Genomic DNA, 285,151 nt, shown 5'->3' with positions numbered 1-285,151 from the left:
TTTGGCTATATGAAGTTTGCACAAAACTAAATAATGATCAACATCAACATCAATTCCATGTGACATTATTAAATCTAGGGTATAATTTTGACTGAGTAGGTCCTGAAACATGTTGTCTAACACCAATAGAGTTCAGAATGTCTATAAATGCTGATCCCAATGCATCTTTTTCATTATCGACATGGATATTAAAATCACCAACTATTAAAACTTTATCTGCAGCCAGAACTAACTCGGATGTAAAATCACCAAAATCTTTAATGAAGTCTGTATGGTGCCCTGGTGGCCTGTATACAGTAGCCAGTACAAACATAACAGGGGATTTATCATTAACATTGGTTTCTCTGGATAATGTTATATGAAGCACCATTACTTCAAACGAGTTATACTTGAAGCCTGCCCTCTGAGAAATCCTGAAAACATTGTTATAAATTGAAGCAACACCTCCCCCTTTGCCTTTTAGACGTGGCTCGTGTTTATAACAGTAATCTTGGGGCTTAGCAAAGTAAACAAAGCTGAAAGGTATATCCAATTTCTTGAACAACATATGCTCCCATCCAGACGTCATCTCTTTCAGGGAAGTCCTTGCATTTTCCAACATGAGAATACCAGACCACATACTGCATCAATTACAACATCATGGCTGCGTAGAAGGAGGATCCGGGTACTGAAATGGCCAGCCTGCAGTCCAGATCTTTCACCCATAGAAAACATTTGGTGCATCATAAAGAAGAAGATGCAACAAAGAAGTGCTAAGACAGTTGAACAACTAGAAGCCTGTATAAGACAAGAATGGGACAACTTTCCTATTCCTAAACTTGAGCAACTTGTCTCCGCAGTCTCCAAACGTTTGCAGATTGTTATAAAAAGAAGGGAGGATGCCACACAGTGGTAAACATGGCCTTGTCCCAACTTTTTTGAGATGTGTTGATGCCATGAAATTGAAAATCAACTTATTTTTTCCTTAAAATTATACATTTTCTTAGTTTAATCAGTTGATACGTCATCTATGTTGTATTACGAATAAAATATTGAAATTTGAAACTTCCACATCATTGCATTGTTTTTATTCACAATTTGTATAGTGTCCCAATTTTTTTGGAATTGGGTTTGTATCATATTGTATTATTTGTCTGATGATGTTTGATTATTTTATCCATCCATAACCAAGAGAAATACTAACTTTTAAGATTTGACTATTCTACATGAAAGGTGATTTTGGCCTTTTATCATAGACTTATTAGTGTCCCACATTAGGAAGCTGCAGATTTTCTTAGATGACTTGCACAAAGACCACTAATATGTCTGTCATTTCTTTTATGAATGTGTTATCTGCATTTTCACTTCTTTTTTATTTTTTTTAGGACACATCCTGGGGTTTTTGAAATGGTAAATGGATTTAATGTTTTGTCTCAATATGCCACAGACATCTGTAATGCAAAAAATGTCCAACATTGGGGAAATTCACCCTATGTCAATTCAAACAAAAGCTGACTTGTCTTACAACTGTTAATTTCATTTGCAGACACACGCACGCACACAAACACACAAACACAAACACCTCTGCTATTTAGTTCATATTTAAACATGCATACAAAACATGACCCTGCACAAGCCTGGACATACAGCTGTTGAATCCAAATATTTTGCACTTCCTCTGTATTTGCCTTTGGTATATACTAACAAACCATTTTTAAAGGAAGTTTTTTTTTACAAAGTGAAAAGTCAGCAAATTTCTTGTGAAATTTTGTTAGAATAGCATACTTTCTGAAAACTTTTCTTGTACTGACCACAAAAAGTGTAGTTTAATTCATGAGTAAATGAGTTTTATGAGCTAGATCTTTGAATTAATCATTCAGAATTCTCATAAGGTATTAGTTTCACTCTGTATAACAAGTGACCTGTCCCTGTAATTCCCTGCTGAGGTGATGTGGGTGCACACTCACGCCATTTGCATACCGGTCTCTCATACGCTCGCATGCATAATGTTCTTGTTTTCATGTCTTTTATTTTGTAATTTGATTTATGCTGTTAGTGTCAAGCAGGGCTTTGGTCCAGGCGCCCCCCACCAGGCTCATAACCAGGTATGAGGCCACCGAGGTCCAGACCTTCACTGTAAAAAAATGCTGTAGTTTCTACAGCAAAATTTTACAGAATATTACCGTTTAAACATTTTACATGATGCCGCTGTAATTCACAATGCATTATGGGTCAAATAAGTTTTACAGTTGTTAACAGTATCTTTCCATGTCAACTGTAATTAATTTACAAGATGCAGGTGTTGTCACTGTAGCTCCTGCTTTTTACACGAACTTACTGTAGTGTGGCATTATGGGATTGCGCGCACATCATTCAAATCTGAAATCCAGCCGAGTGGAGTAGCGTGAGAACGATTGAAGATTAGAGGTTTTATTCATAATTCCTGGTAAGTTCACTAATTATATTTATTATACTTAAAATATATCCTTTTATATTTATTTAAGTTAATAAGCGTATCATGTCACAATAGCCTCATATCATGACATTTAGACAAGAGGCCTTGGTAACTTCTGTGCAGTAAACTGGGAATTGCTATCATAGCGTAGTTAGGCCAGATTTTCGATTTTTGGAAGTAAAATTTTTTTATTGAGAGCATTTAAATAGAGTTTACCTAACTTTTATCATAGTAACTACAACCTTTGAAATAACTGACGAACAGATAAATATGTTAAGTTTAATTTATATGTGTTCTACTGTCCCATATTGACGTGACGCCTTACTATAATTAGTAACTACATGTACATGAGTAATTGTGTATATTCTGTAGTTGTATTGAACATTAAAGCTCATCTGAGCCATTTATAATGAACATAGCAGTCATCATTTACTCCTCAGCGACTAAAATCGCAGAGGATTAACTTACATTTGGATCTGAGGGAATGCGCCCTTGATCTACTTAAATGCGTTTATGTTCGTGCGAATCATTCATGATCCAGCTGTCACGGATCCAGCCAACCAACCAGCGTCAGACCCTACAGCTCAACCTTCCCGTTCCTGCTCACCTGAGTATTAAGTCATTGCACCTGCCGCTGCCCAATCAAGACGTGCATATAAACCCGCACTCACAGACTCCTAATCGTCTGGTCTCGTCTATCGCGTATGTGAAAGACTTACCCGACTCCTGATCTCCAGTTCTCAGATCCTCTTCGTCCTTATCGTCATCGACGTCATCTTCTGCCGTTGGTCAGTTGCCTACCATTCTCCTCTGCCCTGAAGTACACCAAGACTTGCGTAGTGGAAGTTTATAAGTCTCTCGGATACTGGGCTTTCACATCCGTTCATCTCTGCGGTGTTTCCCCAATCAAGTATTCTCTCTTCATTAAAATTCTGTGAATTCTCATCTTGTCTCCTGTGCTTCAGTGGTGTGTGACAGAAGACCAGACCACTATTTCACGAAGATATGGACCCCAGTTCTCCGACCACGTCACAAATCGATCCATTTGCCGAACTCGTGAATCAGCTCCGGCAGTCACTCTTTCCTCCAGGCGCCGCTTCCTCACCTGAACTGCCGGCCGGTCCTATGGCCCTACCAGCGCCGTTCAGTGGCGCGGCGGAGAATTGCAGCGGCTTTTTACTGCAGTGCACCTTATTGTTTGAGATGCAACCTCAGCGCTTCCCCACAGATAGAGCCAAGATCGCATTTATTATCTCACTGCTCTCTGGCCGTGCTCTCCTGTGGGCTAAAACCATCTGGGAACAAGCTGGGCCTGCAACTCATACCCTGGAAACCTTCGTAACACATTTTAAGGAGGTATTTGATCAATCTGCAAACTCCCTTTCTGTACATGATCAATTATATCACCTAAAGCAGGGAAGATCCTCGGTGGCGGAGTATGCAGTGAAGTTCCGCACCTTAGCAGCTGCGAGCGGATGGAATGAGGCTGCTCTCATCACAGCTTATAGACAGGGGCTATCCCCATCTCTCCGATTACATCTCGCCATCTATGATGATAGCTTTGGTTTGGAGAATCTGATCCAACGTTCTATCCGGGTAGCCCAGAGGCTAGCAGCATGTGATCTGGGATTGCCCGCGCCTCCTACTTCACCTACCACCACCGCAGTAGCCCTATCTTCCCCAGTGCAATATCCTTCAGCATCAGCCATCGAACCGATGCAAGTTGACTCCTTCCATCTCTCACCGGCTGAACGTCAAAGACGGCTGCAACAACACCTGTGTCTTTACTGTGGAGCAGATGGTCATCTCAGGTCTGAATGCCCCGTTCGTCCACCTCGTCCAGCGGTGAGTAGCCTGACCTCTAGGGCTGAAGTTGTATCATTAGTCTACCTTCCTGTATCGGTGATCTCTGCCCCCAATTCCATTTCAGCGAAGGCCCTCATTGACTCGGGCTCCGCGGGAAACTTAATTTCCAGACAACTCGTCAGCCAGTTCCACATCCCACAAATCCCTTGCCAGAAGATGAATGTACACTCCATTCTGGGGAAACCTCTCGGAAAAGGTATTATTTCTCACTGTACACCATCCCTTACCCTACGCATTGGGGTAACCCATTATGAAAGGATCTCCTTGCTGGTGCTGGATGGATCAACAGCAGATATCATCCTGGGACGCCCTTGGCTTAGGCAGCATAACCCTCACCTTTCCGGGACTACCTACATCGGTTTGTGATCATTTACATAGATGACATCCTCATATACTCGCAGAACGAGGCCGATCATCGTCTCCATGTGGCACAGGTCCTCCAAAGACTTAGGGATAATCACCTGTACCTCAAAATCGAAAAATGTGAGTTTCACCGCTCCTCTATTCAGTTCTTGGGCTACATCATTGATGCCAGGGGAATACAAATGGATCTGAAGAAGGTGGAAGCTGTCCGGCAGTGGCCCATTCCCACTTCGACCAAAGAACTCCAACGATTCTTGGGTTTTGCGAATTTTTATCGCCGCTTCATCTGTAACTTTAGTACCTTAGCAGCTCCCCTCACTTCCCTCCTACGGAAGACACCCAAGCATCTATCATGGTCTCCAGCAGCATCTCAGGCATTCTCCCAGCTAAAATTAGCCTTCACTACAGCTCCCACTTTGATCCACCCTAACGCGGAATTACCCTTCATTGTTGAAGTTGATGCCTCTACGACAGGTGTGGGAGCAGTGTTATCACAACGGGTGGGTGTCCCACCGAAGCTCCATCCGTGCGCCTTCTTCTCCAAGAAGTTATCCCCGGCGGAGCAGAATTATGATATTGGCAATCGAGAACTGCTAGCCATCAAACTAGCATTGGAAGAATGGCGTCACTGGCTGGAGGGAGCCAATCATCCATTTGAAGTCATCACTGACCATCGCAACCTAGAGTACCTCCGGGAAGCTAAACGCCTAAACCCTCGACAAGCCAGATGGGCATTATTCTTCACCCGGTTTAAATTCACAGTGACGTATCGTCCAGGAACAAAGAATCAAAGGGCCGACGCCCTTTCCCGCATTCATGCCCCAGACCAACCCACCAGTCTACCAGAATCCATTCTCCCTCCAGCCATCATCGTCAGTCCCATCCATTGGGCTCTAGATGATCAGATCACGCAAGCAACTCTTACTGAACCTGCTCCACCGGGAGTCCCCGAGGGTCTGACCTATGTCCCATCAGCTCTAAGACTGTCCCTCATGAACTCAGTACACTCTTCCTTAGGGTCAGGACACCCAGGGAGCCAACGAACCCTCTCGCTCATCCGCAACAGATATTGGTGGCCTGGCATGACCAGAGAAATCAAACGCTTTGTTCAAGGATGTTCTACCTGTGCCATCTCCGGCGTACCACACCATCTTCCCGAGGGGAAGTTACTTCCACTGCCTATTCCTCGCCGACCCTGGTCACACCTAGGAGTGGATTTCATTTCGGATCTGCCCAACTCTAACTCCTACACTTGTGTTCTGGTGGTGGTAGATCGTTTCTCAAAGGCCTGTCGCCTTATTCCACTAAGGGGTCTGCCATCAGCAATGGAGACTGCTGAAGCCCTATTCAATCAGGTATTCCGGAACTATGGGCTACCCGAAGACATAATCTCGGACCGAGGACCTCAATTTATTTCCAGAGTTTGGAAGGCCTTCTTCCGTCTCTTAGGTGTATCAGTTAACCTAACATCTGGTTACCATCCGCAATCGAATGGGCAGACTGAAAGGAAGATTCAGGAGATCGGACGCTTCCTAAGGTCGTACTGCCATGGCCACCAACATACTTGGAGCCGGTATCTTCCCTGGGCCGAGTACGCTCAAAACTCTCTCCGCCAGTCCACCACAGGCCTAACACCTTTCCAATGCGTGCTTGGCTTCCAGCCACCTCTGTTCCCCTGGTCAGGAGAGCCCTCTGAGGTCCCAGCAGTCAACTATTGGTTTCAGGAGAGCGAGAGGGTCTGGGACTCAGCACATGTCCATCTGCAAGGGGCAGTTAGGAGGCACAAGATCCAGGCAGACATTCACAGAGCAGTAACACCTACATACCTCCCTGGACAGAAGGTCTGGCTCTCTACTAGGGATATATGCCTCCGGCTGCCCTGCCGCAAGCTGAGTCCCAGATACATGGGGCCATTCACTATTTTAAGGCAGATCAATCCTGTCACTTATCGTCTAAAATTACCTCCAAATTGCAGAATTACCCCTACCTTCCATGTATCTCTACTAAAACCTCACCGACCTTCTCTTCTCCCTTCTCCCACAGGGTCTGATGTGGCTGAGGTACCTCCTCCTCCAATCGAACCGGAGGAAGACCCCATCTACACTGTACGGACCATCCTGGATTCACGGCGACGAGGAGGCCAACTGGAATATCTCATTGACTGGGAGGGCTTCGGTCCTGAAGAAAGGTCCTGGATTCCACATGAGGATGTTCTAGACCCTGCCTTACTCCAAGAGTTCCACACCAATCACCCCGATCGCCCAGCACCCAGAGGAAGAGGCCGTCCTCGTCGCCACCATCATCGGGCTTCAGGAGCTGCCCGTGGAGGAGGGGGTACTGTCACGGATCCAGCCAACCAACCAGCGTCAGACCCTACAGCTCAACCTTCCCGTTCCTGCTCACCTGAGTATTAAGTCATTGCACCTGCCGCTGCCCAATCAAGACGTGCATATAAACCCGCACTCACAGACTCCTAATCGTCTGGTCTCGTCTATCGCGTATGTGAAAGACTTACCCGACTCCTGATCTCCAGTTCTCAGATCCTCTTCGTCCTTATCGTCATCGACGTCATCTTCTGCCGTTGGTCAGTTGCCTACCATTCTCCTCTGCCCTGAAGTACACCAGGACTTGCGTAGTGGAAGTTTATAAGTCTCTCGGATACTGGGCTTTCACATCCGTTCATCTCTGCGGTGTTTCCCCAATCAAGTATTCTCTCTTCATTAAAATTCTGTGAATTCTCATCTTGTCTCCTGTGCTTCAGTGGTGTGTGACACCAGCCTCACCTACAGAAGCAGTGAGTATAATGTATTTAAATGAATCATTGCAAATCACCTTTCCTAATGTGCTAATTAGCAAGTTTCACTATGAATGTGGCTGAAGTAAACAGTCTCTCAGAGAGCAAATGGAAGAGGGAGGCGGGGTCAGCAGAGCTCATTAGCATTAAAGGAGAATTCCACAAACCAGAGTGTTTTGAAAAGAGCTGGTTTTTACACTACCATTGAGAAGTTTTAAACAAACTATATTACTGACTTTTCATTAAGAGCCTAAAGAATCAGTATTGTATAAGTGGCATTTCGACATTTATTTTATTGAGCTAGTAAGCTAGTAAGTATTTCATTTAATACTTAACTTTATCCTAATGCTTCTGCTTATTTTTATGTGCAGATGGTCAGATTTATGTGCAGAGACACTCACTGGAAATGACGGATACATAGAGGCAAAACAAGTGGAAAAGCTCATGTTGTGCAGGGGCGTAGCCATCTTTTCAGAAGTGAGGAGGACAGAAATTACACGCACACACACTAGGTACACTAGTAAATTTCTTTCAACATTATTTGATGAATAAAAGGATCCACAGATCAGCATTTATGTTAAATAAAAAGCTTGCGCAACATTATACACCATATTATTCAAAAGCTTAGTAAGTATATATATATATATATATATATATATATATATATATATATTGTTTTTTTATATAATTATAGAAATTAATACTTTTATTTAGCAAGGATTCTTTAAATTGACCAAAAGTGATGATAAAGACATCATTTTACAAGAGATTTCTATTTCAGATAAATGCTGTTCTTCTGAACTGTCTATTCATCAAAGAAACCTGAAAAATTCTACTCCGCGAAAACTGAAAACGTCTCTTTTTTTTTCTTTTTTTTATCTCAATAAATTACAATTTGAAATATATTCAAATAGAAAACAGCTATTTTAAATAGGCTAGTAAAAATATTTCAAAATTTCACTGATTTGCAGTACTTGGTTCAAATAAATGCAGGCGAGACTTCTTTAAAAAACATGAACAAGCTTACTGTTCAAAGACTTTTGACTGGTAGTGGATACAATAGGCAATCTAAATTTTTCTCTAACTTCTAGCTTTTAATTGCCTTACAAATATATAACTGCTGGACAATAACAAATAATAATTATTTGTTTATATACTACAAACACTTTATCACATTAGGCAGAATAGTTCTTATACTGTAATAAATGCTATGTCAATTAGCACTGCATTGTTCATATACTTTATCACCTGCTGGAGATTTTTTGGACTTGAAAAAAACAAAGCCGAAAACAACCGTTTTCTTACAGTGATAGCTGGAAGTTGCTGTCCATATTAGGAGTTTCCGGTTATGACTTTCTGAGCGAGAGCGCCCTCCGTCTTCGAGTATGAATGAAACACATCACACTACATCACAGTTTTATTGTTACGACAAGAGGAGGACTGTGGATTACCAACTTTTGTGTCACAGATGAAATTGTCATATGTAAAAGACCTGAGACCTGTGTCTAATGGAAAGAGAGCAGCTGTCCATTTTTACTTAGGGAAGGATGAAGGTTACAGTGGCCTGATTTCCCATAGGGATATAAACAACTGTTTAGGATCAGGACAGAACAGGACAGGACATCTCAACTAAATGGGATGATGAAAAAATATGGAAGCAAGTGAGAAACTGTGAGAAACTTTACAGAGTTTCTGGTAAAATCTGCAGTGGTTTTATCAGTGTTGCAGATGTGAAGGTTGAGCCAATGTTCAGAAGCCAGTTACTTAATGAATCTGGCACAAGAGTGTCATTCTTCATCGGATTCTCAATGAATGGACCAGTTGCACTTGACATAGACTTTGAGTCATAAGGTTCACAAGCCTGATCTAATGGATCTGACTGATTTGAAACATAACTCAGAAAACTTTATAGAATTATTGTTTACAACTAAGTGTCATAATCCTGTCTCCCTCTGCTGGTCATTCTTTCTCTTTTCCCCCCATCACCCTCCGTTTCATTACTGACAGCTGTTCTCACTTTCCATTAGGCTCAAACTAAGACACTCAAGTCAAATGAGCTCATGACCCAAAGCCCTGTAGTTGTTTATATGCATTTGTTTGGTTTGCCACATCAATCTTTTACCATTAATGTTGCATATTATTGGACTTTTTCAATTTACAAATGCTTCATTGTGTTTGATGTGAGCTTCATAAAAGTAATGGTTTATGTGTGAGGTAACTTATACTCACCTAAAAGATTATTAGGAACACCATACTAATACTGTGTTTGACCCCCTTTCGCCTTCAGAACTGCCTTAATTCTACGTGGCATTGATTCAACAAGGTGCTGAAAGCATTCTTTAGAAATGTTGGCCCATATTGATAGGATAGCATCTTGCAGTTGATGGAGATTTGTGGGATGCACATCCAGGGCACGAAGCTCCCGTTCCACCACATCCCAAAGATGCTCTATTGGGTTGAGATCTGGTGACTGTGGGAGCCATTTTAGTACAGTGAACTTATTGTCATGTTCAAGAAACCAATTTGAAATGATTCAAGCTTTGTAACATGGTGCAGTATCCTGCTGGAAGTAGCCATCAGAGGATGGGTATATGGTGGTCATAAAGGGATGGGCATGGTCAGAAACAATGCTCAGGTAGGCCGTGGCATTTAAACGATGCCCAGTTGGCACTAAGGGCCTAAAGTGTGCCAAGAAAACATCCCCCACACTATTACACCACCAGCAGCAGCCTGCACAGTGGTAACAAGGCATGATGGATCCATGTTCACATTCTGTTTACGCCAAATTCTGACTCTACCATCTCAATGTCTCAACAGAAATCCAGACTCATCAGACCAGGCAACATTTTTCCAGTCTTCAACTGTCCAATTTTGGTGAGCTCGTGCAAACTGTAGCCTCTTTTTCCTATATGTAGTGGAGATGTGTGGTACCCGGTGGGGTCTTCTGCTGTTGTAGCCCATCCGCCTCAAGGTTGTGTGTGTTGTGGCTTCACAAATGCTTTGCTCCATACCTTGGTTGTAACGAGTGGTTATTTCAGTCAAAGGTGCTCTTCTGTCAACTTGAATCAGTCGGCCCATTCTCCTCTGACCTCTAGCATCAACAAGACATTTTGTTACTATTTTAAAAACTTTATTAATTATTGCAAAGTCATCAAAACTGACTGATGGCATCCAAAAAAGTGTTTTATTTTATTTATTTAAAAAAAAAAAAAAAAAAAAAAAAGGTCTAAAATATATCAAACCAATTCTGCAGGATGTGTCTTGGAAATACAACCCGGTCACATACAACAGAAACACATTATAAGTTGCAAAATTAAATGAAAATGTATTACCCAAATGGATTAGATATGTTTTACATGTCCAAGGAAAAATTGCAGCAAAATTGTAATTTAAATACTGTTTTTTTTTTTCAAATCCATTTAGACATCTGATTAAAATTCTGTGGCACTGGGTTACCCATAAAGGGTTATTTGTTGGTTTGCTTTTTTTGTGGGCATGCCCACAATGGGTCCACACAGATCCTGTTTGCTGGGAAAACTTAAGCTGTCATTCAATCCTGACAAGAACCGCCCACTGACACTCTGACCAACAAGCAAACTGTCCAACCATAAATAAGTAGTTATAGGGTCTATATGATCCAGTCAATGAGATGAGATACTTTACTAGATATTTATATTTGAAAATTAAAATCTAAATTTCTAAATTCTAAAAGAATAAAAAAGAATTGCATGAACGGCTTGATTAGCATTTTCTCTGTGGCATACATTTCTTCGTGTCAGGGCAAGAAGTAAGATGGTTGTTTATGCAAGTTGTAACTACAGAGTAAATGCATGCGCCATAAAAAATATAAGTGTATACAGTAGAGAACTGCGTGTTTGTGTGTGTATTATGTGAGTTTAAAGCTTGGTGTCATGGTGTCTCTGTTGTAAATCTTAAACCTGTTCAGTATTAAGGATAATTGTAGACAAATGTTTTTCAGTTTATCTCAACGTAACATGACATTGTGATTCGTAGCACTGAAAGATTTAACTCTTTTCAAAAATAAATCCACTTTACCGTTGTAACTTTTTAAACATTTTATTTAAAGTGTATCTCATGTATGTCTCTGGGCTAAGCCCCGGTTATCCACTGACTCTAGAACCGCCCCATTTTATTATTGATTTATAAACAAAATTCATTCATTTATCAATACACGTTGCACACGTCTCTGTAATCAAATACATCTGATTCAACATCAGTAGAAGAGCTTAAATAGATGTGTTTAATAAGGGAGACTTCCAAACTGTACTGTTGGGAGGCATCCAGGAACACCTTACATGATTATTTCAAATTATATATAGATTTATACATAGAATCATCTACTGTATGAAATTAATCAACTTAGTTTTACTGATTATAAGCTAAATGTTATTGGATATTTTAAACTGATTGCTATTTCAAAATATTTAGTCTCCATGTTCATATTAATAATCATCATCCCAAACAATATTCTGTTGAAAATTAGGCACAAATCTTCTGTGAATTATCACTTAGTCAAACGAATCTTTGCATTGTCATTCGCCAGCTGTATAATCTGAGTCACTGCCTGTAAAATCAGGACATCCATGTCATCATTGGTTTCGATTTCCTCATGGTAGTTCTTCACTGGAAAGACATGACACATTGGGACACCCAGTTCATTACTGCACCATTGCATCTGGGAGAACAAAACAATCAAGAGGTCAAACTTAAACTCAATGTGCAAGTCAAAAGCGGGATATGTAGCTTGACATTTGTGAATAATTATTTGAAAACATAATTTACCTTCTCTTTGATTTTTTTGCTGTAGTAGACCTTCTGTAAATTAGCTTTCACCACCGGACATGTTTGATCCACATTTGTCATGACAATGACCTGGGGCAACCCTGCAATATGTGCAGGTGAGATTACATTCTTCAATATATTCTACATATATTTAGTACATTTATTTATGTAATGTATTTCCATTTGTTAAGCCAGTAAAATTAATTCAGTCATACAGAAAATTTATATTAATCTGCTTTAATGTCCCTCGTTTAACTGTTCATCATAAAATGTATTGTAAAAATTATTTAATTGACTAAATACTTTAAATACTTCATAGCAAATGCAACATGTTAAAAGTAAAAAATATGATATATGCATATAGTCTATACTGTAATTCCTCTGACGTCTTAAAAAAAAAGTAGCCAGCTTTGCAGAATTTTTTTAATTTTCATTTCAAGAGAATAAAAACGTTAACATAACTCTGTAATCACTGGTAAATTTGACTGAACTATTTTGCTTTTGAAACTGTTGATCTGAGAGCTCTTACCAAGCCTTTTGACATCATGACGTAGATCTCTCAGCTTTCCCAGAACACTGTCATCTGTGAGCTGGATTCTGTCAGCAGCTAAAACATTCACTAGGCAGAATGCCTGATCAGAGGGTTCTGGTGTCTTAATGTAGTCTGGATCATCTGAAGACAGTGGTTTTTCTGGTATAAACTAAGATTGACCAAAGACCAGGCAGACAATGGAGTACAAACATTAAAATGTAGAATATAAAACATAAACATGTTTAAAGATTATTTTAAGAAAGAATTCAGGGGTTTTATTGTTTACCTCATGTCCTTCTTTGACATGACCATGAACTGCTTTGATGATGTCCTCCAGAGGGCATCCATGCTTAAATCCTCCTTCCAGACCCATGACATCATTGATGACTAGAGTCAAACTGGGATTTCCTGTTTCAATTTCATATTGTTTGTACTACACAAACAAAAACAAATTACATTACATAATTAAAACAAACACATTCACACACTCATGCAATTTATTGTATTTGGACCTTATATGAGGTGGATTAAGTGATATGTAATATAAAAACAAACTTACCACAACTGTAAAACTTTTACTAGAAATTGTATTACTCAGTGCATCGCTGGTTATCCGTCCTTTGAAGGCATTATTAATAGAGTTTATGAAACTTGATTTCCCTGAACCATTTGGGCCTACAACTAAGATCCTTAAGTATTTCAGATCATTTTTGTATGGTTTGATCTCTTTTATGGTTTGTTTTAAGGAGTCCTTCTTTTGCTTCCTGTACAAAAAGAACAATATACTTACAATATATAACAATATACTAATATAAGGAATAGTTCACCCAAAAATGAAAATTATCCCATAATTTACTCCTTTAAGCCATCCTAGGTGTAGAAGTCTTTATTCTTTCAGACGAACACAATGGGAGTTATATTAAATAATATCCTGGATCTTCCAAGCTTTGTAATGGCAATGAATGGTGCTAGTCAACCTAGGATGGTTTGAGGTTCAGTAAATTATGGGATAATTTCGATTTTCAGGTGAACTATTCCTTTAAAAAAAGAAAACGTAAAACATATATTTAGATCTCAGTAGTCCATTCTACATATTCTACATTTTAACTAAATTTTCAGATACCAAAACACATAAAGCATATTTAAAAAAACAAACAAATGGAACTCAAAAGACACGTTAAGTAAAGCACAAATCCAACAATTAAGGAAATACCAGTTTAAGGTAGGATAGTAAAGAAGTGATTATAAAATTGTGTTATGAGACCATAATCTTAAAAATGTATTCTGAGTGAATTAGTCAGCTAACTGCTGATTTCCAGAAAACACATGGATCATACCCCCAACTGGTGTTTCTCCATGGAGTTTCATATTCGTCTGTGGGAGAAAAATGCCTCACTTTAGTAATAAATTAGTTTCATTTTTTGTAGGCTGACAAAGATATATAAAAATAAATTAAGCAGTTCATTAATTGTTGGTGAATGAGAGAGACTCACCAATCTTGGCTTTTATGTTCCCCATTTTCTTTCTTTAATACAAACTAAAATACTAAAGTACAGAAAGATGGAAAAATTATGAAGTTTTACAGCAATCGTGCATAAAACAATTAATCAATACATTGATCTGTAGCTGACTAATGTGAAAATTGGGACTCAAAGTGCCAGCAAGAGGTTACAAAACAGTAACGGACTCCGATATGATGATTAAAAATTCATATTCCTTATCCAGCAGTTCTTGACATAGCAATTGTTTGAGGCATGCTGAATATAGCTGAATCATAAGCTAAAATCACAAAAAAAATGTAAACTAAAATTGTTCTGACTATATTGTTTATGTCAAAAAGAAGAACAATTTCAAATGGTTTATTCCACATGAAGTACTCACCACAGCCTGTTGTGTTCAGTTATGTCAGTTCAAACAAAAGCTGACTTGTCTTAAAACTTTTACTTTCACTTGCAGACACACATACACACACACCGCTGCTATTTAGTTCTTGTTTAAACATGCATACAAAACATGAACCTGGACATACAGCTGCTGAATCCAAATATTCTGCACTCCCTCTGTATTTGCCTTTGTTATATACTAACAAACCTTTTTAGAAAGCAGTTTTTAATATTGAAGTGAAAAGTCAGAAAATTTCTTGTGTGAAATTTTGTTAGAATAGCCTACCTTTTGAATACTTTTCTTTTGTGGTTTACTGACCACATAAGTAACTGCAGCTGTTTGCCGATAAATTCTGATTGTAAAGTACCTTACCTTTAATATAAATGTGTATTATATAATTTTTATAAGTCGTTAAACCCATGCCAAGAAGCGGCACAAGTGGCACAACAAGATAAGGAGGGTGGATGATTAGCGAGGGATACCCGGTTCTCCTAACCGTCACAATATATCGTGTGAACATATTACTGACCATTTGATAATTTAATTTATAGTCTATATTCTACTGATAACTTAAACTATGTTAAAATAAATGTTACTGTAATAATTTGAGGAATGTTTAATTTGCATAGAACATGTTGTCTTTCTTAACGCTGTAATGCGCCTTCGCGTGAAGAGGAAAATCGATTCCTGAGCAATCGATGCAAACTAATTCAGCACCTTCACTTTGGACAGCGCTCTTGTAACGTCGGACGTAAGAGGCAGCGTGCTAAGAAGCTTCCTAAAGGTGGGCGTACACGGTGCGATTTTTGCTGTCGTACGAGTTCGCATGAGATTTTTTTCAATCATGTGGAAATCGCGTATTTTCGTATGGTCGCGGCTCGTATCATTTGCGATGAATTAAGAGCCGAGCAGAGTGGCTTACGAGCACTTCCCGACCTCCCGATCATTTTTAAACATGTCTAAAAAGTTTGTGAGCTATCGGTTTGAATTCGTGCCATTTGTGCGGTTGAACGAGCCGATTTGTTGATTTATCTGAAGTTGACCAATCACGAACTAGGAAAACCACAGAAGAAGAAAGACGAAGACGGTTATGATTATTATATCATAACTAACCTGCTCTGTCTAGTCTGTTGGTCTCCGTGTCCTCTTTGCTTCGTGTTTTTTCTGTGCGTGAAAAAATTGATGTGTGGCGTGAAAGCGTGTGAAAAGAGTCAATAGCGTGTGTCTCACGGTGAATGCTTGAGAGTTGGCACATTAGTTCTCAAGCAGAATAAAGGACAGGTTGATTATTGCTGTTTAGCGTTTGTATTAATCTATGATGTGTCCCTGTTTGCGTTCAAGTACATAAAAAATAAATTAAAAGTGATACGTGGACCAAGGTGTCTGAGATTGTTCATTTTAAGTAAAGGATCTTAATATTTCGTCCACAACAATATTTAATGAGGTTATAACTCCTTGTGGTTAGTCTGCACGAGATCAACAAGCTTGTTTGCTTTGCTGCCACTTTAAATAAAAAATAAGCATTCGATCTACGTTAGAGCGTCTGAGCGCTCACAAATCTTTCTGCAGCGTCGTGAGCAGAGCGGCAAGATCGATTTTTGACGCTCTAGACGCCGGCGGTGTGAGCATTCGTTTGTGCAGTGTGGTGGATTTTAACATTTAAGTAAATCATGTAATTATACTTAGGGAAAAATGTGTGTATGAATGTTATGAAAATCATGTTTTAATTGTAAGCTAAAGTGTTATACATTTAACATCATGAAGGCAGTTAAAAGTGATGTATTGTAAAGATTTTTAAGGGTAAAAGCTGGAATTGTGGTTTTATAGGTTAAAGCTGTTAGAGTTTAAGGGTAAAATCATTTGAGTAGTGCTTTAAAGGTTTCTTCAACTTATTTGGTGGGGTTTCTTTATTTTCAAGATTAATTTTTAGTGTTTAAATAAGTATTTGATCCTTGGTTATGATGCTTCATTATGGTTACTTGGACTTATTGTATTTTTTCTTGACCTACTTGTATTTGTGTTTAAGGTTGTTTACCTGCTTTTGGCCATGACAACTTTCAAAGAAAAGAAATTGATTCCAGGGGCCCGTTCTTCGTATGTCGCTAACTCAGTTAGCTGGATTTGAATGTTGATGATTTGGCGTGATCTTGGATCGTTTGGTTCTTCGAAGCTCATCCCAGAGCTGCTGTCATAGCAACAGGTCCGTAAGATTTAACCTGCTCGGGAGCAGCTTATTTCATGTAAACAGGATTAGATCGCTTCTTTTCAACCACAACTGATACTCAAAATATGTCTGCCAGCACCGCTAGTTTATTACAAGAGTATCCTACTGATCCAGGGACAATAATTTAAAATAATAATCATTAAAAAAATTATAAAAAAATGCTGTGTAGTCCATAACAGCCTACTATAGACACAGCCAGTTTTACTCACTGAAATATTTATTTGTCATAATTCTATTCGTGTCTTACACACATGCTATACAGATAATGGAGTCGTGCATTATTTTGAGTGAGGACTGCTGTTATAAGAGTGGCTTGATTGATACTCGAAACCAAGATCAGCAGTCCAGCCATTGGCTGGTGGCAAGACGCCAATGTAATGACGTCATATAACTTAAAACGACACCCGACGAAAAACTTGACAAATTTCTGGACTTTTATAAGGAAACAGGCAAGCAAACAAAACTACATAAATGTTATAATAAATACACGAAAACAGATAATAGATAAAAAAAAAAAAATTTATTAGACATTTTTTCATGATTCCCAATTATTTGGATTCCCAATTTATAATAGTTGTGCAGTCTTTAGATTTTTATTTCAATGTAGAAATTATCTATTCATTTCATTTTATATTTGGACAGATTTGTTACGTGACAGCATTAATGAAAGTTTCTTAAGGGTCAATATCATGTTATCTGCATCTCCTGCGCTCCATCAAGCCACTCTTATAACAGCAGTCATCACTCAAAATAATGCACGACTCTATTATCTGTGTAGCATGTGTGTAAGACTCTAATACAATTATGAAGTAATAATTTAATGACAAATATTTCAGTGAGTAAAACTGGCTGTCTATAGTAGGCTGTGTCTATAGTAGCGTTTCTTATATTATTATTAAATATTTTTTAATTTTAATAAAATAATCTTTTAAATTATTATTTTAAATTATTGTCCCTGGATGAGTACGATACTCTTGTAATAAAGTAGCGGTGGTAGCAGACATATTTTGAGTATCAGTTCTGGTTGAAAAGAAGTGATCTAATCCTGTTTACATGAAATAAGCTGCTCCCGAGCAGGTTTAAGATTACGGACCTGTTGCTATGACAGCAGCTCTGGGATGAACTTCGAAGAACCAAATGATCCAAGATCACGCCAAATCGTCAACATTCAAATCCAGCTAACTGAGTTAGCGACGTACGAAGAACAGGCCCCTGGTTATGTTCGTGGATGTTTTGACGTGGAAAACAGTTCAGAATGGAAATATTGATAAATTATTTGTTAACAACATACTTTTCGTACCTTCATTTTAGTAACCGTTATGAAATTAGAGAACTAAGCCAATAGTAGCGCTGGGCGGTGTCATTTGATTTGGAAGAGGAACTTCGGATTATGAATCATTTGAATCAGTTTTGGAGTTGGGAGCGTGAATAATTTGAATCAGTTTGGGAGTTCAAAACGGGTTCGCGAATCATTTGAGTCAGTTTGGCAGTTCGTAGCTTGAATCATTTGGCAGTACGGAGTGTGAATCATTTAAATCAGTTCGGGACTTCGGAGCGGTTCGCGAATCATTTGAGTCAGTTTGGAGATCGCGAATCATTTGAGTCAGTTCGGGAGTTCGGAGCGGGTTCGCGAATCATTTGAGTCTGTTCGGGAGCTCGTAGCGGGATCGTGAGTCATTTGAGTCAGTTTGGGGATCGCAAATCATTGGAGTCAGTTTGGGAGTTCGGAGCGTGAATCATTTTAATCAGTTCGGGTCGGGAGCTCAGAGCGGAATCGCGAATCATTTGAGTCAGTGTTGGGCAGTAACGCATTACAGAATTAGTTACTGTCAAAACGCGTCAAAATAACGCATTACTTTTTAAAATAAATTAACTCCGTTACCATATGGTGCATTGTCTGTTACTTTTTTTTTTAATTAATTACTTTTGACTGTTCCCGTTTATTCAAGTATGTGCGGCAGTCATGGCGAGTCAAGGCGAGAGCAACACGAGTTTCTCAAAGTGGAAATATGCTCTTTATTTCACTTTAGTTGAGCATAAAGACCAGTAACATAAACGTCCAGTTCGCACAAATGAGGCGAATTGACTTACACAGATAATGCATCTGTCTTTTCTATCATTTCACTGATTTCATTCTTGCGTATTTTTTCAATGTGCATGATCACAGTTCATATGTGTGGGGAAATATAAGCTATTACAGTAAAATATTACGTTAGGCTGCTTCATGAGTTAATAAGAAAAAAATCCTGCAAATGCACTGATTGAAGTTAATGTTCTCATGATTTAGTTTTATAAATTAAAATGTTTCAAAACAATAAAAATCTTACTGTTAAAAAACTGTATGTATCTCTATATATATATATATATATATACATATATATATATATATATATAAATATAAAAGATGGCTGCTGTCTGCAGAGTGAGCTGTGGTCTGAGTGATTGTCAATCCTGTCTTTTTGTGTCACTTCAGTAGTTTTCAACCATTGCTTTGAAACTGCAGTGTTTTTTAAAGTATTTTCTGTTCTCCAAGACTGCATTTATTTGATCAAAATAATACATTAAAATAGTGAATTTTTTTTTTTTTTTTGCAACTCAAAATAGCTGGTTTCTATGTGAATATATTTTAAAATGTGATTTATTCATTTGTTGCAAAGCTAAATTGTCATCATCATAACTCCAGTCTTCAGTGTCACATGAACCTTCAGAAATCAATTGAGGTAATCCAACTAGTGAGGCTGTAACATGAATGAGGATCTGACAACAGACAGAGAGATGAGTGAGTATAAGTAGCTGAGTGGAGATGAGGATCAGCTGGAGCGAGACAATCAACACCCAGGTGACAACAATCAACCAAACGAGCACATGGAGACTATGTGAGTACAAATACAAACACAAAACATGACACGGAGGAAACAATGGATTTCCTACCGTGACAGTACCCCCTCCCCTAGGACGTCACCTGACGTTCCCAGCCTGCTTTACCTGTAGATTGTAATCATCTATTAGGTGGTGATCCAGTATGTCCCGAGCAGGAACCCACCTTCTCTCCTCCGGACCGTAACCTTCCCAATCCACCAAGTACTGAAATCCGCGTCCCCTCCGTCTAGAGTCCAGAATACGATTAACCGAATACGTGGTTTCCCCATTAACGATACGAGGCGGGGGGGGAACCGGGGCAGGCGGGTTAAGACGGGAAAAAATCACTGGTTTAATTTTGGACACATGGAACACGGGATGAACCCTCCTGTACGCCGGAGGAAGGCTAAGACGCACTGTTACCGGATTAATAATTTTGGTAACAGAAAACGGGCCAATAAATTTGGGAGCAAGCTTGTTCGAAACGGAACGCATCGGAATATTCAGGGTAGAAAGCCACACTCTTTGACCGACGACGTAACGGGGAGGCTTCGACCGGTGGCGATCGGCCTTAGCCTTGGTGCGCGACCTAGCCTTTGGACTAGTGCATGTGCGGAGGGGACCAAAACCTCGGATTCCGTACTGACAAAATTAGGTGGTTGGTACCCTAAACTACACTTAAATGGAGACATGCCCGTAGATGACACTGGCAAAGAATTGTGTGCGTACTCCACAATTGAGAGTTGCTGACACCAGGACGAAGGATTCTTGGAAGCCAAACATCGCAAAACCCTTTCGACATCCTGATTGGCTCACTCGGTTTGACCATTGCTCTGGGGATGGAACCCGGAAGAAAGACTAACAGTCGCTCCTAACAATTTACAGAATTCTCGCCAAAATCTGGACACAAATTGGGGACCCCTGTCAGAAACCACGTCTGTCGGAAGGCCATGTATACGGAAGAGGTGGTCAATGACAGCTACCGCTGTTTCCTTGGCTGATGGTAATTTGGGCAAGGGAATGAAATGAGTCGCCTTCGAGAACATGTCCACTACGGTTAAAATCACCGTATTGCCCTTAGAGGGCAGGAGGGCGGTAATGAAATCTAGCGAAATGTGGGACCAGGGTCTTGAAGGGACAGACAGCGGTAAGAGTAACCCATCTGGAGGTCGATTGGAAGTCTTACCAATAGCGCAAACCGAACAAGCCAAGACGAAGTCGTGGACGTCACGAGCCATACCAGGCCACCAAAATCGTTGCTTGACTAGAAACCTAGTTCTACTAACCCCTGGGTGACAAGCAACACTGGAACAATGACCCCACTGGAGAACGTCTGACCGTAACCCCTCCGGCACAAACAATCGGTTCGGTGGGCAACGAGCCGGGGGCGTTACCCCTTCTAAGGCAGTCAAAACCTTATTCGACCTCCCATCTGAGCGCGGAGATAATGATGGTCCCCGGTAAAATGGGCTCGGGAGTAGCAGTACGATCGGAACGCTCAAAAAGACGGGATAAAGCATCGGGTTTGATGTTTTTGGAACCCGGCCGGTAAGAAAGTGTAAAATCGAAACGACCGAAAAACAATGCCCACCGAGCCTGCCTGGAGTTAAGTCTTTTGGCGGTTCTAATGTATTCGAGATTCTTATGGTCCGTCCATACAATGAAAGGTACACCCGACCCTTCAAGCCAGTGACGCCATTCTTCCAGTGCAAGTTTGACTGCCAACAACTCTTGATTGCCAATGTCATAATTAACCTCCGCAGGAGATAAATGGTGAGAATAATACGCGCAAGGATGCACCTTTCCGTCTGAGGATGCGCGCTGGGACAACACTGCTCCTACCCCCACCTCTGACGCGTCGACCTCCACTATGTATTGACGTGAGCGATCAGGGGTGACGAGAATGGGAGCTGAAACAAAGCAGCTCTTCAGTTTGGCAAACGCAGCCTCGGCTGCGTCTGACCACCTGAACGTCAATCTAGGGGAGGTCAAAGCGGTCAGAGGCGCGGCTAGTTGGCTGAAATTGTGAATGAAACGCCTGTAAAAATTGGCGAACCCCAGAAATCTCTGCAGGGCCTTGCGAGACTCTGGGGATGGCCAATCTGCCACAGCCTTAACCTTCTCAGGATCCATGCGAACACCCTCAGTCGAAATGATGTGTCCTAGAAAAGAAACAGACGGTGCATGAAAAACGCATTTCTCCGCCTTGACAAACAATCCATTCTCTAGCAACCGCAGAAGCACTCGTCGTACGTGTTGCACGTGTTCCTGGAGAGACGAAGAAAAAATCAATATGTCATCCAGGTAAACATATATGAACAGATCGACCATGTCTCGCAACACGTCATTAACGAGTGCTTGGAAGACTGCCGGCGAGTTCGTTAGCCCGAAAGGCATGACGCAGTACTCAAAATGGCCTCTAGGGGTGTTAAAGGCAGTCTTCCACTCATCCCCCTCCCTGATGCGGACCAAATGATAAGCACTACGTAAGTCCAATTTTTATTGAAAACGGACGCTCCCTGCAACCCCTCAAAAGCTGAAGACATAAGCGGCAAAGGATAGGTATTCTTTACCGTTATGTTGTTCAACCCTCGGTAGTCAATGCAAGGTCGCAAGGATCCGTCCTTCTTTCCCACAAAAAAGAACCCCGCCCCCGCTGGAGAAGAAGAAGGGCGGATGAACCCCGTTGCTAGAGAACTGGATATATATTTCTCCATGGCCGCCGTCTCTGGAATAGACAAAGAATATAACTTGCCCTTAGGCGGAGAAGTACCTGGCAATAACTCTATCGCACAGTCATAGGGACGATGAGGAGGAAGAGAATCAGCCCGAGACTTACTGAACACCTCCTTCAGGTCGTGGTACTCCGCGGGCACGTTAGCCAAATCCTCTGCTTCCCCCTAAAACACAGACTCCGAAACATTAACACCAGCAGACAAAAGACAAGACAAATGACACTCCTCGCTCCAGCTAACCACAGATCCAAGACGCCAATCGATCCTGGGGTTGTGTTTATGGAGCCAGGTGTGACCGAGAACAATGGGAGATAGAGGTGAGTCCGTGATGAAAAATGAAATCTCCTCCGTATGGTTACCAGATGTGATGAGAGAAACAGGTAGAGTGGTCTGTGTGATGACTGGCAGTCTGTGTCCGTTGAGTCCAAAAGGTGCAATGGGGTGTTTGAGGGAGGTGAGAGGAATGTTGAGCTTACTAGCAAACTTGAAGTCCATGAAACTACCCTCGGCCCAAGAATCCAACAAAGCGTGATGATCGAGTGCGTGGGTGGACCACCGTAGACTCACCGGAAGGAGTGTCGATGTAGATGAGGTCTTCCTAGCAGAGATCCCACCCGATAGTAGCCTCAGTTTTACTATCGGGCTTGGTCTTTTACCGGACAGCGCTGGATGTGATGTTCTTGGCTGCCACAGTATAAACACAGTCCCAGGGATCTCCGCCTGATCCTCTCCTCCCGGGAGAGCCGAGCTCGCCCCACCTGCATGGGTTCAAGATCTCCAGGTGGGCTGACCGCAACCTCTGAGCGCTGACGCTGAGCCTCCGGTCTGGTCGCGAGAACTGCTCTCCCCCTCCGTCTGTCGGCTTGGTCGAGTCGGTTGTCTACTCTGATGGCGAGGTCAATCAGACCATTGAGAGAAGTGGGGAGTTCAACGGCGCGGATCTCCTGTTGGATGCGGTCAGCCAACCCATGCAGGAAGTGATCCCACTGCGCCTCTTCGTTCCACTTACACTCCGCCGACAGGGTGCGGAACTCGATAGAATAGTCAGATACGGACCTGTTTTCCTGACGTAGGTCCGTGAGAAGTCTAGCCGCCTCCCTCCCGACGACGGAGCGGTCGAAGACCCGTCTCATCTCCTCCGAAAGGGCGTGGAACGAGGCACAGCAGCTGTCTTGGTTCTCCCACACCGCCGTCCCCCAGAGGGCAGCCCTCCCCGTCAGTAGTGACAAGACGAATGCCACCTTCATCTCCTCGGTGGTAAATGTGCGGGGCTGCAGGGCGAAGTGCAGAAAACAATGTGACAGAAATGATTGACAAAACTTTGGCTCACCCGCATATTTCTCTGGAATGGGGAGGCGTGGTTCGGACTGGGAAATCCCCCCGGAGACGATCGGCGGTGTGGGTGGCGTGGGAGGCGCAGCGGGTGGCGGTTGTTGTTGTTGTTGAGCCTGGAGAGCGAGCTCGGACACCTTCGTCACCATTGCTTGGAAATCTCGACCCATCTCATCTATCGCCTTGTCTTGGCGATCCATACGACCAACGGCTCTCTGCAGAAATTCCTCCAGATGAGATGGGGAGCGATCGCCTGCTGCTTCCATGATGGTCAGATCCTACTGTGACGGCTCGTGAAAGAGGAGGAAGCAAATGCAGGCAATCAGAAATGGTTTATTGAAGATGGTAGTAAAACACAGCAATGAGTACGATGAACACTGAGTCCAGAATGTAGGCAATGGTGATAGAAGGTCTACGGTGGTGTGAGAAGTGCTGGATGGTGAAGTCGGTGGTGAATGTGAAGACGGTCAATGGATGAACCCAGAAACAGACCGGAACACTCACACGAAGACGACAACACGAACGCAATCCAGAACACGGGAGACGGTAATCCAACTAGTGAGGCTGTAACATGAATGAGGATCTGACAACAGACAGAGAGATGAGTAAGTATAAGTAGCTGAGTGGAGATGAGGATCAGCTGGAGCGAGAGAATCAACACCCAGGTGACAACAATCAACCAAACGAGCACATGGAGACTACGTGAGTACAAATACAAACACAAAACATGACACGGAGGAAACAATGGATTTCCTACCGTGACAGAAATATGAACTGTACTGAATGTACGGATTATTATGCAAGAAAGTCGTGCAGAAGTCGAGTTTATCTATTTGCACTTAGAAATTTGCATTATAATTTATTAAAAGGTGTATTACGAAACAATACAAATAATATAATCAGGACATGTATATACATGCATAGTATATACATAAATACATAAAGAGAGGATAGTGTGTATGCATTATGATGTGAATATTAATTAATATTGTTTATATAACTTTTCACAACACAGTTTCGAAGCAGTTTATGTTTATAATATTTTTATTTCTTCATGCCTTATAATGGAATTTAGTAGGATGTACTATCAACTTTACATATATTGCTGGATAAGATATATGGCATATTCATGTTTTCAGGTAAGTTTAGATATACGTAAAGTAGCTGTATAATTCATTATTAATCAGAATCGATTTGGTGATGTGAAAAAGTGTCATTTTATCTTCAGCTGAATGTGGTTGTCACTCCTCTATTGAGTGTTTAATAATATTCTTTACATCAGGGTTGTGCTCCATTCAGAACTGAATTATAAATGTCTTTTAAATCCCAGGTCAGTTCTTGAATTTGACAAGCTGAAAAAGTGGACGAAGACTTCATTTTCCAGATTGCGTTAACTGTACTGAATTTCTTTAAATTCTACTTCCTGTCATTCCAACTCAACTTCCTGTGTGTCATGGCCTATTCAAATCCACGCTGAACTTCTGAACAGTTAACAGTCTTAACCAGTTCTTAACCTTAAAGCCTGTTCTTTAATTCTGAATTATACTCAGTCCTGCTGTACACAGAGTTCAGTTGCATTTAATCTGTGTGTACAGGTCCGAACTGAACAAGAGGCTACATCAATGCAGTGATGCCACTCTCTTTTACACACTAACACTGTGTCAGAGTAAATCACATGAACAGAGGTATGTGTCTCGACTCATTCACAGATTCTCACACCAGCCAGTCTGTCTCTCACCATCAGACCTGTGGTCTAGCATTAGCTCATACATTATGGTGGTGGTTATGTCATTTACACATTTAAAGATTATGCTGGAGCTCTGCTTTGCAACAGAGTCAGTTTCACATACAACACACTAGGGGGCAGTAGTTTACCTCCTGGGTCACAGGTAAAGGTGGTGTGGTGAAGTAAGCTCAGGGCGTAGTTCAGATCTCCACATCATTGGACTGTTATCATCATGAAACCCTTCCAGATTGTCCACTTCAAGAGGGAGCTGAGTCAGGTAAGATCCCCGTCTTTCAGTCTCAAACTAAATACAGAAGCTTTGAACATAATGATAGATGTGTGCTGGATTTTATGATTGGATCATTAAGGACATGGGTGCTCCACTCCATTTCCCCGTTCAGCTCCAGTCCTAATCAAACACACCTGAACAAGTTCATCATGGTCTTTAGGATCACTGGAAAGTTACAGGCAGGGGAGTTTGATCAAGGTTGGAGCTAAACTCTGCAGGAGAATGGATCTCGTGGTCCAGAGTTGAGAACCTCGTATTTAGGACCTTAAAAAGACGTGTGGCTACTAATGCAAATGTCAGATTCCAGGATCCAGCCGAACTAGTTTGCCCTGGATCCTTTATTTATTTGTTTGTTTATTGCTTCTAAGTTTGAAGGGGATGTTGGTGTTAAAAACTAAATAGCATCCACGCATGCATATCTCCAGGTGTGTCAATAGGGTTAGGATCTGTAGATCTAAAATTTATTCTTATGTCTAGTGTTGTATGTTTATATTATGTTGATCTAACACTGTGGTCATTTCGTTCCACTCTATGTCCACACATGTAGCGCAAAGATAATAAAGCTCAACTTGAACTTGACTTGAGTGACAGGTGGATCGCTGCTACTATGGCTCTGAACTGTCAAAACACCTCTGAAAATACTTGTCACAGATGTCAAAAATGCATAAAATCAAACTTGATTTTTAATGAATTTTTTATGATGGATGAAAATTTCGAAGGCAGTGTGTAAATGTGATTGACACAGTGTGAGCTCGTATTTATTATTTAATGAGTGAAAATTCCGGGTGAAATTTTCGGACTCTGCGTGCAATGACCTTTAATCTTCTCCCCCAGACTCGTCAGCCTGTTTATTCATTTTGGATATCTGTGACTGAAAAACTTCCTGCTATCTTGGGCTTTAGAATCCCCCCCCCCCCATCTCCTGATTAATCAGAAACAGCATAGAAGTCAATAACCTCCCAATCAAGTATAAATCCACTTCTCATTTCTCTAACTATTGCCACGAATATAATTCTACTACACAAAAAATCTAAAAGTTGTAGATATATTAAACACTGGATTTATCTTCTTTCAAAAAAAATAACATTACATTAGAAAAAATTACATTCACTCACAAGAATATGTCCATGTTTATCAAAACCAGGAATGCATTTCTACAACATCTTAATATGGATCAAACAGGGCAGAACAGCTGGCTTAGGTGACTGATGTGGAGGCAGGGATCTGGAAGCCACTGTGGAGCTTGAGCAACAGAGGACAAAGATGGAGCCGAAGGCAAGGAGGAGCCTGATAGAGCTGGAGGAACAGATGGACGAGGCGCAGCTGGAGTGGAGTCCTGAGGTGATGGATGGTCAACGAGAGACCAAGGCAGAGCAGGAGGGACCGGGGATCCCGGTGGACCCAGTGGACTGATGGGCCGAGGTGGAGTCCTGGACTCTGAGGCTGAAGGTGGAAGAAAGGCATTCTCCAGCCATGCTGACAATGGAGACTGGCAGACCCACGAACAGATGGTGGGCTGAAGGTGAGCACCGGGCCCGTCGCGACAAGGCAGGCAAACCAAGCAATTGCTTGGGGCCCCAAGACAATGTCTGGTAAAGAATAAAATGCAACGACACTGTGTGAGCGCCCCCTTTCATTGTCAATGCAGTAAAGTGTAATGACACTGTTATCGGGATCCCCCTCAAGGGGGCTCCTCTCAGTAGTTGCTGATGGCAGCCAGCCAACCACGTGATCTCTGCTACTGGCAAAATACAAAACCTCCTCGGCAGTCATGAAGAGGAATTATGCTTCAGGAAGCCAGAAGAGAAAAAAGAGAAAGGAAGAGCAGGATAAGAAAAAACAAGATAGTGGTAAGTGATAAATTACACTGGATAAAATAGCTCTACTTGTTAGTCTTGTACAAATGGTGTAATTTTGCAGCAGGTAGGCTAGCAAAAATATGTTTATGTTAGCTACCTGCCTGACGGCAAATGCTGCTTGTAACGAACAGTTAGTGAAACTTTTTTTTTTTCGAACAGAAGGAATATGGTTACTGTAATATGTTTTTTAACGGGATAAGGAAGACGCAGATCTGTTCCAGAATCACTGTTTATCGTATTTAATGACATGACATTGCTGTAGCTTTCTAATAGGTTTTGATGAAAGTGGCATAGCAAATAGCATGCTATACTATTACACTGTGATAATCTATTTACCAAATGGGAGTTATGAAACCACATAATAAATTCCGTGCATCAAACATTAGCTTGGGATGTTTTTAAGCATTGGTAGTGAAAGCAGCTGCCTGCATCCCTTCCCTTCTAATATCAAATATGGAAATGCTAACATATCTTTAAGTTTTTGGTAAACTTTATAATAAGTAAAAACACTGTTTGCTAACAGTTAAATAACAATTAACTAAATATTAATTAACTATCAATTTACCACCTATTAATGATTGTTATTATAAAGTGTTACCATCTTTTCTTTCTCCCTCAAGGTGCTTTGCTTAAATTTCTCAGCCCTCAGGCTCTTCCTAAGGATACACCTCCACTGATGAAGGTAGAGTGCATTCCTCTCACTGAGCTGGGGTGCGTTTCCCAAAACCATAGTTGCTAACCTGTTAGCAACTTAGTTGGTTGGCAATGGGAAACTGCATTGCAACCAACAAAGTTTTAACTTAGTTAGCAACTATGGTTTTGGGAAACGCACCCCTGAGCTGTTAGTGACCTGCTAGAGGGGCTGCTAGATTACAGCAATGGAGGAGATAGGAGCTGAAGGGTTGGTGGTCATTTTTGAGCCTGCGGGCTCTCAGGGCTGTCTTCTCTGGGCCAAACTTGGGGACCGCACCCTCTCAGGGCTGGATGTGGAAACAGGGACCCTCTCTGGGCTTGCCTCGGATCTGAGGCTACATAATATAGAAATATTTATTTTAAGATGCAAAAAGTGAAACTGCAAATGTTAACTTGATATAAAAAAAAAAATAATAATAAACCTTTGCAATGCATATAAATAAAAAAATCCTCTACACCCCAGAAAACATAACTGTGCAGTAAAAGGAAACTGAGCATCTGCAATCTGATATAAAAATACATGTCCGTAAAGTGTAAACATTGCTGAATAAAAATGTACCAGTGCCAACACTGGATTGCAGGAGTGCCAAAAATAGCTGTTAGTTTTGTAGATTTTTTTGTTGATGTGGATTCTATTTATTGCTTATTTATTTATATTCACTTTCTTGCTCAAGTTATTAAATTCATTTAATTCATTTTTTCATTTTATATGACATTGCAGAGGTTTATGTTTCATTTTATATCAAGTGTACAGTTAAAAAGTTTAATTATTTTGCGTCTTGAAATAAATATCTCTGTGTAATGTATCACTCTGTTGTGGATGCTTCCTTTTACTGTTTAGAATATAACTGGCCCTTTAAATCTCCTTTGTAAAAGCTTAAAGAGGCATAAATAATCCTATAACTACCTATTATAATACATGCTAATAAAGCATTCCTCATCACACTATTACTATATGTCCAAATAATAATATGTAGAAATTATATTATACATATTATAGATATGTTTATAAATCAAGAACAAAGAATTTATTGCTCTATTTATTAACTGCTTACTAATGTCTTTTAATGTAGGAACAATGTTTTATAAATGATGAATTGACTATATACTAATGCTGAACTAATTATTCATCACTTCCAGTTATTATAAAGTGATACCAATGCTTGTACTTGGAATATTTTAAAATAAAATGAATAAGCAACTGTTGTGAAACTTAGGTTTATTTAGTTTGATGCTCTGTAATTAACCATAAAGTTTGACAAGAATGTACAAAAGGGTGGAGAGAGCATGCACCATCTAGAGGACACGAAACAGACAAAGACATACGGTGAAGAAGCAGAGACACAGATAGCAACGCAAGCGATAGAGGAAGGATATCCGCTTAATTAGAAATGAGTCACAGATTTTTATATGTGATTGGAAATTCCCCAAAAAGAAACATATGAAGTCTGAGGAGTGTGGTGCCTAGAGGACACGTCAAACCCTACTGAGGGGAGATTAACAGTTTGATTTACTCATATCTTAACTGATTTGAAGTTATGTTTGCATTAAATGCTTTGTAATGTAACTAATAAAATAAGAGATGTTATTGTTGCGATTGCCTTACTTATAACAAACTGAGTCTGAAACAAGAACAACCACAAGGGAGTCTTCTTCATCCTGTGTGCGGGTGAGTACTTCATGGTTTAGGCTAGATTTGACTATCCTTAGCCTCGGGGCCGGTTCTAGTCATTTGGAGGCCCCCAGATCTCAATAAAAAGCATTTGAAAACAAATGTGATTACCTTTTTATTTATATAACTTTATATTTGGTATGTTTTTACTTAATACAGTACCTGTGATATTATTTTCTGGAGTAAAAAGCTTTGTTGTCTTTACTATAACTTTTCATCAATTTAACACATCCATGCTGAAAATTATTGTTATTATTTGATCAAATAAATGCAGGCCTGACAAGCATAAGAGACTTCTTTCAAAAACATAAAAAACTGTTATGTGTCCAAACTTTTGACCTGTACTGTGTGCACATAAAGTATTAATCAAACTTTATCTAAGGTAATCTCGTTTTTTGGTTGTTGAGGATCTTATTATAACCGTGATTATTATTGTTATTATTTAGCAGCAGTTCATTAATTTATTCACAGTTCCTAATTCCACTTCAGTAAATGAACATCATTGCTTATCATTCTTTTATCAATACTGACTACAGATACTGTCATATTATTCATATTATATAATATACACAGATCAAGTGGAAGTGAACAAGATGATCACTACTGGGTAAAGGTGTAAGATAAAAAGGACACACCAAATAACACTATACACTGTGTGTAATCTTTGTGGATAGAAGTAAACGAGGAACACAAACACAAATATTTCTATAACATGTTGCATTTTGAAATAGTCTAATTTTGACACTAATGTTCTGAGAAATAAAGACAAGGCTGAGTTAAAGAGATTTGGAGGCAGTTTTATTGCCATTTGTGTTTCTCATTGCCACTTCCTGAGGAAAGAGTAGGTTGTGGTTTCTTCTTCCTCTTCTTTTATTATTATTATTATTTTTTTTTTTTTTTTGCACAAGATGGCTGCTTTTCACCAACCAACTTTCAGCTCTGTTGCCATGTTTGGGCATAAGTGACTTACAGCTGAGGAATACAACAAGCGACAGTAATACAAGGTTTCAGTCATTGTTCAAAACAGTAAAAGCCAGAACATGAAGAGATCAAGGAATAATGAGGGAACGGTCATAGGGAAAAGTGAAAGGATAACATTTTAAAGTTTTTCCCTTTTTCCCTCCAGATAATCTCTCTACATACATTTTTGAATCTAGATAATCTGTCCAGAATCAGGAAACACACAAACTTCTATAATTAATAATAATAATATATATGCTATATTTCTTTTAGGCAAAATGTTAAAATTATAAGTACTACTGTATTGGAATGACTGTTTTTCCAAATACGTAGTAAGGTCTTTCAGTTCCACAAAATGCACACACACACACACACACACACACACACACACACACACACACACACACACACACACACACACACACACATCCTGTTTTCATCAGGAACTAGCTTTGCTTGATTTCTTTGCCTTCTTGCAGAAACATTTCTCTCATAGTATGTTCACTATTAGTATATTTACACTAGATGAAAGAGTGCTGAAACGTGTGATATCAGAAAACATTTGGCAACATTACTGAATTCTTTCATATCTACATACCCAGACGTCCTATAAAACGAGAAGAAGAAAACGAAGATACTGAACTTTGAGTTCATATTACTACTCTTCCAACAAGGACATTGGGGTAAATATAACTATTTCAGTATACATTTATGCTTACATTTATTCAGTTGTGGAATTTTTGCTGTTCAGACAAAGACAGACTGAAGAGAACAGATGAAGACTCTAAAATGGATAATAAACTAGTCGTTCAAGTTGAATGCCCTTTTACTGAAGAACTTCTAAGGCTGATTCAAACTGGTATTAATCCAATCTCATAGCTAAAAACATCTAACTGTACTATTTGTTCTCCATATTTGTCAATTAATTTATTTCATATTACAGGCATATTATATAAGTCTTCATAAAACATTAAATTATTAACACTTATACAGCAACTTTAAAAACTGACATGTCACGGTTTGCTAGGGTGATAAGCACATGCAGATGTCAAACAAACAGTCTTTTAATAAATCCTCTTAGGAAAATCAGGAGAACACAACCAGGTAAACAACATGGAGAACAGAAACGTGAGGAGTAATCAAGGATAACTAATAAAACACAGCTGAGACCAATGGAACTTAATAAAACAGGAAACAGGAGCGAGCAAATATGGGCATAAAGACAAAGGAGGCAGGAAACACAGGGGAAACAAAACAATCACTGAACATATACGTGATACATTTTGAATGCTTTAATTCTGCAATAAAACCAAAACAATAATAACAACGTTTAACGATTCATAACGACTTTATGCCTCAAACATGTACAAAGTCAGTAGGAATCTATTCTAAAAATAAATGTACTTATAATGCATGATTTCAAAAATCTGTTGAAACTGGCAAAAAAGATGGGTTGCAACATGACTATTTTGAAAGAGTTACAGTTCCAAATGAAACTTCTAGATTCATATTGCATCATACTTGTGATAGGGGATGAAGGAGAAATAGTCACAGGTTGTCTCAGCAACTATTTGTATGCATTCAACTTATAATGTGAAATGTGAAAATATGCACACAATGAAGACCACAGACATTCCATTTAAGTTTGTTTTATGTTGCAGACACTTTTTATTTTTGAATTGAAAGACTGATTATGTACAAGAGTTGTTTAGACAACCTGTGACTATTACTCCTTCATCCCCTATCTCAAATATGTGGCAATATGAATCTAGAAGTTTCATAAAAGTCTAAAAACATTCAATGCAAACCCAAGAAAGTTGCATCTAGCTTATAAACTCTTGAATATGATAAGACAACAAATCCATTTGTCTTAAAATGGTGGAACATAGTGCAGAAGTTGGGGAAGTTGTGGCCTGGTGGTTGGAGAGTTTGACTCCTAATCCTAGGGTTGTTGGTTCGAGTCTCGGGCCGGCAATACCACGACTTAGGTGCCCCTTGAGCAAGGCACTGAACCCACACGGTGTGTGTTCACAGTGTGTGTGTTCAAATAAAATAAATAGAATGAAGAAAATATTACATTTGTAAAATAAAAAAGGTATACCTGAAAGAAGATTACGCATTTAACTGTTTGGTTACCAACATTCAGCAAAATATCATATTTTTGTTCAACAGAAGAAAGAAACTTTTTTGAAATTTGAAAAGTTTGCAACTTGAGGGTGAATGATTCACAATTTCCATCTTTGGGTGGACTTTCCATTATGTAAGCAGTGAAGGTACAAGTATTTAAATATATTTATATAATATATATTTTATAAAAAGGCACATATTGATTAGGTAAGATGGATTAACCCTGAGAAAAGTCCTAGATATTCATGAAAATAATTATAGTATTTTTAAAATATATGCTTTTTATACAATTATCATGTAAGCTACACCTAAGATTGTTTGTTTGTTTATTTATTAACTTATTATTAAACATGCAGGTATTTTCATTCTTATAGGTGTTAGATAAATAACAATAAATATAATTACATCTAAAAAAAAAAGGTATACCTAAAACAAAATTACTCATTTTGTAGGCCCATAGTATTCAGTGGCTGACTGTACTAGGTGATTTCATATAATAATGTAAATGTAAATTCATTACTTGTCTGAATTTCAGCATTACAATGGAATCATAAGCTAATAATAAAAAACAAAAACAAAAAAAAACATTTAGGGTTCTTGACCAATTAGAATGAAACACATCCAAAAACTGGATAAAGGGGCCTCAATATTTTGCCCCTAACAAGAAATAATGCCATAAAAGGGAGGAAAAGATTATCTACAGCAATTAAACCCATGCATTGGCTCTTTATCTTTTCATTCTTCCTTTTGTGTGACTGACGGAAGTGAGTAAACTGCTGCTGTCACTTGAAACCTGGAAATGTTGTTTGGACGATTCTAGAGACCTTCATAATTATGTATGTGTGTGTGTGTGTGTGTGTGTGTGTATATATATATATATATATATATATGTGTGTGTGTGTGTGTGTGTGTGTATATATATATATATATATATATATGTGTGTGTGTGTGTGTGTGTGTGTGTCAACAAAAAATACTTATTAGTAACATGGAAATGTAATTTATTTTGGAGGGTTTGCCTTCACCATGCTTCCTGAAAGTTGGGTTAGGAACTTGACAACCTCATGTGACAGGAAGGAAGTGAAGACTCTTTTTTTCCCTTTATTTGGTTGTTTGCTTGCATGTCATTGAGAAATAAAACATGGTTAACATCTAGAAAAAAACTTACAAAAGGAAAATGATAACTAAATTGCTGGTGGGCTTATATGGGTGAATAGGTAGCCAGAGCAGAGACTGTAAAATTGGGGTAATATGATCATATTTGCTTGACCTGCTACGGACTTTAGCTGCTGCATTTTGGATTGACAAATATAAAGGAGTAGAGATGTACTCTAGTACAGCTAAATATGTTTTTTGCATAGTTCTAAAATTGGATTAATACCAGTTTGAAGCAGAAGTTCTTCAAAGCAGTTAACACCTTGGCATGCTAACTCATCTTAACTCTCACTTTTGAGAGATACCTACAGAGAAAGAATAGGAAGCATGAGTGAAAAATAACTGAATAAAGTTTACTGAACAATCTTTGTTGAATTTCTCTTTATGATTTTATGATCAGTCTTCATCTGACCAGCAAAGATTTCACAACTGTTATTTTACAAAGCAAGTAAAATGGAAAATTGTTGCTCCCTTAACATAGTCTTGTGATGTGAAAAGCCTCAAGATTACAAATGCAAAATTTGAAACAATAAACCTTTACTAGGCTGTTAACTTTCGGTCAATCAACCGCACACACCTCTGCTAAAGCATGACTCGTCACTTGAACAGTGGTCTGGCGCTGATGATGTTACAGGTACTCAAACCCGGAGCTGCCATCTGAACTGAAGCACCTATACAGAAATCTAGATGGCTAATATAATAATAATCTTAAGTATGAATTTCAGAAAAAATCTGCCATCATCCCATCCCACTCTCTGTAGTTGTCCTCATCAACAGCCAGTCCGAAGATGAGCAGCCAATCAATACAGGATTTGGCTAGTAGCCAACAGCATTTGTTATCATAGCAAGCATATGTCTGGGCAATCAACCCCACTGTCACACAACTGTGTACACGATCATCACGTTTTGTGCTTGAGTTTCGAATTTGCCATTTCTTTAGGTTTACTTTTAAACTTTAAAAAAAAAAATCAGACCTTTTCAACTCAAATTCTTCTATTTACTGATCACATCTAAATGTTTCAAATGGCCAAACTTAATTAGTGTAAATAAAATTGTATAAATTCAGTTAGGCCAATTGAACAATGTAGATGTTACCAGTCATTAAAAATGTTGAGTAGGTGGGGGGGTGGGGGGGGGTTATTTTTTACTGCGTATGTGCGAGCTTTTGCACGAGTGTAAATGAACGCTGTATAAATCTGCCATGTTGTCATTTTCATGTGACCTACCAGCCCCATGGCCTCATGGGATAATAAAGTGTCCATTGTATAAGCACTTAAGAATCTCTTCAGAAGTAGCAGGTCATGTGGGTAGTCTTTGCCTGCTCCGGGCAAGAAGGTTTCTTGAAGTGACCCCTAATATTACAACGTTTTCGCACACACACCTCCAAACACCATTGAATGAAATTGTCTCATTGTAATGTTAGACTATTTTGTAGACTTCAATATTGTTGCCAGCACCTTAATTGATCAAAATGGATTGAATGGCTCTTAAAACGGACCTTTCATCTAATTCATACTAATTAAACTGTATGTCTAAGTACAATAGAGTAATGTTTATGAAATATTTATTTTCTTTTTCCTCCAATGAATTATACACCTCAAATCATTTAACTCCAATATAATACATAAATTATTTATTTATTTATTTTTATAATGAGACAACACTAAAAATAAAGGATTAAAATACAATTGAATAGTTGAACCATTTTCAATTCACCATTTATCTGCTTTCTTTGTGTGCAAATGACCTGCCTTCCTTCTCCTTCTTTTAGTTTAAATCATTTTTAAGTTTTATGGAATAGTTATCGCTCTCTCTCTTAATTTCCTTCCTGTATGATATTTCCTTCCAGGTGGCGTTCAATTTTTACAAAACCCGTAAACAACAAATATGAATTCTGTTCCTTGATGTAGTAAGTCATTAGTGATTTTAATTATTATTATTTATTATTATATAATTATTGTGATTTATGGCATAATACATGTGTTTTGATTCCATGTTTACATTTCTTACCATAAACTCATTAACAGAAGAGTATCTGGTTCAGTAATGGAAGCCTCAAGTCATTCTGAGGTAAGTAGCACCATAAAGGCTAGTATTTTTATGTGCAATATCTTACCACTCCATTTGATAATAGACATTTAGCATCAAGCATTATTAGCATCATTACTTTAGCTGCTGATTTTCTTTCAGAAAAAGAAAGGCCAGACAGCTGTTTCATCTAAACGTCCAGTGGACATCAATGACTGGAATAAAGACCATGTGAGACAATGGATACTTGAGATAAAAGTGGACGAAGAAGATGCAGAGATTTTTTACAATCAGAGAATTAATGGAGCTAGTCTTCTCCTCTTGGAGGAGACTGATCTTTCTTCCATTCAAAACCTATCACTGAATGCAAAAAAACTGATTATTCACAACATAGACCATCTGAAACAAAAGACTCAGCAGCAAAATGACATGGTGACTCAGGCTTGTAGCTTGAAACCTTATCCATTCAGCAGATTTAATGCGGCTCACAGGTACAGAGAAAACAGCATTCTAGATGTGACTGAAACTGGTCCTAAAGACCTCATACAACCATGCCATGAATTCAAAGCCTTTGTAAACACAACAGAAGAGGGCAGAATGAAAAAATACACATATGAAGTCATTCGATTTGCAGCAGCTTGCATGAACAGCCGCACAAATGGCACCATTCATTTTGGAGTGGCAGATGACCCCCATGGACAAATTCTGGGTGTTTGTGTCCAGAAAACTGATGGTTTTGATGTACAGCAGTCACATGCAATTGAAAAACATTTCAAATTGGAAAGATCTGTTCAAGTGGCAAAGAGGTGTATAAAACCCCCGCGTTTTGTTGAAGTTCTCAAAGCTGACATGACATCCACAGGAAAATGTGTTATTGAGGTAGACATAGAGCCATCCTCTTTAATATGTGAAGACATCTATTTTAACACATATGAAGTAGACAAAAATATCAAGCAACTCAAAAATAAAGACAAGATGCTAGAGGCCAAAACAACAGGGAAGAAGAATGATGGAAAGTCTTTCTTTATAAGAGACAGCAGCAGCAGCAAGAATCTGATTACATCTGGTTCCTCAAAGGAGTATGAGAAATATATCAAAGACATGCCACATTTGTCTCAGTTGAGGAAGGATGCGGAAGAAAAGCATCTCTCTACTGTCAAAATCAGTGTGCAAGGCCTTAAACTGTGCGAGATGATAACAGGAGGGAGCCAATCTTTGGACAGGTCACACTTTGCATGGTACATTGTGGTGGCTAACAAGTCTCATCCTGTCCAGTTGGAAAACTTGCGTTTCCTTCTTCACATGGATCCAGTGGCTGTTTTAGATTTTGATCCAGAATCTGCTGAGAAGGGCTTGAATAAGATGTTTGAAGAGAGAAAAATCAATGTTCATTTACCAGCTCAGTTTAAAATCACAGGTGCAGTTGAAGACATAGCAAACAGGTTAAAGCTGACCAGAAATACAAGCTGGGTTTTCTGTAATGGAGGCACCAATGAGGAAAGCCCCTCTGATGCTGATCGCTGGTTGACTGAGAAAGGATCCTCTGTGCGTGATGTGGTTTCTTTCCTGTGCCGAAAAGATGTGTTGCCTCACAAGAAATTTCTTACCATTTTCTTGCTATTAAGTCAGGTGAGTGATGGAAAAGACCCTTTGCTTGAGACCTTCAGTATGTTTTTACAGGAGCTCAAAGGAGGAAACCAAATCTTGTGTATCAGTGACAATAAGACATCATACACCTACTGGAAACAACTTATTGAAGGCCGATATGGAGTTGACATTTCAACAAGATGCATTTATGAGCTGAGTTTCGCTGAAGTCAATGGAACCGTGCTCAGTCTGTGGTCAGAGAATCGCAAATCAAGCCGCTTTCTGCCTTGTGGTGGTGGCAGTAGTGTTGTGCTGTCAAAGAAAATGGATGCATCCTTAGATTTGCTGAGTGTTCTTTGTGTGAACCAGTGTGATGGAGGAAATGAGGACAAACAACAACATGAGGAGAAATTTTACAAGGGAGGGAAGGTGTCCTGGTGGAACTTCTACTTCTCAGAACAGCCCGGGTCAATGCCATTCATCAAACGAGACAAATTCGACTACATCATCAATTTCGTTATTCCAGACATAAGCAGTCGGAAGAGAGTGTGTGAGTTTTTCAGCATCTTGCATCTTCCAGGCTGCGGTGGCACTACATTAGCCATGCATGTTCTGTGGACACTCAGGGATAAATTTCGCTGTGCAGTGCTGAAGGACACAACAGATGATCATCCTGAAATAGCAAAACAGGTAGTGCAGCTACTGACATATGAGACAAAAGAGCAACCTACACGACTTCCTGTTTTGCTCATGATCGATGACTTCCAAGACATTTGCGATGTAAAAAAACTCCAACTTCAAATTGAGGATGAGTGTCTGAAGCAAAAAATGTTTTCAAAGTCTCCACAGGTAATAATTGTTAACTGCATGAGAGCTGAATCCAGTGAACAGACTGATGATGCAGTATTCATCGGAAACAAATTATCAGAGAAGGAACAGGAACGGTTTGAGGAAAAGCTAAAGGATTTTAAACGGACCAACACAAATATTAAAACATTTTATGGGTTTATGATTCTGAAGAATAACTTTTCACCTGAGTATATTCAGGGCGTTGTGAAAAATACTCTGAAGGGTTTTAACTTCCAAGACAAACATGCTCAACTTTTTGCTGTTCTTGTCCTGCTAAATGTCTACTGCAAGAATGCATTGCTGTCAGTCTCTACATGTGAAGAGTTTCTTGGTCTGCAAACAAAAGCAGATTTTGAACACTGCAAGATCGAAGATGGATTTGAGAGGTTTTCCAATCTTTTGACAAGATGCACAGTCAATTCCAAAATTAGCTTTGAAGGTGTGTCAGTGATCCACCCAAGTATTGCTCAACACTGTTTAAAAGTGCTTTCAGCTTCTCATCGGGTGACAAAAGCAGAGATCACTAACCTTCTGCTCACAACAGAATTATTTTATGAGTATGCTCTGGGAAAACAAAAATTAATGCAGGATGTTCACAACATGTTAGTTAAGAGGCAATATTCAGCTCAGTTTGAAGACTCACTTTTTTCACCTCTTATCCAGGATATAATTAAAGAGACCCCAGGGTTTGAAGAAATTGTTCTATACAATGCAGCGAAGTGCTACTCAAAGGATGCAGTAATGTTTCAACTCCTCGCAAGGTATCATTACATCAAAAAATTGGACTTTACCACAGCCATGAGTTGGGCAAAGAAGGCTAAAGACCTTTTAAAGGACAACTCATACATATGCGATACAGTGTCACAGGTCCTTGTACGTGAACTAAAGCATGCTGTTCGCAAAGACAAAAATAATCCCATCAAACCAGACAGTCTTGAGGAGTATCTTACACTGGCTAAGTCTGCAGGAGAAGCTTGCAAAGAAACACAACAAACAGCAAACAAAGAGGCCATGACTCGATTGCAGAGACTAAAGGATTACAACACCTACAACACCGCTGGGCATCTTGGTGAACTTCAAACTGCTGCTGTTGTCATAAAAATACTGCAAAAAACACCACTGTTTAACTGTCTTGGTCAAGTCCTATCAGGTCAAATTACCTTTGAAGATTTGCCAAGGAAGAACCCCGAACTCAAGCAATATTGCCATGTATTGCAGAAGCACAAGAGCTATCTTCTTCAACTAAAGGGCACCATGAAGAATCATTTTTATTTTCTTGACAATTTGTTTGTCAATTTAGTACCCTTTTTTGCAGAGAAAGACAAACAAAAGGAACTGACAAAGCCCAAGGTTTCCAGGTACTTTCAACAGTACGCTGACCTCTTTTGTAACATACATTGGAGTGAGCTGGTCACCAACGAGCGCATGAACCTCATGGTTAAAATTGAGCAGACGCGACAATGTCTGGAGAGGAACAAGGGTGATTCCTATACCCGTCTTCTGGAATATTTATATGAGAAAGACTCTGCATCAGCTCTTGAAGAGATCATCCAGCAGTATGATTTCATTCTGAAGTTGACAAAAGAGGCCAGACAATTGATGGACAAAATCAACTTCATCTATGCCAATGTTATTTTGGCCAACATCCACCCTGAATCTCAGTACATCAGGCCCTACCAAGACCTTCGTAACTTAATACTTCAAATAATCGATCACCCCACATCCTTTAGTGAGATCCTGCCATTGCACTACATCACAGTTTTATTGTTACGACGAGAGGAGGACTGTGGATTACCAACTTTTGTGTCACAAATTAAGTTGTCATTTTTAAAAGACCTGAGACCTGTGTCTAATGGAAAGAGAGCAGCTGTCCATTTTTACTTAGGGAAGGATGAAGGTTACAGTGGCCTGATTTCCCATAGGGATATAAACAACTGTTTAGGATCAGGACAGAACATCTCAACTAAATGGGATGATGAAAAAGTGTGGAAGCAAGTGAGAGACTGTGAGAAACTCTACAGAGTTTCTGGTGAAATTTGCAATGGTTTTATCAGTGTTGCTGGTGTGAAGGTCTATCCAATGTTCAGAAGCCAGTTACATAATGAATCTGGCACAAGAGTGTCATTCTTCATCGGATTCTCAATGAATGGACCAGTTGCACTTGACATAGACTTTGAGTCACAAGGTTCACAAGCCTGATCTAATGGATCTGACTGATTTGAAACATAACTCAGAAATCTTTATAGAATTCCAGTTTAAAACTAAGGGCCCTATTTTAGCAATCTAAACGCAAAGTGCGTGTCCAAATTCACTTTTGCTATTTTAATGACGGAAAAACAGACCGTACGCTGGGGCGTATTTTTGGAACAGGTTGTCCCTATTCTCTAAATGAGTGTCATCTCCCATTCCCTTTAAGAGTGAGATGTGCTTGCGTCATGGCAGATTTTTGCTTCATTTCTTAATAGATAGATAATCCATTTTTATCTCTGTCCTCCTGTGTCTCCTCGCGACTCCAGTTTCACTCGTTTCGCAGTGCTCTCAGAAAGTTTTCCAAACAAATCAGTCTCTTGCCGCTCTGTCGGAGAAGTGTCTGGCTGCAGACTTGCACTTCCACTCTCAGACTTGCAGTCTCAGACACTTGTGCTTCTGCTAGCAACGTCACTTGCAGTCTTTATTCTTTTATATTTTTCTATTTATTGATAACTTTTTGTTTGAATCTTTCAACATTTTACAACAGTAGCCAGGTTGTGAAAACAAGAAAAAAGAAACTAAATTACAATGTCACTTACAATTGCCACTTGCACTCTCCGCTACCTGTGACACTTGCAATCGACACAAATCGTGCGTGTTGCCAATGGAGACAAGACGCAGTGGTGGTGATTAAACGATTAAAACTAAATTAGTAGGCCTACTACAATAATTTACAGGGTCCTGCAAGAAAAAGACAAGACCGGCAAATCCGTGGCCACAGAACAACAGAATATGAACACAATGCACAAATTCTTTCGTTCAGCGTTTTCCTCCTGTAGAAAAAACAAACACCTAATATGGCATAAAATATTAAGATCACTGATCCATTATATAGAACTGGATTGCTCATGACGTCATTAAAGTGAAGCCGCCGCGCCGCCATATTGGTAATCCCTAGTATGTGAAAACGTTCCTTAAAATAATAGGAATTTGTCTGATTTTAATGAGTAAACAACACCTAACAGGTCAGCGTTTATAAATATGAAGTATCTCTGTACATTATTACAATGCGAACACCCTAGGCATGTAAACGGTTATTTTTTACATTTCGGGAATTTCCCCTACTTATTAAAAAGCTACATTCATTACAGTAGTGAGCATCATGAACATGATAAACATTAAAACGCTTGATGTGGCCTAATAACAGACTAAGATGATAAAGACAATTTCAGTAGGCCTAGCTTGTTGTTGACTCAACGTATATACAGACCAGCAAATATGAACGTGCATTAAGTGATTTTAAAAGGATCAACTCTGCACAGGAAAGCAGGCGAGTACAGAACGCAGTGCGTTAAATTGTACATTAAACTTTTTCCTCCTATACAAAATCATTATAAATAAAACACATAATGTATATTAATGGACAAAGAAAGTGAAATAAACGAGTTGTAGACAGTTTATTCTATATGGAAAAATGCTTAACACAAAATTTAGCGTGTTGCGTTTTTTCTGGGCTCACCAGTGCTTGTACATATTAGTTATGTATTTCAATAATATAGAGAAGCATATTGAATTTGGCCTTTGTCATCTTAGTCCATTATGCCACATTTTGCGTTATGTGAGAAAAATATTATATGCATATTCATTAAAATAATGAACTGTATATTTAATTTGATTTGCCGGTCTTGTCTTTTTCTTGCAGGACCCTGTACGTTATAGTACTAAATTAGTTTTAATCACCACCACAGCGTCTTGTCTCCATTGGCAACATGCACGATTTGTGTCGATTGCAAGTCTTGCAGGTAGCAGAAAGTGCAAGTAGCGATTGCAAGTAACATTGTAATTTAGTTTTTTTTTCTTGTCTTCGCCACCTGGCTACTGTTATAAAATGTTGGGAAATTCAACAAAAAGCAATAAAAAATTCAATTAAATAAAAAATAAAGACTGCAAGTGATGTCACTAGCGGAAGTGCAAGTGTCTGAGAGTGCAAGTCTGAGAGTGCAAGTGCAAGTCTGCAGCCAGACCCTCTTGGTAGATCCGCCCCTGAGCCTACACAATAATATTATTTTACACTGTAATCCTTTTGTTTTTAATATTTGTTATGTTTGTGTGATGCGCATCCCTGTGTGTAATAAGCAAAGTCAATGCGCACTGTGCACCCGCCCAGAGACGCATTTTCTACCAACACGCTCTTTAAATTACAAAAAAAAAAGTATTGCACCATTGACTTAAAGACTTTAGACCAGGTTTCAGTTGGTCTATGGCGCAGTCAATTTTCAGCTCCTTAAAATAGCAATGCGCTTGAACACACATCTTTTTTTGGCCAGCACGCCCATGGGCACACAAAATGGACGCAAATGCATTTGCTTTTAAACGACATGGCGCTGGAGGGGAAAATGCAAACAGCACCGGCCTTGCATCGCATTGCGCCGGGTGTATGATGGCCCTAAGACACTCAAGTCAAAGGAGCTCATGACCCAAAGCCCTGTTGTTGTTCGTACGCATTTGTTTGGTTTCCCACATTAAAATGTACTTTTTTTTGCCAGTACTGCAATGAATCTGCAACACAACTGTGTTGTAATTCAGTTGTATTGGGTTATTTATTTTTCTTTTTATACATTTTCTTTTTGCAATTTACTGATTTATTGCATATCCTTTATATTTAAATTTATTTTACTTTAACTTAAAAAAAGGCCCATTGGACCATTTTAATATAATGGAATTTTCCATTGTTTATTTTTACGGGTGCTTTTGCATGTAATTTGAATTTTTTGCAGGGTGTTGTGTTTTAAGGTTGAAGGAAATGTTTGTAATCAGAAGAGATGCTGGTAATGTTTTGCCAGGACATTATCTTTATTTCTACTGTTTTTTTTTTTCTTTCATTGTGCATTTGTTTTTTGATAAGTATTGCCATTGCTGTGTAACAATATATTGTATAAGGATTAATGTTTAAGATTCTTTGCTAAAAGTTGCACACTCATAAGAAGTAGTAAAGTTCCATTACATTTGCTCGTGATCATAAAACTTGTCTTCTGTTGAGACAAAGTTTAACCAATAAACTTATTTCTTATCACTTACTTTCCTGGCTTCTGCCCTCCTCCTGAATCTAGTCATTCCATGATTTTATTCCTGGATCAACATCTTCTGATGATCCTGAATCAACATTATTGTATAAAAATATAAACTTAATCCAATCCCTACCCCTAAACCTAACCTTACCCATAATTTATTCCTAAAATCAGTTGGAAATGATAACAGATTAACGAGAGTGTAGAAGCACCTAACTCTGATCATAAGCCTAAAACATAGATCAATTCTGATTGGTTGATTGGAATGTTGTTCCAGGAACATGATGTACTTGTTGAAATCATGCTCGCCTCTGGTATATGTGTGTATTGTTTTTATATTTTGTATTATTATTCCAAATCAACTTTGCAGAAAATTGTGCCGCACAACCAGTGTTGGGTAAGTCAAAAAATAATCCTCTATAAATAATAATAATAACAATTAGTGTGCAGCATCCATGTGGAAAATCCACCACACACCAGCTTATTGGTGGAAAGGAGACAGAGTGATGAAGCTAATCATTAGTCATGGGGATTGTTAGGAGGCCATGATGTTGCACAGAGGCCAATGGGTGAAGTTTGACCCAAGTTTTAATGACCTGTCAGGACCTCGGTTTAATGTCTCATCCGAAGAATGGTGCTTTTTGACAGTATAGTGTCCCCATCACTACACTGGGGCATTAGGACCCACACAGACAACAGGGTGAGCACCTCCTACTGGTCTCACTAACACCTCTTCCAGCAGCAACTTAGTTTTCCCAGGAGGTCTCCCATCCAGGTACTGACCAGCTCAACCCTGCTTAGCTTCAGTGGGGAGCAGTCTTGGGCTACAGGGATATATGGCTGCCGGCAAGATCTACTACAAATTTCAGTTAAAAATTCTTTACAATGGTCAAGCTTTGTGTTTCCTACTCTATTGTATCACATACTTCATGTTAATTTTTATTTATATGTATTACAACTTAGATATCTTACTGTATATAAAATAACTGAATAAAATGACTAGTCCAATTTTCCTCATTTAGACATCTCATACAGTTGTGTCCCCATAATTTAATGGTTAAATAAACGTACTAAACGATGCTTTATATATTAAAAATTATTCAATATAATAATAAAAATAATTGTTTCACCATCATTGCAGTTCTTCATCTCAACCCTGATGTGTGGGACCCATCATTAAAGATCTTTTTTGCATGAAAATTCTATTCTATATTATAATGTAGCATAAACCAAAAATAGCACCTTAAAGATTTTAGTTTGACTTTTATTTTGTAATCCTGCAAGACTCGTACTGCCCGTGACTTTTATTCTGTAATCACCAGAGGCGTCTAAATCAAGGACCTCCATACAGGCAGCTGATGATACTGCCAGCTGATACACTATTCATAAAGAAAATAGATAAAGCAGCATTTTGTCGCTGCAAACCTGTTCGGGTGGAACAGAGGATGGTTGCATTTATTATAGTCAGTATAATTTGACGAATGTCGGTGTTATTTAAGGAGGAAATGCGTGAGTTTATGGAGTCAAAGCTTTAAATGAGGATCATGGCGTTTCCGGAGGGAGAATCACTCGAATCCTGGCTCAGTACGTGCATTATTATAATTTGCATTTCATAATAGATGTAAAGAACACTGCTGTGTTATGTCTTCACTGCGTGCATTAATACAGACTCATCTGACGCGCTTGTTACGGAGGAATTTCGATTCATACTATGACGAAGATCTTCTCATGAATATTAATTTTCTCATATTGACGTTGCCTGGTAACCTTCTCGGGGCGTCCAATTATGATGGATGAATAATATCAAAGAGCCAAGACTTCACCATAGTAGGATTCGTTAATTCACCAGCGTCTGCCTTCCAGCCAATCAGATATTCCCGCTGTACAAACGTCAAGGCTATTTATTAATATTCATGAGTCAAGCCTTCACTATAGTATAACTTGTAAATTCAAAATGCATGTTGTCCGTCAGATCTGGCGATCATGAGTCCAGATGTAGGATGAGTTCAGACCCAGAGCTTCGTGATTTATTGGAACGATTACTAATTAACCATTTAAATTATGATTTTATCCAATGTGTCAAGTGTGTACACTAATCATAATAAATAATTTTCTCGTCATGCACCATGAGCATACTATGGAAGTACAATTATATGTAAATATGCTTATATCATACATATATAGCACGGTAATTATATTTTTATTGAAATACTGTTGGTAATATTGATATGCATCCCTGTGATTGGCCCTCACACTGTTGTGCCAGTGTATCACAGACACAGAGCTCAACGGGGCCGATTGTTTGGTCCTTACGATGGTGTGTGTCCTCCACAGACAAAGCCACACACCCGACCAACAGACAGGAGGACTGGGAATACATAATCGGGTTTTGTGACCAGATCAATAAGGAGTTGGAAGGGTAAGCATGTGTAAACCTACATGACTGTAAACTACAGGATCCTCTTCTCTAACAGTGTTTGTGTGTGTTTGTAGTCCTCAGATAGCTGTGAGACTCCTGGTTCACAAAATCCATTCTCAAGAATGGGAAGCTCTTCAAGCTCTGACGGTGAGGGATGTTTTAACGCTAGTTCACCATTGATGCTTTGAGTTTTTCACATATGATATGATGATTTTGTGTCTCTGCAGGTATTAGAGGCATGTATGAAGAACTGTGGGCGGAGATTTCACAATGAAATAGCCAGATATCGCTTTTTAAATGAGCTGATTAAAGTGGTTTCACCCAAGGTTGGTGTTTTTTCTACCAAGACAGATTTTTTTGAGGGTTACCCACAACTTGGAATAAAATTTGAAAATATCTTGAGCTTGTACAGACCTTATTTCAAACATTTAAACAAAAACCAATTAAATTCAAGATGTTGAAATCAGAAGTTCAAATATGTGACCTTGTTTCTGGTTTTAGGACTGCTTTGTATGTCTAATATGAAACGTATGTTAAAAACTGTGTGTGTTTCAGTATATGGGGGACAGTGTTTCTGAAAAAGTGAAGAATAAGATCATTGAGATGTTGTACAGCTGGACGGTGGCGTTTCCCAATGAGGCCAAGATAGCAGACGCGTACCAAACGCTCAAGAGACAAGGTGAGATTTTACGGACAAACTTTCTGGACTCTTCTCATGAGCGGTCATCTGATTGATGTCGGTTGTGTTTCCTTCAGGACTCGTGATGTCAGACCCAGAATTGACGGTGGACAAAACCCTGATCCCGTCCCCTCCGGCACGGCCCAAAAACCCAGTGTTTGACAATGAGGACATGGGGAAAGTGAGACGTCTGCAACATTTGAGTTTAAATATGCCGATTTATGTGATTTCAATTGATGAATCTACAGAAATGATAGTGTGGTGTTCTGTGATTTGATGACAGTTGTTGGCTGAACTTCTGAGAAGCAAAAACCCAGAAGATCTTCAGGAGGCGAACAGACTCATCAAAAATATGGTGAAGGAGGTGAGAAGCTCTACAGACACGATTGAGACTCACACCGATTCTGAATCATAAATCATGTGATGGACTGAATCTGTGTTGTGCATGCAGGACGAGGCCCGAGTGCAGAAAATGACTAAACGCAGCAATACTCTGGAGGAAGTGAACAACAACGTCAAGCTCCTGAGCGAAATGCTGAGTCAATACGACAGGACCCGATCATCAGACGCCGACCGTGAGCTCATCAAGGTGAGATCAGAATCAGTGGACATGTCAAACAGCATTTAGAAATGAGCAGACCAAGAAAATTTAAAGAAATGACTAGTAACTTATACTTAAGTTGAGTTCCTATGCATCAGATAGAGAAATCCCTCCAAGGTTTGAGGTTTGGATGCCTGAAGATTTATTATCAGAGATAAAAAGCAGAGAATCTGACCAGTCTGTCTTTGCATACTCTCTTAATGGTTTTCATAAACAATACATATCATTCAAGCCACTATTGCTTACTAACTGTTGACCCCAGTCTGTCTCCACATGACAGCGTAACACAAAGAGGTCTTGGTTCATCACACGATTTCTCTTAATGGTAGCTCATCATATTTGAGCACACATAGTTGAAAACTTGACTATAATAGTAGAATAACTTGTATAGTTTTACTCACATTGAGTATGCTTAACTAATATTTTGTTTAATAAAAATCTTCCACATTTGTTGCTTGAAACTAGTTTGATCGTGGATCATCACCAGCTTAGCCCTTATATATTTCAATTATTTCTGCTGTGATTATGATAAAGCTTATTAATAGAGCATAACTTATTAATAGAAATAACTTATTGAAAGAAACTAGAAGTATTTATGTTTAATGAACTAATTAAGCAACTGGTTTCCTTGTTGAGAACCAGTGGTTTAAAGGCTCTAACCTGTTTGTTAAAGCTGGTCTTCTAGGTTGACCTCAGCCTTGCTGGATGGTTTCCCAGCTGATCAACCACCTAAACCAACTTTAACCATTTAGAAAATCATACAATTTCCGCACACTAGGGGTTACCAATATGACGGTGTGGCGGCTTCACTTTCATGACGTCATGAGCAATCCAGTAATAGATCAGTGGATCTGATGCTTGAATAATTAAGTTGATGTAACCATGACAGCGGCGCTCACATGTGACCTGACGTCTTGTGTCCAGGAGCTGTATGAGCGCTGTGATAAACTACGACGCACCGCGTTCAAACTGGCCACTGAAGCAGAGGACAACGACTCCAGTTTGGGTAAATGGCATGATGCTCAGCTCTACTCTCAGGGAAAGATGTTTATTTGAAATGTTTATTATTTCTCTGATCCTGTAGGTGACATTCTCAAGGCAAACGATGATTTGTCCAGAGTAATCAGCTCTTATAAACGAATCGTAGAAGGACAGGCAGACGACGGGGATGGTGAAGATCTCAGACCAGCTGCTAGTGAAGGTTGATGATTGATGATATTTTGATAATCACATTTTCTTCTGATATAATGTTAATAATGACACAATGTTGTTCTCTCAGGACGTGAGACCACGGGCACTTTGATTGATCTGGCTGGACTGGATGAACCTTCCTCTCCCCCGACCGTCCCCCCTCCTTCTCTTCCTCCTCAGGTCCTGTCAGCCAATCCCACGGCCTCGTCCATCCCTGTGCTGCCGCCTCCTCCTCGCCGATTGGCCGGCGGTCACAGCAGTCAGACGAGCAGCCCCAATCACAAACCACCTGAGCAGCAGAACTCTCTCTCCCTGCTGGACGATGAACTCTTGTCTCTCGGTAATAAATCTCTTTTCAATTGTTGTGATGCCCCTAAAGAAGTATGCCGAGAGGTCATGTGATGCGTTTACACGGTACCCTACATAACTGTGGTAAAATCACTTATAAAAAAAAACCTCTTGGGCTTTATAAAATGGCATCAACAAAAAACACCTATTAAGTACATAAATAATATAAATAAAAGCTTGATAATGTTTGTCGAAATTAATGTAATTAAATTTTTGATAATAATATTAAAATAAAATATTGTAAAGCATATAAAAAACATGTTTAGTAAATAAAATTGTAATTGATAAAATAATATAATTATGATAAATATAGTTATTTTAAATGTTTTTTATTAATAATAATTATTGTTATTAATAATATTGCAATACAAATATTAATAGTGCTAGGTAAATAAATTTTTTTGATAAATAACTATTTTATCATTAATTATGTTTAAATTATAATTTTGAAAAAATAATAAAATAAATAATAATAATAAATTAATAATAATAAATACAATTTTAAAATCAAGGTTCATTAAAATAAGAATAATATTCTTTTAAAATTCTTCCACCAATTCTAGCATGGTTTTCATGATATTACTGTTTATAAGCAATATGACATGCTTAAATGTGATTCTCAGGACTGAATGATCCTCCCACTGTGCCAAACAGACCAAAGTTGGATGAGTTGTCTGGTCAGTGGACGTCTCTACAGGTAGGACACACAAAACCACTTGGACTTACAGATGTTCAAGGCATAGATGGAATTTTAAGAGAGATGATTGAGTTCGTCTCTTGCGGTCAGGCTCCTGATGCGGGCCTGGACCTGTTTGGGAGCTTCTCGGCACCGAGCGCTGTCTTTCCAACAACACACACACCTGCACAAGCCTCACACACACTGGCTGTCAGTCAGGGGCTGCAGGACCTCTCTATGCTGGACTTTGGAGGTGGAAAGAGGTACAGATCTGCTCTAAAACAGCCCCTCAAACCAGCTTAAAGTGGTTTTCACATGTAGACCGTTTCATGTCAGTCACTTATGAGGCTCCATGATGTTATTAAGCTCCTTTAGAAGGGAGATGCCGATGTAGATCGCTTATTTGAGTATATAAATTAGATTTCAGCTCATCTTCTTCTGTCTTCCACAGTGTGTCTGGTCTGAGTGGCATTGCTGGAGGTACTTTTGGTCTTTCTGGAGGTGTGATGGGCTCCGCAGCCGCCCCTCTTCAGTCCACTAACCCGTTTGTGAGCGCGGCGGCACCGGGATCACCCGCTGTGGCCCGGGCTCAGGTGGTGACGGGCGGCTCTGCTCCAGGCAGCCCTTTCTTTCAGCCCTTCTCTTCTCCGTCTCACTCGCTTCAGAGCAGCCCAGCGCGGAGCTCAGACCCCAGCCTCTCCAACCTGAACGTCCCGCTCGAGTCCATCAGACCCAGTGAGTGACCGCAGCCTGAATCTGAACGAGTCTGACGAGTCGCCTAATTCAACGGATGTTTTTAATTCTCAAATGATTAAAGCCCCATTCACACTATAACTACAAAGATAAAGATATTAGTATCCACACCCGAGAACGATATCGGCTTCACTATTTATACAAAATTTAAATCTGAATTTGACTATATTATAATCTATAAGCTTGATATTTTTTATTAAAATGTAAATATTTAAAATATGACATTATAGTTTATTATTATGACTATGATATTGAACTTCTAAGTATCTTTTTCAAGTCATCCTGCAGCTTATCTACTAGTTAAGCTGTAGCTGAGCTGTTTCCGCTGGTGTCCTCAGGTAAAGTCTTACCTGTGACCATGTACGATAAGGACGGAGTCCGTGTTCTTCTGCACTTTGCGATGGACTGTCCACCGGGTCGACCGGACGTCCTGGTCATGGTGGTGTCGTTGCTCAACACGGCGCCGTTACCCGTGCGAAGCATAGTGCTGCAAGCAGCTGTGCCCAAGGTACGCCCTCCTCCGCTGCCAACACAGATTTACACAGAGATTTTACATCAGTCGTTCATTTGAATCGGTTCTTTTTAATGATTCAGTTGAACCAATGCACAACAATCCTTTCGCTATAAAATGCCACAGAGATTTCTCGAAACATGTTAGTTTGATGACTCCCAGAAGTTCTGAAAGGGACTTTAACGTGACCGTTTACCCTGTATTGTGTTGTGTTTGTGTCAGTCTATGCGAGTGAAGCTTCAGCCTCCATCAGGTGCAGAGATCCCGCCCTTTAACCCCATCCTGCCCCCCGCATCCATCACTCAGGTCATGCTGCTCGCCAACCCACTCAAGGTGATTATAAAAAAGGAGGGGAATAAATAATAAAACAATCCAGTCAATCAAATTGAGACAGCACTTTGATTTTCCTCTAAGGAATCTTTTACCATGAAGGTTTACTTGTGTGTGTGTGTGTGTGTTTCAGGAGCGTGTGCGTTTGCGCTATAAGCTGACGTATCTTCTGGGAGAGCATCAGTATTCGGAGGTGGGAGAGCTGGATCAGTTTCCTCCAGCGGACAGATGGGGGTCCCTGTAGATTTACCTCGCTGTTTGCCTGCTTCAACTCTTAAATGTTCATTCCCAAGTATCAGCATTCATTTGTTTTCAGTCAGTGTTTTACTGTAGGCTTGTGAAGCAGTATTTGATGCTTGATGTTTGTTGGATATTAATACAGTAACAAAACATCAGTGACACACATGATGGTCTGAAGCGGACACACACGGTTCAGAGATGCTCTTAAAACGGTTTACCATGGTAATCATAGTTTCTGTCAAAATACCAAAGTAAAACCATAACTAACTGGCAGTTTCAACAAACACTACAACGATTTAAAAACAAAATTAAAAAATCCTTTAATTTGAGAAATAAGCTAGATATCTTGAATGATTTATGAATTAATTTAGACTTAATTTTTACCACCTTTTACCAGTGACATTTTATTGTTATAGAGATAATATAATAGTTGTTTTTATAAGATTATAAAATTTTTGTATTTAATTTTCATTGTAATTTTTAAGTTTTAGTAACTAGTTTTTGTTCGTTTTTTGTCATTTTTATGTAGTTTTTTCTCAACGTTTATAGTTTTTTTTTTGTATTTCCATTTTTTAAGCTACTTTAGTACATTAAGTTAAAGTAAATGGAAATGTGAAATTTATAGAAAAAAAAAATGGTACCCTAGTTATACATGCATGCATGCATACATAGATACATAAATGTTTATGTCTATAAAGTTTTCATGTCTGAAGTTTTGGTAATAGGTTGCAAAATCTGTTAAGTTTAGTGGCTCTTTCCATTGACTACATGTTGAGAAATTTTCAAGCACTGTAGTACCTATGGTATTTTGAAGTAAACTATGGTAAATGTTGGTAAGCTCAGAAGCCGAGCTGATGCTGATGGTGTCACATGACCTCGCCGCTGTCCGTGGAGTGTATTTAACCGTGATTTCACTCTGTTCAGACAGTGTTAGATGGTCTTGCGCTCTTCAAAACAAAGAAGCCGTAGAACTTTGCTGTTTCTAGAACTAAATGATTCATTTCCCGCAAACTTCAGCTCTCTAAGTCACGAAGCATCAGAACGAATGTACCTGCAGTCAAACGAGTTTACACGGAGGACGCTTTGAGTTTACACGCATAATGTCAGAGTAGCATTATGTTGTCCATTTTGAGTTTTTATCTGCCTGTGTCATAGTTCAACGGTTTCTGTTTTTATTTATTGCTGCTACTGGAACGTTTGGACTCAAGTTTCAGCATTACAGTCTGTCTCTGATAGTCGGCAGCTTTTATTGACCATTTTAGATTTATTTATATAATTGTGGCATATTTATATAGTGTTTTTGCGATGAAGATCTTGATGGAGGATGAACTGTAATGATTAGCACAGTTCATCATAAGTCGGATTGGAGATGTGTTTTGGTAAAGTGGAGGCATCAGCAGTCAGTCCTCCGAGCGTTTCACGTGATTTGATTCTTTTAAGCACTGTAGCAGGGCAAATGAGCATTTATTAAATAAGATAAAGGCCTCATGTGATTTTAGTCCAAACAAAACTTAATGTGTCCAAGCAGAAGAAGAGGACAACTGCTCCTCTGAAGTGAGTAAACCGTACAGTTCATTACGATCATGTGTTTAGACTCTGGTATCACACAAAAAATGACTTGCATTTCACCCACAGAAACAAAACAAATCATATTTTGCATAAAGAAAAGTTTTTTCTTTTTTTATCCCTGTACGAAAATATAACAACTTATTAATTTGTTTTAATTTTGGGGTAAACTTGAAAGCGTTTTTCGGTCCTAAAACAGTTTTAATATAGCAAAATATGTCGCCTTATTGATTTCGGGGTGAATTCTTGGTGGTTTTTGAGTGTGGTGAGATTCATCTACTTCATGGCTGTGAATCTTGTGTGTTTGAACACATTGGACTGTATTTCTGGACATCATGGAGCATCTCTGCTGATTCTGTCTGACGTGTTTCAGGATCTGAAGGTCTCAGAGCTTCATTGTGCATCTGCATCAAAGTGTTTAGAGTATTTCTGAGGAACCTTGTCTGTGTATTATTATGAGTCGTGTCTCCTTTTAAGACTCAAAGCCTCATCAGGTCTGAAGTTGATGAGAGAGATGGTTTAAGAGGACTCATTAAAATATGTGGAACAAAAGTAGACCTTTGTAAAAGTTATTATAGATGACGATGATGTAGATGAAGCACTGCTCTGGTGTTTAATAGTGATTCCATCATGTGTACTGCGCCATTAAAGACTTTATCAAACGGATTTACCTGCATAGTTTTCTTCTTTACCTGTTTCCTCATGGGTTGGAAATTAGTAATCCCTCTGCTTTTCAACATAAAGAGGCAATTTTCACAATGTAGTCATTTCATTAAAGTTGTAATCAAGTATTGGCTTAAATTTACTCTCATTGTCTATCGTTTCATTCAGAAATATGCCAGAATGAAAAAGAAAATGGGATGCAAGCACCCCGAACTTAATGTTGATCTGCATATACTAATTATACAGCCTAATTAAATTTAGAGTCTGAACTGCAGCTGCTATGAGATGTGACATTTGTAAATGATTCAAAATAATAAATGGAGAAGATGGGTGTCTAACCTTCTTTTCCCGCTGTGAAAGACGGATTTATGAGATTTACCTCTTCTTCTGAACCCCTGATGTTGTTTTGCTCATCTATTTTTGTGAAGTGATAGCTGTTTGTCACAACTGTACAATAGAGTTTTGCTGCTCACCCTAAGCGTCACGCAAACGGTCAATAACGGTCTTTTTTTTTCAAAACGCGCGCTTCAGTGACGTCATTACAACGAGTGCGCGGTTTTAGGAATGTTTCTGATTGGCTGTCGGTCTTTGTAGTTTATCAGCGGGACAAATTTGCTCTTTTAGTGAATCCAACGATATCGTTCACCTGTTGATATTGAAAATTAATAATTTCTGTTCTTAAAGTTAGAATGACCGCTGAAATGTAGGTGAATAGAGTAAAAAAAACAAAAAAAACCTAAAGTTATACTTACCAAGTTGATTGTTTACATTGATTATTATAATAAAAAAAAAAGTAAGTTTTGAAAAAAAATTGTTGAAATATGCAAATTCTTGTTTGTTTATTTTTTGACATATTAGTCAAATGTTTTTACAGAGGGAATTCTGGGTATCTCTTTTTGTCACTGCATAATTCAGAAAATACTTTGAACAGCCAGAAAACAATATATTTTCACAATTTTGGGGAATTCAAATGTTTTATATAGTCAAGAAAATTATATACGAACACATACCTCTGTAAAAACCTTCAGAATGTAGACTGAATAAATATGTAAAGTTTGGTGTGTGTGTGTGTGTGTGTGTGTAAGTGCCACCGAAGCGGAGATTTATGGCTCAGTGGAGGAGAAAAAAACTCATTTTGAGAAAATGGCCTTTAAATATATTATTGTAATTGAAATATATTGACACAAATAGATAAAGTGGTATAAAAGAAACACTTAACAGTGTCATTTGGATGTTTTCTTTCCATAAGTCTGAAAAAACAACTTTATGAAAAGCCATAAAACCCAAAATCTAAAAATGGACAGATGCATGAAAAAACTGTTTTTGCCTGCAGCGTCTCCCTTAATGCAAATGCTACTTAAATCAACCCAATGCTGAAGTTTCTTGAATAGTTTTTTCTATCCCTGTATAATTCTTACAGTTGATAGGTTAAGTTGATGTACCTCAAATTCTAATTCAATAGAGCATGAGCAATCAAGTTTTCCCTCAGAAGACCTTTTATATAAAAGGCAGAAGAAGTTAATAAGGAAGACAAGCTCGTTTTTTGCAAACACTGGAAAAAGTTTTATAAAAGAAGTCATGTTTGTGAATTATGTACAGGACACAAAGAGAGTGAAAAACAGCTGGATGATCGGATGAATTTATGTTTCTATTGTTCCCTCTTTGACGATGGCCATGGCCAGGTTACGAGCCAGAGCCAGTCGCAGGAGCTCCGTCTTCGTGGACTCGATGTCTTCATCCTGAAACACAGAAGAAACACATCCTGTTTCACAACCAAACATGATAATGAGCATCTCTGGGACGTTCTAGAGAGGATTCGTACCTGGTCTGTGGTGTTCGAGGCTTTGGTTCCTGAGTTCAGCTCCTCCAGACAGGACATGAGCTCATACGTCTGATCCACGGAGAAGATCACCTTTACATGAGAACAAACGGCGGCATTTAAACGAAACCCCACAGATGAATGCTAAACACCTTTATGGTTTAAGCTGCAATAGTACAGCTCAACCGGTTGAAGCTCTGTAGCCAAATACTCATTGTTTCTACACATTTCTCGACTCCAGTGAAATGTGAGTGTCTTGACCTCTTTCTGCTCCAGCAGCGGCAGCGCGTCGGTCAGCAGCGTCATCCACAGACCGCGAGGGGCGATCCTAGCCGTCATCAGGGACAGCAGGAGTCTGGCTGCCTCGGAGAAACGGTTCTCACCGTAGAGCCTGTGAAACTCGCGGTACTTTCCTGTAAACACACACACACGGAGTCATGCATCTCATGGATATGGGACACTAGAAACCATTTGGACGTCTATTAAAGTGAAACAGTATGTTAGAAAAGAAAAACATCCTTTTATCAATTGGCGTCGCTATCTCATATTGTACCTAAAAACGTGAGTCTGTCACTGAGCAGCATGGCAGGACCCAGATTATCCAACAAATCCAGGTCCGTGAAAGAGCCTCTGTTACAGTAATCCTGAAGAAACCTGTGGGAAACGAAGCATGGGTTAGGTAAAAGAGCAGTCGATCAGCATCTAGACAGATGGACGGTGTGTAACCTCTCAGAGATGAGTGTAGCGAACGCAGCATCTTTGGCTCGGATGCTCCAGGACAGAGCAGATCCCAGGCGGTTGTTCCTCAGAGCTCTTTTAGCCATGATCTTACAGATACTGCGCACTGAAACACACACGGATCAATGACTTCTGGAGACAATGACTCAAGAGGAGGACGAGCTTGTGAAGCGATCACTCACCCTGTTCACTCATCTGTCGGTCCTCACAGATCCGCAGGACTTTAACAGCTTTACGTTCAGTGTCGAGCGGGACTCTCTCGATCTGCAGCTCCAGATACACACGGCCGAACTCAGGACAGTGATCGAAATAATCCACCGCCAGCTGCCACAGACTAACACACACACACACACACACACACACACACATGTATGAAGAGTACATTACTCTGAGCAGTTCAGAACTGGATGAATCAAGAGTCAAGAATATGTGAGTCATATAGAAAGATAATTACAGTAAATGTCAATTCAAATAATTATATTCATATACAATGATGATAAATTATATACTGACAAATTAACTAAATAATTTAATTTATTATATATTATTTTATAATATTAAATACAATTATTGTCAATTATTATAAGTTAACTCAAATGTTTATTATATATAATAAATGTATCTAAAATTATGAAATGTATCTAAAAATATATATATTAACATTATTTAATTGTATAAAAATATTGTATTTTAAATATAATCTCATAATACTTATTTTATAAATATTTATATTTTGCATGAAGAAAATAAAGTAATGCTTTACAAAGCTATATATATATATAGACTTCATAATTTTTTTTTTTCTTTCAGGGTGAAGTGTGATCTAGCCTAGTTTATGAGACTGAACTCTTTTGTCTTCAGAGATCAATAATGGGTTTTAATCACCTGTGATGTGTGAAGAGACCCGAGGCGTACTCCAAAACCAGAAACTCACGCAGATTAGACCCAAAACTACAAACACAATCAGAACAGCAAGGTGAGCATCACATCAACCAGAACCTTCTCAAAGAGCCACGTGGATCTGTAAGCTTTCTTCTACATATATGAATGGGAATATGACAGTGTCATAGTGTGCAATCGTCTGATGTGAGGTGAGACACGCACTGGAGGTTGTGCGACTGCAGGAGTTTGCAGTGATCCAGCAGATCTGTCAGATGAGCCACGAACCACCAGTTGTTGAGCGCGATGCTGCAGAAACAGCACACACCTGTGTTAGTTTGGAGATGAATGTGTGTGTGTGTGTGTGCTGAGAGAGAGTTAACACACCTGCAGTCTTTGATCACCTGATGCAGGTCGAACTCGAAGGCCGACAGCAGGATGATGTCCAGAGGCTCCGGAGACGCCCGTGGACCCAGAAACATGTTCATGCTCGACTGAAACACCAACACAAGCTCAGTATGATACATGGAGATTTATACACTGTTAAATCCATCAAATCAAGTCTGGATATCATTGCATGACTAATTCTCAGCTGTTTGTGTGATATCTGGCAGCTTTACTTGTGCCTCATGCAGAGTTATTATAGTTACAGCACTATAAACCCAGAATACCATTTGTTACTTACAAAATACATTTAAGCTGAAATAAAATCTAAATATATATATGTATAAATTTCAGCTAGCTGTCAAAGCAACATTTCTCATTTTCATTTAATTTGACTAATATACATATATATATATATATATATATATATATATATTTTTTTATATATATATAACTTATTGAAAATATTGAAAAAATTTTAACTGATGTAAAATTATTATTATAGTATTAAAAAACACTAGTTGTCAAAGCTCCATTTTTCATTTTCTTTAACTTGATGTACCAAAATAACTAAAACAAAATTAAATAAAATTAAATAAATAATACAAACTATAAAAAATAACAAATGAAAAAAAAAAACTTTAAATAAATTAAAATGAATACTAATTTAAATTACTCAAAATAAAATTGAACTGAAATAAAATTAAAAACTTTAAAATATGTTTTTTATTATTTTATTTATTATTATTTTTAAACATTTTATTTGTCAGGGCAAGACTTCTAATTTTCATTTACCAATTGAACCCAATGAACCTAATGTAACTAACTAAAACTGGATTAAAAATGTATAAAAACCAGTCACCTAAAAAAAAAAAAAAAAAAAAAAAAAAAAACACAACCAAAAAAAAATAATAAAAAAAATTAATCCATTTATTGGAATTTCAATAAAATAGTAAATAATATTTATTTTCAACTAATTTTAATGCAGCTAATTGCAAAGTTTAACTAGATGATCTAAAATAACTCAAACTAAAATTGAAATACAAATGAATAAAAACCAGATAGAAATGTCAAATAAATAAGAAGTGAAATAAGAAGTATAACAGCGTGTACTTGTGCGTAGTAGTGCAGGTCGGGCGGTTTGATGGTGGGCTGAGTGAAGAGCATCCGTGTGACCAGGAAGTGATACCAGGTGCCCAGCAGCTCCTTCTGCTCCAGTAACGTGTCTTCATCACCCAGCAGGACCTGACAGAGACAGAGACAGAGTCAGGGTCACACGCTCTCAGCAGAGGTCACAGCAGAGGTCACGACCCCTCACCTTCACCAGGGTCTCCAGGTGACGGTTCCCAGCGAAGGTGTTGTCTTGAAGACAGCGGTCACACTCCTCGTGCCACTGTCTCCATCTGACATCAAACTCAGTCAGCGTCTGAGCTCCTGTGGGCTGCAACAACAAGCAGCAGCATGCACGCAATTATTTAGTTTTATAAAAACAATGATTTCTAAAGACTGTTGCTGAAGTGATTTACAATCATTAGATTTCACCCCAAAACATAAAATATTGTATTTTACATATAGAAAATGTAGTGTTTAATGTCGATTAATATTTTTGCATTTAAATTTCTCATTGCATTCAAAGTTTTTTTCTGTAGTTCTCAATTGTGAGTCAGTTGTTATAATGCAATTGTTCACATACTTTACATCAGTAAATGAAAGACGGTACAACAAATGTGACAATGTGTAATTAAGATACCACTAATTAAACAACGTATTATACAAAAACAGATTTTATACTTTAAATTGTCAATAAGGTATTATAGATTTAAAATGTACTGAACCATTCAAAAGTTTGGGTTCAGAAAGAACAATTCCTTTTGTCTTTGTGAGGAGAAGTCTCTTAAAAATATACAAAAATACAAAAATATTGTGAAATATTATTACAATTTCATAAAACTATTTTTAATGCAGTTATGTTTTAAAATGTAATTTATTCCGTGATGCGCAGCTGTATTTTCAGCTTCAGTGTCACATGATCTTCAGAAATCATTTTGAACAACATTGTAATATTATTTTTTGGTAAATATATATTTTTTTGCATTGCAGTATTAAGAATTTCACATTTAAATGCACTTTATTGTAATGAATATAATGTAAACATACTACGAAAGCTTAAAAAATATGCTTCATTAAAATATAATTCCTTCTGATTCTGGGGTGAAATACCACCTGTTCTCAGCAGGTTTAGGAAAAGTGTAGGGCGTCCTGCTGAACGTACATTAAAGATGGGCATGCTCTGTAACAGGACGTCCATGCGTTTGAACACAGAGCTGCTCTCGGGCCGAAGAGACGCCTGTTTGGACAGCACCTGACGGGCTTCATCCATGCGGCCCTGCAGGACTAAACTGATCACCTGCACACACACACACACACACACACGTAAGGACACGGCTGATGATATGCAGATGTTCTGGAGGTCAGGGGTCGTGTGTGTCGTACCACGTCCCAGTAGGAGCGATGCAGAGCGGGGTTTTCGCTCTGTAACACCTCTCGCGCTCTCGTGTCCACGTCTGACTTGTGCAGACGCACCCAATCCAGCAGCTGCAGCAGCAGAGACCCGGCTGCAACCAGAGAACAAAACCAGGTCAGACAGACTAGAAGAAAAAGGTCTGCTTGAACATTTCAGACGCCTCTCTCTACCTGGAGCCGCGTCGATGAACAGAACCTCACACAAGTTCCATATGAGCTCGATCGCCAAGAGGATAGACACCTGGAGAGATCAGACCAGCCTTAACTTCAGTCAAATATTCAGTCGAAATCAAGAGGACAGGACTTTCAGTAGAGATCTGACTGGATCATAACTTTATTTTCATGTTTGCTTATGTGTCCTTGATTATGGCAGCAGAAAGATTGTTTCAGAGGCATTGCAATAAAAAAGACATTAACATACATTAAAATACAGAATGCATCAATGTTTTTATGGTTGCAATAATCATTAAAAACATTATAAAATGCATACATACGGCTTTCATTTGTAATCTAGTGTTTAATCTATCTTTAAAAATGCATGCATATTTTGTTTTAATCTAATGATAAATTTATCTTAAAATAAAGCATTTAATAATATTCAGAATTCATGCATTTTTTTTTTTTATTGTTGTAAATGTAATAATTTATCTTTATAAAATAAAGCATGCAAAAAAAATGTTATATACTATTATAGAATGTATTAATATGTTTAATTCGTTTTTATTTTTCATATTTTCAGTTTTAATTATTCAAGTTCAATTTGGGCTTTAAAAAAAATGTGTTGTTTCTTTTTTTGTTTTTATTAATTTTACTTCAGATTTAATATTTAGTATGCATGCATACAATTTTAATTTTGCAAACTAAAGTTTAACTTCATAAATGCATGCATATTTTTTGTTTTAATCTAATGTCTAATGATTAATTTATCTTAAAATTAAGCATTTAATAATATTCAGAATGCATGCATATTTATTTGTTATTGTTGTAAATGTAATAATTTATCTTTATAAAATAAAGCATACAAATTAATTATTCATATTAATATTCTATTATAGAATGTATTCATGTTCAATTTGTTTTTTTTCTTTTTGTTTTAATCATAACTTTACTTTAGTTTCTGTTTTAGTTTTTTATTCCTTTTATTTCAGATTTAATATTTATTATGCAGTAATCTAGTAATCTAGTGTTTAATCTATCTTTATAAATGCATGCATATTGTTTTGTTATAATCTAATGATTAATTTATCTTAAAATAAAGCATTTAATAATATTAAGAATGCATGCATTTTTTTTCGTTGTAAATATAATGATTAATTTACCTTTATAAAATAAAGCATGCATAATAATACTTCATATACTCTTATAGAATTTATTAATATGTTTAATTTTTATATTTTCAGTTTTAACAACCACACTGCTCGTACAGATACAATACATCAGTCTGTTTCGAGATGATGTGGACTCTTGACAGTACCTGATCTCCATACTGCGACGCTAAAGAACCATCTTGTGTTGAAACTGAGAAGAGAAGGAGAGTGTGATCATCTGATGGAGAGCATCCTCTTCCTCGTGTGTGATGTGTGTCGTGTGTGTGTTTACCTGCGTTCTGCTGCAGCTCCTCCATACAGGCTCGGATCACAGACCTGTAGTTCTTACTGACGCTCACAAACCTGCAGGAGACAGGGACAGATCAGACAGTATGTGCACATCAGTTCGTCCACACTGTCAGGCTCCAGGACTCACTGTGACTTCTTGTTCTTGCTGGGAACGTCCTCTCTGATCTTCTGCAGCCCCACGAAGATGAGATGGGACTCGTTGAAGAGTTTGCGCAGGATGGGAGAGCAGATGTCTTCATCTCTCCTCACGATGTGGACGAACGGAGAGCCTGCAGACCTCGGACCTGAGCACAAACACAACACAAGATAAGCTTCATGTCCTCGTCCCTCTTCAGTGTTTCCCTCGAGGAGGTCAATACCTTGCAGTCGGTAGTTGGTCTCATACACCAGCAGATCTCCAGGACCCCACTCAAAACCCAAATGCCTCTGATGAAATCCAGCGCTTGGAATCAGCTGCAAGGATCACATTATTAAATATATGATGCTTTTATTCATGCATGCATACTTACTTATATAATAAAACACACCATTTAACATACATATTATTACACATATATAAACATACCATGGTATTTTAATTTGGTATCTAGTTTAGTAGCCTAATATTGTCTTAAGATGCCCTCAGAGCTAACTTACTTTATATTTGTTCCACACATGCATATTCTTCACATTTACATAAGTGTACCGTGCATTAATATTCATAAGCATAGATGAAAGAGTTTAAATCAGAGGTTACCGTGGGACTGGGCTCTTCATCCACCTCCTCCATAACACTGCGATATTAAATCCTCCTGAAATACCGACGTTTAATGTTGTAATATCTGAAAAACATTCAACACACTCGGCGCTCAGAAACTAGCGCCATGAGTCTGAAGGACCCCTGATGCTCTGCGCGGTTAGTACGACGCACTGAGTGCCTAAACAAAATACGAGTCTCTTTCCAAAACGACCAGTGTTGTAGAATTATCAGCAATATTTAACTTTAACACATGCCATTCACAAATGTTTGTCATGTTTGCACTGTGCACAGTTTTTTGACATAATTCCGCGCTGTTTTCTGGACAACTGGTCGGTCCGAGGACAATTCTGGTGATGTGAATGAACGTAAAGTATTTATCTGATCATTATAAATGCAAAATTGTTACTTATATGTTTTATTTAAAATTGATTTAGCATAAAATTAGGGTCATTATTTGTAAAGCCCAAAAATCTGTTCTACCCAGCAATCACAGAACGTTCCCAGTCCGAGGATTAGTTGTTGGTTCACGTTTTTTTTTTCTTCTTTTCTGTTTTTTTTTTTTTTTTTAGAACCAAGAAATAAACTTGTGGGAACGTTATAATATAATAACTTTAGTTTAAACTCCGTATGACTTTAAAGTCCAAATGGAATTAATTTACTAGCTCACATTAGTCTTGATGTGAACAATTAATTTGTGCAAGTTAATCCGTTGAAAAAACAAACAAACACAGTTTGTCTTGGTCATCTTTAATTAAAATCTGAACATTTTCTTCCGACCGGGAATAGCATTACATCTCTGACTACGTGAGTTTGACGGAAAAGTTTTCCGAATTGGAAAGTCCTGGGAATGTTATCCTAATGTTAGGGAAATGTTAGATTAATGTTAGAATAACCTTCTACAAACCAAAAACTGTTCTATCTGTGTTAAGAAAACCTTCCTGGCTAACCAAAAACAAACCATAAAAAATAACGTTCTGGCAGCCAAAAACTGACGTTCTGGGAACATTATAATAACTTTAGTTTAACGTTAGAATAATATTTTGCGAACCAAAAACGGATGTTCTGGGAACGTTATAATAACTTTAGTTTATCATTAGAATAACATTCTGCGAACCAAAAACTGATGTTCTGAGACCTTATAAGTACGTTATATTCTCAAAACTCTCCTGGCTAACCAAAAACAAACCATAAAAAAATACATTCTGGTCATCAAAAATTGTTTGCTTGTGTTTCATTAACATCAATGATGTGATGTCATTTTTTGTGTTTTTATCAGTATATATAAATAAAATAACGATTTTGGTACAGCTTGTAGAGTTTCTTTAAGATACTGAACTGTTTTATGTACTGTCCTATAATGCATTTTATTTACTGTCACTTTAATGGGTAAATGTTTTTCATGAGAGGTTCAGAATGGGTTTGCTGCAGATTATATCACACATTTGTTGTAGTTTGCTCACACTCGTTTTAAACTATTAACGAATAAAGGCTGAAGTCCATTCAGCCTGATCTGTGACTGACATGAAGAACAAAATGGCGTCCTTCCCTCCAGTGTGAGGAGAACAGGATCTTTCCCTCAGAATCAACAGAAGAAATAATAAACTCATGGATGTCCACGTCATATATCTGATAACATATGATAATCACGAGGGAAATCACCGTCGTTTTGTGTTATTTTTGTTCATATTTGGCCAAAAATTTTTTTTTCAAGAAAAGACACTGTGCACGAATGCGCGTGCATGTTTCCCCGTCTCCCTGGTCTCGCGCATGACGTCACCCGCTCTGGCCAATCGCGGCGGAGCGCGGAGAGAGGACGCCCCGCTCGTGACCGCGCACGCAGCGCCTGTTTTTAATCGGGGGCGCGGACGTGCGCGCTCCCGCTGAGTCTTTTGTGTGGCGGCGTCGAGAGAAGCGCAAACACAATAACCATGGCCGACGAGAAACCCAAGGTGAGTGGCGTTTAGAAACGAAGGGATCGTTTATTATTGGGAACAGTTCAAGGCGTCTGACGGGTTGCGAAAACACGGAAGGACGCGGATGGTTTGATTTTTAACGTGAAATATCGCGCGTAGCGGATAAATACTGTAACTGCCGCCTCAGAAACACCGGAAGGAGACGCGTGAACGCGCATGCCGAGCTCACACCGCGCGCAACACACACAGACGCATTCACATAAAACATAAGAAGGAGAAAAGACGGTAAAACGACTTAATATCGTGCGTATGTTGTTGATAGAAACGCGTCATGTGCGAGATCTAATGGAAACATGTTTTCTGTTGATGATGCGAGTCTGATGCTCACATTTGCATCCATTCATCACGTGCAGCCACAGCAGCTCATGCACAGCACTGCTAATAACACCCAAACCCGCTAAAACCACCATGAAGATGAACATGCACGTGTTTGTTTATTACTGCATTGGATTTTCAAACCATCTATCATTCCCATGTATCCATTTTGTTCAAGTTTATGACTGACAGCACTCATATCCATTATGAAAATTCCAGATTAATCATAAGACCACGTGGTTTTGTGTACCTCAGATAAAAGTAGTGTTTGTATTGACCAAAATAGTCTTATGTTAGCTTCTGGCTTTCTCTGTCCAAGTTAACTTCTGCATGAATTCAGAATCTGTTTTAATCATCAATCCACGAACAGCACTCCTGTTGATAAATCATTGATGACTGAGCCATTTTTTAGAATAGTACAGTATTTTTGAAACAGACACATACAATACATTTAAAAAAAAACTAATACATAAAAATATAAATAAAGAAATTGTCGTTGTCCAAGGGCATAGATTGAGCCTGACTCAAGATATTTCTGTTAAAAAAAGTAAATGTTCTTTACCTGTTGATCTTCCCACTAATTGTAACTATTCTATTTAATGCATTTTTATGTTTCACACTGAGATTTCCAAACCAGCAGCTAATGGAAATGTCCATGAATAATTTCATCCAGTGATTGCAAATGAGATGTGCATAAAATATGCAATGAAGAATGATGTAATATCTCATTAACCTTTATTTATGTACATTTTGTTTTGTTTTTCTCAGGAGGGGGTAAAGACGGAGAACAACGACCACATCAACCTGAAGGTGGCGGGACAGGACGGGTCAGTGGTCCAGTTTAAAATTAAGAGACACACACCCCTCAGCAAGCTCATGAAGGCCTACTGTGAGAGACAGGTGAGGTCACGGCCGGCCACACACACACACACACACACACACACACACACATGATCTCCTCTGTGAGCTCGTGTCAGCTACAAGCACGAAAACTTACCTTCCCAACAGCATTCTGTAGTCCTGGCTACACATATTAGAGTTTGTGTTAAAATTTTACATCATAATTTCTTTACTGTTGTTTTAAAGAAATACAGTCGTAGCATTTTATCACAAGAATAACAAAAATTTTGTTATTAGCTAAATTGCATTTGTTATTAGGGATGTAACTATTCAGTCAACTCTAGATTCTATTCACAATTTTATAAATTTTTTTAACAAAATGAGATTTAAGACAAATTATAAATTAAATGTTTCCTTTTATTATTGCTTGGATAAAATACTATACACTTTGTAAAATGGAATATAACACTAATTAATTAAATACTAATGTAGCATGTGCATATTATTGCTCTTTTGTTGGTTTGCTTCTGTTCTCATTTGTATGTTGCTTTGCATAAGTGTTTGCTAAAAAGCAAAATTTTTATATAATGTAAATAACAAAAATTTAATTTACATTTTAAAGTGAGCCCCAAGTCATAAGTGACACAAATAAAATAAATATCTTCATATAAACAAACTAAGATTTTGTCTGTGCTCTTACATTTAAAATAAGAGACAACCACTGTATTTTAATCATGATCCACACAAAGATGCGGGTGGAGCTTAAAGTGTTTCCTTGGTAACCGTTGTAAACAAAGCACTTATGAACACCGCATCAGGTGGAGCTAAAAGCGTTTCCTTGGTTACCGTTGTAAACAAAGCACCTATGAACAACGCAACAGGTGGAGCTTAAAGCATTTCCTTGGTTACCACTGTAAACAAAGCACCTATGAACAACGCAACAGGTGGAGCTTAAAGCATTTCCTTGGTTACCGCTGTAAACAAAGCACCTATGAACACCTCAACAGGTGGAGATTAAAGTGTTTCCTTGGTTACCGCTGTAAACAAAGCACCTATGAACACCGCAACAGGTGGAGCTTAAAGCGTTTCCTCGGTTAGCGCTGTAAACAAAGCACTTATGAACACCGCAGCAGGTGGAGCTTAAAGTGTTTCCTCGGTTACCGCTGTAAACAAAGCACCTATGAACACCTCAACAGGTGGAGCTTAAAGTGTTTCCTTGGTTACCGCTGTAAACAAAGCACCTATGAACACCGCAACAGGTGGAGCTTAAAGCGTTTCCTCGGTTAGCGCTGTAAACAAAGCACTTATGAACACCGCAGCAGGTGGAGCTTAAAGTGTTTCCTTGGTTACCACTGTAAACAAAGCACCTATGAACAATGCAACAGGTGGAGCTTAAAGCATTTCCTTGGTTACCGCTGTAAACAAAGCACCTATGAACACCTCAACAGGTGGAGATTAAAGTGTTTCCTTGGTTACCGCTGTAAACAAAGCACTTATGAACACCGCAGCAGGTGGAGCTTAAAGTGTTTCCTCGGTTACCGCTGTAAACAAAGCACTTATGAACACCGCAGCAGGTGGAGCTTAAAGTGTTTCCTCGGTTACCGCTGTAAACAAAGCACCTATGAACACCTCAACAGGTGGAGCTTAAAGCGTTTCCTCGGTTACCGCTGTAAACAAAGCACCTATGAACACCTCAACAGGTGGAGCTTAAAGTGTTTCCTCGGTTACCGCTGTAAACAAAGCAGCGCTGCACTTATGAACTTTAATATGTATTATACAGAGGAAGATGAAAAGAAAAAATACCATCTAAACTTTTCTATAGACAGTAAGTTCTTCTCAGACATACGTTAACACCTACCCCTAAATGAATGACTATTTGTTTAGCATCTCAACCGATTTGAGTCGTCACACATTTGAACGGATTTTCAACCTGCTCACGGTTAATCATTACATCCATATTTATTATTATACATATTAGCATATAAAAAAAATTGTGTACAAAATATACAAAACAACCCACCAAACCTTGCATACAAATACAGCACAACAAATAAACCAAGCTCAATACAATTTTATAGGAAAAAGAAAACACCAACAAAACTATATTTGTTAACATTTATGCATTTAGCATTCACTTTTATCCAAAGCGACTTACAGTACAAAACATATGTATAAATGATATGTAATTTATACAGAAACGAGCTGGCAGTGTCACTCGAATCATTTTAGTTTTTAGCTAAATGTTTCCAGATCTTGTCAAAAGTCTGAAGCTAATTCTTTGCTCTCATGGTACTGCTCTACGGATCCGAATTTACCAAGATTTTATGTTTAATTTCTTTTATATTTTCAGTTTTGGAAAATATTTCACTACCACAAAACAGTTCAACAGTGGCTCAACATATATCGAGGATGAACTCTGAAGTGAAATGTCATCTAGGATGCATAATTGCTCTAATAAAGCAATGGGACTTAAACATGCACTTAGTAGCATGAACTTCCTGTTTTTACATTCAGGCGTTCCTTGACCTCCTGTCCAAGGTGTCTGTAGGTCTTAAAAGTCTCATTTCACCATTTCACAAATGAAGACCCTAAATCAGAGCAGAAAGTCTTAAATTGCTAAAGTTATGGCATTAAATGTTGCACGCACCGCACTGCAAATAATGAACATCAAACTCTAAACATCCTTAAATCAAGATGCAAAATGAGGATATGCAGTCTTATGATTTAAACAAGCAAATATCTGTCAGTGTGGAATTCAAATTAGTTTTACTTTTGAATTAAGTTCATTTTTTTTGGCAGGTATTACTCTGTTTTTTATAATAAGCTCATTTTGCATAGAATTGCACAGAAATCAAGGCTTCGGGGGAATAATAATATTATTTAAAATGAAAGAACACAGTGTTCAAACCTTTGAAATTAAATCAGAAATACATAAAGTTGTTACATAGATGTTTGGTTGCATATTCGTGTACTTTCTTCTACACATTGCAAGAAGAAGAATGACTGATATTTGCTAGATAATGTCATGGAGAAACATCCTGACCTCGCTGTCAGTGTAACAGAAATCAAAGACACAGTGTGAAGCAGCGTGTGAAAGGGTCGCAGTAATGCTAAGGCCACAAGAAGCTTACGAAAGCTCTTCGTTCTGATCAATAAACACTCGCACACCCATCTTTTTGCTGGCTTTATCTCTCCATCATGTCCAAGTCAAGGTTTCTTCCATGCTAGAGAGGGTTAGAGAGAGAACAATGACTCTAATGTTCACGTTTGACAGAGAGCGACGCTAGATCACTTCTGAGATCAGATTGAGCTCATCAGAAGTGTCCAGGCTTTATGAAGCGCTCGCTCAGTGCTGTAAACGCAGCAGGTGAAGACGCCTGATCTGTAGGTCACTCACGTGTTTCCTGGCGGAGGAGGAGGGGTTAATCTCATGGTGGGGCAGAAGTAGGACAGCGTTTGCTGGAAGGAAGTGTCCCGGCCCTGAGGTTCATGTTCATTCAGACGTCAGGAAATCCTTGTCAGCAGCGGAAAATAAATATGAAGGCTGATCAGTCATCTTTATCTCAGACTTTGAGTTCCCTTGAAGGGGTGGGACGTCCAAAATGATGTCGGATACTGTGGAGACCTTCAGATTAGCATTTTAAGAAACTGATTTACAAATCCATTCATTAAAAAGAACAATTCATTCAGGATTCAGGATTTATTCAGTTTTCAGTAAGTTCGCTAACTAAAACTATTTTTTAAAAAAATTGTTGATTGAAATAAAGCTAAAATATTAATATAAGATGACAAACTTAATTTAATGTAGTTCTTAAGGCAAGATTTCAATACAAGTTGAATAAAAAATATAACAGTATATAAATAATAGTAAGCCCTAAATAGTAATCATTTGAACAAAATTTTTAAAATTAAAATGAAAACTGAAAATATATGTAAAACTTTTCCTGTTTTTAGCTGGCTTTGTTTACTAAAACTATTAAATTAGATTAAACACTTAATTATTATTAGTTGTCAACATTTCTAATTTTCATTTAGTTTAAGCATTAAAATGACTAACTGTAAATAATAAAAAAGAAAACTGAAATAAAAAATAAACCTAAATAGTAATTATTAAGAATAATTCATTGTTTTTCTTTTATTCAAATAAAACTGGAATAAAATATAAATATTAGATGAAAGACTTGAGTTTACAAATAATGTCAAAATCACATAAAACAAGATAAAATCACTAAAATTTAACTAAAATTTAAATGAAACTGAAAGTACAAAAATAAAAGCTGTCGCAGTATATGAATAGTAGTTCAATAACAGCAGTGAGTGTTGATGTGCTTGTCTCTCCAGGGACTGACGATGAGGCAGATTCGATTCCGGTTTGACGGACAGCCGATTAACGAGACAGACACGCCCGCACAGGTATGACATCACTGATGCTCACTGGGTCTAACGGTGACATCACTCTGTACAGGTGTTTGTGTGTGTGTGCGTGCACGGGTGTTAAACCGGATGGACTTCAGTCAACCCTGTTTAATGTAAAGGAAAAGACTAAGCTTGCAAAACCTGTTTGTGAATATCCAGGTCATTAAAAAAAAAAAAGCCTAATGGCATTGTTAGAAACATTAAGAGAATTAAGCTTAATTGCATTGTGACATTATCTTCAAAATTACTGTTAATTACTGCAATGAAAAATAATTGCTTCAAAACAGAAAAAAATATATAATTTACTTTTTCTATTTTGAAGCAATTTTTTTTTTTTTATCGTGCATTTTCTGTAAAGCTGCTTTAAAACATCATCTCTCTATGTAATTTTTTATATTTCATTATAATGAATTTATACATGCATATGAATTTGTAGAGAATTACTGCATATTATATCGTTTCTTGTACTGCCTTTAATTTAGCGTAATTTTTAATTTATGGTAATAAAAAGATATGTTAAAACGTGTATTTGCCAAATTAGTGTTACATACAAAATGAGTATAATAATCAGAATCCAGTTTGTATTGTCGTTGATAAATTAGGCAAATTAAGCAATCACTTTTTATTCATCCAGTCAGTTTAATAATTTTCTCGGTGATGATTGGAAGCTAAAAGCCTGTCTTCAACGCTTTTGTCTGGTTTAGAAAGAGCGGGTGTCATGTGTGCTCTCAGATGAACGTTTAGGGAAGAAGAAAAGTGTTTTTTTCACACATAATAGACCTGATCTGAATGAATCTGGCGTGACAGCATTGCACTGTGATCACATGTGACTCACGTAACCTCACATGGCTTGTGTTCATTAATAACAGTGAATAATAAACGACCTCGTCTTGTTCTCCTGCAGTTAGAGATGGAGGATGAAGACACAATTGACGTTTTCCAGCAACAGACAGGAGGACACATCTGAATGACCATCTCTCTCTCTCTCTCTCTCTCTCCGCTCCTCATGGTTATCTATAACTGCTGTTGTATAGTGTTTTCAGTTCATCATGTTTTTCTTTCGTTTTGTACATAAAGGGTTTCTGCTGCAGTAATTATTACATTGGGATTTTTAATTGGTTTGAAATCTGACATGTAAAGCATCATCTGTGTATAGACCAACTAATACATATTTCCCCTTAAGATGTGTGGGTTTTGTTCTGGCCTGGATCTGAGCTCACAGGCTTTTTCCAGAAGTGATAAAGAAATGTTCTGCTCTGTTATACTTCACGCAGACAAACCTGCAATTCGGATCGGCTTTCTGTTTTCCATTCAGACAAATTGGTTTTAAGACTTTTTATTGTAGTGGTCACGTAAAGTGCGAGTCTTGTGTTAACCAGGCTTTTCCTCGAGTGCGTTCGAGCGAAGTCCTGTTTCAGACAAGTCCAGCATCTGTCTGTATTGTCTAATCTCTTGTTGAAATAAAATATTCTCTTTTTATCAAGCTGTCAGTGTGTTTTAGTCACTGTGCTCAATCTTTAAACTGCTTTTGCATTCTGAATAATTGTTTTTTGCATAATTTTAGCAATTATGCTTGAAGCAAAGTATCATTAGATGTAATTCTAGATTATTAAAAATCCATTGTAGTTTGAATTATTAAAAATATGATTTAAATTTTCACTAAAATGGCATGATATGTGTATTTCAGTCTATTAACTTTAAGAAACTTTAAGGTATTTTAAAATATTGGAATAAAAGAGCAAGTTTCAATTTGCATAACACGTCGATATCCTATGGCTGTTTTTGCAGTAAGCCACACTTCACATAAACCTACAGTGTGAATGATGGCCAGTGCTCCAATCAAACGCCAGGGACCGCTGGCCCCCGTCCAATCAGGTCGCGCGTCGCCCCGGTGGGCGGGGCTTCGTGGGCTGGTCTAAAGCGCCGCTCCGCTGTGCTCGGGTTTCAGCTGGTCCGGGTGGAGCCCATGCGGGAGAAAGGATTTAGACGAATTCAGTCCTGCTGAAGGGTTTCTAACGCGGCTTAGCTAGCACATTACCCGCTCAACATGACCACGACGACCACTTTCCAAGGCATGGAGCCTGGCGCCAAAAACAGCTCCAGGTAAGTGTTTTTAAAAGGGTTTGTTGAGATCCGAAGGAAGACAAAAGAAGAGGAGCTCAGAGCTGGAGGTGATGATGATGATGATGATGATGATGGATGGATTCCTCCACCAATACACGAACGCAAATGAAGCTTATCAACCTGAATATTTAATGGGTTTGGATTGATTCACGTTTTCATTTGGTCTGAATGAGCCCAGACTGTCTGTCACCATCATCATCATCATCATCATCATCCTCCTGGCCACGAAGACCCATCCACCCTTATAATGATCTGAGATTCACTCCAGGCTCATTGTATGCAGGTTTGATGTGATGTCTGGTGTTTTGATGTGGATGGTGCCCAAACTTCACCCAGCCTAAAGGAATGGGGCTGGCAGGCCATCTCAAACTGGGTGATTTGCTTTAAAGTTTATTTGCATCGTGTTTCATCAATACATGTTTTCTCTGCTGCTTATATTGTCATCCGTTTAGTCCCAGTCATCTGACTGTTTGGTGTAACCTCCAGCTCTGGCCCAAAAATACCCGCTCCATTGTCCTTAAAAGGTTTCTGATACTAGGGTTGGAACAGATGCATTGAATTTGGTCCAGCCAGCCAGTGGAAGGTTTGCTCGTCTGGCCAAAGGACTTTGGGATGCAAACTAACTCATTTTTTTTAGGTGTGTTTGTGTATCCAGAAATGATATGGTCTGTAACTTTCAAGGGAGGGATGGAAATGCATTCAGACATTTGCATGTCAGAAATGTTGCATTGGCTTTTGTTTCCGCCTGATGCACACATCTTAAACGAGGATTATGGCATCGTCTGGTATATTAATCCTAATATCAGACATCTTGGCTTTGGGTCTTGCTGCAACATGTTGCCTCCCTCACCACCTTTGATTCTCGTCCCCCTGTCATTTCCCCCAGTTTTAGTCGTTAAATCCTGCGTGTCTGGGGTTCCCCTCGGTGGAGAGGACAGAAATGTAGGTCAAGCCGAGAGCAGGCGTGTTTATTGGTCACTCGGACTGATTTAGGGATGTTTTCAGCATGCATCTTGGGCTTGAGGAGGGCTTTTTAATGCCATGTGTCTCCCGTGTCGGTTGGGTGGGGTCTCGAGCGAATGGCCTTCTTCTCTAATAAGGCTCTTGATCTGATCCCAAGCTTTAGTCTGGTTAAGGCATTAGCTGTTTAACCAGTCCATCCAGACGGCACTGGTTGGTTTTATAATCGCCACACCGTCGATTCCTTTGACAAAAGGAGCAGAAAGTTGAGTTGGGATGGAGGTGACCCTGACAGCTGCCGGCGGGTGTCAGCTGGTCTCCTCCTGCGCCGATGGAGGGAGGGTGTTGAGATCTGCTCTGGGCTTTTCAAAAGCATTGATTAGGGCTTCCCTCGACCACATCAGTCACTTTACCCCGGGTTTGTCCACACACCCACCCTCGTGTCTTTTTAATGAATCAACATATGTGCTGAATCAAAACCATCCAGCACTGGAATAGCTCTGGTCTGGTCAGCTGTGTGTGTGTGTGTGTGTGTGTGGTGTCTTTCAGTTTGGGGTTGGGTGGTATGACTGAAGCCATTTGTTGTATGAGTTACTTGATAGATCCATCACAATATAGATAGTTGTACAAAGTGGTGCATAGTTTATACATGTGGTAATGCCTATTTTATTAGCTTATGCAAATGTGACTGGTTCGATTCCCAGTGTATGCATGACCTGATGAAGTCATAAAAGTGTCTGTCAAATGCACACATTAAAATGTATAAGGCCTATGTCTAATCAATGCTATTTTATTGATTATGCAAATTGTTTTATGTGTCAAAGGTCATACGTGCATGAAACATACAACTAATTATATGATTTGACTTCATTGACTATAAACCGTATTTTATTGGACTTTTCTGCTATATATGATATTAGGCAAATATACTTGTGGGCATTTTTTCTTTAAAGATTTCAGAATGAAATCTTTTGTATGTTATAGTGTTTACTGAAATGTTACTGTGCTGGTTTTCATTTGTTATTACTCTGAGCTCATCATGGAAATACACTTCTGATATGAGCACACGGTCAGAAGAAAGACTTACATTTTATATCAATGCACCAAGATGACTAAACTCGAGACTTATGACATACCCTGCTTTGAATTTTTGCATGTTGCTTCCTCGTTCTCACATGTAAAGCATGTAAAATGATAATTTGTACTGTTATCGAGGGTTTAAATCTCTACTGTTCACGTATTTGCATCGTTGCATCATGTCACAAGCACCATGAAGTCCTGCTGTTTCCTTCATGCGATATGTGCTGTTTATTTGAAGCTTGTGTAATTGATTTGTTGAGTCGAAATCTTCTGACCCGTGTCTCGTAGGGTGCTGCGTCCCCCTGGTGGAGCCTCAAATATTTCCTTCGGCTCGGATGAGGAGAAGCCTGTGCGCAAAAACAAGATGGCCTCCAGTATCTTTGCTGAACCTGATGACCCTCACGCCCACCGGAGGAACAACCCACCAGGTACAGAACACACACACACACACACACACACACACACACACACACACACACACACACACACACACACACACACACACATCTGGTTTGAATTCTGTTCCAGTCAGGTCTGGGTTTGGTTAGATTTTAATGCTTGCATTATTTAAAGCCTGCATGGTGTCAATGTCACCTTTATATGTTCAACAACTGTGATGATTTACACGAATGTTTACTGTAAATGAGGAAGTCAAGGACCTCATCTGTATGAAAGTATACACTAGTTTGGGATATACGCACACACATATATTTGAAAATCTCTTTTGCTGAGCAATTCTGCATTTATTTGATGAAACAAGCAGAACTTTTAGCAGAAACGTCTACATTTTACAGTGATGTCTGTCAGACCGGTTGTGTGTCTTTCTGTCGTCTGTCAGCACACGGAGAGAACGTGACGTCTTGGGTTTACACGTGTGTTTGCTCAGATAAGCAGCAGTGTGAACTGATTTTAGCTGGAGTTCAGAGTTTAAAACCTGCCTTTGAACGATTTATCATGGTTAACTTAGTAATCTGCCCTCACTATATTTGCTTTGTTCACAGACGACCACAAGTGTTTCAGCATGCCTTTGGCATGATGTCATTTCCTGGACAAATAACCCGACCGTCCAGTGATTCAGGAAGTGATTCACGGTGTAGGGAAAGATAGTGTGTGACATCATGTTGAAACACTTTCACACAGTGAAGGGAAATGTTGACTACACCTGAACTTTATTTAATAATTTAAACCATGTCCCCACTGCCAGCGCTGTGTCTGTGTGCTGAAAGTGTTGTTAGTTTAGCAACACGTCAAACTCTCCTCTCCCGTGTGCTTCACGTGCTGCTCCGGATCTGTCACTCTTGAAGGATGTTCCCTCAGAAGGGAGCTGTATATGTAGACAGCACGGCTCCTCTGTGTTTAGATGTTCAGAGTCTGACAGCATCTTTATCTTCTGGAATAGAAATGTGTGTTGTGTTGTGAACACCGTTAGCCCTGCAGGAGCTGTATCAGGATAATCTGAGCTCTGATTCAGCGCTAATGCTCGACTCGGCCAGGTGTCCTTCATAGATCTGCTGATTCTCTCTCTGAAGACCTTTCCCTGGCTCTCGTCTGAGATGTTGAATCCCGCCGCAGCGTTTGGGCCGTCTGCTTGTTTTACAGCCGTTACTCAGAAAACAAGGCTCAAATTCAGTAGAAATCTAAATCAAAAGACATGCATAAGCGGATCTAAGTGACCCAAAAAACTGAGTGCCTTTCAGAGATTTGATGCCATGATCTCCAGGTCTTGAGATTGTGAGTGACTGATATGAATTTTGCATCATGGCTTCAGGGAAAACTCTTGGGCTTTTAATGTGCAGTATGCATGAGCGCAGGATCTGTGGATTTATAATGTGGGTCTGATTGAACGAGCTGACAGGAAGTTGAGCGAGACGTCAGAGGTGCCAGGCAGGATGTCTTTGTGATTGTCTTTTGTGTTCTGTAAGGGGTTTTGGTTGTTTTTTTGTCAGCTAATGGAGTATAACAGTTGGCTCTGGAAGTTAAAATCCCATTACATTTCTCTCCATTATTGCAAGACAGCAAGGGTGAAAAGGGTACAAGTGTAACGAATGGTTATCATTATACTGTCCCCAGTTGAGTAATCGCGGTACATCTGAGGCAATTATTTAGCATTACTGATATGTTATGTTTAAATAAGCGTGTTTCTAATTGGATAAGCAATCATTTGCAAGCATTTCCAGAGGATTAATCTGAACACTGGATAAAGCCAGGTTCAAAAGTCTTATTTTATTTCGCTGGATTTTTTTCTGAGGGGATTTGAATCACTCTTTTTATCACAAAAATACTAACAACAGCCAGAAAAAAAAGACATTTTCATCATGTTTTTTGGAATAAAAGGTTATATAAATGATCTCTTAACAAACCCCTCAGTAAAAACCTTCAGAGGATAGATGGGAATAAATTGGTTAAATTTGGTGGAAGTGCTGTTGAAATGGAGAAACTAACTATTTTTTTGAAAACTGACTTTAGAAATGAAGTTTAAACCTACAAAAAGAAAAATGTGCAGTAATAAAATCACGCAAATGATGTATGAACAAACCCCTCAGTAAAAACCTTCAGAATATGGATGGGAATAAAACTAGATTTGGTGTGTGTAAGTGATACCGAAGTGGAGAAACAAAGATATGTCATAATTGAAATCTACAGGCCAATATTGAATAGTGTAATAAAATAAGCACATGTTTGGTGTTTTATTAATAGTCCATGACATCTCTTATAAAACGGCTGGGTTTTGTTTTTTCAGTGCAAACTAAAAATAGATCAATCCAAAGCCAATGTTTATTGGCGAACATGTTGAAGAGAAGCCAGTAGTCTGTCGATTCATTAAATCAGCTTTTTAGCCACAGAAGCAGTTTATCTAGCGTAGTGAAGCATCTCGACTGACATCCGTTTAGAGAAGAAGCCTCTTGTCTCTTTGCCAGTGTACTGCAGCGTAATGCTTTTTGTGCTAACCTTGAAGGCTTGCCTTAAAGCAGCTTTAATATTTTTTCCTGTCAAAAACTCCTCTCCCCATAATCCTGCAGAATCACTTTTTTCTCGTTTTCAACCATATTTTTAATTATTTTTCTGTTTCTTTATCCAAATCTAAGTGTGATGTTGATATGTAGTTTCATATCTGCTCTGTGTCATGACTCTGAAAGGTTAACTCTCTCCATCGTGAGAAGCCCGTCCTGAACAAAGACCGCTGAAGGAGAGCGTTTGTTAGCGTTGAGCTGGTTTGACTCCATTGACTCTCGATGGGATGCTGTTTTTTCTCCTCAAACCAAAACCTCTTTGTGTCTTGTGTGTTGAGATGTTGTTGTCCTCTGACCTCAGGGTCGTGTCACTCAAACACTCCTCAAAGCCTCGAGGTGTGTGTGTGTGTGTGTGCCAGTGGCTGTTTTCCTCTCACATCACACACACCTGTTGCACATGTGTCTTATGTTTATTCCAGCGTCTGATTGCAGAAAACAGCTTGATGTTATTTCATGACTCAGATTGACTTCGAACATCAAGCGGTGACCCAACATTGAACCACAGTTGTTTATTCTACAAAATGACCTTAAAATCAAAGTGGTGAACATTTACCATGGACCATTAACATGGAGGATATTTCTGACATGATGTTTAAGCCTTTCATTTTATACCTTTTTATTAGGTTTCTATTGTAGTTATTGATAATGAGGTATGCACTGGTGTTCTGATGTGTGTGTGTGTGTTCTGTGGTGTGATGTGTGTGTGTGTGTGTTCTGTGGTCTGATGTGTGTGTGTGTGTTTTCTGGTCTCAGGTGGAGAAGCGTCTGGCGTCTTGTGCGGTGAACCCTCGGCTCCTCTGAGGCGATGCCAGCCAGCCATCATCTATGATAACGGCACTCCTGTTGATCAGCCCGCCAACAGCACGGTGAGCACACACACACACACACACACACACACACTGATGGTTTTTATACTGTACAAACTGTATATTCTATGGCCCTTCACCAACCCCTACACCTAACCCTAACCCTCACAGGAAACTTTGTGCATTTTTACTTTCTCAAAAAAACTCATTCTGTATGATTTATAAGTGTTTTGAAAAATGGGGACATGGGTTATGTCCTCATAAGTCACCCTCTCCTTGTAATACCTGTGTCATACCCATGTCATTATACAGAGTTGTGTCCTGATATGACACACACACACACACACACACACACACCTCTCAGATCAAACAGGAGGTTAACGAGTGTGGTGTGAATGTAGGTCGTTCAGTGTAGTTCATGTCTGTAATGAACCGTTGTATTGACTTCATGCACGCTCCTGCTCTTACTGTCAACAGTTCACTGTGATAGCAGACAAATTCAAGTCTGACACAAAACACATATTTATTAGAAATAAATTTGAAAAATTGTTTCCTGTAACCTTTCATCAAAATAAATACGAGTACTGTACTAGAAAGCCAGACAGAAAATGCATAATTAAATCTTTATAATGTATTTATTTTGTGAGATGTTTTCCTTCAAACTTTCATCAAAATAAATGTTTATTCATAGCGTAAACATATGTTTTCATTCATTTGAAATATTTGCCTGAAATTAAAGATTTAAGAAATTCAGAACAAATCTATTTTCATCAAAATGAGTTTAAAAGTATGTGAGCAATGATAAATCAAGCACAATAAAGCAGAGAGATTTGAGACAGAAAATACATAATTCAATCTTTATTATAAATGTATTTTGTCAGACGTTTTTATATTGCAACCTTATATCTAAATATCTTAAATATTTAAATCTAAAATAAATTTTTATTTTATTTGTTTTTGTTTTCTTTAACGTTACAGTGATTTTATCTTGAACTTTAAAGCCTGATAAATTCAGGACAGACTGAAAATACTAATTTATTTATCAAGCTTTTTTTTGGTGTATGCGTTCATTTATTATAATTTTTAAAAAATATTTTAAATATTGTTCTCATCGTCATAAAAATTCTGATTAGAAACAAACAATGTGAATTCAAGACAAACAGAAACTATTTTGTAAGATTTTTTTTTTTACTTTGTATTTATTTAGATGAAAAGACATAGAAAATAGAAAATATTCATAGCATAAACCATTTTATTTGAAATATTCTTATATAAATTTTAATAATTTTAATTTAAATTGTTCTATAAGTTCAGAGACTTTCAGGGCAGAGAAAATTATTTTATATATATATATATATATATATATATATATATATATATAAATATAACTTTCTTCTTCTATAGCAGGTCTATCAGATTGACCTATTAAATGACTACATCTATTTCTCCACAAGAGATTTAATAGATCGATTGAAGATGATTCATCTCACACAAGGTTATATGGAGAATATATGAGCAGCAGTGAGATGTAGGTCAGGTAAATCATTGAAGAATACTGTGAGAAATATTCTGTGGCTGAAGCTCAGAGTGGTTTTATTATTGTAACTGTATTTGGCTCACAGTACTTCTGTTAACGGACTGGATGTGTGTCTCAAATAACATCGTTAGCTGGGTGGGGTCTAAATGAACAGCCGCAGGGTCCGTGGACGACACACACACACACACACACACACACACACACACACACACACACAGCTGTTCTCTGGGTCAGTGAAACCACAGAGCTCTCTACTGTACGTGGACTGATTCATTCATTCGTCCTTCACAGGAGGAATTTCTTCCTGATTTTGTCTGGTTCTTACAGGCGTTTGTTTCTGTTTTGTCTGTATTGAATGTCTCTGCTCTTACAGAACACTTTTAGTTACATGATCTTGAATCCCAACGAGAAACTTGAAATGTGTTCTGTTGATGTACTAAATGCAGAGAGAAATGTTTTTATTCGACGTTAAAACCCTTTGTTTTCTCACTGGATATTCAGTACTCTGTGTTTAATGTGATCTGAGCTGAAGTAAATCCTGATATGTGATCTGGACTCTGCTCTTGTTTTGCAGGATCAGCCTGAAAGCGAGCAGGAGAACAACGGTGAGACTCTTCTCAGTATTTGGTGGTCTTGTGGGTTTGGGTGACGTGTGACTCTCATTGGTGGAGGAATGCTGCTAATAAAGGCTTGCTGAAGCTCTGCTTTAGCTCTGGAATGTTCCTCTCTCTCTCTCTCTCTCTCAGTTAAGGTTTATTCCATGAGTCCACGTCTGCTCTTCTCATTAAGGACGTCTGCAGTAGAGCTGTTTCTGACGGTTTCGGTTCACAATGAGGGGATCCCATTAGAAACCCAACACGTCTAGGGAAACTCTGACTCTGGTGTAATTAAATGATGTCCATTCGGACTTGTGTTGGCATCCACTCATTTTCATTAGGATTTTTTAACAAACCATCTTGACCGATGAATGAATATAGATTAAACCTCTGGGATCCCCACCTCTTTTAAATCTTCTGTCAATGGCTTTAAATGATTATTTATATATATATCTCTGAATATGACAGGGCCTGTATTCACAGAACATTTTATCTTGCCACTAAAAGTTCTCCTAAATAGCCAAGTTTATTCACTAAGTTGCTGAGGCAAACTCTTACTGAGGAACAGACCGAAGTCTTCAGCTAAGAGAAAGTGGGCGGGGTTTACCTCATTGCTGTTGATGATGTCAGCGTGCTTATTAACTATGCACGCACTGATTGGTCTCTGTCAGAGATTTATTCGTAGAAATGTTGTAGAACACAATATTATGTTGCCATATTCAAATAAAGGTTTTAAAATGCAGGTTAAGTGTCACTATTTAAACCAGTATATGTTCAGCTTAGTGTCAGCCTCTTTCATGTGTGCTTCTCAGAATTGGTGAATATGCATATAAACGGAGTTGAATAATCATGGCTGACAGTGAGACATGCAAACGTAAAATAAAACAAACTGGACACAAGAACAGCTGTTAGTTCATGCACCGCTGGTTGATGAAAACAAGGACATGATTAAAGGAAGAGTTAGAGTCGGGATGACCTCCAAAACCAAAGGCGATGGCTTTTAAAAGCTCATTATCGCCAAAGATGTTTACATTCCGAGGCAGATTTCAGGATCTTAGTGATTTAGGAGTCCTCTTCACTACTCCTAACCTTTCACAGATTCAGGAAATGGTTTTAGTGTTAAAACACTTTGTGAAATACTTTTAGAGCAAAACATTTAGGAGTTTTAAATTTAGGACTGACACGCCCATTATTTCTCCCAAGTCAGAGAGTTATGAGCTACTTTTAGCCTTGATGTTTTGTGAATACGGGCCCAGATGTCTGTTTGGGGATTATTATTATTATCTATTAGTTACTTTATTAATCCTTCACAGGAAATGATATTGTTACTGCAGAAACCTCCCCTCAGTCCTTTCACACAGACCTATCTACCCAACTAAACACCTGACAGAGAATCATACACTTAAAAACATATGTACGTTCATGTATTATGCACATTATTGCACATTAAAAGCACAGTAATTATTGCACATATGAAGTCGGTCTCCCCATTTAAATGTTCTATCTGTTGTTGTTTTTTAATGTTTTTATAAATTGTTAGTAGTAAAAAAAATTTTTCACTTAAATTATTAAACCAAAAATGTGATTGTTTAACAACTAATAATTAATTTCTATTGTACAAACATTTATTATTATTATCAATAATAATAATGTAAGTAAAATTTTACAAACGTTATTATTATTATTATTTTTTTTTTACATTTAGAGGACATGACAGGTGTCTTTTTGGCCATGGTGTTGTTGTTATTATTATTATTATTATTAATAATAATAATAATAATAATAATGATAAAACAAAAAGGTAAAAGTCTTAGTATGAATAAATGACACTTTTGTTGTATTTTCTAATTACTGATAAATGTATAGTTCACAAATTAATAAAATGCACACAGACTGATTTTCCCCATTTAAAAATGAAAAATAAATAAAAGTTTAACTTTATATATTATGGCCATATACTGTAGCTCTGATGCGTGTTGTGATGTTCAGTGTTATGGGATGTTCGGGCTGGTCTGGGGTCAGCAGTCCTGCTCTAGTGTTCATGTTCTGCCATTAGTCAATGCACAGTGTAAATCTCATCCTCTCCTGGGTTCTTCATGTCTGCTGGCTGTGGGCTTTTTCACTTTGCATATAATCTGTCCTCAAATGTCTGTAATCAGAATACAAACAGTTAGCATTAGAGCTGATGCTGTATAACAAACTAAACTATAACTAACCAGCACAGTAAGATCCTCATCAGTCTCTTTTGGTCTTCTACACTCAGTTTTCTCTCAGATCAGTTTCTGTGAGCGTCTTATATCGCCCCTTGTGGCAGCAATTATGTGTCAGTTTGTTGTAGTTGTTATATTATTATCTATGATGCATTTCTGGACTCAGTTTGTCAAATGAAAGCATCTGCATTCATATAGTTGAGTAGCATCTATTTCAGGCCGGACAAGTGTGCATTAGTGAGTGTGCATGAGCCCGAACACTTCTCCTGTGAGCGCATGATGAGTCCTTCAGTGAGACGCTTCTGAGTCACACCTTACCAAACACACTTCAGTCGAACACTTCCAGGAAGACCAGTGCTCCCATCCCCATGAAATGCTAATACACTGGCCTTATAATCCATTAGAGACCCAGTGGTGATGAGCTGAGTGAGTCTGTGATTGTAGATCCAGTCTCTGTTTTCACATCCATGTAGTACCAGGTCCATACTAAACGTCTGGAGCAGCAGTACTTAACTGGTTTTGCTTCAAGATCCAGGTTTTACACAGCAAAGGGACGGTTCATTTACCCTCATCTTGTTCCAAACCTGTTGTAGTTTCTTCTGTTGAGCAGAAAAGAGCATATATTTTGAAGAATATGATTTTTGTTGATCAGACTAGTCGATGGCTGTTTGGAATATATTGAGTGTGAGTAAAGGATGACAGAATTTCCATCTTTGGGTGAACTATCCATCTTAGGGCTGAGAGGTCAAAAGGTTAAACATGTCTTAAAATCAAACTATGAAATGTATTAATATTACCATGAAGTGCACAGACCAAATAATATACAAAATGATCAACAAACTGAACAAGAAACATTGTTTCCGTGTCTCTTTAGATGTCCTGTGAATGGTTTCATGCAGTTAATAATTTATAAACCATGTTCACTCACTTCATCTTCAACTCATGTGGATCATATCGTCTTATCAGTGTTGAATCCGACAGGAATTTTTAGCAGAATACTATAGTTTAGAAGCATGCATATGGTTATTTGGGGTTTTATTTGTTTTTATTTATTATTCATTTGCTTGAACACCCCCCCAACAAAAAACAAAAAAAGCATGGCATCAAAGCATATGACTTTTCTTTCTTTTTTTTGGGCATGTAAAAAACAAAAGTATAAGTGAGTTTGTTTAAAAAAATTCTAAATCATAATTTTTTAATTTCATGTATTTTGTAGTGCATTTAGCTTTGACCCCAGCCTTCAGGTTTGATTTTTGTCCCTTTGTAAAGTTTGGGCACCTCTGTTTCACACAATGTTAATGCAAGCGTCTGTGCAGTCGGTCACTAGTATCTGTGTGTGTTTTCCAGAGGAGGTCGTGGAGCAGAAGGAGGAAAGCGCACAGCCTGCTGCCCCATCGGCTGCTGCCCACCCCTCCGGCCGGAGGAACCCACCTGGCGGCAAATCCAGTCTGATCCTGGGCTGAGAACGCCTTCACTGAACTTTCTCTGCTCTTTCAGTCTTTTTTTTCACCCAGGTTTTTTTTTTTTTTTTAAAGGAATTCCCCTTCCTTCACTTTTCTCGTGAGCCATGGAAATTTTTTGTCCTCCGCGGTCTTTTCATTTTTTCTATTGCAAAAAAGAGAGAGAGAGAAGCGATCGTTGACAGAAGCACTTTATGTGAGAGGTCCGTTTCAGCCGCTCCTGCAGGAATAATGGCATGAGAGATTCAGATCGACTTTTAATCTGCCCTGGTGTAAATCATTAAAGGAAAAAGGACAAAAAAAAAAAAAAAAAGATTTGTTGCGCAAAATTTCTAAGTACAAATAAAGATTGATATGAATTTCACTGTGTTTGTGTTTGATTGGAATGGTATGTCAAATCTAATTAATCCATTTTTATTATTCATGTAACATGCATTTTGTAACTTTTTCATCAGTTGTTACTTGGAAATGAAAGAACAGAAAGTGTTGGCATGCTTGTTAAACAGTCATCTGTTTCCACATTAAACAAGGTCCACACTAGCTAGACATTTCCACACAATCCCTCACAATTCATGCAGGAACATATTTCAGTTTGTGCACATTTTCTTCAGTGTATGGTGTCATAGGAAACGGAAGAGGAAGTGATGGTGAACCATTAACAGACACCATATGATGTGAAACATTACACAAAATCATGTGACTAAAAAACTTTCATTATTTCTAACTTGAGAAGACAACACTTTCAGCAACATTAAAACCAGTAATAGAAAAATAATATAAAATTATATTAATTCTGAAATGAGTGTTTGGGAGAGACAGATAAAATAAAACGCGTTTTAAACTGAAACTTTTGACGCGTCAAGAATGTCACTTTCAAATATTCAAAAACCTAGACAATGAGCTGTCTCACAGTGTGATTCTCAAATACATTTAGGTAAATGTTGATGGAGTCTTAAACAAGGACTGGGGGGACGTGGTCGTGTTCCACTTCAAATACGATGAGTGAAAGGAGAGCTTTTAAGATTATTGTCACTTTATTCACCAGGAGGAACACCTCGTTCCGCGCGTCATACGTCATTACGCGATTTCTACGTCACTGCGCATGCGCAGTACTTTCCAGTTTCGGTTTTCAATCCGATGAAGTGTTTACATGTCCTCACGCTCGGATTACTAAAGGGATAAACCACTCCTTACAATCCGATCGAAATTTTAGTTGGATCGAGCCAATTCAATCCGATTGATGTGTTTACATGTAACATTTTTATTCTGATTGTGCTTCTACTGAGATTACGATCGGATTAGAAGGGTCCATGTAAACGCAGCTAATGTTCCTCTGTCATAGTCCAGATACACTCTCACACGCTCAAGATATTGTTTAATATTAAAACCAGAACCAATATCAATTCCAGTGTCTGAACGAGATCTAATTCATGTACCAAAAGCGTATAGACATTACTGAAATCAGGAAATATCAACCAGCAATTTAATTTAATTTCCAGTAATGGATGGTAGAAAGTTCAGCAATGAATGGTATGTGATTTATAACAGTCTCTCATCTGATCGTTTATTTTTTCCTCATGTGTCTCGCCTTAGTAACAACCATTCAAAATGGAAACATTTTAAGTGACATGAAGAAAAGACACGAAAACTTCAGTGAACATCAGAAAAACAGCATCCACATTTATGGTTAAAAATGAAAGTGAAAGTGACGTGACATTCAGCCAAGTATGGTGACCCATACTCAGAATTTGTGCTCTGCATTTAACCCATCCGAAGTGCACACACACACACACTGTGAGCACACACACACACACTGTGAACACACACCCGGAGCAGTGGGCAGCCATTTATGCTGTGGAGCAGTTGGGGGTTCGATGCCTTGCTCAAGGGCACATAAGTCGTCATGGTATTGAAGGTGGAGAGAGAACTGTACATGCACTCCCCCCACCCATAATTCCTGCCGGCCCCAAGGCTTGAACTTACAACTCTTCGATTGGGAGTCTGACTCTCTAACCATTTGGCTACGACTTCCCCAGCTATAATCTGACAAACGGGAAACATAACCATTCAAGTCAGCAGGAAGAGCCAAAGCTAGTCACAGTTTACTAAATGCAATAGGGTAGGGTGTGTGTGTGTGTATATATAAATATATATATATATATATATATATATATATATATATATATATTTTTTTTTTTTTTTTTTTTTTTTTTTTGAGGGTAAAAAGTGAAATAAAATATACAATTACAATGTATTCTTATTCATCTTGCAAAGCATTGCATTAAGTCACAGACATTCTTATAACTGAATATTTAACTGCCTGAAGTAAGATATGTTATTTCTGAATTAGTTAATGAAAAAACAAGTGCACAATTAAATTTTCTTATTTCCTTTTGGGAGGCTGCCAAAGAAACACAGGTGGTCCTTTCATTAGAGAAGTGTGTCTTTTGACCTCCCTGGAAACCACAGTTGTCCCTAAAGGAATGGCATGAGTCCAACTCCTAAACAATGGTTGGATTATCAGTGGAGTACAATCCAAAAAACGCCGGAATGCTCAACAGGTGTTGCAATTCAATTAATTGTAAGAATGTTGGTTATTAAACAGTTGACAGCCTTCAACTTCCATAGTAGCAAAAAAAATACTATGCAAATAAATGACTACCATCAAATATCCGGTTACAAACATTCTTCAGAATATCTTCTTTTGTGTTCAACAGAGGAAAGAAACTCATACAGGTGAGTAAGTGATGAAAATATTAAAACATTTTGGGTGAACTATCCCTTTAAAGGTATTTCCCCTCAAAATGAATATTTAATTTCCTATTCGTCCAAAGCTTTCATGACCTTTCTCAGACAGCATTCACTTTCATTGCATCTTTTTCCACCACACTTAATCTCTCCTTTTGTCTTCAACAAATGATGGAAGGTTGGGTGATTCAATGGTAAAAGAATTGTAATTTTTATCTCATAAATCTCAGAAATTCTTAGTATTCCGGCCCTCTTGACAACACACACTCCAGTTAGCTTGGCCTCAAGTGTGTCCCAAACCTATTAATGTGTTATTTCAGCGTGATTTGAGAATGTTTTATAGAGCATCTTTTGTTTTTACTGAAAACAAGCAGTAATGATGTCTTGTACAAAGAAGATTCAACGTCACAAATTTGCAATGATTTGATTAGATGTTGTGCAGAATCTCAAATATTTCCTCATTTAATGTCACACATTGTCTTTTTGAATTGTTTTAATTCAACGTTCTTTCAATGTGGTCTTAGGCTTTTTGACCCCACAGTACACCAGTGAGTGGGTGAGGATTACACATTTAAACACACTTTTTCAGTATTTAATTTACCTTCTTTTTTAATTGTAAGATTGGAAATATTGAGAGCTTTAAATACACATCCGGTCAAACCTACACTGGAACCTGGAGTTGAACTGACTGGAACCATACTATGCATGCTTTTTTAAAGACAGCATGCTTTTTTCTGTCGACCTGTCTCAACCTGATCAGGTAGGGTCATTGATTTTTAAGAGGACAGATTTTTAAGCACTGAAAGTTTGACATTTTGTTTGATATATTTTGGCTGTATTAAAATCACATTTGTTTGTATATCTATGAATTACATTGCAGAAATTATATCTGACAGTGAATGGGCTTTTTCAAAAGGAATCTATTATAATTATATTTTTTTATAGACCAGTTTTAGATTTGAATTTTGCTAATACTAATAGCCATGCATTACTCTTTAAACTTATGTATAGAGCATAGGGCTAGCCAGGTGATGAAGGCAGCAACCACAGACAGATTGAAGAGGACACCATCTTCGCTTGGGAATGTTTACTCAACAGCATTTAGGGCTGAAATATAATTAATTTTCATTTATAATGTTGTTTCATGAGCTTGGTTGGACAAAATCTCACTGTTGTGCATCTTGAGACAAAAGAATGGCACTGACATATTTTAAGAAATGGCAGTGTAAGTTGCTTTGTTAAAACCACTCTAACATTTAGTCCAGGACCAGGTTTAAATCTTGTTTGTGAAACCAGGATTGATGTTTTATAATGTGCTTAACAGAAAAAACCATTTGAGGAACTTCTGACATTCATGACTGGTGGTAATGCCGTCCTTCTTTTGGCTTTCTCAAAAAATCTGAAATTGACTTACACTTGAGAAGATGGATGCCTTATGGATCAACTTGCTCAGTGGAGCTCTTCCTTCCAAGAGGGGTACTTGATGAATCAGAGTTACTAAACCTGCTGACAGCTCTGGTAAAGAGCTCAGTTGGGTTTGGAAACATTTGGTGTATTATGGTTAATCTTGCTCTTGATCATGCTGTCCTGGTTTTCCAAATGTTCAGTATATTAAAGTAATAGTTAACTCCAAACTGAAAATTATCCCATAATTGATTCACCCTCGAGCCATCCTAGTTGTATAGGACTTTCTTCTTTCATCTGGACACAATCAGAGTTATATTAAATAATATCCTGGCTATTTTCAGCTTTGTAATGGTATTGAATAGTGCCAGAGTTTTTAAAGCTATAAAAAGCACATCCATCCATCATAAAATACATCACTACGAGGTTTATTAACCCCCTGGGGTCGTATGGGTTACATTTATGATGGATGGATGTGCTTTTTAGAGCTTTAAAGTTATATTGAATATTGGATATTATTTAATATAACTCTGATTGTGTCCGACTGAAAGTAGAAAGTCCTGTACAACTAGGATGGCTTAAGGATGAATAAATTAAGGGATAATTTTCATTTTGGGGTAAACTATTCCTTACAAATATAGACATGTTTGTCCAAACGCTATAGTTCACCTCTAATTAAAGCTGACATGATTCATATTCATTTTAACTTTAAAATTTAGTTTTAGTTACTGTTTGTTCTGGTGAAAAAATTACTACATTTGCCAAAAAAAAAAAAAAAAAAAAATTTGTCTATAAAATACTTGGACTAAATTTTTTTGTTTTATGGATTAATTTTACTAAAAAAAAAAGGCTCAAAATGTGTCTTACAGTATAAAATGAAAGTTTGTAACTGATTTCTTGTGTCTTTTGTTTAAATACTCATTATGTGTAGCGTGATGATAGATAGATACAAATACATGTTGGCTTTCCTCTGGCCAACATGTGCGCAGGCGAACTTTTCAGACAAAAATGCTCTTATAAGGAGTTCCGCTATTGTCTACGTCATTAGATCCATGATCGAAAAAAAACAGCCGAAACTTGTACCAACCCACAAGTAAGATTTCCAGCACAGAAATTGTCAGTTACTCCTAAAAAATATTTTTTTACAACTTTGGCCATGTTTAGCATGAGAATCCATCTCTTTAACACTATGTACAACTCTGCATACACAAAACACCATTGTACCCCCACTTTAAATAGTGCAATCTTTTGATAATACAGCTTATTTATATTACACGATCTTGGCTAAAAGCCAAGCCACATAGGTAGTACCTAAAATCCAGGATTGGTGAAAACTAAACCGAAACTGACCTGACTAGCCAGCTAATCTAGTTTTATGGTACAGGCCCCAGGAATCAAATTAATCAACATGAGAACGAACACTGGGTCACAGGGAGTAAAACAAACACAAAACACGGAACACAGTCTAAAATATCGGAACAAGTAAAAAGTTAATAAAATCAATATTTCCTTGGGATAGTATTTGTGTTTGTGCGCAAATGCATTTTTAAAGGATCAGTGTGCTGTGTAAAGTTCAAATATAACACTTTAACAGGCAATTAAAAAAATATCGGTATAGTAAAATTTGCTAATTTACCTGAACAGCACATTCTTTGTCTAGTTTAATGCATCCTTCCAGAAGTCTTAATGATGAATCAATTAATTTACTTACATTTCAAGTTTGATTTTGATGTGGCAAGAAAAGCATTGATGTGACGTTTATCTGAGTATTGTGTAAAAACAAGAGGCAGGATTTATCGCACAATGATTTAACCAATCATATCCAAACATAGTGTGATGTAGGCATGTCTCCGCTGTAACTTTAGCTGTGGGTGTCGCTGTCGGGGATTATTACTTTATAAAAATGAATGACTTTTACACTTTTAATGTCACATTTAGTAACAACTGCATCATTCTATTTTTGTAATATCTATTATTTTCTGCATTTTTTGAGGAGACACTGCCTCCCATGCCTCTGTAATCCTCCCCCATGCATCATTTCCAGTGTGTGTGTGTGTGTAAGAGCTCAGATCTTCTCCTCACTCACTGTTCTGGACGATGTCCTGCATCTTCTTCCAGACTCTGAAGGGCAGGTTGCCCAAGTATCGCGGCACATGAATCAGAGCTCCAGAAGGAGTCTGTGGATCCGGCTGTGATGAGATCTGGACTCTGGAAGAACATTCAGGATCAGAACTGAAGTGGCTTTGGATCAGAAGCAGAGAGAGAAGATCACTCACCTTTCCATCGAGACTGGGAACTTCTGCAGAACAAACACACCATTGATCATCAACAACTCAATCAGTTAATCAATCAGTCAATCAATCAATCAATCAATCAATCAATCACTGATCTGAAATCAGACCTTCAGAAAGCAGACGTCATTGTATTTCATCATCTCCTCCATGTCTTTGATTGTGTGTGAAAGAGCTGAGATGTGTGTGTTGATCTCCTCCAGCTTCTCCTTCATCATCTGCTTCTTCTGCTCCTCTTCCTCCATAAACAGCTTAGACTAATCTTAAAAATATAGACTGGTCATAGCTTTTCAGTTATGCTGAAAACTGGTGAACTGAGCTCAAGTGGAAATACTGGAAAACATTACATTAAATGAAAAAAATAAAATAAAATTGATCCAAAGATTGTATAACAGATCCTACACTCGTGATGAAAATGTATTTGACTCTTGATACTCTTTCCTCACCTTAATGTGTTGATTAATTGTTTTCTCGAACCCTCCTTCCATGCTTTCTTTCTGTTGAAGTTTCTTGGTTTAAATATTTGTATTATTAGAAATGTTAGTAGATATTCATTTGTAATTACACATTTTTTTTAAAATACAAACATATATAACTTACATTTTAACAAATAAACATCCACCCACTACCCCACCCTCTGTTGAAGTTTCTCCTGGAAGGATTTCAGTGCTGTACTGAGCTCATCCTAGAAATAAGCAAAATAAAAAGCAGTGATGTGATCATATACTGTAACTGTATGTGTTATGAAGTTGAGCTAAATGACAGAAATGCTGAGTGCATAAATGTGGTGCTGTATGTATTTGCTTTTTTCCCCCCTCTTTTTTTTATATATATGATTCAAGAGACATTTGTCTTAATTTATAATCTCTGCACACTAAACACACTGGTTGTTTGTCCTCCAGACAGAAGAGTGTCTTAAGAAGGTGGATAAGTTTCTGATCTTCTTTTGGTACATGCTGTTGTGCAGCAGGTGAGACAAAATGCATTCAAAAGCACACTGAAGAACACAAACATTGATTATAAAAACTTGACACTTTATATCCATGTTTATTTATTGTGCAATGTTTGTTGGTACATTACAAGCTTCACAGAACAATTGACTACTAAAGAACAACACATGATTTTGAACCGTTTTGCACACCAATGAATCAATCTAAAAGCATAAGCATACAACACCCCCCCCCCCCATTTTCAATGCTTAATCACACTTTGCCTTAATTTGAAACAAAAATAACACTTAAAAATAGTTAATTTACTTGATTTTAACCATCTGATCTGTTGAAAGCAATTTGTCAGCATCTGTAGAGCGGACATGCACTGTAAAAAATGAATCATGTGTCTTGTAATTTTCATCAAAAAAATTAAGGTGATAATTAAAAATAATGTGTGGATTTCCTTAAAGAAATTGTGATTCAGTGTTGTATAGAAAATAATGAGGACTTTTTACTAATAAAACCAAGAGATGCATTTTCCTCATTTTTTTTTTTTTTGGAGACTTAAGCAGTTTTGGTGCTTGAATTGGGGAACTGATTAAACTAAAATAATTAAGGAAAGAAGGCTGCCTATTTAATTTAAGTGAATTAGCTCAATTTTGCAGTTTTATTTTAGAGGTGATTGTTAGTTCCCAGCATGCTTTGCATATGGCTGGATATGGAGAGTAAATTTTTAAATTAAATGCTACTTTATGTTTTTGAGTGAAGGGAAGCATCTATTAATGTTTAATGTTCAGTTACATTTGACATTTGTAAGAGTTTCTGTAACATTGAAGTTTCCATTGCACAGTGCAATCGTTACCACTGTGCAGAAGAGTAGAGCTTGTAGTTATGGATACTACTCTTATAGTACTATGGATACTACTCTTGTAGTAATACTCAAGGTACTATAACCTTGTTTAATGAACAGTAGCCTTGCTAGTGCAGTACTTTCCAGTATTTCTCAAGTATTTTCCTATTTGAGCTGATTGGCTGTATACAGTCTTGTAAATGTATAAAATAACAAAATACAAACAGATCTCATTTAAAACCACAGACTTTTGAGAATAAACTTAAAATAAATGAGCACATTCCCCTAATTATATTAAATTTATAGTGCCACAGACTAAATAATTTAGGAATTTTTACTTAATTTATTTGGGTAAATTTCACTAAAAAAAACAACAACCTTAAAATCTACTCAAATATAATATGTGTAATATAGTTACCATAATTTTAGCAGATAGCATGTAATATTTTTTACAGTGTGTTACCAGCTGCAGCCCAATCATAGTTGTACTAATATTCAGATCAACAGCACTCTTACTCATGTGATATGGATTAAATATTAGAAACATGATGAAAGCAGGAAGATGCAGACCTACAGGTGTAACATTTAGGCTATTAACTATTGAGCGGTAAGATCCTCATGTGAGAATAACTATGAAAGAACGGAAAGACTGTTTTAGTGAAGGTGGTTGTGAATGTGTGTAGATGTGTGTTAGTTACAGGATCAGAGAATGACACTGTTCCTCTGTCATAGTCCAGATACACTCTCACACGCTCAAGCTTCTGTTTGACAGGAAAACCAGACCATTTATACAGTCTGTACTGCACACAGCAGACATCAGTGTTAAAGAAATCCTCTCCCTTCCTCTGGTTCGATGCTGTAGTTACTCCAAGACCCCAGGATGAGCTCTCTTTAACCTCCACATCCCAGCAGTGTGTTCCTGAGTTAAACCCCTCTGAACCCAGGACACAGCGATAGATCTCAAATCTCTCTGGATTATCAGGAAGAGGTTTAGTGTACTCGCTCCATCTCAGACTGGTCAGATCATCGGACAGGACGAGATCTGGATTCGCAGTGTTTGGATCCAGAATCACAGGAGCTGATGAGACACAATCAACAGGTGATTTTATTCTGGTGTACATATAATGATCAAGAGTGAAGCATAGACAGATCAGCTTGCGCATACAGTAGGGTATCTTTGAAAATCTTTAATAAAATGTTTTAAATAATCAAAAGTTTAGTTATTAAAATAATGTAATGAAACATTTTTATTTAACGGTTGTTTACCATTTTAATTAGTTCAAAAATGTATTTATTATAAACTGAATATATCATTCGCTCACACTTTGACACATTACTGCCACCGACAGAAAACAAAAGACAAAGGGGAAGAAAAACAATGCATTAAAATGAGGACAGCAATCTCCAAGTCTAAACTAAAAGATTGGTTAAGCTAACACTTTTATTATTATTACTATTAGTAGTATTATTAACAAATCATTGAAATCATTCAACGGCACCTAAGAGGGTATTAATGTTAATTGCAGTTCATTTCTTGGTATCTCAAGCCACCTTATTTTTCAGTGTGGATGTAAGCTGTTTAATGTAAATGAGCGAGACTTCCGGTTCATTAGCCGCTGCCGGGAAACAATGAGAAGAATCCTGAATGCAGCAAAATGAGCTATTTTTTTTAAAGCTAAAAATAGCTCAAAGCGAATGATACCATAAGCCAGAGCCTTAAAATTTGTGTACACAGTACACAGACACAGTAGTGAACACACACACAAACACTGTGAGCAAACAACCGGAGCAGTGGTTGTAGTATTGGATTGGTCTGCTACAACCCCTCCCTTTCCGGTGAAAAAATAAATAAATGAAAAATAAATCACACCATCTTCTCCTTTTCTTTTGTCATCTCTTATTTTTTTTTCATTTTAAATAAATGTAACAACTCCAGCTGCGAAAGAAGTTGCTTTCTATTTTCCACCATCACTGCTGCAGGTTCTTCTATGGCTTTTGCCTTGAGACTGCGGGTTACACCAACAACATTCCAGTGGACACTGCATGCTAGCAGTCTGCATGTGTAATTGCATGTTGACAAGGAAAATGATGAAGAAATATAAATGAAAACCGACGCGTAGCCTATGGCGTAGAGGCTATGACGTAGGTACGATGGAGAAGTATGAATCAGTCTTTAGGAACAAGCATGTTGTCAATAAACTGCATGAGTGCATTAAAATGAACTTCGCTTAGATTTGTGAAGACATTCAGAGATGAATGGACAATGAAACATAGCCAGCTGTGACGCAAATGCTTGATCTCTTGATATTTTTCTTGATGCGGGGAATGCAGACCCCATCGGTACTTGTTCTTGAGTCAGTCACATTAGAATAACTCATGGAGTCCATGTCAATAATGCAGCGATGCATGAAGCAATGCTTACTCAGTCACTTCCAAATCAGCAGGGGTGTGTCTACATGGTGTCATGATCCTGGTTCCCTTTCCCCTTTTCCCCTCCCCTCTCTGATGCTTTTTCTTCTCTTCTCCTACTTTGCACTAATCTTTCTTCTCTCGTTAATCTCCTTCAGCTGCTCCTCATTGCGCTACTCTTTGCGCTTGGCTTCCCGCACCTGTTTCCTCTTCTCCTTTGATTAATACTCCTACTTCTTTCCCTTTCCTCCCTACCTGCCTTGCCAGATTATTCCCCTAAAATACGCTTAACTGGTATGTCTTATCCCCTGTCGTTTGTCCCAGTCTTAGTCCTGTTTGTTCGGGGTGCTGTGAGTGTGAGCCTGGAAGTTTAGCCGCTGCTCGTCTCCTGACCTGCCGATCTCTCTCTCTCTACTGTGAGGTTGCGGAGCTGTCCACCGTACTCAATCCGCCGGGGCGGCCGGTGGCTTTTGCTTTCTCCTTTTGAACAAGGACGAGTTTTGGTTCCAGCTTTTCCCTTTGGGATTTTTTCTGTTTGCATTCCCTATTATTCTCAAGCTCCTGTGTTTGATCATTAAAGACAATATTTGCTCCGCGAATTGCTCTCTCTGGTCCTCTTTCCACATGACAGAATAATCTGGCCAACTATGGACCCAGCAAGAGAGCATCCGATCCAGACGGCCGTCGAGATCCAGGGAGTTATGCTGGGTAAGCACGAGGAGGAATTATCGGCCGCGAGACAGGCCGTGGAGACGCTGGCGGCTCAGGTGACGGATCTGGCTAAACAACTCCACCAGTGTAGTCTCAATCCGCCAGCCCTGTCCGGATCCGTTCACTCCACGGAGCCTCGCATTAACAACCCGCCGTGCTATTCCGGTGAGCCCACCCAGTGCCGTTCATTTTTAATCCAATGCGAGGTTGTGTTTTCCCTCCAGCCATCAACCTATTCTGGAGACAGGGCCAGGATCGCCTACGTTATCTCTCTCCTCTCCGGACGGGCTCGCCAGTGGGGAACGGCAGTCTGGGAGTCAAGGGCCGTGTGTGTCGAGCGTTTTTCCCTCTTCAAGGAGGAGATGATCCATGTCTTCGACCGGTCTGTCTACGGGGAGGAGGCCTCCCGCCTCTTGTCTTCTCTGCGCCAGGGTAAGCGCTCAGTTACAGACTTTTCTATCGAGTTCCGCACTCTGGCAACCTCCTGTGGCTGGAATGAACCGGCGCTGCTCGCTCGTTTTCTGGAGGGGCTCCACGGGGGTATAAGGGATGAGATGTTGTCCAGGGAGGTCCCTACTCGCCTGGATGCACTGATCGACTTGGCCTTACGCATCGAGAAGCGGTTTGACCAGCGCCGCCGCGCTCGGGGTCTGGAGTCCGCCCTACTGGCTCCTCCGCCCGCCGATCCCCTGGCACTTCCCTCCTCTGAACCTGAGGCCATGCAACTGGGCGGCATCCGCATTTCCGCTGCAGAGCGAGAGCGAAGAGTGGTCAATCGACTCTGCATGTATTGCGCTTCACCTGCGCATTTTGTCGCCGTGTGCCCGTTAAAAGACAGAGCTCGTCAGTGAGGGGAGGGCTTCTGGCGAGCGCAACCACTCTAGTCTCTCCTCCTAACTCCTGCACCACCTTCTCGATCCATCTTCGCTGGCCTGGCTCCTCTGCCTCCTGCAGGGCTCTGATCGACTCCGGGGCCGAGGGCAATTTCGTGGATGAGTCATGGGCTCGTGCGCAAGGTATTCCCCTGATGGAGTTAGATGCACCCTCTCCCCTATTTGCTCTAGATGGAAGCTCTCTCCCGAGGGTTAACCATGAGACTCCACCCTTAACACTCACTATCTCCGGTAACCACCGTGAGACCATATCCTTTTTAACTTTTCTTTCTCCTTATTTCCCAGTAGTTTTAGGGCATCCCTGGCTAATACTTCATAATCCCCAGATTAACTGGATAAGGGGTACCATCCTCTCTTGGAATGTGTCTTGTCATGTCAACTGTTTAACCTCTGCCATTCCTCCTGTGTCCTCTGTCTCTGTGTTTCAGGAAGATCCAGGTGATTTGTCTGGGGTGCCGGAGGAGTATCACGATCTGCGGATGGTTTTCAGCCGTTCGCGGGCCGCTTCTCTCCCCCCTCACCGTCCCTATGACTGTAGCATCGACCTTCTCCCGGGCACTACGCCACCTCGTGGTAGACTGTATTCCCTGTCGAGGCTAGAACGCGAAGCTCTTGAAAAATATCTATCGGAGTCCCTGGACGCAGGTACCATAGTTCCCTCATCCTCTCCCGCGGGCGCCGGGTTCTTCTTCGTTAAGAAGAAGGATGGTTCCTTGCGCCCCTGTATAGACTATCGGGGCCTTAACGAGATAACTATTAAGAACCGTTATCCATTACCCCTCATGTCATCGGCCTTTGAGGTCTTCACGAAGTTGGACCTTCGCAACGCCTATCACTTAATTCGCATAAAGGAGGGGGATGAATGGAAGACCGCGTTTAACACGCCCCTTGGGCACTTTGAGTATCGCGTTCTCCCGTTCGGCCTTGTAAACGCCCCCGCGGTCTTTCAGGCGTTGGTAAATGATGTTCTTAGAGACATGCTAAATATATTTGTTTTCGTCTATCTTGATGACATTCTTATCTTCTCGCCCTCCCTCCAGGTGCACGTCCAGCAGGTTCGCCGCGTTCTTCAAAGGCTTCTCGAGAATAGGCTGTTCGTCAAGGCGGAGAAATGCTGCTTTCACGCGCGCTCGGTCACCTTTTTGGAATCGGTCATTTCAGGGGAGGGCATTAGCATGGACCCCGCTAAGGTTAAGGCGGTTATTGACTGGCCAGTTCCTGATTCTCGCGTCGCCTTGCAGCGTTTCTTGGGGTTCGCCAATTTTTACCGTTGCTTCATTTGCAACTACAGTCAGGTCGCAGCGCCCCTAACCGCCCTTACCTCTGTCAAGTCCAGTTTTGAATGGACCGAGTCTGCCCAGCGCGCTTTTGACCGCCTGAAGACCCTTTTCACGTCCGCTCCCATCCTAATGACCCCTGACCCCTCCAAACAGTTCATAGTCGAGGTTGACGCGTCCGAAGTAGGCGTTGGAGCTATACTCTCCCAGCGATCTGCCTCCGATGGTCAGATCCACCCCTGCGCTTATTTCTCGCACCGACTAACTCCCTCCGAGCGTAATTATGACGTGGGTAATCGTGAACTACTCGCTATCCGCCTCGCGCTAAGTGAATGGCGTCAGTGGCTAGAAGGTTCCTGCGTTCCTTTCTTGGTATGGACGGATCACAGGAATCTCGAATATATTCGTTCTGCGAGGAGGATGAGTGCCCGTCAGGCTCGTTGGGCATTATTTTTCACCCGTTTCGACTTTTCTATTTCCTACCGACCCGGCTCGAAGAACGTCAAGCCTGATGCTCTGTCCCGCCTCTTCGATTCCTCAGAGTGCTCCGAGTCACGCGTTCCCGTTATCCCCGAGGGGCGTGTGATTGGTGCGGCCATCTGGGGAATCGAGAGACAAGTCAAACGAGCTCTTTCTCACTCCGCCACTCCCCGTCGATGCCCCTCCAATCTTCTTTTCGTCCCTGCATCCGTCCGTCCGGCTGTCCTCCAGTGGGCTCATACGTCCAAATTAGCTGCCCATCCCGGCGTTAGGGGCACCCTGGCTTCCATAGGCCAACGGTTCTGGTGGCCCTCCCGCGAACGGGACACTCGTAGTTTTGTAGCCGCCTGCGCGGTGTGCGCGCAGACGAAATCTGGGAACTCCCCTCCGGCCGGCCTTCTTAGACCCCTCCCCATTCCCTCACGCCCTTGGTCACATATCGCCCTTGATTTCATTTCGGGTCTTCCCCCGTCGGCTGGAAATACCGTTATCCTCACTGTCATCGACCGCTTCTCTAAAGCAGCGCATTTTATTCCTCTACCCAAACTCCCCTCCGCCAAGGAGACCGCCCAGACTGTCGTTGAGGATGTTTTTAAGCTACATGGTCTACCTTCTGATGTTGTCTCTGATAGAGGTCCACAATTCGCTTCGCAGTTCTGGAAGGAATTCTGCCGTTTAATCGGTGCATCCGCTAGCCTCTCGTCCGGTTTCCATCCTCAGACTAATGGTCAGGCCGAACGAGCCAATCAGACCATCGGCCGCATATTACGTAGTCTTGCGTTTCGCAACCCAGCATCATGGTCTGAACAGCTCCCTTGGGCTGAATATGCTCATAATTCGCTCCCGTCCTCGGCCACTGGGCTATCCCCTTTTCAAGCTAGTCTCAGTTATCAGCCACCCCTGTTCTCGTGCAAGGACTCGGAGTCCAACGTCCCGTCGGGTCAGGCGTTCGTTCAGTGCTGTAAGCGTACCTGGAGGAGGGTCAGATCCGCTCTTTGCCGTTTTAGAGACCAGACCCTACGTATCGCTAATCGCCGCCGAGTCAAGAGCCCTAGATATATTTGTGGTCAAAGGGTTTGGCTGTCTACTCTTAACCTGCCCCTCCAGTCGATCTCACGCAAATTGACCCCTCGTTTCGTTGGGCCGTTTCGAGTTTCTAAGATTATTAGTCCTGTCGCGGTCCGCCTCCAACTCCCTCCCAATCTCCGTCGTGTCCATCCTGTTTTTCATGTGTCTTGCATTAAACCGGTTATCCGCGCCCCACCCCGGTCTTCCACCCCCCCCGTTCTGATTGAGGGATCCCCTGTCTACAGGGTTCGTAGATTATTGGACGTCCGCCGCCGGGGTCGGGGTCGACAGTACCTAGTGGACTGGGAGGGTTATGGTCCCGAGGAGAGAAGTTGGATCCCCTCCCGGGACGTTCTGGACCGTTCGCTTATTGATGATTTCCTCCGCTCCCGCCAGGCTTCCCCCTTGGGAGCGCCAGGAGGCGCTCGTTGAGGCGGGGGCACTGTCATGATCCTGGTTCCCTTTCCCCTTTTCCCCTCCCCTCTCTGATGCTTTTTCTTCTCTTCTCCTACTTTGCACTAATCTTTCTTCTCTCGTTAATCTCCTTCAGCTGCTCCTCATTGCGCTACTCTTTGCGCTTGGCTTCCCGCACCTGTTTCCTCTTCTCCTTTGATTAACACTCCTACTTCTTTCCCTTTCCTCCCTACCTGCCTTGCCAGATTATTCCCCTAAAATACGCTTAACTGGTATGTCTTATCCCCTGTCGTTTGTCCCAGTCTTAGTCCTGTTTGTTCGGGGTGCTGTGAGTGTGAGCCTGGAAGTTTAGCCGCTGCTCGTCTCCTGACCTGCCGATCTCTCTCTCTCTACTGTGAGGTTGCGGAGCTGTCCACCGTACTCAATCCGCCGGGGCGGCCGGTGGCTTTTGCTTTCTCCTTTTGAACAAGGACGAGTTTTGGTTCCAGTTTTTCCCTTTGGGATTTTTTCTGTTTGCATTCCCTATTATTCTCAAGCTCCTGTGTTTGATCATTAAAGACAATATTTGCTCCGCGAATTGCTCTCTCTGGTCCTCTTTCCACACGACACATGGGGCTATTTTTTTTAAAACTATTTAAAAACAAGTTTTCATGTGTTTCTACAGCCACTGAGCAGGTTTCTCTTTGTGAGGTTTGCTTAGTAGTGACTGAAACGCAGCTTTACACACAACTTCCAGTCTGCATGGAGAGGATCTTGAGACTTCAGGCCCTTAAAGCACCTGTTTGCTGCTCAGCAGTGTCTTTTTTACAGCTGGCATTACAATACAGTTCATTCTTTTTGACAGAAACTTTTCTTAATAAATCTTCATCTGACCAAGATCTTATGTGCTCTACAGTAAGTCATTTACAAATCATTTGACGGTTCAATAATCTCTATTTGCTTTAGCAAAATATTTTTTTGTTTTGAAGCCTTTTGCAAGACATTCCAATGTTTTCATACTTTTCATCTTCAGAAAGATCTTTCTTCCTCACCATATATCATGAGAACTGAGACTTGCTTAATAATGTGGAACAACCTCTTTAAGTAGGGTTTCCATTTACCTAAGAAGACCTGGCAAAGTATTGATCAAACCAGTCTGAGATCAATGTCGGTGGATTTGAACTTGAGAAAGGGTGTGTATTGACGTCTTTCCGTGGTTGAAACAAGATGCCTTCTGATGTTCATTCATGTTTGCTATAACATGTAAAGAGGAAGAGAAGATCGGTACACGTGCTGCTTGAACTGAGGCACACAGTGATCTGTCACGACACATTAAACAACCACAAAATGGTATTTATTGATTGAATTTCTTAAAAAAATGACAAAATTTATTTATTTTTTTAGATCTTTAATTTTTTGCCAAATATTTGTACATGGGACACACGGGGTGGGCATGAGCACTGCCACAAAAATTACAAACATGCAAAAAATTACATCTTTGCCTGAAACAATGAAATTTGTTGAAATGATTACAAACTTGCCAAATTGGAATGGAAGAATAACATCCTCTTTGAATTTACAGAGATGGAGGAATCGAACCCGGACTGTGGTACGTATGAGTCTGGCAATTCTGCAAACAGCAGCGTAACATACTTGATAACATCAGTCAGCTCACCTTCAAATTTCCTTACTGTATATTTACAATAAGACGAAATATATCAAACACCACTGCCTCCTTTCATTTTCATTTAAACATAATAATAGCCGAAGAAATGTACTTAGTTCAGGGAAATGTGTACAGTATATATTTATTTATTACTGCAGATTTGAGTTTTAAACAACTACATTCTCGCCTGAAATACTTTAAAAACTACATTTCATGACACAACAACAGTAGTGAAGAAAATGATCTGAATAAATGGTGGTTGAAATCACAATGCTGCGTGAACTCAACCAATCAGCATGTTCAGCGCTCGAAAGTTCTGGACCTTTGAAAAAGTACTACATCGCAAGCAGGGACTTTCTTAGGGGCATTTTATTTTTACCTGGGACTTTATTAAGATCCTGGTTCCTGCGGTGGAAGCACACAGAGTACCACCCCAAAGTCCCTAGTTCTTGGGTAAAGTTCCATCGATGGAAACATGGCTTTGGATAGGTGACTGAAGGCCCCTTCAAGGGGAGTGGAATGAAATTGTGGAGAAGTCAAGATGAAAGGCGTACGTGGACACCTAGCTGAAGGCAGGGATGAGCACAGTCTATGGTGACACCTCAGTGAATTTGTAGGAGGATGTCAAGAGGGTCAACCCTTGGTCCCTACGGTATGGGAACCATAGTTGGGAGATTCAGGAGTCAGTCAACAAGCTTCCACAGAACAGGAAAATTCCTTGTCAGAGTTCATCATGGTGGGACATGTTTAACAGGGTAGGGTGGAGCCAAATGCACTATAACATGTGAATATATTATATTCTACAACAGAAACAATCAGAGTGCCTTGTTATCACTAGTTTTATTTTGATTTCCCAAATCCGCTAGTAGCTTATAGCCCATTAGCATTGGCAGCATGGTTGCCACTTAACCCGTGTGCATTGCTAATACTCTACTCACACACATAACCATTGCTTTACTCACTGTTACTTGCTTAAATGGCGGACGTATGTCTACCTTTGAGTGCTGGTGAAGATGTGTTTGAGCTGCATTTGGTGCAGCTCGAGCCGGAGGCCATGGAGAAGCAGATTCGGGTCCTGGAGCAGAGGCAGGCCCAGAGAGTGGAGAGCTGGAAACATCCAGGGCTGATGCTCACAAGTCCATGGTAAGTATACAGCGTGCTCCTAACAGTCTCACCACGTCTACTCCGTGTGTTTCTCTGCACAGGCCCGGTGCACCCAGGACGCGATCCTCCCAGATGTCCTTCACTCCGGTGCCGGGACACCACGGACCCTGGGTGCATCCACAGCAGAGGACTGCGAGCTGGGTCCCGGGCGACGACTTCTCCCCCTCCGGTCTTCGAGATCTCCAGCCGGAACCGCTTCACTCCCCACTGCGAGATGGGACGCGACGAGACGCTGTGATCATCGGAGACTCCATCTTCCGACACATCCGTGCTACGTTAGCCGAAGGTAAAGTGCACACTCATTGTTTGCCTGGTGCTCGTGTTCTCGATGTTTCTGCACAGATACCCGTGATCCTGAAGGACGACGAGAGCCCCAGAGTGGTCGTGCTTCATGCTGGTGTTAACAACACCATGCAGCGGCAGATGGAGACACTGAAGAGGGACTTCAGGAGCCTGATCGAGACGGTTCGCAGCACGACGCCCGCGGCGACGATGATCGTGTCAGGACCACTGCCCACGTATCGACGAGGACACGAAAGGTTCAGTAGACTTTTTGCTTTAAATTAATGGTTATTGTCATGGTGTAAAGAACAGAAACTGCTGTTTGTTAATAAATGGAACCTTGTCTGGGAGTGCCCTAGGCTGTTTCGCGCTGATGGCTTGCACCCCAGCAGAGGCGGAGGGGAGCTGCTCTCTGACAACATCTCCAGAACACTTCGCTCCATGTGACTAGTAAGCCAATACTCAAATAACTGCTATGATGGCTTTTATTCTACCAGCTTAAATGTTAGAAGTACGTGCACTGTCCAGTCTATTAAGACTGTCTCTGTTCCCTGAATAGTGAGGTAAAAATATAAATTTAATGTAGGGTCTAGTAAAATATCTTATTGAGATTAAACCAGAAAAACGTAAAATAAATGAACAAAAACAGTTTCTAAAGTTTGGGCTCATAAATATTAGATCACTCACACCCAAAGCAGTTATTGTAAATGAAATGATCACAGATAATAGTTTTTATGTACTCTGCTTTACTGAAACCTGGCTAAAACAAAATGATTATATTGGTCTAAATAAGTCTACTCCACCAAACTACTGAGCAGTGACAGAAAATTACTGGACTATTGTAATGATCTCCTGGCGGGCCTTCCTGCATGTATAATGCCTCTGCAACTGATCCAGAATGGAGCAGGGAGGGTTGTCTAACTGACCATATTCTTGGAACGTGCATTCTACGTATTGATGATATTAACTTTATGGCTTTGCGTTATTGAACCACAACTAGAACCCAGTGAACTGGCAAATTACAGACCCATTTCAAATCTTCCATTTATGTCTAAAATTTTGGGAAAAAAAATTATCTGCTCAATTGAGCTCCTTCCTTTGACACCATAGATCATGACATACTCATAGATCGATTACAAAACTATACAGGTATTCAAGGGCAGGCTTTATGATGGTTTAGATCCTACCTGTCTGATCGCTACCACTTTGTTTATTTAAATGGGGAGTCATCTCATTTATCACCAGTAAAATATGGAGTGCCACAAGGATCTGTCCGAGGTCCTCTTTTCAAAATACACGTTGCCCCTTGGTAATATCATTAGAAAATACAGGATTAGCTTCCACTGTTATGCTGATGATATTCAACTATATATCTTGATGAAACCAGATGAAACTTCTAAATTATCTAAGCTAACAGAGTGTGTTAAAAATTTAAAAGATTGGATGACCAATAATTTTCTCTTATTAAATTCAGATAAGACAGAAATATTACTTATTGGACCAAAATAAAAAAAACATTACACAGAATCTTATAGATTACAATTTGCATCTAGACAGATGTACTATCACTTCCTCTACAGTCCAAAATCTGGGTGTTATATTAGACAGCAACTTGTCTCTTGAAAATCATATTTTCAATGTTACAAAAACAGCATTCTTCAATCTTAGAAACATTGGCAAGCTACGAAACATGTTATCTGTTTCTGATGCAGAAAAGCTAGTTAATGCATTTATGACCTCTAGACTGGACTATTGTAATGCACTTCTAGGTGGTTGTCCAGCATCTTCAATAAACAAGCAACAGGTAGTCCAAATGATTTGTATCTTAAAAAGCACTATAAAAATAAACTTGAATTGAATTGAAGGAAATGTATTTTCTACAGTGTTTTTTTCTTACAATGCAGCGATCTCCAGTATCACTGCAACTGTAAACATCCTGTGGACCAAGTTGTTCTTCTCTTTTTTTAAAGCTCATTTTGATGCAGTAGCTCATCTGTTTATTTACACATAATGCTGAAATGTAACTGTTCCCCATGCATCATTTCCAGTGTGTGTGTGTGTAAGAGCTCAGATCTTCTCCAGACTCACTGTTCTGGACGATGTCCTGCATCTTCTTCCAGACTCTGAAGGGCAGGTTTCCCAAGTATCGTGGCACATGAATCAGAGCTCCAGAAGGAGTCTGTGGATCCGGCTGTGATGAGATCTGGACTCTGGAAGAACATTCAGGATCAGAACTGAAGTGACTTTGGATCAGAAGCAGAGAGAGAAAAGATCACTCACCTTTCCATCGAGACTGGAAACTTCTGCAGAACAAACACACAATTGATCATCAACAACTGATCAATCAATCAATCAATCAATCAATCAATGATCTGAAATCAGACCTTCAGAAAGCAGACGTCACTGTCTTTCATCATCTCCTCCATGTCTTTGATTGTGTGTGAAAGAGCTGAGATGTGTGAGTTGATCTCCTCCAGCTTCTCCTTCATCATCTGCTTCTTCTGCTCCTCTTCCTCTCTCAGTGCAGTGATTGTAGCTTCTTCTTCATCTCTGAGAAACTGATGAAGCTTCTCAAACTGCTGTATAATCTGACGCTCTGTGTGATCAGCTTGAGACTGAAATCAAATCACATTCACTTCAATCATCTGAAGAAATACCCATTACATCATCTACAGCATCAGCCAACTTTCTGGATAGAGTGAGTTTATATTAATTCAATGTCTTACAAATCATGAAGTTGTTTGGTTTCCTCACCTTAATGTGTTTAACTGTTTTCTCAAACTCTCTTACAATATTTTTTTTGTCTGTAACTTTGCCTAGTAAGGACTTTAGTGCTGTACTGAGATTCTCCTGAAATTTAAAAGGAAAATCTATAAGACATTAGAGATTTTTGTAGTATGTTCATGAATGTGATACACAGTGTCATATATTTGTGTCACAAATATCAGACATTTGTATGGCTAAATCCTCTAATTATTTAGATTTAAATTAGTCTTACCTTATATGATGGAACAACTTCCCCGATGGGTCTGAATGTGTGATTGATGTGTTTCTCTGAATCTCTGCACACTAAACACACCGGCTGTTTGTCCTCCAGACAGAAGAGCTTGAGTTTCTCACTGTGTAGACTGCAGAGCTCCTCAGACTCTGATGAATGCCTCTCTTTCTTCTCCTTCAGGAGCGACTCACATACGTTTTTTAACACTAGATTACATGGAGGATCATCTCTTGAGGATCTTCTCCTGCAGACAGGACACTCCTGAGTTTCTTTAGTTCTCCAGAACTGTTGAAGACACTCTTTACAGACACTGTGACTACATGATAAAACAACAGGATCCTTGAAGATTTCACAGCATACAGGACAAGAAAGTTCCTTCACAGAGAGTGAATCCATTTCTCTCATTTGATCTCCAGTGATCTGAACTTTACTTTCACTTACTGATTAATGGTTTAAAAAATGAATAACCATGAGAATCATAAAGATCTGCTGTCTGTTTAGAAACAAACTTCTCAAAAATCCACCCTGAAAGTACTTTTCTTCATTCTTCGCTGAATTCTGATTCATTTTTGATTCTTGCCAAGAAAATGAATACAGAGTAAATAATACAGAAAGAGAAACAAGTCAGTTTCTTCCTGGTAAGTGTTGTAAGAGGGTGGAGTTTCTGATCACCTTTGTGTGTGTGGAAAACAGGTCAGACAGCATAATTTCTTCAGATTTCATAAAAAAAAAAAAAAAATGCATTCAGAATTAACTCGCTTTGATATTCTCTCATATATAATGCAGAAACCTCAGATAAGACAGTAAAGGTCCATAAGAAATCACAAATAATGATAATAAAAAGTCTTAAGACACTTTATTTGTGAGAGTTTTATTTACTGTGCTTTATTGGTGATTGTCAAATTCATTATGATAATAAAGTTATTAAAGCAACTGATTGATTTGATCATGCATGTAGTTTGATCTGCATTAGAAGTCCGATTGTGGGGTCTTCAGTAATTACATAATTACTCAGCCAACTAATACAAAGAAGGATTAGCCTGTATACAGTAAGAATTAATTGCAAATGGAAATACTCAAAAAGTGCATGCTAAAACAGAAGACACCATAGATTTTAACTATGCAATGTATGCATGTAAAAAAAAAAAATGGTGATGGATTTTTTTTAAATGTATACAAGTCTCATATGAAGGTTCTGGTTGGTTAAGAGTTGAGCAGTTTAGTTTGTACAGATTTTAACTCCTATTGAGTTAAAATCAGTGAGGTGAGCAGTGAGGTGTCATGCTTTCATTTTCTAGAGAATAAAAATACAATGAAAATGACAACTAAAATGAAAATGTAAAAACAAAAATGTCGAAAGGACAATCTTCATTCTTTTCACCTGTCTTCAAATGTGTGTCATTGTATGTTTGTGGTGATTTGTGTGTCATGACACTAACGTGTGTGAGTAATTTGTCAACAAAATTAACTAAAACTTACAAAACTTCAACTGACACCTTCAAACAGAAATAATGACTAATAAAATCTTTGTAATACTAAATGTTTTCTTTTAAGGATTGGGTCAGACTACATTCATTATCATAAAGTATTTGCCATTATCACAAGCTGAGATTGTCTAATTACACTAAGAGATGACAGTGCAGCCCAAAATAAATCAGTAAAACATTAGAATGCACAACTATTTAACATGGATCTGTCCTAACTAGCAGCGAGATTACATTTTGTCAGTCGCTTAGGGTGTTTTACAGGAAGCCTCAGGTAGATTCTGTCCCATTAGATCAGATCAGGATTTGCTGTAACAATTATAAGGGTTAAGTTTTGGCCACAATGTTCTACACTATGTATTACTTTGTGTGTTTTTGTTGTATTTGCTTGAACTCGGGTATGTGCATCTGTGGGGGTGTTTGGTCCTGTAGTCTCTTCCTCAGCATTTCATTGCTGGTGTGCAATTGAGCCGCTGCGATTCAATTCTCCACTGCCATCCTGCACAAACACACACAGACTCAATACACATCCCACACACTCACATTTAAAAGTGACACAATTAAACACACTTTAGTTTGGCCTACAGTATTTACAACACATTAGCTTGAGTGTATTGCATTAGAATGAATCTATATAAGCCTTCATCTTATTCTCACACAGTATGTTTACTTTATACAACTCAGATCAGCTTTTCTGCTACTGAATGACAAACATGAGCCTCACAAAGCAGCTGTCAGAAACAAGCACAGAAATCTGTCATGCTGCTTGCTTGACCCATCAGATTCTGTAATTCACCTCTGAGACTTTTCATCAACCTTGATGATTTTTAATAAATATACTTTTTGTGAATTAAATAGTAATAATGAAAACTAAAATCTTAAAGTTTACCCCAAGATGATATGATCATTTACTCACTCTTACATAGTTCCAAACCTGTAAAATTGAGCACAAAAGAAGATGTTTTTAAGAATGTTGGCAACCAAACAGTTTCTGGTTCCACTCGCGGGCCGTTCCCCCCCAAAAAAGGTTGCTGTGCCCCCCACACAGTTTTGATTAATTTAATATATATCAGGAATAATAAAATAAAACATTGAATGTTCCATGATTTTAATGTAATAAAAACGAGAAAATATAGTTGATATCAGTTTATTTTATTTTTATTTATCTGTTTCTCTGATTGGTTGCATTGCGGCATCTCATGCATCATTACGTCTTGAGCATATTGATGTGACATGATGCTAGCAGTACCGCTGCTCCCTACATGCAGTGTACGCAGTTTGTGTAAGGTACAAACTCCCAGAGGGGCAACCATCCCAGTTGCTAAAAAAAAAAAAAAAAAAAAAAAAAAAAAACATTCGGAGTTATAAAAAAAAATCACCCCCCTCACAGTTGTCATGAAGAGCAAAATTAGCTATTTAGACCAAACTCATTTTTTGCACCAGGCTGTAAACATGTTTTGCCTGCTGTAAAGTTGGGCATTTTAACATGGGGAGTCTATGGGACTCCCTTTTGCAGCCGGCCTCAAGTGGCCAGTCGATGAATTACAGTTTTAGTCTCTTCCTTGTTGGCTTCATGAGAGAGAGCGGGAGGTTGACATATTTATTTTATTTATGCATTTAGCAGACGCTTTTATCCAAAGTGACTTACATTGAATTCAAGCTAACAATTTTCTCCTAACATGTGTTCCCTGGGATTCGAACCCCCAACCTTGCGCTTGCTATCGCAATGCTCTACCACTTGAGCTACAGCAACACTGGAACTCAGCTCAAATGCAATTTTGATGCCCAATAGTATTTGAGAAAGACTTACAGTCATAAACAACTGTAAAGTGTTAATTTAGGTGTCACCTACAATGCACACCTTATACATTTAATGTTTATTAAAATAAATTGTAAATCATTTAGGTAAAAACGAGGCCCGTTTCAGGCATATATCTGTTGTTTTTTTTTGTTGTTGTTTTTTTTTTGGCTGTTTACGTGTTTGAGTTTTAATGTTGGAAATAATTTCACAACCATCAACGCATCTAATATTCTTTTTGATTTTCCAGGTTCCCTTACAAAAATTAGCCATGGTTTTAACAAGAGTTATAAAAACTAAAAACTTAAAATGCATTATATAAAAACAATGAGGTAATAAATATTAATAACACTGGTTAATAACAATAATACTAAATAAACAATTTATGTATAACATAGCCAAAGGGTAATTGCTGCTGCTACACTTACATGACTATCAAATCCTTGTTTAGGCTATTGGCCAAAAATTTAATTCAAATATTCACTTAATCTTTCATTTTTGGACACCTTTTCGTTATAAATGACACAGCCTTTATAATTTCTTCAACAAAAACATGTGGACATCACAACCCTTAAAAAAATAAACCATGGATTTATCATAGTAAACCTACTTAATTTTCTATCTTTTGTCATTTCTGAATGCTTGAGACAATAAAATAAATTAGAAACAAAATTATAATTATAGGTAAATGACGAGAGCTACAATTGTAACTTGTAAACAATACAATTTATTACGTTTCTTTTTTTCTTCTATTTTTTGTAAGTTCTATTTTCACCCCATAGTGATTTATTTTCGTCATATTTGTGGAAGGGGGGCACAACAATACAATCCTGCTTAGGGCACCAATTTGGCCAGAATTTGGCCCTGGATGCTAGCATTGAGTTCTTTCACAACATTTTATTGATCGCGTAAAATATGTATATTAGAAAATGGATCGTCGGTTCTGCTTCTGCAAAGCCTTATTAGCCTCCTGCCTTCTCATCCAGCACCGCCTACTCCATCTAACATCACGCGAACACCGGTTGGCTCAAATTTGGAGATTAGGGCTAATGAGGCGGAAAAGGTAAGTTATGCGTTTAATTAATTTACATAAGCTTACATGTGAAGTGTGGCTATTAGAACATCAACAGCATATGGTAATGAGACTCTGTTTACTTTTGAATTGAGATGTCATGCAGATCTGTATGATCAAGATGGCGACACGATAGCAGTTTCATGTGTGTCTCTGTTTTTTGGGAGTCCTGTCTTGGGTCTTATCTCAAGTGCTAAGCAGCTTTTAAATGTTTTAAATGTTCCTAAGTTCTTTGGGTTTTCTACAGGGATGGCGAATTGTAGTTTTTATTGATGTCTAGCAGTCGGGCAGCTTTATGGAGTAATTTCACCAGTTGAAGGATCGGCCAGGGCGACAACGTGCACTGACTGGGTCAGCCGGCTGCGAAATTGCGCATATAATGGCTTTGATGCTGGTTCTTTGTCAGTGGCCGCAGAGGCTCGTCTCCGGTGATGTGAATGCGATCAGCAAAAAGTTGGTGGTTTCCTTCATCCGACTGCTTGAGCTGCTTAACCTGCTCGACCTTGAATTCGAGCTGGTCCATCGTTGGACTTCGATCTCGGGCTTCAGAGGATCCGCCAGAGCGACTGCGTCTTCTGATCCGAGGTTGCTGTGTGCGCTAAACAATTTTTACGCCGGGCATGAGGCGGTGGATGCCTATCTTCAGATATAAATCTCAGGTGACTGTTTCGCCGCCTCCTCCCCTTCTGCTGACGGTATTTCTTTCTTCAGTCTCTCTGGACGCTGGATGTGACATTTTACCTAAAAAATGACTTTAAAATTCACGATTGGGCTGATCTTATTTGTTTGTCTCGCGTGTACGCCGCCGTCATGCAAGTATTGTTGCATACAACGTTCATTTTCTATGGAATTCTATGATCTTCCATCAAGTCGGCAATTCGCGACAAACTTTACCACTGATCAACTTCTCAATGTACTAATAATTGATCATATAAGGTCTGTCTTTCCACACGCCTTGCTGGTCTTCGAATCAGTTATTTCTTATGGCTGTCCAAGGACTTCCTCCCATCACAAATCTTTTAATGTTAAAAAGCCTCTTTCACGAACATTGATTTTATTTGTCTCTGGTAATGTTAATGTAAACCCGGGTCCCCTGCCTAATTCAGTAAATTTACATCATCTCTCTACGCCTACTGAATTTGCTAATAGGCATGGAATTGGGTTTCTACATATCAATGCTAGAAGTTTACTACCTAAACTGGATTTATTGAAAACGTGGTTTATGTCTGCTAATCCAGATATTGTTGTGATCTCTGAAACTTGGCTTAAACCGTCTGTCCCTGATGATGTTATTTGTGTTGGTGGTTATAATGTTTACAGAATAGATCGAAAAGGGCGTGCAGGTGGCGTAGCTATCTATGTATCTAAAAAATTTCCTGTGTCTGTTTTACTTTCCCAGTCAATCCCAAGACAGTTTGAACTTATTGCTTTAAATATTGGGGTTGCAAATGCTCCATTTACTCTTATTGGGTGTTATAGGCCCCCCTCTGCTGTTAACGAGACCCTATCGACTTTAACTGAAGTGTTGTCCGAGTTAAATAATTCCGAAATAATTTTATTTGGTGATTTAAATTGGGATTGGCTCAGCGACAAATCAGATAATTTTAAGTTGGCTTGTAATTCTCTAAATTTAGTACAACTCATTGATAGCCCCACCAGATTTAATCCATCTAAGCCTAATAGTGACACTCTGTTAGATGTCATTCTCACTAACAGGGCTCATAAGTATATAGCAATAGGTGTGTTTGTAAATGATCTAAGCGATCATTGTGCAATAGGATGTGTTAGAAACACCAAATTACCTAAACTTAAGGGTCTCACTGTTTCTAGACGCTATTTTAAACATTTTTCAGAGCAGGCATTTTTATCTGACTTGGCAAGACTGAATTGGGATCATGTTGCATTGATTCCTACTGTTGATGAAGCTGTTGATTTTTTTCAGCAACAGTTTCTATTGATTGCCAATAAACACGCTCCTTTTAAAAAGCATAGAATAAAGAATAGGGACAATCCTTGGTTTTCTCAAGAAATGGAAGCTTTAGCCTAAGTTCTGCCAGGAAGACTCAATCACTTCGTCACTAATTACCTTCATCATTATCCAATCACGTCTTTATACTCCTGTATAAAAGATCGTACTTACACATGTTTGAGTTCGCAGATGCCAACGCGACAACAACCGCAGATTCCGACGCGATTGTACTTGCTCAAGCTGTTGTGTTTATTCATCTACTTGCTGTAATTAAGTTCGTGCCCCGCAAACTATCTAGAGTTCGACGTTCCTCTAAGATGCACACGGGATCGTTGGCTTAGCTCTGTGTCGCGGTGATTATCTGCAGTCGTTTGTGTTGGATGATTTACAAGCTTTTCTCGGCAGAGGATGTGAACATTGGCGGAGTTCCGTGTGCTTCCAGGCCAGGGTTGCCAGGTTCTCAAAACCACCAGTTACTACTTTAAAAAAAAAAAAAATAAAAAAAATAAAATAAAATAAAATAAAAAAATAGCCCAATCGCGTTCAAAAGGGATTTATGGTAGAATTCACATTCTAGGGGCTATATATAACACTATTGGGGTCACCTCAAACCCAGGACAGAAAAGGCAACCCACACAAAAAAAAAAAAAAATACGTTCTTGGCAACGCTGGTGCTTTCCGAGATGTCGCGTCAGTGCTGCTTGGGTCTCAACACCTGAAAAGACTTTGGTCTCAATCAACAAATATTCATCTGTACGCTCACGTGAACCTGCAGCAATGAAGTTTCTCCGGACCAGCAGACAGAATTAAGGCTGCCAGTCTCTTAGGCATCTCGCCTCCATCACTTCACAAGTCTACAGCATTATAAGTATCATTTTGTTCTATGCACTTGCGGCGCCTGGGCATTAATTTATTCTCTGCAAGGATTTATACTTGCACGTTCAAATAAAACACTGGGCGTTTCGTGCTTGTTTATTGACTTGCACAGCATAATTAAGATGTTGATCATAGTGCATGCAATTTTCTGAATTTCTTCGTAATGAGGCACTTTAAGGCTCATCATAAACGCTACAATCTTTATACTGATAAAGATTTTTCGCATTTCTTAAAAAAAAAAAACAAAAAAAAAAAACAAAACAAAAAAAAACCTCTGTCTAGCACACTTGAGATTCGCTGTTTTAATCCTATGCTTTAATATTTTGCTTATTCAGTCTTTCATTAGCGTTATTCCTGAAAGTTCATACTCTAATGGGATTCTATGGTTGCAGATGCAGGGAACCGCTGCTCTCACCTCATCTTTACATGGCTTACTCTTGGGCTAGTGAATCATGAACACCGGATCTACCAAGCTGATGCGTATATGGACCCTTCTTTTGAGTCGTAGGTAAGATTCGGCTCTATGCTCCGTCAGCTGGCATATAACTCCACGTGACACGAGTTGCTGCTGACCTTATTTCAGAGTAGTGACAGATCTCCAGTTTAAACCGAATATTAATTAGCAGGCATGGTTTGTTTGCACTTCTGGTCTCCGTCTCAAGGTGCGGTCACACTAGACTTTAAACATGCAAAATTATTTCGAACGCCACTGCGAATATGGGCGGGAACAAGATAAAACAGTCTCCCCTCAATTATCACAAGATGGATTATTATGTGCGCTAGCACTGTGTCTTTTGCAACGGCGTCAAAAGCGTTTTATTATATTGTAACGTTACTCTGTATCTCTCTATAAATATATACACCCTAAGGGGAGGAGGGGGAGAAGAAAGAGAGAGAGAGAGAAAAAAAAAAAAAAAATATATATATATATAAAACGTTGTCATTTCAATGTATCACCTGTTCCCGTCGACACTACAAACCATGCAGCTTTTCTTTTATAAATCTTTTAATGTATTATAAACTAGGACCCTGTGCAACAGCTAAAGTATATAGCGCTTCCTTTTTGAATTTTTGTACAGAGGCCATGCAGCAATGTATCGCTCTTCTACTGGTCCACATCCTCACGTTATGCAAATTCCCTGGTCCGAGTTCACCAAACTTGAACTTTGGAACGCAGCGAAATGCAAAATTTTTCGCATAAGCTTGCGTTTCCGGTCCGACGCATTCGCATGCGTATGAATGGAAGTCAATGGAGAGAAAAGTGCAGTGTGACCGCCCATCACTCATAACTAACTAACGCCTGGAGGGGCGCGTTAAGTAGGTTCTGCTCATGCTGTCAAACTGACCTCATCAGAAAAATTATTCGTTACAGGGTGGAAATATTCAGAATTTGATAAGATTAAGACAAACAACGTTTAATTGTTTACATCAAGATTAGCAATGTGTGCTAGTAAGTCAATTCGACTTATGCGTATTTTAAACTTAACCTCTGATACCTCAACTTAATATTATAAAAAAAAAAAAAAAAAAAAAAAAATTGGGGAGTGACAGTTAAGGGGTTAAGCTACAATCAAGGCTTGTTTATATTCGCGCATCTACTGGTGTTGGTTCATCACTCTTACTCGGCTGTTGCGCCTTTCACCTTACACTTTTAAACTTTCAGACAGCTGTGCCCTCAGCCAACCCGGATTCTTCAGTCTGCCCTCCGTTAGCAGACATAATACTAAACGAAGTGCTACGTCAGCTGGAAATCACATTTCTAAGGCGTCGCTCCCTCTACAATCAAGCCTACACGTTTGCATGGTCCGCTTCTAATGTTTTTCCTTCCAATTTTTGTGTTCCTATTCTAATTTCGACCGTTGCTCCTTTCTTGTCAAAAAAAAAAAAAAAAAAATCGCAATCTTAATTTCTCTATTCGCAGACTCCTTGCCAGCATCTAATCCACGCTAAATTTTATAATCAAATTTTCAAGCCTTTTGGTTATTCAGTTCTATTACTACTTGAGGGGTTAGCTAAATCTTCCAACAAATTAAAGACAAATGTCTGCCTATTACCCTGCCCATATTGCAAAATGAATTACTTCCATCTGCTACGGCCTTCCTTCAAAGTACCTCAATATTCTTCTGGAGGCAGTGTTTATCTGCTTTCTACAGGTTATGCTTCCAGGGGAATTCACTTCAAACCAATCAATTTGATCCTGCTCGCGGCATTTCCTTCAGATCTATGATTTTGACCAAAAATTCTTCACACTCTCCTCAAGCACTCAAAAACCGATGTGCAAGGTTCTGGTGTCACCTTAACAATTCTAAAATCAATAATCCTGTCCCTTCTCTGCATGGTGAAATTTCTTAAAAATCCGACCTAGAATTTCTAAAACGCACCAGCTCTATTTTTCCTAACGGAGCCCCCTTTCCAAGGCTGTTTAGAACTCACTTAACCACTGTTCTCAAAGCTGCAGTCTATCTACTGGCCATTCATTCAGAATTGGGGCAGCTACTTCAGCAGCTGAATGAGGGATCTCTACATCAGCTGTTAAGATCATGGGCAGATGGTCTTCCTAAGCATTTGAATCATACATCAGACCTGATTCAAAACCATTATTGAAGCTCAGCAAGCTCTCCTGTAACTAATCAGGTAAATTCATGCAATTACTGGTGGTGGTGTTACTATATCTGTATGGTCTTTCAAGGCCTGTCTGTGTCTGCCTATCGTGACTATTTCTGTACGGTCTATTGAGACCTGTCCGTGTCCGGCTATCATGGCTATTTTTCTGTATGGTCTATCAAGGCCTGTCCCATGTCTGCCTATTGTGGCTATCTGTGTCTGGCCTATCGTGGCTATTTCTGTACGGTCTATCGAGACCTGTCCGTGTCCGGCTATCATGGCTATTTTTCTGTACGGTCTATCAAGGCCTGTCCCATGTCTGCCTATTGTGGCTATCTGTGTCTGGCCTATCGTGGCTATTTCTGTACGGTCTATTGAGACCTGTCCATGTCCGGCTATCATGGCTATTTTTCTGTACGGTCTATCAAGGCCTGTCCCATGTCTGCCTATTGTGGCTATCTGTGTCTGGCCTATCGTGGCTATTTCTGTACGGTCTATCGAGACCTGTCCGTGTCCGGCTATCATGGCTATTTTTCTGTACGGTCTATCAAGGCCTGTCCCATGTCTGCCTATTGTGGCTGTCTGTGTCTGCCTATCGTGGCTATTTCTGTACGGTCTATCGAGACCTGTCCGTGTCCGGCTATCATGGCTATTTTTCTGTACGGTCTATCAAGGCTTGTCCCATGTCTGCCTATTGTGGCTATCTGTGTCTGGCCTATCCTGGCTATTTCTGTACGGTCTATCGAGGCCTATCTGTGTCTGGCTATAATGGCTATTTCTGTACGGCCTATCGAGGCCTGTCCGTGTCTGCCTATCGTGGCTGTCTGTGTCTGGCCTATCGTGGCTATTTCTGTACGGCCTATCAAGGCCTGTCTGTGTCCGGCCATCATGGCTATTTTTCTGTATGGTCTATTGAGGCCTGTCCTGTGTCTGCCTATTGTGGCTATTTCTGTACGGCCTATTGAGGCCTGTCTGCGTCTGCCATTGTGGCTGTCTGCGTCTGGCCTATCGTGGCTATTTATGTACGGCCTATCGAGGTCTGTCTGCGTCTGCCTATCGTGGCTAATCATGGTCTATCGAGGCCTGTCTTGCGTCTGCCTATCGTGGCTGTCTGCGTCTGGCCTATTGTGGCTATTTCCGTTGGTCTATCAAGGCCTGTCCGTGTCTGGCTATCATGGCTATTTTTCTGTATGGTCTATCAAGGCCTATCTGTGTCTGGCCATCATGGCTATTTCTGTACGGTCTATCAAGGCCTGTCTGCGTCTGCCTATTGTGGCTGTCTGTGTCTGGCCTATCGTGGCTATTTATGTATGGTCTATCGAGGCCTGTCTGTGTCTGGCTATCATGGCTATTTTTCTGTACGGTCTATCGAGGCTGTCTGTGTTCTGCCTATCATGGCTATTCTGTATGGTCTATCGAGGCCTGTCTGCGTCTGCCTATCGTGGCTGTCTGCGTCTGGCCTATCGTGGCTATTTCTGTTGGTCTATTGAGGCCTGTCTGTGTCTGCCTATCGTGGCTGTCTGCGTGAGGCCTATCGTGGCTATTTATGTTGGTCTATCGGGGCCTGTCTGTGTCTGCCTATCGTGGCTGTCTGCGTCTGGCCTATCGTGGCTATTTATGTACGGTCTATTGGGGCCTGTCTGTGTCTGCCTATCGTGGCTGTCTGCGTCTGGCCTATCAGGCTATTTATGTTCGGCCAATTGGGGCCTGTCCGCGTTTGCCTATCGTGGCTGTCTGCGTCTGGCCTATCGTGGCTATTTATGTTCGGCCTATCGAGGCCTGTCTGTGTCTGCCTATCGTGGCTATTTCTGTTGGTCTATCGAGGCCTGTCTGTGTCTGCCTATCGTGGCTATTTCTGTTGGTCTATCGAGGCCTGTCTGTGTCTGCCTATCGTGGCTATTTCTGTTGGTCTATCGAGGCCTGTCTGTGTCTGCCTATCGTGGCTATTTCTGTTGGTCTATCGAGGCCTGTCTGTGTCTGCCTATCGTGGCTATTTCTGTTGGTCTATCGAGGCCTGTCTGTGTCTGCCTATCGTGGCTGTTTCTGTTGGTCTATCGAGGCCTGTCTGTGTCTGCCTATCGTGGCTGTTTCTGTTGGTCTATCGAGGCCTGTCTTTGTCTGCCTATCGTGGCTGTCTGTGTCCTGCCTACCGTTGCTGTCTGTGTCTGGCCTATTTCTGTAAAACTTAAGAAGTTTAATCTAACGTCATTATACTGGTCATGCTAACTCTCTTTCTATTTCTTCCAGGAACCTTAGGATTCACAACTGGTGGGTATACTTCATCTACTTTATTTTGGGGGGAAGGCTGGCCCCGTCTGGAGGTCTCATAATCCACCTAATTTTGGGGGTCTGCTGCGCCCCTGCCTTCGTTTTCAGGCAGGAAATGCAGATTCGCTACCCTCGGATTACGAACCATGGACGGGGCCTTCCGCCAAAGAAATTTATAATTGTGCTCGCTGAGCTGTCAATAAATGTATGCTTCGTACATTCCTCTATCTCCCGAGTCTTTCTGGTAGAAATGGAAGCTTTAGCCTAAGTTCTGCCAGGAAGACTCAATCACTTCGTCACTAATTACCTTCATCATTATCCAATCACGTCTTTATACTCCTGTATAAAAGATCGTACTTACACATGTTTGAGTTCGCAGATGCCAACGCGACAACAACCTCCACCCTCCCCACCACCACCAGGATGGTCCTGTCCTTACCTTCCAGGGGGGGTCTGCTGCGCCCCTGCCTTCGTTTTCAGGCAGGAAATGCAGATTCGCTACCCTCGGATTACGAACCATGGACGGGGCCTTCCGCCAAAGAAATTTATAATTGTGCTCGCTGAGCTGTCAATAAATGTATGCTTCGTACATTCCTCTATCTCCCGAGTCTTTCTGGTAGAACTAGCCCAGTTAATTCATTTAAGAAATAAACAGTGGTCCCTTGCAAGAAGGTCCAGCAGTAATGTAGATTGGCAACTTTTTAGAACTTTGAGAAATAAATGTACCTCAGCTATTCGGGCCTCTAAATCAAATTATTATCTTAATGCAACTACTGATAACTTTAACAATTCTTCTAAATTCTGGAAAACAATTAAATTATTGCAGAACAAAAAAGTTTCAGACTTTCCCCAGAAATTGATCATTGGAAATGTAACCATCACAGATAAAAGTGACATTTTAAATGCCTTTAATGCACACTTTGACAAGGCAGGTCATCTATTTGATCAGCAGTTTCCATCAATTTCAAGGGATGATTCAACACATTTTTTGCCACCTAGTACATTTTCTATCTCTGATTTGTCATTTGATTTTGAAGCCCTACAAGTTCAAGATGTTATGAAATTATTAGATTCTATAGACCCAAAAAAGGCGCCTGGACCTGATGGTCTGGATCCCTTTTTGTTAAAGGTGGCTGCACCGGTTATAGCTGAACCTATTACTCATATTTTTAACATGTTATTAAGTTCTAATCAGATCCCAGCAATCTGGAAGCAAGCTTACATTACTCCCCTATTCAAGTCTGGTGATCGATTTGACATGAATAATTTTAGACCCATCTCTAATCTTCCTGTTCTTTCTAAAATATTGGAATCTTTAGTTGCTACCCAACTTGAATCATATTTGCACTCACATAATATTTTAAATGAAATGCAATCCGGGTTCCGGTCGGGGCACAGTACAATATCTGCCACTTTAAAAGCATGGATGACATCAAAGAGGCCATGGACAGTAAACTTAGCTGTGTTTCTCTGTTCATAGACCTCACAAAGGCGTTTGATACTGTGGACCATCCATTATTGGTTAATACCCTGCTGAGAGCTGGCATTGGATGTAACGCAGTCAAATGGTTCCATAGCTATTTGACCAATCGTTCACAAATGGTCAAATATGGCAACGATTTGTCAAACCCAGTCCTTGTAACTAAGGGTGTTCCACAGGGTTCTGTTTTGGGTCCCTTGCTTTTCCTAGTTTATATTAATAATGTTTGTGATAATCTTAATTTTTGTAAATATCACCTTTATGCAGATGATACAATTCTGTATTCCTGTGCCCCCACAGCTAAATTAGCTTTTTCAAATCTACAGGCAGATTTCAATACCCTGCAACATGCCCTACTATATTTGAAGCTGTTGTTAAACCCACATAAAACTAAAGTTATGGTCTTTCAAACTGGGCGAACAAAGCTACCATCTTTCTCCATCAAGTCACTAGATGGAATTTGCATCCAGTCTGTAGATTATTACAAATATCTGGGATTTTGGATGGATAAAAACCTAAACTTTAAATATCATGTTGATTTTCTTGCAAATAATTTAAAATTCACATTGGGTTTTCTGTATAGACTAAAGTCCTGTTTTTCCTTGGCTTCAAGAAAACGTTTAGTTGTTAGCCTTTTTCTGTCACAGATTGATTATGGGGATACTATTTACAGATTTGCCTCTCTGTCCACCTTGTCCAAACTTGACCCCCTTTATCACTCTGCTCTCAGATTCATCACAAATTCTAGTTTTAAGACACATCATTGTTTACTTTACAGTTTGGTAGGATGGTCATCACTGCATTTGGGCAGGCTTGAACATTGGTATATTTTAATTTACAAAGTTATTTTAGGAAAACTTCCAAAATATTTATATAGGAAATTTTTATCATTTCAAAGCTCCTACAATCTCAGGTCATATAACTGGTTACAGTTTAAAGTGCCGGCTATTAGAACAGAGGTTGGAAAGCTAAGCCTGTTCTATTATGGCCCCTGGTCCTGGAATGAAGTGCAGACTAAACTTAAACTACAATCCCTCATCTCTTTAGGTGATTTTAAACATAGAATAAAATAATTGGTCATTGCTAAGTGCAGATGTTTTGATAATTCCACTTCCACTTAAATTTATTATTAATATGATTTTATTAATGTTGTTTCTGTGAACAGTATTATATAGGGTATTAGGTAATACCTAATTGTTTATGCTGCTGTATTCTTTGTTGTATCTATTGATGATGTTGGTTTTGTCTGTGGGTTGTTATCTGTTTAATACTGCTATCTGACCCTGTCTTGACTAGGTCTCACTTGTAAAAGATGTTTTAACCTCAATGTGACTTTCCTAGTTAAATAAAGGTTAAAAAAAAAAAATTTTTTTTACTGTCAATCTGTTTTGTTTTTTTTGCAACTTGATTGTTCTAATACTGATTAGTTTGTGATTTTCTTCACTTTATACGGGAAATGAGCTGATAGTTTGTACCATTTGTAGCCTATGTGTGTACGCTAGCACTGTACTTGTTGTTTTTATGCCTTGTTTTTGCAAGTTATTGTTGCTGATTGCATGCCCTCCTGTTAGTTATGGTCTGGCGCTGGCTCTGCATCCATAGCATTTTTGTTTTCTATACTATGAAGGTGGTATCCATTAACTGTCTGGTTTCCAACATTCTTCAAAATATATTTTTTTGTGCTCAATGGAAGAAGGAAATTCATACAGTTTTAGGACAACATTGGGTAAGGGCTGCTCGGTTATGGCAAAAGTCATAATCACGATTCTTTTGGTCAATATTGTAATCATGATTATATAACACGATTATGAGTGGGCCACATGAGCAAAACTTTATATGACTGATTTATTTAAAGGGGGGGGTGAAATGCTCATTTTCACTCACTCTCCTGTTAATCTTGAGTACCTATAGAGTAGTACTGCATCCTTCATATCTCCAAAAAGTCTTTAGTTTTATTATATTTATAAGAGAAAGATAGTCTGTAATGTTTTTTCTCGGAAAAACACGAGAGCCTGGAGGCGTGACGTGTGGGCGGAGCTAAAGAATCACGAGCGTGAGTAAGCTTTTGCGTTGAGAGCGTCTGGAAGCTGTGACATTACCGTGAGGAAAAAACCATCATCCAAAACAGACCATGGCTAACAGTCAGATTCAGCGTATATTTATGATCCAGAATCAGATCCAGAGGCTGAAATTTTACCAAGAGCAGCAGCATCAACGACTACAGCAGGACGTCTCTATGTGGTATGTATATATTGTATATGGTATATGTATATGGTATTACTGTATATATTTGCTTAGCGGTTTTGGAAAATGACTAAGTTCCACTTTATGTCATCTTTTTTTTTTTTTTTTTTAAGCTGTACATGTGGAAAGTGCAGTTTTATGCCAACATCGCATGTTGTTTACTTGATGTGCTTACGCGCCGATAGCTAAGTTAACAACACAGAGATATTTGAAGCAGTTTTACTCACCGCCTGCGGTTCCAACACACGATCGTGACCCTTTTTCGTTGGGACTGCATCATCCTTAAAAAAATAAATTATACGCAAATCCGGCGTCAAACTGGGCCTTGTTTGTAAAACAAGCATCTTCAAAATGCAGGGAACAAACAAAAACACTTGCACAACTCCGTTGATGCTCTGTAAAAATAAATTCCATCCACTGGTCCCTTAATGCTGTTTTTTTTTTTTGGTCTGCTGTGCTTTTGTGACATTTCGCTCTCGCTCTGATCAGTGAATGTCTCTGCTCTGCTCTACGGGAGCGCGCGCTCTTCCGGGAGAAGTGCCCTTAGGACCCATATAAGGAAATTCCGCTCCATTTAACGTCACACAGACCCATACTCAAAAAAAAACTTTCCGAAACTTGTGACAAACCGGAAGGAGTATTTTTGGAACAAAAATACTCCTTCAAACGTACAACTTAATATTTGAAACTTTGTCCATGTTTAGCATGGGAATCCAACTCTTTAACAGTGTAAAAAACTCAGTATGCATGAAATAGCATTTCACCCCCCCTTTAAAGATAGCGATATATCAAATATATATCTTCTGTAAATATAATATTGCTATGACCTCTACTTTTTAGAGACATTTAGAGAAATTTCACAATTACCAATTCCACAGCAGAAAACTAGGGGTAACAAATATTAGTAAAAAATTCTGATTATAAGTGAAAAAACACAAATGATCATCAAAACACATACTAAAAAACCCCCTAAGTTTTATTGATAGTGCACTGAATGAGGCTCGGCTAACAGATCACTTATGAGGTACAACATATTTTTAATAATAAGCAGGAGGAAAATCATGAGAGAAATGACAAATGAAGTCTGTTCTATACCTGTTTGTGGGATCTTGTGGCACTTTCCTCCAGCATTTCTGCTGCCATTATCTTACCCTGTCTGCGGTACAGAGCTGCTAGATTCCTCAGTGTCACATTTATGATCGGACTACAGACAAAACAACACATCCAGTGAGGAAGGATACACAACCAAGAGAAAAAATTAAATCAAATGGAGTGGAACAAAATTTTATAGGCTTCATTCTTGATTTATTTCTTTTGATTTTGTGATGTTGAGGCATTTCGACACATTCATCTTCTTCGTGTACTCCGTGTCTGGTTAAAAACACTGTTTGACGATGTGAGGACTATGTGACAATATTCCGTCAGGTGGTTTTTGATCATTAATATATGCGTCTGTCTGATTTATGGCATCAAAGAACTTAGAATCTAAGAATCAAATACAGGCAGCTTTAAGAACAATGCTTTCCTGCAGCTTACCTGTCGACTTTACTGGCTTTGTAGCAGCAGTCTTGTTTTTCATACAGCGTGTTGTCACTAAGTTCCCCCTGAATATCAGCAGACAACAGACGGGCAGAAACACAAACACTTGTTTCATCCACAACACACACCTTGCTCACCTCCTCTCTTTCCTCAGCGTGCATCCAGATGGGTTTGTTTTCAGCTGCAAACACATACAAGTAACATCATTACTCATCAAGCTGTGGGACAGTAGGTTCTCTAATACTGCCTATATTGATCTCTGCTACCACTGAATCTAGATCTGTCTCTGTCAGAAAGAGATGAATCAAGGGGAACACTAGTTATGTTTGGGTCAGTTTTCAAAAGGAATGTGACAATCCAAATATATAATCTCATAATATCTCATTATGTCTGCAAACAGAACAGATACAGTACAAACAGTCAAACATGTCAGAAATGAACACTGATCTACTAAAGTCTGATTAATACTGTATGCAAAGTAGAGTACATTTAAAGAGAAGAAAAAAAAACTTATTACAGACTTTATAACAAAAAAGATGCTTGCTTTATATAAAAGCTACAGCAGCATACAAAAAACTAAATAAATAAATAAAAATGTACAGCTCACCGTGCACCAATCCAAACTCCTTCTCATGAGCACTGGTCAGAATATCTTTGTACAGAGTCTCAGCTTCTTTATATTTGCCTTGTTTGAGAAGGCAGGATGCCTGCACAGAGACAAGGAATATTTCACTGCTTCATACATGGAGTGTGAATGGAGTGAATGTGAGCATGGCTGAGGATTTGACAGGTATGGATCCAAAAGTATGGAGAACAACCAATGTTTGATAAGAGAACAAATATAAAACTACACTGCCTTGAGGTCAAGAACTCACAACTTAGAGTCACATCAATTCCACAGAAACAATACAAGTTTTAGTGGAAGTATTAATATATTCATTTCCTCAGTGACACATCTGTAGTTTTCTTTAACGTGGTCTGATACGGTCTATAGTATCTAACATTATTCTCCAGCAGATCAGCAGTTTGACAAACTAACCAGTTTGTTCTTGGTTTTGGCCACACTGGGGTCATCTGGGCCGAGTTTGCATTCATCAATCTTCAGAGCTCTGCGGTAATAACACTCCACCTCCTCATACTTGCCCTGATTCTGACAGTCCAGGGCCAAATTATTCAACTGCTTCACCACATCGGGATGATCTTTCCCCAACAACTGAAAGACAGAGAGAAACAGACAGGTCAGTAGTTTCCCTTTATTCATGTGGTCTGTCTATAATGACTTTACAGGCCACCAGGGCACCATACAGACTTTATTAAAGAGTTTGGTGATTTTACATCCGAGTTAGTTCTGGCTGCAGATAAAGTTTTAATAGTTGGTGATTTTAATATCCATGTTGATAATGAAAAAGATGCATTGGGATCAGCATTTATAGACATTCTGAACTCTATTGGTGTTAGACAACACGTTTCAGGACCTACTCATTGTCGAAATCATACTCTAGATTTAATACTGTCACATGGAATTGATGTTGATAGTGTTGAAATTATTCACCCAAGTGATGATATCTCAGATCATTATTTAGTTCTGTGCAAACTTCATATAGCCAAAATTGTAAATTCTACTTCATGTTACAAGTATGGTAGAACCATCACTTCTATCACAAAAGACTGCTTTTTAAGTTATCTTCCTGATGTATCCAAATTCCTTAGCATATCCAAAACCTCAGAACAACTTGATGATGTAACAGAAACTATGGACTCTCTCTTTTCTAGCACTTTAAATAAAGTTGCTCCTTTACGCTTAAGGAAGGTTAAGGAAAACAGTTTGACACCATGGTATAATGAGCATACTCGCACCCTAAAGAGAGCAGCCCGAAAAATGGAGCGCAGCTGGAGGAAAACAAAACTAGAGGTATTTCGTATTGCTTGGCGGGAAAGTAACATATCCTACAGAAAAGCATTAAAAACTGCTAGATCCGATTACTTTTCTTCTCTTTTAGAAGAAAACAAACATAACCCCAGGTATTTATTCAATACAGTGGCTAAATTAACGAAAAATAAAGCCTCAACAAGTGTTGACATTTCCCAACACCACAGCATTAATGACTTTATGAACTACTTTACTTCTAAGATCAATACTATTAGAGATAAAATTGCAACCATTCAGCCGTCAGCTACAGTATCACATCAGACAGTGCACTATAGACCCCCTGAGGAACAGTTCCACTCATTCTTTACTATAGGAGAGGAAGAATTGTATAAACTTGTTAAATCATCTAAACCAACATGTATGTTAGACCCTATACCATCTAAGCTCCTAAAAGAGGTGCTTCCAGAAGTCATAGATCCTCTTCTGACTATTATTCCTCATTGTCATTAGGATATGTCCCCAAAACCTTCAAACTGGCTGTTATTAAGCCTCTCATCAAAAAACCACAACTTGACCCCAAAGAACTAGCTAATTATAGACCAATCTCGAATCTCCCTTTTCTGTCCAAGATACTAGAAAAGGTGGTATCCTCACAATTATATTCCTTCTTAGAGAAAAAATGGTATATGTGAGGATTTCCAGTCAGGATTTAGACCGTATCATAGTACTGAGAATGCTCTCCTTAGAGTTACAAATGATCTGCTCTTATCATCTGATCGTGGTTGTATCTCTCTATTAGTTCTATTGAATCTTAATGCTGCGTTTGACACAATAGACCACAGTATTCTTTTGCATAGACTTGAACACTTTGTTGGCATCAGTGGAAGTGCATTAGCATGGTTTAAATCGTACTTATATGACCGCCATCCGTTTGTAGCAGTGAATGAAGATGTATCCTATCGATCACAAGTGCAGTATGGAGTACCTCAAGGCTCAGTACTAGGGCCGCTACTCTTCACGCTTTATATGTTACCCTTGGGAGATATCATCAGGAAACATGGTGTTAGCTTTCACTGTTATGCTGATGATACTCAGCTCTATATTTCTTCGCGGCCCGGTGAAACGCACCAATTTGAAAAACTAATGGATTGCATAGTCGATATAAAAAACTGGATGACGAGTAATTTCTTACTGCTAAATTCTGAAAAAACAGAAGTGTTAATTATAGGACCTAAAACTCTGCTTGTAATAACCTAGAACACTGTCTAAGACTTGATGGTTGCTCTGTCAATTCTTCGTCATCAGTTAGGAACCTAGGTGTGCTATTTGATCGCAATCTTTCCTTAGAAAGCCACGTTTCTAGCATTTGTAAGGGGCCGTTCACATTTCGCGTCTTTTGCGCGCGCAAGTTCGTTATTTCCAATGTAGGCGCGCGGCATGCACGCTCATAATGGAAGCGACGCGGGTGCGACGCGCCCGTTTTTTCCAGGCGCGTCCGCACCGCATCGAGTTCAAAACATCTCAACTTTTCAGAATGCCGCAAGCGCACCGCGGGTCATGTGACAAGAACCAACCAATCAGCTTCATCCTTTCCCGTAACAACGTTGATAACTCAGCCAAGATAAAGGAACAGCTGTTCATAGCTGTATATGGATTGCCATTTTGAAATAAATTTAGTAGCAGAGCTACTTAGAGCTATTTTTTGTGCTGCAAATCCATTTATCCTTTGCTGAAATTTCCGTGTCTTCATGGAGAGCGCACGTCATGGTTGCTTAGCAAAGGCAGACGCCTCAGGAGCGCTTCTGTCCGAGCGCTTTGGAAAGAAGGACAAAGCGGCGCGCCTAGCGTTTTCCACGCGTTTTTAGGCGCTATATGTGAACGGCCCCTAAAACTGCATTTTTCCATCTCAAAAATATATCTAAATTACGACCTATGCTCTCAATGTCAAATGCAGAAATGTTAATCCATGCATTTATGACCTCAAGGTTAGATTATTGTAATGCTTTATTGGGTGGTTGTTCTGCACGCTTAGTAAACAAACTACAGCTAGTCCAAAATGCAGCAGCAAGAGTTCCTACTAGAACCAGGAAGTATGACCATATTAGCTCGGTCCTGTCAACACTGCACTGGCTCCCTATCAAACATCGTATAGATTTTAAAATATTGCTTATTACTTATAAAGCCCTGAATGGTTTAGCACCTCAGTATTTGAATGAGCTCCTTTTACATTATAATCCTCTACGTCTGCTGCGTTCTCAAAACTCAGGCAATTTGATAATACCTAGAATATCAAAATCAACTGCGGGCGGCAGAGCCTTTTCCTATTTGGCACCTAAACTCTGGAATAACCTACCTAACATTGTTCGGGAGGCAGACATACTCTTGCAGTTTAAATCTAGATTATAGACCCATCTCTTTAACCTGGCTTACACATAACATACTAATATGCTTTTAATATCCAAATCCGTTAAAGGATTTTTAGGCTGCATTAATTAGGTAAACTGGAACCGGAAACACTTCCCATAACATCCTATGTACTTGCTACATCATTAGAAGAATGGCATCTACGCTAATATTAATCTGTTTCTCTCTTATTCCGAGGTCACCGTGGCCACCAGATCCAGTCTGTGTCCAGATCAGAGGGTCACTGCAGTCACCCGGATCCAGTATGTATCCAGACCAGATGGTGGATCAGCACCTAGAAAGGACCTCTACTGCCCTGAAAGACAGCGGAGACCAGGACAACTAGAGCCCCAGATACAGATCCCCTGTAAAGACTTTGTCTCAGAGGAGCACCAGGACAAGACCACAGGAAACAGATGATTCTTCTGCACAATCTGACTTTGCTGCAGCCTGGAATTGAACTACTGGTTTCGTCTGGTCAGAGGAGAACTGCCCCCCCAACTGAGCCTGGTTTCTCCCAAGGTTTTTTTCTCCATTCTGTCACCGATGGAGATTTGGTTCCTTGCCGCTGTCGCCTCTGGCTTGCTTAGTTGGGGACACTTCATCTACAGCGATATCGTTGACTTGATTGCAAATAAATGCACAGACACTATTTAACTGAACAGAGATGACATCACTGAATTCAATGATGAACTGCCCTTAACTGTCATTTTGCATTATTGACACACTGTTTTCCTAACGAATGTTGTTCAGTTGCTTTGACGCAATGTATTTTGTTTAAAGCGCTATATAAATCAAGGTTTGTCTGACTCAACCAGACAGAGTTTAGTTACAAATAACCAAAAAAAAAAAAAAAAAAAAAATATATATATATATATGGTACTAAAGTAAGTAAGTAAGTTTTTATAGGTAAAAATTGATAGCCTGAACGTTCTGTAAGTCGCTTTGGATAAAAGCGTCTGCTAAATGCATAAATTTAATTTAAATTTTAATTTAAATTTTAATTTAAATTTTAATTTAATTTAATTTAATTTAATTTAATTTAATTTAATTTAATTTAATTTAAGTAAAACTGACATGCAGAATTTCACATACAGTACGATGTGACAACAGGACTTTCACTGACCTTCTCTCGGATCTCTAGCGCTCGTCTACACAATAGCTCAGCCTCCTTATATTGGCCTCGTTTCCTGTGCAGCACAGCCAGATTATTGAGAGTAGCTTCCACCTGAAACACAATGACACAATATCTTGATGGGATACAGTATGACATTTTACCTTTATGGTACATGAGCAAATCCAGCTGGCCATTTGAAGTTTGTATTTTTGTGCTCAATAATTCATAATTAACATTAATCTATTTCTCCAAATTCATTAACCACTGAGACATCTGAGATACTTTTGAAATAATTTGCATCCTTTCACCAGCCTTTGCTTTGGTATTTTATAAATGCATATAATGGTAATGAAACACTTTTGAGCTGTACTAAATTCTATCTAATATCTTATAAGATGTATATTACTAGCATCTCTTTTGCTGCCATTTTCTACACATAAAAGATATTAAATAACTTCCCATCAGTTGCTCAAATCAACATTTATTTCACTTACAGCAGGATGGTCTTTCCCAAGTGTCTTTTCTCTGATGGAGAGAGCATCAATCAGCAAGCGATTAGCTTCTTTATATTTTCGCTGATCTCTGAAAGGGACAAACAGAGATATTTCATCCTATAACTCAGATGCATGTCATTGATTCTGCTGTTTCTTAATTCTGAGTGGAAAAGCCACTTTCAACTCCACTTGAGCCAAATGTTAAAATCCAGTCCGCTGATTCAACAGACATTGTCAATCCAAAATGTGAAGTTGCATTTCTTCATATCATGACAAATACATGCTCCTCATCCTCACCCAGTGAATCAGGACTTTCTCTCACCTGTACATGAGTGCCAGGGTGTTGAGCATGGTGGCCACGTTGGGATGATCATGTCCATAAGCTTTCTCCAGGTCCTCCAGAGCCTTTCTGCAAAGCGGCACCGCCACCTCGTACCGGCCCTGAGCTGCGCACTCTTTCACCAGGTTATGAAGGATTCTGAGGTGGGTGCTGGTCTCATTGCTGCTCTGCTGACCAGCTTGGTCTTGGTGCTGCACTGCAGAGGTCAAAGGTCAGAGGCAGGGTTAGTGTGACAGGATTGACAGCATCGCACATCTGAGGGTGACATTCACATACTTCCTTTCATTGTTTGAATGTGCTTCTCCTCATCATTGGGAAGGAGATCATTCAGTGGGTCCTGGACAGACAGATCTTCTCCAGACTCACTGTTCTGGACGATGTCCTGCATCTTCTTCCAGACTCTGAAGGGCAGGTTTCCCAAGTATCGTGGCACATGAATCAGAGCTCCAGAAGGAGTCTGTGGATCCGGCTGTGATGAGATCTGGACTCTGGAAGAACATTCAGAATCATAACTGAAGTGACTTTGGATCAGAAGCAGAGAGAGCAGAGACAGCAGCAGATCACTCACCTTTCCATCGAGACTGGAAACTTCTGCAGAACAAACACACCATTGATCATCAACAACTGATCAATCAATCAGTGAATCAATCAACCAATCAATCAATGAATCAATGATCTGAAATCAGACCTTCAGAAAGCAGATGTCACTGTCTTTCATCATCTCCTCCGTGTCTTTGATTGTGTGTGAAAGAGCTGAGATGTGTGTGTTCATCTCCTCCAGCTTCTCCTTCATCATCTGCTTCTTCTGCTCCTCTTCCTCTCTCAGTGCAGTGATTGTAGCTTCTTCTTCATCTCTGAGAAACTGATGAAGCTTCTCAAACTGCTGTCTAATCTGACGCTCTGTTTGATCAGCTTGAGACTGAAATCAAATCACATTCACTTCAATTATCTCAAAGACGTGACTGATTCTGAAGCAGCATGTAGACCGAGTGAGTAAATGTGGGTTAGTTAACTACTACTTTAACTTTACTAACACTGTAGCAGAAGATGTTCAGTGTCTGCAGGTACAAATACACATTGTACACAGCAGGGTGCATATATACATCACTACTTGATGAAGGTTAGATAAATACATTTTTATCTTTGATGGTTTAAGATGTCACCCTGGAGAAAGTTGACCCCCCACCTTAATTTTTCTCTCGACCAAATATGGCAAAAAATCTAATCTCAGCACTTTTAATGAATAACGTCACTCTTTGTGAGATTTAGTCAGTCAAAGTTGTTTTGAAATTAATTGATCTAGTTGTGTGTCTCTGGAAAGTGATCTTTGACATCTAGATATCTAGACATACGTTAAGATATTTTCACCAAATTAGCAACATTATTTTAAACATCTTATCTTTTTGCTCATGTTTTTCTCAGATGCATATTGTCAGTACAGTTTATAAATATGATCATATATACACATGCTCTTAAATGATGACAGTGAATGTTGGTCGCTACTAGCAAATAAATTATTCCTGCTTGTGCACAGTCCTGCCAACTAGCAACCAACTGCAGAAACTTTGTTTACGCAAGTGGTTATATTTGACCCTTGCACTGCCATTATGCAAATATGACTCGTGAATGAGTCAATGTTTTGTTTGTTATCTGGCTCGGCTCAGTGTTCATCTTCAGTTCTCTCTTCACAGCAGTTCAGTCAGATACTGTTTGAGTAAATGAATTACTCTGGGATATTGGTTTGTTTGAACTCAGAGGGAGTGTCAGCCACATTAAACAAGTTAACAGCTTAAGTCATTGGTGGATTAATGTGTATTAGAGATGTGAACCGTTTAAAACGATTCAGTTCGATTTGGTGAACTGAATGATTCGTTCACGAACCGGATATCCAGCTGCTTTGATTTGAACTCTCTCTCACACAGACACGTTAGAGAAGACAATGCTGAATAAAGTTGTCGTTTTTGCTATTTTTGGACCAAAATGTATTTTCGATGCTTCAAAAAATTCTAACTGACCTTCTGATGTCACATGGACTACTTTGATGATGTTTTTCTAACCTTTCTGGACATGGACAGTATACCGTACACACAGCTTCAATGGAGAAACTGAGAGCTCTCGGACTAAATCTAAAATATCTTAAACTGTGTTCAGAAGATGAACGGAGGTTTTACGGGTTTGAAACAATATGAGGGTAAATTATTAATTACATAATTTGGCTATCTGGGTGAACAAACCTTTTAAATGGCTAATGTGAGTAGGACTATTTCTTCCGCATCTCATCCAATGGCTCTTGTGCTAGTTCCAAAACATAAATGTTAAAAAGCATTCTAATGCAGTTATTAATTAAATTATTAGAACGAGAGCGAGAGAGACAGAGAAGTTGTGTGAATTAGGCAAACTTACCTCTTTGCGTCTCTAAACAGCGATGTCTCCTCACTAAGTGAGAAATGTCATGAGTAGCCTTTAAGTTGCTACACTATATAGACTAACTGATAAAATCGCTAGGGCAACGCTGACAACACCTTTTTGTGCAAACTGTGTGACCGTTATTACTGTTAACTATGCGAAGTGATATGGCTAATTAGCTAATTTGCTAATTTTGCTAATGCGGTCAAGAGAGCTGCCTGGAACTACGTTCGCCGTACGTTTCCAAGAAAATAATTGCACGCCTCAGAACGTTTGGCAGCCAATCAGATTCAAGCATTCAACGGCCCCGTGGTATCATTTATTTTAATTAAAATGTGCATTCAAAGTTTCTGTCTTCCAGTCAAAAAGGTCACATTTGGAAATGTCAAGAATCAGTGCTCACCTTGATGTGTTGAACTGTTTCTTCAAACTGTCCTTTCATTGTTTCTCCATGTTCAAGTTTCTCTTGTAAAGACTTCTGTGCTGTATTGAGCTCCTCCTGGAATTTAAATTGAAAATCAATATAACACTTCAGACTTATGTAATATGTCCATGCAATATACTGTATATAAGCAAAATGGTACTGAGAAATTTAGCTCAGAAATAAATCTGACTCGCCTTATATGATGACACAACTTCATTGATGGGTCTGACTTTATGATTGTCATGTTGTTGTGAAGTAAAGCACACTAAACACACCGGCTGTTTGTCCTCCAGACAGAAGAGCTTGAGTTTCTCACTGTGTAGACTGCAGAGCTCCTCAGACTCTGATGAATGCCTCTCTTTCTTTTCCTTCAGGAGCGACTCACACAAGTTTTTTAAAACACGATTACATGGAGGATCATCTCTTGAGGATCTTCTCCTGCAGACAGGACACTCCTGAGTTTCTTTAGTTCTCCAGGACTGTTGAAGACACTCTTTACAGACACTGTGACTACATGATAAAACAACAGGATCCTTGAAGATTTCAATACACACGGGACAAGAAAAATCATCTGCAGACAGTGAATCCATTTTCCCTCTTTGAGCTCCAGTGATCTGAACTTTACTTTCACTTCCTGACAGTCACTTCCTGGTAAGTGCTGTAAGAGGGTGGAGTTTCTGCTTCTTTATCATACTGCCTGTTTGGGTCACATGTTTGTTAACTCTTTGTCTGCCTTACTTGACCCTGGATAGTGATTTAAAATATTAAAGAAGATTTGTCATCGGACATCTTCTGTTAAAATAATTTAGTATGGATACATGACATATATTTATACAGTAATTATATTTGAAAATCTATATTTTTGTTACCAGAATAAAGAGTTCAACCATCCACCTTGCCAGAAGTTTCTAAAAAGAGCTTCAACCCAAGTGTCAAGACTCCTGACAGAAACCATCTAAAGTGATGGCATCACAAGATAAACTGAGCTCTGACCTAATGCTGTAACTATATAAGGGTTTTAATTTCAGACTAGATTAAGACAGCAGTTTACTGTCTATCGAATAGTTAGATACTAAGATGGGCAAACCACTCACACCAGAAGAATGGCAAAAATGTTCACTGTTCCTCTGTCATAGTTCAGATTTACTCACATCCACTCAAGATCCAGTTTAAACTGTTCAAATGTCACACTCCAGACATCATTGTTAAAGAAAATACGGAACGGAATTAGCTTCCACTGTTATGCTGATGATACTCAGATATATATCTCAACGAGACCAGATTCAACTTCTAAATTATCTAAGAGACAGAGATATTAATTATTGGACCAAAAAACACTACACAGAATCTTGTAGATTACAATCTGCAACTAGACGGATGTACTGTTACTTCCTCTACAGTCAGAAATCTGGGTGTTATATTAGCCAGCAAATTGTCTTCTGAAAATCATATTTTCAATGTTACAAAAACTGCATTCTTCCATCTTAGAAACATTGCCAAGCTACGAAACATGTTATCTGTTTCTGATGCAGAAAAGCTAGTTCATGCATTCATGACCTCTAGACTGGACTATTGTAATGCACTTCTAGGTGGTTGTCCTGCTTCTTCAATAAACAAGCTACAGGTAGTCCAAAATGCAGCAGCTAGAGTCCTTACGAGGTCAAGAAAATATGATCATATTACCCCAATTTTAAAGTCTCTGCACTGGCTACCTATTAAGTTCCGTATCAGTTACAAATTATCATAACTTACCTATAAGGCCCTAAATGGTTTAGCTCCTGCGTACCTAACTAGCCTTCTACCACGCTACAACCCATCACGCACCCTAAGGTCACAAAACGCTGGACTTTTGGTCGTTCCTAGGATAGCAAAGTCCACTAAAGGAGGTAGAGCTTTTTCACATTTGGCTCCCAAACTCTGGATTAACCTTCCTGATAATGTTCGGGGTTCAGACACACTCTCTCTGTTTAAATCTAGATTAAAAACACATCTCTTTCACCAAGCATTCGAATAATGTATCTCTTAAATTGTGAGTGTAGTTGCATCTCATCAAAATGCGCATTCTTACTCTTTAGCTTGGGTTAAACTAATTCATTTTACTTTGTTGGAACAGCTGCTATGCTAATGATGTCTCTATTTTTTCTATGTTCCTGCTGGGATTTTACATCCCAGGGTAACTAGGATTTACACAAGCTCCAGTCTGGATCCAGAACACCTGAGAAGAGATGATGCTGACCTCAGAGTACCCCAGATGATGCTAACCCTGAATCAACAACAGAACTAATAAATATTGCTACAAGTGTGACTGCATCATATAATAATTACTGTTAATAATGTTAATCATCTGGCTGACTACGTCTTGTATTAATTTTTCTAAAAAAATCCTGTCATACATGCACAAACTGACAGTCACAATTTATAAGCTACTACTAAATATTGTGGAAACGTAATTTTCTGTAAAGTTGCTTTGTAACGATTTGTATTGTAAAAAGTGCTATACAAATAAACCTGAATTGAATTGAAGAAATCCCGTCCCTTCCTCTGGTTTGATGCTGTAGTTACTCCAATACTCCAGCACAGACTCTCTTTAACCTCCACATCCCAGCAGTGTGCTCCTGAGTTAAACCCCTCTGAACCCAGAACACAGTAACACTCATCAAATCTCTCTGGATTATCAGGAAGAGGTTGGTTCTTACTGTATTTCACATTTCAGATCTTCCGACAGGAGGAGACGTGGATGAGCCGTGTTTGGATCCAGAATCACAGGAGCTGATGAGAAACAATCAACAGCTGCTTTGGTTATTCACACATAATTCTAAAATCTGTAAATATTCCCCCATGCATCATTTCCCGTGTGTGTGTGTGTGAGTGTGTGTGTGTGTGTGTCTGTGTAAGATCTCCGATCTTACAAATCATTATAACATTTCCACATAGTAATAGATAAATTCTCAAGATCTTTTATTTAGATATTATAAAATCATTATTATAATAATACAAATGACTTGGTCAAAGTTTTTTTTTTTTTTTTTTTGACTGAAGTATACTTTTTTGTAACTACAAAAATCACAGTCAAATCCAATGTTATTCTATGTGTGTAGAAGTGTGTTTATGTGTGTTTGCATTTGTGTCACTCCATTTATGTGTATTGTGCATTGTAGCTGATTTTTTATTTGACAAATTATGTAAGAGAGAGCTACTTGTGTAATGTCACTTTTTAATTTCTTATGAGTGCTTTTCGTGAGGGGTTTTGTGGGAGTACGGTGTCTAACTCAAGGCCACCTCAGTTATGGGCTCGAGGGTGGAAAAGAGCACTGTATATTAATTTGCCCACCTAAAATTACTGCCAGCACAGAGAATCGAACCTAGTTTGGGTAACAAGTCTGATTCTCTAACCATTTCTAACTTTTTTCACATGGACCCTTTTAATATATACATATTTCTTCATACTAGGGAAGAGAGACCCTCTCAGATTTTATTAGCCAAAACATGTCCAGCTGAACCCCTGAACAAAACCCCCAGTAAGACCAAGTCAAATTATTAAAACACAGAAAATATCTAACATGTTTATGGTCAGCTGCTGTTGAGGTTGTACTCATTATGCTTCATTCCAACAGGAAATGTATCTTGAACTTTTATCTTCAGAGACAGGTAAAAGTTTCCAACCTTTGGATATTGACCGACTGAACTGACACAATTAGATCTCTTGTTTTCGTACAGGCAAAAAGGAAAGAAACATCTAAGCATGATGAAACCTCGACATACAGGTATCACATTTTGTTATAAGTATTGTATTCACATTTGTTACAATAATTATAAAGGTGAGATGAAACAATGAATGATGGTTTTAATCAAGAATATATGAGCTGCAGTAAAAGTGAGTTTTACTTATCTCTTTTGGCGCAGAACATACTATTTTTAAGAAGCGTGTTAAGAAGAATAGATATTTACTGTTTATTTCTATCACAACACAACTGAAGTATTAACATCACAAACTGTATTTAATTTATGTATGTCAAATTTATTTTTATTAATGTGTGACAAAACATATTTTACACTGGTAAGGTGTGTCACTCATCATGCTTTTATCTAAAGTGACTTCAAAAAGACAGAGCAGACTGCTGAGATAAACACAGTCTATGTTGAATCTATTGCAGGACAATGAACAAAGACATAACGAGTCAGAAAAGATGATCATCTGAAGGCTAAAGAAACATGTCCAGCAGAGAGGACAGAGGTGATGAGATTCACAAACAAATCAAAATTTCCATTTAATTCTGTCTATAGAATTCAAACGTCCATTTCAGAATCAGAAATCAGAATCAGAAAGAGCTTTATTGCCAAGTATGCTTACGCATACAAGGAATTTGTTTTAGTGACATAAGCTTCCAGTACACAGAGACAACAACACACAGAAAAAATAAAAATAATAAAAAAAATGTACAAATTGGCAAATAAATAAGTGTATAAACAATTGTGCTATAAATGATAATGGAATAGGATTGAGTGAGATGCAGGAATGTTCTAGCATTTACAATGCTTTTAAGTGCAACTTGATCAAACCCTTAAATGCGTGGATGTTTCGCCAATCACTATTACATATTCGGGTCTTTAGTGACCCAGAACTAGATAACCAACACAAATGGATCTCTAACTGCTGCAACAGTAAACTTAAAATTTCATTTTAATATGCCAATAAAAATACTGCACTCTTTTCAGGTCTTATAACTTTAAGTAAAGCAAAATTATAAATGTTTACTTCCAAGTACCGTCAATCATTTGCAAGAGTGAGTTTAAAGCTTGCAGGCTTCCGTACACCGGCCGCCTGCCCACAGCGTCTTATGGGATTTCTAACGGCTCGATTCTCTCAAGTCTGCACTCGATGAATCGAGGAGTGTGGTTCCAGGATGCCCATCTTTCTGAGGCTGGACAGGAGAATCTGGTGGTTAACTGTGTCAAAAGCAGCAGACAGGTCCAGTAAGATTAGTACTGAGGATTTTGAAGCTGCTCTTGCTAGTCGCAGGGATTCAGTAACTGAGAGCAGAGCAGTCTCAGTTGAGTGGCCACTTTTGAAGCCAGATTGGTTGCTGTCCAGGAGGTTGTTCTGTACAAGGAACATAGAAAGCTGGTTAAACACAGCTCGCTCAAGTGTCTTTGCAATGTATGGAAGAAGGGATACCGGTCTGTAGTTTTCAAGAAGCACTGGATTTAGAGATGGTTTCTTGAGCAGCGGGCTTACCCGAGCCTGCTTGAATGCTGAGGGAAATGTTCCAGAGTGAAGAGAGGAGTTGATAACATGAGTAAGCGAAGGTATGACTGAAGAAGAGATCGCTTGAAGGAGGTGAGTGGAGATTGGATCAAGTGGACAAGTAGTAGGATGATTGGACAGGAGCAGTTTGGAAATGTCCATCTCTGAGAGTGGGGAGAAGGAGGAGAAAGAGTGTGCATTGGTCATTGTGAAGTTGTCCTCAGTCTGCGGTGTGGAGAACTGATCACTGATGGTTCTTGTCTTATTTGTGAAGAAAACTGCAAAGTCGTCCGCTGTAAGAGTCCATGGAGGTGGTGGTGGAGGTGGATTAAGAAAAGAAGAGAAAGTCTTGAAGAGTGTCCGAGCATCACAACAGCTGTTAATTTTGTTGTGGTAGTAGGATGTTTTAGCCGTGAAGACATTTGCAGAGAAGGAAGAGAGGAGAGACTGATACACACTGAGGTTGGTAGAGTTTCTTGATTTCTGCCATTTCCTCTCTGCAGCCCAGAGTTTAGAGCGATGTTCACGGAGAACCTTGGACAGCCAGGGGGCAGATGGGGCGGTGCGTGCAAAAGTTGTCCAAGCAAAATGTTAAAGTGGAGCAAAGAGTGTCCGTAGTGCTGTTCATGTTCAGAGTTGAAAACTGAGAGAGTGCAAGAAGCGAGGATGAAACCACAGAACATAGGCGAGATGGAGAGAGTGAGCGTAGGTTTCGTCGAAAGGTGACCTGCGTTGGAGTGTGTGCCGCTTCAGGATTAAGTGCTAGGTTAGCAGTAATGAGGAAGTGGTCTGAGGTGTGCAGTAGAGCAACTGAAGAGTTTTCCACAGAGCAACAGCGTGTGTAGATGAGGTCCAGTTGGTTGCCTGATTTGTGAATCGCTGTAGTAGACACTCGCTTGAGATCAAATGAGGTGAGCAGAGTTTTGAAGTCAGCAGCCTGGGGTTTATCTAGGTGGATGTTGAAGTCACCAAGCAGTACCAGAGGAGTACCATCTTCAGGAAAGTTTGATAGCAGCACATCCAACTCCTCCAAGAAGTTTCCCAATTGATCTGGAGGACGATAAATGACTACAAATTGTATTTTAACAGGGTGGGTTACAGTAATGGCATGGGATTAAAATGAACAATTACCTGTAGGTGATGGCTTAAGATCAAATTTCCATTCTTTTGATATAAGGAGACCTCCACCCCTCCCAGTTGTACGAGTGGTACGTGTGGGAACAAGTGAAATTAGTGGAGAGGGCTGCGGGAGTGGCAGTGTCTTCAGGTTTGATCCAAGTCTCAATCAGTGCCATGAGGTTGAGACCGGAATGAGTAGCAATAGAAGAAACCCCGAAAACCTCCCAACGACATTAATAGTTTCCAGAATAACCGGCAGATTTACATGGGGTTTAGTAATATATAGCAGGATATCATCTGCATATAAATATATTTTATTGACTATTTAAATTGTACATAACAAATGTATTGAGCAAGGGGCTCTACTGTCAGCGCAAATAAGAGAGGAGAAGGGGGATTAACGGGACCACACAAAGGCCCAATCCCAATTCTACCCCTTAGCCCTTCCCCTTTCCCTCCGTTTCGCGCGTTCACGTGAAGGGGTAGGGTTGTCTCGATTCTCTTTTGGTTGGAGGGGTAGGGGTAAGGGGAAGGGCCAGATAGTAGAGGTCGACCGATATATCGCTCGGCCGATATATCGGGCCGATATTTGTCATTTTTTAATATATCGGCATCGGCCGATATCCGTGTTTAGTAGCGCTGATTTAAAGTCAGGCACGTCGTCGGGCAGCCCCGTGTTATTGGCGCTGTGGAAAGTGTTGCTGCTGCCACTGCATGTGAAGCACCCCAAGCCAAAACTTTTGGAAGATTCAACAACAGACCTGGGAGATAAAGGTAGTCAGAGAATTTCACTCTGTAAATGGTGTGGAGAAGTTGGCAGCTCTCACAAACACTGCAGCGTGATTGAGGGCTCCCTTACTCCGCCCCGCTCACAGACAGCACCACGCTCGGAGAGACAGCTGTCCTGGAGCTCCTCAGAACGGTGAATAGCATTTGTTCGGAAGCATGGTTTGATGCAGACAATAACCAGTTTTCCATCCAACTCATTTGTATTTAGGGATGTCAACATTTATTAATTTCCATGATCGATCGTCGTTTAAATTAACGATCAAGTGATAACCTTAATTATGTGCAAAAGCCACTTGGAAAAAAGCCTTCTCACACGAATTAAAGGGGTTTTAGTCTGAATAAAATGCTACTAGCAGGACTGTAAAATGAATAAATGTGATTATGATCATTTGATAAAATGAAGAGAGCGCGCCATACGTTGGAGATCATGTTACATTGTTGACTGTTACCCGTCAAGGAGACCGCTGAATGCGCTTCCCTGTCAGATATAATGATGAAGGAAAGAGGTTAGAGCAAAAAGATTGTGCCAGATCTTTATGAAGAGGAGAAGAAAAAAGTTGTGAATGAACTATCCCGAGCATCCCCTGTTGCGCTCAGGGGATTGAGAGCTATGTGACGATAACTGCTCACTTCATCACAGCAGACTGAGAGATGAGAAGTCGGGGTATTATGTTAAAAAGAAGATATTATGCCATGTGCACTAAGTTAATTTCATATATTTTAATTTAATAATTTAATAAAAAAAAAAAAAAAAGACAAAACGTATGTTTATTTGTCTTGGCCTTTTTTTCTTTTTTTTTTTGCTGATCTGAAAAATGAACCCATCCATACGAGGACGAGCGAGCGCGAGTTTGACTAGATGTATTTGGAGGTTATTGCTCACGTCTCATTCTGCACATATCTAAAGGTTTCCATATTCGCAGTGTATCTGAATGTTAAACTATAATATATATATATATATATATATATATATATATATATATATATATATATATGTAAACTAGACGGAACAAATCATCCTCTTCACATGAGCAAAAATGTCCTTGGCATAAAACCAGAGAGGACCGGTATACGGTGTATTTAAACTGACCAGTGTAACTAACCTTTTAAATGTTTGGTTGACTGGACTTTATTTTAATAATGAACAGACTGCGATGTAAGTTTGAAATTAGAATGAACTTTAGATGTTCTGTGTCATTTATACCAAACACAAATGTTGCTGGTTGCTAGTGTGTTTGCAGCACTACTGTTATTTATTTTTTATATATTTATGTTTTTATATTTTTCAGTTTAAATGATTTTTATTTCTAAAATTGTATTTATTTAAATGTATATTTAAGTTTACATTTATGTTCCAACAAACTTTAAAAATTCTACTTGATAAATGTACACTGTGTGCAGAATTATTAGGCAAATGAGTATTTTGACCACATCATCCTCTTTATGCATGTTGTCTTACTCCAAGCTGTATAGGCTCGAAAGCCTACTACCAATTAAGCATATTATGTGATGTGCATCTCAGTAATGAGAATGGGTGTGGTTTAATGACATCAACACCCAATATCTGGTGTGCATAATTATTAGGCAACTTCCTTTCCTTTGGCAAAATGGGTCAAAAGAAGGACTTGACAGGCTCCGAAAAGTCAAAAATAGTGAGATATCTTGTAGAGGGATGCAGCACTCTTAAAATTGCCAAGCTTCTGAAGCGTGATCATCGAACAATCAAGCGTTTCATTCAAAATAGCCAACAGGGTCGCAAGAAGCGTGTGGAAAAACCAAGGCGCAAAATAACTGCCCGTGAACTGAGAAAAGTCAAGCGTACAGCTGCCAAGATGCCACTTGCCACCAGTTTTGCCATATTTCAGAGCTGCAACATCACTGGAGTGCCCAAAAGCACAAGGTGTGCAATACTCAGAGACATGTTACTCAGAGACAAGGTAAGAAAGGCTGAAAAACGACCACCACTGGACAAGACACACACGCTGAAACGTCAAGACTGGGCAAAGAAATATCTCAAGACTGATTTTTCTAAGGTTTTATGGACTGATGAAATGAGAGTGAGTCTTGATGGGCCCGTGGCTGGATCGGTAAAGGGCAGAGAGCTCCAGTCCGACTCAGACACCAGCAAGGTGGAGGTGGAGTACTGGTTTGGGCTGCTATCATCAAAGATGAGCTTGTGGGGCCTTTTCGGGTTGAGGATGGAGTCAAGCTCAACTCCCAGTCCTACTGCCAGTTTCTGGAAGACACCTTCTTCAAGCAGTGGTACAGGAAGAAGTCTGCATCCTTCAAGAAAAACATGATTTTCATGCAGGACAATGCTCCATCACACGCGTCCAAGTACTCCACAGCGTGGCTGGCAAGAAAGGGTCTAAAAGAAGAAAAACTAATGACTTGGCCTCCTTGTTCACCTGATCTGAACCCCATAGAGAACCTGTGGTCCATCATGAAATGTGAGATTTACAAGGAGGGAAAACAGTACACCTCTCTGAACAGTGTCTGGGAGGCTGTGGTTGCTGTTGCACGCAATGTTGATGGTGAACAGATCAAAACACTGACAGAATCCATGGATGGCAGGCTTTTGAGTGTCCTTGCAAAGAAAGGTGGCTATATTGGTCACTGATTTGTTTTTGTTTTGTTTTAGAATGTCAGAAATGTATATTTGTGAATGTTGAGATGTTACATTGGTTTCACTGCTGAAAATAAATAATTGAAATGGGTATATATTTGTTTTTTGTTCTCTAAAACTTTTATGTAAATGATTGACTTATATATATATATATATATATATATATATATATATATATATATATTACCTGTTTTATATATTTAATACTTGGTCAGTTTATTGATTTGTTTGGTTAACTTTGGATAATTTTTTTTATTTTAATACCGTGCAGTGCACTAAATTAAGTTTCGAGAGATGGTTCAAGTCAGTGCTCAATAAATGATAAGTTTAGAAAGGTTGTGCATCCACTTATTATTAGTGTGACATTTTAGCATGCAAATCAAGAGGAAAACTCCAAGATATCGGCCCTAAAAATCGGCAGCACATATCGGCCATCGGCTGACCCTGACCTCTAAACATCGGCATCGGCTATAGAAAAACCCATATCGGTCGATCTCTACCAGATAGCCCTTCAAACTAAGATTTTTGCAAAAAAATCGCTAATATTTGCTAACGTCATATCATTACAGATTGCATGATAGTGGCACAGCATATGTCTGATCAGGGCGATAACTGCTGTAGACATTGATGGGGGCTAATAACCTCAATAATTAGAAATCGCTAAATCATTTTCTCAAATATTGCCTAATCGAGAGAAAAAGAGAGAGAGAAAGAGAGAGAGAAAGAGAAATGGAAGTTGCATGTATTTGCGTCTGTGCGTTTATCAGAGTGAGTTTGCTTAAAAACAGCGATGTATCCTCTGGCTGCTGGAAAATATAATGCTGCGATTCAGTATTTAAACTGTATTTAAGAAAATTTGTGGGGCAGCGTTGACAAGTTTATTTTCTCCTGGATGTGTGAGCTGCGCTATTTCCGATATGTATGTGTGTGTCAGTAAGCAGATCATTAATACAGAAAGATAATTAAATGCTCTAAAGCACACCAGTATGTGTGTGTATTGTAAGATCTAGACGACAAATGATGGCATGTGACATCATGGTAGTGGTGTCCCAATCCTTAGGGGAATATTTTCTCCCCTACCCCTTGTCACTCTGTTTCAAGAGACAAGGGGAAGAGGTAGGCGGAGGGGTAGTGGAAGGGGTATAAAATAGAATTGGGATTGGGCCAAAGTATTGTTAGTTAATACCTGAGCTGTAGGACTTTTATACAACGTCTTAAAGGAACACGCCACTATTTTTGAAAATAGGCAAAAAAATGTTTACTTCCCTAGAGTTAAACACTTGAGTTTTACTGTTTTTGAATCCATTCAGCTGATCTCCAGGTCTGCCGGTAGCACATTGAGCTGCAGCTTAACATAGATAATTAAATCTAATTAGACTGTTAGCATCTTGCTCAAAAATGACCAAAGAGTTTCGATATTTTTCCTATTTAAAACTTGACTTTTCTGTAGTTACATCGTGTACTAAGACTGATGGAAAATTAAAAGTTGCGATTTTCTAGGCCGATATGGCTAGGAGCTATACTCTCATTCCGGCGTTAATAATCAAAGAACTTTGCTGCCATACCATGAGTGCAGCAGGCACTATGATATTACGCAGCAACTTAATTGTAAGTCCCCCTCTACAATTAGATTAGCTTAACACATAATAGGAATAAGATAAAACACTTTCTTGAAAAAATCTGGGTCACCATAATTTGGAGCATAGACATTGACTAAAATAAATAGGAAAAGGAATGCTATATGTATATTCTTTTCACCAACATTTTACTGCTTTGAAGTATCTCAAACAGGCCCTCACCCCACCCACCAACCAATATAAGTCACAACCCCATCATCTAACCAACAACTAGAACCAGTGGCGCGAGATGAAGTAAAGTAGAAAGTAAAAAAAATTGTATCAGAAAAGTAATAATGATAACAAAGAAATTAACTACTGTAGAAAACACCTAACATCTTATTTGTTGACCTTCGAACATAAAATCAACACAGCTCCACAGTAGAGGATTTCAGAATTATATCAGAGTAGCATTATACATAAAGAAAAAAAGGAAAAGGAACAGCTAAAGAATGGGTTGCGATAAAGAAAATTTCCCACGTACCGAAACATTAATAATTGCACTCAACAAGTGAAATATTGTTCGCACTTATCTCATTTACAGTACGTGACATCCTTTGAACAGTCACCCTGACCCGAAGCAGTTTTACTGCGTCCGGGAAATAATGTTCCCTTAATTTTGCTGAAATCTTCAGACCATACTTGACACCAGGTTTGTCTTTCAGGAATTCCCTTTCTCGTTTGAAAAGCGCGGGGCATTTTACAACTGGTGGAGCGTAATCCAAGATGATGTTGATTATTTGCCCCTCAAAAGAAACTTGCTGCATCTTGGCTGCCTTCTGCAGAATATCTTCCATTTTGTGGGTGTAATGTAGTCCAAGCACAAAGCCCTTGTTGGTTCTTCATCTCCGGGATGATTTCGCAATGCCCCACGAGCGCAATCAACAAGTGGCTGATTATCTAGTGATACTGCTTCCATCAGAAATGGAGCAGTAAAGTTCCTGGTTTTCATTCCGGACTCAGCCCCTTCTTTAATGTTTAGTATATGAATGTGGCAGGGACTTTAAAAGGAAACTCCAACCCCCCAATTTTTTTTTTGTGATTAATCACTTATGCCAAAGTCTTTCCAAACCAGTAAAACTTTTGTTTGTCTTTGGAACACAATTTAAGATATGTTGGATGAAAACAGGGAGGCTTGTGACTGTTTCATAGACTGCCAAGTAAATAACAGTGTCCAGGTCCAGAAAAGTTTGAAAAGCATTTTCAGAATAGTTGATCTGCCATCAGTGGATCAACCGTAACATTATGAAGCGTCTAGAATACTTTTTGTATGTGAAGAACACAAAAAATAACTAAATTATTCCATTTGCGCCATAAGGATACGTTTTGTATGTGTATTTACGATTTGATCTGAAAGAAAACAGTGCTTCCATGTGGCATGTCCGACACAGAAGAGCGTACGCTGCCTGCATTCAGCTCATATTCACAAAAATGGCGCTATAGGGATGCAGAGAGACACAGAGGAGACAAATTGTTGAATAAAGTTATTTTTTTCCAAAATATCTTAAATTGTGTTCCGAAGACGAATGAAGCTTTGGGTTTGGAACGACATGGAGGTAAATGATTAATGCCAAAATTTTCATTTTGAGGTGGAGTAACCCTTTAAGCATCCGGAACTTATGGAATGGCAGTGGCATTCAGACGTCATATTGCACGTGTGAGACTTTAACTTCTACTTTGTGACATTGTACAGTAACCATCTACTAGGGAGAACAGCTGGTTGGCCTTAGTCATTAAAACACATTAGTTAATTATTGATACATCAGATATATATATATATTTTTTTTTAGAATTGTTTTCTTGTTATATGAATAACTTGTTTATAATGATTTGGTAGCAATTTGGTCAGTGAAGCTTAACTGATGATTTATCACAACTCCTAGGTTTCTGGCTGTCCTCGAAGGAGTTATGGTTGACGAGCCCAGCTATATAGAGAAGTTGTGATGAATCAATGGGTTAGCTGGAACCACCAGGAGTTCAGTCTTTGTAAGGTTAAGCTGAAGGTGATGGTCATTCATCCAGCTAGAAACTCAGACAGGCTGAAATGCGAGCAGCTACCTTCGGGTCATCTGGCTGGAATGAGAAGTAGAGTTGGGTGTCATCAGCATAGCAGTGATAAGAAAAGCCATGCTTCTGAATGACAGATCCTAAAGATGTCATGTAGATGGAGAAGAGAAGTGGTCCAAGTACTGAGCCTTGAGGAACCCCAGTAACAAGGTGGTGTGACTTTGAAACATCACCCCTCCAAGACACACTGAATGATCTGTCAGAGAGGTAGGACTTAACCCACAGGAGAGCACTTAAATCCCTGAGGCAAGGAATTTCTTTAAGAATACTGCAACAAACATCTGTCATCCTTACCTACGTGTTTATACTAAGCATTTTGCGATAGTTTCTGGCAAAACCCTGCAATGGGGAAGTGGTTTCTCCATCTATCCATCCATCTTCTTCCGCTTATCCGGGGCCGGATCGCGGGGACAGCAGGGCTTCCCTCTCCCTAGACACTTCCTCCAGCTCTTCCGGGGGGATACCGAGGCGTTCCCAGGCCAGCCGAGGGACACAGTCTTGATCTCCCCCTGGGCCTCCTCCCAGTGGGACATGCCCGGAATACCTCCCCAGGAAGTCGTCCAGGAGGCATCCGGAAAAGATACCTGAGCTAGCTCAGCGGGCTCCTCTCGATGTGGAGGAGCAGCGGCTCTACTCTGAGCTCCTCCTGAGTGGCCGAGCTCCTCACCCTATCTCTAAAGGCCCGTTCACATCAAGAATGATAACTATAAAGATAACTATAAAGATAACGATATTAGCATCCACACCAGCAAACAATATTGTCCGTGTATTCTAAGTGGACACGCGTCTGCTGCTTTAAATTCTTGAGCTCATTACAGCAGGATTGATTCTGATTGGATTTTTGGATCAGAAAAAAAAAAAATCATTCTGAAAGTGACTACAACGATATCGTTTCTCTGTGCCTTTATCGTTATAGTTGCGGTATGGACTCCGCTATTCTTTAATATTGAGAACGATATTTAGAACTTTATCTTTATCCTAATCTTTATAGTTATCGTGCTTGGTGTGAATGGGCCTTAAGGGAGCACCCAGCCACCCTATAGAGAAAGCTCATTTCGGCCTCCTGTATCCGGGATCTTGTCCTTTCGGTCATGACCCACATCTCATGACCATAGGTGAGAATAGGAACGTAGATCAACTGGTAAATCGAGAGCTTTGCCTTGCATCTCAGCTCCTTCTTCACCACAACAGACAGGTACATCGACCGCATCACTGCAGAAGCTGCAGACCGCGAGGGACATGATTGAATGCCTTCTCCAAATCCACTAGGGGTGTAACGGTATGTGTATTCGAACCGGACCGTTTCGCTACAGGGCTTTCGGTACGGTGCACGTGTGTACCGAATGACTGAATGCAATATTTTGTATGCGGAACATAGGTTCATTTTCGTGTTTCCAAACGAACATATTAAATGGCGGAAGTCTCCGCGTTCAGCACAAATCCCGCCCTGCAGCTGATTCTAAGGCCGGTGACACATTGGCTGCGTGGCGCAAGCGTCTCAGCTGCGTGGCGTGTATTTTTCATGCGACATGCAAGCATGTTGGAAGTGTTTCCAGGCAAAATAGAATAGGATAATATGTTTATATGTCATTTTGTACACAAATACATATTAATTCATGACACTTTGATGTTTGAAAGTCTATAGGTTGACATATATTCAGATATAAATGTAATTTAAAAAATAAATTTATAATTATCGATTTTCAAATATTGCACCTGTCAAACATAGTCTATTGCAATATGCCAGTGTGTCACCAGCCTAAGGTTTTCAAAAGGCATCAGGCTAGTGTGAACATCACTACAACTAGGAAAAAAAAAGATTGTAATTCAAACGCAGCTCCCGTCGGCATTTAAACAGACCTTTGCTCTTAATTCCGATCGGTCCAATGCAATAACGAAATCTGATCAGGTCTAAAAACTGAAACTGTTGATGCTGCAACTTTACACTTTGGAAAAGTTATATATATTTTTTAAATATGAGCAGGCCTACAAGCTGGGATTGGTAATGCTGCACTGTAATCATAGTTATTTATTTATATTTTTTCATTATATTTTATTATATGATATTGGTTTGAGACTGAGAGTATTTTATTTAGTGAAGGACTTTGCAGCAGTATTTTATTTCTTATTCTTTTTTAATTTACATATATTTTATTAAAAAGTATTTTAAAAGTGTAAACAAATTGTTAAAAGTTTATAGTAATGAACAACCTGCAGTTTAATGTTTGCATTTCTTTCCCTTACTGTACCGAAAATGAACCGAACCGTGACTTTAAAACCGAGGTACGTACCGAACCGTGTTTTTTGCGTACCGTTACACCCCTAAAATCCACAATACACGTGTGGATTGGTTGGGCAAACTCCCATGAACCCTCCAGCACCTCAGAGAGGGAATAAAACTGGTCCAGTGTTCCACATCTGGGACGAAAACCACATTGTTCCTCCTGGATCCAAGGTTCAACTATCGGCCGAATCCTCCTCTCCGGTACCCTGGCATAGGCTTTCCCAGGAAGGCTGCGGAGTGTGATCCCCCTATAGTTGGAACACAGCCTGAGGCCTTCTTGAAAAGAGGAACCACCACCCCGGTCTGCCATTCCAGAGGCACTGTCCCTAACCGCCACGTGATGCTGCAGAGTCATGTCAGCCAAGACAGCCCCATAACATCCAGGGACTTGAGGTACTCAGGGCAGATCTCATCCACCCCTGGTGCCTTGCCACCAAGAAGCTTCTTAACTACCTCAGTGACTTTAGCTTGGGTGATGGACGAGTCCACCTTCTTCAGCCTCTGCTTCCTCAATGGATGGCATGTCGGTGGGGTTGAGGAGATCCTCGAAGTATTCCTTCCACTGTCCAACGATATCCCCAGGTGAGGTCAACAGCTGCCTACCTCCACTGTAAACTGTGTTGGCAGGGCACTACTTCTCCTTCCATGAGGCATCGTTCGGTTTGCCAGAATCTCTTCGAGACCCACCGATAGTCTTTCTCCATGGCCTCACCCAACTCCTCCACGACCTGAGTTTTTGCCTCCACAACCACCTGAGCTGCAGCCCACTCTGCCTGCCGGTACCTGTTAGCTGCCTCAGTAGTCCCGCAAGCCAGCCCGGCCTGGTAGGACTCCTTCTTCAGCTTGACAGCATCCCTTACTTCCGGTGTCCACCACCAGGTTTGGGGATTGCCGCGTCGACAGAACCCAGAGACCTTACAGCCACAGCTCAGAGTGGCCACATTTACAATGGAGGCAGAGAAAAATGGTCCACTCGGACTCAATGTCTCCGGCTTCTGTCGGAATCTGGTCGAAGCTTTGCCGGAGGAGGGAGTTAAAAATCTCTCTGACAGGGGGCTCAGCCAAACGTTCCCAACAGACTCTGACAATGCATTTGGGTCCACCTAGTCTATCCAGCTTCCTCACTCACCGGATCCAACTCACCACCAGAGGGTGATCTGTTGACAGCTCCGCCCCTCTCTTTAGTCCAAGAGTGTCCAAGACATACGGCTGGAGGCCATCACTGTTGCTTCCAATGTGAGCGTTGAAGTCCAACAGTAGAACGACCCGGTCGGAGCACTTTGCAGCACTCTCCCAGAGACCCCAAGAAGGCCGGGTACTCTACACTGCCATTCAGCCCGTAAGCACAAATGAAAGTGAGAGACCTATCCCTGACCCAATGGCGCAGGGAAGCGACCCTTTCGTTCACCAGGGTAAACTCCAACACATGGCGACTGAAGCTTTTTTGTTCCCTTAATTCTTCTATGTTGAAATGCTTACTAGGGGACATTGCTGTAACACATACTAAACCAGAACTTAAGAGAACACTTAAGAAATTAAAGGCAAATACTTAATGACAACCTTGAAGTACCTTAAGTGGATCCTTAGTTTTTTTTTTTTTTGCATTTTTTTATCCAAACACAATAGGAAAGGTACTCAGTCTTGCTCCTGGAGAGCTAGATTCCTACCAAGTTTTGTTACAAAAACCTGTCTGCATAGGTGCCAATCCCAATGGCCAAGTACCCACAGAAAGACACAAGATAATAAGGAGGGTGTTATGAGGGTGGGGCAATCCCCAGCAGAAACATAAATCAGTGCCTATGCCTGGTTCCAACTAACTCCCAAGTTTGGACCAAATCTGCCACCTTTGATAAAATAAAATACTTTGGTAGAAGAGCAACAGTCTCTGTTCTGTCCTGTCACTCTCCTTATTTTGATCAACCACTAATCAGGAAGAGCTTGTGTGCAGTATTTGCAAATTTTATCTGTGATGTTTTAATGAAATAATAATGTTTAAACAGTATTTCAGGCTGATGGATTTCTTCATTTACAGGTTCAAAAGAGAACCGAGATGATCTGAGGATTGTGCTGGTGGGAAAAAGTGGAGTAGGGAAGAGTGCTACAGGAAACACTATCTTAGGAAGGAATGCATTTAAAGCAGAAACTTCTCATGAGTCAATTACTAAAGAGACTCAAAAAGAAAGAGCTGAAATCAATGGCAGATATGTTACTGTGATCGACACTCCAGGACTGTTTGATACTGAACTTACTAATGAGGAGATCCAGAAAGAAATCACAAACTGCATCTCCATGGTACTACCTGGACCACATGTGTTTCTCTTACTGATACCACTGGGACGATTCACTCCAGAAGAAGCTAAATCAGTGAAGATCATCCAAGAGACGTTTGGTCAAAATTCTTTAATGTACACCATGGTGCTCTTCACCAGAGGAGATGGTCTGAAGAACAAAACCATTGAACAGTGTTTGGGAAATCCTGGATCTCCTTTGATGAATCTAATTGAAGTGTGTGGAAACAGATACCATGTGTTCAATAATAATCAGACTGAAGACCGAACACAGGTGTCTGATCTGCTGGAGAAGATAGACGCCATGGTGGAAGCAAACGGTGGGAGTTTCTACACATGTAAGATGTTCAGAAAGATGGAAAGAGAAAAACAAGAAAAAAAAATGAAGTTCCTCATGGAGAGAGTGAAGCATCTGAAAACTGAAAAAAAAGAACTGGTGAAGAAACACGAAGAAGAGAAAGAAAGAATGCAGATTATGATGGAGGAACAAATACAAAATTATGACAAAGAAATAAAGAGGAGAGAAGAGGAACAAGAGGTACACCAGAGAGAAATACAAGACGAGTTGAGACGAAAACAAGAGAAATTCATAGACGAAATCAAAGAAGTGAAGCAAGAAACAGAGAAAATAAAAACAGAAAAAGAAAAACTTCAGATCAACTATGACACAGAAATAGAAAAACTGATGAATAGGCTAGAGACTGACAGACATAATCATGAAGAAGAGAGAAAGAGAAGAGAAGAAGAGTTTAATGAGATGGCAGAACAATACCTAACACAAATAAAAGATAAAGAGGAGAAAGAGAGAGAGATCTATGACACCATGAAGAAAGAACAAGAGGAATGGGAGAGAGAAACAAAATGAAGAAAAGATGAGAAGAGAAGAAGATGAGAAACAAAGAGAGAGAGAACAGAGAATGTGGGATGAATTTAATCAGAGACTGACACTAGAAAGAGAGATAATGGAAACAGAGAAAGAAGATCTTCATTCTAAACATGAAGCACAAGAAAACAGCATGAAGATCTTAATAGAGAGAGTGGAGCAAATGAACAGAGAAAGAGAAGAAATGATGAGAAAACTAGAGGAAGAGAGAGAGGCCATGAAGATGATGATAGAGGAAGCAAAACAGAATCAAGACAAAGAGAAAAAGAGAAGAGAAGAAGAGTTTAATGAGAGGGAAGAACAATACCTAACACAAATAAAAGAGAAAGAGGAGAAAGAGAGGGAGATCTATGAAACCATGAAGAAAGAACAAGAGGAATGGGAGAGACAGAAACAAAATGAAGAAAAGATGAGAAGAGAAGAAGATGAGAAACAGAGAGAGAGAGAACAGAGAATGTGGGATGAATTTAATCAGAGACTGAGACTAGAAAGAGAGAGAGAATGGAAACAGAGAAAGAAGATCTTCATTCTAAACATGAAACACAAGAAAACAACATGAAGATCCTGATGGAGAGAGTGGAGCAAATGAACAGAGAAAAAGAAGAAATGATGAGAAAACTAAAAGAAGAGAGAGAGGCCATGAAGATGATGATAGAGGAAGCAAAACAGAATCAAGAAAAAGAGAGAAAGAGAAGAGAAGCTAAATATGTTGAAAGAGAAGGACAATTAAAAAGGGATCTCATAGACAGAGAAGTAAGATATAAAAGAGAAGTTGAAGAGAAAAGGGAAAATGAGAACGAGATAAGAGATAATACAAAAACAGGACAAGAGACATTTCAAAAAGAAATGGTGGAAATAAGGCAAGAAAAAGAGAGTGTGAAGGAAGAAAAAGAAAATATTCAGACCGTTTATGACACACAAATAATTCTGCTGAGAGAAGAGAAAGAGAGCAAGAAAAAAGAAGAGACATTCTGCGAGAAAGAAGAACTATATAAAGTGGAGATGGTGATAATAGAAGATGAAAACTGTAGAGAGAGAGAAAAACAGATTTCCTATGATCAGTATCAGAGACTCAAGAGTGAAACGGAAGGAGAAATCAGCGAGACAGAGAGAACGGAAAGAGAGAGACGAGAACAACTAGAGCAAATTGAGAAGAGACTGAAAGAAGAGAAACTCCATGAAGAACAACAAGAAGATGAACTGAAGAGAAGACAAGTGGAGTGTAGAGAGAAATGTGAAAGAGAGGTGGAGATTTGCTCAGAAACTGAAGCTTCACTGCAGGTGAGTGTTCAAGTTGCTTTTGTTCCAGTATGGGTTAGTGTTAGCACTACCAAACTCAGACAGTGAAGGTCTCAAGGCCTTTCTAGATAATTGCTTACTGACTGATTTGTGTTTGTTTCAATCCCAAAAGGTTACATCCATTCTGGAAACTGAGAACAAACTACACAAGAAAACAGAAAATGAAGCAATATATGAAGATGTGGAATATGATCTTCAAAGAGAACCGAAGAAGACAAATGAAGAAGAGGAAAAACCAATGTCAAAAATTCTTTGATGTTGAAACTGGTTCGATGGAAAAATTATTTGAGCTTAAAATCAAAGAGCTTCGGGAAACATTGTGAGAGAGACAAAGAGGGTTTTAAATGAAATTCTTAAGCAGCAAGATCCAAAGAAGTAGATGCTCAGAGAACACAACATGAAAACACCCTATTTGAAAAGAGCGAAGAACTTGCCTTCAAAACAAAACAAATGATTAAGAAACACTGAAGAAAAAGTTTGATTTGTTGAGGGAATAATATGTTCATCAGACACTCTGATATCGATGTAGTGAGAGATGTGAGAATGGTCCTCGGTAATGTCAGTGAGTGTGCTCTTTTAGGTCAGTAGAGGGAGTTTCATCATAGGTGAAGGGTGAAGGGGTAGGGGGGTCTCAATTCTCTTTTGGTTGGAGGTAGGGATGCACCGGTTGACCAGCCATAAATCGGAACCGGACGGTTTTTGCTTAAAATACGCGATCTGCAATTTTTTGTTGTAATCGTTCGCTATGTCATTTGTGTGGAAGAGTATTTCGAAATCTGTGCGCAGGACACAGGCAGCCGATCAGTTCTGGAAATGCAGAGTTTCATGTCTGAGGCACAGATAGCAGGAAGCGATCAGCCGTTGGTGTACTGCCGCACAAATAAGAGCCTTTCCTGCGCACTGAAGCTGTGCGAGCATATCTGTACTGGTCCACGCCCTGAACACGAGTAGACCGTGAAGAGATGTTCAGCTCAACTTCTCACGTGTTGGATAAGAAACGAAACGGACTAAACTTTTTTTTATTACAACTTGCATACACGTTTGAAAAGCCAAAAATAAACGTCAATTCTGCATTAGGATGATTATTTTAGTTTACCTTAAAATTAATCCAATTAAAACATTTTAGGGTAATGATTCACATCTATTTTTTTTTTTTTACTTGAGACAATAAGTTATTTATTTTTCATTGGCTCAAGTAAAAAAAAAAATATAGATGTGAATCATTACCCTATATATATATATATATATATATATATATATATATATATATATATATATATTTTTTTTTTTTTTTTTGGGATGAATGAAACAATATGCATCTTTGATTTATTTGCACCAACATTATTTGATTTTAACATTTTGGAAAATGTATTTATATAGCATACTTTTATTTAGTCTCACTGGTAAAGATCTTTTTTTAAATTTAAAACAAAATTTAAAAACTAAAATACTGAATGCTGATTTAAGAAACATCTTATTGAATGTGTGTTGATTGTGGTGTTTGGATTGTAGAATGCAGTTATTGTCTTTAATTTCACATGGTTACAGTTAATCTTTTATTTAAGGCCAGGTCTTTGTAGTTTTAACCCAATTTAAAATAAAAAACCTAAATGCTGTACCATCTATTTTTTGTATTGAATGTAGGCTATTTACTGTGCAGTTACTGCTATTAATTTCAGATGGTTACATTTATTCTTTTCAATAGCCAAAAGCAAGTTTGGCGTATTAAATACTAAATATCTTGTTTATGCACACTTTCCTTCTTTCTTGTTTTTAGCTTAAAAAAAAAAATAATCATGATCGGTGCATCCCTAGTTGGAGGGGCAGGGGTAAGGGTAAGGGCCAGATAGCCCTTCAAACGAAGATTTTTCGGGACCACACTTCAAAAGAAGGGGTATGAATTATCACGGCAACATGGCTGCTACAGCGAACAAAAAGACACATAAATCTAATCGAGAGAGAGAGAGAGAGAGAAATGGAAGTTGCGTTTATTCGCGTCTGTGTGTTTATCTTTTTAGAGTGAGATCCCTTAAAAACAGCGATTGTATCCTCTCATCGTTGGAAAATATAATGTAGTGATTCAGTATTTAAACTGTATTTAATAAAAGTCATGGGGCAGCGTTGACAAGTTTATTTTCTCCTGGATGTGTGAGCTGCGCGATTTCCGATATGTGTGTGTGTGTGTGTGAGTAAGCAGCTCATTAGTACAGAACGATAATTAAAGGCTCTAATGACCACCAGTATATGTGTGTATTGAAAGAGCTAGATGACGAATGATGGCGTGTGACATCATGGTAGTGGTGTCTCAATCCTTAAAGGAATATTTTCTCCGCTACCCCTTGACACTTGACACAGGGGAAGGGCAAGTGGTATAAAATAGAATTGGGATTGGGCCCACCAGCCCCACTTTTGACTAAGAGCCCGGCCAAGTGTCCCCCCGCTGCACAGAGCAACAGCCAGATTCAACCACAGACGAAGAGCCAAAGCCCACAACAACCAACAAGCCATTGCAAGAAAGAGTGACAGAGCTGAGTATCGCCCTGGAGTCAGAGCCTCACCGATTGTCTGACCAGGTGCAAAACCCGGCAAGAACGCACATGATGGTTAATCAGACAGTGGAGAGCGAGGGCTCAGAGAAAAGCCCTGCCTACTTTACCACTGCTGAGGGTGTGCTGAGGCAGGATATAGTCATATGTATGACCTACGTAAACTCCAGAATCAGAATTCAACATTACACTTGAATAACTATAAATGAAAACACAGACTACAGTATAAAGTAATTCCTACTGTAATATCTGGAGCTGCAGTCTCACTGCGAGAAGATAGTGTGCAAATTTACATGAGAAGCACCAATATATTTATAATTTAAAGCTTAAAACAAATAGTCAGATGCAAGATATTTGGTTTTTACTGACAATGAAACAGATAGGCGTTGCAGATACTTTTAATGTAGAATTTAGCGGTGCTCCGATCAGGATTTTTGAGGCTGATCACCGATTACAGAAAGCAGTATCTGCCGATGCCAATCTTTTAAAAGCCTTTTTAAAATAATTTATAACTATAAATAGTGATATTCCAATAAGGATTTTAAGAAATTCATTCAGGGCCTGAATTTCATTTTTGAAAATGGGGGAATTCCCCTCTTAGGTGACTATTGTGAGAGGGGAAGCAGCACGGACAGTGCTTTCACAGAAGATTTGTTTTATTTTTCTTTATTTACACAGTACAGTAATACAATCTATAAGTGACATGTTTAAACATAATAAATATATGCAACACATTATTCAATCAATGCTTTTACTTTTGCATTAACTTCTAGATTTATGTATTAATTTGCTCAAGCAAGTGGCAAAATATTTAAATTACTTTTCTTACATTATCACAAACTTACCATTGACAGAAATAGTCAGCTCTACTGCCTTTCCTATTTAAAAATATTTATTACAAACCATCCTGCCATTCATAAAGACCTTTATTTTCTTCTTCCACGAGTGCCATCTTATTGCTTTGTTTATCTAAAAGTCCTTTCCTTTTAAATCTAGCCAAAAAGTGATATGTCTGGACTCTGAAACACAGTAGACTTTAAAGGGGGTGGGGGGAGGGATTGCTCGTTTTCACTCAATATCCTGTTAATCTTGATTACCTATAGAGTAGTACTGCATCCTTCATAACTCCAAAAAGTCTTTAGGCTTTTGCGTTGAGAGCGTTTGGAAGCTGTGACATTACCGTGAAGAAAAAACATCATCCAAAACAAACCATGGCTCAGTGAATGTCTGTGCTCTCAGTGCTCTGCTCTACGGGAGCGCGCTCTTCCGGGAGAAGTGCCTCAGGACCCATATAAGGAAATTCCGCTCCATCTAACGTTACACAGAGCCATACTCGAAAAAAACTTTCCGAAACTTGTGACAAACGTACAACTTAATTTTTGAAACTTTGTCCATGTTTAGCATGGGAATCCAACTCTTTAACAGTGTAAAAACTCAGTATGCTTGAAATAGCATTTAACCCCCCCCTCCCTTAATAATATGCAGATTTCATTATGTCATCATCTCCTCAAATGTTCTTGCAGATTTTATTCATGAAGAACATGAAATTGAGCTTCATTCAATGATGAACAGCAAAAAAGACTATCAGAAACTTTTTGGCAAGATGGTGACGTAGCATTGATTTTCACTGATAAAAATACAAAATAATTGTTAAAAACGTATTAAACACTGTTTGGAGGATGAAACATGGGAGGGTGACCCCACATACCTTGTTACTGTAATAATAGTGATTCTAGTAAGAAACAAACAAATATATAAATAAGTAAGGTGACAAAAATACACAGACATGTGTCGTAATGTGACTGGTGCCATATCACAAATTCTTGAGGAGCGAGCAGAATGTGACAAAGTTTGCTACATAGAATCCAGTGGACTGATTCAAGTTAGACAGGTTGTTAAACAAGACAGACAAACAGGTTGTTTTTTAACCTTTTACCTGAAATGTAACTGACACCTGATCAAATCTTTTCCTGCTTGTTGGTAATAAGAAACTTACCGCAAGATGAAACCTTCATGTACAGGTATCCTATTTTCCTTACAAATACCGTTTATAATGGTTATTTTAAAGGTAAATGTGTCATGCAACAATAAATGATGAGTTTAGTTTAATTCTGAATAAGTAATAAATGGATGTTATTGTTTTAAGAACAATTTTTCTGAAATCTCCTACTGGACAAAGAACAGTCAGATGTCAGGAGTCGAAGAAGTTGATCGAATGAAGACTTGAGAAAGAGACAGAGGAGTGAAGTGAATATCGTCATGTCCAGCAGAGTTGGCAGAGGTAAGAATCATAGACAAATCCATTTCAAATATTGTTGACCAAATGAGAAAAACTTGTTGATTGTTGTTCTTGCTTCTTCACTGCATATTAAAATTAGCATTGTTCTTTTAATTTCCTCAAAGCTAAAACACCAACTCTGAACTGACTGTATTTTCTAATCTGATTTCTCAGTATCTCTCACTTTCATATTTCTTCTTGTAATAATCATCTGACGATTTTGTTTTCTGTTAGTACATGTTACTGTCATTAGAGTCAAATTTATTATAAAACTTTTGTTTCATACAGTGGCTGTTGATCAAAAACAGGCTCTCAGGAGAAAAAGGAGTCTGGTTCAACCTCTTGACTGTAAGTTTTTATATAGATAAACAAGTACATGATCTGATGAAGAGTGTATGGAAATAAAATACAAAAAATCTAATGAATATATATATAAACACACCCACACACTTAACTTTACCTCCTAAAGGTGGATTTTTTTTATTTCAATCCAAGATGATATAAGTATTTAGCATCATAACTTGTTGCATATCACATGTTTGTTTCAGTGAGTGATCTAAGGATTGTTCTTTTGGGGAAGAACGTGGCAGAAAACAGTCGAGTGGGAAACTTCCTGTTAGGACGAGCAGCGTTTGACAGTGAAGCTCCTCCAGATGTTGTAGAAAGAGTCAGAGGAAGACTGAAGGACAGACATGTGACCATCATCAGCAGTCCTCAGCTGCTCCAGACAAACATCTCATGGTATCAGATGAGACAGACAGTGAGAGAGTGTGTGTATCTGTCTGATCCAGGACCTCATGTGATTGTGCTGCTCCTCAAACATGATCAGTGTTCAAGAGAAGATCAAGAGTGTGTGGAGAAGGTGCTGCACTCTTTCTCTGACTGTGTTTATCAACACACCATGATGATCACGACACAAGAGACCAATGAGACCAATGACATCCTACAGAACATCATTCAGAAATGTGCAAACAGACACTTCAGTCTTAAGAGGAGCAGCTCTCCAGATGATCTTCTGCAGATGTTTGAGGACATTGTGAAAATGAATGATGGACATCACCTGGCTTGTGCTGAATATGAAGCTCCACAGAGTCTGACAGTGAAACAACAGCCAATAGAAAGATGTGAGTTTGACAATATGTTTGTACTGATAAATGAACAATAATACTATATACAGTATATATATATATATATATTTCATTTTACTCTTGTTATTTTCAGATGGTGTGAAGCTGAATCTGGTTGTGTGTGGAAGTGACGGGACATTGAAATCCTTCATATCAGAGCGGATCCTGCAGCAGACAGACAGAAGATCAGATGTGGAGCTTCATGGACATCAGATCAGTCTGGTGGAGCTTCCAGCTCTGTTTAACATTCGGCGCTCAGAGGAGGAAGTGATGCGTCAGACTCTCCACTGTGTGTCTCTCTGTCACCCTGGAGTTCATGTTTTCCTCCTCATTATTCCTGATGCTCCACTAACTGATGAAGACAAAGCAGAAATGGAGGAGATCCAGAGGATTTTCAGCTCAAGAATTAATAAACATGTCATGATCCTCATAATGCAGGATTCAGAGCATCAGACAGAAGAACTCAATGCAGAAACACAGTCTGTGATTGAGAGTTTTGGAGGACGACATCATTTCTTTGGTCCCAGCACACAAGTGTCCACATTGATGGAGAAAATCGAGCAGATGCTGGAAGAAAACAGAGGACAGTATTTCTCTGCAGAGACATTTTTGGAGGCTCAGATGAAAAAACTTCTGCAATTTGAAGAGATGAAGAAAAAAATTCATTCATTAGAGACACATTTTCTGTCCAAGGGTAATGAACACAACATCAGCTGGGGTTTTACACTATGCCTAAAGTTTTGATTTTTTTATATCATTACAACCTAGAGTACACTATATGTAAAGTATACCAAACAAACCACTTAAAACTCCTAATATACTGATGTGACATGATACACAAGCAGACAGCAGTCCTCTTACAAACAGGGTTATTCAAAAGATAAGTCAAGCTTTTGAAAACCTGTATTACTCTAATGCATTTCTTCTTTTACAGGTCCAACAGACAGCCAAGATGATCTGAGGATTGTGCTGCTGGGAAAAACTGGAGTTGGGAAGAGTGCTACTGGAAACACCATCTTAGGAAGAAATGCATTCAAAGCAGAAGAATCTTTTCAATCAGTGACCAGTGAGACTCAGAGAGAAACAGTCGAAATCAACGGCCGACAAATTACTGTGATCGACACTCCAGGACTGTTTGATACTGAACTTACTAATGAGGAGATCCAGAAAGAAATCACCAACTGCATCTCCATGGTACTGCCTGGACCACATGTGTTTCTCTTACTGATACCACTGGGACGATTCACTCCAGAAGAAGCTAAATCAGTAAAGATCATCCAAGAGACGTTTGGTCAAAATTCTTTAATGTACACCATGGTGCTCTTCACCAGAGGAGATGGTCTGAAGAACAAAACCATTGAACAGTGTTTGGGGAAACCTGGATCTCTTTTGATGAATCTAATAGAAGCTTGTGGAAACAGATACCATGTGTTCAATAATAATCAGACTGAAGACCGAACACAGGTGTCTGGTCTGCTGGAGAAGATAGACGCCATGGTGGAAGCAAACGGTGGGAGTTTCTACACATGTAAGATGTTCAGAAAGATGGAAAGAGAAAAACAAGAACAACAAATGAAGTTCCTCATGGAGAGAGTGGAGCAACTGAACAGAGAAAGAGAAGAGCTGACAAAGAAACATGAAGAAGAGAAAGAAAAAATGCAGATGATGATGGAGGAACAAAGACAAAATCATGACAAAGAGATGAAGAGGAGAGAAGAAGAATTTAGAGAGAGAGAAATACAATATAAAATGGAAATGAGAAGAGAACGAGAGGAATGGGAGAAACAGAAAAAACAAGATGAAAGGATGAGAAGAGCTGAAGAGGATGAGACCAGAAGAGAGAAGAAACAGAGAGTGTGGGATGAATTTAATCAAAGATTTACACAAGAGAAAGAGAGAATGAAACAAAAGAAATATGATCTTCAATCTAAACAAGAAGCAGAAGAAAACATGAAGCTCCTAATGGAGATAGTGGAGGAAATGAACAGAGAAAAGGAAGATCTGATGACCAAACTAAAAGAAGAGAAAGAGATTATGAAGACGATGATAGAAGAAGAAAGACAAAATCATGACAAAGAAAAAAAGAGGAGAGAAGATAAACTCAAAAGAGAAATAACAGAACAAGAACTACATCAGAGAGAAATAAGAGATGAGATGAGACGAGAACGAGAGATGTTCGAACATCAAATTGAGAAAATGAGGCAAGAGAAAGAGAAAGTTAAAACAGAAAGAGAAAAACTTCAACTCCAATATGACACAGAAATAGACAAACTGATGAATAAACTAGAGACTGACAGACAGAACCAAGAAAGAGAGAGAAGGAGAAGAGAAGAAGAATTTAATAAGAGGGAAGAACAATACAAAACACAAATAAAAGAAAAGGAGAAGAAAGAGCGAGAGATCCATGAAACCATGAAGAAAGAACGAGAGGAATGGGAGAGACAGAAACAAAAAGAAGAAAAGAAGAGAAGAGAAGAAGAGGATGAGAAACAAAGAGAGAGAGAACAGAGAATGTGGGATGAATTTAATCAGAGACTGAGACAAGAGAGAGATAGAGTGGAAACAGAAAAAGAAGATCTTCATTCTAAACATGAAGCACAAGAAAACAACATGAAGATCCTGATGGAGAGAGTGGAGCAAATGAACAGAGAAAAAGAAGAAATGATGAGAAAACTAGAAGAAGAGAGAGAGGCCATGAAGATGATGATAGAGGAAGCAAAACAGAATCAAGAAAAAGAGAGAAAGAGAAGAGAAGACGAAGATAAGAAGAGGTGGGAGAGAGAGAAACAGATCTCTGAGGAACAGTATCAGAGACTCAAGAGGGAAATGGAGGAAGTGATCAGAGAGAAAGAAAGAGTGGAACGAGAGAGACAAGAACAACTAGAGGAGTTTGAGAAGAGACTGAAAGAAGAAAGAAACATGAGAGAAGATCAACAAAAGACGTTTGAAGAAAAACTCCAACTACTTGAAGAACAGCATGAAGAGAAACTAAATAGAAGACAGTTGGAGATGAAAGAGGAAGTACAGGTGAGTTTTTAAAGAAACCTTAAAAACATCAATCCACTTTATTTTGCAATGCTGAAGTAAGCGGTTTTCCGTGAATGTTCGAGACTTCCGGTTCATTAGCCGCTGTAGGGAAATAGCAAAGAGAATAGCAAATAAAAATAGCTAGAAGTAAATGATACCACAAGCCAGAGCCATAAAATTGAAAAATGGCCGTACCCGTTCTTATGGGAATAATTAGGTGGACAGGAAAAATTACAAAATGAATTGTGTTAGAATAGTAAATGGTGCTATGTGGTTTAAACACACTTATCATTAAAATTGTGAGAAAGCCCAGATGAAATGCCAGATTTGTTTAAAACAGAACTGGAAAACACTGTTTAAAGATGTATAATTGTTTTGTCTACTAAACAGAGAGAAAACACAGACACAGACACAACAGGAGCCAGTCCAGATCAACACTTTCAAAAAGAAAAGACTGAAAGAGAAAAAATAGAGCAACTATTTCACAGACTTCATCTGGACGAGAACAAAAATAAACTGAAAACTGTAGAAGTTCTCCAGTTAACTGCTCATTCATTAAAGGCCCGTAAGTCTTGTGCTGAGGAGAAGCTGGTTTGGAGTTTCATACAAAAACTACTGATGATGAACTACAGAGCAAAATACACTTATGTTAAAGATACCAATGAACAGCATGATACACAACAAAGAGACAGTGATGATTTGAAAGAAATGTCCATGTCTAATGAAGAAACAGGCCAATCTGAGCGAATTCACCCGATGGATGTTCAGATGGCAGTGTTTCATTGTGCTGATAGTTTCCTGAAGCAGCTGATGGTCACTAAACTGTCCCAGTGTCAGTACGCTCTGCCTCTGCTTGTTCCTGATCCATTCACTCAACAGATTGAGTTTCCTCTCTGGACATTCAGACAAATCAACAAGAGCTGGAAGATGACCAACACCAACAATGAAATCGTCAGTCAAACCCAGCCCATCTACAAGGCAGAAACTCCAATGGTGTTTTTCTTCAGGTTTGGCTCGGTGTCGTCCTCCAAGTCTCAGCTGATGAACAGTCTGATCAATGAGAAACACAACACGTTCTTCCACAGGAACTGTCCAGGCAGCAGCAGATCCAGACTCCTGATGGATGGAGTGGTGGAGATCGCCTGGTTCTGTCCATCTGGAACAAATGATGATAAATTCACTGATTGTGTTGCATTCTGTAATCTACACGGTGACGCAGGAGACCATGAGAAACAGCTAGAGATCCTCACTGAAATGGCCTCAGTCAATGTTGTTCTTTTACCACAACTTGACAGGAACGAAAGCGTTAAAATGATCCAAAATCTGTACACAAACAAAAAGCCACTCATTTGTCTTCTTACTGAGGATGAATCTACTGTAACAGAGATTAATAACACAAAATTCAAAATCGGTCTGAAGGAAAGAAGTCATTCAGATGCATCTGAAGAACTCAGGAGAGCTATAAATGATTGTCTGTCAGAAACTTCTTCCACTTTCAGACTTGAAGATGTGTCCAAAAACTCAAACATCAGAATAAATGAAGAAGATGATGATGACTGCAGGAAAGGAAGAGAAGCAGCACAACAGATGATGAGTTTACTGGAGAAGAAAGATCTGAGAGAAATCAAAGAATCATTTCTGCCTCATCAGGGGAAACTCTGGCATCAGTGGAGTCAGAAGAACAAAGAACTACATCGACCTCGAGCAGATGAGACAGAAATGGACATCAGCAGAAAACAAGCCAACCTCATGAGATTACGTGAGCAGCAGCATGCATTTAACATAAGTACTTTCATACAGTTCTTTATTAAAGAATTTAACTTGCTTGCTGAGAACAAAATCTACTTTCTAAAATGGCTTGAAATCTTCCTGGATGAATATATTTCAATGGATATGTCTGTTCTTCATCGGAAGTATGAGGAACAGTGGTCAGCAGTTGTAAAACTGAAAGAGAAGAATTATAAACCTGAACAACTCAAAACTGAACAAGAAGAATTTGAGAGAATATATGAGGAAATTCAAATGGCGGGCTTTGGTTTGGAGCACATCATGAGTGAGATCGGTCAGATCTATGAATCATGTTCATCTGTGAAGAAGAACAAGAAAGACCTGCAGGTTCACTTCTCTTCTCTCCCGAGTCTTGCCGCTGAGATGATGATCTCTGGATTTCCACTGGAGCTGATGGATGGAGATGCTGCTCATGTTCCTGTGATCTGGATCTCTGCTGTTCTAGATCAACTCGTCCAGAAACTGGGAGACCAGAGAGTCTTTGTGCTGTCAGTTTTAGGGCTTCAGAGCTCTGGGAAATCCACCATGCTGAACGCCATGTTTGGACTTGAGTTTGCCGTCAGTGCTGGGAGGTGCACCAGAGAAGCTTTCATGCAGCTGGTCAAAGTGTCAGACAAGAAGAAAACACAGATGAACTTTGACTATATTCTGGTTGTGAATTCTGAAGGTCTTGGGGCTCTAGAACAGTCTGGAAGATCAACAAGAGATCATGACAATGAACTGGCCACATTTGTTGTAGGTCTTGCAAATCAAACCTTGATCAGTATATTTGGAGAAAACCCATCTGAGATGCAGGACATTCTTCAGATTGTTTGTCAGGCCTTCATGAGGATGAAGAAGGTCAGATTGAATCCCAGCTGTGTGTTTGTGCATCAGAACGTCTCAGACGTCACAGATGGAGAGAAGAACATGGAGAGAAGGAGACGACTGCAGGAGAAACTGGATGAGATGACAAAAATAGCTGCTAAAGATGAAGGCTATGATGCGGAATGTTTCAGTGATGTCATTAGATTTGATGTTGAGAAAGATGTAAAGTATTTCTCTCAGCTCTGGGAAGGCGGCCCACCAATGGCACCACCAAACCCAAACTACTGTGAGAACATTCAAGACTTGAAGGAAACTATTGAGACTTATGCATCAAAATCACATGGAATGACGCTGACACACTTTAAAGATCGTGTTAAAGATCTTTGGGACGCTTTGCTGAAGGAGCAATTCATCATCAACTTCAAAAAATCTCTGGAGATGTCAGCCTACAGGAAACTGGAGACCGAATACAGCAAATGGTCCTGGAGTCTGCGCAGTGCCATGATGGAAACTGAGAACAGACTGCACAATCAAATAGAAAACGAAACAATTCATGAAGTTGAGGAAACTAATCTTCAGAGAGAAATGAAGAAGACAAATGAAGAAGTGACAAAATCAATGTCAGATTTTTTTGACAAAGACACTGACGCTGAAATACTGATTCAATGGAAAACATCATTTGAAATCAAAATCAAAGAACTTCCGGAAAACATTGTGAGAGAAACAAAGAGGAAATTAAATCAGATTATTCAGCAACGTGACCTGAAGAAAAAGATTGATGCTCAGAGGACACACCATGAAAACACTCTCATTGAAAAGAGCAAAACACTTGCCTTAGAATTGAAAGACAAAACAAGTGATGCAGAAATCCTGAAGAAAGAGTTTGATATGTTTTGGAAACAGTGTGTGAAGACGATCATCACAGAGAGTCCTCCAATCAAAGACATTGACATAATCAGAGATTTGAAACTCCTTCTCAGTGACATCTATAAAAGTGTTTCTGTGGACCAACGGATGGAGAAAAGTGAGAACAAGGATGTTTTTTCTGTACCGAGTTATTCAGATTATGTAGAGCTAAAGAAATCCAGTGGATTCACAGGATCAGGAACAAACATCCACAGATCAACTAAGAAGTTTGGTTACAGTCTATCAAGAGAAGATGAAGCCCAAATAAGATCATTAGTCACAGACATTGCTCAGCATACAGACTCAATGATCATGTCATTTAACATTTCAAAGATGGGCTACAACATCAGATGCATTCAACAAATCACAGATTACATCAAGAGAAGACTAACAGAACATCAGGAAGGACCAGTGAAATATGTGTTCAAGAATGAATTCTTCAGGGATTTGGTTCTTTCCATCTGTATGAGAGCAAACAAGATGATCACAGACCAACACAGACTTTTCAAGGATGCCAATGATCCTGCAATATATGTTAAGAAGAAGAGAGAAGAGTACTACAGTAGTTTTAAGAAAAACTGTCATGAAGCAACATCAGTTACCATTTTTGGTGAGATCATCTGTCAGAAACTGAAAGAGCCCATTGAGCAGAGTGTCTACAAGCAGACTGCCAGAGATTTAGCAGATGAAATCAGAATAAACTGTGAATCACTGAATGGAAACCGATCAAAACTGGAGAAATACATCCTGAAGACACTGGCAGAAGAGAATGATTTTGACAAATACATGAACTACATTCATAATCCCAGAGATCACTTCAAGAGTTTCATCAGAGATGAAGTCAATCGGTACATCACTGATAAGTTCAGTCTCAGTGTTTTACCCAAGATGAAGGAGAACATTAAACTCCTGCAGCAGAAGATCATGGAAGCAGCTCATGAATCTACTGAAGGTGTTCAACTCAACAATGGAAATGTTGGTTTTTGGTTGAAGAGCTTCACACAGAAGCTCTCAGACGTGCTGATCTTCTCTGAAAAAGACCTCAGTGGAGTGAAACATGATGATGTTGATGATTTCAGCCTCCTACAAGATGTGATAAGAGATAAACTTCCTGATGTAATGTCTGAGATCAGCCTCAGATTCAACACAAAGGCTTTCCCCAAGAATCTGGACTATAAGTTTAGAGCAGATGAGCTTCTGAGTGATCACTTCTGTCAGTGCTGTTGGGTTCAGTGTCCGTTCTGTAAAGCTACCTGCACCAACACCATAGAAAACCATGAGGGGGATCACAGTGTTCCTTTCCATCGTGTTATTGGACTAAACGGGATGCATTACAAGAATACAACAAACTTGTCGACTAGCATCTGCACATCAGCGGTAGCAAGCAATCGATCTTTTTATCCCGATACCTCAGATGATAATGTCCTCTGGCAACAATACAGGACAGCAGGAGGGGATTATGCAGACTGGAGCATCACCTCTGACCTCTCTGAGCTGCCGTACTGGAAGTGGTTTGTGTGCAGATTCAAGAAAGATCTGGAAAAATACTACAATAAAACATTTGAGGGGAAGGGGAAGATACCAGATGAATGGAGAAAATGTTCAAAACAGGATGCTATTGAAAGTTTGGATCAATATATTTGAGGAAAGATACCGAATGAGAGCGCAACACTGGATTCTTCTCAGATCACAGTTAGAGAAGAATTTTTAATATAAATCTTAGCAAATACTCCTGTTACAAGAGGCTGATTGACAAGACCTAGTTCCTCATACAAGCATCTGCAAAATTATTTGCGCTTCAAAACATTTTTACAGAACACACTTTTTTTTTGACAAAAATATAAAGCTCCAAATTTTCAATTAAGGCTATTATTGATAGAATGACATATATGACCATGAACATATATGAGTGTGAATACGTAAATGTGGGGCAGAATAGTGTTTCTTTTTTTTCTTTTTTTAAGCTCTGAGCTATTAATTGAATACATTCATTATTATTATTATTTTTAATTTATATATTTACTTTTTTTTTGTTAAAAACAAGTTTCCCAAGTATCTGGACTATAAGTTTAGACCAGATGAGCTTCTGAGTGATCACTTCTGTCAGTGCTGTTGGGTTCAGTGTCCGTTCTGTAAAGCTTGTCGACTAGCATCTGCACATGAGCGGTAGCAAGCAATCGATCTTTTTATCCCGATACCTCAGATGATAACGTCTTCTGGCAACAATACAGGACAGCAGGAGGGTGATAAGTGTCCTCTTACAGTTATTTCATATATATATAAAAATGTGCAACTTTTGATTTGACATTATAAACTATTATTATGAATATCCCGTTCATATGTGAAACTGCAATTGTTATGAAAATAGCCAATAATCTGCCAGCTGAGATACAGTGTTTATTTTGACAGCCATTTTTGACTTAGTCTTGGTCTTTATCTTTAGGCAAAAATGCTTAAAAGTCTTAGTCACATATTAGTCATTTAAATCTTTCATAGTTTTAGTCGATGTAACCGATGATGCGTTTTTGTCAACCTTTAGTCATTACTTGTGGTTAAACTGCAGTTACCAATATTTTATATTAATTTATTTTAAATGTAGTCTTCAAACTAAAATAGTCATTAATTATTTTTCTCTTTTTTAAATCAATTAAACTTATGAGAAATTTCAATCAAGGATTTTGAAAATTAGCATTTTCATTTTTGGATTAACTATCCCTTTAACAGAAGTTAAAAGGGAGCAACATATAAAAGTTACAGCTGTTGAAAAATAATGTATATAGTTGCGAATTTTTAAAAAAGAAGCAGAAAAAGACAATAAGACAAATTCGAAAGAGATACATTTATCAGATACAGTAGGTTTATTTAAAATGTTTAATATATTTTATTTTCATGAATGACATGGATAGTTGCTTAATTAGGAATGCTGTCTCTTTAAGATATGTAGTACTGACACGTTCAGTTTTCACCCGTTTACATTCACTTAATCCAAAATTGACTGTATTTATTAATTGTGACAAATGAAAGTGGAGCATGCGCAAGAGAGAAAGCACTTCTATCAACGTAATTCCTCCTATCCTGCCTTCACTAACTTTGTGCCATATGATGTTGCTAAAAAGAACATTATTTTGTCTATTAAGTGTAATTAAATGTGTTTATGCGTTTTAAGATTAAAAAACATTAATTTTCCACATAATGTACATTACTGTTGCTTTGCATCATGCTGCGTAAACATAAAACATGCATTTGTGTTTGGAGAAATGACAAACAAGCGCTACTCTACACTGCTCAAAACCCGCGTTTTAACCATCAGTGGCAAATCCTGCACACATCTGAATATTTGGGTTGGACTGTTCTGGAACAGTGTTGTAAATACAACCTAACCACTGATTTCTAGTATTTCCGCTTTCACAACGAAACACATCTTCTACACAACATGGCGGCAGCAAGAATACTACAGCGAGAATAAACGTTACCTTTGCATGAACATTTGGGCGACGCTATGCAAATCTTCCCAGATTGTGACGTAGACATGTGGGGGCGTGTTTAAGCGAGGGGGTCATGGTTGAGTCTCAACTTTTATAAAGAATATATCTTTGGGTTTTAGGGTTTTATCTATTCACAAACAGCTTGTTACACTCCAAAGAGAAAAGAAAACTTGACATCGCATCATATGAGCCCTTTAAATTAATCGACAATTGTGACTCATCATAGCATGGTTTAGTGCTAAACCAAAGAAAATGTTGTTAATGGATCTAATTTATTCAGTTTTTCTAAGTAATGTTACATAAAATAATTTAATAAGATTGCTAAAACCACTAAAACATATATTATTAAAAATCACATAATGCTGTAATCAATAGATGATACAATGCTCTGTTGTCTTATGTAAACAATGAATTTACTAAGTAAGAATAAAACAAAACTTAATAATAACATGTTTGTGTTCTAGTATCATTGAAAGTCCTGGTCAAATACTGTATGCAGATCAACAGCTGAAAAACAAAGTGTTCTGATCCCTCTCTAACAAATGAAACTTTCAATCAGTGTATGAACAGAATGAACATTAAAGAAACAAAGTTCAGGTGATCTAGATTTCAGTTCAGTGGAAATGTACTGAACTGCACCCACCTGTTTCTCATCTATTATTCTTGGTTTTAACCACATGAAGTAAAAAATACATTCATTTAAAAACACAACTTAAAGCAGAATGTGGCTTACACTGGGTCATGAGATTACTTTTATATCGATTTAAAAACACTAATAACTGATGAACTTTGTTAAATTGAATCTTTAACAAATCTGAAAAATGAACATTAATTTCTCAAACTGTAAATTATAATGTTGTGATGCCTAACGTAGAATTTAATATAACTGATATCAGTTTTAAATCTTTATTATTGTTACTGATGTAACGATCATAATGATTGAAATATAAGGACTTTAAGCTAACATAAATTTTTTTGTAAATGAACAGATAATAATTAGGACATGCAGTGTTGTTTTGGCAACAATCTATTCATAACATGAGTTACACATTCAGACTAACACTTAAAGGAGTAAACGAATTAACCGACTAGTGAAGATGTCGACTGTGTCCCATGATGCTCGGTACAGGCGACTGTTCATCAAAGGATGTTTGTAATAACTGCAGCTCTAGCACACACGGAGGACATTATTAGCATAATTAACCTGTAAGCACTAATTATCAGTTCAATTATCAGTCTGAATCCTTTTTTTAAACCATCTTTAGGATGTGATGTCACATCTGAATCCACAGTACACTGATGGTAATGATAAAAAACAAAAACATTTAATTGTATTTTATATAACAGACAGATTATAGATGATCAGCACAAATATTATTGAACAATCTGAGCACTAATTACTGCTGTTTATCAAGTCAAACATCAGTAGCAACTAAGCAATTTATCCAGTAGGTGGTGACACATGGACATCTTTTGATTTGAACAACTCTCCGTATCACTGACTCGATGATTCACCGAAAAACAGTGAGTCTCGAAGAAATGGAAATGATTCGTAAATGATTCATTATCAGAGCATATGGCTCAAGTGAGCGTTATTATAGATCCAGAAAAAGCGACAAACTCTCCACAACAGTTGAAGTTCAAAAATAGGAAAGTGAATACTATGTGGTTTGCAGTCTATTGTGTTGTAACAAGGCTAGGAGTACGAGAGAACTATGTAGCCTATCTTAAATTTCGCCTAGAATATGTTCCAGCTAACTAAAAAGTGCATTTAATTACAAAATCATGTTTAGAGACACAAAACAGTAAACATCTAGAGTTACATTTATATTTACAAGAGCAAAATCGATTAATAAAAATCGGGATTGATAGGGCTTACCTTATCTCTGGTATCCGTCCGCTGGAAAGTGACCGTTAAATTCAGGCGCGTGCACAGTAGACCAAACTTGTGCACAACGCTGAATTCAAATTCAAACGTAAGTTTATGGTTTATTTCGTGTCTCTATTCAAAACATTTTTAAGTCACAAAATAAAAATATAAGGAATAAACACTATTTACGTGTATATATATATATATATATATATATATATATATATATATATATATATATATATATATATATATATATATATAGCTACGTAAATAAATATACAATTTAGATCACATAGTAGCCTATAAATTATGCCAAAAATATTTATGCTTTATTATGAGTGAATGGATTAATTAATGAGTCAATGTAGACAGCCTGTGCGCTCACTACACTGCAGCTACAGGTGGAGAAGAGAGAGAGGTAGAGCTAATTGAATGAATGGGGATTATTAGGAGGCCATGACTGACAAAGTCCAGTGGAGGGAATTTATCCAGGACACCGGGCATACACCCCTATTCTTTACAGAGAAGTGCCATGGGATTTTTAATGACCAGAGGGAGTCAGGACCTCTGTTTAACATCTCACCCACAGTACGCCGTGGGGCCTGGTGCGTCTGCGCCAGCTGAACCCATTCACATAAGAAAGGCCCTGCGTTCAAAATAACAGCTGTTCACCGAGTCCACTTCTGACACAGGTAGTCTACTCACACTGACCTTATAGTGTGACTCAGGTGTGCTTCCGAGTGAAGCGTGTCAGTGAATGAATGTCAGTTTTACATTTTGCGCTGAAACCAGAGGCGCATACGCTAGATTCATGATTTCAGTTTAACTGGAAATCTTGTACAGTATTACAATTAGTCGATCTAAAACAGTGATTGTGCATTAACAGCTGTCAAACAATGTCAGTATGTAAATAAGCAGTCTGATCATATTTACACATTGCATATTTGATTTTTGGTTGCGCATGCGCACCACTTATGCAATTCTTCATTTAAGGCCATTCTGAATACTTGGACATTTATGTTTTATGCACAGATTATCCAACTTTCAGCCTTGTAGTCAATTCCAAACTCTTCCGATTACTTCATTTAACATAATGAATTTTTTTTTACAGATACTGTTTTGGAGATTCAACTTTACTTTAAGTGTGTGTTAAAGACTGTATGCATTATGTTTCCTACCTCCACAAAGCCTCCTCCCCATACATGAATGAAACACCTGTTTAAAAACCCTCTGTGCACTGCCTCCAAAATACTTCTACTTGAACACAAGGACTACTACAAACTCTTAAAAACATAACTTTCTAAAATTATGTATTTACAGAAGATTGAAAGGCTACTGAAGAAATTAGCTACAAATAACTCTCATAACAGATTATTAAGTTATCCATAAACAGGATCAAATTGAACTCCTACAGGCACATAGTACATTTTTGCAAATTCATAAACATTAATAATACTTAAACCTGTCTAAGTATTAATGAATAGTTTATATGAGGAGATCCAACAGTCATGAAAGAGAATCATTTTCAAGTCTTACAACCTTTTAATTTCTTTGTTTAATCAGTGTATTATGATTGATTGACACCAAATAAATGATATGTGAAAGGACTAATAAGAACCAGATCAGATAAACTCGGTAAGTAAAGCTGTCCAGGGAAGGGTTTTTGAGTTTAGCAGCTTTTATTTCACTGCACTCGCACTGATTCAGAGCTATAAGTGTAACGTTTACGAACAATTACAGTACCATAACTATATGGTAAGATCCTCAGATGGAAAATGCTACAGAAGAATGGAAAGAGTGTGTCAGTGAAGGTGGTTGTGAATGTGTGTAGATGTGTGTTAGTTACAGGATCAGAGAATGACACTGTTCCTCTGTCATAGTCCAGATTTACTCTCACATGCTCAAGATCCTGTTCAACAGAGAAACCAGATGGCTCACACAATCCATAGCACACACTCCAGACATCAGTATTAAAGAAATCCCGTCCCTTCCTCTGGTTTGATGCTGTAGTTACTCCAACACTCCAGCATGGACTCTCTTTAACCTCCACATCCCAGTAGTATGTCCCTGAGTTAAACCCTTCGGAGCCCAGAACACAGGAATAATAGTCAAATCTCTCTGGATTATCAGAAAGAGGTTGACTTTTTAATAAGATGTCTTTTACACTGGTCAGATCATCAGACAGGAGGAGACGTGGATTCGCAGTGTTTGGATCCAGAATCACAGGAGCTGATGAGACACAATCAACAGATGATCTTATTCTGATGTTCATATAATGATCGAGAGTGAACTGAACACACATTATGAACTATGACACTTGTCCTGTTGATCAAAAACATAGATTTTAAAATCTGATTTTAATCAATTTCAATGTGTGTGTGCATGTGTAAGAGCTCAGATCTTCTGCAGACTCACTGTTCTGGATGATGTCTTTCATCTTCTTCCAGACTCTGAAGGGCAGGTTGCCCAAGTATCGTGGCACATGAATCAGAGCTCCAGAAGGAGTCTGTGGATCCGGCTGTGATGAGATCTGGACTCTGGAAGAACATTCAGGATCAGAACTGAAGTGGCTTTGGATCAGAAGCAGAGAGAGCAGATCACTCACCTTTCCATCGAGACTGGAAACTTCTGCAGAACAAACACACCATTGATCATCATCAACTCAATCAATCAATCAGTCAATCAATCAATCAATCACTGATCTGAAATCAGACCTTCAGAAAGCAGACGTCACTGTCTTTCATCATCTCCTCCATGTCTTTGATTGTGTGTGAAAGAGCTGAGATTTGTGTGTTGATCTCCTCCAGCTTGTCCTTCATCATATGTTTCTTCTGCTCCTCTTCCTCTCTCAGTGCAAGGATTGTAGCTTCTTCTTCATCTCTGAGAAACTGATGAAGCGTCTCAAACTGCTGTTTAATCTGCTGCTCTGTTTGATCAGCTTGAGACTGAAATCAAATCACATTCATTTTATCTCAAACACACATCAACACAACACATCATTCATGATAAACTTAAACCAATTTTTTTTTTTGTCTCTTTTAACTGAAACATCAACAATGCTGTTGTGTAACATGTAAAGAAAACCAACCAAGATCCTTCCTCAGATAATATTTGGACTTATGTTTCTTTAGTTTTTAGAAATCAATTCTTATTTAAAGCTTTTTATTTCTTAAAAATAAATAAAATAAACAATAATAATAATTTAATCCCCATAAATGGCCCATAAAGGCTTAATTTTGTCTGATCTGAAATCAAACTTGAAATTAGACACACTGTAGTGACAAATAATGGCTCCTGAAAATTCAGCTTTGCTATCACAGGAATAACTTTTCATTTTAAATTAGATCTAATCAGAATTTTTTTTTTTTTTACGATTATAATAATGTTTCATAATATTACTGTTTTACTGTACATTTAATCAGATAAATGATTTGTAAGTGGGCTTTTGATCTTAATGGGTAAACTACATAGTGCTGATTACTTGCCCTATTTATAAAACAGGGATTTAACAGGGATTTAACAGTAATAAACTGTTAAATCAAATATAACAAATCAGTATATTTACCCATACTGTATAAATGATCCTACACTTGTGATTAAAATGTATTTTACTCCTGATTCTGTTTCCTCACCTTGATGTGTTGAACTGTTTTCTCAAACTCTTCTCTCATTTTAACTCCTTGTGTAATTTTAATTCGTAAGGACTTCAGTGTTGTTTTGAGCTCCTCCTAGAATTTATTAAAAAAAGCCTTGTTATGTATTCTTCTTTACATATTAATCAAGAGAGATTTGTCTTACCTTATATGATGAAACCGCTTCACTAATGGGTTTGAATGTGTGATTGATGTGTTTTTGAGAGTTAAGACACACTAAACACACTGGCTGTTTATCCTCCAGACAGAAGAGTTTGAGTTTCTCACTGTGTAAACTGCAAGAAGGCTCTTCAACAGAGCGTGTATCCATTTTCACTGTTTGCACAAGCTTCAGAAATCGAAACATTACTTTAAAAAATTAATAATCATGATAATCACAAAGATCTTCTGTCTGTTCTTAAATAAAGTCATAAAAAATCCTGTTTGAAAGGGTTTGTTTTCATTCTCCATTGATTGCTGATTCCTATCTGATTACATACAGATATTATAAAGAGCCTCAGAATGGAGAGAAGTGAGACAGTCTCTTCCTGGTAAGTGTTTTAGGAGGGTGGATCAGTTAAGGTATGTTGTGCAGCAGGTCCGACAGTAACACCAACTGCACACAGTGAAAATGACTTTTATAGGAGAGGTTAACTGGATGTAGTGCGCCTTGGTTTGAAATCAACAATTTAAAGTTTGACCAGTGACTGGTCATACACAATGTGATGGACTTTTTATTAAAAATAAAAAATAAAAAAACTACCCTGAAGGGAAGAACACAGGGTCTGCAGAGCAGCCAACGGTCAATGACAGAAAGAATACGTAGAGAAGGACATTGGGAAGGTAACAAGTGAGGGTGTAGCCCTATATTTTCTCATGGAGGTCTGTAAAAATAAATTAACATGGCAACTAAGTGATAAAACTCATGGACTGAGATAGCGGTTTATCACAGTGAAGAAACAAGTTCTATCAAAAGTTTTGAAAAGGTACTGCCCCAGTCAAAGCTTTTGTACCTTTTTTTCTGAGAGTGTGGGGGGTCCTGGAGCCCCTCAATTCGAGCACTGGCTAGCAGTCTTTGATTTGCTCAGTCATTTTGACACTGGCAAGACCAATGAGGCAGACCAAGCTTAAAAATTTACTTTTAAACCTATTGTCATCCTGACAACATGCAGAGGACAGCTCACTGAAGAGCAGGAGAGCAAAATAAAACAATATCAAATACTGGGGACCGGTTATTCGTAATGTTTATTGATATTGTGTTAATTTTACTATGGCCAGGAGGGCAATAAAGAACATGGTAGTTTCTTCACTGTGACCAGTTGTATAGCTAATCTTTCCCTTACTGTCATCACAACTAATATTATGTTTAACTAATGGGAAATTTCTTTGAAAACGACGAATTACAGAGCTTTTTCTTTTTTCAAAACATTTTTTGTGTGAAAACATTTTTTGTGTTGAAAAGTGAAATTTTCATCAATTTCCATACATGTAATTGCCTACAAAAAATCTTAGTCATCTTCATTTGGAAAGTAAAAAAGTATTTTCAAAATCTTTACATAATATTTCATCAAATGTATCATAGGAAATTACGAAAAACTGCATGTTGCCTCAAGACAACATTGTACTGTAATGGAATCGCATAAGGCCGTGCAGGCGGTTAGAATACAAGTGTATGATATTTGTAAGGAAAATAGCTAGAATTATCTAAATGTAACAATTTTTTAGCATGATTTTAATTGCATTTACAAGAATAGTAATTCTCATACTATATCTGTCAAGTCAAGTCAAGTCACCTTTATTTATATAGCGATTTAAACAAAATATATTGTGTCAAAGCAACTGAACAACATTCATTAGGAAAACAGTGTCAATAATGCAAAATGATAGTTAAAAGCAGTTCATCATTGAATTCAGGTATGCCATCACTGTTCAGTTTAAATAGTGTCTGTGCAATCATTTGTAATCAAGTCAACGATATCGCTGTAGATGAAGTGACCACAACTAAGCAAGCCAGAGGCGACCGCAGCAAGGAACCGAAACTCCATCGGTGACAGAATGGAGAAAAAAACCTTGGGAGAAACCAGGCTCAGTTGGGGGCCAGTTCTCCTCTGACCAGAAGAAACCAGTAGTTCAATTCCAGGCTGCAGCAAAGTCAGATTGTGCAGAAGAATCATCTGTTTCCTGTGGTCTTGTCCTGGTGCTCCTCTGAGACAAGGTCTTTACAGGTGATCTGTATCTGGGGCTCTAGTTGTCCTGGTCCCCGCTGTCTTTCAGGGATGTAGAGGTCCTTTCTAGGTGCTGATCCATCATCTGATCTGGATACGTACTGGATCCGGGCGACTGCAGTGACCCTCTGATCTGGATACAGACTGGATCTGGTGGCTACGGTGACCTCGGAATAAGAGAGAAACAGACTAATATTAGCGTAGATGCCATTCTTCTAATGACATAGCAAGTACATTGGGTTTTATGGGAAGTGTTCCCGGTTCTGGTTTGCCTAATTAATGCAGCCTAATAATCTTTTAACGGATTTGGATATTAGAAGCACATTAGTGTTTATGTGTAAGCCAGGTTAAAGAGATGGGTTTTTAATCTAGATTTAAACTGCAAGAGTGTGTTTGCCTCCCAAACAATAAATATAGAGCTGAGTATCATCAGCATAACAGTGAAAGCTAACACCATGTTTCCTGATGATATCTCCTGAGGGTAACATGTAAAGCGTGAAGAGTAACGCACTAGTACTGAGCCTTGAGGTACTCCATACTGCACTTGTGATCGATATGATTCCTCTTCATTTACTGCTACGAACTGATGGCAGTCATGTAAGTACGATTTAAACCGTGGTAATGCACTTCCATTAATGCCAACAAAGTGTTCAAGTCTATGCAAAAGAATATTGTGGTCAATAGTGTCGAACGCAGCACTAAGATCCAATAGTACTAATAGAGAGATACACCCACGATCAGCACATATTATTATTTATCTGTTGAGAAGAATTGCTTCCTCAGTTTTGACAAGCAATGAGTTGTCATTAGTGAAGAAGGAGATCTTGCATGTATGTGCTTGTGTGTGTATGTGCATGCTTTTAAGGATCACATGTATATTACTATAAGAATATGATTATTTTAATTTTTTTATTTCCTTGAAACAATGATTAAAATGTTTTGACATGGAAACAGATATGATCGTTTAGTTTTACTTGTGATCCACGACGGTACAATGTTGCCTGAGAGCAACAGCTGGATATGAAATTGTACTTTTGCAATAAAAACTAGATAAATTTGTTTGTTCAAGTGTTTGGTTAAACCATTTTCAATAAATTAAATAAATATATTACTTTTTCTGCATGAAAATGTCAAATGTTTAAATTTGTCCATTGTGGTACAATGCTGCCTTGAGGCAACAAACTTAATAATAATAATAATAATAATAATAATGAAAATATTTATTGATTTGGTTATATTGTCCAAATTTAAGTAGGAAAAACATCACAAATAATTTTTTCCTCATTGATATCACATTTTGTATCGTAGAGGTTTAAATCCAGGCTCAAAAGATATATTTTCTCTTTAGCATTTTATTCTCTTTGTTGTTTCCTTGTCTGTCCTTTTGGAAGAAATGAATTTGTTTAAAGAAATGTAAATTTATGCAAATCACTTTGCTGAATTTATTTCCTCAAGAGATGCAAATTGGACCGGAAAAATCAGTAGCATAGTATATACACAGCATATAGGATATAAGAACATAAATTGGAGTGAAACTATTCTGTTATTCTGTTAGACCAATGAAGTGTGTGTGTGTGTGTGTGTGTGTGTGTGTGTGAGAGAGAGTTATAAAGCTCTGAGCTCTGAGAATACACCTAAATGTAAAGAAAGGCACTAGGATGATGCCTCACCCACAGTGACGTGATTCTAAATTGGACACATTGATATCAAACCCCATAAGCAGAAATACTGTACGGACAACATACTGTAACAAGCAGCGAGTAGGCTAGAATTTTATCATAGTTGAAAAGGTAAGTTTCACAATATTTTAAGTGAATTTCATTATAAAAGTAGAAATTAAATTCTTAGTTGTTCCTTCAAATTGACTGTCAGTTAAACATGTTGATTTTGTGTTTAATTATAATGACAACACTGTAAAATCTCTTTCTTTTCCAAAAATACATATGGGCCAGGCATAAATTAATGTTTTCGTTTACTTGCTCAACAGAGGACTCACACGCAAATGCTGCAGTAATGCAATTATCTAAAGAGCAAACACTTTGCTTTGTCTCATGGAATATTGCTGGACAAAGAAACCCAAACATTGACCATTTCTCAAAAGAGCTGAAGGCAGAAATTTTCTTTTTACAAGAGACAAAAATTGGACCTGAAAGTGACATGCCTTTAGAAAAGCCTAAAGGTTGGCAATCTTTTTTCACAGTCTATGATTCCAAAAGGAGAGGAGTCGCAATCCTTATAAAAGATGGTGTACCTTTCCAGTACATAAGCCATGATGAGGATTATTTTGGGGGTATCTCGTACTCTTCTGTCATCTTCATGGTGAGCTGTTCACTCTAGTTAATGTGTACAATAACAAAGATGACAAAGAAATGCTAAACAGACTGCAGGAATACTTGAGGGAAGCAGCTGGGGGTGTACTTGTGGTTGGAGGTGATTTCAACACAGTCCTTGACCTTAGCTGTGATCGAACATCTAAAGCAGCAGACACAGTACGTCATACACAACAGTGGGGCCCATTTAAAAGATTCACTGCCTCTCTAAATCTTATGGACACTTGGGCATACTTCCACCCAACAGTCAAGGCATTCACATACCGTCAGGAGAACAAGTGTTCTAGATTAGACATGTTTCTTCTGTGTGAAGACAATTTGGAGCGAATAAAACATGTCGAAATCCAAGAAGCTAAAAGGACTGCGGATCAAATAAAGAAGGGTAAGAAAGAGACAGTTCAAGATCATTTGCTTCTACTGATATGTCTCAAAGTGAATAAAGTACCACATGTTGCTTCACAAGTAAAACAATTCCATGAACCAGACAAACGAGCAGGAAAGATTAATGGTGCAGAAATAGTGAGTGTGATCAAGTCTTTAATTGAGGACTCAGTAAAAGTGAATAAAGTACCACATGTTGCTTCACAAGTAGAGCAGTTCCATGAACCAGACAAAAGAGCAGGAAAGATTAATGGTGCAGAAATAATGAGTGTGATCAAGTCTTTGACTCTGGCCACAAAGGGCCTGATGGCTTTAGTGTACAAACATACAAGAATTTCTGTTGTGAATTTACAGAGATCTTAAAAACGCTTTTCAACAGTTTGATGAAATCCTACAAATTACCTCCAGATTTCAGAGCAAGTATCTCTACATCAGGTGGCAGAAAACATTTCAATGTGGATTATTTGATTTTCACTATGGTTCTGGCCAAACGACTCAATGTGCTACTGGAGGCATTCTCAGAGGAAAGAAGCCAAAAAAACATCGGTGATCCATGTCACTGTGTGACATTTGCAGAAAAACCAAAGCAAATCAAATGGACTTTCTTAAAAAACATCCCCTCATATCTACTCACAAAAAGTGTAGAAAAGATGCAAAACGAGTCTCAGAAAAGCTCTCAAAAAACAAAAATGACCAACACCCTCAAAGGTTTAGCTCCTATGGAAAAAGGGGATAACAATATTTTAGAGGATATTATCCCAAAAGGTTCAGATGATTTCAGAGAGCTACAAGAAGGCTGTCCACTCACTAGGTCCATCCTTGGTTTGGTCCTGAAATATCTGGAGCTCCATATAAATGAGAAATATGAGAATTACACAACTCATGTCTGCCTTTCTAGACAAGTTATAGTCATACATGAAAAGAGTTCTCCTGACTTGAGGAGGCTGTGTGAGCAGTTCAAGAGAAACTCTGGGATTGAACTAATATGTGTTCAGCTAGAAGCTGGGAAATCTCCAAACCTGTGAAAACCCTGTTCATGCTTGAATTGTTGAATTTGTAAAAACGGGTCATTCTAGTTGTTTGTCAGAGGAATATATATTGTTAAATATATTGGCACATTTATAAATTGAAAAATGAAAGCAACATTTTTTGTAAACAAATTATCTATTGTAATATATTTGTCCACAGGTCTTGAAAGTGTTTAATTACATGCTAAATTGCATGATAAATACTTGGATGTTCTTAGTGTTGTATAAATTATCATGTATTGTTTTGTTTTATTAGTATGTCACAATCTTCTTCAGAATTATCCAGTGTCACTGAGATTTTTTTTTACAAAAATAAAGTACTATAAAGTGACAATAAACAAGATTTAAAATACTGAAATAGTGTTGTAGTTTTCAGTTTTGTTTAAAACATTACACTACATACATAAACACCTCAGATTGTTGAATTCAGTAAGTTAATTCGAGGAAATTATTATATTACAATCAGATAAAATTCACCAATTCTGGTGAGTAAAATTATTGAGTGAATTAAATGGGTGGTAATGATTCATTAAGGCCTATTTAAGGCATATTTAAGCATTAATAATAAAGTAACAGCAGTCCATTGATCATTTCAGTGGATGAAATAAAAATACCAAACCAAACTGACAACTCCAGTAAAGTAAATCCTGCGTTCCAAATAAAAGAGTCAGTCACAAACTGGAACAGTCACTGCCTCTTTACATGATATTTGGGTACCAAGTCCTGTTCCTGGAAATCAACCTGTTCAGTTCTGTTCTAACCCTGTTCCAACGCACCTTTAATTATCACGTGTTCCTGAAGATCAGCTGATTAATCAGCTGCTTCAGTTGTTCAGGATCAGAGAATGATACTGTTCCTCTGTCAGAGTCCAGATCAACTCTCACACAATCAAGAACCTGCTCAACAGGTAAACCAAACCTTTCAGACACTCCATACTGATCATACCACACAATCCAGACATCAAGTCAAGTCACCTTTATTTTTATAGCACTTTATACAATACTGATTGTCAAAGCATCTTTACAGTGTAAAATAGGAAAATAACTTGTCAACGATAGGACAAAACAGGTAAAGTCAGTTCACTGATGACTCAGTTATGTCATCATCCAGTTCAGCTCTCTTCCAATAGTGTCTGTGCAAATAGTCAAGCGTCCCCAACTAAGTAACCCCAAGGCAACAGTGGCAAGGAACCAAAACTCCATTGGTGAGTCTGTCGAGGTGATGAACTATTCAAAGTGATATGTATCTAGAGCGCATCTAGTTGACACGGTCTCCGCTGGCATTCAGGGCTGTAGAGGTCATCTCTGGGTGCTGATCCACTATCTGGTCTGGATATGGACTGGATCAGGTGGCTACGGTGATCTCGGAATAACACTCATAGTAGCGTAGATGCCATTCTTCTTAGGAAGCAGCGAGTACATCAAGTGTTATGGGAAATGTTCCAGGTGCCAGTTGACAATGCAGCCTAACAATACTTTAACGTATATGAATTATAGCAATGTGATAGTGTATTAGAAGCAAGGCTAAAGATATTGGTGTTTAATCTAGATTTAAGCTGAGAGTGTCTGCCTCCTGAACAACGCTAGGTGAAAGTGTGAAAAGCAACGGTCCTAGTACTGACCCTTGTGGTGCTCTGTGCTGCAGTTGTTATTCTACTAAAGCCAACATAATTTTGTGGTCTAATCAAACGAAAGTTGTTGGTGATAGTGTCAAACACAGCCTTTATATCCAGATGAACTAATAGAGAAATACAACCACGAGCAGGTCATTTGTAACTCTGATGAGAGCAGTTTCAGTACTATGATACGGTTTAAATCCTGATTTATTAAGATTTGAGATCATTCTGTAATTAACTAACTCTCTAGGATCAAGTTATGTTTTTTTTTTTTTTACCAGAAGCTTCATAACTGCCTATTTGAAGGTTTTGGGGACATATACTAATGATATTGATGAATTAATAAAAGAAGAGGATTTATGACTTCTGGAAGCACCTATTTTAGGAGTTTAGATTGAATAGGGTCTAACACATTTTGGTTTTGATGATTTGAGTTTATACATTTCTTCATCTCCTATAGCAGAGAATGTGTGAAATTGTTCCTCAGAGGATCTGAAGCAATACGGTGGCTGATGGCTGCATGGTTAGAATTTTATCCCTAATAGTATTGATCAAATCTGTGTAGTCATAATCATCATCATCATCCTCATCCTCATCATCACTTACATCATCACTAACTACTCTGACAGGTGAACCATCTTCACATAATATCTTATTTCATCCATATAAACCACAATGGTAATGCTGTATGCAAATTAATTAGTTGCTATGTTTCACATGCCATTTATTTCCTACATTATACAGCTCAATAAATCATATATTTTTGTAATTTAATGAGTGGTGCTCTGTCTGCCTGAAAAGAAATGACGACCTTAAATTCTTTGGAAAATCCTTGTCAATGATCAAACAGTGATGATCATTCCACATATCGTTTTTTTATACAACTGTTTTTTCCCAGCTCACATCGGGTTATTAAATTAGAATTATACACACAGTATAATAATTAAACATGTTTTGTGACTAATAAAGTTGTAATCGTGCCCAGTCTCAAACTGCTATAATATTTATAATAAATGACCTTGCAGACATAATATTAAATTCTGCTCATGGATGGTTATTAGCCATTTAGTGCCTCAAACTCTTGTAACAGAGTAGAATTTTGTTCCCATTTATGTCTCCCTCTGTCAAAGCCAGTCTGAGGAAGCACAGTTGATCTAAATGCTTTAGTAAATAAAACAAAAGCGAGATAATCCAACACAAAGGGCAAACGTAACAGATAAGCACCAAAACCACTCCAAAAAAATGAACAAACTAAAATTTCCTTAGAGAACTAATGATGAAAATAAGGTATAAGCAAGATCATTTCCAGGAAAACTACGCTCCAGAATAGCCAACAATGGTGTCCTATCTCCTTTTGTTTCAGTTTACTTTTCAAGAAACTGAAAGAAAATGTGACATTTTGTTGGCTCCTCCTAAACTGAAGAATCCTTAAGCAACTGCCTATAGTTTTCCTATAAATGTCCTTGCTTAAAACTTATTTGATGTTTTTCTCGTTACTCACAACTCAGCACCATTTCTCATAACAGAGAGAAACTTTTTACAGACGAAACATGAAGTCAGTGAGACGATCACAACTATGCAAGGTCTGTACAGTATGTTTTTTCATGCCTTTTGGGGAATTGCAAGAAAATGTGGATGTTTAAATGAGGATTGCGTTTACGCCCTTTAGTCTCATTTAGAAGAAAGCTCATTATGTGAACAAAAACTATTTTAGACTTTAACAAAAAGCTATAACAAACACTTGCTTCAGTTTGACTGTACATTTTTATCACTGATGGAGCTTGGGTTCGTTGCCACCGTTGCCTCTGACCTGTGTAGTTAGTTCTGCCATACTACTGACATGAGAAATTAACTGAGAGAAGCAGTTCAAGATATATATCAAAATACATTTATTTCATACTAAGTATAGTTTCACTAGTTCACGCTTACATATAATTAGCTGAGGTATGGTATGCGTATTTGGCGTGCTGTCCGGGGAAGGGCTCCGAGCTCGGGAATTGCCCGAACCTAGAGTACCCCCCCTTCCCCGTATATTGTAAAGTGAACTTGAAGTGAGGAGATGGGGTGGAGGAGGGATGCTGATAAACCGTCAATGGATAGAGGTAAGTCAGCGATATTTATACTGTGGGATTGATTACTTGATTGTGGTCCACCTGTGATGATTAGGCTAAGTATCTGACGCGCTCCTCCCGAATCTTCATTGATAATTACATTTAATTATATTAATGTATTTGCTGACATATCACTCTAGACTGAATGATTTTCAAATTATAACTAAACTTTATATTAAACCTAAAATGTGTTTTAATTTCACTATTGATGAGGATTGTTTGATCTTTGAATAATATCAGTCTTCAAACGCAAGATATCTGAAGTGTACCTGAAGTAATTCCACTTCAGCACAATCTAATTCAGTATATCTTTATTTGGAATTCATCAAAGTACACAATTGGTAATTGCAATTTAGCAGACAAGTTTGAGTTAGCAGACGAGACAGGTATACGAGTTTAGTATACCAATTGCGAGAAATTGTGATAATGTACATAAATATGTAAAAAAAAAAAAAAAAAAAAAAAATTAGTATACTTGTTTTTCAAATACATTTTTAGTATATTTAATTTTCAATTGGGTTAAACAAGGTTAATTTCCTCCATAACCATCATCATCATCATCACTCCGAAAAGTGAAACCAATGTCTCATTCCATGTAAATCGCAATAGCAACATTGTATGCAGATTATTTAGTTGCTACATTTCATTTTTAATTAGTACACATTCATATTGGTTACATTCATACAGCTACTAAAAACTATATTTTAATAAGTCTTTTTTAAATAAGTTTATAGGAATGTTAGGAGTTTTCCATTTGCAAGAGGGCAAAAACAGCAGCAGTTTTTAATAAGTCTGCCAAAGTTAAACCCAATTATGGGCTTCTGAAAACCAGAAATAATGTAAAACTATTTATTTCAGTGTATAATCTTTTCTCAGTTTATTCATGTATTATTATTATTTGAAGGCATTACTGGTTCCAACGAGTTTGCTCACCATCCTACTTTATCTGGGTGTTCAAAGCATTGAGAGGGATGTGAACCCAGCAGCCCTTGATTATATCTTCAAGTATTTTGCTGACAAGTAAGTGTACTGTATTTTTACAATTTAGTAAATTAAAATCAACATATTAAATCAGTAAAATGCATGTTAAAATTGTTGCATGATGGAAAGTTGCATTGTTCCGTTCTTAAATTGTGATTGTGAACGTTAAATTGTACAAATGTTATCTCTACAGTGTCCAGCCAAAAACCCAAAAGCAAAGTGATGCTCAGTATGCAATAGCGATCTCTGTTCTACGTGCTCAGTGTACAGACGAACATGCTGATATCCAGAACGTGTTCAGCAATAAAGATGCAAAAAAAGTGAAAGATGAGCTCGATAAAGGACAGAAATGTTTACTCTGCACAGACTCACGCAACGTCATTGCTGCAAGGCCAAATCGTACCACAAAAGAACATTCTGAGCATGTTTTGCTCTATCCTTTAGGGGAATCACCCATGGACAAACTTCTAGAGCAGGCAGATCAGAATAGCTGTGTAGTTTTCTATTCTTACAACTCTCCTTGTGTGAACAGATGCATTCGTAGGCAAGACAATATTTTGAACGGTCTTTCAAACTGGATAAACACAAGAAAAAATAGAATGAATGCATTTGTCTTCGAAGAGATCTGGAACAAGGACAGAGAGAAGAATCTGGAGGAGGAATTTCTAAAGATTAATGCGATAGTGCCTCTTTATCGGTGTAAGAGAACCAGTGCTGGAATGGAATGTTGGAAATGTGTGGAAAATAACAATGTGGATACTTTCTGTCTGCCTGAAAATAAATAAGTAATTTTCCTTTACATATGTATATATTATAAAACATATCTTCATGTGTTTTGACGCCAAGCTGTGTAAGTGTGTGTAAACGATGTTCGTAGCACAATGAAAAATAAAAATATCAATAAGTAGTCGTCTTCTTGTTTTTCTAATCTTGTGACAAGTTCAATGTGTCATTGAAAAAAATTGGACTTCTTGGAGAGTGTTTTTCTCCACATTGTTGGTGAGTTGGCGTCCTCTACTGGACAGTTATTTCTACATTATTGGGAAACCATGCACAATATATAATAAAATGTTCTTCTCCGTGCAGTGGCGGATCTAGAGATTTTTTTCCTGGGGTGGCATGAGGTTTCAGGAGGGGGGACACGGACATTATTCATAATTTAAAATGCTACGGTTTCCATTGAATGTGTTTTGTTCTCTACACTACAGTCCGTGTGAGTCAAACGTGCAATGCTTGTGCATCACCAGCTTATGACACCGCTTAGATATCTCAGTCTAATTTGGCATGTCGACCATTTTTCAAAATTGGATAGTCATAGATGCTGGGAAAGTGGATGCATGCCAATTTTGTGACAGCAGTACAGTTAGTTTAAACCATAGGTTTAAACACACACACATAGCTAGACTAACGTAAGACCCTTTTCTGACCTGACGATCATAGAAAAATTCGATGAGACAACAAAGTATTTCGTATGTAAATAATGTAACTTATGGAGTTTCTCGACTTGGTTTCAAACTTACCTCTACTCACTGCTAACTGCTTATCAACCTCTCTTCTCCGAGACACTGTGTACTATAGACAGATAAACTGTGAAGCCTGCCCTGCAGTGACTGGTGAATTTTCGCGGGGTTCGCTGCCGTGCTGGTGATGGGTGAAACCATTGTGACTCTGAGGGGGAGGGGATTCTAAATCGACGAATTCAGTTTGAAAGGAGTTTGGCGCAGGTTTCCTTGACCTTTAACGTGTAGGCTATGCTATGGACATAAAAAAAATATTATCTGATTTATAAATGGGGTGGCAAAAGGGGGTGGCAAAACTGTATCCCAGGGGTGGCAGCTGCCACCCTTTGCCACCCCGTAGATCCGCCTCTGTCTCTGTATATCTACAATAAGATTTTCTTATAACCACTTTACTGTTAATACACTTTACTGTTTAACATATACCGTATTTTCTCTCTAAATGTTTTCAATGCCCTACTGTCATTTAAATAGCCAAGTTGACTTAATTTAAGGCAGCAACAATTTATTTTTATACGAGTCGATCACATTGGAAATTCTTTTTTCCTCTTTTGCTTCTCTTTCGCTTTCTCTCACAGATTTATTTCACTTTGACATGCAAATTTTGTTTACGCACTCACTTGAAAACCAGAAGTCTTTTAAATTCAAGAGAAATGAAACAGTTTTCCCCACTAGTGATGTAACCTCTAATAGAGCCACACTGCTGTTCTTTGGGGCGAAGCAACTATATTTGAGGTGTATTTCTGTCAAGGTAAGAACTTTAAAATGATCCAAAAATATGACTTCATCATGTTGTCTGCTTTTAAAAAGAAATCTTATACAATTATGTATTATTCATCTGTGTACAGAGCATTTATATTCCTGTAACGGGCCTGGACTGTGATTCTCAGAAGCACTGTAAGTTGATAGGAGCCTAGAGTCAATGCTTTTGGGAAACCCATGAATGAACTGCTCGTATAAAAATCTTTCTGGTCTACTTATATGTGTTATGACATCCGATTCAAACATTACAATGCTAACTTTCTTTAATTATACAATACCTAAAACCACTACACCAGCTAAAAGGAAAGTATTCATGTGACTGGAAAGAAAAGTGATGCATCATTTTCAGTTGATCATGTGATTGTCTGAAAACATGTGGTTTTCAGCTCTTTCCCAGGAACAATAGAGATCAAGTGAAACTGAAACAACTTCAACAAAAGGGTGCCTTTATAACTGATCTTTGTAGATTCACGATATATATTTAAAATATATCATGCAAAAAAATAAATAAAATAAAATAAAAAAAAGACCTGTTGATTTTTTTTAATATAATATAATAAATAAGCTACAGGTAGTTTTATTGTATTGATTACCACATTGAATGCAGTTGAAAGCCTTTTTGTCACAATTGTAAACAAAGTATTTGCTTGCTTTAATTGTATGTAATTATTCAAGTATCAGTATAAAGGGATGCAAATTATTAGTATTTTTTATTTCTAGTGTTTAATCATGTCTACATATTTATTCAAAAGAAGTACTTAAAAATAAGTAATTGAAAAGTGAAAGTGAAAGTGAAAGTGACATTCAGCCAAGTATGGTGACCCATACTCAGAATTTGTGCTCTGCATTTAACCCATCTGAAGTGCACACACACAGAGCAGTGAACACACACACACACACACTGTGAGCACACACCCGGAGCAGTGGGCAGTCATTTATGCTGCGGCGCCCGGGGAGCAGTTGGGGGTTCGATGCCTTGCTCAAGGGCACCTAAGTCGTGGTATTGAAGGTGGAGAGAGAACTGTTCATGCACTACCCCCACCTATTTCTCTATTTTAACCTTAATTACATATATGAGAGAGAGAGAGAGAGATTAATGGGCCATAATTATTACACAAATTGTATTAAGTTCCAAAAGATCTCCTCAAAATATTAAATAAATCACTTATTTAACTGAAAAAATAGTTAAGCTGTATGTTCACATTATCAGTAAACAATAGGCCTACCTGAGGCTTAAGAAAGCCAGAATAAATATGATACTGTGAATGTCATCGACATTATAATCAATGCATAAAATGCTGCACTGTTTACTGAAAAATAGCTGCAAATACCTGTATAAAGAAGTTGTTGTCTATCCTACTTGAACCCACTCAGCTGTGTTGTGCGCTGGTTTGTTTGGAGAGCTCCATGAACCACGTGACCGTGCAGCGATGGCGGCGAGATCAAAACTTGTTTTTCAATGGCTCTTGCTTCAACTGAAGCTACATTAAGTTAGCAAAAACAGTATTTTTGGTTTGAATTTAGTATTAAAACTTACAAAACTTACTGATACTTTGTTTCACATTGCAAGCAGAGTTGCCAATTTGGCATGAGAATAAGGCTAGCAGCTAAATGATTTTAAAACCATGGGAGACCGCAGACATAAAGATAGTTCAACCGTTTTCGAACCTTATAATCACCTGAAAACACACACACTAGGTCAGTGGTTTTCAAAGCTCTCCATGAAGTACCCCCAGCACTGCTATTTTTTATGTCTCTCTATATCTGACACACCCACTTCAGGTCTAGCAGTCTCTCCACTAATGAGCTGATGAGCTGAATCAGGTGTGATAGATGAGGGAGACTTGTGCAGGGCTAAACCCTAAACCATGACAAAAAAACAACAACAACAAAAAACTTTTTTTGCAGCTACGTAGCCCACATCTGGTACTCCACAGTACCAGATGTGGCATGACACTAGGGCTGAAACGAATAGTCAACATTATAAAAATTTGTCGACAAGTTGTCGTAGTTGTTTGATCTCATTATAAGGCAGTTCGATATAAGACATAATACACCTAATATAAGAGCCTGCAATAATGCAGTTTCACCAGAGTGGCGCTGTAGTGCAAGACTGTAATTCAGCCTTCCTGATGCAATTCAAGAGAAGACGACTCAGCGCTTCAGACCAAACCAGTTACTCCTGAAGCTGACCTTATTCAAGAGATAGCCTCAAAAGGTTAGTTCACCCAAAAATGAAAATTAGACTATTTTACTCCCCCTTGAAACATCCTATGTGTATATGATCCTCTTCTTTCAGACAAATCCAGTCAGAGTTATATTAAAAATTGTCCTGGCTATTCCAAGCTCTATTATTGCAGTCAGCGGGTGTTGCAGTGGAACGGTCCATAAGTCGTCAAATAAAGCATGCACATCCGTAATAAACGTGCCTCACACAGCTCCTGGGGGTGAATAAAGGCCTCCTGTAGCGAATCCATACATTTTTGTAAGAAAAATATCCATATTTCAAATGTATTAACACTTTTCTCTCACTTCCATTATCTGCCATACGCGGAAGGCGTTCTGGTGGATGACACAACACGTATGTGCAGCACGCACGCCTCTGAAGGGTTAAATGCATTGTACCTGTATTATATTGCGCTGTATGCTGTGGAACAGCGGTTTATAAAATGAATAGATGATTCACGCGCTCTTATTCCCAAGCTTCTCTCATATTATTTTTGACCAGATGAAAAATCTTGGGAATATCCATGATTTAACTTCAGAAAAATATGGCATTTGACAAATATTGTTGCTTTTCTTTGCAAAACAGCTCTTATTACGGGACTAAAGTCAAAAATCACTGGAAAGAAATGGCAGAATCAGCAGCAAATTGGTTTGTGGATCAGTTCAGGTGTCCAGTCTGTTTGGATGGACTGAAGGAGCCGGTGACGATTCCCTGTGGACACAGTTACTGTATGAGCTGCATTACTGACTGCTGGGGCCAGAAGGAGCAGGGGCCGCCGTACTGCTGTCCCCAATGCAGAGAGAGCTTCAGTCAGAGACCTCTACTGAAGAAGAACACTCTGATAGCGGAGATGATGGAGACGCTGCAGAAGACGTCTCTACAAACGGCTGCTGTGGAGTGTGATGTTTGCACTACAGAGAAGAGCAGAGCTGTAAAGTCCTGTCTGCAGTGCTTGGCCTCCTTCTGTCAAACTCACCTGCAGCTTCACTATCAATCTCCTGCGTTTATGAAGCACAAACTAGTGGAAGCCTCTAGAAACATTCAGGAGAACATCTGCCTCAGTCATGGGAAACTTCTGGAGATCTACTGTCAGGACGACCATCAGTCCATTTGTTGTTTGTGTACTGATGATCATAAAGGACACAGTCTGGTGTCTCTGGATTCAAATTGGACTAGGAAAAAGGTAATATTGACAATACAAAAAAATGCATAAAATATTTTAATAATAACTGTTATTGTTATTTTGTATTTTCCCCTTGTTATGCCAATTTACCAGACTGGGAATTATGGTTTTATTAATTCTGTCCGTTTACATCCTCAGGAAGAGTTAAACGAGACAAAGGTGTCGTGTCAAAAGCTCATCCAGGAGCGAGAGAGAGGTCAGCGGGAACTCAGTGAATCTCTGAAGCTTCTCACAGTATGTTTCTTCATGTCTTCTTTAGGTTTAAAGTTTGTTTGACACAGAAAAGTAGATCGGTAGACAGTGACCAATTGGTTTTAAGGTCCAAAAATGATTTAAAACGTGCTATAAAATTAGTGACAAACAAATCATCACATTTTTAATTTTGTAGCCTGACAAACACTTGTTTACTGTCTGTTTACACTGAACAGAAGCAGCTTAATTTAAATGCTCGAACATTTAGAGAACTTGCTGGAAATTGCTCACATTAACTGCATTTATTTTGGTTATTGCGCCAAAACGAGTCACATCGATGATCTGCATGATCACATCTTTCTCCACCAGAGTTCAGCGCTAGAGACCATGGAGGACTTTGAGAAGGTCTTCGCTGAACTCATCTGCTCTCTTGAGAAGAAACGCTCTGAGATTAAAGAGCAGATCAGAGCTCAGGAGAAGACTGAGATAGATCGAGCAGAGGAACTTCACAGACATCTGGATCAAGAGCTGACAGAACTCAGAAAAAGACAAGCTGAGATTGAAAAACTTCTGATTACTGAGGATCAGGTCAATTTTCTGAAGGTAATAAAAATTATTTCTAGGGCTGTGCTTGTGAACAAGACAACAGCCTCACCACAGTGTCCGAGTGGTACGCCAAAACATTTTTATTATTATTTATTTTTTGGTATGTGAATGCTGTTGAATATTATGATATGAGAGAAGTACAAAGTTTTCTTTACAAAATAAATAATAGGTTTGCAAACATGGAACATGCATTCTGTTTGCAATCTGCTTATCTGTTTTTCCACAAATTACGATTTTTGAAGTTAAAAACACTGTAGGACAGACACCTTTTTACTTTTATGTCAAATAAAAGTATATGTCTATTTAACACAGTTTGTGCTTTTTAATTAACTCGTCAGAGCCCTAGTCATTTCATCACTGTATCCTACCATGTTTATGTACTTACTGCTTCACTTTTTTATTTGTTTCTTGTTTTTTACAAAACAAGCAGTGCTGTATTTTTCTCGTTTCAGAGCTGTCAGTCCGTGTGTCCTTTGCCATCATTTGAAAACGTTCCCATGACTCAACACACACTTTTTAAAGACATTTCAAGCTCAATGTTTAAGGAGGTTTTGGAGGACGTCTTTCAACAACAAACAGCCAGAATATCCAGAGAAGGTCTGAATAATTTGATATGTTATATTGCCATTCATACTCTTTAGTGTAAAACCAACAAATTGACCGTATGCATGTTTTGTTTTGACTCTTCAGTGTCGAATGTCTATGTTACAAACCCTCCAGAACCAAAGACCAAAAATGATTTTTTGCAGTGTAAGTGTGATCGAGGGAAACACTTATTAATGGATAAGTATCAGTGGTTACAATATGTTACATTGTGACCATATCGGAACCAAAGTGTATGTTGTTCAACATTTGTTTTTTGTTATTTTCTCCTTCTCAGATATCTGGGATATTAACTTGGATCTAAACACTGCACACAATAGCCTAAAACTATCAGACGACAACAGGAAAATATCATCTTCAGATACAGCTCAGCAATATCCTGATCAACCGGAGCGGTTTAATGAGCGTCCCTATATCTTGTCTAGAGACGGTTTGTCCGGTCGTTTCTACTGGGAGGTGGAGTGCAGTGGGGATGAATGGGCTGTAGGAGCTTGTTACAGTGGAATAAGACGTAAAGGAAGCACTGATGACTGTGCACTGGGCTTCAACAAAATGTCATGGAGACTGGGTTATTATCTGAAGATTTTCAGTTTCATTCATGCTCAAAAGAAAATCCTAATCCCTGTGTCCTCTAGAGTAGGAGTGTATCTGGATCATAAAGCAGGATCTATGTCCTTCTACAGAGTAACTGACACAATGACTCTCCTTCACAGAGTCCAGTCCACTTTCACTGAACCCTTATACCCTGCGTTTAAGGTTGGAAACCGTTCATCTGTCAGGATCATAGAGCTGAAAAAATACCAAGTATCCACCTTATTTTGCAGCGCGAACGAAAGTCTTTATGAACGTGTCAGAATTCCTCTTTATTCAACTAAATTGCAAATTGGAAATTGAAAATGACGGAAGTGACGTGACATACAGTCAAGTACAGTGATCCATACTCAGAATTCGTGCTCTGCATTTTACCCTATGAAAGTGTGTGCAGACACACACACACACACACACACACACGCATGCACACACACAGAGCAGTGGGCAGCCATTTATGCTGCAGCACCCAGGGAGCAGTTGGGGGTTCAGTACCGTGCTCAAGGGCACCTCAGTCGTGTTATTGCCCGAGACTTGAACCCACAACCTTAGGGTTAGGAGACAAACTCTCTTACACTAGGCCAAGACTTCCATAAATTATACCATAAATTAACTGAACTATTCATGAATGCAAGAGGTCATTATGTAGAGTGTACCACAGGGTCAATTTTCACATTAAATATCTTAAAAGATTTATTAAATGGTTATGCTCTCATTTATCATGATTTAATAATTTTAAGAAAACAATATTTTTTAGATTTATTCAATTGGTTTTTGAGGTAAAATTACCTACCTATCTTTTCTTTTTTTCTTTTTTAGATGACAGTGATTTGATTTTAGATTTTATGAACTTTATTTTATTTTAAAATGGGATTTGTATAAGAATAATCAAGAAATAAATATAGTTTTGAATGATAGTTCTTTTCATTTCAAAGTCAAATGTGATTTTTAAGCCATTGAGGTAATAAAACCTTATTAGAATTGATACATATCCCAACTTTGCTTGTGTTTTTATAATTTAATTTTAAAATTATTATTAATTATGTAATCATTTGTTTATGCTACATTTTAGATATCTTTATGTAGGCCAATTAAGTTCAGTCATTTAAATATCAGTTAAAAGTCTTATTATTATGAAAAAAAAACAAGTGTATAGTTTATAGAACTGTTCTGTGTGTGTAATTCACATGTAATGCATTGACTGAGATTTTGTCGTTTAATTCGTCTGTCATTATTCAGTGATTTAACAAATTTTTCAAAATACATAGATTTATATAGAATGTTTAATTCAACATTTTACATAAAGAAATTAACAAATATATTTTTCATATTCTGCAGAAATGTCATCTGTCATTATTTGTGGTCAAGATAATCTGCTTTCAGTTTTTTAAGCCTAGAAATGATCTCTTTTAAATGTTTTAAGTGTAATAATTACAGTCCAATAATGTTCACCAGTCGATCATATGAAAAAAAAAAACACCAATAAATATCCTATTTCTCTTTCTCGCTGTTTTTCATCATTTCTCTCATTTGAAACACGCCCAGTTGTGTACGCACTGAAACCAGGAAGTAAAAACCAAGAGAAATGAAAGCAACCAAACCTATTTCCTCACAATACGCGTGACATCATCCGCTGTAATAGATCCGCTGCACTGTTCTTTGGGGCGAAGCTATAAAAGCAAATGCTGTTTTGAGGTGTATTTCTCTCGAGGTAAGGGCTTCATAGCATCCAAAATATAGCTTTCAAACACAAGTCGCATGCAATTATGTATTGGTTCGTAAATGCGTAACGTTACAGATCGTTTCTACTTCTGTAACTAAATGTAGTTTTGTACTTCATTGCTAAACGATTATTTTTAGATTGTTATACTAAAAACGTAAAGCATTTGGTACTCGATTGCATAATTCTACTACAAAGCTATACTTTTTAACTCTTTACAATTTCAATAATTCTTTAAAGTGTCACTGTTATGGTATTTGAAATGTTTATAATCTGGTTTGGGGGATCCATTTAACAGGTTTACATGCACGCAATGCAGTGACGTACTGTGGGGTTCCAGTCAGGCCTTCAGCCATAGGCTTTGCTGCATTAACCGCATAATAATAAGTAGAATACGTCGTTTTACTTATATGTTAGAGAACCGGACCCACAGCTTGTAAAGACCCAAACAAAAATGGTAAATGTAATAGCTGAACACAGACAAAGAACTAAAGCACTGCGGGTTGTCGCTCCATCCTTTATCATGACTCCAAAAGAGACTCCAATTTCATTGAAAATCCACGGTTCTTGGAACAATTTTTCGGAACCAAAGCAAAACACAACACTTTCATTTAATCCAATTTGTACATATTAAATTTTAAAGGGCTTTTAAATTTTAAAACCAAGAAAAAAAAAAAAAATGAAAAAAAGTGTTAACCATGTGTACATTCTCTAACACTCACATTTTAGATTCACAATTCATTTAAAAGCCTCTGGTGTGTAAAGATAGTAAATATCATCATGTCCTCCTGTTTTTTTACCCTAATGAAAGTTATAGGAACATTAAATTGTTAAAGGTGCAATAGGTGATTGTCATTTTTTGTTATACTGGTTAAAAGTCTCCTCACATCCCAATACCAATCATTAAGTTAAGTGGTTTAAATGTTTTTATGTTTTCTGTCGAAGGCATAGGACCAAGAAATGTACGTTCAATCAAAACGGTCCGTGCGTTTTAAACAGCTTTCCTACCTGCCTGTCAATGTATGTATCTGCATACCTCTGCGCACACTGTTTTTGCAGACAGAATATGTCATTAGTGCATTCACACACGCTGTACAGACAGAGCTAGAATGGCAGACAAACAGCAACAACCCGGTCTTCCTTCCTGGTATTGTAGTACTTTTAAAGTTTTCTTGCTGGTTAATGACATTGATGTACCCCAGCGGTTCCCAATTGCAGTGCTCACGCACATATTTTTATGTCTCGCTTAGTTAATACACCCGATTCAGATGACCAACTCGAGCTATATGAATGAACTGTGTTCCAATCTATTCATTGCTCCCTACTCCTTGAGCAGGGGTTTACTTCACTTTGGAACATGGACTGGAATTGGGAACTGCTGATGTAGCCTATCGTAGTAATGTTGTCTCTGGTATTCTGGTCTGTGAGCATAAATGCTTTCAGGGGACATGGCTTTGGACAGCGATTGCAGGGAGGATGGGACGTTCGCTTTCAGTACTATCAGGCTAATGTTAGCATTTTCCAAGATCTCCTATTGCACATTTAATAAAGAAAGCTAATTTTAATGCTCATTGTATTAGCGTTAGCCACGCTTATGCTAAAGATTAACTACTCTAATAACAGCGTTCATTTCAATCTGACATTCAAGTTAAAATATTGAATATTATTCATAACAGAACCCGATATTTCCCACAGCCTTGCACTCTATTTGTGGTGTCGTATATGCAAATTCATTCTCTACCAGCAGGAGGCGCTTGTAGAGCATGTGAGAGAGGTTTCCCCAGTAACGGCTGTAATCAAATAAGTTTACAAACACTGCTCATGCATTACAGACAAGATTAAATAAAAATGACATTCATAACTTTCTGAGGACAGTCGGTTTCCTTAAAAAAAAATACAGTAATATAAAAACACCCGCACCAGGTTTCGACTGTGACTGATGCAGTGATCATGTTTATTCAACTAAGTCAAATACTTTTGGAAAATCTATTTGTGGCGGTGTGTTGATCCACCACAAATAAATAAATGTATTGGAAACACAGTGAAGATTACCTGCTTGAACTATTTCATTTGATCTGAGTTTCTGTCTTTAAAGTGTTTTGTTATTTTGGTGTGTTTCCTCCTTTTGTTGTTGCCATGTCTCGTTGCTTTATGAAGAGAGCGCATCTATGCACCTTTCGAATAGCGCATCAAGAACCGGGTTGACCTGGTACTTGGTGCCACCGGTACTTTAAAAAACCTAGTACCATAACATTTAAATTTTTTTAGTACCGACTTGGTACCGAAGTACAGGCTCTTTTGACAACACTAATCAACAAATTTCTTGATAATAGATGACTGAATACTGATTACAGATAACTGATTAGCAAAACTATAACGTGAGTTAGCCTGAGCATATACATAGCACAACAACTAACGTTAGCCTGCATATTTTGCACACTCGACTGAACATTAAAGCAACAGTTATTAATCATACTTACAGGTTGTTATTCAGAGGAGGAAGCAGGTCCAAATAAACAATGGCACTGACTCATCTTTCAAAGACAACGGGTTTACGAATCAGTCGGAGAAGCAGTCGTCAGTGAAATGATGAGAACATACAAAAAAGTTTTGATTATACTGCTGTAGTATCTTAGTAAAGTTGCATTTTAACCACTGATTCTTTACAGCCTCATCCTTTGGAAGTGAAAATAACCCAAATTTACTTTCAGCGCAGAGCACAGCGTCTTTTCAACATTGTTATCCACACAAACCAACTGCAGCGTTTAAAGCCGGTTCAGTTTCGCGGGAGGTCCACGCAGATTGTAGGCGGGCATTATTCAAATATGAGAATTTGTGGTGTGTGAAATTCATGGAATGGGATTTGAATTTAAAACTCAAAAATTCATTCATTTAAATGAACTGTGCAAAGAAGAAAAAATACTTCTTTCAGTCCACTTTCTTTTTATGTTGCGTTCACACCAAACGCGAATAGAGCGTCTGGTGCAATGTAAAGACGAGTTTACGCGCGTCTGGAGGTCTCGTGGCATGAATGAGGCATTTAGCGCGCCGGTAGATGCGAATTTGCCTCATTGACGCATCAATGATGCGAATTGAACGTCTGGCATGGATGGTGCTTTTTTTTTGCATTCATGTGTTTGACGCAAATTCACGTCTGACACCCGAGTTGAAAAATTTGAACTTTGGCATCAATTTGCGCTGCGTTTAACCAATCAGGAGCCTGTTCAAGAGTCACTCATTCACCATGGAGGAATGACTGATGTTGTCAGTGAGAAGTCAACAGGAGCTATATGACGCAAGTATCATACACAAGTTCATATTTCAGAAATAAAAAGGAACTCGCTTGGAAGAGTGTGTTGTAAATACACACTTAACTTTTGAGTCACGTACACGTTTATCGACCTGAGGCCTTCCTGCCATTTTTTACAACTATTTTCCCCCTAATATAGCCTACAGCTATATTAAAGATAATGTGTTTATTCAGAGGACATGTGAAAAAGTGGAAAAGACCCGAGTGCTCGATCAACATCAGCCATCTTGCAAACAGACAACCGCCTAGCACTTGCCCCTCCCACAAGAAGCGGATTTCGCCTCGGACGCGCGTCAATACCGCTTCAAACTTTTGCTGTCTATTTCGCTCTAGACGTGTGAATGCATTCAAAATGTTCAAGCGGCAAACTAGATGCGGTAGATGCGAATTTGACGCTCTATTCGCGTTTGGTGTGAACACAGCATCAGAGACAATATTTATGTATGATTCACTTTCAGCTTTACAACTCTGCAGCCTGTTTACATTCACACAGGGCTGTATTACACACTGCAAGTAATGTAATTTACAAAAATCCATAATAGGGGCACTTTAAAACCACAAAATTATTTCTGTGGCGATTAAGTCTGAAAAGACTATTATGGGCCAGATGTGAGTTCTATTGACACCACAAGCAACAATATCCGAGCCTGCAGTTGATAAGAGAACCCTTTTTTCAAATATGGTTACTAACATTGTGATTATAATGCTTCACATTTAAGTGAAAAATAACATTTGACAAATATTGTTGCTTTTCTTGGCAAAACAGCTCTTATTACGGGACAGAAGTAAAAAATCACTGGAAAGAAATGGCAGAATCAGCAGCAAGTCGGTTTGTGGATCAGTTCAGCTGTCCAGTCTGTTTGGATGGACTGAAGGAGCCGGTGACGATTCCCTGTGGACACAGTTACTGTATGAGCTGCATTACTGACTGCTGGGGCCAGGAGGAGCAGGGACCGCCGTACTGCTGTCCCCAATGCAGAGAGAGCTTCAGTCAGAGACCTCTACTGAAGAAGAACACTCTGATAGCGGAGATGATGGAGACGCTGCAGAAGACGTCTCTACAAACGGCTGCTGTGGAGTGTGATGTTTGCACTACAGAGAAGAGCAGAGCTGTTAAGTCCTGTCTGCAGTGCTTGGCCTCCTTCTGTCAAACTCACCTGCAGCTTCACTATCAATCTCCTGCGTTTATGAAGCACAAACTAGTCGAAGCCTCTAGAAACATTCAGGAGAACATCTGCCCCAGTCATGGGAAACTTCTGGAGATCTACTGTCAGGACGACCATCAGTGCATTTGTTGTTTGTGTACTGATGATCATAAAGGACACAGTGTGGTGTCTGTGGATTCAGAATGGACTAGGAAAAAGGTATTATTAACAATAATAATGCATTATTTATTGCATACATATATATCAGCCGTGGCTCGCCTGTAAGGGTAATTCGGACAGAGGCCTACCAATATATTAACCCAAAACAAAGACTTCTATATAAACTCAATCGACGTAGATGTGTTCACGACTCAAAAGATGACAACTGCTTTGGTCAGATATTAGTCTGCATCAAGTCAGTAGCTAGTTGGAACATCTGTTCTGAGTAGCATATAAAAATAATGAAGTCATAAATGTTTTGTTTAATCGTGCTCATCAATCAAAATGTATAGTCAGGAGCCGCTATTGTTTATAGTCTGTCATCTTGATTCCCCTTGTTACACCCCTTTACTGGTGGAATGTTGTTAAGTCTATTTTTGTCTTTTGTTTTATTATTTTGTATGTTAACATCCTCAGGAAGAGTTAAAGGAGTTAAAAGAGACGTGCCTCAAACTGGTCCAGGAACGAGAGAGAGGGAAGCAGGAACTCAGTGAAGCTCTGAAGCTTCTTAAAGTATGTTTCTTTATGTCTTCTTTAGTTTTAAATTTTGTTTGACACACAAAAGTAGATATTTTAAATTCAATAATAGTGGACAATAATGACCAATGGGTTTTGACCTCCAAAAAATTATATAAAACGTATTTAATCACATAATTCCCTTCAGGAACTCAAATTAAATATTAATTGGCCAGCCGAGAAACAGGACACTCATCCTACAAGTAAAATTTGCATTTCCTGAGAGCTAGATAAACAGACTTCATGATGGGGCCTTTCAGTTTTCCCTATTTCCATGTCAAGGTGTCAAGATTGTGGGAGAAAACGTATTCAACCCGTATCTACAGCCCCACAGTCTCAAATTATTCCAACATTGTGGGGCTGAATGAGAAGGTATATGGAGCATGCCACTGCTGGACTAGATACTTGTGAGTTATATCTCCCCATTCTCAGCACCATCCCTGAAGGCCTCGAAAACTTCCCACCAGGCCTGTTAGTTTGAAATCTAGTCTGGTTGGGAAAGCTTACACGGTGGCAGGTCAGTCTGGCGCATGTTTGCACACCATGCCGGTGTTACAAGCATACCAATCTGACCTGCTCAGGGACCTGGATGACAGGGAGGAGGAATCCGGCGTGGTAGCCGAACTGCATCGTGCCACAGATTTGTCCCTCTAGGCCACTAAAGAAATAACCAGAGCCACTGGCCATTCAAGGGCAGCTATAGTGGCCACAGAGCGACATCTGTCATTGAATCTGTCCGATATGCAAGATAAGGACAGATTCTTCCTCCTAGATGCCCTGCACTCGCCCTCTGGCCTTTTTGGCAATGCAGTCAACACTGCTTTCGAGAGGTTTCAGGAGGCAAGGAAGCAAGGGACGGTATTCCAAAGATACTCCCACATCGCTCCCAGTCCCATGGGGCTGCTGAGTTGGAGTAGCCCCAGGTGTCAAGTTCCTCATACTGCCAGTCTCAAAAACAGAGCATTGCAACCCGCAACCCGCCGTCGAAAGAATGGGGGTCAGGGCAACACATTCCAGTTGGGATCTTCTAGACCGAAAAAGGATCTGCAGACCTTTATTTTGTCGAAAGGGACTTTGACAAAGTGGTCCTGATGCCACCAGGTCAGGTCCCTGAGGGCAGCCCCACTCTCTGTGCTTCAGGGCTCAGTGAGCTCCGACGAGCGAAATTTCCAGCTGCCGCCTGGCAATGGTACAGCACAGGAGAGCTCGTCCCTTAGAGTGAGGGTGCTACGGCAGTCAGGTCGATCATTCTCTGCTGGTCATCCACTTCAGGGCACCAAACTGGCTCCACTAATAACACCAGAGGTCAGCCTCGAGAGTCTGGTTCCCTTAGTAGATTTTTTTTTCAACAGGGTCATTCCCACACTAGTGGGCCCTGAGCAGGCTGTGGTAATGGATCAAGAAGTAGATACTCTCTTGAGGAAGGGGGCCTTAGAACGTGTCTACAGCTGTTACTTCATTGTTCTGAAGAAGGTTGGGGGTTGGGTTGCGTCCAATCTTAGGTCTCTGTCTTCTGATAATAATATAATTTAGAGCTGGCATCTACCCCAGGGTCCCAAATTCTCCAGGGTCCTGCTCAAGAGATACACACTCAGGTAGGGACTTGTTAGTATGACGCAGTGGGTATTCTTGTTCCAAAAACCTTTCTCAACACAGCTCAAGTTTCTGAAGGGGAATGTCTCCAGGTTGCGTATGTAACCATGGTTCTCCAAAGGAACGAGACGCTGGATCTCTTTATCATACTCCCTGCAGGCGCTACTTCATCAAAACTTGTGCTCTGCCGGATGCGCTTTTATACTTCCTGGTTGCTCATGTCAGCCCACTTGTGACGTCTCGCTTCTCCATTGGGCGGATTTTACACATATTCAGAATGGGGTTATGCAGGGGCGTTCCTAAAGTGTTTCTAGACATAGCATCTTGTTCCGTCGGGGAACCATGGTTACATACGTAACTTGAAGACGATTTCACAATGTTGTTATTGAGACTTCTGTTCATTTTGGAGCTTGACAGCCACTAATTTACTGTCTATCTACATTGTTTTATGTCACAACGATGATCTGCAAGATCAGATCTTTGTGTCTCTGACAGAGTTCAGCGCTAGAAACCATGGAGAACGTCGAGAAGGTCTTCACTGAGCTCATCTGCTCTCTTGAGAAGAAACGCTCTGAGATTAAAGAGCAGATCAGAGCTCAGGAGAAGAATGAGATAGATCGAGCAGAGGAACTTCACAGACATCTGGATCAAGAGCTGACAGAACTCAGAAAAAGACAAGCTGAGATTGAAAAACTTCTGATTACTGAGGATCAGGTCAATTTTCTGAAGGTAATGAACGTCAGTATACCTCCACGTTCTATACTGACTCACATTTTTAAATAGTCTGTTTTACATAGCAAGCTGTTTGTCTTGTTTCAGAGCTGTCAATCTGTGTGTGTTTTACCGACATTTGAAAACGTTCCCATCACTCAGCACACTCACCTGTATTTTAAAGATGTTTCAATCTCAATATTTAAGGAGGTTTTGGAGGACGTCTGTCAACAACAAACAGCGAAAATATCACAACAAGGTCTGAATATTTTGATATCTTATATTACTATTCATACTCTGCAGGATTGAATCACATGTTTGTTTGTGTTGTCTCTTCAGTGTCAAAAGTCTGTGTTGCCAAGACCCAAAATGATTTTTTGCAGTGTAAGTTCATCCGCGGTTTTCTTGAGGCAAACATTTGATAATTAATAAGTACATGATCTGTTATAGTGTGACCATTTTGGAACCGAAGTGTACTTTGTTGCATTTTTATTGTTATTTTATTGCATTTTTTATTACCCCATTTCTCCTCAGATTTCTGTGATCTTCACCTGGATCCAAACACTACAAACAATGCCCTCAAACTATCTGAGGACAAGAGGAAAGTATCATTTACATATAAAAAACAGCATTATCCTGATCACCCGGAGCGATTTGATAGATATGTGAATGTCATGTGTCGAGAAGGTTTGTGTGGTCGTGGTTACTGGGAGGTCGAGTGCACTGGAAAGCAATGGGCTGTAGCAGTTTGTTACAAAGGAATTGGACGTAAAGGAGACAGTGATGAGTGTAGACTTGGTGACAACAAAAAGTCCTGGCGTTTCAGCTTTTATCTACAAAATTTCTATTTCACACATGACAAAAAGAAAGTCTCAGTCCCTGCTGTCTGCTCCTCTAGAGTAGGAGTGTATCTGGATCATGGAGCAGGAAGTCTTTCCTTCTACAGTGTCTCTGACAAAATGACCCTCCTTCACAGAGTCCAGACCACTTTCACTGAACCCTTATACCCTGCGTTTTTTGCTGGCTATGGCTCATCTGTCAGGATCATAGAAGAGCAGAGTTTAAAAATATAATTCATCAGAAAATATTAAATAAATATTTTAGGGCATTGGTTCCCTTGTTCCTGGAGGCCGCCCAACACTGCACATTTTGTGTCGCTCCTTTGTTTGACACACTCATTTCAGATCTTGGAGTCTCTACTACTGAACTGATGATCTGAATCAGGTGTGTCTAAGGAAACCTATAATGTTGGGGGGCTTCAGTAACGTGGTTTGGAACCACTGGCTCAGGGCATCCATTTGGCAGGTGTGGCACTAGGATGGGGCTTGATGGGGGTATAGATCCAACAGAAAATTTAAACGAAAAAGCACAAGTGTAAACGTATCAGTCTGAAGTTCAGGATGGACAGGAAGAACTGCTGTCTGTCTTCACCATAAACTGTATAAAAGGTCGTCACACAGAGTAGCAACTCTTAAAAAAATAACTTAAGGAAATAGTTTTATGAATTGTCTGAAATATATCTTTTGTAAAAATAAATAAATAAAAAATTTGAATTTACGTTTTCCTGCAATGACACTTGATGGTCAAAAAATGTGTAAATAAATGCATAATATATAAATATAAAATAAAAAAACATTGGAAACGAAAGCTGAGTTTATCTGCTTACTTACCTTAAACATCCGAGTATGTCACGACCTACTTTCTGGAATACCCCCCAGAAGCACTTTGAACAGAACACCTGGCAATTGAAAATGTCTATATGTAAAAAAAATCTTTATGAAAAATTTCAGCTGCTCATTTTAGTTTTGAGCTCTGGGGAAAGGAGCAGATAATTATTGGCTCACAGCAACCTACAGCTGAAGACACATAAAATAGTCCTCAACAGACAACGGAACAGCCATTGTTGGGTTGTTAAAAAAGGTGCGCTCATTCAAAACAGCTGCGTTCGATCCTTCGCTGCCTGGGTTGATTTAAATCTAGCTTTTCTTTTGTGTTTGTGTCCCAAGTTCAGTGACGCAGCAGTGACGATTCTCTCCGGCCAATCCGTGATCAGCAGAGTTTACACGTCACGGTTTGGTAACTGTATGTTTCACTTGGACCCTCACCCGAAGTGGTACTAAAAAAAAGTACCAGGTAGCTACTGTACCCTGTGGAAAACCCCCCAAAAGTGGGCCGTACTGAACAGTGCCTAAACCTAACATTACAGTAATCCAAATACAGTAAGGTTCAGTTTGAGAAAATTGACCAGTTTGTGGTCAGGTAGGATAATCTGACAGGTAGGATGAAATATCTGCACATGTGCTCTGTGTGTAAATAACTTACATAGGCTTGTGTAAATTGTGTAAACTGCATTTTTGTAAATATTCTATATAATATATTAATATTTAGTACTGGAATGCCCAGTACCACAATAAATCGCAGTCTGTCTTACACATTTGACTAATAAAATGTATTCTGACTGAATCTGAGTGTCCTTCAGTGTCTTTTATGTAGACCAAAATGCCGCTTGTAATTCACTCAATATATCCACTAGTTGGTGCTAATACTGCGGTGGCCGAGAGAGCTCAACGTGCTGCAACTTAATAAAACACATGCAAATTGAAAAAACACCAGCAAATGAAGAATATTCTTCAGTTTGACGACACAAATGTTGCAAATTAGAGGGCTACGTTGGGTTAGCAAATCTCGTGGGAGCGGGCAGTATTACCTTTGCTGTGGGCAGTCAGAACATTTCGCAGGAGTCCCTTGGGGAACGGTGGTGTGGTGTAGTAGAAATGGAGTCAACACAAGAAGTTTAGAAACAAATTAAAGCTGCTGTTTACTTGACTAAAGCAAAGCAAGGCAAGTCAGACGTCTGTAAACAATTCTCATTTGTAACTGCATTTATTTTGAGCATTCCCACCATAGCATTAGAGGAGTGGATTGGTAATATTTCCTTAAGATCGCTGAGCGCCTTTACGCTTCGCTCTCTCAATACACTCAGTCAATAATCTAAGCGTTTGCATTTTATCTTGTATGTGCTTTTCACTTTTTTTTTATAATCCAGGTGTATTTTGTAAAGATCTACGCACATTTAATCTCGGTTGGGTGTGCGTTTGTGTCTTAATGAGCCTAGCCTGCGTTTAAAAACTGAGGTGCTGCTATTTGCGGTTTTGTTTAAACGTTAACGCTAATAAAAATAAAATGTCACGTCACTTTTTTTTTACACTGCAACATTCTACTAAACGTGTGAATTTTGGGGCTATGCTTAGCGTGTGTGTAAAGGGCAATCAGATTTGCCATTTTTCAGATCTGGGACCATAGACTGTTAAAAAAGGGAAACCATGTCTGCACCTTCTTCTGCTAGAAAAGTGAAGCCAAAATGTCCCAGCTATGTCTTATGCCAGTGTTTTCATTTGGAGTCTAAGTCTGCACAGAAATGACCATGAGCTGGAGCCGCTGTAATAAAGTCTTACCCAAACTCCCGCAGATCTAGTCACAAGCACACAATCATGATGTAACGCCCTGTTTTGATAGCAAGGTCATTTCAAAAGAATCCTTGTCCCTGGATCAGCCGTACAGAGTTTCATCAAGAAGTTCAAAATCAGAAGTGAACTTCAACAAGAAGTAGTTCAACACAGCTAAAAACCTGGAGAGGTGTGACAGGAGGCACATGGTATCCTCTAGAGTCTCTAGAAAGATCTGAAATGACAAGCAACAACCCTAGTGTCACAACCAAAGCCCTAACCACCAAGCAGGAATATCGGTATCAAGATCCACTGTACAGCAAATTTTGCATCAAGGTGGTCTTTATGGACATCATCCCAGAAAAACACCACTCCTTACCCAGAAACATCGGGCTACACGTATGGCCTTTGCGAGGCCTGACCTAGATAGAGATACAAACTTTTGGTCATCCATCCTCTGGTCAGAAGAAACTAAATTATCTTGAGACATACGGATATTGCATATATTTGGCATAAGAAAGGGGAAGCCTTCCATCTTAATACCATCCCAACAGTCAAGCACAGAGGTGGTCACATCATGCTGTGGGGATGCTTCTCTGCCAGTGGTACAGGTAACAACGCGAAAATGATATCATGAAAAAGGAGGACTACAAGATTCTGGACAAAAAAACTTGTGGTGTCAGCACAGCTCAACCTGCCAGAGGACTGGAGCTACCAGCAGGACAGTGACCCGAAGCAAAGATTACAAGTGCTCAAGCAGTGGTTCAGGGACAGGGATAACATCAGTTCTGGAGTGGCCAAGTCAGAGCCCTGACATGAACCAGATTTGTGGAAAGAGTTGAAAACCCGGGTCAGGGCTAGGAAGCCTTCCAGTCTCCAACAGTGGTATTTTGTGAAGCAAGACTGAGAAAACTTCATCAACCACTGAAACGTCCCTCAGTAGACCTGTAGACTTGTGAGGACCTACAAGCAGCAATTGGAGGCCGTGATCAAGAACCAAGGCTATTGATGATTGAAAAACACTTTCGACTTTGTAAAACAAATGGTATGAATAATTCTGAAAATGACCATTTTTTTTAAATATTTGTCACTATAATACACATGAAATAACATTTCTTGAAATATCACTTTGTTACTCTTTCAGATGTCTGTCACCTAATAAATACATGGAGACTATAAAACTCTTACATTACAGACAACTCAAAAACACTTAAAAAATATAATTATGAATAATCTTGAGTACAACTGTATATATATTAAGCTTTGTTTTCTATCTTATTTATTTAAATCAGCACAAATTATAAAGGCAGTGCAGAAAACACTATGATGGTATATAAATACATGTCAAGTAATGTACCTATACACTTTTGTTACTGACATTTTCATCTGATTTCTGTGAGTGATTTTATTGGTTGAAGCTTTTTTCTATTTGCATCATACATATTTTCTCTGTTCTAATTTAATTATGACTTATTTATTCGTGCAGCAACAATAACAGAAGGAGCAGTAATCAGCAGCAGCAGCAGTGTAACATATCTATTCCACCAAGAGCAAAAACATTTACGTCGTCATATCAGCATACTAAACTATTTTGAGCATTGTCATGATTGAAATAATAATAATAAAAAAATATTTACCCATAAGCACAATAGAGTATAGCTCTTACAGGCATGTAGGATGCATCTGTACGTTCATAAACAGTTTGAGTAAAGGTAAAGCCAAGACAGAAGTAGTACTGTATGTCTACTATGTGTTCAAGGTGAAAACAATGACAAAGAAACCAAATCAATGAGAACATTTTAGTTTGCACTGACAGTGTGTCTCTAGTGCTGAAGTCAGTCATGTGATCAGCTGCGGCCCAATCACAGCCGTAGCCTACTAATATTCAGATCAACAGCACTCTTACTCATGTGATATGGAGTAAATATTGGAAACATGATGAAAGCAGGAAGATCCAGACCTACAGGTGTAACATTTACTGACTATCAGATGGTAAAATCCTCAGAGGGGCAAAGCTATAGAAGAATGGGAAGACAATGTCAGTGAAGGTGGATGTGAATGTGTGTAGATGTGTGTTAGTCACAGGATCAGAGAATGACAATGTTCCTCTGTCATAGTCTAGATTCACACGGACCTTCTGAAGATTCTGTTTGACAGGAACACCAAAATAATCAGCCAGTCCATGCTGCACACTCCAAAGACCAGTATCAAATAAATCATCTCCCTTCCTCTGGTTTGATGCTGTAGTTACTCCAAGATGCCAGCAAAGACTCTCTTTAACCTCCACATCCCAGCAGTGTGTTCCTGAGTTAAACCCCTCTGAACCCAGAACAAAGCGATAGATGTCAAATCTCTCTGGATTATCAGGAAGAGGTTGATTGTTGTCACTCCAGCTAACAGTGGTCAGATCATCGGACAGGAGGAGACGTGGATGAGCCGTGTTTGGATCCAGAATCACAGGAGCTGATGAGACACAATCAACAGCAGATTATGTTCTAATGTTCATATAATGATCGAGAGTGAACCAAACACAGATCAGTGGCGTAGCCACGGGTGTGCATGTGCCACCCACAGTGGCAGCAGGCACACCTAAAAATAGATGCAGAATTATTTTATATAGTTTCAATAAAAAATGTTTACTAAACTTGGGCTATTGTTGTTTACTTAGAATATTATATATATATATATTTTTTTTTTTTTTTTTTTTTTTTTGATCGCGACTCGGTTGATTCAGATCGGCACTTCGGAGCCTGTTCGCGACTCGGTTGATTCAGATTGGCACTTCGGAGCCTGTTCGCGACTCGGTTGATTCAGATCGGCACTTCGGAGCCTGTTCGCGACTCGGTTGATTCAGATCGGCAATTCGGAGCCTATTCGCGCCTCGGTTGATTCAGATCGGCACTTCGGAGCCTGTTCGCGACTCGGTTGATTCAGATCGGCACTTCGGAGCCTGTTCGCGACTCGGTTGATTCAGATCGGCACTTCGGAGCCTGTTCGCGACTCGGTTGATTCAGATCGGCACTTCGGAGCCTGTTCGCGACTCGGTTGATTCAGATCGGCAATTCGGAGCCTGTTCGCGACTCGGTTGATTCAGATCGGCACTTCGGAGCCTGTTCGCGACTCGGTTGATTCAGATCGGCACTTCGGAGCCTGTTCGCGACTCGGTTGATTCAGATCGGAACTTCGGAGTATGTTCGCGACTCGGTTGATTCAGATCGGGACTTCGGAGTATGTTCGCGACTCGGTTGATTCAGATCGGAACTTCGGAGTATGTTCGCGACTCGGTTGATTCAGATCGGAACTTCGTAGCATGTTTGAGATTTTTTTAAATTCAGTTCTGGACATCGAAGCAGGAAGTGTTTGTCAAACAGTTAATTGGTGATAAATGAATATTTGGACTTGAGGCTTTTTTTTTTTACCTGTCGATTCAGCATGTACATGGTTAGACCTGTTTTGACTTGTGCTATAAATGAAAAATTGTAAACATTCTGTGTTTCTTTAGCCACATTGTCATGTTCATTATATTGGGCCTTAAAATGTGTGCATGTACCCATTAAAAGTTATTTGAACAGGCAGGATAGCTTGGCGTCCTGAAGGATCCGTTTTTTCACAATGCCGGATACTGCGTCAGGTACAGACAGATCGCTTGAGATATGCTTTCCCATTGTTTGACTTGGTGCTTGAAGTCACATTTACTCAAGAAGCAATATTTAATAAGAACATATAGTATAAGTTATACAGTTTATATGGCAACATTTAGATTTTAAACATTTTCAGAACACAGCGTGCATGCAAAGATAATATTTTAGAAAAATTAGTTTTTAAAGGGGTCATGAATTGAGAAATCAGCTTTTACTTGAGCTTTTGACATAAGAGATCATTGTACTAAGTTTCAGAACTGAAAACTTCCTTGTTACTTAAATAAAAGCTTTTATTGACACCAGACCCAGCAAATGCCATTTCTTGGAATGTGCCTATGAATGATGTCATAGATAGATTAAACACAACCTCCACCGAAGAATCAAAATCTAATTCTGTATCCCCGCCCACTGATTCACACATGATACAGTAGGGAAACAACATACAGTACGTGGCACTAAACTGGATTGAGCAACCCAGCAATAAACATGCCATTAAGATCATAAAATATTTTGCAATGCCTAATTGTGGACAACATATTCGGTGCATAACCTTCCTTCGGATTCAAATATTAGGAATGTGTAGTTGAACTTCATTTCACCAAGGATTCTTTTGTAAACAAGACACAAGTCGACCCTGGATTTGCAGAGAGACAGATTAAAAAGCAATGTTGGATCCGACAGGAATGACCCTTATGTGAGTAAAAAATTATTTGTACTGTGTGTCACTATTTCTTTAATAGAGATCACTTGATATGTCCTGATTATGTGTACCTGTCTAACCTAAGTCACAGAAAGCTCCAATTACGTAGGACATTGCTTGTCAAACAGCCACACAGACAGTTAGTTCCCTTTCGAAGATGGTTCACTTTGACCGACTCGACGGGGAACTAACTTTCTTCCTTAACCTTCCTGAAATCTTACTGCACAATGCCAGAGAAGTTGCACTGCACACTGGTCAATCAGGCCAAGTAGGCGGTAAGAGGCAGGGCCTCACACTATATAATGAGCCGCCTTGGTGGCATAAACACAGAATCTTCCTCTTTCAAGCATCCTTCTTCAAGACAGCTGTAGAATGTCGAGTTATTGCTGTCTTTGGGACCCACCGAGGCTCCGGACACCCACAATTACTGCATCCTGTGCCTGGGTCTCGCCTATGCAGAAACAGCACTTGATTTCTCCTGGCAGTGTCCCACTGCTGCCAGTGAGCCGCTGGTGAGAATGCTGCATGGGAGCATCTGAAGGGAGTCTTCGACCCAGCTCTGGTGCTTTAGAGATTATTTCGTTCAGCGCTGCAGAGATGTCTTTAACAGCAACCGAGGAGGACTAAGAGTAAGTTGGATTTGTGGTTACTTTCCTCGGATCGCAGAGCTGTTGTAATGATGAAGCCAATCTGCATGACGAAGTTGCTGAGGCATGGGTGGCACCCAAGTTGGCTCGCAGCCATGCTGGTGGAGCTGAGATTTTCTTTAAAAGCAGACACACATGGTTATATGTGCATTCCACCTGTAGAGGAATCTGTCGCTGCCTTCCTCTGCCCCTCATCGGCCTCTTTGAAAGTGGAGGTGATGCTGCCGTTTGACCACCTACATCCTGGATAAAGCACATGCTGTCTCTGCAGAGGGGATTTCTGTGCCTCATACGATGGCAGTGCTACAGGTTTTTCAGGCACAGCTTCTGAAATCCAAGGGGGAGACAGATCCTAAGGCATTTAAGGATCTGCACGTGACGACGGACTTTGCCTTAAAAGCCAAGTTGCCTAAAGAGTGCCGCAGAAATGCTACTGAGGAATGGGATTCCATACGGAGGATGGAGGCTGAACCCTGGATCAGTGAGACTGATCTAGGAGTGGTTAGGGAAGGCAGAAGTGTATCTGTTTGCGACAGCTCTTTCCTCTTTCATGCTCGGGCACTCACAATACCGTGATTGAAAGCCTGTCTGTATGTGTTACCCCCACTGAAGATTTTCCACAATTGCTACACAAAATTAAAGAGGAGAGGGTGCCTGTGCAGGATAGCTCCATACTGGCCAAACAGACCATGGTTCCCTGACCTGCTTGAGATACTGACTACTCTACTCTCAAGTGGGCATCTTGGTATGGCTGTGTGGAGTGTGGGAACCGGGAAACCTGTGCTCATTGTGTGGCCAAATGATGGACGCGATGATGGACCCCTTCTATGAGGTGCTTGTATGCTCTTAAATGGGGAGTTTTTGTTAAATTGTGAGAATCGAATGGCTGCAACCCAAAGAACTTTCCCATAAGGTTTATTTTGCATCTATCTCAGCCTCTCAAGCTACTTTCAATGGGAACTCAGTTGGTAAACATGATTTGGTGATCAGATTTTTGAGAGGTGCGAGACAGCTGAGACCATCTCACCCTCCCACTATCCCACCCTAGGATCTGGCTCTGGTGCTGGGGATGCTGACTCTGCCACCCTTTGAGCTGCTTCAGTCTATCGGCCTAAAGGAGCTCTTGCTTAAAACCACACTGCGGCTCGACCTCGTCCTTGCTTCATTTAACCGCGTGGGGTATTCTCTGCTCCAAGTGATGATAATTTCTGCTTTCAATCCAGAGTAGGTTGCCTCCCCGGATGCCACCCCACATCATGTACTGTGTCCAGTATGAGCTTTGCATACTTATGTTGACTGCTTTTTGCGTGCTTTGGAGGTGGAACTAAAGGGAAGCCTCTTTCTAAGTGGCGGCTATTACATTGGGTAGTCAATGTGATTGATTTGGATTATTCTAGCCAGGGAATAGATTGTCCCATTGGCGTTAGAGCTCATTCAATGAAACAGTCACCTCCTCATGGCCTTGTCCTAAGGGCATTTTTACCAAAGGCATTTGTATGGTGGCTGGATAATCTTTGCTGAATAACTTTGCCCGATTTTACAATTTGAACACATGTTCCTTGGCCTCACAGGTCTTGTTGGTGAGCTGGACTTGTGCTTTTCCATGTGGTATCTAGCCACTAGACTATGTTGTTTTGACTACGGCATATAGTTGTAATTCAGAGGCAGGGCAACCACCCAGACAGCGGTGCTCACTTAGTACCACTGGAGCAAGCTGTGATGAGTGGGGCGGGGCCGAGAGCCGTGGAAACGGTGGCGAGGCCTGTGGAGTGATTGGAGATGAGCGACACCTGCTCGACCCACCTTTCTCAATTGCCACGGAGGAGATGGAAGGATATAAAATGGGAGCGACGACAGTGAAGGAAGAAAATAAGCCTGGATTTTAGTTTGTGTTTTGATTTTGTTTGTGCGTGGCTGTCGGCTGTGAGGGGCTGCTGTGCTTTTTTTGTTTATTTTTTTAATAAAGATTCAGTTTGATGGTCTGCCGGTTCCAGCCTCCTCCTTCCCGTGGTCATGAAGTTTTAATGTGTTACAGTGGTGCCGAAGCCCGGGAGAAGGAGGGACGCTCTGCTGAAGATCCCTCACTGCTGTGGTGAATCCACAGTGCTATCGAGCAGATGAGGAAGTGTGCCGCCATGGACGCTCAAGGCGGTGGGCTGGAGCTCGCTGCCGGGGATGGGCGAGCTCGCTGCCGGCCACCCGTGATGTGGAGGGGTGGTTGCCATCCGTGAGGGAGCGGAGGAGTCGGCGCCATTCACCAGGAGGCCAGAGCCTGCTGCCATCCGCCAAGAATGGGGAGGAGCAGGGAACGGGGGACTCCTGCCGGCTGCCCCAACCCCGGAGGAGCCGTCCACCGGACGGCAGAGGAGTGACGTGCCGTCCACCTAGGGCCGTCCAGTGCCACCGCCAGGCACCGGGGAGGAGATCACCCAGCTGATTACTGTTGTAACCTTGATTATCTGAGGACGGGAATGAGACATTGCGTACATGTCTGTGTTAACTGTTCAGATCTGGTTTGCTGGTAGTTCAGTCGGAAGATTCCTAGTTTATGCCACCAAGACGGTGCATTATATAGTGGCCATACTTTGCCCCCTTTTCACCGTCTTGGCTGGCATTGGCCAGTGTGAATTGCAACTTCATGTTGTGAAGCTGGTGTTGTGAAATAAGATTTCAGGTATGTTAAGTTGGGGAGTTCCCTATGGTGTCAGATTCCTGATGCAATTTCTCCTTCCCTTTAGCCTCAAAACCAGGTTAGAAAATAATCTATTACTTATTGATATGGATGTTTTTGAAAGTTAAAAAAAACACAAGTAGACGTCCGTAAATAGTAGATAAAAAAAGCCAGTTCATGACCCCTTTAAAACAAATTGGTTGGTGGTTGGTATAGGACGAAATCATAAATAATTGCTTTATTTAATTTGAAACTGCTATAGCAACAGAAAAGATGCATGGTCATTAATTGGCATCATTTTAATATTATTTAAAGGCTAGTTTTTATCTAAAGTAGCATATCCCTACAGATGGAAATGCATAAACCATGTCCACATTCCAGCACTAAGGACACACTGGAATCTTGCACAATGGCTTTAAACAGCTTGCCGTGTTACAGCTGATTTAATTCATGAATAACTGACAATTATTACTTCAGCGACTTTCAAGTACAATAATTAATATTCTGCATTTTAAACTTTTCACGCCATCAGTCTTACACACACACACTGAAACTCAGAGGATCTCCCTGTAAATTTTCAGTCAGACAAACCAAAGATTTTCTTATTATATGAGGAGATACCAACCTCCTCATCTATAACATTAGAGAAAGCATAACCATCAACTTGAATCATGTGTGTCTTATAAGTCAATCACAATCCATGTCATGCTCCCTAATTTGGAGATACCATAGAAATGAATAGTGACAGCTCTGATCTTCTCCTCACTCACTGTTCTGGACGATGTCCTGCATCTTCTTCCAGACTCTGAAGGGCAGGTTGCCCAAGTATCGTGGCACATGAATCAGAGCTCCAGAAGGAGTCTGTGGATCCGGCTGTGATGAGATCTGGACTCTGGAAGAACATTCAGGATCAGAACTGAAGTGACTTTGGATCAGAAGCAGAGAGAGAAAAGATCACTCACCTTTCCATCGAGACTGGAAACTTCTGCAGAACAAACACATAATTCATCACACATAATTCATCAACAACTCAAACAATCAATCAATCAATCAATCAATCAATCAATGATCTGAAATCAGACCTTCAGAAAGCAGACGTCATTGGCTGTCATCATCTCCTCCATGTCTTTGATTGAGTATAAAACAGCTGCAATGAGTCTGTCGATCTTCTCCAGCTTCTGCTTCATCATATGTTTCTTCTGCTCCTCTTCCTCTCTCAGTGCAGTGATTGTAGCTTCTTCTTCATCTCTGAGAAACTGATGAAGCTTCTCAAACTGCTGTTTAATCTGCTGCTCTGTTTGATCAGCTTGAGACTGAAATCAAATCAAATTCACTTTAATCATCTCAAAATCATGACTTATTCTGTAGACATAAAATCTTTTCATAAAAGAGCAATTTCAAATGGCATTTTAATAAGAAAAAATAATATGGTGGTGGTGCTTGGGACATTCATTAAATGTTTCTCTTAAAGACTAACAAATAAGTAAAAATAAAGTAAAGTATTTTCATCAGTTTAGCTTTAGCTATTCTTCCATCCACCAATTTTTATGCACATTTTGGATTATCACATTAAAACCAATGGATGGAAATGCCAAGATGCACATAAATTCTAAAAATGCACATAACAACTTATGCACACCACTAAGTAGGATAAACTTTTTCTCAGATTAGAAAAAATGCATATAAACTACGATGGAAACACATTTACCGAATAAATTCCACCATGCACTTTGAAAAAGTGTGACTTTGCGCTATGAGATGGGATAAATTGAGTAACCAGCAGACCAATCTCATTCACAGCATCTATATATTGTTTTGGTCATTCTGAAATGCATGAGGAAAGTCTGTCATCAAAGTATTTTTGTATAATTACTGTCTTACATGACTGCGTTCCCAAACAGCAGGCATGCACCGCATTTATTGTGTTTGTCTCCTCTCTTTGAAGCGCAAGTAATTTATTACATATGAAGTTTATTGTATTTAATGACTTCTCCTAGTTCAATTAGAAAATTAGGTCATTTTAGGAAGTTGCTAATCAGGAAGTGGCGATTTTGTTCTCTTTGGCATGCTGGATGAAAACAGTGCTTTATTCGCAAATATTATATGCAATATTCCAGTTTTGCGCATAAGTTAAATTCGCATCTTTGGATGGAAACATAGCCACTGTGAACTTACAGTAATCAAAAATGATTTATCTTTTTGAATGTGTTCATGTTTGTTAGCCTTGTGGTAGACTAGCCATCTGTCAAGTGTGTTTCTCTGCCTTGGCCCGAGATGCTGTGATAGACTAGCTGAGGGACAAACAATAGGACAAGTGGTGTGGAGAATGGATGGATGGACTTCTCTTTTTGCTCAGGCAGTATGTATAGGCTATTGTCAAAAGCTGAGTGTCTGAGCGACCTAATGGCTGACAGGTTAATGGGCTCATGAATATAAATTACATTCCCTAACTAATTTGTTGACATCAAAATGTGAAACATGACAGGGGAGTGCCAGCCAATGGGATTGCAGCTTGCGTGTAAGTTCCGCCCACTGATGAAGCAGCTCGCTAACTGAGACTTCTGCTTCATCATTTTATGCAAACAACTGTGTGTGTTTATTCCAATCAATTAGTAAACATGCAATTATGTCAAGCAACCCAGTCCAGCTGTTCTAATCAAATTTGCAAAAAAATATCAAGACTCCTCACCTTGATGTGTTGAATTATTTTCTCAAACTCTCCTTTAATTTTTTCGTTGTTTGTAAGTTTTTCTTGTAAGGACTTCAGTGCTGTATTGAGGTCCTCCTGAAATGAAAATTAAAATCTGTAAGACACCAGAGATCTGTGTAATATGTTTTCATACATAATACACAAATGCAAAATGGTGTAGAGACATGTACATGATATAGAACTTATATAAGTTTATATCCTCATATTTAAATTCGACTAACCTTATATGATGGAACAACTTCACTGATGGGTCTGAATGTGTGATTGATGTGTTTCTCTGAGTCTCTGCACACTAAACACACCGGCTGTTTGTCCTCCAGACAGAAGAGCTTGAGTTTCTCACTGTGTAAACTGCAGAGCTCCTCAGACTCTGATGAACACTTCTCTTTCTTCTCCTTCAGGAGGGACTCACACAAGTTTTTTAAAACACGATTACATGGAGGATCATCTCTTGAGGATCTTCTCCTGCAGACAGGACACTCCTGAGTTTCTTTAGTTCTCCAGAACTGTTGAAGACACTCTTTACAGACACTGTGACTACATGATAAAACAACAGGATCCTTGAAGATTTCAATACACACGGGACAAGAAAAATCATCTGCACACAGTGAATCCATTTTCCCTCTTTGAGCTCCCGTGATCTAAAGTTTACTTTCACTTCCTGACTGATGTTGCAAAAATGAAAAACACGAGAATCACAAAGATCTGCTGTCTGTTCAGAAACAAAACAAAGAAAAGTCCTTCTTGAAGTATTTCTCTTCTTTCTCTACTGATCACTAATTCCTTAATGCTTTTGTAGACAGTCAGTATGACAGAAAGTAGAAATATAAAAAACAGTCATTTCCTGCTAAGTGCTGAGGGTGGAGTTTCTGCTTCTTTTTTTTTGGATCTCATGTTTGTTAACTGTTTGTCTGCCGTCTTTGACCCTGGATGACCCTGATTTGAAATATTAAAGAAGATTTGTCATCAGACATCTGATCCCGGGCCGGCAGGAATTGTTGGTGGGGGAGTGCATGTACAGTTCTCTCTCCACCTTCATTACCATGACTTAGGTGCCCTTGAGCAAGGCATTGAACAAGGCACTGAACCCCCAACTGCATAAATGGCTGCCCACTGCTCCGTGTGTGTGCACTTCGGATGGGTTAAATGCAGAGCACAAATTCTGAGTATGGGTCACCATACTTGGCTGAATGTCACGTCACTTTCAATGAAAACAGTACAGAAATGAGCCTGTAAAATGTCACTTAAACAGACTGTGTAAAGTGTGTGTGAAACATGAACTCCTCACCTCACTTCACCTCAGAAGACTCGACGCTGGCCCTGTCCCAAATCACATCCTAAACCCTTGTGGTCTTCCTTTGAGCCCACACTTTTGTGACATAATGCCACTTTGACTGCTGGGTAGAAGCCTGCTGTGAAAGCTACCATTTAAGTTTACCATTTATGTACAGTACAAGAACAATAATCACATTTTAAGAGATGATGAGATAGGTATTATGAATTTATAGGCTATACAGTAATATCTGAAGCAGTGCTGATATAATAGAAATAATTTTAATGCACATGAAAACTCATGATGATGCGCACAAAACACGGTCATAAAAGCATTCAGGGCTTTACTGAAAAAATTTGGGGCTTCAGCCCCCTTAGCCCACCCCTAAAGCCGCCCCTGGTTCATGCTAGAATTTACTTTGGTTGTAGATAGTATTAGACCTAGAATAATGTATTGGTAAGATCTTCAGAGGGTAGATGCTATGAAAGAACGGAAAGACTGTTTTAGTGAAGGTGGTTGTGAATGTGTGTAGATGTGTGTTAGTTACAGGATCAGAGAATGACACTGTTCCTCTGTCATAGTCTAGATTCACTCTCACACATTGAAGAACCTGCTTAACTGAAAAACCAAAGTCTTCAAACATTTTGTGCTGCAAACTCCAGACATCAGTCTTAAAAAAATCACTTCCCTTCCTCTGGTTTGATGCTGTAGTTATACCAAGACCCCAGGATGAGCTCTCTTTAACCTCCACATCCCAGCAGTGTGTTCCTGAGTTAAACCCCTCTGAACCCAGAACACAGGGATAGATGTCAAATCTCTCTGGATTATCAGGAAGAGGTTGCCTGATGTTGCTCCATCTCAGACTGGTCAGATCACCAGACAGGACGAGAAGTGGCTGAGCCGTGTTTGGATCCAGAATCACAGGAGCTGATGAGACACAATCAACAGGTGATTTTATTCTGATGACCATACACAGATTATTACAAATTATGGAACTGGACCAATTGATAAAACACATCAGGCAACCTTTAATCTGTAAATCTTCCTCATGCATCATTTCCAGTGTGTGTGTGTGTGTAAGAGCTCAGATCTTCTGCAGACTCACTGTTCTGGACGATGTCCTGCATCTTCTTCCAGACTCTGAAGGGCAGGTTGCCCAAGTATCGTGGCACATGAATCAGAGCTCCAGAAGGAGTCTGTGGATCCGGCTGTGATGAGATCTGGACTCTGGAAGAACATTCAGGATCAGAACTGAAGTGGCTTTGGATCAGAAGCAGAGAGAGCAGAGACAACAGCAGATCACTCACCTTTCCATCGAGACTGGAAACGTCTGCAGAACAAAAACACCATTGATCATCAACAACTCAATCAATCAATCAATCAATCCATCAATCACTGATCTGAAATCAGACCTTCAGAAAGCAGGCGTCACTGTCTTTCATCATCTCCTCCATGTCTTTGATTGTGTGTGAAAGAGCTGAGATTTGTGTGTTGATCTCCTCCAGCTTGTCCTTCATCATCTGTTTCTTCTGCTCCTCTTCCTCTTTCAGTGCAGTGATTGTAGTTTTCTCTTCATCTCTGAGAAACTGACGAAGCTTCTTAAACTCCTTCTTAATCTGCTGCTCTGTTTGATCAGCTTGAGACTGAAATCAAAACACATTCACTTCAGTCATCTGATTAAACACCTCACATCATCTGTGGCACCAGTCAAATGTTTAGACACACTGAATTTATAATTCTGTTGTTTGATGACTTTATTAGTGTTTTAAAATGTTGATAGAGAATGAATGAAAAATGTAATGCTTTTCTTATGTACTATTGTACACCCAAAGCTCTTTACAATCATACAGCCCCACTCTTTTTACAAGAAGTGCCACCACAGAGAGTCAGGACCTCGGTTTAAACATCACACCTGAAGGAAGGAAGTGACAAGTTATCTTCCTGATGTATCCAAATTCCTTAGCATATCCAAAACCTCAGAACAACTTGATGATGTAACAGAAACTATGGACTCTCTCTTTTCTAGCATTTTAAATAGAGTTGCTCCTTTACGCTTAAGGAAGGTTAAAGAAACCAGCATGACACCATGGTATAATGAGCATACTCGCACCCTAAAGAGAGCAGCCCGAAAAATGGAGCGCAGCCGGAGGAAAACAAAACCAGAGGTATTTCGCATTGCTTGGAGGGAAAGTAACCTATCCTACAGAAAAGCATTAAAAACTGCTAGATCCGATTACTTTTCTTCTCTTTTAGAAGAAAACAAACATAACCCCAGGTATTTATTCAATACAGTGGCTAAATTAACGAAAAATAAAGCCTCAACAAGTGTTGACATTTCCCAACATCATAGCAGTAATGACTTTATGAACTAATTTACTTCTAAAATTTATACTATTAGAGATAAAATTGCAACCATTCAGCCGTCAGCTACAGTATCACATCAGACAGTGCACTATAGACCCCCTGAGGAACAGTTCCACTCATTCTCTCTACTATAGGAGAGGAAGAATTGTATAAACTTGTTAAATCATCTAAACCAACAACATGTATGTTAGACCCTATACCATCTAAGCTCCTAAAAGAGGTGAGTCCAGAAGTCATAGATCCTCTTCTGACTATTATTAATTCCTCATTGTCATTAGGATATGTCCCCAAAACCTTCAAGACCAATCTCGAATCTCCCTTTTCTGTCCAAGATACTAGAAAAGGTGGTATATCCTCACAATTATATTCTTTCTTAGAGAAAAATGGCATATGAGAGGATTTCCAATCAGGATTTAGACCATATCATGGTACTGAGACTGCTCTCCTTAGAGTTAAAAAAATGACCTGCTCTTATCATCTGATCGTGGTTATATCTCTCTATTAGTTTTATTGGATCTTAGTGCTGCGTTTGACACAATTGACCACAACATTCTTTTGCATAGACTTGAACACTTTGTTGGCATTAACGGAAGTGCATTAGCATGGTTTAAATCATACTTATATGAACGCCATCAGTTCGTAGCAGTGAATGAAGATGTATCATCTATCACAAGTGCAGTATGGAGTACCTCAAGGCTCAGTACCAGGGCCGCTACTCTTCACGCTTTATATGTTACCCTTGGGAGATATCATCAGGAAACATGGTGTTAACTTTCACTGTTATTCTGATGATACCTAGCTGTATATTTCTTCGCGGCCCGGTGAAACACACCAATTTGAAAAACTAATGGAATGCATAGTCGATATAAAAAACTGCATGACGAGTAATTTCTTACTGCTTAATTCTGAAAAAACAGGTGTTAATTATAGGACCTAAAAACTCTGCATATAATAACCTAGAACACTGTCTAAGACTTGATGGTTGCTTTGTCAATTCTTCGTCATGAGTTAGGAACCTAGGTGTGCTATTTGATAGCAATCTTTCCTTAGAGAGCCACGTTTCTAGCATTTGTAAAACTGCATTTTTCCATCTCAAAAATATATCTAAATTACGTTCTATGCTCTCAATATCAAATGCAGACATGCTAATCCATGCATTTATGACCTCAAGGTTAGATTATTGTAATGCTTATAATTAATTATTGGGTGGTTGTTCTGCACGCTTAGTAAACAAACTACAGCTAGTCCAAAATGCAGCAACAAGAGTTCTTAATAGAACCAGGAAGTATGACCATATAAGCCCAGTCCTGTCAACACTGCACTGGCTCCCTATCAAACATCGTATAGATTTTAAAATATTGCTTATTATTTATAAAGCCCTGAATGGTTTAGCACCTCAGTATTTGAATGAGCTCCGTTAACATTATAATCCTCTACGTCCGCTACGTTCTCAAAACTCAGGCAATTTCATAATACCTAGAATATCAAAATCAACTGCGGGCAGCAGAGCCTTTTCCTATTTGCCGCCTAAACTCTGGAATAACCTACCTAACATTGTTCGGGAGGCAGACACACTCTTGCAGTTTAAATCTAGATTAAAGACCCATCTCTTTAACCTGGCTTACACATAACATACTAATATGCTTTTAATATCCAAATCCGTTAAAGGATTTTTAGGCTGCATTAATTAGGTTAACCAGAACTGGGAACACTTCCCATAACACCCGATGTACTTGCTACATCATTAGAAGAATGGCATCTACGCTAATATTAATCTGTTTCTCTCTTATTCCGAGGTCACCGTAGCCACCAGATCCAGTCTGTATCCAGATCAGAGGGTCACTGCAGTCGCCCGGATCCAGTGCGTATCCAGACCAGATGGTGGATCAGCACCTAGAAAGGACCTCTACTGCCCTGAAAGACAGCGGAGACCAGGACAACTAGAGCCCCAGATACAGATCCCCTGTAAAGACCTTGTCTCAGAAGACCACCAGGACAAGACCACAGGAAACAGATGATTCTTCTGCACAATCTGACTTTGCTGCAGGCTGGAATTGAACTACTGGTTTCTTCTGGTCAGAGGAGAACTGGCCCCCAACTGAGCCTGGTTTCTCCCAAGGTTTTTTTCTCCATTCTGTCATCAATGGAGTTTCGGTTCCTTGCCGCTGTCGCCTCTGGCTTGCTTAGTTGGGGTCACTTCATCTACAGCGATATCATTGACTTGATTGCAAATAAATGCACAGACACTATTTAAACTGAACAGAGATGACATAACTGAATTCAATGATGAACTGCCTTTAACTGTCATTTTGCATTATTGACACACTGTTTTCCTAATGAATGTTGTTCAGTTTCTTTGACGCAATGTATTTTGTTTAAAGCGCTATATAAATAAAGGTGACTTGACTTGACAAGTGTCCCTGTTACTATACTGGCACATTAGGACCCACACAAACTGCAGGGAAAGATTAGTTCTGTCGTGTCAACTCTCAAGAGTAATTTGCATGGTTATGTACATGACAATGTTAATGTATTTGGTCTTGGCAGAATAGATCTGCTACGCTGCAGAGCACGCACTGTGACTTCCTACTGCCAATACATCAACAACATGCTGCTGTGAGCATGAAAGAAATACTGCAGTTGCAAATATAACATACATGAAATAACCCCCATATAGCATACGTGATCACCTCATAGCAGATCAATGCAGGTGGAGCTGGGGAAGGTGGGGGTTTCTGATGCAAACTGTGACTGCTACAGCAAACACTAGTCATATATTTGAATGTTGAGCAGTGAGCTCATTGGCTACCAATACAGGAGAAAACCAGTCAGCTATGCCATGTGATAAAGATGTCATTAGGTCAAACTGAGTTAGACTTATCAGACTGGACCATCTAGAGTTTCATGCCAGAACCTTGTATATGTGTTCAAACGTTTACTAATAGTGTATGTGCATGGTAAACTCTCTGGGATTTTTGAGTATTTGACTCTTGATTTTTCTTCCTCACCTTGATGTGTTGAACTGTTTTCTCAAACTCTTCTTTAATGTTTGCTTTGTGCTGAAGTTTCTCTTGTAAGGACTTCAGTGCTGTATGGAGCTCCTCCTGGAATTTAGAAAGACATAAAATATTAACCAAATATGATATGTGTGATGGGAGAAACTGAGTATTTTGAAACTGTGAATCAAATTGAACCAGTTGATTGCTTCGCAAAATGAGAGGAAACATCCACATGTTGGCGACACCTGCTTGTCACAATGTTGTAAATGCACAGCTTTCCAAACAATTTGAAAATATTTCATGAAACTATGATTGAATAAAAGTAATTTAAAGACAGTTAATACTATTAAATATGAATTGTATGCATAACTTGTGTTATAAACACCCTTAATTTAACTAACCCTCCCAGAGGTTTGGGCCAAACCTGGCTAAACTGGTTTAGTCCTGGCATTGAGCTTTTAACATGTTCTTTACATATGAAAAAAAAAGATATTTGTCTTACCTTGTAAGTTGGAACAGCTTCACTGATGGGTCTGAATGTGTGATTGATGTGTTTCTCTGAATCTCTGCACACTAAACACACCGGCTGTTTGTCCTCCAGACAGAAGAGCTTGAGTTTCTCGCTGTGTAAACTACAGAGCTCCTCAGACTCTGATGAATGCCTCTCTTTTCTCTCCTTCAGGAGGGACTCACATAGGTTTTTTAACACTAGATTACATGGAGGTGCATCATTTGAACATCTTCTCCTGCAGACAGGACACTCCTGAGTTTCTTTAGTTCTCCAGGACTGTTGAAGACACTCTTTACAGAAACTGTGACTACATGATAAAACAACAGGATCCTTGAAGATTTCAATACACACGGGACAAGAAAAATCATCAGCAGACAGTGAATCCATTTTCACTTTTTAAATACGATCCATAAATAATCACACGAATTACAAATATCTGTTGTCTACGCAAAAACAAACCTCTCAAAAATTCCTTCTTGATCCTATTTTGTTTTTGATTTTGTCCAGATATTCAGATAGGACAGAAAGCAGTGGAATAATGAGACAGTCGTTTCCTGGTAAGTGTTTTGAGAGGGTAAAGTTTCTGCATTTTTACTATCTTACTGATTGTGTCTTGTGTACTTTGACCCTTTGCTGCTGTGTTGAATCTGAGCTCAAGATTGTTATTTAGTTTTTTGAATATGAATGATTGTCTGCCATAACTGTTAGAAAACAAAATAAAGGTTTGGAAAGAGACAGTTCTGGTGCTTCAGGTCTGTGTGAGACGCTTAAGTGTACTTTTAAAACTGAATGACAGAATTAGAGAATATTTTATCTATCCACTTAATGCAGATTTACGGATGGAACATGACTCACTCCTGAAACGTTTCTGAAATGTTTGCTGTATTGTGCGCTGACCTGCTGCTTTTGATGTAGATGGCCCTAGAGCTACTGCTGCTCTAAGAAAAATAAAGATGGACATGTTAATTTAAAGGGGGGGTGAAATGCTCGTTTTCACTCAATATCCTGTTAATCTTGAGTACCTATAGAGTAGTACTGCATCCTTCATAACTCCAAAACGTCTTTAGTTTTATTATATTCATAGTCTGTACCGATTTTTCCCGGAAAAACACGATCGGCTGGAGGCGTGACGTGTGGGCAGAGCTAAGGGCCGTTTCATAGTCAACGCATCTGTACGCATACGCGTCCCCGAGGCTACGCATCGTTACGCTTCGGCCACCATTATGCGTCGTGCGTAGCAAAATGTGTTGTCCTAGTTTTTGATACGCGACGCGCCGATTCAAGCAATACTATGCGTTGTCGGTGGGGGAGACATTGCAATATTGTACATTGATTCAAGTATATTGTGTTTACAGAAGAAGAAGGTTTGAATACAATGGCGGGCGAAGAGGAAAAATTATGCAAACTTATATGTATTCATCCACATTTATACGATAGTTCATCAGCAACAGAATACACTCCTCTTCAGTTGCCATTGTAATCTGAATATCACGCGACCCGACTCTACTAATATCACCCGACTCTACTACCCCCTGTTGCGTGAGCAGTGTATTGCATACACGCATCACCCGTGACGCTTGCGTTCACTGTTTAGACTATGAAAGGGAGCGCGTCGCTCACGTCGCTCGCGTTGCTTGCTCGCGTTTCTCGCGTTGACTATGAAACGGCCCTAAAGAATCACGAGCGCCAGTAGGCTTTTGCGTTGAGAGCGAAGCTGTGACAATACCGTGAGGACAAAACCAACCAAAACAAACCATGGCTAACAGTCAGATTCAGCCGTATATTTATGATCCAGAATCAGATCCAGAGGCTGAAATTGAACAAGAGCAGCATCAGCAATCAGTCTCTATGTGGTATGTACTGAAACTGTATATATTTGCTTAGCGGTTTTGGAAAATGACTAAGTTACACTTTATGTCGTCTTTTTTTTTTTTTAAGCTGTACATGTGGAAAGTGCAGTTTGATGACAACATCGCATGTTGTTTACTTGATGTGCTTACGCGCCGATAGCTAAGTTAATAACACAGAGATATTTGAAGCAGTTTTACTCACCGCCTGTGGTTCCAACACACGATCGTGACCCTTTTTCGTTGGGACTGCATTATCCTTAAGAAATAAACGATGTGCAAATCCATCGTCAAACTGGGCCTTGTTTGTAAAACAAGCATCTTCCAAATGCAGGGAACAAACACAAACACTTGCACAACTCTGTTGATGCTCTGTAAAAATAAACTCCATCCACTGGTCCCTTAATGCTGTTTTTTCTTTGGTAATCTGTGCAGGGTTGTCTTGCCCTGGCAACCAAAAACACACTCCTTTTGTGACATTTCGCGACGCTCTCGCTCTGATCAGTGAAGTCTGTTGTGCTCTCAGTGCTCTGCTATACGGGAGCGTGCGCTCTTCCGGCAGAAGTGCCTCAGGACCCATATTAGGAAATTCCACTCCATCTAACGTCACACAGAGCCATACTCGAAAAAAACTTTCCGAAACTTGTGACAAACAAATCTACAAAAAAAAAAAAATACAAAAAAGTATTTTTGGAACAGAAATACTCCTTCAAACGTACTACTTAATTTTTTTTAACTTTGTCCATGTTTAGCATGGGAATCCAACTCTTTAACAGTGTAAAAAACTCAGTATTCATGAAATAGCATTTCACCCCCCCTTTAAGCTAAATCTGTAATTACAGTGTGGCGATCCTCGGTCGAGGTCAGGGTGTAACATAAATGACAAAAGAAACAATTATCATTCCCTTATTTGTTTTTTATAGCATTGTTCTTCTTTGTTTACAAACAATATCTTGAAAGAGATAACAAAGAAAGCAGGAGAAAATGAAATCAAGAAATAACGGAAGCAAAACATTCAGGGGTGAGCTAATGCAAAATAATAGACAACCAGGCTTAAAAAAAAAAAAAAAAAAAAACCCTTAATAATATACCCTATCTCCTTGTCTATCCATAAACACAAGAACAGATGCTTGCCTCTTGGCCTACAAAAGGCGTCTACTTACCCCTTACAACTTCCCAAATAAATATGAAGATACATATAGAATCAATAGAACAGTGATGTTATTAACATGAAAGGTCACAAGGTATCAACAGAGCCAAAGAATAACAGCACTACCTTGAAGATGTTACAGTTGTTTAATTTTAGTCTAAATAAGACAACAGGGAGTTAATAATACCACTAAATGGAAAAAAAAAAAAGTTGATTTCTAAAATATAGAAAATTTTGTCCGTTTAAATGGTTCACATTGTTCAAAACTGTTTTTGTCTTTGGTAGTGTTGATTTTTTTTTTTTTAAGCAAAATAGGGGACCTCATACCAAATTAAGTGCACAGGGCCCAGAATTCCCCTGTGTATTGTCATTGATTTTAGATTAAAAACTAAGAATTGATAAGGTAAAAACAAAACTAAAACTGATTAAGGCATCCTGCTTCAGTTTACCATTTATGTACAGTACAAGAACAATAATGAAATTTTAACAGATGATGAGATTGGTATTATGAATTTATAGGCTACAGTAATATCTGAAGCAGTGCTGATATAATAGAAATTATTTTAATGCACATGAAAACTCATGATGATGCGCACAAGACATGGTCATAAAAACATTCAGGGCTTTACTGAAAACATTTGGGGCTTCAGCCTCCTTAGCCCACCCCTAAAGCCGCCCCTGGTTCATGCTAGAATTTACTTTGGTTGTAGATAGTATTAGACCTAGAATAATGTATTGGTAAGATCTTCAGAGGGTAGATGCTATGAAAGAACGGAAAGACTGTTTTAGTGAAGGTGGTTGTGAATGTGTGTAGATGTGTGTTAGTTACAGGATCAGAGAATGACACTGTTCCTCTGTCATAGTCTAGATTCACTCTCACACATTGAAGAACCTGCTTAACTGAAAAACCAAAGTCTTCAAACATTTTGTGCTGCAAACTCCAGACATCAGTCTTAAAAAAATCACTTCCCTTCCTCTGGTTTGATGCTGTAGTTATACCAAGACCCCAGGATGAGCTCTCTTTAACCTCCACATCCCAGCAGTGTGTTCCTGAGTTAAACCCCTCTGAACCCAGAACACAGGGATAGATGTCAAATCTCTCTGGATTATCAGGAAGAGGTTGCCTGATGTTGCTCCATCTCAGACTGGTCAGATCACCAGACAGGACGAGAAGTGGCTGAGCCGTGTTTGGATCCAGAATAACAGGAGCTGATGAGACACAATCAGCAGGTGATTTTATTCTGATGACCATACACAGATTATTACAAATTATGGAACTGGACCAATTGATAAAACAGTTCAGGTATCTTTTAATCTGTAAATCTTCCTCATGCATCATTTCCAGTGTGTGTGTGTGTGTAAGAGCTCAGATCTTCTCCAGACTCACTGTTCTGGACGATGTCCTGCATCTTCTTCCAGACTCTGAAGGGCAGGTTGCCCAAGTATCGTGGCACATGAATCAGAGCTCCAGAAGGAGTCTGTGGATCCGGCTGTGATGAGATCTGGACTCTGGAAGAACATTCAGGATCAGAACTGAAGTGGCTTTGGATCAGAAGCAGAGAGAGCAGAGACAACAGCAGATCACTCACCTTTCCATCGAGACTGGAAACTTCTGCAGAACAAAAACACCATTGATCATCAACAATTCAATCAATCAATCAATCAATCACTGATCTGAAATCAGACCTTCAGAAAGCAGGCGTCACTGTCTTTCATCATCTCCTCCATGTCTTTGATTGTGTGTGAAAGAGCTGAGATTTGTGTGTTGATCTCCTCCAGCTTGTCCTTCATCATGTGTTTCTTCTGCTCCTCTTCCTCTTTCAGTGCAGTGATTGTAGTTTTCTCTTCATCTCTGAGAAACTGACGAAGCTTCTTAAACTCCTTCTTAATCTGCTGCTCTGTTTGATCAGCTTGAGACTGAAATCAAAACACATTCACTTCAGTCATCTGATTAAACACCTCACATCATCTGTGGCACCAGTCAAATGTTTAGACACACTGAATTTATAATTCTGTTGTTTGATGACTTTATTAGTGTTGTAAAATGTTGATAGAGAATGAATGAAAAATGTAATGCTTTTCTTATGTACTATTGTACACCCAAAGCTCTTTACAATCATACAGTCCCACTCTTTTTACAAGAAGTGCCACCACAGAGAGTCAGGACCTCGGTTTAAACATCACACCTGAAGGAAGGAAGTGACAAGTTATCTTCCTGATGTATCCAAATTCCTTAGCATATCCAAAACCTCAGAACAACTTGATGATGTAACAGAAACTATGGACTCTCTCTTTTCTAGCATTTTAAATAGAGTTGCTCCTTTACGCTTAAGGAAGGTTAAAGAAACCAGCATGACACCATGGTATAATGAGCATACTCGCACCCTAAAGAGAGCAGCCCGAAAAATGGAGCGCAGCCGGAGGAAAACAAAACCAGAGGTATTTCGCATTGCTTGGAGGGAAAGTAACCTATCCTACAGAAAAGCATTAAAAACTGCTAGATCCGATTACTTTTCTTCTCTTTTAGAAGAAAACAAACATAACCCCAGGTATTTATTCAATACAGTGGCTAAATTAACGAAAAATAAAGCCTCAACAAGTGTTGACATTTCCCAACATCACAGTAGTAATGACTTTATGAACTACTTTACTTCTAAAATTTATACTATTAGAGATAAAATTGCAACCATTCAGCCGTCAGCTACAGTATCACATCAGACAGTGCACTATAGACCCCCTGAGGAACAGTTCCACTCATTCTCTACTATAGGAGAGGAAGAATTGTATAAACTTGTTAAATCATCTAAACCAACAACATGTATGTTAGACCCTATACCATCTAAGCTCCTAAAAGAGGTGCGTCCAGAAGTCATAGATCCTCTTCTGACTATTATTAATTCCTCATTGTCATTAGGATATGTCCCCAAAACCTTCAAGACCAATCTCGAATCTCCCTTTTCTGTCCAAGATACTAGAAAAGGTGGTATATCCTCACAATTATATTCTTTCTTAGAGAAAAATGGCATATGTGAGGATTTCCAATCAGGATTTAGACCATATCATGGTACTGAGACTGCTCTCCTTAGAGTTAAAAAAATGACCTGCTCTTATCATCTGATCGTGGTTATATCTCTCTATTAGTTTTATTGGATCTTAGTGCTGCGTTTGACACAATTGACCACAACATTCTTTTGCATAGACTTGAACACTTTGTTGGCATTAATGGAAGTGCATTAGCATGGTTTAAATCATACTTATATGAACGCCATCAGTTCGTAGCAGTGAATGAAGATGTATCATCTATAACAAGTGCAGTATGGAGTACCTCAAGGCTCAGTACCAGGGCCGCTACTCTTCACGCTTTATATGTTACCCTTGGGAGATATCATCAGGAAACATGGTGTTAACTTTCACTGTTATTCTGATGATACCTAGCTGTATATTTCTTTGCGGCCCGGTGAAACACACCAGTTTGAAAAACTAATGGAATGCATAGTCGATATAAAAAACTGCATGACGAGTAATTTCTTACTGCTTAATTCTGAAAAAACAGGTGTTAATTATAGGACCTAAAAACTCTGCATATAATAACCTAGAACACTGTCTAAGACTTGATGGTTGCTTTGTCAATTCTTCGTCATGAGTTAGGAACCTAGGTGTGCTATTTGATAGCAATCTTTCCTTAGAGAGCCACGTTTCTAGCATTTGTAAAACTGCATTTTTCCATCTCAAAAATATATCTAAATTACGTTCTATGCTCTCAATATCAAATGCAGAAATGCTAATCCATGCATTTATGACCTCAAGGTTAGATTATTGTAATGCTTTATTGGGTGGTTGTTCTGCACGCTTAGTAAACAAACTACAGCTAGTCCAAAATGCAGCAGCAAGAGGTTTTACTAGAACCAGGAATTATGACCATATTAGCCCGGTCCTGTCAACACTGCACTGGCTCCCTATCAAACATCGTATAGATTTTAAAATATTGCTTATTACTTATAAAGCCCTGAATGGTTTAGCACCTCAGTATTTGAATGAGCTCCGTTAACATTATAATCCTCTACGTCCGCTACGTTCTCAAAATTCAGGCAATTTCATAATACCTAGAATATCAAAATCAACTGCGGGCAGCAGAGCCTTTTCCTATTTGCCGCCTAAACTCTGGAATAACCTACCTAACATTGTTCGGGAGGCAGACACACTCTTGCAGTTTAAATCTAGATTAAAGACCCATCTCTTTAACCTGGCTTACATATAACATACTAATATGCTTTTAATATCCAAATCCGTTAAAGGATTTTTAGGCTGCATTAATTAGGTAAACCGGAAACACTTCCCATAACACCCGATGTACTTGCTACATCATTAGAAGAATGGCATCTACGCTAATATTAATCTGTTTCTCTCTTATTCCGAGGTCACCGTAGCCACCAGATCCAGTCTGTATCCAGATCAGAGGGTCACTGCAGTCACCCGGATCCAGTGCGTATCCAGACCAGATGGTGGATCAGCACCTAGAAAGGACCTCTACTGCCCTGAAAGACAGCGGAGACCAGGACAACTAGAGCCCCAGATACAGATCCCCTGTAAAGACCTTGTCTCAGAAGACCACCAGGACAAGACCACAGGAAACAGATGATTCTTCTGCACAATCTGACTTTGCTGCAGGCTGGAATTGAACTACTGGTTTCTTCTGGTCAGAGGAGAACTGGCCCCCAACTGAGCCTGGTTTCTCCCAAGGTTTTTTTCTCCATTCTGTCATCAATGGAGTTTCGGTTCCTTGCCGCTGTCGCCTCTGGCTTGCTTAGTTGGGGTCACTTCATCTACAGCGATATCATTGACTTGATTGCAAATAAATGCACAGACACTATTTAAACTGAACAGAGATGACATAACTGAATTCAATGATGAACTGCCTTTAACTGTCATTTTGCATTATTGACACACTGTTTTCCTAATGAATGTTGTTCAGTTTCTTTGATGCAATGTATTTTGTTTAAAGCGCTATATAAATAAAGGTGACTTGACTTGACAAGTGTCCCTGTTACTATACTGGCACATTAGGACCCACACAAACTGCAGGGAAAGATTAGTTCTGTCGTGTCAACTCTCAAGAGTAATTTGCATGGTTATGTACATGACAATGTTAATGTATTTGGTCTTGGCAGAATAGATCTGCTACGCTGCAGAGCACGCACTGTGACTTCCTACTGCCAATACATCAACAACATGCTGCTGTGAGCATGAAAGAAATACTGCAGTTGCAAATATAACATACATGAAATAACCCCCATATAGCATACGTGATCACCTCATAGCAGATCAATGCAGGTGGAGCTGGGGAAGGTGGGGGTTTCTGATGCAAACTGTGACTGCTACAGCAAACACTAGTCATATATTTGAATGTTGAGCAGCAAGCTCATTGGCTACCAATACAGGAGAAAACCAGTCAGCTATGCCATGTGATAAAGATGTCATTAGGTCAAACTGAGTTAGACTTATCAGACTGGACCATCTAGAGTTTCATGCCAGAACCTTGTATATGTGTTCAAACGTTTACTAATAGTGTATGTGCATGGTAAACTCTCTGGGATTTTTGAGTATTTGACTCTTGATTTTTCTTCCTCACCTTGATGTGTTGAACTGTTTTCTCAAACTCTTCTTTAATGTTTGCTTTGTGCTGAAGTTTCTCTTGTAAGGACTTCAGTGCTGTATGGAGCTCCTCCTGGAATTTAGAAAGACATAAAATATTAACCGAATATGATATGTGTGATGGGAGAAACTGAGTATTTTGAAACTGTGAATCAAATTGAACCAGTTGATTGCTTCGCAAAATGAGAGGAAACATCCACATGTTGGCGACACCTGCTTGTCACAATGTTGTAAATGCACAGCTTTCCAAACAATTTGAAAATATTTCATGAAACTATGATTGAATAAATGTAATTTAAAGACAGTTAATACTATTAAATATGAATTGTATGCATAACTTGTGTTATAAACACCCTTAATTTAACTAACCCTCCCAGAGGTTTGGGCCAAACCTGGCTAAACTGGTTTAGTCCTTACATTGAGCTTTTAACATGTTCTTTACATATGAAAAAAAAAGATATTTGTCTTACCTTGTAAGTTGGAACAGCTTCACTGATGGGTCTGAATGTGTGATTGATGTGTTTCTCTGAATCTCTGCACACTAAACACACCGGCTGTTTGTCCTCCAGACAGAAGAGTTTGAGTTTCTCGCTGTGTAAACTACAGAGCTCCTCAGACTCTGATGAATGCCTCTCTTTTCTCTCCTTCAGGAGGGACTCACATAGGTTTTTTAACACTAGATTACATGGAGGTGCATCATTTGAACATCTTCTCCTGCAGACAGGACACTCCTGAGTTTCTTTAGTTCTCCAGGACTGTTGAAGACACTCTTTACAGAAACTGTGACTACATGATAAAACAACAGGATCCTTGAAGATTTCAATACACACGGGACAAGAAAAATCATCTGCACACAGTGAATCCATTTTCACTTTTTACATACGATCCATAAATAACCACACGAATTACAAATATCTGTTGTCTACGCAAAAACAAGCTTCTCATAAATCCTTCTTGATCCTATTTTGTTTTTGATTTTGTCCAGATATTCAGATAGGACAGAAAGCAGTGGAATAATGAGACAGTTGTTTCCTGGTAAGTGTTTTGAGAGGGTAAAGTTTCTGCATTTTTACTATCTTACTGATTGTGTCTTGTGTACTTTGACCATTTGCTGCTGTGTTGAATCTGAGCTCAAGATTGTTATTTAGTTTTTAGAATATGAATGATTGTCTGCCATAACTGTTAGAAAACAAAATAAAGGTTTGGAAAGAGACAGTTCTGGTGCTTCAGGTCTGTGTGAGACGCTTAAGTACTTTTAAAACTGAATGACAGAATTAGAGAATATTTTATCTGTCCACTTCATCCACTTAATGCAGATTTACGGATGGAACATGACTCACTCCTGAAACGTTTCTGAAATGTTTGCTGTATTGTGCGCTGACCTGCTGCTTTTGATGTAGATGGCCCTAGAGCTACTGCTGCTCTAAGAATAATATAGATGGACATGTTAATTTAAGCTAAATCTGTAATTACAGTGTGGCGATCCACGGCCGAGGTCAGGGTGTAACATAAACGACAAAAAAAAAAAACATTACCATTCCCTTGTTTGTTTTTTATAGCATTGTTCTTCTGTGTTTACAAACAATATCTTGAAAGAGATAACAAAGAAAGCAGGAGAAAATTAAATCAAGAAATAACGGAAGCAAAACATTCAGGGGTGAACTACTGCCAAAATAATAGACAACCAGGCTAAAAACAAACAAACAAACAAAAAAACATATAATAGTATACCCTATCTCCTTGTCTATCCATAAACACAAGAACAGATGCTGGCCTCTTGGCCTACAAAAGGCCTCTACTTACCCCTTACAACTTCCCAAATAAATATGAGGTTACATATAGAATCAATAGAACAGTGATGTTATTAACATGAAAGGTCACAAGGTATCAACAGAGCCAAAGAATAACAGCACTACCTTGAAGATGTTACAGTTGTTTAATTTTAGTCTAAATAAGACAACAGGGAGTTAATAATACCACTAAATGGAAAAAAAAAGTTGATTTCTAAAATATAAACATTTTTGTCTGTTTAAATGGATCACATTGTTCAAAACTATTTTTGTCTTTGGTAGTGTTGATTTTTTAGAATTTTTTTTAAAGCAAAATAGGGGACCTCATACCAAATTAAGTGCACAGGGCCCAGAATTCCCCTGTGTATTGTCATTGATTTTAGATTAAACCAGTGGTGGACGAAGTACACAAATCAAGTACTTGAGTAAAAGTACAGATTCGTATAATAAAATATTACTCCAGTAAAAGTAAAAGTACTCCTTTTTCAATTTTACTCAAGTGAAAGTACAAAAGTACTCAATTTTTTATGTACTTAAGTAAAAAAGTACTGAAAGATAGATGTTTGCAATTTTATATAGGCTAATTTAATTTTATATTAGCACTTTTTTTATTTTTATAATCCTACTGCTCAAAATACCTGGGATTTTTTCCAAAATAACCACTATATGGAGTCAAGATATATTTTTGTTGTTGATATGGACTACGCTGACGAGAGTAATGTTCACTGTGAAGCTTACACTGTGATGTACCTGAGAGAAAACAGAGATGACCATCTGATTTTCACCAGTAAGAACAAAGTATTTTAAAGTTTGTTGTTTTACAGAACATCATAACTATTTACAGAACAGTTATATATGACATGATAATAAGGCCTGAAGATTTTAAGGAAAATATAATTATATTTTCATAATGATTTTTCCTTCTCAAACCTTCTCTGGGGTGAACCATGTTCTGAACATCACATCCTTTCTTTTCTCCCCAGATGCAATCTATATATATATATTAATTATATAGATATACCAATTAACTGTTTGACAGACACTTCCTGCTTCGATGTCCAGATCTGAATTAAAAAAAAATCTCAAACATGCTCCGATGTCCCGATCTGAAACAACCGAGTCGCGAACAGGCTCCGAAGTGCTGATTCGAATCAACTGAGTCGCGAACAGGCTCCGAAGTCCCGATCCGAATCAACCGAGTCGCGAACAGGCTCCGAAGTCTCGATCCGAATCAACCGAATCGCGAACATGCTCCGAAGTGCCGATCCGAATCAACCGAGTCGCGAACAGGCTCCGAAGTGACGATCGGAATCAACCGAGTCGCAAACAGGCTCCGAAGTCCCGATCCGAATCAACCGAGTCGCGAACATGCTCCGAAGTGCCGATCTGAATCAACCGAGTCGCAAACAGGCTCCGAAGTCCCGATCTGAATCAACCGAGTCGCGAACATGCTCCGAAGTGCCGATCTGAATCAACCGAGTCGCGAACAGGCTCCGAAGTCCCGATCTGAATCAACCGAGTCGCGAACAGGCTCCGAAGTACCGATCTGAATCAACCGAGTCGCGAACAGGCTCCAAAGTGCCGATCTGAATCAACTGAGTCGCAAACATGCTCCAAAGTGCCGATCTGAATATCAATATGCTAGCTTGATAGTGAGTACTAAAATACATCTTGTTTGTTTATATTCATATAAAGTTATTTTTATTATGTGATTCTGACATGATGTCACTACATGCACTGTGCTCCTTCCTCTCCGCTCGTCTCAGGTAAATACTGCGTCTTCCAGCTCAGTGGCCGGAGTTGCGCGTTCATGTGTTTTGGGGGCGTGCCTTTGGAAGGAGCCCAGAAGGGAGGGGGTGGAGTGAATGGAAATAATGAGCTGTCTTTTAAAACCGTCGTGAGAGGTCTACAGACACTCGATTTTTAGACTTTCTTTTTCAGAGTACTTATTTTAATTATGTATTGATATATAAATAAAGTTTAAACAAATTTGGGAATTTTTTTTTATACATTTACCTACCCTGCCTTTAAGTTATATAAATTAATATTCAGATGTTATGGTCTCCGTGCCTCCAAGCATGATAGCGGTGTAAAGTTAATCCATTCTCATTTTATATTCCCCATGGCGATTATCTGTTGCGCTATTACACCCCACAATACAGCAACAGTTGAAAATTGTTAAAATAGATTTTTAATTAATCAAATTAAGACACACTGATGAGAGGGAGTATGTCTAAACACTGCGCAGTAGTCCAAGTGGCAGTAAAGGAGGCAGTCAACGTGGCGGCCACGACAAGTAATGACGTCACGACGCCCAATCCCTATTATAGGGAGTAACGATATGTTTTATGAAATGTAGTGAAGTTAAAAGTACTATATTATGCTTTGGAATGTAGTAAAGTAAAAGTAAAAGTTACTCAAAATAAGTAAAAGTAAAAGTTACTCAAAATAAAACTACTCCAGTAAAGTACAGATACTTGAAAATTTTACTTAAGTACAGTAACAAAGTGAAGCTACTCTGTTACTGTCCACCACTGGATTAAAAACTCAGAATTGATAAGGTAAAAACAAAACTAAAACTGATTAAGGCATCCTGCGGCATCCTGCTTCAGTTTTCCATTTATGTACAGTACAAGAACAATAATCTAATTTTAACAGATGATGAGATTGGTATTATGAATTTATAGGCTACAGTAATATCTGAAGCAGTGCTGGTATAATATAAATTATTTTGATGCACATGAAAACTCATGATGATGCGCACAAGACACGGTCATAAAAGCATTCAGTGCTTTACTGAAAACATTTGGGGATTCAGCCTCCTTAGCCCACCCCGGTTCATGCTAGAATTTACTTTGGTTGTAGATAGTATGAGACTTAGAATAATGTATTGGTAAGATCTTCAGAGGGTAGATGCTATGAAAGAACGGAAAGACTGTTTTAGTGAAGGTGGTTGTGAATGTGTGTAGATGTGTGTTCGTTACAGGATCAGAGAATGACACTGTTCCTCTGTCATAGTCTAGATTCACTCTCACACATTGAAGAACCTGCTTAACTGAAAAACCAAAGTCTTCAAACATTTTGTGCTGCACACTCCAGACATCAGTCTTGAAGAAATCACCTCCCTTCCTCTGGTTTGATGCTGTAGTTATACCAAGACCCCAGGATGGACTCTCTTTAACCTCCACATCCCAGCAGTGTGTTCCTGAGTTAAACCCCTCTGAACCCAGAACACAGGGATAGATGTCAAATCTCTCTGGATTATCAGGAAGAGGTTGCCTGATGTTGCTCCATCTCAGACTGGTCAGATCATTGGAAAAGACGAGACGTGGATGAGCTGTGTTTGGATCCAGAATCACAGGAGCTGATGAGACACAATCAACAGGTGATTTTATTCTGATGACCATACACAGGTTAATATAAATTATGGAACTGGACCAATTGATAAAACACATCAGGCAACCTTTAATCTGTAAATCTTCCTCATGCATCATTTCCAGTTTGTGTGTGTGTGAAAGAGAGCTCAGACCTTCTCCAGACTCACTGTTCTGGACGATGTCCTGCATCTTCTTCCAGACTCTGAAGGGCAGGTTTCCCAAGTATCGCGGCACATGAATCAGAGCTCCAGAAGGAGTCTGTGAATCCGGCTGTGATGAGATCTGGACTCTGGAAGAACATTCAGGATCAGAACTGAAGTGGCTTTGGATCAGAAGCAGAGAGAGCAGAGACAGCAGCAGATCACTCACCTTTCCATCGAGACTGGAAACTTCTGCAGAACAAACATACAGTTGATTATCAACAACTCAATCACTCAATCAATCAATCAATCAATCAATCAATGATCTGAAATCAGACCTTCAGAAAGCAGAGGTCACTGTCTTTCATCATCTCCTCAATGTCTTTGATTGTGTGTGAAAGAGCTGAGATTTGTGTGTTGATCTCCTCCAGCTTGTCCTTCATCATATGTTTCTTCTGCTCCTCTTCCTCTCTCAGTGCAGTGATTGTAGCTTCTTCTTCATCTCTGAGAAACTGATGAAGCGTCTCAAACTGCTGTTTAATCTGCTGCTCTGTCTGATCAGCTTGAGACTGAAATCAAATCAAATTCACTTCAGTCATCATAGTCAATTATAGTGTCCCACACAAACTGCAGGTAAAGATTTAGTTCTGTCATGTTAGCTTTCAAGAGTAATGTAACAATAAAACCTTTGTACTCATCGGGAAGAAGGAGGTGGGAACCGGCGCACAATCAAAAGACATTTTAATAATCACAAAATAAATACAAAACGGCACACCAGCCCCTCACGGCCAACTGGTGCGCATAAATAAAAAGCAAACACATAAAATAATGTCCCAGGCCTGGTCCTCTCTCGTCCTTCACTATAGTCGCTCCAGTTTTATATCCTTCCATCTCCTACATGGGACTCGATACTGGCGGTGGGGCGCAGGTGTAGCTCATCTCCAATCACTACACCTGGCCTCACTCCTCGTTCCCACGCCTCTCGGCCCCGCCCCACTCGCCACATACCCCCATTGCCCCTCGCAGGCCGGGGGGTACCCTCGAGACTGCGCTCTACTCCCCCCCCCCCCTCCCTCCGGGGGGTGGACCGCTCACGGGGACCTGCGGGAACCTGGGGGTAGGACAGACTAGGCGAGAGAAAAGGAGATGGAAGGAGGAGCGACAGGGACGAGAGAGTGCAGAGAGAAAAAAAAAATAAAAAAATTCCGGTTCCCAGACACACTGCTGCTCGGCCCTCCACCGGCTGGGTGATATCCTCCGCGGTGCCCGGCGGTGGCACTGGACGGCCCTCGGCGGACGGCACGACACTCCTCCGCCGCCCGGTGGACGGCGACGGCTCCTCCGATTTTGGGCAGCGGCAGGAGTCCCCCGTTCCCTGCCCCTCCGGATTCCATCGCGGAGGCGGCAGGCTCCGGCCCCCTGGCGAACGTCGCAGACTCCTCCGCTCCCTCACGGACGGCAGCCGCCCCTCCATATCGTGGGCGGCCGGCAGCGAGCTCGCCCGTCCCCGGCAACTCGCTCCAGCCCACCGCCTCGAGCGTCCATGGCGGCACATACTTCGCCTGTTCGAGGGCACCGCGGATTCACCACAGCGGCGAGGGATCTTCAGCAGCATGTCCCTCCTTCTCCCGGCTTCGGCACCACTGTAACAATAAAAACTTCCTATTCATCGGGAAGAAGGAGGCGGGAACCGGCGCACAATCAAAAACACTTTAATATTCAAAAATATACACAAAACAGCGCGTCAGCCCTCACGGCGACTGACGCGCACAAATAAAAAGCAAACACATAAAATAATGTCCCAGGCCTGGTCCTCTCTCTTCCTTCACGGTCGTCGCTCCAGTTTTATATCCTTCCATCTCCTACGTGGGACTCGATACTGGCGGTGGGGTGCAGGTGTAGCTCATCTCCAATCACTACACCTGGCCTCACTCCTCGTTCCCACGCCTCTCAGCCCCGCCCCACTCACCACAAGTAATTTGCATGGTTATGTACATGACAATTTTAATGTATTTGGTCTTGGCCGAATAGATCTGCTACGCTGCTGCTGCGGCAGAGCAAGTACTGTGACTTCAACCTGCCAATACATCCACAACATGCTGCTGTGAGCATGTAAGAAATACTGCTGCTGCTAATATAACATAAATTAAATAGCCCCCATATAGCATATATGATCACCTCATAGCAGATCTGTTACGTTCGGGAACCCAGGGAAACACAGGAGAAGATGGATCCAAACGCAGTGTGGGTTTTAATGGTTAATCCAAATCAGAATCCAACAAGCAGGGGTCAAAACCAGAAATCAATCCAAAACAAACAAACAATATGGATAGGAACAGGAATGGTACTAGTAACAGGAACTCGGAAGACGAGGAAACTTGGAAGGCAAGGAAACGGTGGGGGCGGAAAGAAAGGACTCCATGAAAACAAACAGAAAACGACCGGTTAATATAACAGGGTAATGACTATCAAGTAGGGAGGGACAGAGGGACAGGTAAAATGGGGAAACAGAGACAACAAGTGCAAAAAACAAAAACAAGGAGCCCACCAGGGCGGCGCAGAAGACAACCACATATCGGTTCGGTCGAGACAGAAGCCCACCAGGGCGGCGCAGAAGACCACCACTTCAGTGCGGTCGAGACAGAAGGCCACCACAGTGGGATCGATGACACAGGAGAGCAAGTCTGGTTAGGCAAGTCCGAAACAGAGAACATGAACAAGTTAAGGGTTGCCTCCGTGGCCACGACAGGATCAGTCGAGCGCTCAGAGAGTTTGGCTGAGACGTGACGAGGCTCTGGAAGTTCCGCAGAGCTGAGGAGAGGCTCTGGTAGTTAAGCCGAGAAGTGGAGAGACTCTAGTAGTTCAGCAGAGATGTGGAGAGGCTCTGGTAGTTCAGCCGAGAAGTGGAGAGACTCTAGTAGTTCAGCAGAGATGTGGAGAGGCTCTGGTAGTTCAGCAGAGACATGGAGAGGCTCTGGTTGTTCAGCAGAGACATGGAGAGGCTCTGGTAGTTCAGTAGAGACATGGAGAGGCTCTGGTTGTTCAGCAGAGACATGGAGAGGCTCTGGTTGTTCAGCAGAGACATGGAGAGGCTCTGGTAGTTCAGGGCTGGAGATTACCTTGTGCTGTGGCGCTGGGCTGGCGGCCATCTTGTGCTGTGGCGCTGCGCTGGTGACCACCTTGTGCTGTGGCGCTGGACTGGCGGCCATATTGTGTAGTGGTGCTGGGCTGGCGGTCCTCCTGTTTGTAGACCCCGGTCTAGAATCGGCCATCCCACCGGGAGAGACAGGAGAGGCTGGGGTATTCCACGGAAGCCGATGTTGTAGGTAGAACACGAATTCCCAGAAATGAAACGCTTCCAACTGATTCATTTCCATACGAGGCAACGGGTCATCCAGACCGGTGTTGAAAATGTCTTTTAGGGTCGCATCATTATATCCCATTCCCTCTGCCAGGGTCCAGAACACATGTGCCATAGCACCCACCTCATTCCCCTCTTGGCGGAGGATGGATAATCTTATGAATTTAGCCCTCCGCTCCACCATACTTGCTGGGAAATGGGAATGAAGTCCCACACCGCTGTATCTCGACATTGATGGAGTCCTTCTGTTACGTTCGGGAACCCAGGGAAACACAGGAGACGAGAGATCCAAATACAGTGTGGGTTTTAATGGTTAATCCAAATCAGAATCCAACAAGCAGGGGTCAAAACCAGAAATCAATCCAAAACAAACAAACAATATGGATAGGAACAGGAATGGTACTAGTAACAGGAACTCGGAAGACGAGGAAACTTGGAAGGCAAGGAAACGGTGGGGGCGGAAAGAAAGGACTCCATGAAAACAAACAGAAAACGACCGGTTAATATAACAGGGTAATGACTATCAAGTAGGGAGGGACAGAGGGACAGAGGGACAGGTAAAATGGGGAAACAGAGACAACAAGTGCAAAAAACAAAAACAAGGAGCCCACCAGGGCGGCGCAGAAGACAACCACATATCGGTTCGGTCGAGACAGAAGCCCACCAGGGCGGCGCAGAAGACCACCACTTCAGTGCGGTCGAGACAGAAGGCCACCACAGTGGGATCGATGACACAGGAGAGCAAGTCTGGTTAGGCAAGTCCGAAACAGAGAACATGAACAAGTTAAGGGTTGCCTCCGTGGCCACGACAGGATCAGTCGAGCGCTCAGAGAGTTTGGCTGAGACGTGACGAGGCTCTGGAAGTTCCGCAGAGCTGAGGAGAGGCTCTGGTAGTTAAGCCGAGAAGTGGAGAGACTCTAGTAGTTCAGCAGAGATGTGGAGAGGCTCTGGTAGTTCAGCCGAGAAGTGGAGAGACTCTAGTAGTTCAGCAGAGATGTGGAGAGGCTCTGGTAGTTCAGCAGAGACATGGAGAGGCTCTGGTTGTTCAGCAGAGACATGGAGAGGCTCTGGTAGTTCAGTAGAGACATGGAGAGGCTCTGGTTGTTCAGCAGAGACATGGAGAGGCTCTGGTTGTTCAGCAGAGACATGGAGAGGCTCTGGTAGTTCAGGGCTGGAGATTACCTTGTGCTGTGGCGCTGGGCTGGCGGCCATCTTGTGCTGTGGCGCTGCGCTGGTGACCACCTTGTGCTGTGGCGCTGGACTGGCGGCCATATTGTGTAGTGGTGCTGGGCTGGCGGTCCTCCTGTTTGTAGACCCCGGTCTAGAATCGGCCATCCCACCGGGAGAGACAGGAGAGGCTGGGGTATTCCACGGAAGCCGATGTTGTAGGTAGAACACGAATTCCCAGAAATGAAACGCTTCCAACTGATTCATTTCCATACGAGGCAACGGGTCATCCAGACCGGTGTTGAAAATGTCTTTTAGGGTCGCATCATTATATCCCATTCCCTCTGCCAGGGTCCAGAACACATGTGCCATAGCACCCACCTCATTCCCCTCTTGGCGGAGGATGGTTAATCTTATGAATTTAGCCCTCCGCTCCACCATACTTGCTGGGAAATGGGAATGAAGTCCCACACCGCTGTATCTCGACATTGATGGAGTCCTTCTGTTACGTTCGGGAACCCAGGGAAACACAGGAGACGAGAGATCCAAATACAGTGTGGGTTTTAATGGGTAATCCAAATCAGAATCCAACAAGCAGGGGTCAAAACCAGAAATTAATCCAAAACAAACAAACAATAGGGATAGGAACAGGAATGGAACTAGAAACAGGAACTCGGAAGACGAGGAAACTCGGAAGGCGAGGAAACGGGGGTGACAGAAAGAAAGGACTCCATATAGGCAGGGTAATGACTATCAAGTGAAGACACCTGAGTGCAATTAACAGGAGTGCAATTGCTGTGATGAAGGGACAAGGCTTTGTGTGATTTGTAGTGCCTACGGTGAGGTGCCTATGGGGAAGTGAGACCACTAGTGGAGACTCAGGGAAACAGAGACCAGACAGCGTGACAAGAGCAATTCGGGGGGGGGGGGGGGGGGGGGGTTCTGAAGCAAGCTGCGACTGCTGCTGCAAACACTAATCATATATTTGAATGTTGAGCAGCAAGCTCATTGGCTACTGATGCAGGAGAAAACCAATCAGTTGTGCCATGTGATAAAAATGTCATTAGGTCAAACTGAGTTAGACCTATCAGACTGGACCATCTAGAGTTTCATGCCAAAACCTTGTATATGTGTTCAAACTTTTACTAATAGTGTATGTGCATGGTAAACTCTCTGGGATTGTTGAGTATTTGACTCTTGATTTTTCTTCCTCACCTTGATGTGTTGAACTGTTTTCTCAAACTCTTCTTTAATGTTTGCTTTGTACTGAACTTTCTCTTGTAAGGACTTCAGTGCTGTATGGAGCTCATCCTGCAATATAACAAATTTAGAAGATATAAAACATTAACCGAATATGATATGTGCGATGGGAGAAACTGAGTGTTTTGAAACTGTGAATCAAATTGAACCAGTTGATTGCTTCACAAAATGAGAGGAAACATCCACATGTTGGCAACACCTGCTGGTCACAATGTTGTAAATGCACAGCTTTCACAAACAAGTTGAAAATATTTCATGAAACTATGATTGAATAAAAGTAATTTAAAGACAGTTAATACTATTAAATATTAATTGTATGCATAGCTTGTGTTATAAACAACTAACTTAACTAACCCTCCCAGAGGTTTGGGCCAAACCTGGCTAAACTGGTTTAGTCCTGGCATTGGGTTTTTAACTTGTTCTTTACATATGAAAAAAATAGATATTTGTCTTACCTTATAAGTTGGAACAGCTTCACTGATGGGTCTGAATGTGTGATTGATGTGTTTCTCTGAATCTCTACACACTAAACACACCGGCTGTTTGTCCTCCAGACAGAAGAGTTTGAGTTTCTCACTGTGTAAACTGCAGAGCTCCTCAGACTCTGATGAACACTTCTCTTTCTTCTCCTTCAGGAGGGACTCACATAGGTTTTTTAAAACACGATTACATGGAGGATCATCTCTTGAGGATCTTCTCCTGCAGACAGGACACTCCTGAGTTTCTTTAGTTCTCCAGGACTGTTGAAGACACTCTTTACAGAAACTGTGACTACATGATAAAACAACAGGATCCTTGAAGATTTCAATACACACGGGACAAGAAAAATCATCTGTAGACAGTGAATCCATTTCCACTCTTTACGAACGATCCATAAATAACCACACAAATTACAAATATCTGTTGTCTACTCAAAAACAAGCTTCTCATAAATCCTTCTTGATCCTATTTTGTTTTTGATTTTTCCAGATATTCAGATAAGACAGAAAGCAGTTGAATAATGAGACAGTCGTTTCCTGGTAAGTGTTTTGAGAGGGTAAAGTTTCTGCATTTTTATTATCTTACTGATTGTGTCTTGTGTACTTTGACCCTTTGCTGCTGTGTTGAATCTGAGCTTGTTGTCTTAAGATTGTTATTTCATTTTTTGAATATGAATGATTGTCTGCCATAACTGTTAGAAAACAAAATAAAGGTTTGGAAAGAGACAGTTCTGGTGCTTCAGGTCTGTGTGAAGATGCTTAAGTGCACTTTTAAAAATTGAATGACAGAATTAGAGAATATTTTATGTGTCCACTTCATCCACTTAATTCAGATTTACATATTGAAAACAAATACATCAAAAGCCAGGTACACACTGCACAGTTTCACGAATTACAAGTGCATTTTAATGCAGGAGTGAATCCTCTCATTCTGTGTATGCAACATGACTCACTCCTGAAACATGGAGCACATTCACACAGCAGCAGAATACAGTTATCAGTCCTGTATTTGAGTTCTTAATATGGTTACTTTCACACACTGTTATATACAGGAGTGACAACCGCATTTTATAACCAGACACACAGTTCTGATCACAACAATGTTGTGATTACAGCTCTAAAATTTCTGGGTAAAAAGAAAAACTTTTCTTTTACCGACCACAATATATTAGATTTTTAAACAACATACAGAATATTTGCAACAGTATTATTATTATTATTATTATTATTGTTTCTGAAATGTTTGCTGTGTTGTGGGCTGACCTGCTGCTTTTGATGTAGATGGCCCTAGAGCTACTGCTGCTCTAAGAAAAATATAGATGGACATATTAATTTAAGCTAAATCTGTAATTACAGTGTGGCGATCCTCGGTCGAGGTCAGAGTGTAACATAAACGACAAAAGAAACAATTATCATTCCCTTAGTTGTTTTTTATAGCATTGTTCTTCTGTGTTTACAAACAATATCTTGAAAGAGATAACAAAGAAAGCAGGAGAAAATTAAATCAAGAAATAACGGAAGCAAAACATTCAGGGGTGAGCTACTGCAAAATAATAGACAACCAGGCTAAAAAACAAAAACAAACAAAAAAACAAATAATAATATACCCTATCTCCTTGTCTATCCATAAACAGATACTGGTCTCTTGGCCTACAAAAGAAACAAATGCGCTTACCCCTTTCAACTTCCCAAATAAATATGAAGATACATATAGAATCAATAGAAAAATGATGTTATTAACATGAAAGGTCACAGGGTATCCAAAGGCTAACAGCACTCTGTTAAAGAGTTCACAGAAACCACACTCTGTCACACTACATTTCCACCATTTAACACACAGTGCTACAACAGTCAATCAAGAACAAGCAGAGACTCCCAGAGGTTCCTTCCAGACGACTTCCAGAAGAATTAATATTCCAGGCCTCTTCTCTGGTCCAATCAGCAACAACCTCCTATTATATACACAACCAATCCAGAAGAATAAATAGAAAATAACAGAAACAACAACGGAGCCAAAGAATAACAGCATTACTTCACAGATGTAACAGTTATTTAATTTTAGTCTAAATAGCTCTAACCCAGAAAGCATGAAATAGCATTAGACATCCCCTTTAACCTTTTACCCAGAAAATAGCACTGCAAATAGCATCTGTTAAATGTGTGATATATATATATATATATATATATATATATATATATATATACATATATATATATATATATATATATATATATATATATATACATATATATATATATATATATATATATATATATACATATATATATATATATATATATATATATATATATATATATATATATATATATATATATATATATATATATACACGCACACACTTTTAAGACAGCAGGTAGTTAATAAAACCACTAAATGAATAAATAAATAAATAATTGTGAATTGCTACAGAAAAATGAAAACTATTTGATGAATATAAAAGATAAAGCATGAAGATCCAGACCTACAGGTGTAACATTTACTGACTATTCAATGGTAAGATCCTGAGAGGGGAAAAACTATCAAAGGATGGGAAGAGCGTGTCAGTGAAGGTGGTTGTGAATGTGTGTAGTTGTGTGTTAGTTACAGGATCAGAGAATGACACGGTTCCTCTGTCATAGTCCAGATACACTCTCACACACTCAAGATATTGTTTAATATTAAAACCAGACCGTTCATAAGTTCATACTGATCATACTGCACACTCCAGACATCAGTGTTATAGAAATCCCGTCCCTTCCTCTGGTTTGATGCTGTAGTTACTCCAATACTCCAGCACAGACTCTCTTTAACCTCCACATCCCAGCAGTGTGCTCCTGAGTTAAACCCCTCTGAACCCAGAACACAGTAACACTCATCAAATCTCTCTGGATTATCAGGAAGAGGTTGTTTGTTCACGCTCCATCTCAGACTGGTCAGATCATCAGACAGGAGGAGACGTGGATGAGCCGTGTTTGGATCCAGAATCACAGGAGCTGATGAGACACAATCAACAGATGATCTTATTCTGATGTTCATATAATGATCAAGAGTGAACCCGAATACAGATTATGAATAATGACACTCATCCTATTGATCAAACACAGACATCTTTAAATCTTCCCCTTTGCATCATTTCCAGTGTGTGTGCGTGTGTGTGTGTGTGTGTGTGTGCGTGTGTGAGAGCTCAGATCTTCTGCAGACTCACTGTTCTGGACGATGTCCTGCATCTTCTTCCAGACTCTGAAGGGCAGGTTTCCCAAGTATCGTGGCACATGAATCAGAGCTCCAGAAGGAGTCTGTGGATCCGGCTGTGATGAGATCTGGACTCTGGAAGAACATTCAGGATCAGAACTGAAGTGACTTTGGATCAGAAGCAGAGAGAGCAGCAGATCACTCACCTTTCCATCGAGACTGGAAACTTCTGCAGAACAAACACACCATTGATCATCAACAACTGATCAATCAATCAATCAATCAATGATCTGAAATCAGACCTCCAGAAAGCAGACGTCACTGTCTTTCATCATCTCCTCCATGTCTTTGATTGTGTGTGAAAGAGCTGAGATTTGTGTGTTGATCTCCTCCAGCTTCTCCTTCATCATCTGCTTCTTCTCCTCCTCTTCCTCTCTCAGTGCAGTGATTGTAGCTTCTTCTTCATCTCTGAGAAACTGATGAAGCTTCTCAAACTGCTGTTTAATCTGATGCTCTGTTTGATCAGCTTGAGACTGAAATCAAACACATTCACTTCAATTATCTCAAAGATGCAACTTCTTCTGGAGCAGCAGACAGATTGATTGGGAAAATGTGGAATAGTTACCTCGATTAACCAATATAATTTGAAATAATACAATAACTAATCTTGAATAATACAATTGTATAATTCTATTATTTTTCTGAAATAATACAATAAATAATCTAATAAATATAAACTGCATATCAACTGAACTTTCAGTCAATAAAATCTTTTAATGGCATATAAAGGTTAACTTAATCATTAATGCATGCAACCTTGTCTGAATGAAAATGTGTATTCTGCATTAAAAACGAGAATTATAGAATGGAGGTGCTTGACAGATTATTGGTCATTCAGTGTTTTGATGAAAATTACTAATAACGATATTCGACATTTAAGAACACACTGAAATGTACTTGATTGTAAAGTAAGTAAATAGATGCATATTTAAGCATTTGGACTGATGAATATTAAATTCTTTGCTACATTTGTCTAATGATCCCCTAAAAGCGCGATCTGTGTGTAATAATATACCTGTACATACAAAACTGCCTATTGTCATATATATACAATTGACAATTTGTTTATTGTTATTACTTACCTACTTACTTGTATTTTTTATTTTATTAAAAATAAGTGTTTTTTGTTCTGTCACTGTCATGATAGGTGAGCGCTACCCAGTAGTGATATTCAATCCTTGAACGAATCATTATTTTGTGTCGGATCTTATGAAGTAACCGGTCGAGACGGTTCACAAATCAATCTGATGACGCTTTATTTGTAGGCTATGATTATTGTGCATACATATTATAATTGTACGAGTTAAACTAAAACAATATAGCCTACGTAGACATGCAGAACATATCCTGTAATGTGTGCTACAGTATATATGCAACAGATACTTTCTGCTCCACTCTTACATCTTGTTTAGACACTGCCCCTTATCTTCCAGGCCAGCCCGTAACACCCCTTCTGCCCCTTGGTTATCTTATGTTCTAAGCGAACACCGTTCTAAGCTTAGAGCTGCTGAAACAGTGTGGCGCAAATCCAAAAATACTACTGACCTTAATGTGTATCAGTCACTCCTCTCTTCCTTCTCTGCTAATGTCTCCACTGCTAAAATGACATCCTACCATAACAAAATTAACAATTCGTCTAACTCTCGCATGCATTTTAAAACATTTTCCTCACATATTTGTCCTCCTCCTCCCCCTCTTGCTTTATTTCTAATAGCTGATGACTTTGCCACATTTTTCATTAATAAAATTGAACACATTTAATTTTTCATACAAGAATCAGTCAAGTTCATATCAACAGCAAACATACACTCATTAACATCCTTCTCTTCACTCTCTTAGGCAGAAGTCTCAAAACTCATCATTTCTTATCCCCCTACAACTTGCCCGCTTGATCCCATTCCATCTCATCTCCTTCAAGCCATTTCTCCTGCAGTTGTACCTTCACTCACTCACATCATCAACACTTCCCTCCACACTGGTGTTTTTCCCTCATCATTTAAACAGGCTTGTATAACTCCACTACTTAAGAAACCCACCCTCAACCCATCTCTTTTAGAGAACTACAGACCAGTTTATCTTCTTCCTTTCATTATAAAAACACTTGAACGAGCTGTGTTCAACCAAGTGTCTGCATTTCCCACACACGACAACCTCCTTGACAGCAACCCATCTGGCTTCAGAAGTGGACATTCAACTGAGATTGCCTTGCTCTCAGTTGTTGAAGCTCTAAGACTGGCAAGAGCAGAATCCAAATCTTCAGTACTTATCCTGCTTGATCTGTCCGCTGCTTTTGACACTAACCACCAGATCCTCCTATCAACCCTACTGGCAAAGGGCATCTCAGGAACCACACTTCAATGGTTTGAGTCTTACCTATCAGATAGGTCCTTCAAAGTATCTTGAAGAGGTGAGGTGTCCAAGTCTCAATATCTAACTACTGGGGTACCTCAGAGCTCAGTTCTTGGACCACTTCTCTTCTCTGTCTACATGGCATCATTAGGTTCTGTCATTCAGAAACATGGCTTTTCATACCACTGCTATGCTGATGACACTCAACTCTACCTCTCATTCCATCCTGATGATCCAACAAAAGCTGCTCGCATCTCAGCTTGTCTAACATACATTTCTTTGCTGGGTGACGGACCATCACCTTCAACTCAACCTTGCCAAGACAGAACTGCTTGAGGTTCCAGCAAACCCATCGTTTCATCACAATTTCACCATCAAGTTAGGCACATCAACCATAACTCCTTCAAAAACAGCTAGAAGCCTTGGAGTTGATGATCAGCTGACTTTCTCAGACCACATTGCTAAAACTGTCCGATCCTGCAGATTTGCTTTATTCAACATCAAGAAGATCAAGCCCTTTCTTTGGGAACATGCTGCACAACTCCTTGTTCAAGCTCTTGTTCTGTTCAGGCTGGACTATTGCAATGCTCTCTTGGCAGGTCTTCCAGCCAGATCTATCAAACCTTTACAATTAATTTAGAACGCGGCAGCAAGATTAATTTTTAATGAGCCAAAAAGAATACACGTCACACCTGTGTTTATCAATTTGCACTGGCTTCCAATCGCTGCTCGCATAAAATTCAAGGCATTGATGTTTGCCTACAAAACCACCACTGGCTATGCACCCATTTACCTACCGGTAAATTTGTTACTTCAGAGTTATGTGACCTCTAGAAGCTTGCGTTCTGCAAGTGAACGTCGCTTGATTGTTCCTCCCAAAGAAGCACAAAGTCCCTTTTACGGACTTTTAAATTAAATGTTCCCTTCTGGTGGAATGACCTCCCCAACTCAATCCGAGCAGCTGAGTCCTTAGCCATCTTCAAGAATCGGCTTAAAACACATCTCTTCCATCTTTATTTGACCCTTAACTTTAACACTCACTATTCTAATTCTATTCTTTAAAAAAATCTAACTACCTTTCTAATCTTTTTGTATTCTATTTTCTTTTCATATATTATGCAATTGTGTGTGTGTGTGTGTGTGTGTAAAGACCCTTAACACTAGCTTTGCTCTATTCTTTTTTTATTCTGTTTTCTTTTTATTTATTATATTATTTAAAAGCCCTTGCTATGTGTACTGTGTTAACCTAACTGAGACTTGTTATAGCACTTACATATCATTGCTCTTTTTGTTGTTTTTGATTGCTTCCACTGTCTTCATTTGTAAGTCGCTTTGGATAAAAATATGCCAACCTTTTAGGAAACTTGTAAAGTAAGCCACTACATCTGTCATATCCAGCAAGAATGAATTAAACTGTGATCACACCATTAACTTGAATGAAGGGTAATCTCCAATTTGCATACAATTTGCATGTTTCACTTATTTAAAGGGGTCATATGATGCTTTTTTTGTAAAAATCATTATTTTGTGCATTTGGTGTAACAGAATATGTAGACATGGGTTAATGTTAATAAAACACATTATTTTTTAAATACTGTATGGTAGGTCCTCTATGCCCGCCTCTCTCAAATGCGTCGTATTCTACAAAGTCCCTCCTTTTGACGAGTGCAGTCTGCTCTGATTGGCCAACTGGCCCAGTCCATTGCGATTGGCCGAACACCACAAGCACTCGTTGGAAATATAATGCCCCTTTCCATAATCACAATCTTCTTCTTTCAAAACAGATGTAAAGACAGCTAATAATGTCTTTAGTTTTACCATCAGTTCAAGCCCGAAAGAGGAACAGAGTCTGCTTTGCTGTTCTGTTGAAAGTAATCTTAAAGATTCCTAAATGCATCTACTTTCTGAAGACCAAATAAAGTGCTTTTGCTTTCGCCTAGAAACACACAGCATCTCCCTGACATGACTGCTTCAACACTAACTGTGTTACTGAAACCACTGTGCCTTTCTTTGTGTGAACATTTGGGTGGCATTATTTCAACATAGTGACGTAGACATGGGGGTGTGTTGAAATGAGGCATTTTAGGGGGGCATAGAAGAGTCTTGACTTATCTCTTTGGATTTGAGACTTTAGTCTTTGCAACTTTGCAGATCTTCTTTATGCACCAAGAGCTGGTTACATCATATGACCCCTCTAACATGACAATGTGTTGTTAGAAAATAAATGTATAGTGATATTATTGCTTGAAATGGTGAATTAGCTTTTTGAACTGGTTCACTGAACCAATCTGTCCAAAAAAAAAAGGTTTGCCGAAATTAATTGGATTTTGCATCATTACTAGCCAATGGCATTGCCACCTGTTTTTAAGTCCTGCCCACTACTGAAGCAACTGTCTGGCAGGCTAGAGCAGGGATCCTCAAATCTGGACCGCGAGATCCACTTTCCTGCATAGTTTAGCTCCAACCCTAATCAAACACGCTTGAGCACACTAATCAATGCCAATCAATGTCTTTTTTAGAAAATCCAGGGCAAGATTTGAGGAACCCTGGGCTAGTTCTCCGTTTCACATGACTTGTTACAGTTCTTTGCACTGCGGTAAAGCAGAATTTATTTATCGATAGGAGTTAAGTCATTACTAAACGTGAGGGGAACATATCGAACCAGTCAACGTTTTTGCAAATTTGCTACATTTAATATTTCTACCCAACAAATGTGTGTGTGTGTCATACGAAGTTCCGTTCTCATCAATGTCATGTAAAATATGTTAGAAGAATCTGATCTCACCTTGATGTGTTGAACTGTTTTTCCAAACACTTCTTTCATTGTTTCTCTGTGTTTAAGTGTCTCTTGTAAAGCCTTAAGCGCTGTATTGAGCTCCTCCTGGAATTTTAAATGAAAGAAACACAACATCAGCGATTTCTGTAATATGTTCATGTATCTAATGCATGAGCTTAAACAAGTGTTTATTATCATATGCAAATTCAACTGACCTTGTAAGTTGGAACAGCTTCACTGATGGGTCTGAATGTGTGATTGATGTGTTTCTCTGAATCTCTGCACACTAAACACACCGGCTGTTTGTCCTCCAGACAGAAGAGTTTGAGTTTCTCACTGTGTAAACTGCAGAGCTCCTCAGACTCTGATGAACACTTCTCTTTCTTCTCCTTCAGGAGCGACTCACACAAGTTTTTTAACACTAGATTACATGGAGGATCATCTCTTGAGGATCTTCTCCTGCAGACAGGACACTCCTGAGTTTCTTTAGTTCTCCAGAACTGTTGAAGACTCTCTTTACAGACACTGTGACTACATGATAAAACAACAGGATCCTTGAAGATTTCAATACAGACGGGACAAGAAAAATCATCTGCAGACAGTGAATCCATTTTCTCTCTTTGAGCTCCAGCGATCTGAACTTTACTTTCACTTTCTGAATGACGTCTTCAAGAATGAAAAACACAAAGACCTGCTGTCTGTTCAGAAATAAACTTCCTTAAAATCTTCCCTCAACATGTTCCTCTTGATTCTCTACTGATTGCTGAATCTTTTTTTTTTTATTTGTTAAGAAAACAAAATCAGTACAATATAAAGGATAAACAACACGTCAGTCTTTTCCCGGTTAGTGATGTAAATGGGTGGATCAGTTTCTGAACAAATTTGTTTAGGTTTGCAACAGGTTAGACAGGAACATCAGGATCTTTAGGCTTCTATTCTATTCACTGTCATTAATGTGCATTTAAACTCTCAAACATAATGGAAACCAATGAGGAACAATGAGAGAACACATTAACAAAAAGACTAAAGCCACAAGTGTTTTCATTTTTTCCCCCCATTTTATTTGCTGGTGTGTTTGAAGCTGACATAGCTTCTCCAGAGTCTGTTATTATAAAATATTTGTCTAAATGATTTCTTCACTTGCCAAAGTTCCAGTAATAAACACCTCTGTTTTGAGGATTGTCAGTGTGTGACTATTTATTACATTGATTTGATGTATTTGATTTGTTTCTTTAAGCGCTTTATGATTGGTCTGTCTGGTGATCAGTCACCTCACAGGAAGCAGAAACACTATAAGAAGAGCAGCATGGCGAAAAAACAGGGAGGCCATTCACAGCTTCCACTCACACCCACACTGTGGAGTTTTTTTTATTAGACACACCTATCCAGACACTTGCAGGATTTCACTCAGATTGGATAATTAATACACTGCTGGACACTCACATTGGGACTCAACAACACACAGGGATTCTTAGTCTGTATTTAGGGTGTGGACAATTAATGTATTCTTTTAACAGAAAGGAGCAGTTGCTGCAGCGCCCAGGGAGCAGTCAGGGGCTCGATGTCTTGCTCAAGGGCACATAAGTCGTGCTATTGCCAGTCCGAGATTCAGACCCACACGAAGTATACAAATCAAGTACTTGAGTGAAAGTACAGATTCGTATAATAAAATATTACTCCAGTAAAAGTACTCCTTTTTCAATTTTACTCAAGTGAAAGTACAAAAGTACTCAATTTTTTTATGTACTTAAGTAAAAAAGTACTGAAAGATAGATGTTTGCAATTTTATAGAGGCTAATTTAATTTTATATTAGGAAATTTTTTTTTTTATATAATCCTACTGCTCAAAATACCTGGGATTTTTTCCAAAATAACCACTATATGGAGTCAAGATATATTTTTGTTGTTGATATGGACTACACTGACGAGAGTAATGTTCACTGTGAAGCTTACACTGTGATGTACCTGAGAGAAAACAGAGTTGACCATCTGATTTTCACCAGTAAGAACAAAGTATTTTAAAGTTTGTTGTTTTACAGAACATCACAGTTATATATGACATGATAATAAGGCCGGAAGATTTTAAGGAAAATATAATTATATTTTCATAATGATTTTTTCCTTCTCAAACCTTGTCTGTGGTGTAAAAACACCCCTGGCCAAACGGGGTGCATCTCTTCCCCTCTTTGATAATTACTGTAGTAACCATGTTCTGAACATCACATCCTTTCTTTTCTCCCCAGATGCAATATATATATATATATATATATATATATATATATATATATATATATATATATATATATATATATATATATATATATATATATATATATATATAGGTGGTTGAAAAAAAATATTTGGACATTATTTATAAAAATTACCTCAAGTTAGCACCAGCAAGCTTTTTAGCTAGACAGTTAGCATCAGCTAACAATATTTGCTTATATTCAGCATGGTTATGAATAACGTCCTTAATAACAATGGATGAAAAGTTAAGAGCTCTACTGATGATTAATACTAGAGTGTGCCCACCTTTGTGTGTGGGTCCATGTACATGCTGAATCGACAGGTAATAAAAAAGGCTCAAGTCCAAATATTAATTTATCACCAATTAACTGTTTGACAAACACTTCCTGCTTCAATGTCCAGATCTGAATTAAAAAAAAAAAAAACAATTCTCAAACATGCTCCAATGTCCCGATCTGAATCAACCGAGTCGTGAACAGGCTCCGAAGTCCCGATCCGAATCAACCGAGTCGCGAACAGTCTCCGAAGTCCCGATCCGAATCAACCGAGTCGCGAACAGGCTCCGAAGTCCCGATCCGAATCAACCGAGTCGCGAACAGGCTCCAAAGTGCCGTTCTGAATCAACCGAGTCGCGAAAAAGCTCCGAAGTCCCGATCCGAATCAACCGAGTCGCGAACAGGCTCCAAAGTGCCGATCCGAATCAACCGAGTCGCGAAAAGGCTCCGAAGTCCCGATCCGAATCAACCGAGTCGCGAGCAGGCTCCGAAGTCCCGATCTGAATCAACCGAGTCGCGAACATGCTCCGAAGTGCCGATCTGAATCAACCGAGTCGCGAACATGCTCCGAAGTCCCGATCTGAATCAACCGAGTCGCGAGCAGGCTCCGAAGTCCCGATCTGAATCAACCGAGTCGCGAACAGGTTTAGCTTCATATAAAGTTATTTTTATTACATGTGATTCTGACATGATGTCACTACATGCACTGTGTTCCTTCCTCTCCGCTCGTCTCAGGTAAATAATGCGTCTTCCAGCTCAGTGGTCGGAGTTGCGCGTTCATGTGTTTTGGGGGCGTGCCTTTGGAAGGAGCCCAGAAGGGAGGGGGTGGAGTGAATGGAAATAATGTCGTGAGAGGTCTACAGACACTCGATTTTTATACTTTCTTTTTCAGAGTACTTACATTTTAATTATGTATTGATAAATAAAGTTTAAAAAAATTTGGAAAAAATGTTTTTTATACATTTACCTACCCTGCCTTTAAGCTATATAAATTAATATTCAGATGTTATGGTCTCCTTAGTGCCTCCAAGCAGGAAAGCGATGTAAAGTTAATCCATTCTCATTTTATATTCCCCATGGCGATTATGTGTTTGCGCTATTACACCACACAATACAGCAACGGTTGAAAATGGTTAAAATAGATTTTTAATTAATCAAATTAAGACACACTGATGAGAGGGAGTATGTCTAAACACTGCGCAGTAGTCCAAGTGGCAGTAAAGGAGCCAGTCAACGTGGCGGCCACGCCAAGTAATGACGTCACGACGCCCAATCCCTATTATAGGGAGTAACGATATGTTTTATGAAATGTAGTGAAGTTAAAAGTACGATCTTATGCTTTGGAATGTAGTGAAGTAAAAGTAAAAGTTACTCAAAATAAAACTACTCCAGTAAAGTACAGATACTTGAAAAATGTACTTAAGTACAGTAACGAAGTAAAGCTAATCCGTTACTGTCCACCACTACCCACAACCCTAGGGTTAGGCGTCTAACCACTAGGCCACGACTTCCCCCATACAACATATAAGCTGATGACATCTTTCAGAAACAAGTTGAACATTTTTCATGAAACTATGATTGAATAAATGTAATTTTAAAAGAATTGATACTAATAAATATGAATTGTATGCATAGCTTAACTTAATTAACCATCCCAGAGGTTTGGGCCAAACCTGGCTAAACTGGTTTAGTCCTTACATTGAGCTTTAACATGTTCTTTACATATGAAAAAAAAAAAAAATATTTGTTTTACCTTACAAGTTGGAACAACTTCCCCAATGGGTCTGAATGTGTGATTGATGTGTTTCTCTGAATCTCTGCACACTAAACACACCGGCTGTTTGTCCTCCAGATCCTGATGAATGCCTCTCTTTTCTCTCTTTCAGTAGCAATGCTGATGACTGACACACAGAGCACGCTCACACAGCAGCAGAATACAGTGATCAGTCCTGTATTTGAGTTCTTAATATGGTTAGGTTCACACATTGTTATTTAAGCGATTAACAACTGCTTTTTATAACCAAACAAACACCTGTTTTGAGGACTGCATTTTTAGAAAACTCGCACTGTGTGAACTAAGGATGGGCCGGTATGAGATCTTGACGTTATGACAACATTAAGCAAAAAATATCATGGTATCAAGGTGTTGCTGTTACAGCTCTAAACTGTCTGGGAAAAAAATAACAACTTTAGCATGAGAATCCAACTCTTTAACAGTGTAAGTCAGAAAGCATAAAATAGCATTAGACATCCCCTTTAACCTTTTATTCAGAAAATAGCACTGATATAACAATCATATATCTGTTAAAATACATTCAAGAGATCATCACAATTGGTTCTGAATCTGAGTCTAACTTTGAAAGAGATTTCAGTCATTTAGTGAATCCCAATGATAATATACGCATTTTAGACAAAAGAAAACCACACAGGCTTGACAGGGTAAATGTTAACAAACTCTGAATTGCTACAGAAAAATGAAAACTATTTGATGAATATAAAAGATGAAAGCAGGAAGATCCAGATCTACAGGTGTAACGTTTACTGACTATTCAATGGTAAGATCCTGAGAGGGGAAAAACTATCAAAGGATGGGAAGAGCGTGTCAGTGAAGGTGGTTGTGAATGTGTGTAGATGTGTGTTAGTCACAGGATCAGAGAATGACACTGTTCCTCTGTCATAGTCCAGATACACTCTCATACGCTCAAGATATTGTTTAATATTAAAACCAGACCGTTCATACAGTTCATACTGATCATACTGCACACTCCAGACATCAGTGTTATAGAAATCCCGTCCCTTCCTCTGGTTTGATGCTGTAGTGACTCCAATACTCCAGCACAGACTCTCTTTAACCTCCACATCCCAGCAGTGTGTTCCTGAGTTAAACCCCTCTGAACCCAGAACACAGTAACACTCATCAAATCTCTCTGGATTATCAGGAAGAGGTTGTTTGTTCACGCTCCATCTCAGACTGGTCAGATCATCAGACAGGAGGAGACGTGGATGAGCCGTGTTTGGATCCAGAATCACAGGAGCTGATGAGACACAATCAACAGATGATCTTATTCTGATGTTCATATAATGATCAAGAGTGAACCCGAATATAGATTATGAATAAAGACACCCATCCTATTGATCAAACACAGACATCTTTAAATCTGTAAATCTTCCCCTTTGCATCATTTCCAGTGTGTGTGCGTGTGTGTGTGTGTGTGTGTGTGTGCGTGTGTAAGAGCTCAGATCTTCTCCAGACTCACTGTTCTGGACGATGTCCTTCATCTTCTTCCAGACTCTGAAGGGCAGGTTGCCCAAGTATCGTGGCACATGAATCAGAGCTCCAGAAGGAGTCTGTGGATCCGGCTGTGATGAGATCTGGACTCTGGAAGAACATTCAGGATCAGAACTGAAGTGACTTTGGATCAGAAGCAGAGAGAGCAGAGACAGCAGCAGATCACTCACCTTTCCATCGAGACTGGAAACTTCTGCAGAACAAACACACCATTGATCATCAACAACTGATCAATCAATCAATCAATCAATCAGTCAATCAATCAGTCAATGATCTGAAATCAGACCTTCAGAAAGCAGACGTCACTGTCTTTCATCATCTCCTCCATGTCTTTGATTGTGTGTGAAAGAGCTGAGATGTGTGTGTTGATCTCCTCCAGCTTGTCCTTCATCATCTGTTTCTTCTGCTCCTCTTCCTCTCTCAGTGCAGTGATTGTAGCTTCTTCTTCATCTCTGAGAAACTGATGAAGCGTCTCAAACTGCTGTTTAATCTGATGCTCTGTTTGATCAGCTTGAGACTGAAATCAAATCACATTCAAATCAAATTCATCTCAATCAACAAATATCACTAGTCTAATGTGCAGGCTGAAGTTGTCTCTGTTAACCTTTCTATTTAAAGGGTAAGTTAAACCAAAAATGAAAATTAGGCTGTGTTTTACCCACCCCCCGAGGCATCTTATATGACTTTCTTCTTTCAGTCGAATCCAGTCTGCATTAGATAAAAAATCGTCTTTAATCTTTAAGCTCTATCATTGCAGTCAACGGGTGTTGCATTGCTTCAGTCCAAAAGATGTTAAATAAAAGTGCCTTTCCATAAAAAAAGTGTCTCACACGGCTCTGGGGGATGAACAAAATCCTCCTGTAGCAGATTGATGTGTTTTTGTATGACAAATATCCATATTCAAACCGTAATAATCACTTGAATCTAGCTTGCTCCAACAGTTTTACACAGAAGCAGTTCCAGGACTGTGACGTATGGAGGTCAGCGTTGTGCATGTGCTGGTGAGTCTCATGAAAACCAACGTTTGTTTACAGGATCAAAGGAAGCAAAGTTTCCTTACTTTAGCAAAGGAAATCCAGTCTCCTCTTAGTTTATATCTAAGTCCTCCAACATTCCTCTTTACAAATCCTCGTTTTGTACTTCTAATTAGTGACCAGTGTTTTGTTTTGATATCTCCACTGCGTTTCCACGAGTGTCACTTCTGAGCGGGACATGAGCAAAGCTGATCTCCATGTGAGAGACTTTTTTCAGTCTTTTGGACTGAAGCAATGCAACCCCCGCTGAGTGCAATGATAGAGTGTGAAAGATCAAAGACCATTTTTTTATATAACTCAGAATGAATTCATCTGAAAGAAGAAAGTCATATACACCTAGGATGCCTCAGGGGTGAGTAAAACACAGCCTAATAAATTTTTGGGGGTGAACTAACCCTTTATGTCCTTCTGATTAAATTAGTTTTATAGACATATACGACTTGTCTCTCTCTTTACAAATTAAGGAATGTATTAATGCAGAAAAAATTTGTCTCAGGTTACGAATGTAACCATGGTTCCCTGAGTGGGGAACGAGACACTGCATCCTCTAGGGGTCGCAATGGGGAACACCTCATCATGACCCATGTCTGAAGCATACATTGAAAACACACCAGTTGGCCGGCGCCAGCCCCTGACATCACTACCTGATAGAGAAGCTCATAGATGGAATAGTGCATCTCAAAACAATATTTTTGAGAGTCAACTCGATCTGTGCACTGTAAAAAATGGCTGTGAAATCTACAGTTATTTACTGTCGATTTCACAGTAACATTACTGTATAAGATTTTTACAGTAAAATATTGTAAAGTTTACAGTAAGACTGTAAAAATCACAGTAGTCCAAGCATTACAGTTGAAATCACAGTAGTCAATGCATTACTGTAAAAAAATCACAATTTAGCCACTATAGTACTGTAAATAGTAAAGTAAACTACTGTAATTTTCCTCTTTTTTTATATATCTTTCTTTGTACCCCTTTCACATGGACGGCTCCAGATTATTGTTGTTCATAATTCATCACCGGAATATGATGTAAATACTCGATGGTGAGCTTTAAGTAAAAGTGTAATATTAATCAATTAAAATGTGTCATGTAACTTGTACTCTGATGCACCTGCTGCAGGTTTCTATTCCATACAATATATATTTTTTAAAGAATTCACATAAGATTCCAAGAATATTTTTTGTTTGTTTGTTTTGTGACTGTAAATGGGTGTTTGCGTGTAAATGGGTGTTAACAGGGCAATAAAATATTTGATAAGCCTTATCTTAAACTTCTCCAAAGTCTCCGCTGACATGGTCTAACAATATAGGCTTCATAAACGCATAATTTTTTGAGATATCATCCTCAGATTTGAACTGAAGCATGACCATTGGTTATAAGTTGCAATAGTATATTCACATAATTATGTATATTAATATTTAAATATTGTATACATTTAATAAATATAATCTTAATATTTGTTGTTTTTATTTTTGAGCTTATATATCTCTCAATATTAATAACATCTGATTAATTTTGAGTTTTGAACTTGAGCCAAAACTCTCAAGCTTTGTAAATATATGTTGGTTATGTGTCTATTCAGAATCACTTATGAGCAGCAGCCTTTTTATTTTGGGTAGTCTATGTCATGTGCATTACTTGCCAAAATTGGGGCTGTCTGGTTAACTCATAAATATGTACCATGGGATTTTTATTTTACAGACATCAGTGTTATATATTTTTTTTTCTTCGGAAGCAGGCGAGATAAAGGTGCAAGTTTCCAGAGCTGTTTGGCGAAATCAAAGCGCCAGAGTGGGCGGAGTTTACCCAGTCTAGAACGATCTAGAATCTGTGGGGGAAAAAAGCGCGAAAGAGGCAGCAGCACTTGAATTTCTGACTCGTCGTCAGTGACAGACAAGTTCCGTTAATTCTCAAATCTAAGTTTCTTTACACACGGCTTTGTCTTGTATTTATTTTGTTTTCGTCTTTGTGTTGATTTCTTTAACTTTTTGCCTGAGAGGAATTCAGCGACAACGTTTCCGTGAGAGCTCCGACGGAGACGTCTTCGCAGCCGTTAACGTTAAGCTCCGTTAATAACAGACTATTACTCAAATTTACGTTTCTTTATACACGGATTTGTCTTTTGGTTGTAAAGTTATTTATTTTGTTTTCGTCTTTGTGTTGATATCTTTCACTTTTTGCCTGAGAGGAATTCAGCGAAAACGTTTCCGTGAGAGCTCCGACGGAGACGTTTTCACAGGCTTTAACGTTAATGTATTTTTCCCACCCGTGGCCTCTGCCGGAGTTTCCATCTTGGAATCGCGGATCCTTCACAGACTGCTTATCGGGACTTTCAGAAAATCAGTAAGTAACTTTACCATCACTACTTCGAGCAAAAAAAAAAAAAAAAAAAAGAAATAAAAAAAGAAAGTTCAGTGCCACACCCTTGTCAGGCTGTGGAAAGCCAACAGCCTGTAGAGAACCTTGCAGATTATTACCCTCTTTCTGTATCTAATCAATTTGGTCTTAATCGTGTTGCTCTGCATCATTCTGTGTTTCAGAAGAATGAGTAATGGACTCCATTGAGAAGGCAATACAGGCCGTGCTACCACAGCTAGATGAAGCAAAGCTTGAAACTTTAGTCAATGAGTTGGTGAAAGTAGGTGTTGAAGGACCAGATGATCTACAGTTTATTCAAGAAGATGACATCAAACATCTGCTCACACCCATTCAGTGCAGAAAAATTATTCATTCCTTGAAAGGTGAGATTAGTTCTTTTAATTAACATATATTAGTTGATCCGCTACAATTAATAACTAAATAAATCCGCAATCATTCAATCATAATTTTGTAAAAAAAAAAAAAAAAAGTGGTTATATGTGGATGTTAGTGTATACCTGGTCCAAGATTCTGTCCCCTTTGGTCAGGCAGGTGACATGTTGATAGAACTTGAGGAGTACAGATTGAGGTTAGAATTATTGAAATCCCCCACGGCAATAAATGCCCTTCTGGATGTGCAGTTTGCTGTTTGCTAATGGCAGTATATAAAGCCAAATTTGCTTTAAAAAATAAAAATAAAAATAAAATAAAAGATGGTATATACGGGAAAAATAAAAACTATATTCTTGCCTCTGCAATGCTGTCTCTGCACTAGATACAGTTATTCCATGCAAAACTACAGACCCACAGCTTTCCAAAGAGCCTAATCACTTGATTATAGGCCCAAGTATGTAAGAACAGTGCAATACAGTACAGAAGGATAGTGGTCGCATTGCAATTGAAAACAGCATTTAATATATTGCCCATATTCCCCCATCCATGCAGATCACATAGTCATGCATTGCATTTGCTCTTTTTTTAAACACATTGAATCACATTGAACACATCAATGTTAACATGTAAAATAATTTTCTTGTTTGCCATCAGTTGACCTCAAATCACCCATCTAGGCTGATTAGTAATTGAGATGAAGCCATGACAACCATTTTTGAAATTACCCTTTTCCCAAGATCAGATTTAAATACATTTTAGTCTGTTATTTAGTATTTTTTATAGTTTGTTTATTTGAACTGTACCAGAATCCAAAAAAACAAAACAAAAAAACATTTTATATAAATTTTGTTGGTTTAACCCTATATTGACCTACCTATAAGGACTTGACGGCCACCATTTTGATTTGATTTGATTTTTTAAGTTTTAGTTTAAGTACATCTGATACTATTGTAAACCACTAAGAAACCTTTTGTTAGATTTTTTTTTTTAGGGTCAAACCTTATTTTCACCTGACTATTCTGTGCTTTCACAGTGTGTAATGCAGGTCCTTCAAATCCCCAGCTGAGCCCTTCATCGTCTGAGCCACTGTCAGTTGCCTATTCCAGCACATGCCCCATATCATCTATAAGTCCCATCTCTGCATGGGTGAACAGTTTTGAGGTGCCATGGAACAAAGTGAGGCTGACTCTTAGAAGAGCAGTAGATGCTGGTGAGAGGCCAGCTCCGGATGACCGCAGACACTTGATAAAAGTCACTGTTGATGCGATGAGAGAGCGTTCCTTGAACCCTACTCGCAGAGAGTGTGTGGTAGTGGCTAAAGCTATAACTCAAAAATATCCAAATAGCTTTTTAGACAAAAATGAAGAGGGGGAGCTAATTGGATGTGGGTATTTCAGCATTATAAATCAGCTCAAAACCAGAGTAGAATATTTGAATCGAGGCAACCCTCTTTCCCGTCTGAGGAAGCACAAACGCACCCAGAGAGATGATGAGGATGGTGATGATGACCAGCCAGCAGTAGCTACATGTGCAAGAATCGACAGTTATGGGTGTGTTCGTTGGCAGCCAGCGGACTATCCAGATGGGGAAACATCAGCATCATTAGAGGAAAAGAAGCTTGAGATGATTGATATATTCAGCCGAGAGGGACTAAAGGGCGCTGAGAGAGGAAGGGTAGAAGACCTAATGGCAATCACTTATGCCAAACAGCGGGAATACATCAACGCAAAGCCTTCCCCAAGCATTCTGGATGTGGGTAAAGAGTGGCCATTTCTCTTTTCACAGAAGTTTTTATTGTCACACTTCACCACTCTCACCAATGTTGAACTATACACAAGACTGAATGAAGATATGGACAAAAAGGGTAAAAGACTCCTGGATTTCTTCAGTAGTCAGATTACAAAGTGGAGGAAAGAAGTAAGAGCTGTTCTGAAGGAAGCCATAAAGAAGGACCGAGAAGGATCTGATGGCCTAGCAGCGATGCTTGTGATGTTGGCACACTTCAAAGAGCAAGAGGAGTCAATTTTTCTCATTGCTGATGTAAGTTCCTTAATTATTTAAATCTTTTATTTGGAGTTTTCAACAATTAATTGTCACATTTATTGTGGAAGAATCATTTTCCCTGATTAGAGTGAACCCCCCCCCCCCCCCCCCCCTCAAATTGTTAATGCAGGTTGACGAACCTCCAGTTTTTCAAGTAAATACAGGTTTGTGTCAGGTTTATGTTATTGGTGGTTGAGCACTTTTTCCTTGATAGACCTCACCTCACAATATAACCCACATGGTGCAAGCTTCTATCTCAATTCCTGGGTAAATGCTGGGTAAAGTCACTGTTGTCCACTGTGAGCACAATATTTTAATTAAGAGAAAATTGATGTAGTGTTGTAATTGATAAAGATATTGTGGTACTTAGTTAATTTTTTGTGTAAACCTTTCACAAACCTTCAGAGCAAAAAAAAAAAAAGGACCATTGCTCATTGCTTCCTTATTAACAAATTTCAAAAAGCTTTTTCTATCCTAGAGATAATATACAGTCTACCTTGTTTCGAGTAACTCTTATCTTTGCTGGCATAGGAGACTACCACTCCCGCAGACGCAGAGGCCCAGCTGTCTCTCCCAGTCACTCCAAGGATCATCATGCTTGGTAAGTTTCACATTCAATGTTTACGAATCCTTTGAATGTATAGGGCACAAGCAAAGCAAAGTTTCTGGAAAACACTAGTGAATGTGTGTTGTGTCATTCTCTGCTTCTGCACCAGTCAGTAACAGCACAGTCACTCCAAATTTAAGTTATGTGGAGTAATCTCTCATCTTTAGTTGCCACCTATAATGTCGTGATTGCTATTTCAGATTGCTTGCTATGCCTGTATCACTCATAGTTTTTCTATCACCAAACCAGTTATTGCTGCTTAAAGGATTAGTTCACCTCAAAATGAAAATTTCCTAATAATTTACTCTCACCCCAATGCCATCCAAGATATCCATCTCTTTCTTTCCTCAGTGGAAGAGAAATTAAGTCTGAGGAAAACATTTCTGGATTTTTCTTTGAATAATGTACTTCAATTGTAACCAACGTTTTGAAGTCCAAATCAATGCAGTTCAATTGTTAGGATTGAGCTGGGAACTACATCATCACATCGAAAGGTCGCGATCCATTTCGCCGACCATCTTTGTGTATTTCCACTGGCGATATCGAGCGCAACCTTTCGACATGTAGTTCCCAGCTCAATCCTAACAATTGTAGTTAAAAAGTATATAAATTATTATAATTTTTTTTTTTAGAAAATGACCAATCATTTCGCTAGATAAGACCCTAATCCTCAGCTGGGATCCTGCACAGCCCGTTGAAGCACTTCATTGAAGCAGATCTTTGAAACTGCATTGATTTAGACTTCAAAACGTTGGTTACAATTGAAGTCCATTATTCGAAGAAAAATCCAGAAATGTTTTAATCAGACTTAATTTCTCTTCCACTGAGGAAAGAAAGACATGGATATCTTGGATGGCGTTGGGGTGAGTAAATTATTAGGAAATTTTTATTTTGAGGTGAACTAATCCTTTAAAGGAACACTCCACCGTTTTTTGAAATGGGGCTTATTCACATTATTTCCTGCATTTAGATAGGTGGGCAAATGCATTTTTGTGTCAGTGCATGCATTGTTTTAGTTTGATTGGGTCGGCGTTAGCTTAGCTTAGCACAATGAATGGAATCCTTTGTTGCCAGCTAGCATGGCCTGAGTAAAAGTGATCAAAAATTTTTTAAAAACCCACCTAATTACTTCTTGTGGCCTGTGTATTCACAACGAGTACAAATAGCGATCCAGATTAACACTAGGCGATTTCCTAGGCAGATATTGACTTGGGACTATATTATGGGGAAGCACAGGCGAAGCACTGCTGCTTAGGCGAAGCACTGCTACTTCGGCGCAGAGATATCATGCAACACATGAAAACATCAACTCTATGTGAATACAGGTATAATATGGGTCGATCTATACATGCGTCATGATTAAAATAATCACTTACTCTGTGGACAGCTGTCCATTTGGTCCATTCGACGTGGGGCGTTTTTTCCAGTTCACTTTGTCACACCGGAAAAAAAAATCGAGTACTGCAGAATGGATCAGCGCCGTGAAATCCTCTGTAGATGTGACACACACAACTTCGGGCACGCTCATCTTGATCTGACGTGTTGAGCCTGGTCATCAATGGCAAAAACATGTCCCACTCTCTACAGCACAGACACTCTATTTCCGTCGGCATAGATTGGCATATTCCCCCACATTCACACCACCAGTTCATGTTGGCTCTCATCCTCACATCCTCAGGCTGTTGAGCGATCGCAACCTCCTCCTCCTGTCGTTCTATTTCCAAAGCACGCAGCTCGTCTTCTGTAAACTCTGGTTCAAATAGGTATGGTTCTGGTTCTTGACTGTCTGAGAAGTCACCCTCTTCGTCTCTCTCAAAATCAGCCATGTTCATCGCCATTCGTGTACTGTAAGGAAAATAGCCAGGCAGCTACTATTCACGCCGGTATGTTGACGGAAGTCGTGGGATTTCATGTGTTGCGTGATATCTCTGCGCCGAAGTAGCAGTGCTTCGCCTAAGGTAATTAGGTGGGGTTTTTTTTATTTTTTTGATCACTTTTACTCAGGCCATGCTAGCTGGCAACAAAGGATTCCATTCATTGTGCTAAGCTAAGCTAACGCCGACCCAGTCAAACTAAAACAATGCATGCACTGACACAAAAATGCATTTGCCCACCTATCTAAATGTAGGAAATAATGTGAATAAGCCCTATTTCAAAAAAAGGAGTGTTCCTTTAAAGGGTTAGTTCAGCCAAAAATAAAAATTATGTCATTAATGACTCACCCTCATGTCGTTCCAAACCCGTAAGACCTCTTCGTAACACAGTTTAAGATATTTTAGGTTTAGTCCGAGAGCTTTCTGACCCTCCATTGAGAATGTATGTACGGTATACTGTCAACGTCCAGAGAGGTAATAAAAACATCATCAAAGTAGTCCATGTGACATCAGAGGGTCCGTTAGAATTTGTTGAAGCATCGAATATACATTTTGCTACAAAAATAACAAAAATTACGACTTTATTCAGCATTTTCTTCTCTTCCGGGTCTGTTGTGAGCGCGTTCATAACACTGCAGTGACGCCCCTGATGTACAATGCTGCTGACGTGTTTTCTTTGTTATTGGTTGCACCAGAAAACACGTCAGCAGGGTCGTACGTCAACAGTCGCGTTCACAACAGACACGGAAGAGAAGACAATCCTGAATAAAGTCGTAGTTTTTGCTATTTTTGGACCAAAATGTATTTTCGATGCTTCAAAAAATTCTAACTGACCCTGTGATGTCACATGGACTACTTTGATAATGTTTTTATTACCTTTCTGGACATGGACAGTAGACCGTACACACAGCTTCAATGGAGGGACTGAGAGCTCTCGGACTAAACCTAAAATATCTTAAACTGTGTTCCGAAAATAAAAGGAGGTCTTATGGGTTTGGAACGACATGAGGGTGAGTCATTAATGACATAATTTTCATTTTTGGCTGAACTAACCCTTTAATGCATTGCTTCGAAGATATGTATGCTCCCTGCCCTGTTTTTACAATAATTTATGTGGAGAAAATCTTTTATAGAATGTATTACTATGAAATATAATTTGTGATGACTCTTGTCTTTACTAAGGAGAGACAATCCTGACTGCAAAAAAATGGATGCTGTCGATCGAGGGGAGGGTCGTAATCCCACCTGGTGCTCACATGGCAGACTTCACCACTGCCTTGGCCGCTCTCTTCGCCTGTTACTATGTATTCAACCTAGAGTATCAGGTGGAAGCCAGCACAACACTGGAGTTTGTTCAGAGGTATTTTTTATCTTAAATAGTTTGATTACAGTGTAAAAGCAAATTGACAATTGAAAAGCTGTTCAAAATCATCTTCTCCCTTTAAAATTAGGGGGGGTGAACTGACACTGGTCTCACGGTTCGGTTCGATTACGATTATCATGTCATCGATTCAGTTCAATTCGATATCTCAATGCATCGCGATGCACCGCATACTCAATTTGACATTTTTCTTCAAAAGTGATGAGTGCGCGTGTGTGTGCTCGCCTGTTGAAACAGTGACATTCCAGTTGGGAGTAAAGCTTGTTTATGCCATTAAGAAAAGAAAAATCTTTCATATAAATTGTTTTAAAGAAATATTCATTTAAAAGCAGCGTTTATTAATCGGTGTATTATGTTACCATTAAAGATGCACGCATCAACCGTCGCTGAGTCCGCTGTTGAAGGTAACTATCATCCATTTATAATCACGCATAACAACACAGAATAATAGTAATTTGACCATCGGGTGCGGATACTTAAGTCAGAGAAAATTGTTGGGGCGGGTGGATGATTTATTTTTGGCTGTGGATTCAGCGTTGGAGCTCGTCCGTGCATCTCTAAAAGCAATCAGACTCTGCCAGGCGTTAACAGCTCGGGGTGAAAACGGCTAACGTGGTTTATCAAGTTAGTGGTATTACCTCCTGCATATTCTATTTGTGCGTGACATGAGCGCACAAAGTGCGTCTTCTTCAGGATGTGCTTACCAGGTTGTTCATAAAAGCTGAAATGTGCCCAGATGTAGGCTTTAAAAGTAGTTGGAGCATCTTTAATTACTCGCACTCGCGTCTCGCCTCCCTCTGCCATTGTATGCTACCGCGACAAATGACGTCAGAAAAGTGTCAGTACATTATAATCTGTTATGGTCTATTACTGAAACGATACCGCATCGTCCTCATCTGCATCGTAGAAACGATAAATTTTGACACCCCTATTTAAAATGTTATGTAATTGGGCTGGGCGATATGGCTGAAAACTGTATCACAATATAAGTGTTTCATATTGGTCGATATCGATAATTATTGATATTTTTATGACCTATTTAAAATAAGGACCAGGAGAAAAATATATTACATTTAAACATTTTTATTTTAAACTTAAAGGATTAGTTCACCTCAAAATGAAAATTTCTTTCTTTCTTCAGTGGAAAAGAAATTAAGTTTTTTGAGGAAACAATAGCAACCAACTGAGTTAGTTGCCATTTGAAGTCCATTAAATTAACAAAAAAATCCTGAAATGTTTTCCTCAAACTTATTTTCTATTGAATAAAGAAAGACGTGAATATCTTGGATGGCATTGGGGTGAGTAAATGATTAGGAAATTTTCATTTTGGGGTGAACTAATCCTTTAACCTTCCTCTGATTCATAGGTGTGATTGGCAAAGGACAAAAAAGCAGGAAAATATAATGCGCACCTATCATGACGCAGTGACAGCACGTGTGATTATTCCAGTAGTTAGGACATCGCACAAGATTTGTGTTAACACAGAACACATTTCATCACTGGATAGTGTTTGTCGTTTATTTAAAGTGTGGTTTATGTCAGCTGAATGTGCTGAACGCTTTTCAGAGAAGATAAGGCAACGTTATTTTAGTACAATTCACACCCAACAGTAATTCAGGGAAAAAAATCTCGGAATGCTTCACCTGAAACTTCGGTCTTCCGACCTATCATTGTGTCAGTTCTCAATTGATTTTGATGGTAATATCAATTTTAATTTATATGCGCGAAGAAGGGAGAGAGAGCAAGACAGTTTGAAGACTGTGAGAGTGTGCGCGCGATGCCGGAGGAGGGGCTCTCTTTCTCTCTCTGCTCGTTCTCTCAGTAACATGCGCTTGCCTGTCAGAATTGGCGCAGCAGTCAGTCATCTTATCTACATCACTCACCGATCAAACAAGGCTTTCCACTTATCACTCCACGTCAGTTCTGTTATTGAAGAATCCAACACAAGACAACAATATGGTGCAACTAAACTGTTACATGATTGGCTGGTAGTGTGTTACTCCCTATGTTGCTAGGTTACCAGTGAGTGAGTGCCTTTGTTCATGCAAAGAAAAAAAAAATCGAACGTTTTATCGAACGCATTTTTTATTGATATTGATTACATGTCTATCGCGATACATATTGTTAATGTTTTATGGCCCAGCCCTATTATGTAAAGTATCTGAGTATCTAAATAGTGTAGGTTGAAGCCTCCTTACAATTTGAATGCTTTAGGACTGTTGGGCATGTACACACTATATTTTTTACATAAAACCTTTTGGGAGTAATTAAGCTCTTAATTCTTCATTTTTTTTTTTTCAGGCCATCTGATGTTGAGAATATATCTTCTGGTTGAAGAATTGTAGCTTGTTCAGGAGGTTCTTTGTTGTTTTCCACGTCTCAGATCTTTAAAGGAGTATGGTGTTAATGCTTGAGTCGAATAGCCGTAGTTTGGTCTTGAGTGTCAAATGCAGCTCTTGCCTTGCCCATTCTTGTGGTTAACCATCAAGCTGGCCAGTGTCTTTCTGTTTGCACTTTGGTCGTTGTGCTAATGTGGAGACCTGTCTCAGCTGACTTCTGTTCTACCCCTCTCAGTTTCTCTTACATTTGTTGGTGTTTTTGGGACAGTAATGTGATATAATCTGCAAAGTCTAGGTCGTCCAGTTGTGTAAATGGGGTCCATTGGATCCCATTGCGCCTGTTGTCAGTGGCTTGCAGCATGATCTAGTCGGCTGCATGATCTAGTCGGCCGCATGATCTAGTCGTCCTTCGAAGAGGAATGGTAATCGAGAAAGTAGACAGCCTTGACTAACTCCTGTTGAGATGTGAAATGCCTCTGTCAGCTGGCCTTTATGTATGATTCTACATTGCTCACTGCACTTACAGTTATTCATTAATGTGCGCATATTGTCCCATCCCCTAATTCCTATACTCATGTTCATAGGTTTTTAGTCAGGATTAATCCTGACTCCAACAAGTGCACTGCCAAGGAGCAGATGAGCAAGACGACTGGGAGAGTGGTGAAGCGGAAGACTTCATACATGAACCCCCATGTCATCTCCTTCATCAGGGACTTCACGGAGTTCTATTTGCTAACTGACTAGATACAGGTGAGGTTCTGATAATAGCTTTAATAATAATTATAATGCAATTAATAATATAGGTATCTGTGGGTTTAATATAATTAATCATAATTTGATAATAATAATAATAATTATTAGGAATGCACCAATACTGGTATCGATATCGGGCCAATACTAAGCTCAATGTTCTCGTACTCGTAAAAATGATTTTTTTTACTCCGATACCAACAACCGATACCAGGCGTGTAAATAGTGTTTGTGTTTAGAAAAAGAAACACTGACAACAGAGGGTATAATGGGGATAAAAAAGGCAGTATATGAAGTAAATCTATCTTACTAGTGAAATATTAAACGAAATATAGTAACACACATTGCTTTGGTGCGCGAGCTGATAAGAGAAAAACGTGCTGTGGCTTGAGCGTGCAGCGGGACAGACGCGTGAGCTAATTGAGCGCATCCATTTATCCAAACATCATTGGAAAGTTTGTAGTTCAGTCAGATGTAAATGGCAAAGAAAGTCAAACAAGACAATGTAGCTTATCAACGTTAACTGACGAGAGAGAGAGACTTGTTGATTGCTCTTGATTGACTAAATCATATATGTAAGTAAAACATAAACTGTTACCTTATTTATTAGGGCTGGGTAAAAAAATATAGATTTTTTTTATTTTAATTGATTCTCATTTTTGCAAAACTGATACTGATTCTTAAACATTTTCATCGAGACATCAGTAGCTATATTACTAATATCAGTGATACACGCCTTCATTCATAAAAATATTCCATTAACATATAGGGCTGGGTAGGGGTGGGTACCGAAAGCTGGTATTAAACGGGCCCCGGGGCTGAATTTTGAAAGACCGCTGTATCGATAAGCTCGGACGTTATCGGTTATGCTGTTGGTACTTGGAAAAATACACGTAATGTTATTATTGCTATAAAGACGTTTTATTTCGCCAACCTTTTCTATATACCATAATATTAAACCATTTGTCTGTGATGCATTTTTGCTATTCGCAGTCCGAGACAGAGAGATCTCCACAGTGCGCACATGACAGCCCTAATGAGTGACGTTGGAGGACAGAACTAAACATTCAAACATAGCCTGGTTACACTTCAGATTTGTGATTACTCTGATTTTATTTTAGATTTTGGGTTCCAAAGATTATAATAATAATATATTTGAGGTAAAACCATTAAAAACTATAGCTGCATTCTGTATAGCGCAACTTAATTCCCTTTGCAGCAGTAGGCTACACTCTCATTTTTCCCTAAAACTTAAACGTAACGACAGAATCAGATTCAGCATTCAGTGATTGTTGTAAAATGCAGTCTAGCTACTGTTGCTAAATTGTGGAGACGCGTTTAATAATAAAAAGAGCTATTAATAGCACAAAAATATGCTCATGAGATGCTGTTCCCAAGGTGGCGCACGCAACGAGATGAGCAAATTATACTTTCAGTTTCATGTGCACATCTAAACTAGCAAATGTACACAAAAATATGTCTAAAATGGACGTAGGTATGGAAATAGTTGTCAGAAAATATAGCGCATCAGTCGCCTATTAGATCTGCACTCGGTCTTAAAGGGTCAGTGTCTAATAAACATGCTGACGATTGCACCATTACTGTGAATTAAACAAAAAAAAGGCTTAAATGAATAACTTCAGCTTTAATAAGCATTAATCTATCTATGATAAACGATGCAGCGTTATTTTACATTTGATTGCTTTACTAGAATTCTGTTTAGACCATACCTGAACAGTAGTAGACCTTCCTGAAATGAAAGCACTGTGTAGGCCTATATAATGTGTATCTTTGTTAATTGTTTATCTCTTGTTATGTATATATATAATATATATATATATATATATATATATATATATATATATATATATATATATATATATATATAATATTTATCAAAGAGTACCGACAAGAATACCGTTAAAGTATCGGATCGATCGATCGAAGCCGTATCGGTAAGAGTAGTAATACCATTATAACCTTAACGATTCAGATATTCCAATTCGATTTCGATTCGCAAGCTTTCGATTCTTGATTTTAAATTAATAATAAGAAATTAAGAGCCACAAACCTGTATATTAAACTCTTTTTATTTTAGGTACACTTGGGTATATTAAAACAGAACCCAACTCTATATTTCAAATGAATAGAGAGGATTTTTATGCAAGTCAGAACAGTCGCTTGCCTTGATCAAACATGATCAGGTTATTTTATGTTTAAGATTTAACATGCATAAAATCTCACAGCATTAGCTGTAACATGGAGGCTGCAAGCCTATGAACAGTGTAGGAAAACTAATACCGGCTTTTGGGTGATAGATAAATATCAGGGTCTGAATTGCGTTTCATTATTCAGTTAAAAGAAAATTATTAACTCACCCTCCATTTCTCTCAGCCGCCAAAACGAATTTTTGTCCCGCCAAAGCCATTTGAATGGTGTGATGTAGATGACTGCTGCACTTGTGACAGGGCGCATGTTACTGATAGAACGAGCAGAGAGCCCTGGCCGCGCACGCACTCTCACAGTCGTCAAACTGTCTTGCTCTCTCTCGCTCCCTCAGGCATGTTCCTGTGGCTCAGTGGTGTAGAGCATTGCGTTAGCAGCGCAAAAGGTTATGGGTTCAATTCCCAGGGGAACACATGTTAGGAAATAAATGTTAGCCTGAATGCACTGCAAGTCGCTTTGGATAAAAGCATCTGCTAAATGCTTAAATGTAAATCTAAATATTAATCAAAATCAATTGAGAATTGACATGATGGTAAAAGATCGGAAGACCGAAGTTCATGTCGAGCATTCAGAGATTTTGTTTCCCCTGAATTACCGCTGGGTGTGAATTGTGCTAAAGAAAACGTTGCCTTATGTACTCTGAAAATTGTTCTGCATCACCTGAAATATAAACACTTTCAATAAACAAACAAAAAACTATCCAGTGATGAAATGTTTCCTGTGTTGACAAAAATCTTGTGCAATGTCCTAAACTCCCGGGATAATAAAGCGCGTGCCATAGTCCGCTACTGACACGTCCGATTCTCGAACTAATGACTTATTTGAACCGATTACATTTAATGAATGGTTAAAACAACTGATCTGTCCAACACTGAACTCGCGAGTCGTCTGAATCGGTGTATAACAAATTGGTAACACTTTACAATATGGTTCGATTTATTAAACTGGTTAACTACATTAGTTAACATTAACTAATAATAAACTGCACTTCTACAGCATTTATTAATTTTTCTAAATGTTAATTTCACTATTTACTAGTAGCCTACATTATTAAAATAAAAAGTTGTATTTGTTAAAAGAACACTCCACTTTTTTTGGAAATAGGCTCATTTTACAACTCCCCCAGAGTTAAACAGTTTAGTTTTACCATTTTCGAAACCATTCAGCTGATCTAATGTGTTTTCTTCTTTAATTTCAGGGCTCCAACTAGGATTCTAGGTCTCCAAGGTCAGGGCATGCAAGAGGCCATAGTGGCAGGGGAAGTTTATTTTCCTTTCTGTTTTAAATGTTCATGCAAATGTTAAATTTTTTTTTTTTTTTTTTTTTTAAATGTTCAATGTTTTATTTTATTTCAGTATTGCCATAGTGTTATTTATTACTCTTTAGAATGTGGTAATAATCAGTTATTTAAAAAGCTTCAAAGTAGTTAAATATTTTGACCGTGTTGTATCAATTTGCGTTATTGTTCTGCCATAGCAACCAGTCATGTGGAACTAATGAATGAACTAGTAACAGTTTGCTCTGTAACTTTACAAAACTTGTAATGAAATAGCCTCGTTTTGTAAAATTTTCTTAAGTCAGTAATTAAATTTAGCAACAGTAGAATACGCAGATAATTGACTTCACGCCATTAAAAATTACAAACACAGAATGTTCGTTAACTTTGGATGGCATAATGGCATGTTGTCCAGTGTCAATTATCCCTTTATGTTGTACCTGTTTTGTCATTCCTGTTCACCAAATGTTTTTAAATAAATAACTGTTAACAATTTTCTTATTGTCTGCAGTTGATTGCAGGGTTTAAGAATATGGGTGATTCTTTTAATGATGGTTAATATTAAGTCACAGTGATACAGTATTTAAATTGTACAGTGAGAAACTGAATTTACAGTGATTAACTGTTATCTACTGCTTATAGTACAGTATTGCATACAATACATAAAAACAGTGCTTAACTGTTTTTTGTATGTAAATACAACTAAAATCACAGTGTTTCATTGTTTTTTTTATTTTACAGTGAATACACAAAATACTGTAAATGGAAGTACAGTACCCTTACTGTAAAACGTATTCACAGTAACTTACTGGCAACAATTAGCCAGTAAGTTACTGTAAATACAACTAAAATCACAGTATTTAATTGTTTTTGATTTCACAGTGTATACATAAAATACTGTAAATGGAAGTACAGTACCCTTACTGTAAAACATATTCACAGTAACTTACTGGCAACAATTAGCCAGTAAGTTACTGTAAATACAACTAAAATCACAGTATTTAATTGTTTTTGATTTCACAGTGTATACATAAAATACTGTAAATAGAATTACAGTACCCTTACTGTAAAACGTGTTCACAGTAACTTACTGGCTAATTGTTGCCAGTAAGTTACTGTAAATTTTACGGTAAATTTTTTACAGTGTGGAAATAATGCTGGAGAACTCAGTCTCACATGAGAGGAGAACTCCGAATTCAGAAAGAGAGTAGCAGACTCATATGCAACCCTTCTTGGTAAAAGGGAAGCGCTGCTAAACGAGGTCTAACCATCTCAAGAAATGGAACAAAGTTGAGCACGTAATCCTTACAGTACAGGATTTCAGAAAGTGCACAGAGCTTAGCTTGTGTACCTAAGGGTTCCTAAGCATCGCAGAGGCACTGAACCGCACGGGGGAGGCAAGCTCAAATTTTCAAACCTCTGGCGAGGGGAGCATCACCTGAAGCAGAATATACAAGAAGACATCTGTAACTGCCACCTTCACTTCCTGCTTGATGTGACAGCAACAACTAAATGGCCATGAAATTCCTTGCAGTGCCATGCCAGGCCTGAAGATCAAGGAGGCTGCAGCACAAAACCTGTGATCTCGGCCGCCTGATACCCGAACATGAAGCCGCAATAAGGGCTATCATACCGCCTGGACATAATGTTTAGGAAACACTGTAACTGAGCACTGCAAAGGAAGCTCACAGAGTTTATTAGTACACAAATAACCACCAGAAATGTAATACATATATAAGTGGGCATCTCCTTTTAGTTCGGACCACAGTAAGGTGGTTGCATTGAACTTAGAACCAACCAAAAACATCATAGGGCCAGCATAGGAGTCTGTTATGCAAGAAGTTTCCACCTAACCTCGATTAGGTGGAGAGCTGGTGGTTACAGGGGAATTAGGATGGGGAGGATAAGAGCAGATTAAAAAGCTCCAAACGGGACAAGTAGATTCCTAAGTAGCGCTCTGATTTGGATGAGAACGCTGCCTCGTCTGGATCACATCTCTTAGGTCCTGCTTACCTCCTCGTGACCCACGATTCCTCTTACCCCTACCCGCAGGTGGGGGAGGAGTGCGAGTCATGACACTAACCTTCTGTGCCTGTCTTTGAACCTCAGATCGAGATGGGCCAGGACCCCTTTGTTGTTCGGTTTTGGACCTCGACCTTTGTGGAATGAAGGATTTATAGGCAGCTGATTGCTCCTTCGCCTCCCAGAACTTCTCAACTACCGCCTCGATGGAGGTAGCGAAAAGTTCGGAAGGCGAAACCAGAACATCGCGAAGAAAGCCCCTTTCTTTCTTCTCGATGTATGCCAGGTTCGCCCACAGATGTCTTTCTGTTACCACCATGGTACCGCCATAGACCTTCCAATGGCAGAAGCGGCCTGCTTGGTAGCACGGAGAGAGAGATCTGTGGTGCGGCGTAGCTCGGCTACCTGATCAGCTGAATGGCCCTTGTCTTTATCCGGGTCCTTTTGCAGATCAGCCTGATAAAAATGAAGCACTACCATCGTGGGCAACGAAGCCACAGCCTGACCTGCAGTTGCGTATGGCTTGCCATTTAAGCGAGATGTATCCTGGAGGGGCTTAAATGGCAAGAAGGGAGATTTAAGAGGGGACATCTCCCCCACAGAAAGAAAGCTAGCCAACATTTCTTCTACAGGGGGCATCCTCTCATAGCCACCTTCATGGATTGTCCCGATGGATGCGAGAAGAAAACAGCCTCTTCCATTCTTTTTCGACTTCTGCTTGTAGATCAGGCAAAAATGGAAGCCTCGCCTGAGCTGGAAGTCTATGATCAGACAGATAACGCCCATCGAGCCGTCCTCGTGGCGTCACCTTGCAGGCAGGCTTCCATGACAAGTCCAACTTTGCCGTGGCTCGATCCATAACCTCCAACAGCTCCACATACGCAGGGCAGGAGGATTGAGAAAGCTCAGCCTCAGCTTCTTCGCCACCCTCAGACATCTCCTGCTCTTCCTGGGTAGAACCCATCAGAGCACTAACTTCAGTATCAGAAAGTGTTAATGATAAAACATCCTCCCTCCTGAAGTTCACTCTCATCTGCAGCGATGAGCACGAAAGGGTCTCTCTCTTAACTCCTCAGCGTGATCTCCTCCGTGCCTCAGCAGCGGTGGGTCCTAAACCATGGGAAGCAGATGGATGCCCCTCTTTCCTTAAAAAGAGACTTGACGAGAGCAGAGCTTTTTTTATAAAAAAAAAAGTGCGTGCTCTTCGCCCAAACAAATGAAGCAAAGACTGTGTGTGTGATCAGGTGTCAAATAACGCCGACACAGATGCACACACCATCTAAATTTCTTGCTAGTGGATGCCATGAAGAACAGAGAAAGGTCGCTCTTACCGTGGTCGTTCAGATGCATGCTTCAAACAAAACAGTCAATGAAGACGAAGAAGAGAGTGACTGTTCTCCTGGTGCCTATTTATCAATAGTCACGCCGATAGTGACGTCAGGGGCTGTCACCAGCCAACTCACTGGTGATTTTCAATGTATGCTTTAGACACGGGTCACGGCGAGGTGTTCCCCATAGCGACCCCTAGAGGACGCAGTTTGAAGTTCTCTTGAAAGGGAACTATGAAAGTTGTCAACTTTGAAGAAGATACTATAGTGATCTTGAGAAGATGACATGCCATTGTTGGACCAAAAGGGCTGTTTATTAAGGCAGGTGTTGGTCACACACACTGACTTGCTCAGAGAACCAAACTTGAACCAGCGGGAAACCCCTATACCTCTTTATCCCCAGTATCCCTTACACACACACACGCACGCACGCACACGTGGGAGTGAGATGGCCCTTCCCTGAACATTGTATAACAGTCAACAAAAACTGAATAATGTAATTTTTACATTAAACAACAGCAACATTCAAATGCTGCAATACAATTTGTGATTTGAATTCTTTTGCTTGCATAAAAAAGTTTTTATTTGTAAAGATTACTATACTGTTAAAAAATGTTTGTGCACTGTTTGTTTATAGACAGGTTATGTAGTCAGTCACATCATCTTTCAGTTTTGAGTGAAACATAGGGTGGTGGTCTTAAGGTTTGCAGTGCACCTGCTGAACGAGAGCTCAGCTAAAGAGCTTATTTTTTTTTATTATTTTCTTTTTTTTTTTTTACTTTTAATAAAGGAATATATGATACAAACACATTGGTTCATCTCAATAAATTAGAATGTCGTTGATGTCAACATGAAACGTTAGCATTTTGCCCGGCCACTTGAATTTCTTTTTGCATTGGTCTGAATGAAAATACTAATTCATTCTTTGCCACTAGGTGCCGATTTTGGAGCAGTAAAATAGAGCTTTCCCGGTAACACTGTGCATAAAAAGCAGCACTGCACTCACAAATGCTGCTTTATCAGTCATTACAGGCATGATGTAAGGAAAATGAGACCAATCAGACCAATAACCTCAGATTAGCTTCTTGCAACGGAGGGGTTTGGAAAAAAATAATCGTAGTCGTAGGGAAAATAAGGTGAAAATATATGCATACCGTATTTTTCGGACTATAAGTCACCTCTAAGTATAAGTCACATCAGTCCAAAAATACGTCGCACTGGACTATAAGTCGCATTTATTTAGAACCAAGAGAAAACATTACCATCTACAGCCACGAGAGGGCGCTCTATGTTTTCAGTGGTAGACTACAGGAGCACTGAGCACCTCTCGCGGCTGGAGATGGTAATGTTTTCTCTTGGTTCATTTCTCTTGGTTCATGTCAAATTAATTTAGATAAATAAGGTGCACCTGACTATTAGTCGCAGGACCAGCCAAACTATGAAAAAAAGTGCGACTTATAGTCCGGAAAATACGGTATTATGAGACAATGAAAGTGTTTTTTTGACCTTGCATGCATGTCAACCGGTTGTTTTGGACTTCCGTAACCAAAATATGAACCTTTGATAACCCATAATAGAGGAACTTCAAACAGGCCTGGGCTAGATTTTAAACAAGCATTTTTTTTTCCCAGTTACATCGATTATGTGTTTCTAGTGTAAGTTCGTGATAAACTCTGTTGTGACTGTTGTGCATTTGATTCTTGTTTCTGTTTCCTCACCTTGATGTGTTCAGTTGTTTTCTCAAACTCTCCTTTTATTCTCTCCTCATGTGTAAGTTTCTCTTGTAAGGAGGTCAGTGCGTTTTTCAACTCCTCCTAGATTTGAACAAATTGAATACTGATCTATCTGTCTGGCTATCAGTGTTAATAGCTATTTATTGTTCTTTACATTTGAAACAAGAGTTACGTCTTACCTTATATGATGGAACAACATCACTAATGGGTCTGAATGTGTGATTGATGTGTTTTTGGGAGTTAAGACACACTAAACACACCGGCTGTTTGTCCTCCAGACAGAAGAGCTTGAGTTTCTCACTGTGTAAACTGCACAGCTCCTCAGACTCTGATGAATGCCTCTTACTTCTCTCTTTCAGGAGCGACTCACACACGTTTTTTAACACTAAATTACATGGAGGATTGACTCTTGAGGATCTTCTCCTGCAGACAGGACACTCCTGAGTTCCCTTGATTCTCCAAAACTTCTGAAGACACTCTGTACATAAGCTGTGGCTGCATGATAAAACGACAGGAGCCTTGAAGATTTCACGACACACAGGACAAGAAAGTTCTTCTACAGGTACATTTAGTGAATCCATTTTCACAGTTTGAGCTCCAGCGATCTAAACTTTACTTTCACTTTGTGAACGATGGTTTCAAAACTCAATCACCAGAAGAGTCACAATGATCCGCTGTCTGTTCAGAAATGATCTCCTCAGAAATCCTGTTTGAACGTGTTTTTATTATGATTCGATTATGTCCAGAGATTCATAAACGCATGACAGAAAGGAGTGAAATGATGAGACTGGCGTCCTGGTATGTGTTTTAAGAGGGCGGATCAGTTTTTGATCATCTTTGGGAATGTTGTGTGGCAGGTCAGACAGCAACATCAAGATTTCTTCAAGTTCATGTGTGCCGTCATTGATCAACAAGATTCCCTTCAAAACAAAACTACAGTAAAACATGCAAGCAGAATACAGCAACAGACAGAGATCTACCTCCTCAGAAAAACTTATTGAGTCAGTCCAATCCAAAAATCTACCTCAGGTACAGCCTTCAAATTAACATTCATATTCTGTCACATCTATATGTTTTTAAACTTGCAATATAAAAACACACATGTAGGATAAGGATATATTCACTGAAGTGAAACATTATCATTATGAGTGTTGTAAGAGATATTATGAAAGTCTAGATATTATGATTTATTTTAATGTTCAAGATGATGTTTAAACACTGTCCTCTGGACCTAAAAACATCAAGTTTTGAGTCAGTTGCACCATTTCACCACTAGATATCAGTAAAGCCACACTGAAGTCCCACACGCATCCATGCAACATCATCCTGGCATTAAACCTTTAAATTAAACAAGTTATGTCCTGTTACATGAACTGATTTATAAACAAAGCTTCTTGAGAACGCAATATATTCTCATTAAATAGCTACAGAAGTCTAAAGTCCTGTGTTGTGCTGAGTTCTGCACCCCTCTCTCTCTTCTTGCTTAGAATGAAAATATATATATATTTTTTTGTTAACAACAGCATGAAGAGCATCACACATTACGTCAATCAAATATGCAAAAAAAAAAAAGCAAAAATTTAAATTTGGGAATCCCTGCATTACACATAAGAAATAACATGAATTTGGTCATTTTAATGGGATTGAAAGACAAAAGCCTTCCAAAGACACATTAATACATGGATAAATAACCCACTGGATGATAATTAATGTGTTCATCAGTAGTTGATGCAAGGTGGAAATGTTAAGAAAACACTAAATGTATATAAGCTGTAAGATATTTTAGAAAGAAACATTTGAAAGGTAAAAAGAAAAAAAAATAGGGAGGATCAATAAATTCTGAATAAGTTATTGCTACTGTGAGAATAATGTGCAATCATGCAATCCACAAAAAAATAAAAAATAAAAATAAAATAATAATAATAAATATATATATATATATATATATATATATATATATATATATATATATATATATATATATATATATATAATAAAAAGCTCCTGTATCATATTACAATTTGAAAACAGATGAATCATGTTTTCTTAAGGGCAGTTATCGTACGACTCAAGGGGTTTCAGACTGGGAAACTATTTTTTATACTTGTAGACGACATAGAGACAAAATAAACTCCATCAGATGCTTAAGTAGACAAGTTTATTTATGTAATAACGATGGGGATCATATCAATGGGTAGTAATAAATATGATGATAATAACTTTAATGTCAGAATAACAAATAGAGTTCTCATCTGAAGCTTGTAGCGATAACAGAAGAGAAAGAAAGCAGAAACTGATACGGTCGGTCACAGATCTGGAGCGCTTCAGAGAGACACATGTCTCTTTCAGGGTTTCTCTTCTAAAACTTTTTTTTTTTTTAAAGATATTTGATCATTTGAGTGCTTACAAAAATGAGAAAGAGATAGATTTGTAAAAATCCTTACAAATAAACATTTTAGAACAAAATACAAGATTTTGCTGGGTTATAAGAGGGGTAGAGGAGACGTGACATATTTACAGCACAGCAAAGATAGAAAAACAACTGTTTACTACGGTAAAACCAGGCTTTTCACACACACACAGCTCCTCCTTCAGCCTGGGTGTAGATGTATGAGGTGCAGTGATGTCTGAAGGGAATGTAATGAGTGCAGACGCTTCAGATTTATGACGTACGATACATGAAAAGTGTGTCAGCTTATTAGTTCAAGCTGAACCGGAAAAAAACTCTATTTTTCCTGTTGATTTTTGAGATATGCAAAATTATTAATAATATAAAGTTTAATAAACAAACAGACATGGGATGGAGATGCATAGAACTTCATGAATGATGAGTGATCCAGATTAGGGTTATTAAACTAAAACTAAAACCATTTCCAGTACTTGAAATTATATATATATGAACTGAAAGTAAAACATAAAATTAAAAATAAATAAATAAATAGGAAAAATGAGAAAAAAAAACAATTAAATAAATACATATTACAATATATATATATATATATATATATATATATATATATATATATATATATATATATATATATATATATATATATAAAAAAAAGTTTAATAATAAAAAAAGAACGGGGTATTCATCAGTTAATTGCAATGAAAAGCAAATTAAATCTTAAAAATGTCAAAATAAAACCATAAAAATGAACCACTTACTAAACAAAGGAAACGTTTGTTTACCTGCATGTCATGTGACCATTAATCAACACTGGAGGCCTATGAACATGTGAGTGTGTTGTTACATTATCAAAATATGAACCAATAAAGAAAAAGTTTGGGAATCCCTGATGTAAGCCGTTTAATAATCATTAAATGTAAACCTTTAAGTGTTCTTAAGTCATAAAACCAAATATAAAAGTCATAAAAGCACTCTCGGATAAATCCATTAATCTGATTTCATTTTGCATATAAAGTGCCTTTGCTAATGTTCTGCTTGCTTATTCAATGAGTTCAAGTCTAAGTTTTGTAGAAATGTAGATGCACTTATAAAGAAATTTTGGTTAGAGAAATAAAACTGTTGATTAAAAGGACTAAATAACATCCTAATTAAACGCTAATCATGCCAAGGGTTTCTGTAGGGCGTCTAGAGCTGCAAATATAAGAAGCTTAATATTAACACAATAGTAGTCAAATTAAAACAGGATAAAATGGATTAAAACAGAATGAGATTCACATCACACACACTCAGAAACACACACACACACACACTCAGCTCCTGCTCTCAACCCGTCAGCCCGATAATAAATGTTACGTATGTACAAATACAACTACTGTTACACGCTGAACGTATATCAATACATTCTTGAAAACGTGGGAAGGGAAAAAGTGCTTTAACATTTCAAGCCTTTCCCCAAATACAACTCTGTCTGTTCCCTCCCTCCCTCGCACCCGCAGGCGTATCAAACCCCAGAAATACTTCATACAGCTGACCAAACTTACCAGAGAACAGGTTAACAGTCACTGTTTGTGTAAAACATGGTTTAAAGGAAGCATTTAATGTCAGTGTAGATAAACGTGTGGATATATTTGTCATATAGCACTATGATAATTCAATGAATAATACTATACTTTTTTCTCCTAAGTTAAATACTAGATACTACATTTGTGGTTCAGTTCATTTTGGCTGGAAGTTTGTCCCCTGGTTAAGAGTAAACATCGTAATCTAGCGCTTCTGTCAAGTGAGTTTCATAGCCCATAAATCACTGATCGACATCTTTGTCTGCCCCATGGAGCAGCACTTTGTGTTTAGGTGGAAATGCAAAGCCTTTTTTTTTTGCATAAGTTGTTGCATAAATATTAAAAATGATTTACATAGACATTCATTCCACGCATGTTTCATACACGTGGCACTGTAATGGTAAACATGGGAACTCATGCAGAAATCGACAACTCTTACTTTGCTGAGACACTTCAAAATAATTGCAAATAATAGAAATAAATTGAATTTAAATAGAGTAAATAAAGTAAAAGAAACGTAAACAAAATGCATATAACATTACAGCAATATTTAAAAGTTGCTAATCTTTTTTAAGATTTTCAGTGCTTTTGAAAATATGTCTCTTCTGCTCACCAAGGCCGCATTTATTTGATAAGAAATACAGTAAAAACTGTAAAAAATAAATAAATAAATAAATAAAATAAAAGTGAAATAATATTACCATTTAAAAGAATTGTTTTCTATTTGAATATGTTGTAAAATTTTATTTTTAAATTAAAATTATTATTATTATTATTTTAAAACAGTTCTTTTAAATTGTAATGATATTTCACAATATTAGTGTTACCAGTATTATCTGTATTTTATGATCATGTAAATACAGACTTGGTATAAGCAGATAAGACTAATATAATAAACATTATAAAATCTCAATTTTCTGAGTGGTACTGGGAAATAGTTTTAGGGGCTCTTCACACAGAATGCCTTTTTTTTAAATCCAATGCAATACTTTTCTAATGCAATAACGTGTGACCGTTGCGCTCACATCTTTGCAGAGTCTTGCAAGAGTGCCACGTTTTTTAACAATGTGTGAATTTATATGAATTTTAACTTTTCATTTAACTTTAAGCTCCTCAAGAGCAGTTTCAAATCAGTGGACCAATCAAAAGACCCCGGAGGCGGGGCAAGTGTTGTGAGCTTTTGTTTACAGAAGCAAGTTGGCATTGCAACTTTTTAATTTGCTGACAACTTGACAGAGTTGCTTGACAATGTAATAAAATTCTTAATAAAACAAGAGCTAAGAATGAATATCAATGTAAACTGTCCATAAAATCATTCTTATATAAACCTTAGTAAATCCTAACTAGAGATTTTGCTCCGCCCCCTCTGAACCAACACCCACATACTCCACCGCCAGACAACACTGATCAGTATTTGACATCTTTAGTCTCAGAGCCCTAACCAGGAACACAACAGGAAGTTGGTCAGCAGCGTGGCCAATCACATCGGTTATGACATCAGCAACAGGAAGTGAAAGAGCAGCTCCTCCCACAAAGGATGAATCGATTCTGTGAGTGGCTCGACGAAATGTCTCCACAAGAAACGAGTGAATGGATGACCAATCACAGCGCACTCGACGACTCATTAATCATGAAGCATTCGGCTTGTTTTGGCTGCTCTGTCATATATCGCTTCTGATTGGTGGATGAAGCTGTGGGCGGGGCCATAGCATGAGGATCCTATCACAGTCATATCAGCGTCAGCTTACTGTCCGTCTCTGAGATACACACACGCCTCTGCTCCATCCATGAACGCGAACAGATAGAAAAATAAAATGTTTCTGAATGTGTTTTCTTTCTCTCCATCTGTTTGTCTTCTTGTTCTTTATGTTCTCGGCTGGCACTTATCTTCGTTCTCCTCCGGTTTTGTCTAGATGATGGTCCTTGCTTTCCTGAAGTGCTCAGTACTGATCTCGCTCTCTCTCATAGTGTTTTTCTTCTGCTGTATTTACTGAAAAAGCAAAAGCAGATAAGAATTTATTCATTGGCGCTTGTTGGTTTCAGATGATATCATTTCAGTTTCAGGAAAATTACAGTTATTGACAGTAAACAATGCCTTAAGTCATAAAACATGCACAACATCAGTTTTTAAATACGAGTGTGACATTGCAGTTTTCATGCAGAAGTTCATCGGTCTGTTCCTCACACAAAGATATTATACACTGCAAAATTAATGAATGAAATAAGTGATTTGCCTTGTTTTTCATTAAATTTAGTGAGGGACACGTAAAGCTTGTTCAAAATTACAGAAAACAAGAACAACAGAAAGGTGAATCAACTATTCCTCAAAAGTCACATGACAAAATATTAAACCAACTGCAGTTTATTTTTAAGAATGACATCAGAGGCACATTTTGTAAGCACAACATTTCTTAAATGCGGAGTCGCTGTATTTTATACACACACACAAGGGAAGAGACCCCAGCGCATGTAACATTTTTATTTTATGTAGACATATTCATGAATTATAATGAACTCGTATATTTAAACATCAAATATTTTCATATGCAAAACGATCACATCATATACAGTGTTGATTACATCAAACCAAAGTACTTTTGACAAAACTCTCAGACAAAAGCAAATGAAAATAAATTACAGTTTAAAGAATAAAACAAAATCCATTATATAGGTGTATTGAAACAATTAGGAAGATAAACATATATTTATGAAGTATACATAAAATGTATTACTTTTTTGCTTTTTGTCCTTTTTTTTCCAACACTAAGTGTCTTTTATTTAATATTTTTTTTGCTCAAACAGCAGGTAAACATGCCGGCCTGAATGAGTCGAGACCTGAAGACTTCATAGATGTGAGGAATAATCAAATCAATCCTTCTGCTGATGTGTCGACTTTACGAGCTGCACAATAATTATGCAACACATTAAATCTCCCTCATGTACTTAATGTATTAAAACAATTAGCATATATATATATATATATATATATATATATATATATATATATATATATATATATATATGTATCGTTTACCATCTGCTGGTTCTTTGTACATTAATGCGAGTCGACACAGTGGAAATAAAACAATAAATCACATCTTTCACATCCACAGAGGCTCTTTCTGGTTGAACATCATCATCATCAGCAGCAGCATTAACAGGTCAAAGCAGAATAAAAGCGCAGGAGATACAGCTGGAGACTCA

At 39.1% G+C, this 285,151-nt stretch overlaps 14 protein-coding genes and 2 long non-coding RNA genes across 61 annotated transcripts; 11 read left to right on the top strand and 5 right to left on the bottom strand.

The window, feature by feature from the left end:
* Positions 1 to 11,527: 11,527 nt before the first annotated feature.
* LOC127941766 (interferon-induced protein 44-like) lies at positions 11,528 to 15,123 on the bottom strand. Of its 2 annotated transcripts, none has more exons than XM_052537166.1 (8): positions 14,962 to 15,123; positions 14,286 to 14,337; positions 14,130 to 14,166; positions 13,352 to 13,556; positions 13,079 to 13,225; positions 12,790 to 12,961; positions 12,261 to 12,361; positions 11,528 to 12,153 (listed from the first exon to the last, which is right to left on the bottom strand). In XM_052537166.1, exons 2-8 carry the CDS (start codon positions 14,308 to 14,310, stop codon positions 11,983 to 11,985), a joined length of 858 nt encoding a protein of 285 aa, XP_052393126.1. In that variant the 5' UTR covers positions 14,311 to 14,337; positions 14,962 to 15,123; the 3' UTR covers positions 11,528 to 11,982. The 2 variants fall into 2 exon arrangements, with proteins under 2 accessions (XP_052393126.1, XP_052393118.1); XM_052537158.1 differs by lacking the exon at positions 14,962 to 15,123 and adding an exon at positions 14,674 to 14,733.
* Positions 15,124 to 28,522: 13,399 nt separating this feature from the next.
* On the top strand, positions 28,523 to 44,039 carry LOC127941520 (sterile alpha motif domain-containing protein 9). The gene is made up of 5 exons (XM_052536617.1): positions 28,523 to 30,062; positions 31,628 to 31,708; positions 36,157 to 36,216; positions 36,335 to 36,377; positions 36,498 to 44,039. Exons 4-5 carry the CDS (start codon positions 36,354 to 36,356, stop codon positions 40,968 to 40,970), a joined length of 4,497 nt encoding a protein of 1,498 aa, XP_052392577.1. The 5' UTR covers positions 28,523 to 30,062; positions 31,628 to 31,708; positions 36,157 to 36,216; positions 36,335 to 36,353; the 3' UTR covers positions 40,971 to 44,039.
* Positions 44,040 to 45,324: 1,285 nt separating this feature from the next.
* On the top strand, positions 45,325 to 54,009 carry gga3b (golgi associated, gamma adaptin ear containing, ARF binding protein 3b). The gene is made up of 17 exons (XM_052536658.1): positions 45,325 to 45,613; positions 46,364 to 46,448; positions 46,523 to 46,595; positions 46,676 to 46,774; positions 47,004 to 47,127; positions 47,205 to 47,308; positions 47,411 to 47,491; positions 47,579 to 47,716; positions 48,653 to 48,734; positions 48,813 to 48,929; positions 49,008 to 49,259; positions 49,891 to 49,964; positions 50,055 to 50,206; positions 50,395 to 50,678; positions 51,035 to 51,204; positions 51,430 to 51,540; positions 51,671 to 54,009. Exons 1-17 carry the CDS (start codon positions 45,565 to 45,567, stop codon positions 51,779 to 51,781), a joined length of 2,106 nt encoding a protein of 701 aa, XP_052392618.1. The 5' UTR covers positions 45,325 to 45,564; the 3' UTR covers positions 51,782 to 54,009.
* Positions 54,010 to 55,578: 1,569 nt separating this feature from the next.
* Positions 55,579 to 62,874, bottom strand: LOC127941673 (nuclear pore complex protein Nup85). Its single transcript, XM_052537021.1, has 19 exons — positions 62,702 to 62,874; positions 62,325 to 62,418; positions 62,093 to 62,249; positions 61,949 to 62,019; positions 61,824 to 61,867; positions 60,521 to 60,590; positions 60,320 to 60,441; positions 60,099 to 60,233; positions 59,145 to 59,267; positions 58,940 to 59,071; positions 57,830 to 57,936; positions 57,668 to 57,751; positions 57,449 to 57,514; positions 56,746 to 56,897; positions 56,552 to 56,669; positions 56,379 to 56,479; positions 56,087 to 56,238; positions 55,829 to 55,918; positions 55,579 to 55,745 (listed from the first exon to the last, which is right to left on the bottom strand). The coding sequence occupies exons 1-19, from the start codon at positions 62,732 to 62,734 to the stop codon at positions 55,647 to 55,649; spliced, it is 1,950 nt and encodes a 649-aa protein (XP_052392981.1). The 5' UTR covers positions 62,735 to 62,874; the 3' UTR covers positions 55,579 to 55,646.
* Positions 62,875 to 64,487: 1,613 nt separating this feature from the next.
* On the top strand, positions 64,488 to 71,727 carry LOC127941859 (small ubiquitin-related modifier 2). The gene is made up of 4 exons (XM_052537307.1): positions 64,488 to 64,653; positions 65,761 to 65,892; positions 70,174 to 70,245; positions 71,153 to 71,727. The coding sequence occupies exons 1-4, from the start codon at positions 64,633 to 64,635 to the stop codon at positions 71,213 to 71,215; spliced, it is 288 nt and encodes a 95-aa protein (XP_052393267.1). The 5' UTR covers positions 64,488 to 64,632; the 3' UTR covers positions 71,216 to 71,727.
* On the top strand, positions 65,904 to 70,167 carry LOC127941878 (uncharacterized). 2 transcript variants are annotated; one of them, XR_008149162.1, is made up of 3 exons: positions 65,904 to 66,650; positions 67,029 to 67,091; positions 67,407 to 70,167. It is a non-coding gene; the product is annotated as an uncharacterized LOC127941878 (long non-coding RNA). The 2 variants fall into 2 exon arrangements; XR_008149163.1 differs by having other exon boundaries at positions 67,344 to 70,167.
* Positions 71,728 to 72,170: 443 nt separating the features above from the next.
* On the top strand, positions 72,171 to 84,396 carry LOC127941816 (jupiter microtubule associated homolog 1). Its single transcript, XM_052537259.1, has 5 exons — positions 72,171 to 72,351; positions 74,701 to 74,840; positions 78,177 to 78,289; positions 80,341 to 80,371; positions 83,920 to 84,396. Exons 1-5 carry the CDS (start codon positions 72,296 to 72,298, stop codon positions 84,033 to 84,035), a joined length of 456 nt encoding a protein of 151 aa, XP_052393219.1. The 5' UTR covers positions 72,171 to 72,295; the 3' UTR covers positions 84,036 to 84,396.
* A 5,854-nt stretch (positions 84,397 to 90,250) lies between these two features.
* LOC127943229 (E3 ubiquitin-protein ligase TRIM35-like) lies at positions 90,251 to 90,720 on the bottom strand. The gene is made up of 3 exons (XM_052539529.1): positions 90,586 to 90,720; positions 90,461 to 90,483; positions 90,251 to 90,392 (listed from the first exon to the last, which is right to left on the bottom strand). The coding sequence occupies exons 1-3, from the start codon at positions 90,718 to 90,720 to the stop codon at positions 90,263 to 90,265; spliced, it is 288 nt and encodes a 95-aa protein (XP_052395489.1). The 3' UTR covers positions 90,251 to 90,262.
* Positions 90,721 to 91,509: 789 nt separating this feature from the next.
* Positions 91,510 to 251,634, bottom strand: LOC127941524 (kinesin light chain 1-like). Of its 43 annotated transcripts, none has more exons than XM_052536684.1 (15): positions 215,431 to 215,915; positions 132,181 to 132,340; positions 131,966 to 132,061; positions 129,845 to 130,075; positions 129,725 to 129,747; positions 129,433 to 129,644; positions 129,139 to 129,352; positions 128,817 to 128,904; positions 128,332 to 128,433; positions 123,972 to 124,145; positions 123,540 to 123,639; positions 122,930 to 123,113; positions 122,489 to 122,597; positions 121,621 to 121,674; positions 107,125 to 107,581 (listed from the first exon to the last, which is right to left on the bottom strand). In XM_052536684.1, the coding sequence occupies exons 1-15, from the start codon at positions 215,664 to 215,666 to the stop codon at positions 107,531 to 107,533; spliced, it is 2,034 nt and encodes a 677-aa protein (XP_052392644.1). In that variant the 5' UTR covers positions 215,667 to 215,915; the 3' UTR covers positions 107,125 to 107,530. The 43 variants fall into 43 exon arrangements, with proteins under 43 accessions (XP_052392939.1, XP_052392903.1, XP_052392935.1 ...); XM_052536866.1 differs by lacking the exons at positions 129,725 to 129,747; positions 129,845 to 130,075; positions 131,966 to 132,061; positions 132,181 to 132,340 and adding exons at positions 213,302 to 213,324; positions 213,422 to 213,652; positions 215,029 to 215,124 and having other exon boundaries at positions 122,930 to 122,997; positions 123,070 to 123,113; positions 215,271 to 215,913; XM_052536847.1 differs by lacking the exons at positions 129,845 to 130,075; positions 131,966 to 132,061; positions 132,181 to 132,340; positions 215,431 to 215,915 and adding exons at positions 226,880 to 227,110; positions 250,807 to 250,902; positions 251,013 to 251,629.
* On the top strand, positions 148,073 to 151,172 carry LOC127943423 (GTPase IMAP family member 9-like). The gene is made up of 3 exons (XM_052539903.1): positions 148,073 to 148,314; positions 148,426 to 148,511; positions 149,765 to 151,172. Exons 1-3 carry the CDS (start codon positions 148,073 to 148,075, stop codon positions 150,883 to 150,885), a joined length of 1,449 nt encoding a protein of 482 aa, XP_052395863.1. The 3' UTR covers positions 150,886 to 151,172.
* On the top strand, positions 158,254 to 166,327 carry LOC127941514 (interferon-induced very large GTPase 1-like). The gene is made up of 4 exons (XM_052536603.1): positions 158,254 to 158,847; positions 159,088 to 159,968; positions 160,539 to 161,180; positions 161,634 to 166,327. Exons 1-4 carry the CDS (start codon positions 158,424 to 158,426, stop codon positions 166,323 to 166,325), a joined length of 6,639 nt encoding a protein of 2,212 aa, XP_052392563.1. The 5' UTR covers positions 158,254 to 158,423; the 3' UTR covers positions 166,326 to 166,327.
* Positions 182,687 to 185,253, top strand: LOC127941780 (uncharacterized). Its single transcript, XM_052537178.1, has 3 exons — positions 182,687 to 182,833; positions 184,266 to 184,381; positions 184,536 to 185,253. Exons 1-3 carry the CDS (start codon positions 182,801 to 182,803, stop codon positions 185,125 to 185,127), a joined length of 741 nt encoding a protein of 246 aa, XP_052393138.1. The 5' UTR covers positions 182,687 to 182,800; the 3' UTR covers positions 185,128 to 185,253.
* LOC127941695 (tripartite motif-containing protein 16) lies at positions 186,523 to 193,503 on the top strand. 2 transcript variants are annotated; one of them, XM_052537052.1, is made up of 8 exons: positions 186,523 to 186,610; positions 186,708 to 186,756; positions 189,434 to 190,031; positions 190,170 to 190,265; positions 190,593 to 190,826; positions 191,282 to 191,426; positions 191,520 to 191,579; positions 191,710 to 192,427. In XM_052537052.1, the coding sequence occupies exons 3-8, from the start codon at positions 189,474 to 189,476 to the stop codon at positions 192,324 to 192,326; spliced, it is 1,710 nt and encodes a 569-aa protein (XP_052393012.1). In that variant the 5' UTR covers positions 186,523 to 186,610; positions 186,708 to 186,756; positions 189,434 to 189,473; the 3' UTR covers positions 192,327 to 192,427. The 2 variants fall into 2 exon arrangements, with proteins under 2 accessions (XP_052393012.1, XP_052393020.1); XM_052537060.1 differs by lacking the exons at positions 186,523 to 186,610; positions 186,708 to 186,756 and adding an exon at positions 188,278 to 188,839 and having other exon boundaries at positions 191,710 to 193,503.
* LOC127941725 (E3 ubiquitin/ISG15 ligase TRIM25) lies at positions 193,592 to 203,697 on the top strand. Its single transcript, XM_052537089.1, has 7 exons — positions 193,592 to 193,731; positions 197,817 to 198,414; positions 198,832 to 198,927; positions 201,019 to 201,252; positions 201,343 to 201,493; positions 201,574 to 201,618; positions 201,769 to 203,697. Exons 2-7 carry the CDS (start codon positions 197,857 to 197,859, stop codon positions 202,305 to 202,307), a joined length of 1,623 nt encoding a protein of 540 aa, XP_052393049.1. The 5' UTR covers positions 193,592 to 193,731; positions 197,817 to 197,856; the 3' UTR covers positions 202,308 to 203,697.
* A 4,226-nt stretch (positions 251,635 to 255,860) lies between the features above and the next one.
* LOC127941743 (nuclear factor 7, brain-like) lies at positions 255,861 to 279,318 on the bottom strand. Its single transcript, XM_052537112.1, has 6 exons — positions 278,158 to 279,318; positions 277,964 to 278,059; positions 256,898 to 257,128; positions 256,782 to 256,804; positions 256,580 to 256,701; positions 255,861 to 256,357 (listed from the first exon to the last, which is right to left on the bottom strand). Exons 1-6 carry the CDS (start codon positions 278,557 to 278,559, stop codon positions 255,861 to 255,863), a joined length of 1,371 nt encoding a protein of 456 aa, XP_052393072.1. The 5' UTR covers positions 278,560 to 279,318.
* LOC127941893 (uncharacterized) lies at positions 265,893 to 273,386 on the top strand. Its single transcript, XR_008149167.1, has 3 exons — positions 265,893 to 266,283; positions 269,228 to 269,393; positions 272,818 to 273,386. It is a non-coding gene; the product is annotated as an uncharacterized LOC127941893 (long non-coding RNA).
* Positions 279,319 to 285,151: the final 5,833 nt, after the last annotated feature.

The sequence above is a fragment of the Carassius gibelio genome, chromosome A3, assembly GCF_023724105.1.
Source record: "Carassius gibelio isolate Cgi1373 ecotype wild population from Czech Republic chromosome A3, carGib1.2-hapl.c, whole genome shotgun sequence".
Lineage (NCBI taxonomy): Eukaryota > Metazoa > Chordata > Actinopteri > Cypriniformes > Cyprinidae > Carassius > Carassius gibelio.
This window is presented reverse-complemented; position numbering and strand designations above follow the sequence as displayed.

What these genes read in the sequence shown, in the direction of transcription:
- LOC127941743 (XM_052537112.1), bottom strand. Translation starts at nt 278,559, where the DNA reads ATGGATTCACTAAATGTACCTGTAGAAGAACTTTCTTGTCCTGTGTGT. An exon ending in ATGTTGTTCCATCATATAAG is followed by an intron (nt 278,060 to 278,157) that starts GTAAGACGTAAC and finishes GTTCAAATCTAG; the next exon opens with GAGGAGTTGAAAAACGCACT. An exon ending in GAAGGACATCGTCCAGAACA is followed by an intron (nt 256,358 to 256,579) that starts GTGAGTCTGGAG and finishes GTGTCTCATCAG; the next exon opens with CTCCTGTGATTCTGGATCCA.
- LOC127941673 (XM_052537021.1), bottom strand. Translation starts at nt 62,734, where the DNA reads ATGGAGGAGGTGGATGAAGAGCCCAGTCCCACG. An exon ending in GCTACACTCATCTCTGAGAG is followed by an intron (nt 56,480 to 56,551) that starts GTTACACACCGT and finishes CGTTTCCCACAG; the next exon opens with GTTTCTTCAGGATTACTGTA. An exon ending in TGACAGACTCACGTTTTTAG is followed by an intron (nt 56,239 to 56,378) that starts GTACAATATGAG and finishes GTGTGTTTACAG; the next exon opens with GAAAGTACCGCGAGTTTCAC.
- LOC127941780 (XM_052537178.1), top strand. Translation starts at nt 182,801, where the DNA reads ATGAAGTCAGTGAGACGATCACAACTATGCAAG. An exon ending in GACGATCACAACTATGCAAG is followed by an intron (nt 182,834 to 184,265) that starts GTCTGTACAGTA and finishes TATTATTTGAAG; the next exon opens with GCATTACTGGTTCCAACGAG. An exon ending in TTCAAGTATTTTGCTGACAA is followed by an intron (nt 184,382 to 184,535) that starts GTAAGTGTACTG and finishes TTATCTCTACAG; the next exon opens with TGTCCAGCCAAAAACCCAAA.
- gga3b (XM_052536658.1), top strand. Translation starts at nt 45,565, where the DNA reads ATGAGGATCATGGCGTTTCCGGAGGGAGAATCACTCGAATCCTGGCTC. An exon ending in CCAAACGCTCAAGAGACAAG is followed by an intron (nt 47,128 to 47,204) that starts GTGAGATTTTAC and finishes TGTTTCCTTCAG; the next exon opens with GACTCGTGATGTCAGACCCA. An exon ending in GGACAACGACTCCAGTTTGG is followed by an intron (nt 48,735 to 48,812) that starts GTAAATGGCATG and finishes CTGATCCTGTAG; the next exon opens with GTGACATTCTCAAGGCAAAC.
- LOC127943229 (XM_052539529.1), bottom strand. Translation starts at nt 90,720, where the DNA reads ATGGAGGAAGAGGAGCAGAAGAAGCAGATGATGAAGGAGAAGCTGGAG. An exon ending in ATGACGTCTGCTTTCTGAAG is followed by an intron (nt 90,484 to 90,585) that starts GTCTGATTTCAG and finishes TTTGTTCTGCAG; the next exon opens with AAGTTCCCAGTCTCGATGGA. An exon ending in TTCCCAGTCTCGATGGAAAG is followed by an intron (nt 90,393 to 90,460) that starts GTGAGTGATCTT and finishes ATGTTCTTCCAG; the next exon opens with AGTCCAGATCTCATCACAGC.
- LOC127941859 (XM_052537307.1), top strand. Translation starts at nt 64,633, where the DNA reads ATGGCCGACGAGAAACCCAAG. An exon ending in AGGCCTACTGTGAGAGACAG is followed by an intron (nt 65,893 to 70,173) that starts GTGAGGTCACGG and finishes TTGTCTCTCCAG; the next exon opens with GGACTGACGATGAGGCAGAT. An exon ending in AGACAGACACGCCCGCACAG is followed by an intron (nt 70,246 to 71,152) that starts GTATGACATCAC and finishes GTTCTCCTGCAG; the next exon opens with TTAGAGATGGAGGATGAAGA.
- LOC127941520 (XM_052536617.1), top strand. Translation starts at nt 36,354, where the DNA reads ATGGAAGCCTCAAGTCATTCTGAG. An exon ending in AAGCCTCAAGTCATTCTGAG is followed by an intron (nt 36,378 to 36,497) that starts GTAAGTAGCACC and finishes ATTTTCTTTCAG; the next exon opens with AAAAAGAAAGGCCAGACAGC.
- LOC127941816 (XM_052537259.1), top strand. Translation starts at nt 72,296, where the DNA reads ATGACCACGACGACCACTTTCCAAGGCATGGAGCCTGGCGCCAAAAAC. An exon ending in ATCAGCCCGCCAACAGCACG is followed by an intron (nt 78,290 to 80,340) that starts GTGAGCACACAC and finishes CTTGTTTTGCAG; the next exon opens with GATCAGCCTGAAAGCGAGCA. An exon ending in AAGCGAGCAGGAGAACAACG is followed by an intron (nt 80,372 to 83,919) that starts GTGAGACTCTTC and finishes TGTGTTTTCCAG; the next exon opens with AGGAGGTCGTGGAGCAGAAG.
- LOC127941725 (XM_052537089.1), top strand. Translation starts at nt 197,857, where the DNA reads ATGGCAGAATCAGCAGCAAGTCGGTTTGTGGATCAGTTCAGCTGTCCA. An exon ending in CAGAATGGACTAGGAAAAAG is followed by an intron (nt 198,415 to 198,831) that starts GTATTATTAACA and finishes TAACATCCTCAG; the next exon opens with GAAGAGTTAAAGGAGTTAAA. An exon ending in AGCGAAAATATCACAACAAG is followed by an intron (nt 201,494 to 201,573) that starts GTCTGAATATTT and finishes TTGTCTCTTCAG; the next exon opens with TGTCAAAAGTCTGTGTTGCC.
- LOC127941695 (XM_052537060.1), top strand. Translation starts at nt 189,474, where the DNA reads ATGGCAGAATCAGCAGCAAATTGGTTTGTGGATCAGTTCAGGTGTCCA. An exon ending in AATCTCTGAAGCTTCTCACA is followed by an intron (nt 190,266 to 190,592) that starts GTATGTTTCTTC and finishes TTTCTCCACCAG; the next exon opens with AGTTCAGCGCTAGAGACCAT. An exon ending in ATCAGGTCAATTTTCTGAAG is followed by an intron (nt 190,827 to 191,281) that starts GTAATAAAAATT and finishes TTCTCGTTTCAG; the next exon opens with AGCTGTCAGTCCGTGTGTCC.
- LOC127943423 (XM_052539903.1), top strand. Translation starts at nt 148,073, where the DNA reads ATGCTGCAGAGTCATGTCAGCCAAGACAGCCCCATAACATCCAGGGAC. An exon ending in CTGTCCAACGATATCCCCAG is followed by an intron (nt 148,315 to 148,425) that starts GTGAGGTCAACA and finishes ACCCACCGATAG; the next exon opens with TCTTTCTCCATGGCCTCACC. An exon ending in GCAGCCCACTCTGCCTGCCG is followed by an intron (nt 148,512 to 149,764) that starts GTACCTGTTAGC and finishes CTTCATTTACAG; the next exon opens with GTTCAAAAGAGAACCGAGAT.
- LOC127941524 (XM_052536847.1), bottom strand. Translation starts at nt 251,408, where the DNA reads ATGGATTCACTGTCTGCAGATGATTTTTCTTGTCCCGTCTGTATTGAA. An exon ending in CATTCAAACAATGAAAGGAA is followed by an intron (nt 129,353 to 129,432) that starts GTATGTGAATGT and finishes TGACCTCTGCAG; the next exon opens with TGCAGCACCAAGACCAAGCT. An exon ending in ACCCTGGCACTCATGTACAG is followed by an intron (nt 128,905 to 129,138) that starts GTGAGAGAAAGT and finishes TGTCCCTTTCAG; the next exon opens with AGATCAGCGAAAATATAAAG.
- LOC127941514 (XM_052536603.1), top strand. Translation starts at nt 158,424, where the DNA reads ATGCGTCAGACTCTCCACTGTGTGTCTCTCTGTCACCCTGGAGTTCAT. An exon ending in GACACATTTTCTGTCCAAGG is followed by an intron (nt 158,848 to 159,087) that starts GTAATGAACACA and finishes CTTCTTTTACAG; the next exon opens with GTCCAACAGACAGCCAAGAT. An exon ending in AGATGAAAGAGGAAGTACAG is followed by an intron (nt 161,181 to 161,633) that starts GTGAGTTTTTAA and finishes CAAAAAGAAAAG; the next exon opens with ACTGAAAGAGAAAAAATAGA.
- LOC127941766 (XM_052537166.1), bottom strand. Translation starts at nt 14,310, where the DNA reads ATGGGGAACATAAAAGCCAAGATTG. An exon ending in GAACATAAAAGCCAAGATTG is followed by an intron (nt 14,167 to 14,285) that starts GTGAGTCTCTCT and finishes TTTCTCCCACAG; the next exon opens with ACGAATATGAAACTCCATGG. An exon ending in GTAAAAGTTTTACAGTTGTG is followed by an intron (nt 13,226 to 13,351) that starts GTAAGTTTGTTT and finishes TTGTTTGTGTAG; the next exon opens with TACAAACAATATGAAATTGA.